The 288,358-nt window shown below is 33.5% G+C and overlaps 2 long non-coding RNA genes across 2 annotated transcripts; both read right to left on the bottom strand.

The window, feature by feature from the left end:
- Positions 1-163,754: 163,754 nt before the first annotated feature.
- LOC118202714 (uncharacterized) lies at positions 163,755-170,414 on the bottom strand. The gene is made up of 2 exons (XR_015040741.1): positions 168,264-170,414; positions 163,755-163,979 (listed from the first exon to the last, which is right to left on the bottom strand). It is a non-coding gene; the product is annotated as an uncharacterized LOC118202714 (long non-coding RNA).
- Positions 170,415-178,243: 7,829 nt separating this feature from the next.
- Positions 178,244-282,935, bottom strand: LOC118202715 (uncharacterized). The gene is made up of 3 exons (XR_015040740.1): positions 282,808-282,935; positions 208,821-209,065; positions 178,244-178,724 (listed from the first exon to the last, which is right to left on the bottom strand). It is a non-coding gene; the product is annotated as an uncharacterized LOC118202715 (long non-coding RNA).
- Positions 282,936-288,358: the final 5,423 nt, after the last annotated feature.

Genomic DNA, 288,358 nt, shown 5'->3' with positions numbered 1-288,358 from the left:
GAAAAGATTATTTTAACCTTCTTATGACTTGGTCATTTGCTCCAGAGTAAAGCGATAATTCGCTTCCCAGTCTAATAGGGTCTGCAGGACATTAGGACAAGCTTATAGATACATAAAAAATCTGCAGACTAACTGTAAAACATCCATTAAAATTACAATTTGTTACATAGTCTACATACGTATATATAAAATAAATCGGAACATAGTTTTAAGTAGAGTAAAAGAGAAAATAAATCACTGTTACTACATTTCCCTCAAATAGAATCATTTAGAAGCATAAACCATGAAATTAACTGGCTCTTGCCCTTCATTCTGCAAGCTTAAAGCAGTATGTTTCGCTGGATCCCTTCCGTTGTTTCCATCACGGCGCATGGAATGTTCCTTCTCTCCATAATTATAGAACGGAGGAATGAAGCCGAGAATTATTCGTTAGGTTAAACAATAGAGTTCTTTCGGCGGTAAGGGGGAAGTTTATCCGCTGTTGCTCGGAAAAGGAGATGTTTTCGTGCAGGAGTTAATATATCCTGAAACGAGTGCGGTTGTCGTGGGTTTATTAGTGTAAGCATGGAATGTACGAAGCAGATGTTGCTGAATTGTTTCTCAAACATGGATGAAATTGCGATTATGAGCATTTCTAAATGTTATATCTAGGGATGAGGTGGATCCTAAGTTTTCTCGAATACAAATCCAAATTATAACGAATTTTAACACGTATTTTACACCTTGCATTTTATAGCCAGGTTCTGAAAATTTTAAAAATCTCCGAATAAGTCTTCTCTTTCACAATGCTTTGAGAGAAAGCTCTTCCCTAAATTTTAAAATTGATTTATTCACGAAGTAATTGCTTTAGTCTCAGTAAGAAATTCTTGCAAACTACCTGTCAAAGTTAAGTCGAACATTTCCCTTAAAGATGTGGAAACTTTATGCCAACCCAATACGAGAACTGGCCTATCATAGCAAACCAAACGCGAATAGACATTTGGTTTACTATTTCGCCAAATAGGCTGCCCATTCGTCTTTTGTAATTATTTAATAGTGATTTGAGACCTAAAGACTAGCGAAGATAACAATAAGAGCGGGCAACGTTCTAGTAGCAGGGAAGTAGAAATGAAGCTATCTGATTAGTTATCCTAACATTAAGATTACTATTTATTCTTATTTGAATGTAAGAAATATTATTTTATAATAATTACCTACGGTTTATTTGTGACTAATTTTCATTTGTTAAGTTCTCACTATAACCGCGTCCTTCGAAAATTAAATTTTTCACATAATTTTTTCTTTTTTCGGACAGTAAAATTAGAGAAGAAAGAGATAAAGTACGCCAAGAAATAGGATATAAGAGTAATAATAAGACGAAAGAAACTTTACATAATATTAAAAGTTTGTAATTAAAATAAAATTTCAAATTCGCTTTCAATTAAAAACAAATTTAAGAATTCATATTGATAAATTTGCCAGTATTCATTAAGAATTTTAAAATTAATTGTATTTATTAAGAATTTTAAAATTAATTGTATTTATTAAGAATTTTAAAATTAATTTAGCAATTTAAGTAAGTAATTAAAAAAATTAATCTTGAATGTTTTTTTTTTTTTTTTTTTTTTTTTTTTTTTTTTCAGTATATAAGTTGGAAAGAAACACTAAATAATGATTTTTAGCGCGAAAGGGCGTTAGACCATATGGGCTATTAGTCTCGAAACGGGATTTGACGGAGTACCGCTTTAAATGTTTGAGTCACATTTCAACTTCTTGCCACGAAATTTTGTATCCCAGTATTACTTTGAAGGAAATTAAATAAGGAAGAATCTTGCATGAATGTATGTATGTTTCTCTCACTGTGAGGAAACGACGATACCTTGGACCATCAAATTTTGTACAACGCAGTCTTTCTTAATATACTGTATATATACTGAGACTGTATATCGGAAAATCTTAAGTTATTGGAAACTCTAAACTCTTGTTTTTAAATATTTTGTGCTTTTGATATTCAACTGAATTTATACGTGGCTAAGTGCGAAGAACATGATATCTATTCAATAAAATTAACGCAAAAAATTTAATAATAAAACGACAAAAAAATGTTTCGCACGACATTTTACTAATAGAAACTGTACTTTGATATGATAAACTGAGAAAAGACTGAAAAAAATAGAAAAATATATGCCAACATCGGGAATTCTAAGCACACACAGGTTTTTAATTTTTTGTAATTTTGCTTTTGAGTTGTGTTATGACGTAATTGCGAAGAAAGTGATGTTAAATAATAAAACTAAAAAGACGAAAGTAAATGGTTAGCAGGAATGATTGAAACAGTAGACTGTTAGATTGCGAGCTCAGCGGGAGCGTAAAAAATCAACAAATTCGTTTGTCCAACCGTTAAAATCTAAGTCAAGTCCTTTTATCATTCCTTTTTCCTTTTTTCATATTTTTTGAATTGTATTTATTATTATTTTTAATGTGGTTGTGTTACTGTTTTAGTGTTGCAGTTACAACGCTGCTTCTACTAGTGCGATGTATCTACATAAGAACTGTGTTTTATGGCACGTGTTATCACTTTTGTTTCATTTTTCCAGCACTGATTTAATTTAAAGCATGTCTAGAGAGAAAACGATTATTTCAAAAGTTTACATATATAGCTACTGCTCGGGCAGTGTATGCGCTTCTCATTTTATCTTTTTAAACACATCTACTTAAAAGGCTAATTGAAAGAGATCAAACGATGGTTTCTTTATCATGTACGTGATAAAACTTACAAAATAATGACTATAATGTTTAACAAAAATAAATGGGAACAGTAGAGAGAATTTTTAACAGATTTAAATTAATCCACTCAGTAACTTTAATTCTGTGACAGTTAGATGAAGCGGACGTCATGTCTCCTTTTGTATCTCTCCATATTTCTAGGATTCTAAATGTTTATTGCTGAGTTTGCATTTAGTGAAAACTGAACGTCCTTATGTGAACGTGATAATAGACGGTTCCATCATTGTTAGTTACTACCTACAGCTTTACAGCTATTAAGCACATAACTCTCAATTCTCTCCAGAAAATTACAAAATGCGGTACTTAACGCTCTCTGTAAAGCTTTTCTGCTGGTACATAGATAATTACATGGTCTGAATGAAAAACATAAACGGGGAGGGGGGATAAGTCAAATAAAATAAACTGAGTATAAAATACTGGGTATTCATTCGTCCGCGGAATATACCACGTAGAATCGGTACTTCGTAGAAAGCAGCATCATCTTTCTTTTAAATAAAACTTCTGAATTTTGTCAGAATGAGATATAACGCAGAAGCAACTGCATTAGCAACACTGACATCTTCTGTTCATTCACTTAGTTGCCTCGATGAATTTCTTTTTCTTCCTTCTTACCTCACTTAACCACTTAAGCAAGATTTCTTTGTAATTGTTATAGCGAGATTTATTGGTAATAGTGTAAATATAAATTTAAAATTTGGAGCTTTGAGCTCTTTGTGTTGAATAAAGATTGAAATTCAGTTAATGCCGCATAATTAGTATCTTAATTATTTGTTCAAAGACTTGGCTCATGATGTTCTTGTGATCAATCCAATTTACAAGTCCATTAAAGAAAAGTTCTTATCTTTTAAGGTTTTCGTTGATATCGGTAACTTCCTCCTTACCGAATGCCTTCGTTGTGTCCGGCTAGCAATAGGGAAGTCGGGATTTCGACAAAAGGGCGAGGGCATTGCAGATTTCTTTGGCTTCCTGGCTTTGAAAATATTCAATGATTCTACAAATGGCGCCCCATGTAAAAATGTGGTGGACGGTAATTCGTCCTTATCCAGATTGGCGAATGGGTCCCGGCTTTCCCAACTACCTTTTTAAATGGGGAAGAACGTAAAGTTTTTCTCACTCCTTACCGTGTTAGCAATCTGAAAGTCCAGAGCTTGAGTTCCGGCGAGAGCAAAGAGCATTTTTCACACTTCCTGCTTCAAAATGAACTACCAAACGGTCTCTACAATTTAACATAAATTGCCTAATGTTCAGCCAAAACAAAAGTCTTCCTCAGTCTGAGATTCCGAAGAGCGAGATAATTTCATTTTCAGAAGTAAATCAAACAATAAATTAATATTTAGCCGAAAGACTTTCTTGATTTCTAATATTTAAATGTTTCAGGCAGAAATCTGTGATAATTTTACCATCTTCAATACCTTTCCACTGAGAAAAATATAATATTTTTGAGCTCAAAAATTTAATAAAATTTACTTACCTGGTCTTTAATCACCAGTAACTCCAGCAAATTTCTTTTAACGCCAGAAGGATTTCCTCGGAAGTGTACCTTACCGATTTAATAACGCCAGGATTACGGTTCCAATCTCACTGACTGTCGAAACTTTTAACTTTCTAAAACCTTATCTGCTAAAAGATTACTACTCCCCGCAAGCCTTGCCCATGATTTAAAACTGTTTGCCTGAACTTTATTTTGTATTATTTTATTATGAATATATTTTAATAACGATTTCAGGTAAAGAAAAATTTATTAGGACTATCACAATAAAACAGAAATACGTTTAATACAGTGTATCGATTTTACTGAACGTTAATTTAGATCCTTTTCTTTTCATTTTCCTTTTTCAAAGTTTTTAATGAAGTTCCATTAGTTTTCCTGACTATAACTGGATCAGTTGCTACATCTAATCTCACTACATATCGTATTTACTCGTGTATTTTCTTCTTTATTGTAACAAGTTTTATTCTACAAAAATCGAGAGGAGAAAATAATGGGAGTAACTTAATTTCCATAGAAAGTGATTAAATAAGAACATAAGAAAATAAACAGGAATCCCGTGTACCTTAACGAAACATCTCCACAAATTACATACAATGAATGCAAGAGAAAATAAAATGAATGAAATGTTAATAGAAAAAGGCAACTACAAATTGAACACACTGAATAAAAATAAAAATGGCCAAGGGAATAAAATTTATCGAAAACCTAACCCTCAGAGGTGAAATCCGTGTACAATAGAGAGGAAGTGGGAAACTAACTTGTTCTTAATTTTTGCAACCAATATCACAAAGTCCTGAAATTTTGCCAGATCACTAAGGATCTCGATAAGTCGGAAGATGTGTCGATCAAAACTTAGAATTCGAAGATAATGTTAACTTTCTCAATAAATCGAATTTCAGATTAAATTACTGCCTTCCTATTTCGTAGATTTTTTTTGAAGTCCAACGGTATTTATAAAAAAGGTTTTCCTATGGAAACCTGTGGTCAAATCTAAAACACATAGTTCAAGTTGCAAATCTATGCTTTTAGATCCCTTCTTTGCTCTTATTAATTTATTTGTACATCTGTATTGATGGTTACATTATTCACTATATTAGGGCAAAAGTATTTGTAATTAGATCCTGTATGATTTCAATTTAAATTGCCCTATTTTGTATTGCATCAGAGGTTTGGTACAAAGATGAAACTAAACATTTTAAGCAAAACTGAAATCGTTTACTCAGAAAATGGAATGTGAATATGCAACAATAGTAACAGCAGAAAAGGGGATCTTGGAAGCAGGGTACAATAATTATTTAAGACCACTGCAAAGAATATAATTGTACTCAATTTTATACCCTCAGTTACGTTTTCTTTTAAAAGCTAGTCTTTACTGGACTCTGAGTGAGTCCTAGGTCACCCTTTTTGATCAAGTATTTACTATTAGAAATCCAGGTATCAAACCAGAGACCTAATGTTAAATCAATGTTTTCCATTCACTCATTGTCCTGTTCTAAAAAACACCTTAAAAGTGGATGCAGAAGAATTTGACCTGTGATTATTATTTTTAAATTGTGCAGTTTTATTCAGATGTAACATTAAATGCTTTTTGTTTTTTAATATACTACAGCAAGCCGATAAAATAAAATTTTCAATAAAATACTTCTAAATTACTTTTCATTGCACCGATTTAAAATTATATTCGTAAAAATTTTGACTAAACCTCAATAAATAGACCTCAAACGCTATTTTAAGATTTTCTGCTCATTTAACCCATAAAAGATCTACTTTCCCCCTGCATTGAAATTATGTTTCTCGCCTGGCAGTTTAGAGATGCACCTGTGATAAGAGGGGAATACCTTATTTCAATTTACTTCGCGATGAAAGACTATGTTGCAAATTCTGCTTGCATGCGAGCTTGTTGAATGAAACATTAGTTCTGTGTTATCTATTTCACTCTACTTGGACCCTATTCGTAGCAAATGTTACTTTAATAATTCTAACTTTTAAAGCAATAAATCAGCCCAAGCCGCGTTTCTGAAAGCTCTTTGTTGACTTCCTAGCACTCAGTAAGTTAAACGCCACTTTTAATAACTGTCTCCATGTTTATAAAATTTCTCGGTAAGTGAAAATTTTCAGATGTATTTCCTGATTATTTGATACACAGTCTTAAAAATATGGTAAACAATCCTCCGCTAAGAATGTTGGTGAAAAAGGAACATACCGCTGTTTAATACATGAATCACCAACAGAACTTTCATTCTTTTATTTTATTAATTTTAACTTAATTTTGAAAATGTTATTTTTTATTTATTTTAATTTTAATTTTAAAATGATTTTTATTTAATATTTTTAATTGCATTAATTCATTCATTTATTTTCTTTATAATTAAAAACTCTAAAAACTCAGTGGCGTAACAGCCCTAATGGGCCAAGCCGTGCAGTGCCCGAAATCTGGTTTCGTGACCGTGGGCCCCGGGGTGCGTAAGCATATGCCCTGAACAAGTGGTCAGCTTGTCGCAGGATCCCCAGTATTTAGTCCCCAAGCGAATTTGGTACTCATTTTAACGACCCAAACGATGGAAATCAAGGGATGAAAGGCTGAGTCGACTTTACCCAGCCCGGGATTCGAGCCCCGGACCTATGGTGCTGCTGCGCGATGCGCTAGCCACTGCACCACAGGGCCTTTTTCTTGATAATTATTTTTTATAAAACAGGTAGATCTAAGTAGTAAGTTCCGTACTTAAGTGTTATTGCAACGACCATAGTAGAAATCGCCAAATTTATAGACTCTGCCAATCTCTAGCAACCATGCGCATAACTAGTGTTTAGGTAACCATTCTCGTAACAATCATTCAGTCAAAGCAGTGTCGCCATTTCTGTTTGTATTCATTTCGTTGCATACCGATTTCCAACGGTTTTGCAGACAAATCGTGATATTTTTCGCCTTAAATTCATTTTTAAATTATCTTTTGTGGAACATGCTAGTCATGGAAGAACCTACGGTAAAATGTTTGAATCTTTGCAGTATTTTACCTATTTTGACACAAAATTACTGAAGGTAACAATGACGAGATGCATAAATAGCCAGTGTAAAATGCCGAGCTTATGCAATCATCTGATGTTTTAAAGCTAAAACAGATCTCTTTGTACATAGGAAGAAGTACAGTGCTAAAATATTAGAAAACGATATCGTGAAAAACGTGTTTTATTTATTCTTTTAATGTGTCATATAATCCTTATTAAATAATTAAAATTTTTAAAGCGTGTTTTCAAGAAATTACCTAGACATAGTCATTTATCGCTATGTCTAGATAATCTTTGTCGACTTAATAACGATGGTTTGGAAAAATTAAAAGAAAAAAAGTCATTAAAATCTCTAACTTTTCCATTGGTGAAAACGCCAAATTTGGCCAAAGGTAACGTTAATACGTAAGTACCACAAATTCCCATGTCGCTGACAAATTAGGATTGACCACTAAAAGCAACAACTCAGTAACGCTTCTTCCCGATGGCAAGCATTATGGCATGGAACAAAAATGGGCCAAACAGCTCTTTTATGGGATCTAATCAGATCCTTTCTCTCACCGAAATGAAGTGGTTTCCTTTCTATGACTCACTGCTTAATAACAATAACCTTATTGAAAACGATCCGCAACAAGGGCTGAATCAAGAACAGTTAAGGAGGTTGGAGCGAAAACCAGAAAGAATCGAACAAGCCGTGGGTTCAAGATTGGTTAATTAGTTTGCCGAGAAGAGCAAGAAGAATTGAGCGAGCCGTGGGATCGACTCAATCAGACTTTGCTCTTTGAACTAATTTCTTTTTACTTGATGGCTTGAAATTTGCTGAAATCTCTACAGAACTAATAACAAAATTATGGAATAAATGTTTTTTAAAAAGTTGGAAATGATAAAAATTAAACTCCTTTGTAACATTCTTTTTTCCTCTAAAATGGGAATCGAACTCTCCTGACGTTCTTCCAAAAACAGCTTCATCCTTTTTTCTTGAATCAAGCGTTGGCTGGCTCGTAAACTAAGTTTGTACAGTTTCACATGTTTTGGTAACATGCACTAAATGAATACTGATGTAGACGTAAGCGACATGTCTAGATAAACAAACAAAAACGTACTAAGGGTATAAAAGACACTTTTATTAAGGACTCAAATATGGTCAAGAGAAGGCACTCTCGGTGCTTAGAGATAAGCCAGCATTTATGGCTTGAACTCAAGAGCAGAAATTTAAGTTGAAACTAAGTCTTAGTGAACCAAAGGCTACGCAGAGATATTTAAACCTGCAAGTTGGTTCTTAGCCTACACCGGCGTGACAGCACTATCGGCACTAATAAAACAATGCCAGAGACAGGAACGATTGTCATAGAATAACTAATAACATGGCCTTCAGCATCGAAAACATGCTTTGACTAAAACATTTCTTTAATCGGAGTAAATTCACTCAATAAAGCGAATCGGGTATTTGAATCTGTAAGACAATGGATTAAGTCTGAAATAGCAGGTAACAACAGGATCTATTAGAACAGAGTTTCTTAAACTCTGGGTCGCCACCCCAAAAGGGGTCGCGGAACCTGCAGCAGGGGGTCGCCAAAACATTTAACAGTTTTGATATTTCTTTAACTTGTTATAATAATTTTACAATTACCAAATATTTTTACACAATGTATATGAATGCCCATCAATTGGACAATGGATACAATGTATCTGGATGCCGAAATTTATCGTGGTAAGGAATAAAAAAACTGCTTCGGTCTTTGGCAACCACCTTGAGCAAACACGTAGATGGCAGTACGATTCTGCCCATTCCCATCCCATTTTTGAGGAAGAGCACCCGACGGACGGTGCGAGAAGGGTCTTCCACTCCTCTTCCTCTACCAGTAAATCACAGCAGAAGACTCTCGGTTCGTAGCATATTTAGAATTTCCTCATGGCGCAAAGATGCTGTATATTTGCAATATCCATACCACCTCCGGGATTCGCACCCCAACCATTCCACACGATAATCAGAATCACTAACCACTATTCCACGGGGCTGCAGACAACGGTCAGATACTAATAAAACAGCATTTTAAACGCTGACAAGCTTTTAAACAACTGCGCAAGTGCACTATGAAGATGCGCAAGCAGCGAACTTTGAAGTATGAATAAGGAATAAAACAAGTACACTAAACCTTGAAACCGAATTAAAATCTATAAATATATTTTAGATTTAATAGCATTTTAAGCTGAGACAAGTAATTAATTGATTATGCAAACACATTTTGCTTATTGACCTTTGCTTTCTAAGGAAATGTGCAATTTGATTTTATGACACTGAATGGAAATATAAATATAAATAGTAAAATAGCGTAAATCGGCTTTCTATTATTATGCGGCTTGGTTTATCACATAATTCTCTAATATGTGTTACGAAATTTTCAATAACTTTTATTTTGATGCGACTTTTAATTGATTACGACATTTTAAGGATATTAAATATCGATATTGCTCTTTCTGTTGCATCTTCTCCTCTCTTCGTTATTTAGGTTTATTCATTCTGAGAAAAGACCGATTCAACTGTGCGCACTGTATAATTTCGACCGGATAAGCAAGTCATTTTCGTGCACACAAAGAAAGCATTATTGGTAATTAGTCTGGGATAAATTTGATATGTCCTTCATTTAAATTCAATATCTCACTGCTATCAAAGGAACTTGTTTAGCGATTTTTAACTTTTGAAAATATCTAAGAGAAATTATCGATTTTATTCAAAAAAAGAGATGAGTAAAATATCTAAGAACGACGAAGAAGCACGACGAAGACATTTCTGGCAAAACATTGCAAAATTCTCATAAAAAGTATAAAAAGGATTTTGAAAAAAAATAAAAAATAAAAGATTTTATATAGTGCATCAGGGTTTAATTCCAACGAAATGGAGCAATATACAGAGTTTGAACTTCGATTAATTGGAAAACGAATTATTAAAATTAACCTTTCCGTTACTCGTCAACGTAAAGAAATGACCAAACTGGTGCAGACAAAAATAATTTTTTAATTTATAATAAGATAAGAATAACATGTGGAATAAAAAATATCAATGGTTGAATGAGCAGAGCGAAACTTAACACTTAAAAGCTCAAGTATCTCAAAATTTTAATTACAAAAACTTACTTTTATCATTATAAAGTAAAATCAAATTAACAGCATTTCTGCTTTTGCCTTTCAGTGAAAACAACCTTTTCAAAGTCGACGAAAGAGACTTTGAGACATCAGTTGTATCAGTAAATTCAATATAGCTGATAACTATAACTATATTCAATATAGATATACAGTTATAGTTATATCTGAGCGTCAGAAAATCTTTCACTAAATCTGCCCAAAAATTCTTTGGAACTACCGTATAATGTAAAAGCATGGAATGTATTTCGTGTATAAGCATGGAATTTTTGGAAATTTTCTGAGGATGAATTGCGGGGTTGGCTGGATTACAGATCCGCTAATCTCGCAAAAAACGTAGGTGCGTTTCTGTTAGCTGGATACAAGCGATAAACCGCCAAATACTTTTTACTTCCTTGTAGAAAGTAAAAGAAGTACTGTAATCGAGAAAAATTTCGGATATCATATTTTCAACGAAAATATCCATTTTGACCGCTCTTGAATCCACTGAACGATGTTTTTGTATGACATCTGTGCATACGGACAGAATAAAGAACTATGTTTCCCAAAACTAGTTGTAAAATAGACTTAAAATAGATTCAAAGGGGATTTTTTTTCGTGACATCTGCACATATGTACGTGGCCAGTAGCGGCCGAGAGGTAATGTCGCTGAACACTGGTAGCTTAGTCCGATGTTCGAATCCAGTGCTGGCTGCATGGGCGTTTCCGCGGCTTTCCCCAGGTGTAATGTGTATACGAACCAATTACCATTAGAAAGTCCTCCACGAAGGAATCCCTCTCCTTAGGCAGATAGCCTTTGAGGCTTTGCCGTAATCACAGAAACCAAACAGACTTACGTATGTATGTATGTATGCAAGTATCTCGCATAAATCAAAAGCAATTATCGTAGAACGTTGAAATTTTGTATATGGGACTCCTATAGCATATTTGAGCACCTCCCTTTTTTCTTGAAATCAGCAGCACCAAATGTGTATGTATACATCTACCCTCTTACCCGGCTTTGTGAGCTCTGCGTTTTTATTCTTATATGTCATTAAATTGTGCATTTTTTGCTTTAAAAATGATTAAATTATATTGTTCTTATATTCCGGTTAAGGTTTCATGCTTTCAGTTAATCTCTATGGAGTAGTTCTAGAATTATGAACAATTTATAAAAGTATATATGGTGGTTTATTTTTTTTTAATTTGAAACTCTTAGCAGTATAGTGAATGAAGTCAGTTTGTGTACAACTTCAATGGCTTTTTACCCCGTGGGGCCAAAAGTTAACTTTAAATTTTTGTGCACCGAAAATTTTGTTCTTTTCCCCGTTAACTAAATTGCTTGTTTTTGCGGAGAAACTCTAATTTTAATTGCAAAACTTCATTTTAAACTGTATTCGGTGTTTCAGATTTTCTTGTATATCTCAGTTTTTAATGAAGATGCTTTGAATTTTCAACCATATTTGCCTTGCCGGGAAGTCAGAACTGAATTGATTGAATAAGAAATATATCTCTCATGAAATTTTGGGAAATATGTTTAAATGAAGTGCAGCAAAAAATGTATATAACTAAACAGGAACAAAGAAATTATACGGTGTCCACATCAGAGTTTTTATTTTTTTAGTTAAAATTTTTCAAGTGTATAAAAACCAAAGATTTTAAATAAAATGAGTTTTTTTTTTCCTTCGGAAATCAGTTGTTTTATTTTCGAAATTGTTTATATTGTTGATTTGTAGTGTCATCGCCAAATTCAAAATAAGACTAGCTCAAATATCACAGAACGTATGAGAGAATGGAAAAAATGTTCTAGCTTCAGAGATAAAATTATCATCATGGGCGTCTAACGTTTCATTTTACAGAGATTTCATCGGGAAGTATTCCACTCGTTTTACGTGCTTGGCAACATTTTCGCCCTGAAGGTGAAATTTTAAAGAATAGTAATAAAAGATATTTTAGTAGCAGAATTTTTTTCAGTTCTTTCTCAGAAAATTATTTCGTATCGCATTAAGATGCAGATTTAATTGCTTTAAAATGTTGCAGTATAGAGTAGAGTTCATCTGCAGAAATTAGTATATTTTTTTTACTGAAAAATATAAAAAATATATAAAACTGTTTTATGAAAACGTATCTAATGTTAGTATAATTTGCTTTTACCTTTCGGAAAATAAAATCTTAAACAAATTAAAAACCTTAGACAGATGATTTAAGATAATTGTAAGAATGGTTCAACATTTACCGTTAATATTTTGCTCTTCTAGGATGCTTATTCAAAAGTTTCTACGAACATCTAACACACAAAATTACTAACCCAGTATTTAAAAACACCGTAAAATATCAAAATGTTTAGTTATTTTTCTGTCTTGAAGCTGTGAATGCCAACTATTTGTAAAACAAATTAAAATGGAATCCTAAGTTTTTAAAATTTTTAGTTTGGAAAAATAGTAAACTTCTGTATTCATATATTGAAAATTGTGAATTTTAAGATTCCAGTAATACAATCAGTAGGATATTATAATCCTTTTTATTGTATTATCCTTTTTATGGTTTTCATTTTGCCAGCTGTTTTGATTTGAGTGAGCTTTAAGGCTCGATTCGTCTATATTAGCTATTAATTACTGTTATTTTATTTAATATGTCAAGATTTCAAGCTTTATAATTGGCATCAGCATCTTGGTTAATTTTATTTAGAAAGACAAATTCAAAAATTACCGAGAAAAGGAATGCGTGCAGGGTGGATGCATTTAGCTGATCAATGTTTATTTTGACAAGTAATATTTGCGGAAATGAAAGTAATTAAAAACATAATTTGAAACCTGAAAACATAATTTGAAGAGAGATCACTGAGCAGTAAAAACTTTTAATCTATTCGTGAGTTCGAGTAGACAAGATCAATATTAACAGATCAAAAATAATATTTGAGGCAGACTCATTGGGGATTGAAAATGATAGTGCTGAACTTTGGCAAGACGCAAGTACGTTATTTGGCCATTTTAATTTAAAGTATTATTCGATTTCTTAGAGAACTGGGACATGTTAGATATGTAATAAAGAGCAACTTATTAATACAATTTTCTTTTTACTTTCTTTTACGAAGTCAAAGAAGTATTGTAATTGTGAAAAATTTAGTTTCCGTTTTACGGTGTCCGCGAAAACGTCGCGGAGAAAACAACGTAAGGCAAAAACATCGTGGGAGAAAACATCGCAAAGAGAAACCATCGCAAAGAGAAAACATCGCAGTTCTAAAACATCGTGGTACAAAATATCGTCGTTGAAAATAAAACGGTTCAAAACCTTCACAGTTTAAAAACATCGCCGTCGAAAATATCGTGGTAAAAAATAAAGTATCTACAAATCATCGCATGACGATAACATCGCAGACATTCTTTTTTCAGGCTTTAATAATTGTAAATGGATATTCCCATGATGATTTGTGAGCGCAAGATGGAAAATAGGATAATTTTTGCTTTCATATTTTTTATTCGCTAATAATTTTTGCTCATAAAGTAAGAAGGTGTAGTGTGGTGTATTTAATTATGGCAAAGCACACTAGAGCTATCTGCCTAAGGGGAGGGATGCCTTCGTGGAGGACTTTCTAATGAAAACTGGCTCGTATACACGTTACACATGTGGAAAACACCCATGCAGCCAGCCCGTTCGTGGGATTCGAAACTCGAACCGAACTACCAGTGTTCAGCGACTTTACCGCTCGGCCGCTGGTGAGCGATAAAGTAAGAAGGAAACTTAAGCATAGAAAATTGATGCAACTTATAGCACTTAATAGAATTTTGAACCGACATACTAGTTAACTATTTAAGGTCATTAATAAATCATTTTTTATAAAGCTTTTACTGGTAATTTTTCATGAAAAGTATAATCTAAGAAAGATTAGAAAAAGGAAGGTAAGTAACTGCATGACGTTAAATATGAGAAAATTGCTAAATTATGAGATTATATTCTTCACTTTTGTTTTAATCTAATACTCTTATTAGTGAAAATTACTTCTTGTTTTGTTTCAGTTTATTCTTGCAGCGTGCAGTTAGTTGCTTGAATGTCGATTTGCTAGTTATGACAAAAGTCAGCTATATAATATTTAAGGAGTGTTTGGATTTATTAGATTATGCCAAAGCACACTACGGCTATCTGCTTAAGGGGTGGGATTCCTTTGTGGGGTACATTCTCAGGAACTGGTTCATTTGCACATTATACTTCAGGAAAATCACGAAAATCTTCTAGCACTTTAAATGTATTACTTAATTTTTCATATACATTTTATTGGAAAGTTTTGTAGTTACTTACTGAACTTACAGTGGCCAATTTAAATGTATTACTTAATTTTTCATATACATTTTATTGGAAAGTTTTGTAGTTACTTACTGAACTTACAGTGGCCACTTAAATGTATTACTTAATTTTTCATATATATTTTATTGGAAAGTTTTGTAGTTACTTACTGAACTTACAGTGGCCAATTTAAATGTATTACTTAATTTTTCATATACATTTTATTGGAAAGTTTTGTAGTTACTTACTGAACTTACAGTGGCCAACTTAAATGTATTACTTAATTTTTCATATACATTTTATTGGAAAGTTTTGTAGTTACTTACTGAACTTACAGTGGCCAACTTAAATGTATTACTTAATTTTTCATATACATTTTATTGGAAAGTTTTGTAGTTACTTACTGAACTTACAGTGGCCAACTTCCTAAGACAAGTTTTAATGTTTTTCTTACCATGTTTTTTAATTTTCAGAGTATTTTAATTTATGCACTCCAGAAATCTATAACGAAATCAAAATTAATATTTCTGAAATTCTGAGTGAGATTCTATTTTGTGGCGATTCTTTGTCGTCGGAATTCTTTGCCGAGCAACATCGAAGCGACTCATTTTTCTTGTAAATTTTTAATTAAAGATAAAATTTAATGAAATAAAAACTTAACCAAATTTCCCTTATATAATTTTTAAGGATAAAAACTGCACATATTTTACATTGACTTTTATTTTCAGTGAATGAAACGTTTCAAGTATAATTTTTTTGTATTTAAATGACAAACTGTTTGGAATAAGAAAATGTAACGTTTTTATATATTATTTTAAATGCTTTAGAAACATATGATTTTAAATATCAATCATAACTAAATTTTAAAATCCGGGTTCGCTTCGTTGCATGGTTATTTTTTAATTAAATTCCCCAGAAAGAATATTGTTTAATAAATTGAAAGTATTTAGTGCTTCTACGCATTAAACTATTGGAAAAAGATATCTTGAAAGAAGGCATGTTAATTTCCATATTTTACGTTTTAAATTAAACAAAAATATCTTTTTGCTTTAATAATGTTACAAATCTTATAGTTTTTCTTTCATCTGTAATTAACTGTAGTTTTAGTTTCACAGTTCATAATAATAAACAAAGGTATACTGTGAATTAACTAAATCAATGAGAGGTGTGTTATTAGGTAAATGTAGAATTCAGTTTATCCATGTACATCTCTGTAAATAACATCTTTCACTTCACAGGGAGGAAAAAAGGCTTCTTTATCTCTTTTCCGAGCCATAAAAATTCTACTACAGTGTTTATTATTGCATCTGCATGAAACAAAAGGAACAAAATGTTGCATATAAGTTTATAACTTCATAGAGAGTTAACCATTTTTTATATGGGATATGCATTCTCTTTAATAAAAATGTAAGGCTTAATTAGCATGTTGGTTGTGATTCATACTATATGTTTATACTTGTATATACTCGAATCACACGCTTTTTGAGTGCTGGATTGCTCAAGAAAATAAATAAACTCTTTTTTTTTATTTTATTATTGCTACATGACTATTAATAACTAATAAAGTGTAGTGGTGATGGTGAGTATATAAGAGGATTATATACAGTCCTTATTCGTTTCGTATATTGTCCGTATTATATTACATATTATAATAATGCTTTTTAGTAATACTTACCATTTCGCATTGATCCTGTGACACAACAAAGACATCGCAAATTTTATAAGGTATTATTGTGTAAGGACTATTTATTATTGTGTAAGGACCAGATACCAAATTTTTAAAGTTATTTTGATAGATTAAAACATGTTTCAGGAAAATCTGTATATTTCTCTTATTGGTCTGAAGAAGTATTTAAAAATGAAGAAATAAATGCATATTGCACAGTTCTGAAAATACACTGCTTAAAATTTATATAATTAAAAAAATTATTTAATTTTGGAAAATCTTGTTCCTCAGAATCTAAATATTTTCCATTCTCAGCGACAAAGTTTAAATTTATGTTTTTATCATACGTATAATCGGGAAGTTTCGTCTCCTTAATCGAACTACATGGATATGTCATTTTATTGAAAAAGGATTAAAATGTTGTATTATTAATTATTCGTATTGCTGAAGTTTAGCCAAAAAAGAAAGAAAAAGAAAAAAAAATGTCAATTAAATCTATATTTTAATATAATTCATTGATGAAATTATATATTAATTAAATAAATCTGTATGTATGAATACATATATGCAAAAGAGGCAAAGGGCCTTTATCAAAAACAAACAAGGAAGGGCTATCTAAGTATGTTTGGTAAACTTTAAACTAAAGTTTTCTGGCTCCTCTTTTTAAACTACATGGTAGCAGTAAAACATGCAATTACAAATAAGTCAAGAAATGCTATTTCTGTCTGTACGTGGAGCATCATCAGTAATGACCGAAATTTTCAGCTGTATTTTATTAACCAAATAGCAATAAGCGCCAAGAGGGTACAGATCCCCAGGAGTTAAGCTTGATCGAAACACCCGCTCCCACGGTTGACTCTCCTCAATAGTATAATTCATGGAGGTAAGAAAGGACCTTCCTACCTCCATGGTAAAATTATTATAATTATAATAATTCGTCCCTCCATCCCCCCCCCGAGTTCAGCCACTTAGCTTGTTTTTCAGCATACTCAAAACTAGAGCTTCAAGCATTAGTTTCCGAAAAAGTTCCTAATTGCTTTCATCTTGCATACAGATTGCTACAGTTTCCAGCCAAACCCTGATTCTCACTTCTTTTTCGAAACAAATATATACTACTATACATGAAAGAAAAATTTCATTTTATGAATAAAATAACTGAATATAAAATGCGAAACTAAATCATCTAGTAAAAAATGAACTTTTGAAAAAAACTCATAAATCAATATTCTGAAAATTTTAAGTGCGGTGAAATATAGCATTTAATTCTCTCCCTTAACCTTTTCAGTCCCAATGGGTTGTACAAGTCCCAGTAGATGTTTAAAGAAGCCTAGATGGAATTATACGCATCAATTTACTACATAGTTAATGCCCCACTGGTAGAAGCATCATTTCTAACATCTCCACTACAAAATGCACTTATCGTGCGCCTCTTCTTATAGCGTCTTAGTTACAGACTGTCATTTTCTGTGAATGTCATTTGTGATAATTACTAGGAATAGATAAAAATATCAAGTCAGTTGAAAAAACAAATAAATTGGGACTGAAAGGGTTAAACAATTTAAGATTTTTTTTGTAATTTTCAGTATTTCGTTATTCAGATTTACAGCAGCAAAATCATGTTCTTCAAACGCATTAGTTAAATGTATTTAACTCCTCAAAAAAAAAGTATTTTTCCTTTGATTTAAAAATTTTATATTTTGACAACTTGTACATCCTTGTTTTTGATATTCTGCTCTATATCACACGTAAAATTATAAATTTTTGCACATAAAAATTCATAGATTCATGAGTCTATTTGAATTAATTGTGCTTTTACATCCGAAAGATGTTTAATATGAAGACGTATATTAATGTTTAATATGAAGACGTATATTAATATATTAATATTATAATTAATTTATTATATAATTAAGAGTTTTATAATATATTTTCAGTGGGAAATATAACATATAACAAGCATTAAAAGAGTTGAGTCACAGGATCAGTAAGAAACCACGGTTATTACCAAAATAAATAAGGACAATGTACAATATAATAAAGACTACAAAGATGAATGAGGACAATATTTAAAATAAATAAGGACTATATACTTCTCAGACTTCTCAGACTCCTACACCATCGAAACTATATAAAAATTAAACATGTTGCAATAATTAAATGAACAAAAAAGAGGGAGTCTGAGCAAACCAGTGCTCCAAAAAAAGCATATGATTCGAGTATATACAAGTATTAACATATAGTATGAATCACAACCAACATACTAATTAAGCCTTGCAATTATATTAAGCCATCTCAAAGTATAAGAAATGGCTAACTCCATAAAATACAAAGATGAAAAATATATTTGTGTTTGATTTAAAACATAAACGATGGAAAACATGCCTTCTTTAAAGATACCTTTTTCTAAATGTGTTAGATACTTTTAGTTGAATGCGTAGAACACTAAATACTTTAATTTTATGAAAAAATATTCTTTCTGCTTATTTTAATTAAAACATAATTATGTAAGAAGCGAACTCGGATTGTAAAATTTATTTATGGTTGATATTCAAAATCATATGTTTATAAAACAGTTAAAGGAATACATAAAAAAGTTACATTTTCTTATTCCAAACAAATTGTCATTTAAGTAAATGTGAAAGTCAATGTGAAATATGTGCAGTTTTTATCCTTTATAAAATTTAAGGGGAATTTGATTAAGTTTTTATTTCATTAAATTTTATCTTTAATTAAAAATTTACAAGAAAAATTAGTCGCTTCAAAGTTGTTAGGCAAAGAATTCCGACGACAAAGAATCGCCACAAAATAGAATCTCACTCAGAAATATTAATTTTAATTTCGCTATAGATTTTTGGAGTGCATAAATTAAAATATTATGAAAATTAAGAAACACAGAAGAAAAAATTAAAATTTGTCTTAGGAAGTTGGTCACTGTAAGTTCAATAAGTAACTATGAAATTTTCGAATAAAATGTATATGAAAAGTTAAATAAAATAATTTTAAGTGCTTAATAAGAAATGTCTAAAATTAAAATTTTTTTTTACCAATGGCGGGCCCTCAGCCGACTTCAGCTTGGCCACTACTAAGACCTACTTTATTATGGAGGCACAAATAGGTGGGCCACCTTTGCCTATTATGACGGACAGTTACAACCATGCCTTCTCCGAGATTCGATCCCGGGACCTTTGGTATCGCAGGCCTAAATGTGAAAGTAAATGTAAGCAATCCAATTTAAAGCGACCACTCAAAACTTCATATTTTTTAAATTTCTTGTGGATGTGGTGAACTTGCGTAATAATTAAAACATATTTTTATTGTTCTCAAAAACATTGTTCGTCTTAGAGAGATAGTCACCAAGAAGGTTCACTGTGGAAGTATACATAAATTCTATAAAAAAAAAAAAAAAAAAAAAAAAAAAAAAAAAAGCTGCGTGAAGATTTTCGTGATTTTTCTGAAGTATAATGTGCATATTAACCAAGTCCTGAGAATGTGCCCCACAAAGGAATCCCACCCCTTAAGCAGATAGCCGTAGTGTGCTTTGGCATAATCTAATAAATCCAAACACTGCTGAAATATTATATAGCTGACTTTCGTCATAACTAGCAAATCGACATTCAAGTCACTGACTGCACGCTGCAAAAATAAACTGAAACAAAACAAGAAATAATTTTCATTAATAAAAGTATTAGATTAAAACAAAAGTGAAGAATATAATCTCATAATTTAGCAATTTTCTCATATTTAACGTCATGCAGTTACTTACTTTCCTTTTTCTAATTTTTTTTAGATTATACTTTTCATGAAAAATTACCAGTAAAAACCTTATAAAAATGATTTATTAATGACCTTAGATAGTTAACTAGTATGTCGGTTTAAAATTCTATTAAGTGCTATAAAGTTGCATGAATTTTCCATGCTTTAGTTTCCTTCTTTATCAACAAACTTTATTAGTGAATAAAAAATATGAAAGCAAAAATTATCCTTCTTTCCATCTTGCGCTCACAAATCATCATGGGAATATCCATTTACAATTATCAAAGCCTGAAAAAAGAATGTCTGCGATGTTATCGTCATGCGAAGATTTGTAGATACTTTATTCTTTACCACGATATTTTCGACGGCGATGATTTTAAACTGCGAGGTTTTTGAACCGCTTTATTTTTGACGACGATATTTTGTACCACGATGTTTTAGAACTGCGATGTTTTCTCTTTGCGATGTTTTCTCCTACGATGTTTTGTAGCACGACGTTTTCGCCTTGCGTTGTTTACGCCGCGACGTTTTCGTCCGCGGTGTTTTTGCCGCGATGTTTTCGGCAGTAACCCCGTTTTACACAGAATTGTCCATTTTTACAGTTTTTAAATCCGTTTTGACTTTTTTTTCCATGACGTGTACATATACAAAAAGAATTAAGGACTCTTTATTCCAAAACGGATTGCAAAATGGATTCAAAATGGATTTTTTAGTGACTTTGACAAAAGAAGCTCGAATTAAAAGAAAAAACAATAATTTTTATATTTATATAATATTAGAATATATACTATTTAAATTATTTTCCTCCGCTCCGTTGCAATTAGCAAGAGTCAGGTGTAAGAATACTAAGCAATGAGATGTCCGTTAAAATCATTTACTTTTGTGTGTATGTATGTGAAAGACGGGCAAAGCCTGAAAATGATGCTAATTTCTACAAAAGAAGAGTCTTAGCTTAGTGTATTTTTTTGTGATGGGGATTCGTCATTTTGAAGATGTTCCGACTTTTAAAATGGTATATACTTATCTATAGATATATACAAAACTATTAACTGATAAATACGAAATCTGAATATAATCTACGAAATCCAGCTTTTAATTTTGTTTCCCAGCTCCTATATTTGGGAAAAATTTACACTCGTTACGAAAAATAAAAATATAGGAAGTTTGACTTCCATACTACAAAATTGACCGAGATATTTAATTTCAAAATTTACAATTTTATATGTCAGTTTTCCTTGAGGGAACGGTTAATTAAGCTATAATAGTTCGAAGAAGTAAATTTAAAAAAATCTGGTGTGTACACCACATGACTTCCTTGTACAGAATATTAAATTATACGCATTTTCTTGCATTTCATTTAAACTTATTGGATTGAATTAAATCTACTTCGCCGACAGCGCATAAACCACAATAGAATAAATGCATTCTTTAAAATTCACTCTAGTATTTGTTTACCATAGCGACACTCTGGCGCTAGATTCACTTAACAGTATTAATAATTATATAACAGTTAACTTATATAATAATTATATAACGGAAACTAAGTTAACTGTTATATAATCCAATAATTATATAACAAAATATCTATATTAAAAATTACGAAGTAAATCTTAAACACTTATTTCCTCGAAAAAATTAAAGACAGAATTAAGCATGATTTAATTGGCAATAATAAATTAATGCGTTATCTTTGTTGTTGCGAAGCTAAGTTTCTCTAGATTGGCAACAAATCCACTAGTCTCCTGTTTCAAATGTAAACATCAATGGCCACCATAAAAAAAAGGCTTAGACAACTTAGACAACTTTAAAATTGTTGATAATTCTAAACATATTGCATACAGATTTACTAAAGGCATAAAAACCTTAACCGGAAGTTAAAAACAACATAATACAATCATTTTTAAAGCAAAAAATGCACAATTTACAAACATATAAGAATAAAGAAACTGAGATCACTGACTCGAGTAAGAGAATGGATATATTTATATACTTTTGATGCGGCCTATTGCAACCAAAATACGAGGTGCACATCTACGTGCTATAGCAGTCCTATATACAAAATTTTAACGTTCTGAGGCTACTCGTTTTTGAGTTATGCGAGATACGTACGTACGCACGTACGTACATACGTTCGTACAGACGCCACGAAAAATTCTCTTCAGAATTAATTTTAGAGCAGTTTTATAATTTTTTTGAAGGAAGAGAGTATTTTATTCTGTCCTTACGTACAGATATCACGCAAAAACATCGTTAAATTGCATTCGATAGCGATCAAAATGGATATTTTCGTTGAAATATGCTGCCTGAAAATTTTCGCGATTACAATACTTCCTTTTTACTTCGTACAAGGAAGTAAAAACGGCAGCAAGAAAGGTGTATAATTTAATAGGCGTACAAGGAAGTCATGTGGTGTCCACATCAAATTTTTTTTAAAATCTTTTTGTAGAAATTAAGTTTCGGAACAGATTAAAGTATTGATACAACTACTCTAAAGCTAGCTTACTATATTACAGATTTTCTTCACTGATATTGCCTCTTTTATTGAATAAGCGTTTCTTCTATAAGAGCGATACTTTAAGCCTGAGAAAAGTGAGAGGCGAAAATTTCTGCTCATTGATTTCTCCATTAGTCGTCTACTGTTATCCAATATGTTCCCAAACCTCTGGAGAAGAGTTTAGGATCTCTCCAAGCAAGCAGAGGACTAAAGTATCGAACAATAACATTCAACCAGCTGCTTCACCGTGTGATGCTTTTCTTCTTTCTGCTGGAAGCAGCGAAGTGGGAAATCAGTGTAATGACAACATGCATATAATTATTTTCAGTTTTATGGTAACGGAACTTGTCTTTGCTAAGCAATTAAGATGGATTGATTGGTTCGTTTTCAGATTACCCTCCGCGGCGCATTGCGGTATTCATTACGAATCTGCAATCCATGCTGTTTGCCACCAGTTCGTTAGGATAAATATATGTACTTAGTTCTTAAGAATATATACTATATATATAAGGCGAGGGAAAAAATTATCGAAATTGTTACTGTTGATTATGGATTAAATTATTCTAAATATTATTGGCCAACTGTATTAAATTTGTAAATACTGAAATTTGGAATTTGTTTAAACTAAATTCACTAGACTTCAGTTGAATCGACTTGAATTAATGCAAAGAAAGTGCTACCTTCTCAGAATTTGAATTACAACGAAGCGAATAAATTTTATACTAAAAAATTGATTTCAACTTGAGTCTTTGACTCATACATATTAGCCTTCATTGCAAAGATAGTCAAATAAAAAACTGAATTCCAGAATAATAACTTCAGTTTCGAGAGTATGTATTCAAAAAAATAAAAGCAAACAAATCGTGATTTGCGAATCTCAAAAACTTAAAATGAGTAGTTAAAATTTACTTAGATTACAGTTAATAAGAAAAGGAAATAATTATATTTGTTAATTTTATTTGTTAACATTAAACGACTGATAAATAAAAGAGCCGTCTAAAACGGGATAATATCCGGAACTGCCTTCTAGTTACAGAATTTGAAGTTAGAACTTTAATCTTAAAATCAAACAGTATTTGACACCTTTTTTTTTTAACCGCAAATATTTATAATGCTCTTCTGATTGAAATGATGTTAGATGCAATATGATACAGCGAAACATCTCTAAGATAACTATTCACAACGGCAAAGGAATTTATTCATTTGCGAAGGTAAACCTGATTCAGAAAAATACGACTACCTTATTTAGTTATGATCTAAGAATTACTGGATTTTCTTTTCAAAGAATATCATCTTGGGCAGTCGCCGTGGAACGTTTTATTGTGTATTTATTAAATGAAATTTCTTTTAGTCTCCTTAATTCTTTCTTTTAACCACCAATATACTGGTAGTGATGCTGTTTTCGTATAGATGGGCCAGTTCTCAAATTCCAGAGAAGGCATAGATGTTTGTAAGCGTATAGTGTCTGTATGGGCGGGGGACACTCAAAATATATAACGATCTGAAAGTTCTTTCGAGAAGTTTATGGTAAGAAAAGAGAGGTATGAAACCCTCTCATCGCTTTTAGGGTATTCTCTTTAAATATTATGGTAGAAGCTTAATAATTATCGAAATTCATAAATACCTCAATTAAATGCAATTTAACCGAGTTCTTTGCTCCTACTTGTACATGCACCTATTAATGTCGATAACATAGATTTAAGGTACCATTTAACGTATCATTCACTGAGAATTGAAATTCAGAAAGTACAATGAAATCTTCAATGAAATCAACGAATTTTTAATATTAACGACTAATTTCGTTAATATTAAAAATTCGTTTCGTAATATTAAAAACAACTTCTAAGCATATATAGATATACAGGCGTAGCATTACATAATGCAAATGCATGTATATACGATATTACTGTATCATAGTTTTTCAACAATTTAATTAAATGGATTATATGTCGTAATCATTTACAGTACTTATCGTAGTTGTGATAGTCGTTGGTATAAAAATATAATCTCTTTTTTTCTATATAAGATGCGGAAATAACTATTTCATTTACAGTCTACAGGAGGCTTTACTGAAGTAAATGTTCTTTCCCTTTACCGAAGAGATATCTTTTATACTTTACTTGTTTCTCCTTCAATGATTTTAGAGAATGACAATCATTCGTGCCAACTCATCATTTGAAAGACCAACTGATTGAGAATTTATTTCCTGAAATGCTCTTAATATGTTTTAAAACTCTAAATATTAAATTATGATGATTAATTTATTACATAGCCTATCTGGATACTTCAGTGTAGAATGTTGTTATTTCCAGAAAAACATACTTGATTCCATTGAAGGAATATTTTTTCAGATTTATATAGCCTCGAGATGATGAATAAAGTAATAATCGTAAATACTCCAGTACGGTGTGAGGTGCTTCTGAAAACACTCTGCATGAGTCCGCCAAACGAAGAAGTGGTCAGTGCGTCTGAGTGCCGTACCGAAGGACCTGAGTTCGAATCTCGGAGAAGGCATGGATGTAAATTGTCTACCGCTTCATAGGAGTAATGGTGGTCGCCTACAAGATGCCTCCATATCGAAATGACCACCAATTCTGGCCTTAGTAGTGACCAAAGCCTATAAAGGCTAGCGGCAGCTGTAAAAAGAAAATTTGCAAAGGTCAATAGTTACATTTTTAATGAGTAAGAAAATGCCTATGCAAAAAATTTTTTTTATCGAAGTTTCATCTGGTGTTCTATTCGACGTCTATGCGAGCAGACTTTCAACAGAGAACGGAAGAGTTGTCTATTGCACTTTAGTTTGCAATCAGAGAATTCTGTATTAAGTAACTTTCAAGTACGATAATTGTATTCTGTTAGTAATTTTCGTTATTATGCAATGCCAACATTAAAATTCATTATCAACATTTAAAGCAATGTATATAAAGTTTTAAAAATGTTAGCTTTTTAGGCTGTTTTCTGATAATAGTAATAAATGTAAATAATATTATCAGATAATAAACAGAGTATTTTATAGCAAAACGATTTCAATATCTTAAATGCTGGAAAAATTCTTAGACATGCTTGCGGCTCTTTATATTTCTTTCTGTGAGTCTACATACTGATTTTATACACTTAAACGGGTATTTAGTTAGACAGCTTTGAATATAAATAATATTGTGTAAACCTACACTAAAGCATTTCATAATTCTTTATTCCGCTCTGAACCCTTGAAGAAGTAATTTATCCCTAGGAAATCTCTACATAAAAATTTACGTATTCTTAGGCAATTCATTATAATTGCTCTCAGAACCTTTATCAATATTAATTTTGAGAAATCGCTGTTAAAAACTCTATTCTAATCCATCAAATTCGATGAGCGTTTATTTTAGTATCAAATAATTCATATTAACTGTTCATGTTAAATGTGGATTTGGCAATACATGTGAGCTTTCATTTCAGTCTTATAAATATGTTTGAGTTTTTATTATTTTAATTCTTACTCGATAATAAGAAAATCAAATTTTCACATTAAAAAAATCCTTCTGAGCTAAATAAAATAAGCGTTTTGAGTCGGTTTACAAAATTATGACTTTTGCTTCATTTTAATTCCAAAGATGCTACACATGATGAAATCAAATTACTTGTAGCAAGTTTGTGGTAATAAAATTTACGTCTTCATAAGAAACATCACACTCCGTATAAAGATAGGAAAAATTTCTACCAGGACATGTGAAGTGTAATATTCTTGAAAACGGCTGCACCGTGAATACAGTAACTTTCATTATGGCCTCAGTATTTTTGAAAAAAGATTTCCAATTTATCTCTGACATGCGGTTGCTGACCTTGGTAAGATTTTGAATTTTGTTAATTCTTTAAGACTGTATAAAGCTAAATGATTACAGGAGAACCTAAATCTCATTTTAGTCTTCGTATTTCAATGTAATTTAATTTCACATTAAATTTCAAAGATTTTAAATTAATATGATATGCGCATAATCCCCAGCTAAGACTTTGTTATGCGATTTAGATTAGTTGAAATATGCTGATGAAATTAAGTTTCCGGAGCACTTAATTTCCATAAATGCATGATGATTAATTACAAAATTTTAAGCAGAAGTCCACATTCTGGTCGTTAAATTGAGGTTGGTTCTAATAATATGAGTAAAATCATTTTTAAAGCCTGCTGAGTTTCTACTGTATATCTGAAGTTATTTGTTTTTTTCTCTCTTACTGAGTTTATTTAGTGTTATTTATTTCATTAATATGTAGGCAAAAACTTACACTTTTGCTAGAATATTTAATGGCAGATTCAAACCAATTTACAATGTGGTATCTTAAGGAAAATTTATTTAATTATATTTCTAACATAATGCATATTGCATAGAAATAGTTTTGTAGAAGATATTGTATAGCTCTGAGCAAAATCTCAAGAACATGTGAATTGCTTTTCCAATAAGTTCCTTTCAAGAAGTAACAGACGGCATTTTTATCCTGATAAAAGTATTGCATTTTTGAATCACCAAATTATGTAGAAAACATTTTCCTAGAAGTATGTAAAAATGTTTTCTGAGAACCATTTCAAAATCTGTCGTTAAGTTTGTAGGAAATTGCGAATCTAAATATTGTACAATATTTCAAAGTTAATGAGAAGCTTTCTTTGAAATTTCTACATTTCAGCTTATGAAACTCAGCATATCGATTTGCTGCCTAAATTCGGTGGCATATATTTCACACTGACAATTCATAGCTTCGTCTCGGATTCGAACTAAGTAGTTTGTCATTTGTGACTAGGCAAGCTACTTTGTCTTATTTTGTGCATACAGCTACTATTTTTTTTTTTTTTTTGATTTCTTCTCGGCTCGCGATTAACTATTAATCTCAACTCATGATTTAGATTTAATTTTGAACTGATCGAGTGTGCTGACTAAATTTAGGTTTATCTGAGACCTGATAGGGAGTCACTGGATCCATAACTTTATTCACATGGTTACAGCATTTATACTCAATTCCTTCTGTTCCTCCTCTTTCAAAAATTCTCTGATTTTAATTGTTTACGCAGAATGTCTTCCCTCAACATTTTAGATCATCAACAAGCTCAGCTCGCACTCTAGTTATATACCGTGGCGGGCGCATACATGTCTCATATTTAAGAAAAAAGCATTCTTAATCACGCAACCGCCGGAGGGTTAATATTTCGTTACGCCGCCCTGTTTGGTATGGTGGATACTAAAGATGATTGTCATGTTCCTGTGTTCGAGGTTGAATCCTGAAGAACAAGTGGATATTTATAGTTCTTTGTCCGTTTTCTTGCGAGATCTGAGCCACATGCTGCGGGTCACCTTGGCCAACATCTTCAGTGAATACACGTAGAAAGACCGATTATTTGGCTATTTCTAATAAATGCTTAACAAGTACTATGTTTAAAAAAAATTGGCTCAAAATGTTTCCGTTTTTATACGCTTTCAAAACAATCGACCATTAAACATGGCTACAAATTTTGTACATATATATAAATAATTTTAGTGAAATTGTAGTATTTTTTGTATAATGTAATATGAAATGCTTGAACGAGATGGTGCTCTGACTAAATAAAAGAATACTGGGGCACGTAATATTTAAACATAATATTTAAACATTGAGTATCTGGCTCCAATTTGAGAGATATCGGCAAGCTGGCTATAGTTCTGTACGCTAATTTTTGTCGCCAAATTTGGTGCGAAATTTTCAAAAGTCGCCAAACTTTGCGACATTTTGGTGTGGTCCATGTATAATTGTAATTGGTGTTGCGATTGAATAAATTTAACTGATCCCATTATGTAACTATAACCGAATCTGGCCCTCATATGCTGTCCAGTAATTTCCGAAAGTAGAAGGTATTAGAGATTTCTCCGCGAGCGGAGTAAAATTACATCAGACCGAAGAGAGCATTAGTTTCTCAGTTGTTAAGTCAGAACGATTTCGGTGTATTTAATTATTCGCGAAAGTTTCGCCTTTTAGACATCTTTTGCATTGCTTTGTGTTTAACGTTCTTACTAGTTTGGAGTGTAACTGTTGATTGGGCTCTGTGATATTAAGAAGAACTGTACGAGTACTTTTATGAAAAGTTTCAGAACTGTAAAGTGTTTCTTTCGGTAAAAATAAATTTTATCAAGCTATCATCTGTTATGTGTGCATTCAAGCTATTTTGACCCCGTATGCACGCGAAGTACAAAATACAATAACATAGAGAAAACGCAAGCGAATAAACTTTATTCGAGCCAATTTTTCTTGAACTGAACCTTAAAGAATTCTCTACTAAAGGTGTTTTTCTTACAATTCCTCTCCAGCTTTATTTTATTAAAAGTTTGTTCGTTTTAATAGTATATTCTTAAATAATATTATTTTTTTTTGTGTGTTATTTTATATTTCTTACGTAAAGATAAGATACAAAGATTCCAAAAATAATTAATAAATTAAATTGTTAATAGTTTTATTTTTAAATGATTGCGTTCTGTTCAAACTAAAAGGCTGAAACTGGCGGCAGCTATGGTTATTAAGAGAGTTATATTGCCAAAATGAACATTTACAAATATGAAATAATCAAAATTAAGTGTTAAATAAAAATTCTTATTTAGGCTATTCGAGGATATTTAATGCCACATCAGTCTGTTCCCAAGAATCAAATTATTTAGTTTTAACTGCAGTCAAGCTATCAAAAGTGACAACATATTTTAAATGGACAAACCTGATGAATTTCTCTCATTTAACATGAATATGTGTTAAGAAGAGAATGGGTCCATTTTTCAAAATAGTCCGAGATACAGATAAAATATTCTTTTCTATACAATTGTTGACAACTTAGTAAATTACAATTGAAAAAATTTGTAAAATTCTATGTGACAAAAAAAGGGAATAGAAATAACTAATCCGATTATCTGGGAATATCTTTCCTCAATGGAGTTCGGCAGCGATGTTGTTAGAGTCATATTTTCATGCAGAACAAACCAAGAACCCTTCTGAGTCGGTCGCGGGTATGCCAAAATCCTATTCCGCTGTAACTGAGGAAATGCAGAGAAAAGACGACTCTCTCCCAGGTTACATCTGGCTGATTTCTGTAAGCTAGGCTTAGGCTGTAACTATTATGGTTGTATGGAAATCAGGAACCTCAGGAGTCAGATCAAGACTAATAGGAAACATGGCCATTGAAGTCGACCTAAGATATGGTGACAGAAGTGCTCATGGAAACAGGACTTCAAAAGCCAGCAGAAGTAATCTTCAGTAATATGTAAGCTGCCTGAAAATAACGTGGCGCAGTTCCATCAGCCATGAGTTAAGAGATATTATCAACTGCCTTCGAAATCCGTAGGTAGTACTGATTGAAAAGGCGACGAATTTGTGCGAATTTATTTTCCCCTTAAAAATATGTCAAAACTCTGTACTCTACCAGATTGCACCCAGTTTTAAAGAGTTACTACTACTAAATTCCTTTAGACTCGCTTTTTTTTTCTAATTTACCGAATTGAAAGCTGGCAACCCATTTCTCTTCAAAAATCACCCCCATGAATTGATACATTTGAGGCTTGGATTTAGAATTCTTTGCACGGTTTTTTACGAATTTTATGCACGGTTTTTTACTTTTTTGCTTGAAAATTTCACCTAAAAGTTTTCACTTATTGAGATACTTAGAATTTTACGCTTAAGTCAGTTACTTTTGTTAATTAATCATACTTAAATATACTGTTATTCATACATTTTTGTAATTTAAAAATGTCATTATTATTTAAAGGGAGTTAACTGAGGTTTAAAACTATCTAGTGAAAGCAAATGATTCTCTTTCACCCACCCCGGACGGTATAATGGTTAGGTACCGAAAGGCCCGGGGTCGAATCACGGAGAAGGCTTTCATGTTTGTATCAATATAATATATTCAATTTCATGTTTGTATCAATGATGTTTGTATATATATAGTGTCTTTGCGGCATGAAGGCACTGTAAATATATGGCGAGCCCGAAGTCTCTCGTGTGGTTTGGTGGTAGGGGGAGAGATTGGAGCACCACCCTGTGGTGCTCTTCCTCAAAACTGGGTTGGAAGTAGAATACCAACCTCCTTGAGGCTCTGACAACCATTCTTCCATGAGCTTTATGGATAATACAACAACAAATGATTCTGTTTAAATAGGATTCATTATAAAACAATATATACATTTATTCTTTTCATCTTTCATGTTCAAACGTTCTGTGTATTATACTTTACAGCAGCCTCATACTCACTCACACGTAAATTAACATCTATGATTTTTGCAATGGATACCTTAAAATTCGGGATTAAGCAGATAATTTTCAAAGACTTTTATCATGTTTTCGTTCCAGATTCTTAGTTTCTTGAAATATTTATTTTGTTACATGTTGACATCATTCTGGTTTGCATAATGGCATGAACGTCACTTGCTCACTTAATTTCTTTGAAGAGTGTACTCTGAAATGCTTAAAAGGCCAACTTAATCCTTCGTCAGTCCTTTATGAGAAAGTAGAACCACAGACGTGAATTCTAAAATCACTAAAGACTATTCTGCTGGTACTAAACGCCATAGTAACAATATTATTGTATTCGGAAGTGCAATATTTCTACGTTCTTCAGTACGTTGCCTAACTTCCCGAATATGTTCGAGTCATTGCTTTAGATGGCTAAGGGAAAACTCCAAATTCAGATAAGAGATCTTATAACCGTAATTTTGAATCTATTGATTTACGTGGTTGCTTATGGACATGGTAGAAACCGTCAGAAAGAACGTAGGACATGAACGAAATGATGCACACAGTGTTAATTGTCAGAAACATTTGTAGACTTGTCAGAAGTCCTACGGAATGCCTGCAGAACCTATAGAACTTATCTAACCTATAGAATTGTGGAGACACTACAGCTTGCACAGTTTATTCTTTACATGTGAAATACGTGAATTTTTGAGATTTTCTTCCCACATAAATAATTTCATCAACTGTTGAAAACACTGCTGCTCAACTATAGCTACTAGTTTTCATTCATCAGCTGAATAATATCCAAAATGTCGAGCACTTCAGACAAACTGAATTTCTTATTATCGTGTATTTGTGAGATGTACTATAGTTGGAAATAGGTTTTTAAATCATGCATAACAAAGGAAAATTTTGCAATACTCACGTTAATATGTATTGGGTCTCAATATCTCTTGCCAACCTATGTTACTAATATTCAAAACGTATCCTTTTTACAGCCACACTTTTGCCCTAGGTTCAAAGCTAGAACAAAGTTCATGAAATAGGTATACGTGCAATTCTAAACTTTTCCTCTGCTTCCGAAATGTTATGACCCATCTAATGAGTTCTTGCCTTTTTGAGAGCCATGGCAAAACTTCATTTCCGGCTACATGGTCTTCTAACCCTAACTTAGAATTTTTAGACCTGTGTGATTATTCATTGCCCTTTTAGAAGAGGTCAAACTCATCAAAATTAATGTAAGGCATGATGGTAGGTAAGAGAGGTCTTTATTCGTTAAATAGCACATTTTTATCAGAAACATTTGTAGACAACCCGAATCCTCCAGCTGAAAGCTAGTTAAATAAGCGCTAGATCATTAGAAAACCACCACAGCCTAATAAAGTCTCCAACCGGCATGTAGAACCCTTGCATTCAAGGAATTTTCCCCACACAGACATTTTTCTAGCTGCCTGAATAGTAGGACACTGAACTTCCTGTACTCTTTTATTCGTTTTCTTTAATCAATTATTCAGTATATCTGTTTAAAAAAAAGGAATCTTTTACAGCCCTCTTTTTAATGTTTGTTAAAGTTCCATTATTTAATTCTGATGTTATTTTGCACCCCTATCACATAAAATGATTCTTTTCAGCTGATATTGATGTGTTGAACTAGTCTTTTTACCTTCATATTATAGTCTGAAGGTTCAGTTTTGTTAGAATTCTTTCAGTCATAGTGTGCTGCTAAATGAGTTAAATGTGAAAATCGAAACTTTGCCCGTATCTTCAAAATGTTTTGACATAACAAGAGCTTCAACAGTTAGAGCATTAAAATTCTTTAAATTGCAAGGAACTTTTATTTCTCAAGTGAAACAGATCTGGAAGTTTCCGCGAATGAGCTTTTGTATATCCAATACGAAGCGTAACCAGTCACAATATATGTTCTACGTAAGTTCTTCTTGTAACAATTTTTCCTCTCACTTCAGTATGTATAAGACAAACTGGATGGCTTAATGTTAGGACAGATGAATTTCCGTATGAATTATTAACATGATTCCAATTGGTACGATTAATATTCGGTTATCCATATATCTACTAAGCGCATTTAGGTGCAAATTACTTAAACCCTTCTCTGCGTTGTACTCTAAATATTCTATTTACATTTAATTTTTGTTGAAATTTATATTTCCTAATAAAAAACACGTGTGAGTTTTGTATTAATACAAACGTTGCATTTGAATTTATTTTAGGAAGAGTTTTTCAGGTTCGCCTAATTTCAGGAAGATAAACAGACTGCTAAACGGAATAATAGCTCGCATTGTACTGTAAAAAATTTTATATACTAATTATTTTCCCGTCTCTAACAAAGTTCTGATAATCCCTTGCCTCAAAAAGGGCCAAATCTTCCCACTTAATAAATGAAAGTAAACGAAACTAAGTTTAAATACTATTTAATTTAGAATTCAAACTAAACCAATTAATGCTTCATTGTTGTTTAATATATTAAAGAGACATGTCAGTATCGAACATGGAATTTAGAATTTTCAATAAAGAAGTAATTTATGCGATTAATATAAAAGATCTTTGCTAACTTTCCTGCATTTAATTTGCCTAACCTTAACCATGCTCTAACAATTTTCTTTCTCAAACTTTCTCGTGTCTAACAAAAGTTATTTAGGAATAAAACATGAAATTCAGTTAATGATTCAAAAGCTGCATCTCGAAAAATTAAGGTACTATCTACCCCTCTTGTTAGGTTTTTAGATTAAAGCAAGGATTTACGTGATAAGAGCAATTTAGGTGTTGGTGTGTGTTGGTGTTGGTGTATTTAATTATGGCAAAGCACACGAGGGCTATCTGCCTAAAGGGAGGGATGCCTTTCGTGGAGGACTTTCTAAGGGAAACTGGCTCGTATACACGTTACACATGGGGAAAACCACGAAAACGCCCATGCAGCCAGCCCGTTCGCGGGATTCGAACCTCAGACCGAACTACCAGTGTTCAGCGCCTTTACCGCTCGGCCGCTGGTGGGCCAAGAGCAATTTAGGATTTATCTGGAAATAATGAGATCAACCAGTTTACCTAAAAGTTATTACCAGAAAGCGAAAGTAACTCATCCGTGTTTAAAGGACAGCAACTCGCACGATAGGAGTCTAATGATAAACAGCTAACTTGCCGTACCAAAATATACTTTACAAAATATTGCTTTACTCACTATTTCATCTTAAATTTAATTTGAATTCTGGTGGATGTCAACAAGACATAGAAGACAGATAAAGTATTAAAGTGAAATAGCTTGTTAAATAAATATTTCAAACATAGAAATGACTTACATATTACCCAGCGCTTCTTTCATAATAAATAAAGCCATCAGCATTTAAGTTTTCAAAATAAATTATAAACATAATGAACTCAAAGTTATTAACTAAAACCCCTACATAATGAATTTCAAATTTAATAAAGAATTTTATTTAATGTATTTTAATTTAGTGAAACCCAAGTAATCTTCTCCAAGCTCAGCACTCAGCAGATTATAATTTTCGTTACACCTTTACTGACTTAAATCACGATGTTGCTCCTTATACATACGCAAGCAAGAGCTCCTTACCAAAATGATGCAATCGCGTGGTAAATAAATATAAACTTTCCCGAAGCTTTGCATGAAGCGAAGTTATTTGCTAAGTTAGTAAATGTTCTTTCTCATTAGGCAACACATAAATTTATCATTTTATTATCTCCTTAGTCACTGGAACATCAGCTTACGCTCTCTAGAGCATCAATTCCCTCAAACATTTTTTTTTTCGAAATATAAGCCGAAATGAAACATTGGTAAGGAGTTTTCTATCTATGAAAATAGCTTCAGCCTTCCAAATGAGAGAAAGAACGGAAAAATAATAAATGTATAAATCTACTTCTTCGGCTAAAAATCCTTGAGATTCTTTTAAGGGGTTCTCCGAAACCAATTATTTTAGCTATAAACAAATCAATTTCATTTTTATTAGTGATGAATCTATAAATGAGACTTTATTCATTCATAGTTATTAAAATCCTTACTTAAAATATTTCACTATAAATTTTTCGACTACCGTTTTGTACTTTTCACTACAATGAAACATTAAAGGGTACTTTTCAAATCGCATTGTTATTAAAAGGTAAATAATATTTCTACCAAGTGTAGCTTTAACTTTGCATACCTTAAATCTGTCCTTAAAAGTACATTACACTATTTCAGAAAGAAGACTTTGTAATATTTTTATTATCAATGTGGGCTTAGTCGAATCAGTCGTAAAGCCTTCCAATTTTTTAATTAAAATGATATGCTTGCTTCTGTTTAGTTGCTTTGAAAGCTAAAACCCCGATTTATATTTTCTTGTTAATAAAGTTTTAACTACTTTCTAATTTTAAATGCACCACATATGAGTAACTTATATCAAGGAATAATGCACAAGGATTTCGACAACGTTTACGGCAGATTATGTTTTACCTCGAAAATACCCTGTGATCCAAAAGTAACGAGAAAAATAGTAATTCAAAACCTTATATGTATATATAAGGAGAGAGAGATAATAACACGATGCGACTTTCACAGAAATACGTGAAAATTTTTCTTTTAATAACAAAATACTTTATTGCTAGAATACTTATACTTGCCACTAACATTTGGAGCTTCGATTGTGTCAGTCATTTGTATAAGGACAGGAATAAGTAGACGAAATACCAGTGTTTCGTCAATGCCTACATAAGTAGTTCCACTGCGCATTAACACCTATAAAAAATTGCACTAGTTCCAATTCTAGGAAGCCGACCCATCTCTCAGACGCAAAGCAAAGCCCATCGGAGAATCGGAGTAAAGCACATTGCGCAGACACGCAGGCTCTTACCAACGGTTTGCACTGAGACCCATGCAGTATCTGGAAAACAGCTTTGAACTCTGGCATTTGTTGGTATACTGATTTTGTTACAGATTAACAGCAAGACATCCTATTCCTTAAAGGAGATGACTCTAGATAAAACATTAAATGCTATTGCTGGATGTCGCATACACTACAGAGGATAATTATCCATTCACCAATATGCATTAAGAAGCCGCCCATACGGTATAGTGGTTAGGAAAGCCTGGCTGCGATACCGAAAAGCCTGGGTCCAAATCACGGAGAAGGCATGGTTGTAACTGCCCGACCCTTCATAGGAGGCGATGGTGGCCCACCTATTAGGAGCCTCCATAATAAAGAGCCCGCCACATCTGGCCTTGTATAGATTAAGCGACTGTGTTACACTGTAACTGTTCACAATCTGCCATTGGAAAAAAATACGCAGTAGGGAAAGCTTAAACAAGTAATTTGGCCATCCGAACATACATATAAACGGCGACTTAAAGATACCTCTTCCTTAAAGGAGATCACTCTAGATAAAACATAAAATGCTATTGCTAGATATCTCATACACTACAGAGAATAATTACCCATTCATCAATATGCACTAAGGAAAAGCTTAAACAAGGAATTTGGCCATCCGCCCTTTAGAAAGCATGACAACATAAAAACTTAGAGTGTTAATTCACAAGTTAAACAGCAAAAATCAGAGTTATATTTACAAAATTTTCACAGGATTAGTTTCGATGGTTTTACCGAACCACCATCCTCAGCTGCAAAACCGCAAATGAACAAGATAGGAAATAATGATTAGATAAGATAAGAAAACCTGGACAAGAATAAGCAAGTGGCGCCATCTGTTGGCGAAACCAGAACTAAAACAAAATTTCTCTAAAAGCCGAAGGCAAATTTGGATTGGAATTAGGATCGTTAACTAGAACAGAAAGATTTTATGAATGTGAAATGCCTCTAGAAAATCTAGTTCTCCAATGGAAGATGTTTTTTGAATAATTTTGGCAGCAGAAAAACTGAAAGTGTAGTTTTCGGACCAACAATGTTGAGCAACAGAAGAATTCTGTGTTTCCTTTTTTCTAACATATGCCTCATGTTCCTTGACGCGAAATTTTAAGGCTGTCTTAGTTTGGCCAACGTAAATTAAACCACACTGGCAAGGAATCCTATAAATACCCCAGGAATTCATATCCCGAATGGGGTCCTTGAGTATGGAACTGGGAATTTCATTGATAGGAGAATAAACAACCCGAAAGTTAAATTTCTGCAAAATATGTGCAACTTTATAGCTAATTGATGGAAAGAAGGGAATGACAACAGAATTTTTATAATCTCCCAAAACAAGAGTGTGCCTTTTAGTGTGTTGAGATGAGAATTTTTTAACTGCTTGATTAATAATGTTGGGTGAAAAGCCCCTGTCAATAGCTATTGCTTTTAAATAATTTAGTTCTTCATCAAGGGCTAGTTTGGAAGAGCAAACTTGAAGAGCACGGAAAACATAGGAATAAAATGAAGCAAACCGATGAAGGTTTACGGTAAACAGTAGTACTGAAGTTGGATGTGTTACGTGTGACCAGAATGTCGAGAAACGGAAGAGAATTGCAAGTCTCGAGTTCAAAAGTGAACTGAATAGCAGGATCAATAGAATTCATTGTTGAAAGAACTTTATTTAAATCATCTTTATTACCTTCAAACAGAGTAAAAGTATCGTCTACGTAGCGGAACCATGCCGGGAAGTTTAAAGTTTCAAACAAATTTGATTCATAATAATGCATTTAGATATCAGCCAGGATGGGACTGAGGGGGCTTCCCATGGCTAATCCCTCAGTTTCCTTGTAATATTTATTTTAGAAAACAAAATATGTTTGTTTCAAACAGAGTTGAGTGAGAGAAATTAGCTCATCAATTTCGATGCAAGAGAAATGAAATTCGCGAAGTCTGGTTTCTAGACATTTTAATGCACCCTCCACTGGGACATTGGTGAATAATGATTTTACATCAAAAGAAACCATGTGTAAATTACTAGGAGAAATGTTTTTAACCTTTTTTACAAACTCTATTGAATTATTTTATGGTGTAAAACACCATAAAAATTATTTATGGTTTTACAGCTTATGGTTAGTTTATGATTAGTAGAGTTTATGGTTTTACACCATAAAAATTCGATAGAGTTTGTAAAAAAGGTTAAAAACATTTCTGCTAGAAATTTACGCATGGTTTCTTTTGATCTAAAATCATTAAATCATTATCTACAAGCGTTCCAGTGGAGGGTGCATTAAAATGTCTAGAAACCAGACTTCGCGAATTTTATTTCTCTTGGATCGAAATTGATGAGCTAATTTCTCTCACTCAACTCTGTTTGAAACAAACACATTTTGTTTTCCAAAATAAATATTACAAGGAAACTGACGGATTAGCCATGGGAAGCCCCCTAAGTCCGATCCTGGCTGATATCTACATGCATTATTATGAATGAAAATTGTTTTAAACTTTAAATTTCCCGGTATGGTTCCGCTACGTAGACGATACTTTTACCCTGTTTGAAGGTAATAAAGATGATTTAAATAAAGTTCTTTCAACAATGAATTATATTTTGAACTTGAGACTTGCAATTCTCTTCCGTTTCTCGACATTCTGGTCGCACGTAACACGAACTAAATTATTTAAAAGCAATAGCTACTGACAGGGGCTTTTCACCCAGCATTATTAATCAAGCAGTTAAAAAATTCTCATCTCAACACACTAAAAAATACACTCTTGTTTTAGGAGATTATAAAAATTCTGTTGTCATTCCCTTCTTTCCATAATTAGCTATAAAGTTGCACATATTTTGCAGAAATTTAACTTTCGGGTCGTTTATTCTCCCATCAAAAAAATTCCGAGTTCCATACTCAAGGACCCCATTCGGGATATGAATTCCTGGGGTATTTATAGGATTCCTTGCCAGTGTGGTTTAATTTACGTTGGCCAAACTAAGACAGCCTTAAAATTTCGCGTCAAGGAACATGAGGCATATGTTAGAAAAAAGGAAACACAGAATTCTTCTGTTGCTCAACATTGTTGGTCCGAAAACTACACTTTCAATTTTTCTGCTGCCAAAATTATTCAGGAAACATCTTCCATTGGAGAACTGGATTTTCTAGAGGCATTTCACATTCATAAAAATCTTTCTGTTCTAGTTAACGATCCTAATTCCAATCCAAATTTGCCTTCGGCCTTTAAAGAAATTATGTTTTAGTTCTGGTTTCACCAACAGATGGCGCCACTTGCTTATTCTTGTCCAGGCTTTCTTATCTTATCTAATCATTATTTCCTATCTTGTTCATTTGCGGTTTTGCAGCTGAGGATGGTGGTTCGGTAAAACCATCGAAACTAGTCCTGTGAAAATTTTGTAAATATAACGCTGATTTTTGTTGTTTAACTTGTGAATTAGTATTTATTCGGCGTGTTATTGTGTTTTGACTTAGAGTGTTGTTAAATATTTTCACTGGTATATGCAATTATTATCCAGGTGTTTAAATATGAATTTAAGTTCCTTAATAATAATATTAAATATATGAAGATGTGGACGTTTCGATTTAGAGACCTACAGCTACATTTCATTAAATAAATATGTATTCTTTTATTAAGATACGTAATTATAGTACATTATGTTATTTTATGAAAAAGTGAGGGGGGCAACCTAAATTTACCCTAAGTAAGTAGGTATTAGCCCCACACACTAACTAGAAAACTAACAACATTCTGGTAGTGCTCTTACCATTAAGGAAATAGGTAATGTTTTAAAAATATAAACATTTTAAAAACAGACTCGTGGACATCAGTGTGAAGGCCGCCAAACACAGCATAATATTCTGCATAACAACAGAAGTTTCAGTTATAGTTCCTGTCACATGATGACAACTAACGTCTTTCCACATGCCCAATGATGTCGGCCGATCTTTTTACACGTGTGGCTTCAAGTAGACGCATGACCAAACATCACAATATGTATAATCTGGAGAACTCGGTAGTCAATTTTACAGAAAAGAACAACTGAGGACAGGACCATTGCTCGATCGCAGCGGATCTGTGATCTGCCAAGATGCACCAAATCTGCATTACTGTTATGCTATGCCCTGTTTGTATGTCTGGCAAGGAGGGAATGAGGTTTTCTCTTAAGGGCGTAACTTAACCTTTGCTTGTGACGGGACAGAGGTAGTTTAAAATGAACAGCTATGGACGTTTTCAAAGAAAACGATGATGACGAATGATGAATGACGCAGTGAACTTACACTTCGTTGCCAAATTTAACTGATATAAAATGGTTTGTAAATCATGTTTCAAGTTTTTCCTCAATCAGATTCAGTAATTGTGTGCATTTATAATTCCATTGAGTAAAAAGTGCTCCTCATCAGTCCACTCCTACTTTCTTTCCCATCTGTTGAAAAGCCCAATGTGAAAAATTCATAATACTCACGAAACAGATTGTTTTGAGTTCCTGAACGTGTTAAATTTGATAAAGATGCCTTTGAGAATAATCTTGAATAATCGCAACAAAGTGCCAAACGAAATGCTAGTTTTCATGCGTACGGCATGTATGAAAGCTGTCGATTATATATCGACCTCGTGTTCGACCTTTGTGTTCAGCAGACTTTTTATTGGGAAGGGAAGTTTATTTTGTTTGACATGTGCTTCCAAACTAGCAGTGTCTCTAAATCTTTCCACCGGAGGTATTAGCGAAGAAAAAGACAATCCCTTTCCGTCTGCAATATACCTCATCAAACGATAGGCGCACATACAAACACACACAATACATCGTAATGATAATACACCTCATCTTGGTAGAACATTTAGCTTCGGTAATAAATGTTAAATACTGAAAGTTTAACTTCAATATTCAGTATGTTTGCAATTGAGGCACCTTACAATAAAGCTTCCTTGAATAATGTTAACAGACTCGCACTATTTGAAGAGCGGTGCCAATTCATATTAAGTATCAACAAGTTCCTGAGCGCGGGATCCTATCTCAATCGAAGAAATATTGTATTTTTAATTATAATTACAAGTAACTATGAGTCTTTCTTAAAAAAGTATTTCACATGCTCACTTGAAATCCATAGAATATCCATAATAACAGATTTTTGAAAATAAAAAACACAATTAAATATTTCAAAGCTCTCGACGTATACACAAAAAGTCAGAAGTAAGATCATAGGTTATCAAGTGGTTCCTGATAATGTTACAATTAAAGTAAGGATATATTTAAAATTTCTCGAAGGTATTTAACACTGTTAGGATTTTTAAGGTCATAATAATATATAGCTACATCCGTTATCAAATGAAGTTTCTTTGGCATGAAATTGTCTGGCCAGATGTAACAGAATATTTGAAGTTATTCAAAGTTCACCTCTTCATGAATGCTGTTATTTCCAAATTACAAACAAATCATGGGCTACAAAATGGATTCATGTAATGATAGTATTGGATTGTATTACTCAGTTATGGCAAAGCACACGAGGGCTGTTTGCCTAAAGGGAGAGATGCTTTCGTGGAGGACTTTTTAAGGGAACTTGCTCGTACACACATTACACACGGAGAAAACCACGAAAACGCCCATGCAGCCAGCTCGTTCGCTGGATTCGGACCTCGGACCGAACTACCAGTGTTCAGCGTCTTACCGCTCAGCCGCTAGTGGGCGGATTCATAAATGAGCAATCTATCGTTTACTATAGATAAAACTCTGGTTCGATGAATTAAAGAGTATGATTTAGCAGCTCTTTCAACCGTTTCAAAGCAATAAATTCATCATTTAGTGTCAGTACCGAAAAGGGGAAACATTTTTTTTTTTTTCCATAACGAGTCCTGAAACAAAACTACTACAATATTCAGGCATTTAAAGCGCCACGGTGTATGAGGTAGGCATTAGGGATCATTGATCCAAATACTGATTGCACGACGTACAACTTCGTTTCGATGAACAAGTCTAGGAGATCATTACTACCACCTGTCTTTTTTCCCTGCACATTTGCTTAGCCCGATGTTTCTTCATGTATTTCATCCACATATAAGGTCAGCTAAAATTTACACTCTTTTTCTTGGAAGTCTTTGTTAGTATTCGCATTTTTACAGAGTAAAACTACTATTCATTCTCTATTCTGCAGTAAACATAAAGGTAAACAGAAAACATAAATTTACTTAAATTAGTTTTAATCATTCTATGAAGAAGCCATTTGAAAAGCTGGAAAATAAGCATATTTTTATTGCGTAATAAAAAATAAATCTGCAGTTAAATGTTTTAGTTTTACTTATTTACTAAATTTTAAGCATTATTTTAAATATTTTTAAAAATATAAAGTTGCAGCTGCCCTTCTGTTTACACTGCGGTTGAATAGTTACGAAATAAGTGGTACAATTAACAGTTTAATTTTAAAAACAGAAAACGTTTATAGACTTTCGTCTCCTTAGGCAGTATAAATCAGACTAAGCTTCTAAGAGACGTAAGCGAAATTTCCACTATATCTTGTAGGAGCCTCAAAGACAGGGAAAGTTTGCAAGGGACCCTTTTATTTGAATCAAATAGAAGTTTAATACACGGTATTAACTCGTGCTTACGGAAGCCAACAATTATGGCCTTAATCAAAGATAATGGATAATAATGGGTGATCCATTTACAGATCATACTTAACTATATTGTTAATTCCATCAGCATGATATTTTTCCAAGTCATTGAAGATATTGTGATTCATAGTCGTTATATCATTGGGTAAGTGGATATTATAATATGTCATACAGCGTTTCTAACGTATGATGGTACTCCATGACAGTTGTACGTTGTACATTTTGAAAGTTTGCTAATTTTTTCTCTTATTGAAAGACAATGTGTCCCAAATTATGGCTTTAGTATAGTAGATATAGTGCTGCATACAGTAAGTAGATTTAATCATGGAAATTAAAAATAAATAATTATTTTCAAATATCAGGTTTGATATTCATTTAAAAATAGCTTTTAAAAAAACCATAAAAACATCGTTGTTAATAGTGTTAAGGTTCTTACGTATTATCGCAGCCAACATGGAGCATACCACAACCACCTCGGCGCAGTTTGGCGAATTTTATGTAAGAAAAAGAACAATTATTTTTATTGTAAAATATTTACATATTACATGTATGCAAATTATTGCATATACGTATATGCTGCGTTTCGACTTATTCCAAAAGACAATCCATAAACCCAGTTACAAACGAGTTTGTGTTTTTGTTGCGATGGAAATTTTGTAAAGATCGCTTTGAGATTGCTTCAAAGCAATTATTTCCTTTAGTAGTACCTGGTTTGGAAGTCATATAAATTCCCCTAAATACGATTCGAGTTGTACCCCTGTGTTTCTTGTTAACGTCATTGCGCGGATGCCCACATTCTTTAAACTTTTCGCATACGTGTGTCAGTACCGGGATCAACGAAGGTATATATATATATATGTATGATTAACCATTTTGTGCATAAATCCAGCTTCTTCTAGTTGGTTTGGTTTTGGTTTATTTAATTACGGCAAAGCACACTAGGGTTATCTGGCTAAGGGGAGGGATGCCTTCGTGGAGGACTTTCTAAGGGAAACTGGCTCGTATACACGTTACACATGGGGAAAACCACGAAAAGGCCCATGCAGCCAGCCCGTTCGCGGAATTCGAACCTCTCTTCTAGTTGAGTTTTACATCCGGACCAACAGACCAAATAGATAATAATCCCATCCTTAACATTTTAATTTATTTTTTGCATTAATACAAGTGCCGTTCTATTAGAAAGTGTAATCGAAAAGGCTTCTTTCGTTTTCCGGCAGATTTCTCCCAGAAACCATTGTGGAGATGAAAAATTTCCAGTATTTTATTTTCTCTTTGTAAATAGACTTTTATCTATTTCAATGATTTGAGTTTTCTCACCAATTATTTTTGTTCTTCGGACTCAGTATCAAGAAATCAAGTCTCCCCGCTGGTAACTATTCCAGTCTATCACAGTCTTATCGGTCATTTCTAATTCCAAGTAAAATTTAATACTCGTTAATTTTTTACTCCAGTATTATACAAATCTGACTTCTGTAGTAAATGGCAGACGACTATACTCGAATACCGGATTGAATTCCAACGTGTTTGTTACACTTTTTCACATTGCATCTCCAAAACGGTTGTTGTTCCATTGTATTTACAATGTCATCAAGTGCGAATCTGAGCATTCTCGACTCTGGAAAATTTCACTGAACTTTCGTCACTTGCAGGAAGATCGCATAACCGAACATTTCAAATTTTAGCTGAAAACCAAAAATATAGCAATTTGCCTTTACATTTTGTCTTTTTCTAATATAAACAAAACACCGTATACGAAAATGGCGATGCTGCTTGTTCAAATTTGCAGTTACGGGTAGTTATCTGAAGAACTGTTATGCTCATGATTGCCAGATTTCGGTGAGTTCTGAAAATTTGGTGAATTCTACCAAGGTGGCTGCGATAATAAATGAGCAATCTATCGTTTACTATAGATAAAACTCTGGTTCGATGAATTAAAGAGTATGATTTAGTAGCTCTTTCAACCGTTTCAAAGCAATAAATTCATCATTTAGTGTCAGTACCGAAAAGGGGAAACATTTTTTTTTTTCCATAACGAGTCCTGAAACAAAACTACTACAATATTCAGGCATTTAAAGCGCCACGGTGTATGAGGTAGGCATTAGGGATCATTGATCCAAATACTGATTGCACGACGTACAACTTCGTTTCGATGAACAAGTCTAGGAAATCATTACTACCACCTGTCTTTTTTCCCTGCACATTTGCTTAGCCCGATGTTTCTTCATGTATTTCATCCACATATAAGGTCAATTATAGTGTTAATTTTAAATTAATAGTGTTAAAATTAATAGTGTTAATTTTAAATTGAGAACATTGTCAAGATGTTTAGATTTTTTTCAATGGAATATTTTCAATATTAAATATCAATTTACTGTGTACAGTCTTTTTAAGTTTATGTTATGTAAATAACGTAGATATAATTTTCTAAGGATTAATTCCAGTTTTCTAGGTTTGGCTGTAGGCATGTATAATGTCCAGTGCATTTTGGAGCTTGCGATAACTAATTGATACCCCTAGCCATGCTGAATACATGCCCTCCGCAAACTTGTTTCCATTGTTTCCATACTTGTATATAGAAAATCATTAGTATAAGCTTTAAAAGAATATTAGCTCTAAAAGTGATTCTTGTCATATTCTTGCATATATTCATTTTGTGGAAAAGAAAAGCTTAAGTTAACCATAAATTTACGATTTTGGAAAATAATTAGATATGATTTGCATAATTATAGCTGTACATTTATAGTTCATTTATGTATTAGATCAGAATGCGAATGACATCAGAAGCGTTTCTTTTTAAAAAGCAAATAGTTTTAACTTTCTTTCGGCACTGTTTATTGTTTCCGAGATTCAAATTATTTGACGACCAGTCGAAATATGTTGTAGAAGTAATATAATTTCTACTAGGAAAATCAGTAATTCATTCGAAAAGCTCACCCAGATGGTGCTAAAGTCGGTATCTAGTTACTTAAACACTAAATATAATTTTCCAGAATTTTTTATATCATACAAAACTTTTTCCGAGGAATTACACTTTAGATTACAATTCAAATGACAGTAATTACAGTAGTTTTGAGTCCCCTCTTCCATGGACAAGGTATTTAATTACTGAATTTGTGATTAACTGATATCCAACATTTTACTGTTGTTAAATTTTCTACAAAGATTTGTTTTTATTAACCATGTCTGTAAGTATGTTCCGTAATGTGAAATTTCGATAAGGCACTATGCTTAGCAACCAAGAATTTTAGGATCAGTTTTTACATTTAAAATCATTCTTTTTCATTTTTAAGTTCGTTGAAAACTTCTTTTCTTAAGTAACTTAAATCAAACAATGAGGGAATCATTATTATTATTGTTAGCATTTTGTTACTGTTACTTGATTGCTTTTGCGAACCACCCCTTCCTTAGAAGTTCGCTAAAATCCTTTATAATTTTTAATTAGTCTTTTCGAAGTCTTCATTTGTAAGACTTAGTGTCTAAAAGTTGTTTTTACTTATGTGGTATTAAATATTTATTTACCTTCTAGGGTTTATATTTATTTTAACTAACATTTATTTTAAGTTTAAACTATCTTTCCTGTCAAGCCTTACTTTCCCCTGGAACTGCCAATGCCAGAGTATGTAAATTTTAGTAGAACGCGTAAGGATTCAAATTATCAGCGGAAGTATTCTGAGTTAAATAGAAAGGAAACGAGTTCGAGGTGTGCTGTTCTTACTTCACGAGCGCGGAGGTAGTTAACCAGAAATTGAAGAACCCCGCGTTTCGGCCTGTGTGCTTGCGTAGGAGAATTGTTAATTGTTCAACGTGATATTCAAAGTTTGCTGAATTAGCAGCGATATTGTAAAACGCGGTGAGGGTAGTTACTTTTAGAGAGCCTCGTAGTTAGAGTCTTGTTATTATTTTCTTTTCAGGTCTTATTTTTATTTTACCGCCGGGTCGGCGTAGTTTGTGAGCGTCAAGAGCACACAATTGTATATTCTTAAGTTGAATAAAAAGGGACTTAAACAATTAGCAAGACTCGGTCTGTTTTATAGTTTCAACAGTCACCTCTTGGTTGCGTGCAAGTTGGAGGCGCGCAACTCTACATTGGCGCCCGAACACTTATCGAACGGAAATGGCCGAAAATCGGATGGAAGCCGCGGGACAACACCAAGGAATGGCAAGCCAATTGGAAGGATTTGGATACCTGGTCCAGACTTTGAGAGCGTCAATCAAGCCAAACGTCAATTTCGACGGAAAAAATTCGGTGGCGATATTTCTAGAAGGCCTAGAAAATCACTTTCAGCTCTACCCTGTGCCTGAAAGACAAAACGTTGCCATTGCCACATCTGCACTAAGAGGACAGGCCGCGCTATGGTGGAAGAATATAGGCAAATTTTTATTAGGGAAATTTGGAAGCCAGACATATACATTTGAAAATTTCAAAAAATCGTTAGTAAAGGCCTTCCCCATAGTGAAAGATCGAGCAAGGCTGGAAGCCGAACTATATAGTTTCTATCGACGGGATATAGAAGAATTAACGGACTTTATTTTGCGAAAAATTAAGCTGACGGATATGCTGTATGGGAAGAAACCCGATGCGGAGATTATTGAAATAATCTTACCAAGATTGTTACCTGCTGTTCAAGACTACTTCGAAATTAGAAACCCAAGCACATTGCAGGAGCTCTTCGAATTGGCGGTGAAGTTTCAAAATCGCAGAATAGCGGAAAAAGCTACAGGGGCAACGTATTCTCAAAGTACCCGAAGGAAATCTTCAAATGAGGAAACCAGAAATGCAAATCGCTCTTATGGGGGAAAAAGCTATCAAGCTAACTCATCGAACCTCGAAGGTCAAGGCCCAAAAAGAAAATTCGAAAATAAACATCCGCGTACCCAGAAGGCACAAACTGAAAGGAAAGCTTTAAACGAGTAGAGGGGCCTGTGAAAGCGAGGGTCCAGACCCCGGAAGTTTTAAAAATACCCTCAAAAAGACATTTAAATATGGTCATCGTAAAAAACTCACATCTACCAATTATACAAGTCCTGGTTGGCGATGTACCAGTAGAAGCCCTCATCGATACAGGAGCAGAAGGGAATTTTATGAGTGAAACATGCTTCAAAAAGAATTTTTATAGGGTACGATTATTTAAAACCAAAAATACCGAAATTATAGCGGCGCAAGGAAAAACCTGTCACTGCATCGGGAAATTATTAAACATACAGGTAAAAGAGGAAAGCCTCAAAGTATTAATTTTTGTGGTGAAAGATCTGCAACATTCTCTTATTTTAGGTATGGACTTTTTAAGGGCCGCGAGGGCCAAATTAAATTTTCAAGATAGTTCCGTGGTGTTGGAGATGGACCAGAGGGTGGTGGAACCTGTGGAGAAACCTGTGGAGACCTTAGCCATCTGAATGACCATGAAAGTCAAGCCATCTAGCAAGTGGTGAGTAATTTTTCTAACTTGTTTTCAGAAAAGCCTGGTAGTTGCCAAATAGTTACGCATCAGATACAATTAAATGCCGAAAAACCTTGTAGGACTAAACCTTATCGTTATGACAAACAAAAAGACGTAATCATCGAAGAACATATTCAGGAGATGTTAAAGAATAAAATAATAACGCCCATAAATAGTGAGTACGCGAGTCCAGTCGTACTATGTAGGAAAAAGAACGAGTTTCCTCGTTCGGATAAAGGGGCTTAAAGGTTTGCTATCGATTACAGAAAACTAAATAGTATTACTAAATTCCCAGTTTACCCTTTGCCGGTTATAGAGGAAATTATTAGACAGATCAAATCGACAAGATACATGTCTACTTTGGACTTAACGTCTGGCTACTATCAAATAGCTATGAGACCCGAAGACATACATAAAACCGCGTTTATAACAAAATCGGGCACTTATGCATTTTTACGCATGCCCTTTGGGTTGTGTGGGGCCCCATGAACATTCCAGAGAGTTATGGACATTGTTCTACAGCCTGTCCTAGGAAAATCAACTTTAATCTATCTAGATGATATAATTATAACGAGTAGTACGTTGGAACAACACATTAATGATCTAGAAGTTCTTAAATTATTAAAAGAGGCCGGTCTTACAATTAACGCCTCAAAATGCAAGTTCGCAACTAAAGAACTTAAATATCTGGGTTATAAAATTTCGCAAAAGGGTATAGAAACTCAAGATTCAAAAATAAAAGCAATCAAGAATTTCCCACCTCCCAACACAGCCAAGAAACTTTCTTCTTTCTTTGGGTTATGTTCTTATTATCGGTCATTCATAAAAGATTTCGCTAATATTGTTGAACCACTCTTAGTAATCAAAAGAAAGAGTAGTAAATTTACGTGGACAGCGGAAGCAAATACAGCATTTGAAAGATTAAAAGAAGCGCTCATCAATGCCCCTGTTTTAAAATTCCCGGAGGGGGACGAAAACATGGAAATTGCAGCAGATGCGTCGGACTATGCGGTGGGTGCGGTTCTTATGCAAAATAGCCATCCTCTGGCATTTTTTAGTAAAACGTTGAATCAGACACAAAGGAATTATACAGCTACAGAGAGAGAAACATGAGCCGTATTAATGGCTGTACACAAATTTCGAGTTTATTTCGGCAAAGCGCCAGTAACAGTCTTTTCGGATCATGCGGCTGTTGGTAGACTTTACTCGGGGAAAAACCTAACACCCAGCTTAATAAGATGGGCTTTAAAACTTCAAGAATATAATCTAATAATAAAATATAAACCGGGTAAGGAAAACAATGTAGGTGACGCACTTTCTCGTATAAAACTGGACGTTGAAGGTAATGAACTTAAATGTGCTGTGTTGTTTTCAAAAATTTTAGATTCTAGAGATACAATTATCGCTGAACTGAAAGCTGATCCTGAATTTGGAAGTATCTGTGTGCTTATTTGGAAGTATCTGTATGCATATTTGAAAGACCCCGAAAGCTTTGAGCACACAGATATCGATGCGATAAGAAATAGAGCAGAAAACTATGAAATAATAGATAATTTATTATTTTATACGAAAACAACAAACGAAAATCTCGAGTACAAACCAGTCATCCCAGCCTCGCTTCGATTAAGCATTTTGAAGGAATTACACGACGCGAAAACACCGGGTCATTTAGGGGTCAGAAAGACTTTAAAAAGGGTACGCGAGGCGGTATATTTCCCGCAATTATACAAAATAGTAACTGCGTATGTCAGGTCCTGCAATCAATGTCAGTTAATAAATGATATTAATTACAGCCCGGCCGGGTACTTAAATAGCATTCGCGCTACATTTCCGAATGAAATTTTAGGCATAGATCTTCTTGGTCCCTTCCCCCAGAGCGAGTTAAATAAAAATCGTTTTCATTTAGTAATAGTAGATCATTTTTCAAAATGGACAGAAATTGTTCTACTTAAACGCGCGCCAGCCAAAACAGTCGTAGATGCGTTCTTACAAAGATACATTTTAAAATACGGTGCACCGATAAAAGTCATTAGCGATAACGGAAAACAATTCATTAGTCAAATATTTGAAAACATATGCACTGGACTTGGCATACGCCATATCAAAATGGTTCCGTATAGACCACAGGCAAACATAGCAGAAAGAGTGAATAAAATCATAGTAAAAATAATTCGCAGTTACGTTAGCACACATCACAAGCGCTGGGATGGTTACATAAATGAATTAGCTTATGCTTTAAGAACGGCAAATCACGATACTACGGGTAAAACCCCAGCAGAATTATTTTTAGGCAGAAAGTTAATTACGCCTTTAGATAAATTATTCTTTGTGCAACAAAGAGAGCAAGAGTTTAAACAGAAAGATGTTCAAAAACTTATTGATCAGGCGCTTAAAAGCTCGGATACGGCAAGAAATAAGCAAAAAGTGTATTACGATAGAAAACGCCGTGAAGCAGATTTTAAAGTTGGGGATAAAGTATTGAAGCGGAAATTTTCTTTATCAAGTGCCCCAGACAATTTTACTGCAAAGCTAGCTCCAAAGTTTGAAGGTCCCTACGTAATTCAGGAAATCAAAGGAATCGTGTTGTACCTTAAGAACGAGAGAGGGGAGATCTGTAAAGCAAGTCCCGACCAGGTGAAAAAATACTATAATCCAAATGATTTTGAAATCCTTAAAAGTTTCTTGCAGGACTCAAGTCTAAAAGAAGTAGAAGGTCCAGAAATAACAACTGTTCCACCACCCAAGAAGCAGAGAACTGAAGAGAGACCTAGCCCTTCTACAACCCAGACGACGGTACCAAAAAGAAAAAATGAAAACTTTCAAACTCGAGCATTTAAGAAAAACAAGAATGCAGATCCACCGCGTAAAGAAACCTTGGTAAAGAGGAAAACACCACCTACAACGTATCGCAGTAGAAATTATACATCAAGGAGAACGCTCCCAGGGCCAGAGAGTCAGGTGCAAGCAAGGCCGCCGTTCCGGAAACTGAAACGGCAGCAGGAGGAACGAAAATACCAGGAACAACAGAAGAAATTCAAGAAGGACTCCAGACCGGAGGACGTCAAGACCAGCTGTCCAATGGAAAAACGAAAACGACAACAACCCGACGATTACTCCGCCAAGAGGCCAGCATGCAGAGGACGCAAAAGAAAAACTAATGTGGACGACACTCGGAGGTCAGTAAGGAGAAGATTGACGTCCATGACACCTATAACATGGGAACAATTTTGCCAGAAAAGAATGACGGAGTTTCGATCATCGAAAACTCAAAGATAAGTTAAAATCTTCTATATTTTTTTTTCTTTTGTTCCGAAATGTTATGCATAAGTACGAAGTTCTATGTTTTGACGAAAGTCAATATGTCTCGGTTGAGACTTAGTTTTGTTTTACTTTATTTAGCTAAGGCAAAAGTATTATATTCTTTAAGTATAAAAGCTAAGAACAAGCATTTTCTGTTGGTCGAAAGACTAATTCTGTTATGTTAAAGCCAAAAATTGGCCGAAGATAAAAATAACTTCGTATTCTTGTATTAATAAGAATTTTAATTTCAGTGCCGCCAGCTTGGCGAAGAATGAGTAAAGTAAAAATTTATTTTCTCTTATTCATTTTATGGTAAATTGTAAAAATCATATGTATTAAAATTTTGTAAATATACGTAAATACTTGAATGTTATGTATAAGTAGAATTTAGTCTAGAAGCATAAAATTTTAGATGCTAAAAGTAAAATGCTCAAAAGCAATGAATTCAAAATTTAAGTATTAAACTGTAGATAAAATCATGCTTTAGAGCGAAAGCCTGCATGTCTAAAGATGAATGATAGGGAAGTTAGAATGAATGTGTTTTGTAGGGTTTGGTCCGGCGATTTTTAAATGGACTGTAACTCTCAATTAAACTAATTTACAAACTACTTTGTAACATATCTTTATCTTTATTATACTAATTTTTGAGAGACGCTCAGGCTCCCACAATCACTCTCTGCTTCGCCATTGAAGCCAACTCCAAAAGTAATTCACATTCTTTTTGTAAACAGTAACGATGGCAGCGCCATCTGGCTTCAGAGGGACTTAACACTCCCCCGGATTGAAATTACAAAATTTCAAGAAATTATACAAACCTTCTTAACAAAGTTAATATACTTATAAACAACATAATATACTATTACTATAACTACATCTATTAACAATACTATAACAATACAATACATATGCAAAAATATCATTTCAGTTTTCTATCGGAAGAACGGCGATCTTTGTTATCGCTCTTTTTAATTCTCCTGATTTTGTTTTGATTTTAACCGTTCTTACTTTATTGTCAGATCCATGATAGACTTTAATAAACCGACCTAATATCCATTTGCAAATTGGCAGATAATCCTCCTTGACGAGTACCATAGTACCAACAGAAATATTGTCCTTCTCTATCATCCACTTGTTTCTCTGCTGCAGAGTTCCTAAATAGTCATTTGACCATTTCTTCCAAATAATTTGAACTACTTTCGTTGTTCTCTGCCACCGGCTTAACCGATTTTCATTTACTTCTATTATCATTGGCTCCGGAATCGTCTGTATTGATCTCCCTATTAAAAAATGACCTGGGGTCAAAACATCATAACAATCAAAATCATTGGAAATAGGTGTAAGAGGTCTCGAATTTAGTATTCCTTCTACCTGCACAATTATAGTTTCAAACTCCTCATATGTAAAACGCAAATCTCCTATCGTTCTCTTTAAATGATACTTTACGGACTTTACACCGGCTTCCCATAGCCCTCCGAAATGAGGGGACTTGGAAGGTATAAAGTTCCAGTCTATTCTTTCGGACGTGAAATATGAGGCCAAAGTTTTATCAGGAAAATTAATTACATTGTAAAATTTCTTCAACAGAGAATTTGCTCCTACAAAATTAGGGGCATTATCAGTGAATATTTTCGCACATTTGCCACGTCTGGCCATGAAACGCTTAAGAGTGGCAATTAAAGCACTAGAAATTAAATCTGACAAAGGCTCAAGATGAATAGCTCGTGTCACAAAACATATACATACACAAATGTAAATTTTATTTAGCACGCCCTTTCTCTGCTTGTAAGTCACATAAAAGGGACCGCATAGATCCAAACCTGAAACACTAAATGGGGGTGATCTATTAACTCTCTCGTATGGCAAATTGCCCATAATCTGTGAAGACAAAATCGGTTTGCATTTAAAGCACGTCACACAATGATGTACTGTTTTTCGCGCCAAATCTCTACCACCTAATGGCCAAAATTTTAAACGTACTGCATTCAATAATCCTTGGGGGCCAGCATGCAATAATCTTCTGTGCACACTAGAAAAATAAATCTTACTTAGCTTAGAATTTTTTGGTAGGATTGCAGGATATTTCTGAGAAAATGGTAAAGAAGCTCTTTCAAGACGGCCACCAACGCGAATTATTCCTTTACGATCAACAAAGGGATGAAATTTTTTAAGTTACCTGTTATGTCCTTTTTACAAAATAGAACCTTCTGCTCATGCTTAATAAGCATTTCCTCAGCTATTCTTACCTCCTCTAGTTGAAGAGGGCCTACCTTTCTTGATTCACCTTTCCTGCAATTACAAATAAACCTAAAAATATAAGAAAGAACATTAATTATTCTATAATAATTGTTACTAATATTCAAGAGTTCGTCTAAAACGTTAGAGTTCATGTCAATCAACATAGTTCTCTCAGAAATGTCATTAATGTCACTAGAACTTTTGCTTTCTTGCACAAAGGACTCCCTTTCATTTGGTGTTAGGTTCTCAACCTCTGGAACTATTGGTTGTAAGCACTTGTAGGGAAGATGCGTAAAAAGATCTGTAAAAAATTCTGCACAAGTCCACCACTTTGAATTGTTCACTAGAGAAGAGGCACTAACTCCACGCGTTAGAAGATCGGCTGGATTGTCTTTGGTTGAACAATAAAACCATGAATCTGGATTAGTCAACTTCTGAATCTCGTCGACGCGATTTTGAACGAAAGACTTCCATCTCCTGCTTGATCCTTTGATCCAATACAGTGTAACTTTAGAATCACTCCAAAAAAAGATATTAGATGAACCTTTACGATCTAGAACTTTTTTAACTTCCGTTCCCAATCTTGCAGCAATCAGTGCACCCAGCAATTCAAGTCGAGGCAAGGAAACTTTTTTGACAGGTGAAACTCTGCTCTTGGAAGCCAGCAAATTCACAGAAATTTTTTCTTGATTCTGTACCTTTACGTAAACGGCTGCACCATACAACTTTTGACTTGCGTCAGAAAAAACATGGATCTCTATATTTTCATCACATGAATCCAAAGCAAATCTTGGAACACTAATGTTACTAAGTTCTGAAAGCTCGCTACACCACTCAGACCACTCGTCGTTCAAATCAGAAGGAAGCTCTTCATCCCATGGTAATTTACGTAACCATAGCTTTTGTAGTAAAAGTTTTATTCTAACAGTGAATGGTGTGATGAGTCCAAGAGGATCATATATTTTTCCAGCTGTTTGGAGGATGAAGCCTTTGGTACTTTTCTTTCTCCTCGAAATTTTCGTCAAACAAGAAGTCTCTATACTCAAACTATCTTCCTGAATGTTCCATTGAATTCCTAATACCTTCAGTATCTTTTCATTTGAGCTTAGGGGATGAATATCAAAATTTTCTTCTTCCCATTTTTTAGCTAAATGATAATCATTCGTCACCCATTTGCGTAGATTCATCCCAGCTCCACGCATAATTTCCTTTGCTTCCCTTGAAGTTTTTAAGGCTTCTGATACATCATCTGCTCCTGTAACAAGATCATCAACATACATACATGTATCAAGAATTTGAAAGGTATCGGGATACACATTTCTGTACTTTTGGATATGCAGCTTTATAGTTGCCGCTAACAAAAAAGGACTGGAATTAACACCAAAGAGCACACGCTTAAATCTATACACTTCTAGCTGATCGTCGGTATTCTGCAAAGGTGTATCAATATTCTTAACAAATAAAAATCTAACTGCATCTCGATCTTCCTCAGCTAACACGATCTGTAAAAATGCCTTTTCGATATCTCTTAAGATTGCAACTCTATTAAGTCTAAAATATAGCAGCAAGTGAAATATATTTTGATTCAGATTAATACCTGGCCACAAACAATCATTCAGGGACAGACTACCTATTTCATGTGAGCTCGCATCAAATACAATACGCATTTTTGTTGTAATGCTTTCTTCTCTATAAACTGCCTGATGCGGCATATAAAAAACTGTCTTGTTTACTGGTTTCGTAGAATCTAATACTCTTTCTATTATCCCTTGATTTAGGTACTCTTCTAAAGTTTCCCTATATTTCAGGTATAATGTATTATCATGCTGCATTTTTCTCATCAGGATTTTTATTCTTTTTTCTGCGACACCAAAATTGTCGCCTAAATGTTCCCAACGTTTCTTCCAAGGCAAACTAACAATATAACGACCATCTCTGAAACTAACAGTTTTGTTGAATATCTCTAATGCTTTATCTTCATCGTAAGAATTGGGATCATCTCTGATACCAATTGATTCCAAATCAAAAAACTTCTTCAACTGTGCTTCGACATTGTCATAAATTAACCCACAATGCATTAATTGTTTCTCATGTGGTAAATCTTCAATGCTACCGCTTACCAAATACCCAAATGCTGAGTTTTGTAACACTAAATTTGTATTTGGTACATAAATTTGCCCGGATCTTATCAAATCGAAAAATATTTCAGATCCTAAAAGTAACTGAATTTTACCCGGTTTGTGAAAGTCTGGATCAGCTAACGTAACTCCTTGTGGAATCTCAATATTACAGACATCAGTTTGTCTAGAAGGCATCAAATGAGTAATTTTCGGAATTACGAAAAAATCTAGTTTATGACTGTATGTGTTTCCTTTATTTAAAATAACCGCACTTATTTTTGACTTCACCGTTGTTGAAATCCCAGATAAACATCCTACTGATAGGTTTACATTTTCTCTCTGCAAATGAAGCTTCTCAGCTAACTCCGATGAACAAAGATGAATCATACTTCCACTGTCAAGCAATGTTCTGGCTGGAAATATTTCTCCTTCATTTCCCTTAATATAAACAATCGCTGTCGATAGTAGGACTCTATTAACTGCATTAAAATTTTTATTTACATTAGCTGTCATAAACACTCGTTATCCTTATTTATAAATGGCTTCGCTACTTCCGTAGACGAACTGGCGTCTGACTTTTGATCCGACAGAGAGGCGATTTCGCAACTCTCTCTATTTTGGGAAATCGAAACTTTTTCTCGCTCATAACACAGTAACGAATTGTGCTTTTTTCTGCATACCCTACAAGAGTAATTTGAAGGGCAATTTCTCACTCCATGATTTCCAAAACAGCAGAAACATAAGTTGTGTTTTTTAACATACTCGACTCTATCCTTTAAGCTGAATTTTTGAAATTTAGGGCATTTAAATAATTTATGTTCCACATTACACAGTTTACAAATTAAAGCACGTTTTTCAGTCACACATGAAACCATTGAAGAAACCTTTGATTGACTTACTGAAGCTTTTGATTTACACATTACTGGAATTCTAGAAGCGTTTAATGTCCTCGCGTGATCCTTTAGAAATTCTAATAACTCTGTAATGTTCGGTATTTTTTCTGTCTTTAAATTCCTTTCCCACCATAACTTAGTATTCTGATCAAGTTTCTGGCTAAGAATAAAGGCAAATATAGCGGATGAAACCCCATCTAACTTTTGTTCTAAATATTCTAACGATCTTACAACTTCACTTGTAACATCAATTAAATTTAGAATCGCAGAAGCTGACTCGTTTTGAATAACGGGAATACTCATAAATCTTTTAAGATGAGCATACACTTGTTCTCTAGGATTCGAGTATCTTTCTTCAAGGAGAGACCACGCTAACTTATATTTATTATCCGTTATAGCTATCGTTTGGATAATTCTAAAAGCATCTCCTTTCAGTGCTGATTTCAAATATTGCAATTTTACAGCATCTGATAAATTTGGGTTTTGATCAATACTCGCTTTAAAAATTTCCTTAAAGGAAAGCCAAGAATGCATTTCTCCTGAAAATATTGGTAATGAAATCTTGGGTAAACGCACAACAGTATTTTCAGAAATTACTGCATTTTCTACTTTATTTTCTTTAACAACGTTCGACAATCTATTATTTATTTCAAATTCTATATCAATAATACTACTATTGATTTCATCTTGCTCACTGAAGATTTTTTCGATATTTTCTTCACTACTTAAATTGATAATAGAATCAAAAATAATATCAAATTCATTTTGCAGATTGTTAAATTTAGTTTTTAACAATTCTAAATCACTAACACTTAAATCTGGCTCACAAAGTTTCTTTTGCAACTTCGATAAGATAGTTTTTTTGAGTTCTCTTTTTAGTGAGAACATCTTTCAGTTTCGTAGCCATTTTCGCTACACTTATCAATAACAAATTATCACACAAATTTAATTCAGAATTTACTAAATGCAACAGTTAATAATGAATAGAGTTTCAAGGGTTTTTTACTTACCCCTTTCTTTCAGCAACTGGCTATAATCCACAAACACAAATTCCATTGAAACAAAATGGCAAACTCACTGTTTTACACTAGATTATTTATTTAGCTGATATCTCTCCGGCTCGACGGACCACTCAAATGGTCCGGCGATTTTTAAATGGACTGTAACTCTCAATTAAACTAATTTACAAACTACTTTGTAACATATCTTTATCTTTATTATACTAATTTTTGAGAGACGCTCAGGCTCCCACAATCACTCTCTGCTTCGCCATTGAAGCCAACTCCAAAAGTAATTCACATTTTTTTTTGTAAACAGTAACGATGGCAGCGCCATCTGGCTTCAGAGGGACTTAACAGGGTTCTCCATCTACACTTGAATTTTTAAGAATGTTAAAGTAGCTCATCGAGTTGTAGAATGTCGAGTAAGGTGTGTCTATTTGGTCGTTGAATTCTAACAAATCATGGTGGTTAGGGGAAGTGTTGTAAGACTAAAACACGAATATTCCCTTTTGACACCACACATGGTGGAGAGCCAGGGTAAAGTTAAATTAATGCTTGAAAAATTGAATGAATGTGAATTAAGCAATAACTAAGGAAAACGAATCGTTTAAAAACAAAAATTTATTCAGTGTCAAGAAAGTGTAAATTATAATGTATTTAGAAAGATACTGATACTTATTCCTTCCAGACGCTGGAAGGAAAAGAACAAGATTGATTGATGAAGTCCAGGAAAAGTTGCTGTAAGAAGAGAGATTTATAAGTATCGACAGAAATTTAGTATACAATTTGTTATATAAGATTTTTTTTTTGTGTGTGTGTGTGTAAACGAGGCTCTTGAGAGTTAGTTCAGAATTATAGAAACTTTTCAACAGGTCGTTTGTAAAACCTGCTTCCAAGTTTTCCAAATTCTGGCAGCGGCAAATGTAGGGTTTATATTTATTTTAACTAAAATTATTTTAAGTTTAAACTATCTTTCCTGTCAAGCCTTACTTTCCCCTGGAACTGCCAATGCCAGAGTATGTAAATTTTAGTAGAAGGCGCAAGGATTCAAATTATCAGCGGAAGTATTCTGAGTTAAATAGAAAGGAAACGAGTTCGAGGTGTGCTATTCTTACTTCACGAGTGCGGAGGTAGTTAGTCAGAAATTGAAGAACCCCGCGTTTCGGCCTGTGTGCTTGCGTAGAAGAATTGTTAATTGTTCAACGTGATATTCAAAGTTTGCTGAATTAGCAGCGGTATTGTAAAACGCGGTGAGGGTAGTTACTTTTAGAGAGCCTCGTATTTAGAGTCTTGTTATTATTTTCTTTTCAGGTCTTATTTTTATTTTACCGCCGGGTCGGCGTAGTTTGTGAGCGTCAAGAGCACGCACTTGTAATTTATTACGTTGAATAAAAAGGGACTTAAACCCTTAGCAAGACTCGGTCTGTTTTCCAGTTTCAACAGTCACCTCTTGGTTGCGTGCAAGTTGGAGGCGCGCAACTCTACAACCATCTTTAGATTTTTGAAATGCTTCATGGAATGATAATTTTGAATAGATGTATTTCCCTTTGATTTCGTGTTCTAAATTCGTGTTTATACTGAATAGACAACAGTTTTAAATTGCATTGAGACAACTGTTTTATGAAAGTTTATGCGTTTAGCAAATGAAGTATAGTACCGAGTTTAGTTTGATTCTAAATAAAAATCCCAATATGAACTTTCAGAACTGCTAGGCATTCATTATTACAAGTATTCTTACGATCTTTTTTCTGGAATAAAACAACTAGAAAAACAAATGGAACATACTTTACACTCCCATCTCTCATGCGAATGGAGGTGTCTTAATTAACTTTATCTCAGTTATTTATTATCTTCATTTTTGTGTCGCAACTCTTTGTTGTACCGTATATACCCGCGTATAAGTCGACCCCCCACATCGACATAAAAAACTCGTAGAAAATAAGAAACCCGCGTATATTCGACCCCCCACTTCCGAAATCGATCGAGAAACTTCGAAAAACAATTTTTAAGTACTACATTTATTCAAAATCATCTGAGAAAAGAAAGTAAATATACGATAAAAAATACCTTAGTAAATAAACAAAATAAAAATCCTTCAACGTCCGATTCATGGTCAGATTTCGCCAAACATTTCATAGAACTCTTCTGTCGTCATTGGCTCGTCCTCATACATATTTTCAGTCTCGAACTCTGTATTTTTACAATCACTACTAGAGCCTTCGTCGTCATTTTCACTTTCAAAAACAGTATCATCTTCCGTTCCGTCTAGTTCGTTGCTAATACAACAATTTTTAAATGATTTTATAATCATTTCATAGGGATTCTGTGATTAGTTTGTCACATAATTTAAGTCATGAAATTACTTCAAGTAAGTGACTTATCTGATAAGTCGTCCAATTTGAGTGCGGGAAGAAAACAACTGCATTATATAAAGAAATTTTTGAACTTCCGATTATTTTAATTTTTTATGGCCCCGCGTATAAGTCGACCCCCCCCACTTTTAAGTCTTTTTTTTCCTTCTTTTTTTTTGGGGGGGGGGTCCAAAATATCTCGACTTATACGCGGGTATATACGGTAATTCAATTAACTTTTGTCTCAATTATCTTTTGTAATTCAGTCAACTTTTGTCTCAATTATCTTTTGTAATTCAGTCAACTTTGCCTAAATTATTTGTTGCTCATGTATTTTAATTTCTTCAGAAAAGCCCTCAAATGGGAAACATTCAGCAGTTTCTCTGCAACACGCCATCAAGACGAGGTATGCCGCAATCAGAGACCCGCACTTCTGGAAAATTAGCAATTCCAGTACTGTACATAAATATGACAACAATAGATATTGGCCTATGCATAAATATGGACACGAACAACTTTGTAAACTGAAAACTTAAAGAGAATGCTCCAGAATACAGTGCGAAAAATGCAAAGAATCGCTTTGCATAACAAAAACATTTTAATTTAAAAAAATTCTATGTACAATAAAAGCTAGAAATATTACAATCTAAATTTATAGTTTTATGGATTTTTACCTTTATAACTGATGTTCACGGTGGCCAAGGCATCTTAAACGCAAGTATGAACTTGTTAACATGTTGCAAAAGAGATCTTCTAACACTTATAAACAATATTTAGTAATACTTTGTCTCAAAAAAGCAGGATTGAATGGGTTAAATACGTAGCCATAATATTTTACATGTGCTCTAAATCGGAACGTGGCTGTATTGCTTTATCCGTGAACTCGAGCTTAATATATTTCATTTTGTAAGCATCACTTCTGCTAGAAATTACTTCCATTTTAAAAAGAACTTCTTTTACAAGAAAGGCCATTTTAGTAAATCTTATTTCAGGACTGAAAGATTTTAACTTCAATATTTTTAATAGATGTAAATTTAAAAGCAGCAGATTACTTCTTTGAATTAAATTGAGTTTTTAAACAATGATGATGTTGGTTATTTGTAAAAAAACACTTTCAGATATGACGCAATTAAGTACTCTTAAATTTTTTGACCCATTTCTTCGAGAATCTCTGAATTTGGATACTGATGGGAAAAGAAAGAAGTCTTTGTTTCGAAAATGAAAAAGATAAAGTGTTATTACATTATTAACTAAACATAAATTAAAATTCCATAATTGATTCATAAAGTAATGCCAAGAATTTAACGAAGCGATCAAAGAGGAAAAAATATTGGAGGCGTGAGATAAGCTAGTACAGTTTGCAATTAATTTTAAATCACTAGCGATTACTTAAAATGCAGATGACGTTAAATTTTAAATTCTTATCTCGGAAAGAATATACCTCATAACTGAATAAGTCATGGCATTAATGCTCAATTCTAAACTAATAGAATTTTAATGAGTAATCAATATTTCCTAAGATTAGAATGGATACGTTTCGAGAAAGGGCTTGAATCTCTTTGAGGATAAATGAATGAATAAATGTTTGGGAAGATATGAATTTTTAGAAATTATACGACTCATGAAAATAACCCAAATCGGAAAAGAATTTTTTTTCGTATCCTTTCTTATTTTATGACTATTTTATTTTTCTCTCGCTATTATCGGTAATAAAACAAAATTCTTATTTCGTGGAAATAAATGTACTTTGCATTCCATAATTTGATATGCATTAGACGTTACTTACTTGAAGACTGAGAGTCGAAACAAAATAACAATGAAATAGCACATTAATAAAGATATTTTAGAGAATACGTTTAATATTCTGAAAAAAATGTATTGTTCTTATATTAGATAGAAGTGTGCTTTCTACTTCTAATTAGTCATTTTTAAAAAATGCAATTAAATCACAGGACAAAGCAGTGCTTTATTTTAATTTAAGTGGAATGAATGAAAAAGGGGAAAAGTTATTTCCCCTTTAATGAAAAAGGGGAAAAGTTATTTCACACGCCTTGAAGAGCCTTCATTTCAATCCTTAGCATTTCAGATTAAATATTTCCACATCTTTTGAATAATAAAGTATATATTAATAAATTTCATTTCCCTGCTGTTTAAAATGCACAATGTTTTCCTTAATAATATCATTAAATTTCAAACAAAATTTTCCTTAATATCTTTGTTTCACATACAAATATCTTTTAATAATGCTAACAGAATCCTATATTAGAAAACGCGAATGTGTGTGCCGTGGGCGCAGTCAAGTGATCAAGATCAAAGACATTTTCATTTTCCCTCCTACTACCTCCGAAAATGAAAGCAAGAAGATTTTTTTCCTATCTACGGGTAAAAGCGAGTGTTTATTCTTTAGCACTGATAATGTGTCAATTTGTTAACACGTTTTAGTTAAAGCAAAGGCGAGTTTTCTGCTCCGAAGTTTACATTTAGTTTAAAGTATGGTGCATGTGTATTATATGTACATTAATTTTTAACAATATTTAGCAACTATTTTACCCGAAACATTATGTACAGTAAAGTTTTTTATCACTTTCATGAGTTGATTTGGTTTGTTAACGTTAGTGCTCGTTGTTGCGCATGACTTATATTTCAATAGATCCACCTTGGTTTAATCTTAATTTAATATTTTTTATTTATAATTTAATTCGTTTAATATTTGTTTAAAGTTATCATCAAATCTCAAACTGTATACTCAGTTTTATTTATATTTTTTCCCAGCTTTTAATTTATCCTTCTCATTCTCATATATTTTCTCAAATAGCGAGTTTCACGCATCCGTAAAACAGATTAGAGAATCGAGAGCTTTTAAGTATCTTTTATTTAATCGTCAGTGTAAATGTTATAAACATACGCATACATTCCTATATTAAACTAAGAATGCTTTAAGTTTATGTGATAGAGAAGTATCATCACTCTCTAGGATATTTTAAGTTTTTAATGAATAAGTATCATGACTTAAACCTTTCTTATAGCATCTCCGTTCCTTAGTTCCCACCAGGATGCAAATTAGATGAAATTGTATTACCTAGAAGTAACTCTTAGCAGCTACGCTTGCAAGTTACATTCTATTGTGCAGCTCTGTCAGTGATATTCCGGCTTTAGTCATTTTGCTAGCGAACGTTAATATGTTAATACGACGCGAAATTTTAAAGCCACTTAAATAGGTCCCCCCCCCCTTTTTTTTTTTTTTTTTTTTTGTATTTTCAGACTACAAAATGTGAAATTCATCTTTGTTGTTCTGAAAACCCTCAAGTCTCGGAGCTTATTTGTACGCGCAATTCTACGTTCCATTTAGTTCAAGGATTAATAAAAATTTGCTTGTCAGTCTAATAGCGTCTGAAGGAATTGAGTTAATACTACACAGTTAGAATCCTATAATATCATTTTAATTTCTTTACAAGCTCTTCTTTCTTTAGCTCGCCTCTAGGGCCTCTACCCTGTGTTGAATAAGACGAATAATTGCTATCCTGTAAGCATATCTGCTCTTGCTACAGACTCTTGCCCAATAATGGGATGCGTAAGAATATTAAGTGATTCCTATTTTCTGTAACAAACAAATAAACAAGAGACATTGTTGGAAAACTCACAATAAATATTTTTAATAATTTAACGTGATACAAAACACAAAATGTAAATAGTAAATTTACGAACCTTAGACGATAAAGTTTCTCCTTAGCAGCATTTCGTACCCCATCTAACACTAAGGATAAAATTGTAAACTACACATTTTTTTTTTTTATTTGAACGCACTCATGCTCTCTGAAAGTTCTTCTTAATTATATATGTAGTCAATTCCTGATCACCGAAAAGCAGAATAATTGGGTCTTACCACATAACAAGTTAAGTTCGTTTATTGGAGAACAATAGAAAAATTACTATCACAAATCTCAAAAATTTTACTGGTTACATAAAAAGGATAAGAAAATGAGTGAAATGAAAGCTAATATTAGGAAATGAAAATCAGGCGATTTGACAGAAGTTAGAAATTGTTTTTATACACAACAATTCATAATTTAAGTATCTACGAGTATTATTTGAGATACATAAATTTTGTTAAATTATCTATTAAAAATAAATTAAGTGTACAGTTATTAAACTTTGGCTTCCTATCGACTATTATTTAAATACGAGAGTAACACAAACAAAAGCCTCATTTTTTTCGTTTTGAAGCGCTTTTTCTTTCTTGTATATTAATATAAATTATATAGCCAAGTGAAATTATGCGCCAAAATCAGGGATGGGCCAACTGTTTCGGTCACGGGCCAAAAATCGAAAGGTTTGGCGGGCCAGGATAAGTTTTCTAAAATTTAAAAAACAATATTAAAAGTTAAATATGTTAATGAGATGGATGAAATTGCGATTTCCTTTTTAAAAGTTCCTTATATTGAGGTTCGAAGTGAGATATACTGATTCTAAGGAACGAGGCTAAATGCTCATTTGCCAGTCTACTTCTGAAATAATTCTTTCTAAAGTTTATTGTTGAAAACACTTGTCCCCATATATAAGATGAAGCAAACACAGCACTGATTTTCTGGGCATAAGGAATAAATTTGGGAAACTTACTTTCGATAATGATTTGTAAAACTCAAACTTTGGCATATTTAGAAATAACTGCTTGATATGATGATTGTTAGATTGCAAATTAATTCATTCAAGCTGCAAATATAACTTCACTGCTTCACAATTTATTTTGAAGCCCATGGTAAAAATATCCAATTCTGTTTGAATGGAACTGAAATCTGCGTCCGAACTCAAAATGCAGTTTTTTCATCTTCATAATTCTTAAGCTTCTGTTCATTTACTGAGGGTATTGAATTTAACCTCGGGAAATGAGACAAGTCTTTCTTAGCCAGATCCCCAGCAAACAGATTAAGTTTTATTAAGCTTTAAGTTAAGATAATTAAGTTAAAATTGAGTTTTTTCTAAGAGGTCTAATTCAGTTATTGGATTCCCATATTGAAAGCTGTGTATGCTTGCAATTTCCGTCGATTTATGTTCTGTAGAACAAAAATAGAGAAAATAAAAATATCATCAGTCCTTTGAAAAAAAGGAAGAAAAAAATATTTAAACAAAGTAGAAATGGATATGAATATATAATCCGTGGGTCGGAGAGAAGCTTCCGACGGGCCGAAGTTTGCCCATCCCTGTCCAAAACAAATAACTTAAAAATAAAATTAATTTGTTAAGAGTATTTTCTGTTAATTATGATATGGTTATTTCTCTTTCTGATGTTTCTATCTGTGATTTTGGATAAACCGTTGCCTTCACTCCGAGGATAACCCTGGTTAATCGATAATCTGTTGCACTTCAAATACATTCCTTAAAACACCTTAACGAGCTGTAATTTCTTGAAATTTTTACTTGCAAAGAAATCATTCAAAGCTTAGGGGAAGGAAATATAAATACAGTATCAAATTTCATAATAAAATATCTATACTAGAGATTCTTAACCATGGGAATTCCCCCCCCCGAGGGAGAATTTCATAGTTTTATGGTAAAGAATTAGCTGTTAAGAATCTAGTTTACGTTAGTTTAGTTTGATGTGCAGTAAAACTAATACAGCAGTAAAAGCGCATTCGATGCAAAACTAAAGTGTTAATAAAAAAAAAAAAAGGGGGGGAATGCAATGATTGCCTTTTTTTTCTTTGGTGGAGAACTTTAATAAATTCCATTTAAATTATCGCTTAACGAACATTAGCAACTTTTCCTGAAATTCTTATTTAGTATTCAAATTTTTAACTTGCAATAACAAAGAGTAATTATACACATTCTGATTCACTTAAATATTTTATACCTAAATCCTTCACAGCGCAGCATATTGTTAAATCATAGTTTTTCTAATGTTTTTTTCATGGTACAAGCCTATTTTTCTTTTGGAATTTTGGAACTAAACTTGTTTACTGAAATAAATTAACTGAAAACCTCTAACGGCTCATTCCATCTCGATGAAAACTGGTGGATCCACCAGCAGCCGAGTGGTACGTTGGTAATTCGACATTCAGGCAAATGGGCTGGCCGCAGTATAGGCGAATGAGCCGGCAAAGTTTATCTTGACTTTTTTTTTTCAATTGTAACTTGGCCCACTAACGACCGAGCAGTAGAGTCGCTGAACACTTGGAGTTTGATCTGAGGTTCGAATCCCACGAACGAGCTGGCTGCACGGGCATTTTCGTGGTTTTCTCCATGTATTATTGTATATAATGAAATAATTCCGTTTAGAAGGTCCTCTACGAAGGCATCCCTTCCTTTAGGCAGATAGCCCTCGATATTTTGTGGTAATCACATTAACCAAACCAAACCCATGTGTACCTTGGATACAAGCCAGTTTACCTTAAAACGTCTTGCACAAACACATCCCTCTCCTTAAGCAGAAACTCTCACATGCTTTGCTACAGCTGAACTGAAACTGGTATTCATGAACCAAAGATGGCAGAATATTTTCATCGAGTCAGATATTCTGCCATCCGTAATTTTCATGTTCATGTGATAAATTCTATGTTAGGCTTCTAATTTGGCGTCCTTTATCAGACGGTTCTTAAAAATAAAAAGCTTCCTTAGTTCGAGATAAACTCCAATGAGAGATATGTCTAAGCCGATGGCAAACGTGCAAAGATACTGTAGTCACTAGCTGCACTACTGAAAGCGTATAACCAGAGCCTTTATTCTTTCTTCGCACATTAGCCCCAGCCACTCATTTATTTGTTTCTTTCTTCTTTCCTAATGCTGTTTCAGAAATTAGAGTTGGGCAAATGCAATATGGTAAAGGAAAAGTATCCAATATTATAATCTGATAAGTTCATAAAAATGAGAATTCAAACTTTTATGAGACTTGCTCAAAATGAAACTAAAAAGCATAATACAATAAAAGTGTGAAATTAAATATTTCATAAAATAGATTCAACTATGCGAAAATAGTCTTATGCATAAAAATCCATAATACCTTTTATTGAGTTTACAGAATTATATATTATCAATCCGGTTATCGATAAGGTAAACTCATATTATTATTGCTGTAACAGACCTATTTAAGTGTAATTGAACTATTTTATTCACGCCATGAACTCATGAACTGTAACCGAACTATTTTATTTAAACGCCATCTCGTGGCGATATGAAAAAACGTCAGTCGAACTCCAGCTGCCATGATGTTAGTTTACTATGTCTCTGTTATTCAACTGTTTGATGTTTCATTTGGTATATGTTTCATTTTTATGTATATTTCTTTTGTTTGTAACCGTTCCTGTGTGTTCTGTTAATAAATCCTTTTAAAGCTAGCCGGCATTAGTGTCTATTGAGGAACGGATACATCACATTGGCGCCCAACTAAATTTGAATCCAAAATGGCGCAACAAAATGTTTAGAATTTCTGTTTGGCTTTAACAAGCTCTTACTCCCGAATTTAACTTTTAGTTGCTGGAGAACGGCTCAGTTTCTTTTCAGGTGTGGACTACTGGTCAAATATTCTGGAAACCAATTCTGGAATTAAAATTGTCATACCGTGCTGCTAGCACATCGAATCATCAACTGGACAATTTCAACGGAAAAGATAAGTTTCGTTTACATTATCGTTTAATCTGAGTTTAAAGTTCTTTTAAACTGATTATTTATTATAAGCTGCTTCTTAAAGCAAATGAAAATTCTTTACTGAAATCTCATTTATTGATACTACATAAGAGTATTAAACGAAAGCAAACGGCTTTCTGTTAACCAAACGTTATTTCTTGAATTGTAATTTGTTATTTTAAAATGTTAATGCGCCTAGTAAATTAATTTGTGAATAATATTGTTTCACTGAATGCATGTTTTGATGTTAAAGTTTGAATATATTCATGGACGTTGTTCATTAGAATTTATTAGTTTCGATTCTGACTTAGAGCAGCAGATGTTTCCCCCCCCCCCGCGGACATGTTTAGACTAGCGATGATTTATGTGTTTACGTCAAATCTTTTATTATTTTTATTTCCTTTGAGTGCTGTTGTTCCTTATTAAATGTTTTATTCTACATAAAATAAAATATTGTACTTGTTGATTTATCTTTCGACGAACATTTTGAGAAAATGATTATAGTATAATACTTTAAGAAAATACGATTGTTTTCCTTTAATGAATGCATGTCTTGAAAATATTTCTTGAAGCGAAAGAAAATAATTATGAATAAAATCGAATGACTATTTAAATAAAGTAAAAGAGTTACTAAGTGTGTGTTGCTTAATCAGCTTAATATTTTGTTAAGATTAAGATTTCGAAGAATTCAGCTTAAATATAAAAGCTTATGGTAAGACATTTATGTATGTTTTGTATGTTTTGCTAAGTAGTAAACAATTTTTGAGCAATTTGTTATATGTTATTTTCTTGATACAAGTTGAATTTATGAGGGCATTTTATGATATTTTTACGACTCCGAAATAATAAACTTTGTGAGTATTATTGTTTACATTTATAAATACTGTTTAATAGTGGTATATAAATGTACGAGTAACGTTGTTTATATTCATACATGCTGTTTAATAGGGGTATATACATTTTACTTAAAGGTATAATTATTAATTCTAAAATACTGTATTGTGAATAAAATCGAAATAACAACAAATTCAACTTCATCTTTTCCCTCCCCCCGACCTCTCATATAATTATGGCTTACCTTGCCAAAGCACGAAAAGAGGATTTAAAAACTCTCGCTGCAGAACTGGGTTTCACTGTAAACGACACTATGCGAGTAATAGATCTTAAAGATCTTATTGTAAATTCTGACACTTATGATGAGGCTTTTACCAGGAATCTTCTGGAAACTTTAATCGAAACTAGACAACAAAAACAACGTGAAAGCAACGATCTGGAGACACGTCAAAGAAAAGAACAAGAACTTTTATTAGAATTGGAACGTTTAAAATTAAACCTGGCAGCTGCTAGCTCAAACCCTAACTATGCCGCCTTTGCTTCAAATGCAGCTATTGGAACAAATATTCAACACCTAATCCCTAAATTTACAGGAACTTCTGACATTGCAACCTACCTGCAAATTTTTGAAAGACAATGCGAGAAAGTTAATATAAAGCAAATATATTACATCACTCATCTCTTACCTCTTCTGCCTATAGACATTTCGCAAATTATTTTAAGAGAACCAAAATACAAATTAGAAGATTATTCTTACATCAAGAAGATTCTGCTATAAAGATTCAAATTAAATGCTGAATCATTTCGAATTAAACTTACTACACACCAAAAACACCCTGGGTCCTTATGGAAAGATTTTGCTCACGAATTAAACAATTATCTCGAAGAGCGGCTTCATAGTCTCGATGTTACAGACTTTGAATCACTCAAAGACTTGGTCCTGACGGATCAGCTTAAAAGAAGAGTCAGTAGTGACGTTAAGGAGCATTTTATTGATACTTGGGGAAAAATAAAGACTTCATCTGAATTAGTACAGAAATTGGATGATTATGAAGCTGTACGTGTTAAAAATAAGAACTATAAAACTGAACTTCCTGGCAGGCGGAACTATTCTTACAAACCGACTAATCCATCCAAACACAAAGTAGAAAATCGAACAAGTGACATACAGGAAACTCATAAAACCTTTTTAAATCGTGGTCAGCAACAAACAGAAGGAACGCGACATCCTTTAACATGCTATGATGGGTGCGGAAAAACTGGTTTTATCAAGTCTAAATGTCCAGACTGTAACCCCCCAAAGACTTCAAATTCATCAAATTTTGGCACTATCCAAATCCGATCCTGTTTATCTTCCCCTCGGACTGCTGTATTTCGAATTAGTATTGGTGGTGTTTCCGGTACAGCTTTCGCCGACACTGGTGCTAGTAACTCAATTGCAAGTGAATCCCTCTATCATATTCTGTAAAAACAAGATGCAGTATTTGAAAAGACAACACTACAGGTGTCTTTCGCTGATGGTTTGGTATCTGAAAAAGAGGTACTTCGCACCGAACAAATCATTCTTCTCGAAGGCAGAGAGTTCAAAACTCCGTCCTTGTGTTGCCTGATGCCAAAAATAACTCGACTCTGTTAGGAACTGACTTTCTTCAAAAAGCTAAAATTGTTTTAAATCTTGCTGAAAATAAGTGGAACTTTTCTGATGAACCTCGAAGAAAATATAGCTTCGTGAAACCTCATCAATCCCAAGTACTGGAAGAAACCCCAGTTGTTGTAAACAACTGCCGACTACGAGAAAATGGACAGCAGTTAACTACAGCCCAACGGCTTGCAACTGATGCATTGCTTAACAAATATCACACTGTCTTCAAAGTAGGGGGAGAAGCCACTAATCAAAAGCCATCTGGCTTACTTCAAACTCCAGTCTATGCTCAACGTTTTGAGACCTTGTCAATTGATCTTTTCGGTCCCTTCCTGAAACACCGTCTGGTGAAAAATGGATTTTTATTGTGCAGGACTGTGCTACGCAGTGGACAGAACTATTTGCTTTAAAGGAAGCCACGGCCAGAGAATGTGCCACTATTCTTTTGGAGGAAGTCGCCCTTCGATTTGGGTTACCCAGGAAAATAATAAGTGATAATGGTACCCAGTTTACTAGTGCTGTTATGCAACAACTATGCTGTATCTTGAACATTGATCAAAATCTTACTCCTGTCTATCACCCACAATCTAACCCAGTTGAAAGGAAGAATAGAGATCTGAAACCACGTTTAGCAATACTTGTTGGTAACGACCATCAGTCATGGAAGGATAAACTGCCATTAATAAGGTTTGCTTTGAATACAGCCAAATGTGATTCAACTGGACATTCTGCTTCTTTTCTTCAATTTGCACGAGAGTTACGAACCTTAGATGATGTAAAGCATGATATAAAAGCCGTAATTGAGAACGATAATTTTGTTCCCGAAATTACTCCATATTTGAAACGTTTTGCAAGAAATGTACAACAGGTACGAGAAAGAGTCGAAATGCATCAAGATAAGCAGAAACGATATGCTGACAAAAAACGAAGAGAAACACCGAAATTCGTTCCTGGAGATAAAGTTTGGGTCACCCTCCACCCAATCAGCAAAGGTCCACTGAAGAAAACTGCTAAATTCCTGCTCAAGAGAGATGGTCCTTATGTGATAGTGACTACAAGATCTCCAACCACTTATGATATTGCCGATCCTCATGAACCAGACAAAATTCTCGGCAAGTATCATGTTTCAGCCTTGAAACCATATCAAGATCGAAATAAGCAAAACTCAGCTCGTGTAATTCCAGTGGTTCCCTTAAAGAAAAGAGGACGCCCGAAACGTGTAATACCATCCGAATCTGCACCTGTTGCACAAGGTGCTGGTGACGCAAAATCTACTCCTCGTCAAACTGGAGCCCGTCCATCTGATTCTCCGCCCGCTGCACAAAGTAGACAAATGTCAGTTCCTGACTTCTTGCCGAGACGTCTACGAAGTCAGAGGGGGAGGATGTAACAAACCTATTTAAGTGTAATTGAACTATTTTATTCACGCCATGAACTCATGAACTGTAACCGAACTATTTTATTTAAACGCCATCTCGTGGCGATATGGAAAAACGTCAGTCGAACTCCAGCCGCCATGATGTTAGTTTACTATGTCTCTGTTATTCAACTGTTTGATGTTCCATTTGGTATATGTTTCATTTTTATGTATATTTCTTTTGTTTGTAACCGTTCCTGTGTGCTCTGTTAATAAATCCTTTTAAAGCTAGCCGGCATTAGTGTCTATTGAGGAACGGCTACATCACATTGCTTCTTTTTGCTTAAGTAAGCAAATTTAAATTATTATTAACTTTCTCACATTACTGCAGTTTTACGCGTGTTTATATAAAACTTTCCAGTTACATATTACATTTTGACATTGGTTTTTGCTTTGCTACACCCAGGCCAGTCAAATAAATATACTCGTATATACATATCATAGCTGAAGGAAAACCCACCAAAGTAAAACATAAAATTAGGAAAGTACCAACCGTGTGTCTGGCATAGATTTTAGTCAAAACTCTATTGATTTTGAGGGTAAACAGGTATAGATTCTTCTTATTCAGGAGCAAAGAAATCTTATTGTCTTTCCATGACTGAGGATTTCTTTGCTCATGATGAAAAAGGATTTGTATCTATTTGCCACGAAATATATAGAATCTTAACTAAAATCTATGTCAAACACAAAGTTTTTCTTTTGATAATGTATACATGCATAATTTAACGGAAACAAAATCCTCAATTGCATGTTAATACCGAATTTAATTATTGGTTAATATAATCATACATATCATATTTAGGTTTAATACAATATTCCTGCACCTGTATCTTCACAGTTCCTTACAGTATTCAAAATGCTGAGTGGGGGCCATTAGTGGCTAGACACATAGCACAGCGGCGAGTGGTTGCTTGACAAAAATTGGTCAATGTGTTTGTGGGGAATATTGCACACGCCGCAACAATCTCTTGACGAAGGACCCCCAACGTAACTGATTTATTGTGCTACATGACTTCCTTCGAGATCCCTCAAGCCCTTTCAATTGATTATCACACGTCATAAGTCATATATTACCATCATGAGAATATATTGCGCAAACACCGTACTACACACTGTAAACATAATTCTATCGAATACAATAATCTAAACCAATATGTAGCTTTGCATATACGTTTTTCTGACGAACCCTTTATATATCTCTACATATAATAAAAGTAAGAGCCTGTCTGTGTGTCTGTGTGTCTTTCGTTCACGTTGCGCGTAAGCTAATAGACCCACGGCTACGAAATTTGGTACATAGGTCCATCTAGACAAGTAAACCTCGAAGCAATTTTTTCGAAATTCGAATTCGAATTTTTTTTTATTTTATGTTTTGTGACGAAATCGCGTCATTTTGAGACATAACGGGCTGTAGGAAAGCGAGATTTTACTCTACACACTCCATTTTCCCGTCGTCATGAAACGTAGGCACTTAGCTATTTTACGAACTTAAAATAAATTTCGTGTTTCAATAAATCGATTAAATACGAATTTATTTAACAAAGGGAGCTTAACACCTTTTCAACGTGATTTTTTTCTAAAAAAGTTTATTTTTAAAAATGTACAGTTTATTTTTCTTTGATTTTTGGACACGTTAAACTTTCATCCTTGCGACTGCTTTTAGAAAAAAAATTTTGGAAAAATGATAATTTTTTGTATTTTTAAAAAATTGTTAAATGAAGCTTCCGAGTACACTTCTCACATCTCACATCCTTAAAAATGTGATTTTGGCAACAATTTTCCTGTCTTATTGTTGTTGATAGATTTTTGATAAAATCGCATCAATTTGAATAGTTTCATTCTTTTAGAAATATGGGTTTGGCAACAATTTTTTATCTTATTTCTTATGTCCCTGTTTTTAAGAGATTGGCATATTTCATTGTCATTTATATATATATATATATATGATACATTTTTACTGATTTTTTTTTAGTATGATACATATTTATTGATTTTTTTTTTTTTTTTTTTTTTTTTTTTTTTTTTTTGGATAAAGTTGCTCTACAGAGTAAAATTCTGCGCGGAATTTTATGTTTTTTGAGTTGCTTTCATGTTATAGTTTGCTTATTTCACTGTTTGTAAGATATTGAAAAGTTTTGCATGATTTTTTTTCTTCAACGTAAAGTTAATTTTTTAATCAGGATAATTAATATTTGTATTAAGGGATATAGCTTATTTAATTGTAATTTTGTTACACGTAATAACTTTTTTTTATGAAGTTGTTCTGCAGAGTAAAATTCTGCGCAGTTTTTAAATTTAACGTTTTCTCCTTTCAGCCATTTTCCCGGTACCTTTAAACGCCAGACGAAGGCTGGCAGCGAAGCTGATAGTATATATATAAAGTTTCAAAGTTAATGGAACAAACGTTGAGGCTGCTAGAAATGCAGAAACAAATAGGCTTCCTCGCAAATTGCATGGTCGGAGGTAATGAGATTAGGCTATGGAGGATGCTTCTAGTCTCCCCACACATACTGTCTTTTATAATACTATCTTTCACAGATGAAAATTTTCACCTGCTCGCCATTCACTTGATTCAGTTCAAATTGCAAACTGGTGCATGAACCATGAAGCTGATGATTTTAGCCATGAATATCAGACGGAGAACGATTTTTAGGCTTAGTGAAAATAATGTTATTGAAGATAAATCGCTCAATCATATCTGGAACTCAATAACCGCAACAGGGGATAATAGAGAAGAAAAGACGGAAGAGTGAGGCTACTACCTCTCAGCCAAGTGTTAACTGGATGGCTTGAGAGAATTCCAAGGCCACTATGAATTAAAAGCAATGACTATAAAGGTATAAGTGGTAAGGAAATCTAAGCCAAAGTGGGAAAACAAATCTATGTCGAAGTGGGAAGTATATTCAGAAAAGTGCATGACAAAATGTGAAGTATAAATACAGAAAAATAAAATGAACAATGGCTGAGAGCTCGAAAATCAGGAATTCTAAAACTGAAACGAGTATTGAGCAATTCAGATAAGAAATACTTGCTTCTTATTTTGCCAATTAAGCTTCTTAATAAAATAACTTCATTTCTCTAATAATATTTTTCTACGTGCTTTTAGTTCGATCTTCTTTCATAATGGATTTCGGAAGAAAATAGCTGCGTATTGAACGCATTCACATATTTACTACACTTTATAAAAGAGGAAATTTTCATGATTTAGTTGGTATGAGCTAGTTGATTATTTTTATCTCTACTCACAGAATTCTTTTCCACCTGCCCATATTAAACTGTATTTGTTACTCTTCTTAGCAAGGTCTGAAAACTTATCCTTTCTTTAATTAATTTCGTAGAATCTTTCATTTGAAAATCTGGGATATATCGCTTGTGCTTCGAAGAACAATCTAATGAAGTTATTGATTTGTTCTTTCTAAAAATAATTCAGCTTATATTCTCCTGTCGTGTTATTCAATATGATACACTGATGTTTTAGCAAATCTGTCTAAATTCCATACGTCTACTTTACACAAATGGAAATAAAAAACAGTATATTTTAATTTCTCTCCTTTGGAACGTTTAACTGTAATGAGCAAAGCGGAAACATTTTGTAATACCATATATTTAAAGAACTAACAATACATCCGAAAAGATTATAATAGCAAACTATTCTTAAAAGTCATTTGAAATTTTGAAACGTATTTATCAGCAGTGATGTAAAATTTGGAAGCGAGAAATAATTATTACACTTAATTCGTGTGTAAATGGACATGTGAAGTCAGTAGTAAATTTATTTATTTAGTAGTGGAGTAAATTTATGTTTCTGTCTGTAAACTGCAATCAAGCTCGCATTTACCAAAAAGGCGCGAACATCCAAAGAATGAAATGAAAAGCAGAAATGTTTTAAAACCCACAACTTCTATTTAAAATTCATTACTTTTTCCTCATCAGGAAATGATGAATTTCAAAATGTTCATATACGTGAGTGTACTAAAACTAAGGCAAAGTGATGGTGTTGTGGTAGAAATTATTTTTTTCCGTATTATTACATACTCCACATTATTGTTGGAGAGGGAAAAAAGAAATAGAACTTATGCAGTTTTTAAAGAAAAATCTCTCTATTCGTAATATTACTAAGATTCTATTGTAAGTCATAAACAATGAATGTTAAATTGAAAGAGAAACACTCCAGTCTTAAAATCAAAACTGGGCAGAAAAGCAACCTTAATTTGACGAATAATTTTAATAGAACTCTTATCAAATTCGAAGACGATTAGACACCTTTACCTCATCTTCAGGAGCAAAACCATTTTTGCCCGAAATGGGAGAATTGGACTATTTTATACCGAACGAAATCCATGCAGAACAAACCAAAACGATAGTATCGCCATCTACCGAGGAATCAGTAATAATACGTGAAAAACTAATGTCTTCTGATAGAATTAGGAAAAGCTAGATTGGAATTAATGCCACTCAGTGGCACAACTGGTGAAGGGGACAAGGTCTTTCTGGTTTGGATGGGAAATGGTTTCTCGACGTTTCAAAGTTTTACCAATTAAAACGTTAATAAACACATTTAATATCTGGACGAAGCACAACTGAGCACAAGAGAGAAATATCTTTACTGTTATCGCGAGAAAGTTTTACTGCTAAAGAAGACTATTTTTCTTAAAAGTCGTCAAAATTTAAGGTATTTCTCCCCCACAGCTCGATTGTGGCATCTTTTGTAGTTAATCCATTGTTTCCGAAATTGCTAACCGACAAAGCATTCTTTAAATTAGTTGAACTACTTAAACAGGATAGCCGCATTTTCTACTTAAATTGTGGTAACACAGTTAAAGTCGTTATCCAAAATTCAGAAATCCATACCATATACGAGATCGAGAATTTGGTCCAGAATGAGCACTTGCAGCACTCCAGTTTCAAAAGTAGTGTCTGCAGTGTAATAAATGCTCTGTCAAACACTAAAAGTTTTGTTTGTAAGAAAAGAATTAATTAATCAATATCACCTTTTGAGTCAGGAGTCTGAATTACTTAATTTATAGATAAGGTCATTTTGCATGACACTGTCAAAAGTTTTACCCGATAAAAGCTATAGCTTGGGGATTATGAATAACGAATACAAACCGGCTGCATTGCAGCTGATATTTGTTCAAAAAAATTTATGACTGGGCAGCGCAGAAATGGATACAAATGTTTGAAAATTATTCTTTTAAGATTTTTCCCAGAGATGGAATCTAATTAAACGTTTCTAATTGATGTAGAATTATCTTTCCAAGGACTGCCTATTAAAATTATTGTTATTGAGTATGCAAAGTTATTGTAAAATATTAAAATTATTGTTATATTCCACTCAGAAGGGTTGAGAATTCGCGTCAGCTGAATGCTTTCACGTATTTCTCAACAGCGTCCTCCATCTAGCTCAACGCTCCATTTCGCTACACGCATTCCACTATTATAGCAACGCATGAATTATTGATTACCACCGATAATTTATTTTTTTGATAATTCGACAACTTTTCAGAAATTTTCGAAAAGCATATTTTTGAAACTGTAGCAGCGTTTTTTTCTAAACACTTCCAGAAGGCCAGATAACCCTATAAAATGGACCTAGGTGCCAGGAATCATCCTTCAGAGACTCAGTGAGGCTCAAAGAGTTAGCAAAGTGAATCGTAAATTCAGAATCACGATTTAGAGTCTGTATTGTGAGTGATAGCGTTAACCTTCAATATATCTCATGTGTTAAGAAAATATCTTCTGTTACGTGTTGCAATGTATTGTTCATTTTTGCCTGCTCATCTTACGTAGTGATTGAAGAGATATCCACAAACCCATACCTCGCGTCATTAAGAAATATGAATTATCAAGGCATACGTAAAACAACTGAACCTATTTAGCGCTTCATGTACCTAAACACTTAACTCATGAAGTAACTACCCTATATCGGTCGGTACGCAACGTATGATATGAAATGTCATTTTCAAGCCTCATTCTTGATTCTGCAACTGATTTCCTGTTTTGAAGACAATGGAAAAAGATCACTGAAAATATCGATATATAAAGTTTACACAACTAGTGATAAGCATCTAGTAAACACAGCTGTTTCTGAATGCTTTGTTGTGAAATTCTGCTGTGCTTTAATGAATTAAATACAAATTGTTCCACAGCTTTATGAAATATTTACAGAGATGTGCGTAATTATCTTTACTCTGATATACTTAACGAATGCTCAATACAGAATCAGTTATTAGATTAATCAAAAATGAGAAATTATTGTTTTCTAGTTGCTTCTTGAATTCGGTCGAAATATTTTGAATTTTGATCAATAAGTGGAAAAGACATAGAAATCCTTAAATTTCTTTTCGAACATCTCATCACATTTTGCGATTACTGATATTCTGTTTTTCTAAACAAATTTAAAAATATGAAGAATATTCTACCAATTGCAAATTTTGCTCTGCTAAGACTAGAAGAAAAACAGTTTGCATTCATTGAAACATCTTCCATCCTGAGCATTTAACCTACTTGCATAAAATTCTCAACTTATTTTGAAAAATTAGAATTACTATTTAAAGAAACTCATAATGATCTTTTCCCAGTGTTCCCCATATAAAATTTTAACTAGAAATAATACCAGTTTTAGTCTTATTCTAATCGTAACTTCCACATATTTCAACTAATTAACTATTCCGGCTAACCGATTACCTTGATTACATTTTTATTTTCGATTTTACACTGTGAATGCTATTTAACTACTTCTATGAATGTATTCCATGCAATAAAATTAAATCTAATTGGCCTCATGAGCAAATAAAAAACATAACTGCTTGCGACTGGCAGAACCTCACTGCTGAAGAATTAAAGCAAATCTATACTGTATTTTGGTTAGTTAAATTTCAACCCTACTTACCTTTCTTCTAAATGAACAATGAATTTGAATTAATCTAGTTAAAGCTTTATATGTACGAATACCTTTACTTCATACCAAGCAATATGATTACAGATGGTTCCCTTACGTGAGATTTTAATCTAATGGTGAGGAAATAACCTGACATTAAAGGTTAAAACTGGGAACACACATTTAATATTGTGAAGCTATTTATAGCAACCATTCCTATTAGATGTAATGATTATTGATCTAACTTCCCATTAGACCAAAAGCGGGAAACAGCTGGAGATCAAAGTGGTTACTGAGAAATCATTCAAAGGTTTTCAAACTAATTACTGAGAGCGAGGACATAATGTAAGAAGTTTTATATGACATTAGTTTATATTCGTAAGCCTTTTCTAACGGATAGGCTTACAACTTTTACATCAGCAGAAAGCCATAAAATTTTGGGAAAATCAAAACAAAGTAATATCAAGTTAATTTTTGTCAAAGGGGATTTTCTTTTTCAGCTCAAGAAAACCATTTTCATGCATATATCTTTTAACAGAAGAAAACGTAAACATCAAAAGAAATTATTATATAGAACATTAGCAAAATATAAAGAGAAATATGTAAATAGAAACTGTAAACATTCATTTGTTAGATACTTATGTACGCCAGACAATTGAAAAATGCAAGTAGAAATACGTCATTTTGACTACAGTTAATAGCAGTGATTTAAACATATTCATATCTTTAACTACAAGCAAACACCCGCCAATATGTTCTCTCAGCTAACCAAATATTTAGTTCCTATTTGACATATATTTTTTATATTTAATGTAATAATTCTGCAAAAACGTCTAATGGCTAAGACTGCAAATCAAAACCTTCTAAAATTCTAAATTTAAGCCACATTTGTTATACAAATGTCAAGAAGCTACAGAAAATAGGCTAACTTTAAACAAATTGGTGTTCAAAACCCTCATTCAAAAGACCGCATCCAATCATTGAAATTGAAAGAAAATATGCTTTATCAGCCGAAATTATCGTCAGAGATAGCCCAGGTGAAGTAGCAAAAGATTTTACAATATATTAGATCAATATGCATTTAGACTAACAAAGGCACGTTTTAGTATATTTTCTGCTTATTTAAAAATTGAAAAAAGTGTAATGTAATTCCATAAACATATTTGATGTATTTAATTAGATATGTATTGAATTAAATGCATTTTATTGCAATCAATCTGATTAAAAGGTTTAAAGAGTAATATTCTAAAGAACTACATCTATTGCTTTAAATAGTTTAGCTTGATGATACATTAATATTAACAGATAGATTAAAAATGAAAGAATAATATGCTCTGTTTTTCCGAATGCAACAGACTCGAATGAAAGTGAAACAATGTATGGGATCTGCGTCTATTCGCCTCTAAAATCACAGAAATGTATCCAAAATTTAATGGCCCTTAAAAAAGTAGTAAATACATATAGTAAATGTATTCTAAATATCTCACCCAGCTGTCTTCAAAACACTTCGCTAATCATGACTTTGAAACGAGCTTCAAGAACCGCGTTTGTAGCTTGCAAAACCTAATCGACTTAAATGGGAAATCAATTGCAGACTCCTTTATAATATGTTTCCGTCTGGTAAAAAGGAGACTTCTCGAATTTAGGATTATGTAGTACCACCAAAAAAGCTCACAAATAGAATAAAGAAGGAAAATGACGTTAATAAACCATAAAATTTTCTAGACCAAGGCGATAATTTGCTTGCTTCTTAAAACATATTTCCATATTCCTTCTCTTAGCACATGGGTCAGTTTTTCAAACTATGTCTGAAACTAAATTTATCAAAAAGAGATTAAAAACATTCAGTAGCTACTCCGACAGATGAAGAAAACTTTCTTAACACATTTTAGGTGTATAACAGATTATGCATATAATGTTCAGCATTGACTTGAATAAAAGATCTGAAAAAAATTAATTTAAAATTCAATTTCTGTTTCAGAGCAATTATTTTTCCATGCTATCTCTACACTATTTGGTGATAATTAAAATAATATCTAATTTTCCCATACAAAAAAAAAACTTCGAGCTTTAAGCTCAATTCTTTTGTAAAATTTAATAAAAGAAACCGAAAGAAAATGTTATTATATATATAAATTTAATAAGGGTATATATATATATATATATATATCCTTATTAAATTTATAGATACATTCTCTAAAATTTTAATAACGTGAAAACGTGGCGCACAACATTATGAAGATTATAGAAAATAATTTTGTCGCACCCGTTGAAAGTTAACCTTTTATGCAAAACAAAACTTCTGTTTTGTTAAATGCACGGCTACAAGTAAGAGCAAAAGTTTTCGGATACAATAAATTAAGTATACAGAGTGTTATTTCAAATTTTAAAGACTATATTTAAAATATTTATTACAAACAGTTGTAGCCCTTCTATATGTTTTACATTTAGTATAATTTCAAAAGCCGTTTTGAATTTAGAACGTTGAGTGCAAAATTATTTATTATGGCTGATAGGAGAATTAACCTGTTATACATATAGAGATAGAATTGTATTCATCTAACTAAGTGGGACTTTTGAACAATTCTTAAAAGCTTATAATAGCAACAGGAATATATAACTATCTTAACAATTAATTTAATTTAATGATATGAACATCTTATAACCTCCACACCGAAAACAAACGCGAAGAAAACAAAGGAGCGTCGTCTCACAAAACATCGTAGTAGGGAAAAAAAGGCAAGGACGTTCTAAAACATCTCGGTACAAAACATAAACTTCCAAGTTTAAAAACATTGTCTCCGAAAATACCTCTTCTGCAACAACCTTCCATAAAAAATATTCCTGAAAGTGATCAGCACTTCAAAATATACAAGTAAACAAAGGTATCGGTAATATAAAGCATTCTGTAAAACATTTGTTCCGTAATCCAACAGAGACCATTAAATACGCAGTACGGCGACTACCAAAATGTCTAATTTCTTTAACAAACTGAAGTAATTTATGCACTACATAAACAAAGAATTAATTTGCAGCTACAGAAAGAATAGGAAATGTACTTTTGCAGAACAAAGCGTTAATCATTAATTCTCCAGGATTTGTTTGCTTGCTTGTTAATTGATTCGATAAAGTACACGAAAGCTGTCTATTCAGTACCGTGTAATTTATCATATACGCTTGCTATCGGTAGTGAAACAGTTTTTAAGGAATTGGCTTCTAGTTTTAACTTTCTGGACTGCCGAATGGATTGTGTCTTCTTTATATTTCAGTACAGTAGCACTAATTTAATATAGCACTGTAAAGCGACTAAGGAATTTATTTTAGATCCAGCTTTAAATTACAAAACATATTTTGTGACTTGTTTGCAGATTCAAATAACTTATGAACAAAAATTTTTAATTAAAACATTAACAGTCTGATTCCGTCATTTCAAACTGCTAACTTAATTTAAATCCAGTCACAGAGCAGTTCATATTAACAAACTTAGAGTCAAAACTAATAACACTAGTGTTTAATTAGTTAAGCAGGCTGTTGTTGCCAATCCTCTTTCCCATGTTGTATTCTTGGCCTTATTTAAAATCACTTGATATACATATTCTGGTGGATAGACAAAACAGTAGAAGTGTAGGAAAAGTACAACATAAAAAAACTTGTTAATTAATGAAAAACATTAATTAAAATGTATTAAATTAACTTTATGAATTGATGCTAAAATGGAGCCAAAAGCAGCTACTTTTATTTTAAGAGACATTACTGCAAATGGTTTCACTGAATTCGAAGACGACTGTTTACAATGTATCTGTTACTTGCAACTAAATTCAGAACTGCCCTATTATTGCCAGTCAACTACTTTAATTTTCGTCTTTCGTATTAAATTAATTTGCATTATTCTAGAGTGAATGATATGAACATAAGAATAAGGCTGCAAAGTACAAAGGAACTACAACTGAAAATAAACTTAAAATAAAACGGACGAGCCTTTAAAGGGAGATAAAAGATGAGTCTGATCTCAGGAGAGTGATTCTTCCTTTTCACAGTCCCTTATGGATTTTGCTTCAAACAAGAAATCATTTTCTCAAAAGATCACTCATCGATACTGTTCGTTTCAGACATAAAAGTTAATAAGGAAAATGCGCCTTGAACTGCTATAACATGCATTATGTATGCATAACTGAAGAAATACAGATAATAGTTAACAAAATACTTCGAATTTGTGATTTCTTTCTAATAAAAATATTTTTTACACTCAAATAAGTTAAGAAGAAACATAATTTGTTTCCAATTCAATTGTCTTCGCTACATTATGCAGGTGAAACCATCCGTAAAAACGGCTGATAACCAGTTATATGTTACGAATCCAAAGCAATTCTTTCCACACTAAAGCACAAGGATAACTGCGCTTTCTCATCAACGTCAAGCTGCACCCATTTGCATATGAATCGTATTCATTTACTGTCGGCTTTATCGCTAAGAAAATCTTGACTTATCTATGACAACTCAGAGAAAATATTTTGTTATTCCGTCCCGTGGCGTGTTTTAAATTAATTCTGGTGAATTCGTCTCTCACTTAGCACTCAAATCAAGATATGTAGATTTTGAAATGAAATACTTTGAGATTTGAAGATTACTTTGTTATTCATACCAAATGAATATCTGTTTGGAGACTCAGGTAAATAAAGCATACTTCAGTCGAAAATCTGCAGCATAAATTATCGAAATTAGTTTTGTTTACAAATGCATTTATAGAATGCATTCATGAAAAATATTAGGTTGTGTGACATAAATTTAAACAAAAACACTTGGACAAATGCACCATGCAGCACTAGAACCAAGAAACTGAGCACTTGTGTGCTTAACTAGTATGATATTTTTAGCAGGTAGCATTTTTATTTTCAGCTCAATGAAGTTTAATAGTTTATTTAAGTCATCAAAAAGATTATATTTTCCTCTAATTGAATTAAACTTCTAAGAGATTGTTTCTTAACTTAATTAATGTGGTTAAATAGATCAGCATGCAGGAGATTTATCTTGAGCAGAAAGGTAAGCTATCTTCGTAGAGAATTTTCTAAGGGAAACTGGCTTATAGTCACGTTACATATGAGGAAAAATTCCAAAAATGCTTATTCATCTAGTCCTTATGCAGATATTTTAATCTGGGACTCAAAGAAAGTAATTTGTGAAACACTATTTTTTGCAGGAAAACTAAAATGAAATTTGAATAAATGAGTAAGTACATTTCATTAGAAAATAAAATCGAACGACGAATCGTTGTTTTCCAAAATATTTAAATTTCTTCCTGATAGAATTCGATAAGAATATCTCGTACGTTTTTATTAATTTTTTGAAGAATAGACTCTGTGATTAAAAGGAAATTCCATACAATATGTTTCCCAACTACAGCTACTAATTAGAAGTTCCTTTCTATATTTTCAATAAAAATGTGTGAAAACAGAAAATCAATAAAAATTTGAGTCATTAAAAATATGAATGTGATTGCTTAACTTGCATGCTTTTAATAGCAATGTAAAGATGGTAAAAAGTCAGGTTATGCTGATATCTAAGGTGAAGACTTAGTTCCCAAAATAGACATTTTTCGAAATTTGTAAGTAAGAGTAGCAAATTAACATTAATTTAAGTTTTTGATTTCAATTACAGTCAAATCCTAGGTCCTAATATTGGCGCCACTTCGAGGTAGACCAAGCCTCCGCTGATAGTGCATATGGTTAGTGGTGCCTAAGGTGCATATGCTTAGTGGTGCCGATAGTGCATATTCATATGCATTTATTTTTAGAAGGTAAAAAAGGAGTGAGAAAAATACCAGTATATCTGTCTATTCAGATCATGTTCTTAGTGAAAGATGAAGGAGATTTCCTTCAAATCTCATTAGGAATCAGAGCTATTTAACGGCTTCTGCTGATAAGTTAGAGTAATATGACCACGCTGACTGAAGACACAGGGTTCTAATTTCCAATAAAAGTAGTTTTTACATTAGCCAATTAACGCTATCTATGAATTAAATTTAAAAATTAGAATCACATAATGTTTTGTAATTTCATTTCGGCTGACTTAATATCAAATTTAAATCACATTTAAAACATATAGCATTGTCATGAAAGATGAATTCATGGTTAGCGATAAAGATGCAACAATGCCTATAAAAAATGCAGTATGTTTCTTTAAATATTTAACGCAATTATTTTTCTGTCACATCTTTAATAAATAATTTGATTGGGAAAGAGCTTTATGTGTTAGAATAGCATTGATAAGCCCGAGAATATTTATCAGGATAAACTATATTTGAATGTCACGCCTACATGCGTAAAGTTGTCAAAGGAAATCTGAAATCATGAAAAGTCTTCTCGGTAAGATGTTTGTCATATTCTTATCACAGAGATACTTTGCTGGGACCATATATTGCTGGGACCATATACAAAATGTTATTCATGATGTTGATGGCACACTGTTCTTACTTTGACACGGAATATAGTACATATTTCATCTACGGATTTCAGCCAGCATAAAAATAATGAGTAACGTTCTTCTGTTCTGTGTAGGCTAGATATTATATAAAAGAGTCAAATAAAACAAACCCTATACTTTGAAAATTCCAGAGACATTGTATATGTGCATAAGACATTGTATATACTTATATATATGTGTGTGTGTGTGCTCTAAAACATATGAAAAATATAATGAAAGTTCTTATATCAACAGTCAGTTTATCAAATCGTCTCCCACAGTAAAATAATCGTAACTACAAAACAAATACATTTCACACATTGATATTACTGCATAGTACCAAGATTTAAAATAAAAAATAATCTGATGTGACCAACACAGGACCTCCTGCCACTTCCATATTTTAAACAGTGAAGTGCTTTAAACAAAATATCACTTATGGTTAATTGTTTGGAAACAGAATATAATTTGTTGTAAAAATATAAAAGAAATATACGTTGAAGGTTCTGCAAGACGAAATTTTGGATTTTATTTCATTAGATATGATTGGCTATGCGTAACATCTGGTTCTTCTAAATTTATGCCGACATAATCCGATTTTTTGCGGTCTTATTTCTTTTGATTAAAAATTTTACTTATTGGACAAATGAACATGATATACTTCAGTTTGTTTTTAATTTAAAAAAATTTACTGTTTATGATATATTTAAAATAAATAATTTGAAATGAATGCCATGATTTAATTTTCTTCTATGTTGAATCAACAAATCTAAATTCCCTTTCATCTACACGCATATCCTCACGATATTTAGATATCAGTGACAATGATTGTTCAATTACACTAATATATTATGATCTAAATATGTAACATCTATATATGTTACGTTAATTGCTGCAAAACTGTTGTGGGTTTCGAGTAAAGTAGCATTTCCGGTTTTCATTAAAAATTGTTATGGGTATGAAGTGCAACTTTCGCTTGTCAAGTTTTATCCTAAATCTAATCAGCTCTTTATATGAATGCAAAAAGCTTAAATACGGAAAACAGAAAACTTTTTAGAAGATTGGTATAAGAGTTATCGTGAACGAAAAATCATCACACGCATATACACAGAAAGACACTCAAATAGCACTCTAAAAATAGTAAACACGTGTTATGAGGACCCATATTCGTGGGTATTCACTGTACTATAAACTGTTATCACTGTACTGTCACTGAACTATAAACGGTATACACTGTACTATAAACTGTTACGAGTTTCAAGTAACACTTTCCTTTGTTTAGTTTTACTCAGTATCTAATCAACTCTTTGCATGAATGCAGAAAGCTTAAATACAGAAAAAAAAATTACTATAGAAGTTATCGCGAACAAAAAATCTTCCCACCCATTCTCACAGACAGACATCATTGTAAAGTGATAATATTGCTGGAAAGTTATAAAAACGTGTTGTCAGGGAAACTTAACATCAGATCTTTGGACAGAAAATCATTCCTTACCTAATGTACATACGTTGACGAAAAGTAAAAATTACATGTAAAAATTTTTAAGTGTAAAATAATTCAGCTATTTCTCTTATTATTAAAGACTGATAATTCATTTCATTTTCACGGAAATATATCCAACACTTTATGAGTCCTTATCAAATAATTAACTAAGCACTTTTAGAATTAGATTTTCGTTATTTTTAAGCACCTTTTTATTAGCTTTATTATTTTTTTAATTCTACTTGTGCGCGTTTCTCTGCTATTTTTTTTTAAAGATTGAGATTTATCAGCTTAATTCTAATCGTTATTTCATATTACTTAACCTTATTTGTGACAACTAACAGAATATTTGCTGAGTAGCATGGTTGCTCTCTAATTTAAGTGGTAAAAATACATTTTAAATTTAACTATGCTGTAACTGTAAAAAAGAAATATAAATTTTTGAAAATTATAATATTCTTAATTTTTTTAAATAATTAATGAGAATTACGCATATTAAATCTTGTTAGCTTTTGTTGAAAGAGTTTGTTTTACTTCATATATTAATTAAATGGTAATTACTTGAATATTTTGGTATTGAGTTTGGTAAGAGGAGTTATTTTTCTCCAATAGTTAAATGACTAATTGTTAAATGATATTTTTCTGTCATTTATTTTTTGTATGCATTAATTTAGTTTTTTAAATTTTTTAATAAAATTCATCACCTTGTTAAGCTACAGAGCTTTTGGTCTCTAAATATTTTGAGACTACAGTATCATGAAAAATAATATAAGAGATTTTTGTAAAATTGCATCCGAAATCATTATATGCAAATCCGAAATTCCAAAGCAAATAAATATAAAGAGTAAAACACATATACTTCAAACAAAACTGTTATTTAAATAACACTCAGAATTTGGGTGGTCCCCGATTATGCTAAACTAAACTTTTAATACCAAGAAAAGGAAAAACTTTTCACAAAGATTCTTTAAATTGACTTAAGAGTAACTCAAATAGCTTAAATGATTTTATTTGATTATTTTATGATAATGACAGCTTTGATTTTATTATTTAAAGAATCTTTGTGAAAAGTTTTTCCTTTTCTTGGCATTAAAAGTTTAGTTTAGCATAATCGGGGACCACCCAATTTTTGAGTGTTGTTTAAATGACAATTTGCTTTAAAGCAAATTAAGCATATTTTAAAGCATATTTGTTTTACATTTTATATCTATTTGCTTTTGAATTTCGGATTTGCATATAATGATTTTAGACAGATTTGATTTTTTTTAATTATTTTGCATAACATAAAGTTTTTTGGGTTTTTTTAGTAGTCCATTTAGCACAATGATATGTTTAAATGACAATTTGCTTTAAACTATACTTTTTTACACTTTATATTTATTTGCTTTTGAATTTCGGATTTGTATATAATGATTTTAGACCGATTTGATTTTTTTAAAATTATTTTATATAACATAACGATTTGTGATTTTTTTAGTAGTCCATTTAGACCAATGATATATTTTTATTCGTTTTACCAAGTGTTTCAAAGGCGTGTAGGTAAACTCCTGGTACATTTGAGATTCGAGTTTTCGGTTTTATATGAATTTTATTGTCTTAAAATTTAATAGATTCTTTTTTCGGTTTTTGATCTCAAGTGGGCCAGGAGAACAAAACACGTTTTCTAAACATATTAATCGACTTTTCTGAAGCTTTAGTTCATTTTTCTCTGATGAGTTCTGAATTGGAGTTTCAATAAAAGGATATTCATTATTATTTTTTATTTGCTTGTATTTTATTCCCTTTTGCATTTTCTCTTTTATTTTATGAGTTTGACTGCTATAAATTCAAGATAACCCTTTCACAGCTATGAATTCTTATTTTAATTTTGATATGTTTGGATTTTGTGTTAAAACTCTTATACATGATTGATAATATTAATTTTGTTAAGGAATAACCTTGCTTTGATTCCAATTTACTTTAGAATTTTTAAGTCTCTCTCTCTCTATATATATATAGATATAAATTAGTTTTAAACCTTTTCGTGCAATTAGTCACTGTGCTTCTCGATATTTTCCTAATGGTTTATTACGACTTGAATATGGGATAGATTTAAATGTTTTATTTTATTTTACTGTAATGTTACCATGAAAGACCGAAATTTGAGAATGTCCACATTATCCGGTGACTGTCAACACATATCAAATACATAGGCGAAAGACCGAATATTTTGGTTTATTCTTATAATTCGAGTCATCACCGGTGTATGTCGGATAAGAACAGATATATACTGGCGGAGATAGAAATGATAAGTCGAGAAGACAGATGGAGAAGAGTTGTAAAAGCAAAGGATTCTTGTGTAATCCTAAGTGTCATATTAGTTTAAGTTGTTGCGATATATTGTATAACGCCAATTACATAATTAAGTAAGGTTACTATTTGTATTATTTTCTTATATGTATTGTTCGTTTTAAGTTCAACAGTTTATTTGCACGCGCTGATTTAAAAACGTAACGAATATATTTTTATTCAACATTCACTATCAATGCCTGGTGAATGTCGAAATTTGCCGATGTAAGTGAGAATTAAGATACTAAGACAGAAGTCAAACAACAAAATTCAGCGTTATATTTACAAAATTTTCACAGGATTTTGTAAATATAACGCTGATTTTTGTTGTTTGACTTCTGTCTTAGTATTTATTCGGCATGTTATTGTGTCTTAATGAGAATTAAGATATTTAGGAAATAGTACTTCGGACGTGCACCAAGCGAATATGTTAATTTTGCCGTTCATCCACAGAACGTCGGCATTTTCCATATTTCGGTCTTTCACGGTAACATATATACACATATACAAATACATGCATATTTATGCAATTATGTTTTTTATATGTGAGGGAACTTTTGTTGACACTGTGTATTTATGTACGTCCGTATTAGGTAAACAAGAAAAACTACTTCATTAGAAAAATAGAGCAAAAATAATGAGTGAACTGTTTTCAAAAGTTAGAATTTTAAATCCTTTTAATCAAGGATTTTAAACAAATAATCGATGTCTTGAAATGATCAAGTTACATACCGTGGTAATCAGTCTGGTTTAATAGATATCATATGTTCACATCATCTAAACATCCAAAAGAGAACTTTTAATCATCAAGATAAGACGCACTGACAATTATGAACGCACCGAAATTCTTCGATAGAAACAAAAAGTGTACTTGCTGAAATGGGACAATAGATGACACTAAAATGCTGCTATTAGAAAATTATAAAGAGACATTTGCATTCATGTTGCTAGCATAAGTAATTTTAATTAATGAAAATTAACTGTTATTAAGTGACAAAACCAAATAAAATATTGTTTAAAAGAAATTAATTTTTTTAGCATCACAATAATCAGTAACTTCGCACTTGCATTCTATAGCAATTTTCATAATTATTAATAATGTAATTATCGAAGATTCTTTTGTACATTCTTTGAGATAAAGTGTTTTTCACTGAAACAGTGAAACTGACATAAATTGGTATTTAAGTACTGTTTTTCCGGAAAATTCAAAGAAAACAGCTAAGAACTTTCGCTTTAATTAAACTCATTACTAAATTATCTGCATTTAATGTGGATTTAATGAGATATTAATGAACTAATGGAAAAAAATAAATTTAAGGGTTATCTTGAATTTTAAGTCACTCAAGCTGCGACTGTTGTTTATGAATGGTAATCTAACCTGAGATTTAATTTTGGTATGCAATAATTGTAGAAAATTTCTTTTCTGTAATTTTTCGTTATAAAAGAAAGATGCAAATAAATACATATTTGATTTATGAGTAAGGTTTAAGTGTTTCGGCATAAAACTTATGAGTAAAGAGTTTACATTAAGTTCAGAGAGATATGAGAATTACTACATTTGACACTGAAAAACAATGTCCAGATTTAGATGTTCTAAAAATTATTTGAAAATGCCCTTAAAAATAGCAGGAAAATACACTTAAAATGGAAAAAAGTGCCCTTAAAAGTAGAAACAAATTATGCAACTGATAAACACTGATATGTGGTTTAAATCCAAAAAAATTAGACATATATGTTACTTGCATTTTACTTCTTCTCACGAATTTTCAACTTTAGTCAAATGTATTAGAATTGCATTGAATTATTAAATGCTTCTTGATATTTTCGAAAGTGAAAGATCTTTTGTTGTCGGTATAAAATTTTTTATATCGTTAGAAGTTTCTCTCGACATCTGCTGCAGTTATTGCAGCACTGATCATTTATCGTTAACTCTTCTTCAATTTCGAAGGAATCTGCTTCTGTTATCAAGATGAGGGATATTTTCCACGTAGTCTGGAAGCCACAGCTTTTAGTCAAAACTGTGTTTAATTTAATAAATGAAGTGTGCCTTTCCCTTTTTTAAGAAATTCTCCTAATTTATCAATGTATTGTATTGCATTGACAAATTTCATATTTTTCACTTGTAAGTATTTAATGCAGCTGAAATTAGGATTTGAAATTAAATCTATTGTAATACTTCCTAGAATTCAATTTTCTGCGCGAAAAATTGGAAAGATGCAAGGTCATTTGCCAACTTACCGTCAACGAATTAAACCAGGTTATAAAAAAATAATAGTAATAATGAAGGTTTATATCGCGGTGGAAAAACTTATTGCCCACAGCTATGTGAGTGTAATTCCCTGAATATATCTATGGAAGCAGCTTTTTTTCCTCTGCAAGTAATCCCATGTAACTGAACATGCGCAAAATGTCCTAAAGAGCTAAGAAATGCTGTTATGGGAAAATTTGTACAACAGGCACACAAAACTTATGGAAATGTCTGTCGTGATAGGTATAACTAAGAGACTACGAAATTAATGTTCTGTGGATAGGACATGCCGGCCTAGTAAAAATGTCTTGATAGGAGCTGGCACAGTGTTATTAAAAAAGTAACTTTATTTTTCAACTTGATTATTTAAAATGCTTTGAGATGCCCAAAACATTTCTTAAAAAGCTCCAAAAATGCTCTAAAATCTTTCAAGAAATGTTTTAAAAGAGGAAAATATTCAAAAAATACAAAAAAAAAAAAAAAAAAAAAAAAAAAAAAAAAACGCGTGTGTCATCAAAATCCAGGCCTTGCTTATAGATATGCGTACACTGGGAATAATAAGACAAACTGTACTAAAAACAACTAAAATTGCATTGATTGCTGAAATGTTAATTATAATGGTTCATTTCGTTATCTTAGTTATTAGTGCAATGCACTCAAATTATTTAAAAACTTTGAAATAGTTTACAGTTTACAGATAATTCGTAATTATACTTCATATTACATTTTACATATGTTAAAACTGAGCAAAATTAAAGCTGTATGATGCATTAACTGCTGAGCCTAAAATCCAGTTGCAAATGGGTAAGAAATTTTTCTAATAATGGGTACCATCTGAGCATTTAAATCTATAAAAAGTTAGAGTAAATTTCTTCTATATTCCCCTTACACATCTGTGCGTGTAATTTCTAAATTTCGTTTTAATTTGGATTGTCGTTAAGAAGATTTTCAAGCAAATAAGAGAAAAGGAAAATTTTAACAGCTCCTGATATAGCTTAACAAAACAGCTTAATAAAACAAATTGCCATGCTCTCTTTCTTATTTTCTGAAGAAATCCCCAAGCATCAATGCAACTATGAATTGAAAACGTGAAGCTTGGTTCTTCAACACTTTTAATTGTACAGGAATCGGTTTATTAAGGAAAGTAAATGTGAACCGTAGTACTAGCCTACGAAGCAGGCAGTCACATCAGTTACATCAGGCACAAGGATGGCAAGATATCCGGAATCTAGAATAAAATTCCAAAATATTAATTAGACAGGTATCGTGTCCCGCAACTATAATGTGAATACTAAGAATTCTGACACATATCGATACAAAAACAAAATGAAAAAGTGAGTTATAGCATGGTCTTTAAAGTGTCCCAACAAAGCCTCACATTTAATATGTCCAACAATATTTTATTTTCAAAAAATGGGAAACATATTAACATACAACAGATTAATGTTCCTAATTAAGAGTGAGAAAATAATGTATGGAATACATCCTCTACTAATTTGCTCCACTGCACCGCACTCTCTCGGTAAAATCCATAATCACTTTTCCAAGCATCTGCCTATCGATGTTGCTAATCACACGTTCAGTTTCATCTTAAAGTTGTATTTGTTTGTTATCTTGTTATCTCTCTTTAAGTTCCGATTTTTTTCGTAGTCGCAATAAGGCTGCCACGCAAAATAGCGGTGTTTCAACAAACCAGCTAGATCAAGAACGTAGTGATTCAATTTTTTCTGTCAAATCTGCTTCCCAAAATTTATTTATCTTAGCTGCACTTTCATGTTCGGAGATTGAACAAAGCTTTTTAATACTCTTTTCATAGCACTTGCCATCCTTGTAAGGAATACTCACGATCAAAACTCCCTGTTCCTTTGTGTTTCGCTCCAAGCCATACCTATAGACGGCGTTCTTAAAATCCCACACAAGTATACATTAAATTGTAAATTGAATTGCAGTTACAATAATAGTGTTATGATTACATGGTACTGTGAAATTACTAACAACGATCATATTCTAATGAAAGAGCTAACAACGAGTAGAAAACAAGGCGGTAAACATGAGCATTTTGAACTGTTGCAGCCAATAAATGAATGACAAAATGAGAGCACGAATCCTACAATAGTCTATAAAATATCGACTCAATCTTAGGCCTTTTCCATGCAAAACTTTCAAATATCTCCATGTTTCGGAAAATCCAACTTCTTAGATTACATAAAATATTCGAAAGCAAGGCAACTAAAGAAGAAAGGAATAATGGATAATAAAAAGGATGCAAATAAATATTTCTAGACCTGAAAGATAGCCCCTGTAGTGCTGCGTTATATTAATTTGATGGAAAATCAGTTCGATATTCGAAATATGAAATATAACGTGAAACGATACATCAATAATATGTACACTGAGGCTATAATTAAAAACATTTTTAAATTTTTGATTACTAATTAAAGCCTTGATTGTAAGGGATTAGCAAAGGGTAGCAAGGAAAGAAATTTATTTGTTTCCGGATATGATATAACTTTTGTGATAATTTAGCTCGATTATATGGAAATTTTGAATTGTTTATTTAGTTTATTTGATTATGGCAAAGTACTTGAGAGCTATTTGGCTAAGAGGAGGGATGCCTTCATGGTAGTTCTAGTAAAGATTTGGAAATATTCTGAATTCTCAACAGTAAATGCAAATTTTCCATTCGAAAGATTCCGCACTTCAAAGATTATTCTTCCCAAAGCAAAATTTTCACTTCTTTACTTCAAACAGAATATATTTCCGTGAGCTGAAAGTTTTAAATAAAAGCATTTAAATCTAAATTAGAGAGGTTGACAGATTCTGATCTTTCTCAACCGTGTATTTTATGTAAAATAATAACAATGTATGATAATTATTTCTTAAAGGAAACATAAACATTTTATTCTGGCTCGCTTCTTAAGATAGGCGTATATTCACAATAACTTTCCTGCAAATTCTAATTTCCCGAAATCATGATTTAAGTATTATTCATATATATCATGATTAGTTTGCCTCCCCCGTAATTTAAGTCATTTTATAATTTTTGAATAATACACACTTTATCCATAATCAGTATTCAAATAACTGAGAGGTAATACATGGCTTTATTGCGTTATAAAAATCATTAATAATTTTTTTAAATGTAGCTTCACTGCAGAGATTGTAAAGCGTAAGGTTTTATAATGTCATCTATATGCTCATCAAAATACTTTCTTCAATTTGCAGCTGAACCTGTCAGCTTTAAAAAGCAGATGCAATAAGTGCTGTATAAAAAATGCAAATCACAAGAATGCAAGAAAACCCAATTAAGCAGTAAGAAAACCCAAAACTAGAATAAAAACAAGAAACAGGTTGCATCTTTTTCTACTAGGGGATTTAAAAATTAAATCAAGCTATTTTTAAAAAATGCATCAATATAATCAAGCGAAGTCACAGTGTTAATCAGATTTGAACTATTAGAATATGATATTTTGTTTCTGAAAGCTTGATTACATTAGGAAAATTAAAAATGATAATAAAAAGTAATAGAAATAAATCTAATAAACCCTTTTTCCAAGACTTTTTCATATTTTTAATACAATTATTATCGTTAAATTATTTATGTGAAAATAGCTGTATTATGGTTCGCATATTGGGTATTTCAATAATACATAATGCAAGGATAATTAAGAAAAACATCTGCGCTGACATTCTGAACTCTTTGAATGTTGCTGAACTCTACAGAGAATTTATCGAATAAACCAATACTTCGAGACAAAAATATTAAAAAAGAATTCATATTTTTAGAATGTAATTTTTTCCTCTATCTGATTGTTTTATTACTTCGTATAATGAAATTGTTAAACAATTGTAAAGACATTAGGTACTTTTTGAAAGCAGGACAGATGAAAAATGTGCAGTGCGTTCGCAAAGACTGGAACCACGTACCTCTTGAATATGCGCTGAGTGTGTTGACCACTACACCACGAAAACATGCTAAGATGGTGGGAGAAATATCTTATATAATAGCTCTTTTAAAGTGCGACTGGGGATTATTGGACCCAATCGCCAAATCCTGGTAATGGAGAATCATCATCCACCACCTTTTTAGTTCAGGCACCACTGTAGAGACATTAGGTATTTTTTGAAAGTAGGAGAGTTGAAAATGAGCAATGCCCTTTCCGGGACTCAAACCACGGACCTCTCGAATACGCACCGAGTGTACTGGCCACTACACCACGTAGGCATGCTAAGAAGGCGGGAGAAGTACCTTATAATATATGCTTTAAATACATTTTCTTTTAATTCACCACAATTGTCTTTGCCTAGTTTGGCTTCAAAAAGATTTGGTCACTTTACAAAAAGCATGAAAAAGTATTACAAGTTCCAAATGATTATGGACTATTATCACTTATGACTATTATTAATCTCAGCTTATAATTTTCTGATTCAGATGTTCATTGCTTTACCACTATTCCTTGAGTTATTTCTTGTTATCTTTGAATAAAAGTTTTAATTCATTTCATTCCCTTTTTAAATATTTAAAATATATTATTTAATTACGCGTGCATTTGGAATCGCTACTTTATGCGTTATTTACGTTTTTTTGCAACCAAAGCATGTACGAAAGCTATCAAAAAGAACATAAGAAAAAGCTAGATGCTTATGTTAATAATTCTAGTTATCGACTTATCGAATAGGTATGCAAAGGCTTCGAGAGATATTACGTCATATTCATAAAATTTTAATTGTAATTACTCTAATTTTCGTGTAGGAAAGTACTTATTATTGACCTTAAATCCCATTTTTTACATCTACTTTCATTGAAAAGATTAAATTTATCCGCACCTAATATTCATTTTAAAATCTTTTTAAACTGAATATCCAGGAAACAAATTAAGGTTTATCAATAAATATACAAGAAAACTCTCCTTAAGGGAAATATAATATATGCGATATTCAGTTTAAAATGACTAAATGAATGATAGAATAGGCAGTGAAGCGATAGCATATGTTTCTTTAATCGAAAACCTATGAATTAATTAGTCACTTTTTGAAGATACGCGAAATTTATTTTCTTCAATCTGCTACAATCTTATTATAAATCAGGCAAATATTGTTAAAACAAGTGAAAAAAGGTAGCCACCGCATCACACAGACAATCCGAATTTTTCATAATTATTTTTATAACTACACATAAACGAATATTTTATAATATATTAAAACACTGCTCGTTTTGGATGATCCTTTAATTTTAAGGTTAATGTATTTTACTGATAAGATTTATTGAACATCATATTAACAAACTAGTGAATTTATTTATTTATTTATTTTTACAGTATTCAGTAAAAGTGAGAGTCAATGCATCCAATAAACGCAGAATGGATCACATGTCGTTTCTCACTTAAATTATTTGATCTAACTGATAATAATTTAGGTTTCTATTTGTACCTAAAGCTACACTACTGATTAAAATGCCAACCGCAAAATAACTTAAGTTGATTTTCAATAACATTAGATACGTTAAGCAAATTTTGTTTGAAACTGATCATGATATAGAACTGTTGAGACATTCGGTTATTCTGAAGCAGAAAATGTGAAAACTGAGCAGTGCCTTCGACTGGAATCTAACCACGAACCTCTGGAATACGCGCGGAGCGTGTTGACCGTTACACCACGAAGGCATGCCGAAAGGAGGGAGAAAATACCTTATATACTCCCCCTTTTAAAGGGCGACTGGGGATTAGGGTACCCAATCACCAAAACCTTGTGGTGGAGAATCATCATCCACCACTTTTTTTAGTTCGGGCACCCCTGTAGAGACATTATGATATTTTGGAAGCAGGAGACGTGAAAATGAGTTGTCTTCGCAGGGACTCGAACCACAGACCTCTCGAATACACGCCCAGCGTGCTGACCATTACGCCACGAAGACATGCTAAGAAGGCGACAGAAAATACTTTATAGAACAAAACCTTGAAGTCCAGCCAGTTTTTCATACCGCAATGTGTAACCATTGGAAATTAAACGATAAGATAAAAATTTGTTTTGTAAAAAAGACGAGCTTTATGAAATGTTTAAATATTAACTGAAAAATTATACCGGAGATTCTTAAATGATTCTTATCATAGACGTAATTCTTTTCCCTCTTGCCAAATTTAATTTAACTAATAGTTGAACTATAATTATCGTTGTTATTTATTACAATACGTTTCGCATCGCATGTATTAATTGATGGATTGACTATTGGATTTATGACAAAGCACGAGAAGACTATTTGCCTAAGGGAATCGATGCTTTCGTAGAAAATGTGTCAAGGCAGTGAGTGGTTTCAAGCTGCTGTTCGGAGTTTACATTATTTTCATTAGCATTAAAACGAACATAATAAATCATCGGTAAAATCTGCAAATGGAGCTAATTAATTTATAATGCGATAATAATCCTAATCAAATCGTTTATTGCAAATTATTCCATTTATTACTTTCTTTTATTTCGTTTATTCCGTATTCGAGCGTATTTGTCTTGAACTATAATTTCAAAAGACGTGCGAAAAATGATTTTGGTTGGGGGGGGGAGGGAATGTTAATAACGCATGTGACGAGTATAAACAGCTGTGACTTTTAGATAATTTAAGTTGAAATAGGTGAATATAGTTAAGAAACTTACAGTGACGATAAGAGATCTTTAATTTAGTCGCACCTGAAGGAATGTCATAAAGGACTTGTAAGCTTATGCTTATCATGAAGGAACAGATACGGATAGCTGCACAAATTAGTCAGTTAAGCACATCATGTTACATTAAACTTTAAGAGTTAATGATAGGAGTTAAGGACATTCTGGCCACAAAGTGCAAAACTATGGGAAAGTCTTCCAATAACTATTTGATAAAACATACATTATTTTAAAAAATCGATGGATTTTGGCAAAAACATTTTTTTCCAAAAAGTAGCCAGATTTGCAATATGTATTAAGTTTTATAGAATGTATGCTCGTTTTCTTTTATGATACTAACTGTTCGAAGCAAGCGCAAGGTAAGCTTTGATAATACGTACCCTTTTCTTTGTACCGTAAAAATTAAACCGTAATTAAACAGTGTTGCAAAGGTATGACATGATTGAGTGACTATTTAACCACAGTGTACAAATAAATTCAATTTTTTAAATAAATAAGTACAGTTACTGTTACTAGTTTGAAATTTATTCACTGCATGCGTTAAAATACTCACCAAGATAAGTATGGTTGATACTTCTGCCAAGCATATATTTCACAATTTACAACCCATTACTCATCGGAAGCCAATATTTTCATTCCTCCCTTTTTTTTATTAAGAAATGTTACTTATTAGTTATATTTGTTTATTCATAGCTGATATAGTGCTACATAGTTCTGAGTTTCACCGTAGCCACTAAAGGATCATCAATGTCACTCGTAGTTTGAAGAACCGAAACGTTTAAAGAAAAATTCTCCTTCTAGTCTGTATATCCGATATAGCACACAAGTTGTGAACAATTTCATGCGTTGTCTGGAGTAAATGTGTTTATTGTAATCTGATCCTGAGACACTTGCTTATTATACACTAATACATGGACGCTTGGACATCTTTCGAAACACACCGTATGAGGAGTTATGCAAGCATGTCGGTTTTAAACAATTTGAGTTGAAGCACTTCTATCAGTAGTTCTCAGAACGTGCTGCTTCAAACCAGTAACGTTTCTATTGTGGATTTTTTCGAGTACTTAGTATTAAATACTTATTCTTATGTTATCTTATTGCATGATTCGACTTTCTGATGTTCTTTGCCTAACATTTTCTATTTCCCGAATTGAAATTCATAGTTTGGATATACATCATACCTGATGTGTCCTTAATAATATAGTGATACCTTTCTAGTTGAGAATGGAAAGTCGATAATTATTTCATGGCTTGCATCTACAAGATGTAAAGTGTTTTCTAAAGTTCAAGAAAACTTTCCGATTAAAGTCATTCCGTAAATACATGGAGAAACTTCATTCAAGCACATGAAACACATAGAAAGATTGACACAACCAAACATTCTTTCACGTTCTGATTCTCATACGTCACTCTACCCGACCTTCAGTTCACTTCAATTCGACACATCCTATTCCCGTTGAGTCTTGAGGGGAGTCTCAAATTCATAACAAGCACAGATGAATAAATCCAGTCTTTTAGACACTTTTACGTACCTACAAGAAGAAGTGTATCTTTCCACAGTATTACATCAGGTAAATAATAGATCTGAACTAAACGAGGTAGAATTTTCAATTTCAGAAAAAGATAATTCAGGATTTTTACACTTGACACGAGTTTGCCGACAATTATTTACAAATCTTAAAATTCAAGCAAATGATCGAATTATTTTATCATAATTTGATATATTGTTTAAATGTTAAAGGGGTGCGTCTTTCGCCATATCAGAAGACACCATTTTAATCTTTTTCCTTTCTACGTTTACTTTTCAGGCTGACTAACAGTTTCGCCCAACCAGCTAACATTCAGGACTTTTCTTCAGTCATAAAGGCTTCCACTTCTTTGAAGCAATCGTGCCCCGAGCAGAACAGCCATGTGATAGTAAATCAGCAATATTCATATTCCCTGAAATATGTTTCCATGCCTGAGAGTTTGTCATCTTATGAATTTTTTTAACTCGGTTGATCACGAAAATTGACCACTTTTCCACCTCTTCTTTTCTGCAAATGGCTGTAGTAGAACCATACCAAAGTATTATTTTAAGATCTGGTAAACCAAGCGCTTAGATACTGAAATTCATAATCTTAAGCTCCTATACTACAAGCCATAAACTCCAACCGTGGCATATTCAGAAGTTAGAGAGGAGTTACTCTATATTTTGCTCTTACAAAAACGACTTTCAAGTCAGAATTAACTATTGATTGAGCAATGTGCACGCAGCATACGCCCCTTGGCTAGAGCTAACAAAAATTTGCAATTCCATAAATGAATGAATTGCTATTTAAAGAGGCAAACATTAGAATTTCATGTCATATACATTTTTAAACCATTTTGAGAATTTGTTCAAAATATCTGGTGGTAATGCAAAATCGGAAATTATTTTTGGCTTCGACCCAAATCTTGTATCAGTACCTTCGGAAGCAAAGTCATTGGAGTTAACAACCCAAGAGAATAGAAAATCTTTTGTATTATTGACACAGTTAATCTCTCGATTATTTTTATTTCTTGTGTCAGTGGCTCTAAATTCAAGAATGACATCTTAAAATGTCATTCTTGAAGTTAAATATTATCCCTAAAACCGATATGTCTCCAAAATGCTTGTCAATATTTTTACAAGCAACATTGTTTCCAAAGCCACGCAAAGTAAAATATCCTCTAGACATGATGGACTTGGCCTGTTCTATAAAGGGAACTGTTTTGTTAGCATTAAAACACCAGTTACACAATTGTCCACATAGAATCCAATTTTCATTTTTTGAGCACTTTCACCATGTGGTGAAGGGCAATTTTCTAAAAGATGCAGATGTATTGAACAAGTAAGATTTATAACAGACTCCAAATACAAATCAATTTCTGCCCTTCAATTACACGGGGGGAGGGAGGGAATCTAAGAAAATCTTTATTTTGGGGTGCAACAGGTAACATCATTCTAAGATGATGAAGAATATCGGGTATAATTTCTGTGAGATTAATTCTTATAAATAAACAGCTGTTTTACCGCTCTGGTAGCTAGAAGCGTCAAAAAACCGAGCAAATGTTTGAAGTTTTGTTATCGAATTTAATCACTGGCCTGGGAGGCAAATAGTGACATTTGTTATTCAGTTCAGTTTCCGGTACGCATTCAGTGGTACTCATTTTATCCCATTCCTGGAATATCTAATAATAATCAAAAACCATTTACCAAATATTAACTTATTAATCATCTTTTCATGCCTCTTCCAGGATAGTTCTTTATTATTTGATAAATGTTGTAAAATTGCATAAAAATTTACATTTGGTCTTCCAGGATAGTTAGGATATTCATGCCTCTTCCAGGATAGTTCTTTATTATTTGATAAATGTTGTAAAATTGCATAAGAATTTACATTTGGTCTTCAAAATCAGTTAAACTCTCTTTCTCCTTAACAATTTTGGATGAATCAGCTATTCCTAAACTTTCAAATTCCCATAATGCGCTCAAAAGTACATTCCTAACATGCATAGACAAAGTAGTTAAATTGCTATCATTGTTCATGAGTTCTGTTTTCCAATTACCGTCCACCCAAGTTTATTTTTCACGGCTTTTAGACCTGAATTTAGCTCAACTAAACTCTCAGGCAGCAATTTTCCCAAAACATAAGCCCTAATTAAAAGGTCAACCTCGTTTGTTAAATCCATTTCATTTCTTTTCGAGTCCTGCAAAATTCAACAATCACTAATTTTCGGATTAAATCCTCATATCCGTTTCTCCAAAAAAACTTTTTTAAATCACTGACTTCAATAGAAAATATTTTACATGCCTTCGATTTTGTTTAGTCCCCAACCAAACAGCGCGTTTACTACACTTTCATTCCTAACTAGAGCAGCATTCAATAATTTTACAATTCTTTCGTTTATGCAACTAATTTGGCTACCCGAATCACACAAAGCACGAATCTTTCGCTGTTGACTTTGAGTCCGAATGACTACGCAAATTTTTTGCACGTAAACAGTTTTGCTTCTATGGCAGTTAGAGAGAGAAATCTTTGTTTTACATACATTCTTTTTGCCTTATTTAGGGCACATAATATCAAAGTGAGAGTTATTACACTGAGAATACTTCAATTGCTTTTTAACATTACAAACTTTTCTTGAATGAACTTGTTTCTAAACCATGAACCTTTCTATAGTAATAACTATTTTTATCACTTGAAGTCATTCTTCTTGCTTAAAAACATTTTTTCCTGAGGGGCAACTTACCACAAAAAGTACGGTAAAATCGCTTACCCGTACTGTTTTCAAGGCTAAAAGGCCGTCGCAAATTCCATTTCTTCTGCTTTTCCAGAAACAGAGTTAATCTTTTTTTAATTAACGTAAGAACCAAACCCAGTTCTAACTAATGATACCATTTCTTTGCCTTGATCTTCTTGAAGTAAAAAACTCATTATTTTTTCTAAAGTACGGAAGCTTTGCAATCACTTGATTCATAATTTCTTCTTCTTTGCCATGTTAGCAGAATTTCTTGCTATTAGCAGCTTTCCACTAACAGTACTAGAAAATCCCCAAACTTTTCTTGCGTTCTTTCCTAAGCTTTCCAAAGCTCTCAGTTTAGCTTTCAGCTAATCATATAAAGCTGACAAATCGGCCTTGTTCTTCTAGTCATGGCGTTCCTCATAATCATGCTTAATAAGTCACGAATATAAGTCTGGACAATCAAATCATCTCTTCGAAATAATTCTTTTAACTGTTTAATAGCCTTTGGATAATTCTTTTCTGTTGTCGAAAAACTCTGAATTCTTTTTCTGAATTCGTTCAGCTTTAGATTTTGGCTCCACATAAATTCACAAATAATTCTTCAGGTTAGCTGAAAATTTTTCAGCTCAGGTTTCAGTAATATAACTTTTCTTTTCTTCATTTCTAGTTGCAACCTCTTTTCCAGATTAACACATATTTCTAAATCCTTGTCATTGGAAATTTCCGTCGGTGTACAGTTTCCTACCATCATCATTCTTCAGGAAATTTTCACCAATTAATGATTGACAACATTCAAGGCACTGGAACTAATAAATAATTTGCTGCTTTAAAATGGAAACCTCATTTATATCTATAATTTTTTCAAATAGCTCAGTTTCAGTTTTCTTCAAACTTAGAGTAAAAGACGTTCTTAACCCCTTCTATTGTGCTGTTAACGCATACAAATCTCCAGGGAATAATTCAAAGTTCTAGGTCCAAAAATACTCGTCCCGCTGAGGGTATTCATCTACACTATGCACGGTGTTTCGTAACGCCCAGAAAGATAAAAGCCATTCCGAAACACATGGAAACACTTTACTGAAGCATATGAAACACATATACATGAACGTTTGATGGCGTAACCTCCTTCACGTTCCAAACTAAAGACTAACTCTGATACTCATACATTCTAGAAGCAAAGGACACTCCACCCCATTTTCTATTTACTTCAGTTCGCATGATTAGTATTGTAGAGTCATTAGGTTAATTGGAAGCAGAAAAGATGAAAAATATGCAACCGCCTTCGCCGGGAATCGAACCACGGACCTCTGGAATACCGGCCCAGCATGCTACCGTTACACCACGAAGGCACGCTGGAAAGCGAGAGAAATACCTTATAGTATAACCGGATATACAATAGTATTTTTGGTCAAGAGATACCGTTTTTCACTCTGTTTCTGTTTTGTTCAACTGCTCCGAACACCTTAATATTCTTTAAAGAATTAGGTGTTTAGATAAATAATTTTTGATGAATCAAGATTCGTAAAACCGACATTTTTTCGCATAGATAAGACATCTTTTCAAAAGTGATCTTGCATGACATCTCTTCAAAGTGATAAACTGAAATCTAAATATAACTTTTTTTTAAATAATTTAATTATTAGAAACCATACTATACCTTTGTCTATTGACACTTCTATCACGGAATTCGCATTAAAAGCTTTATTTGGTATATTTTTACTAAATGGTATCACGAGAATATTAGATCATCAAAGCTTTATTTGTTACTTTTTCTTAACTTGAACCAGTTGTTCGAGGTACCTATGATACTTTAAAATGTCTCGTATAATTAGAATACTATTAAAGTCATTGCTTAAAATAAATACCCTTTTAAAAATACATATTTAACTACAATTTTTTAACCGCGTGTTTTTAATTACGTAGTGTAACGGATTCACCAAAATAAAACAATTCTTCAACCAGTTTCAGACAAAGCATCTTTATCCGCTACGAGATATTATTTAAAATTTTACTTTTAAAATATACTCTTTTTAAAATTTCACCTGCTTTCTGTGTACTATGGCCTTATTAATTTTCTTACTTGCAGAAAACATTAGCCATTGATTAAATATATTTTTCTCTACTTCTCCTAATTAGTAATTTAAATTACGCAAAAAAATTATGTGAACAGATTCTCTTAAAACTATTTCGTCTTATAATTTTAACTGTACATGAATTTTTATTTACTTTGTTTATTTTCTTTTATTTGAAGTTTCATATATGACTACTTCTGTTTAAAACAAAAGCTAATTTACTGAAATGTTTCGCAAGTATTTCAATGATATTATCATATCCGAAAATTTATTCTAATACAGCTAAAAATACTTCTCTTGTACATTATTCTTATTTCCATGTATTTGAATTGTTGTTTCAAAAATCAAAACTTTAATTAACTATGTTGACACTTACAGCCTCAAAATGTTTACCACTTTCAAAACTACTGCTTGAACTATTTTTATTTTGTTATTTTGTTTATATTCTGACGATGATTAAATATTTCTATTTGAAGTTCTTTTCCTCCTCCCAAACGCTCTTTTCTATAAAAAAGAACATGTATTCATTAGCAAATATTTCCTTTTAATTTAATATAGAAAATAGTGAACCTATTAAAAAAATCTTTTATTGATTGGTTTGTTTGTTCATGAAATTAAGACGTAACTTCTTGTATCGAGATATTCAACTCCAAAAGGAAACTAAATATTTAAAAGTAATTTTTGACAGCAAATAAATATTTAGAATTTATACTGAATACCCTACTCGTAGAACATTGCATTTATGCCTTTATGCCTTATTTGGAAGGAAATCTGGTACTTACGTATTAAAGCAAGCATCCTGGCGCAATCTGGCGATTTTCTACACATAAAAAAAAGTAGCAGTTAATTATCGGGTGCAAGTAGGTGGTTCTTGCGACTTTTCTATAAGGATTCCCAAATTATCAATGCAAGCTAGCAAACACTATCAACATGTGAATTCAAATATACTTTAGCAATTTTAAATGCATATTCTTCTCAAAATCTCACTGCATTTTTTGGCGTTCTTTTTCTTGCCATGTATACAGCGATCTCTTTAAAAGAAAATCTGAGAATTGTAGAGACTCTGCATCGTGGAAACCTCGGCAATTTCGGCTGTCTGCCAAATTCCCTTTAGAAAATTTGCGACAAAATTCTGTATTCCTGCAGAAATTTTACTGCATTTTTCTTCCATTACTGATAAATTAGATTAACTGATATTTTTAAATTAAATTAAGGCAAAAAATATCACGATTTTTTAAAAAAAACCGTTAAAGCTTGGAATACAAAAAGAACGCATACAAATAAGACCAAGTTGTTTGACAGCAGTTGTTATCAGCATATTGGTCTGAAGAATGGTTATGCGCATGGTTGTCACAGTTTTGAACTTTTTGAAAATTTAGCGACTTCTACTGATATGATTAACACATAAATAAAGCAAATCTAAGCTGGAAAATGAAAAATTTATCAAACAATAATTCTCTATATTCTTCTATATACTTCTTTAACATCAGCTATTCCAGCTGCTAGTTGCAGAAAGAAGATTCAAGTTGTTCAGAATAAAATTTTCAGATCTGTCTTTAATACACCGTGCTATGTGATTAATGTACAAATTTATGATGATTTAAATATTGATTCCAAAATAATAACGAATTTACACAACTTTTTCGAACGATTTGCTGCCTGTTTCTAATCAAGAAATCATATTATAATAATCCAACATTGATGTAGGGTTGTGATTTTGAACATATCCTTAGTATTATTATTGGGATAAATGGAACACACAGATAAAAAAATATATAAAGAAAGAAACAAAAACTTTAAAAAATCTGGAAGCTTTCAGATTTTACATTTTTTTAACGTTCTGTGTGCCACCTTTATTTATTAAATACGGTCTCGCGCGCTGGAGATAAATATGTTTTATAAGTCCGAAGGGGCTTTGTCCCTGAGAGACTAATGTTTTCGCTTTGCGATTTTGCGTCGAATCACTCTGAATGTCCGTTTCACTTTTCAAACTGTTGCCACCAAATATTATCGCCCTTTATTATATTTGAAGAAATTAAATAATGAAGAATCTGCATAAATGTATGTATGTTTTTCGCATTGTGATAAAACAACGGTACCTAGAGCCATCAACTTTTGAATGACGTAATCCTACCGCGAATATGGGCTTCTGGAAGCCCGAATTTGAAATTTGGAATTTGTTTAATTATCGACTTCCTATTTTGTAAAACTTTAACGAATTTTTGATTAACAAATTCGAGGATTTCAAAGCGAGCAATAGCAAAGTTGTACAGAAAAAACATTTTAATCTCCAGCGCGTGAGACTGTGTATCGGAAATTCTAAAGATATACTCAATTTAAATTTATTTTGCGATACTGCTCTTAAACTGAATTTTATGGTTTTAAGTCCGAAGAACATGATATTTAATGAATAAAGGTAGCATACAAAATGTTAAAAAAACGACGTAATTTAAAATCTGAAACCTTTCAGGTTTTCTTTTATTTTAATTCTTTTATCTTTTTTATTACTTTTATTCTTTTCACTACAGTATGTAGCGTGCATCATTGAGATGAAGTATCCTGTGGAGCATAATTTGTTTTTATTTAGTTCCTGCTGAAAATTTAAGGCTGCAAGGCTGCATCTCCCTTTCTACGTACTTTTTGCCACCACCACCCCTAGGGGGCTTCCATTGCTCGCTTTGAAATCGTTGAGTTTGTTAATCAAAAATTCCTTAAAGTATTACAAAATATGAAATCGATAATAAAACAAATTCCAAATTAGGCCATCCAGATGCCCATACTCGGTGGAGGATTAATTTATTGAAAATTTGATGGCACTAGGTACTGTTGTTTCATCACAATGCGAGAAACATACATACATTTATGCAGATTCTTCATTATTTAATTCCTTTAAATATAACATAGGGCATAAATATTTGGTGGCAACAATTTGAAAAGTGAAATGTACATTTAAAAATATTTCAAAGCAAAACGCCAAAACGAAATTAATAGCGCTTCTGGACTAACGAACTTCCGCTAAAAAGAAAAAAGAAATGCCTACTATGTTACAAAGTTGCGTAAATTAAATTAAGTGATAAAACTTAATCAAATAATATTTGAATAACATTAAGAATGGTGTACAGAACACATAGTTGCAAACGCGAGTGAGCATACGATCACAAGCGAACGAACATATCGCGTAGGATCACATCGTAAGAAATTGTCCATTCACGAGCGTCGATGAAGTGTTGTCATTGATTGAAGCAGTGCTGCCATCTAGAGGAGGTAAATTGAATCCACCATAACTAGATTACAAATACTATAAAAGCCATAAAACTATCTTAACGGAGCCGGATTCAGACCTTTAGAAGACCTAAGCATTTAAAAGAGTTTTGTGTCCCCATATACGATTACGCTAACTTTTCCTTCTTTCTTTCTCGCTCTCTCTAGGTTTTAGTTTGGTGCACCATTTATTCCATGGTAAAACCGGCAATCGGAAATGCTTTGGTGCCCACTCTCCTGATAACTTAAGTACCTTCTTCTGGTGCCCCCTTTTGGATATCCTAAGTAAGAGCCTACACTGGTGTGCAAAAATTAAGGACGAAGTCGAAAAATTAGCATATCAGCTGAACGAAGAGGCAGAGCGGACAGAAAGACCAATCAGGAGATTAAGTAAGGTGATGTACGGTAGCACATGAGCAGATATGCAGGTAGACGTAATGGGGGAGTGTCTGAGTACTATAAAGCATGTTGTCGGTGTAAGATCAGTATTTCTGGCAAAGAGATTGCACGCCGTATAGCAGTTAAAATCACACCCAGTTGCTGCCTCAGGGAGAAATGGCGAATAATCAATCTGTTAGACGACATCTGGATGCTTTTACCCGAGGTCGAATCATTGGGAAGTTGGAGGAAGGCCGCAGTGTGACAAGTGTGACTGCAGGGTTCGGAATTGCTCACAGCATCGTTTCACGACTTTGGAGACAAGCTATCCGGGGGTTTAGTAGTGGTCGTCCACGAGGAACCACACCCGCAGATGACCGGTATATTGCCTTACAGGCCAGAAGAAACAGGCGGCAGACAGCGGGAGAAATCGCTAGACACACGACACAGGCGACTGGACGATCGATATCGCGTTTTACCGTGGCCAGAAGACTGCACGGTGGTGGTCTGTTTGCACGACGCCCTGTACGGTGTGTACCTCTAACGCCTGCCCATCGGAGAAAGCGTTCTCTGTGGTGCCGGGAACACCGGAATTGGAGAGACAATGAATGGGGACGAGTACTCTTTACAGATGAGAGCAGATTCAGTCTGAGTAGCGATTCTCATCGCATACTCATCTGGAGAGAGCGGGAAAGCCGCAATCATCCCTCGAACATCATTGAAAGGGACAGGTATGGAGGTGGCGGTGTTCTCGTTTGGGTAGGCATCATGCTTGGTAGTCGTAGAGACCTTCACATCTTCGACGCAGGTTCAGTCAACGGGATCCGTTATTGTAACGAGATTCTTCTTCCTTATGTGCGTCTTTTTAGAGGCGCTATAGGTCCGCAGTTCCTTTTCATGGACGACAATGCACCATGTCATCGCACAGTAGCTGCCAAACAGCTCTTAGAGAGTGAGGATATTGAACTTATGGATTGTGCGGCACGATCTCCGGATCTCAATCCCATCGAGTATCTATGGGATTTTCTAGGCAGACGCTTGGCAGCTTGTACCTTACCACCATTAACGATTCCGGAGCTTCGATTGGCGCTGCAAGACGAATGGGCAGCAATGCCTCAACAACTCATTGACACCCTCATTCTCAGCATGGGCAGACGCTGTGAAACCTGCCTAGCAGTCAGGGGAGATCATATCCCCTATTAAAGACCGGATGTTTCTTGCTGGACACCCATCACAGGGATGTTTCGGCCTTCAGTCGCATTGCGCTCCATGCTACTTTTTCAATAAAGCTTCTTTTTATCCCTCTGATTTCTCTTTTAGTAAGTGTTGCTTACATTACTCATGTCCTTACGTATTGGGGATCTTACGGTATTAAATGTGTTGATTTGGAAAGCTTTTGTACAAAGTTATATTGAAAAAACCGTCTCGTCCTTAATTTTTGCACACCAATGTATACTGCTTAATGGTTGATCCGGCTCTGTCCCATTAGTAAACTTTTATTAATTCCACCGAATATCGTTGTACTCTCTCAACAGATGGCATCACAGGTTCATACTCTGCAAATTAACTCAAAGGGTGCCTACCCCCATAACACAAGACATCCTCAGGATATCCTATTTAAGTCGCAATGTCCCGGGAAGCAGTTAGGATATCCTGAGGATGTTTATTCTCAGATATCCTGAGGACTTCTTAAGTTAAAATCCTGAGGATATCCTATTCAAGTCTCAATGTCTTGGGATATATGAAGATCTCCTCAGGATGTTGATTTTCAGATATCCTGAGGACTTCTTAAATCAACATCTTAAGGATGTCCTGTTCAAGTCGTAATATCCTGGGATATATGAAGATCTCCTAAGGATGTTTGTTTCTCAGATATCTTCAGTACTTACTTTTTATGGGAGCTCATATCTGAAAATATTAAAGTAAAGTAACCTTGTACCACACGCAAGTCATGTTATAAGAATCGAAATCTTACTCTATGGATTACCTATTCTGCATATGAAAATTTAATTGTTATGCTTACACTGGTTTTTGTCTTGTATATGTTGGCTGTAAGTATTAAGTAATAATATTTTCAAATTTTTATTGTTGTTTCACAGTGCCTAGTGATCAGAGTACTTTTTTACAAATTATATGCACGTGTTTTCAGCCGTTTTGAGTTTCATATTGAAAGTGTGTTTACGATTAAATTCTAATTGCTACATCATATATTTTGTAAACATTATTTTAGATACTTTTCTAATATCTTTGAACACAAATATTATTTACGTTACAGGTTAACTCAGAAAATCTTTCACGAAGACATTTATCCTATGAACAAATGGGCATGATATACATCCCGGCCTTATCTGGCATTCGAACTTGAGCCCTTCTGTACGGCAATCAGTCACTAATCACTTACCCGTCTCTGAGGCACTAATCAGAAATATCAAGTTATAAAAGTATTCTATTAAATTCATCGATAGTGCTTAGCATAGAAATAATTATATTTTGAAACTGCAAAAGAAAAAAATACTTTTTGATCTGTTACACTATTATATTAGTAATGAATGATGTTTAGTGCTGTGCAGTGATAAGTAACAATAATTTTTTTTTTAACAAACGAAATTTAAGTTAACAGACGCAGTTAAAAACTAGTCTGTACAAGGTTTAACTTGTTTTAATTCGAATTTATAAACAGAAGAATAATTTTATTGGGCTAAAAATTTCATTGCAGTTTCTTCGTTCATTTTCTGGCAAGTTCTTTAATAATGAAACTATTCATTTCTGGTATTCTTCTTTCATTCATTTCTGGTTCATTTTCTGGTAAGTTCTTTAATCTTTCAAAGCGACTGAGATAAGAAGTAACTTATTTTTTACCTCTCTGTAATAAGAAAATGAGGTTTAAGGATGGGAAGAACTAACATTAAGTTCTTACTCTCCTCAAACCTCACTTTGCTACCTCTTTAACCATACAAATATTCGGTCTTTGCTAAACAAAGCGCGAAAAAAATATATTCAGCGCTCTGCAGTCTTATACGTTATGTCGGCAATGCTACATGATTCCTCATAATTTAACAATAATTACTGCATTATTAATTTATTTGTAACATCCAGAAAATGCAGTAAACACGTTTCTTCAAGGTATATAACACAAAGTTAAATGTTTTTATGAAAACTCAAAATTAGATAACGGATTAAATAGATGTTCAAACTTTAAATTAAAATGATTTAATTTTAAAATTAAACGCGTTCTTTAAACTCAGCAGTTTTATTACTTTACTTTATGCTATAAATAACAATTGAAGTTGAAAATCTTAAATGTTTGTTTCCATCATTATCATTGTTCGCAAAACTGCTTCTCAAATTTTCTTTGCTTTTGAGAAACCGAACTCCGCTCAGAATGTAACACCTCTGAGCACTTTTTCTGCAGCCGATGCCCCAAGAAGATTTCTCTTTTGTTAACGTGGCAGATTTATATGTCAGACCTTCCCTTTTTTTTAACCTCCATGGGGAAACATCCCTTCACAACAAAGGATGCAGAATGCCCCCAACGGTTTTAATTGCTCCGTAATAGTGATATCCTTGAAGAACCCCACAATTTGGAAAGTACACGTACTTACTTTCTGATTTCTAGAATTCAGCTATTCTGCTAAACGTTAATAGCCGTCGTTCCAAATTCTCTTTCAGTTACAAACTGACTTGCTGACGCTTGCAAGCGTTACATTGACAAAGCGTGAAAAGTAAGTTTCAAAATTTTTCCTTTATTCTACAAAAATGATCAGAACTAAAAAAAATTATCTCAGATATCTAAAAGACGGATTTACAGCGGAATAAATCAACATATATTATCGAATTGGTCAGAAGATGAAGTAGCATTTAATTATGAAAAAAGCCTGTGCCGAATTTTCGCGCTAGCTTCCATTTCAAACTGTGATTCGAAATATGAACTTTTATGTCTCAAGAAGAACTGACTGATGACGATTACCAAAACGATTATCACATTTTAAGGAATATTCCAAATATAGGACTAATAAATATTCCGTTAGGCTTTATGCCCCTTGTGTGCTTAGGAGTAGTACAAAAAATGATTACTATTAGGATAGGCGGAGGCACCTTACAAGAACGATTACCACACAAAAATGTTGAACTAATTTTTTTTTTTAAGTGACCAGTTTTTAAAGCCTTATGTACCAATTGAATTTGCAAGAAAACCAAGGAACCAACTCTAAAAGAATTGAAACACTGGAAAGCTACAGAATACCGTCAATTTTTACTGTACACTAGCCCACTTATTTTTTTTTATTATTTTTTTTTATTTAACAAAAAGCTATATGATCATTTTTTACTACTTCATATTTATTTCGATTAGACTCTTATGCAAAATACAGAATCAGACGGCAAATGATGAATACGCACAGTCTCTATTAAAACTCTTCGTAGTAAATTTTGGGCTTTATTATGAAAAACAGTATATTTCTCATAATGTTCACAGCCTACTGCATATTTTCGAAGATGTAAAAATGTTTGGGCCGTTAGATAATTACAGTGCATTTAAATTTGAAAGCTATATATCTTCTATAAAAAAATTGATTAGAAAATCGTCCGTTCCATTACAGCAAATAGCAAGACGAAATGATTCAATCAACGTAACCGACTTAAGTTCAGAATTTCAAAATTTACACACATCTGGTCCACTACTTAAAGGTTATTAAATGCTTAATTTTATTATTGAATTTTGAATACAAATTAACTGAAGTCAGAACTGAATTTGTAGAATAATTTAATTATGAATATATCGAAGAATTCAGTTTTGGGCTATGGAATGGTTAAAAATGATCGAAAGATTTTTAATATTTTAAAGCAAAACTTTCTCTTATAATATTTCGTATTAATAATTCATTTCAAGTCTTTTGCTCAGTTTTAGATATATTTACAAATTATTAAATAAATTGAAATTCAAATTAGAAAAATAAATTGTATAAATATTCTTAACATTTCTTATTTTTCCATAGTAACCACAGATGGAGAACCTGAGACTGTCTGTGGAAAATAAGCAAGTTTCAGGTTATCACAACACCTTCACACACTTTCACTGGAATATAAAGAAGATTTCTAGGGATATACTGGGATTTAACATTAAGCAGTTGAGAGTATGTATTTAAGAGGTTACAGGGATATTGTAACTAGTATTTAAAATCCTGATAACATCCCATACGCTGTCGGTGGGACCTAGATAGGATGTCCTAAGGATATACTGGGATGTGACATTAAGCACTCAGGAGGATGAGTTTAGGATGAAACTTGGATATTACAGGATGTCCTGAGGATGTAGTAAGTAGGACTTTAAATCCTAATAACACCGCATATGCTGTCAATGGGACATAGATAGGATGTTTTTAGGATATAATGGGATGTGTTTAGGAGGTTAGTGGGATATCCCGGGATGTCCTGAGGATGTAGTAAGTAGAAGTTGATATCCTAATAACATCCCGCACGCTGTCGATGGGACTTAGTTAGGATGTCCTGAGGATATCCCGGGATGTGACATTAAGCACTCGGGAGGAGGTGTTTAGGAGGTTCGCGGGATATTCCGGGATGTCCTGAGGATGTGCACATATCCCGCGAGCAACATCCTCGGGATATCCAAGGATCTTTAATTGCAAAAGAGAACCGTAACTGTAGTCGAAAACTGGTTATGGAAATCGAAGTCCGGAGTGAAACGTTTTTGAATAATTTTGGCTGCAGAAAAATGAATTAATAATATGGCAAAATATTATTTATAAATTTCTTATCTAAGTCAACAGTGGGCTTGGATTAGCAAGTTTAAGTGCACGGGAAAAACGAAAGTGTAGCCAATTTTTTTAACAGAATAAGAGTATTGGCATGTGAAGGAAACATAATAATCAAATGCGTTTTAGAATCAATTGGTATTTCGAGGAGCGTTCGAACTGAGGCTTAACTACCGCAAATGAGGCCCACCAGCGGCCGAGCGGTAAAGTCGCTGAACACTGGTAGTTTGGTCCGAGGTTCGAATCCCGCGAACGGGCTGGCTGCATGGGTGTTTTCGTGGTTTTCCCCATGTGTTACGTGTATACGAGCCAGTTTCCCTTAGAAAGTCCTCCACGAAGTCATCCCTCCCCTTAGGCAGATAGCCGTCGAGGCTTTGCCGTAATTGAATAACCTAACCTAACCTACCGCAAATGATCTGCTTGAAATTGCTAGGAGAACAAATTTAGCGTCAACAAATATGACATAAGGAACTTAGTTTTAAAGTTCTAATTATTCGACTTTATATCAAGCTTGGTACCAGAGAGAGAAAAGCCGCTCGATCACTACTAAATAATCATTTTTGTGCTCCCGAAAAAGCTATAAGTTTAGAGTCCATGTTGTTAGGCTTAAGAAATTTCCCGCGTTTCGGAAAAAAACTTAAATATTTTGATGCTCTGAAGTTTGGAACTGTTTAACGTTTTGCTATGAAAGCAGAGCATTTTGTTCGCTTGCAAATAGCCATTAACAACTTTTAAAAAATTAGAATTCATAGATGAAAAATGCTAGATGTGAATTTGTCAAAGATCTGAGTTTGATCAAATACGCCTAAGGATGCAGTTCTCTTGTTGACTACGGCTTAAAAGTGAATTCCCTAAATCTTTACTAAATCTGAAAGCAGCTATGAAATTTATGACTTTCAGAACCACAGTTGTGAAGACTGAGCTATAATGAGAACGCTGCTTTAGAATCTCAGACCCTCTCTCTTTCGCATTTTGTTGCTTTCGTGTGCTCAATAGTTTAAGTTAAAGTGCTTAATGTGTGTTAGTGCTTACTTAAAAATTATACCTTAATTACACACTAAATATCCCAGGATATCAAATAGCTTTATAGATTTAGGTTATGAAAATTCAAAAAATATTCGCTTCCCCTTCCTCTGTTGTACATGGTTTTCCCCTCTAACGGTTTAGTTTAGTTTATTGGTAAATTGTATCTTCTTGATTATTTTTTTATTTTTATTAGGTTCATTCAATTTCTATTTGCATTTTTGTGTTAGCATTTAATCCATTTTATTTTCCCATGCGCTTATAATATGAAATGCATTTTATGCAGATTGTTTGTTTAGCTACCCATACGTCGCTGGTGTTCTCACTTTTAAGAAGCTTTCTAAACATGTAACTGCACCTTACTTTTGGTATTTACGCTCCAGCTTTCTGTAGCCTTATCTACTACTGATATATTCCAACTTTCGAAATCTGGGTCTCTTGTTCGTCCCTTCTACTTTGTTCGTCCGATGTCTCTCTTGGGAACTGTGATCAAGACTCATTCATGTAAGGTGCCTCTCGGGCTCTCTTCTGTCAACTCAATATCCGTAAGATTTTGTAATGTTAATATTACTATGCATTCTTATTGGAATCTAGGTTTCTTTTAAAGAAATAATATTTTGATAGTTACCTTACCCACGACTTCTTTTCATTACTTGTGTTTTTAATGCAACTTCTTCGGAAATTAAATTAATCGCATAATTTTAGCCCCTCGATTTTCGAAAGGTACAAATTAGTTAAGAAAAAAGGGGGATACAGAATTGTGGTGATATTTCCAAACGGCCTATCCTGAAACATTGTGCCATAATATGTACCGGACCCAAACTATAATATGTGCCGGGCCCACCAACGGCCGAGCGGTAAAGTCGCTGAACACTGGTAGTTCGGTTCGAGGCTCAAATCTCGCGAACGGCTGGATTGCATGGGCGTTTACGTGGTTTTCCCCATGTGTAACGTGTATACAAGCCAGTTTCCCATAGAACGTCCTCCACGAAGGCACCCCTCTTCTTAGGCAGATAGCCCTCGAGGCTTTGCCATAATCACATAAAATCAAACCAAACCATAATATGTGCCTCTAAAGTTACAAACTTAAATTCCGTACCTTACTCGAGTATTTTTTGCCCTTCAAGTAATTTTTTCCCGCATTTTAGCACAAGCTTCTGTAAACCGTTTTAAGTATTCGGGTAATTTTTCACCTTCTTTAAGACTGTCAGAAGGGGAGTTCCCTTAAATTTTAAAATGAATTCGTCCATGTAGTGGTTGTTGCTTCAAGTAAAAGGATATACGTAACGCTTTTGATGATTGTGAACATCTGAAGATGTGGCAAACAAGACAAAATGAACGTTGACGAAGACAATGACACCGGTGATGATGGCAATGACTTGCAAGCTGCAGCTGACCGTTCAGACAGCAGTCTTAGCAGTATTAAGTGGTTTAAGGCCAAGGGAGTAGCAGTGGACAGAGATAGATAGATATTAACTTTCGAGATTCAGGATACAGGGAAATAGACAGGAAGATATTTTATGACATATTGCAATGTTAATATTACTAAATATTCTTATTGGAGTATAGTTTTCTCATAAATAAATAATTTTGTCCTAGTTACCAATAGTTAATTTTTGACTATTTTTCGTTTATGTTCATACTGTAACCGCATCGTTCGGAAATTAAATTATTCGCATAATTTTCTCGTCTCGATTTTCATAAAAAAATTAATAAACAAAAGGGGGAATACTTGAATAAATACGATTTACGTGAGTAAATAAAAGGGGGATACGTGAGTTTAATTCCTTTCCCAGTTTCAAACGTCTAATCAGTAAATCCCGCAGTGGAAACAGAGAAATCTTTCAATGAAGAACACTGGTGCATTTCTAAGATATTTTGCATATGCACGTCGGCCGTATTACCACATCTTGACTGAAATTAATATTAGAATCTGAGCAATATAGTATTTTCAAATTCAATAAATGGAAAATTATAATTATAAAATTATTGCTTTTATTTTTATCCTTTCATTAGAAGATATTAAATACAATTGAATTCGGGGAATTTATCTCCAACTTTCAAAATATTTTTATACCTAATGAATAAATGTGATAAAATGTAAAATATCTAATACCATTAATGAAATTCAAACATAGGAAACATACATAATATTTATGAACATACGGCATTTTAGTTAAATTATATAAATCTGGAGCCTCACAAATACCTAACACTTGGCTACAATTACAACTACTGATTATTTGCAATGTAGAAAGCTCCTCTAATTGCAGTATAACAAGCGCCAAATTCCATCAGCAGATCCTCCGTGAATGCATTTCTCTCAGTATAGATAACTCTCGGTCGTTTTCCATTGTGCTGCTTGAATACATTTCTCGTCATATTTGATCCAAAATTTATTCCAAAGCAAACTTAATACAGTGTATTCTCAATTATTCGTGATATGCTTCCAGGGCATTAGCCAGGATAATCGGCAGTAGACTAATCACCCTATAAACTCTCGTCTGCGAAGCAAAAAGCAAAACATAAAAATATTGTAAAGGCGTTATTTTAATTTACGCTTACAAGAGGAATAAAAAGGTCTAAATAAAGTTACCGTCAGATCCTGGTATCAAATCTCGCTAATCTAATTTTGATTTTTCAAAATGTTTTTATATGCTTACACGTTTACATTTTCTCCCTAAACTTTTTCGAGCCATATTGACTTTCTCTTTTTTTAACGTATTTAATGTATTTTTTCTCAACTCTGCTCACTATTTAAATTTTATGATGTGGAAGTAGTTTGTATTATACCAAAGGCATTCCGAAATAATTAATCCGTGAACCCTTGGATATAAATAAAATATTAAATATTCTATGAATTGTTAATTAGGAAATTTCAATGCGTACCTTTACAAGAAATTTTATTGATTTATTTATCTTTAAAACAAAACCAGAGTTCCTCTATCATAGTATCGTATTTAGAACGCGACACATTTAATTTGTTTTAAAGAGATATCATTACAATTTACACTGTCTTCTTAAATTTGTTTGCAGAAAGTCTTCAAATATTAGTTGTTTTGTTCTGCTTTTTGAATGATAACGCATAATAATTCGCTATAATTGCAGATAAAATAAATACAAAAATAGATTTCTACACATGAAAAACTTAAATCCAACTTTCCATATTCAATTTGTTCCCCACTAGTCAAAAAGTTATCTTTTAGAAGTTTATGTTCAAATATTTGCATGCGTAACCATTGTTAAAATTATTTGTAAACGTATAAGACATTTTGTGTTCACTAACCGATTATTAGGATTTAAACATTTACTATAACTTTTGCTTTCCAAGTCCTCACCAGAATTCAAATTAGTTGTTTTGTGTATTTCAGCTGAGGATTTTGAATATTTAGATTAGAGATCTGACAGCCTCATCTTACTGTTACTCACTATCATCAGCTCTGCCTAAATTATATCCGTCTTTAACGTCTTCTATCCGACGTCTTGCTTCTATCCGACGTATTGCTTGCTTGCTTCTATCCGACGTCTAACGTCTTGCTATCCGAAGATTTAAAATAGACGCCGCTAAATATCTGAGTTAGATTAAGTAGTGTGTTTCATATGTGGTCTTAGACTACGTTACCTATATAACTTATTGCTATGTTAATTTAAATACCCCCCCCCCCAAGTCGCAGATGTTCGTCTGTCGCCCGCACTGTGCCATCTGTTCATTTAAGAGTTACATAAAAAAGGATATTTTAACCTTGCCAAGATTTTGTGATTTTTTAGCGATAATTCGCAATTAGTTTAGAGGGTCTGAAGGCCTACAAATGTTCCCTTTAAAATGCAATTCATGATAAATTGATGTACGAAGATGACTTGTTTTGCTTTTACAAATTTGATTACAAAAGATACGTTCTAAATGAAAGGTATCTTTTCTAAAAGGCTTATATGCAAATTCAGATTTTATATATGTTTACTAAAAGCTAAAATTATAATCTTGTAGGGTTTATGTTTATTTTAACTAACATTTATTTTAAGTTTAAACTATCTTTCCTGTCAAGCCTTACTTTCCCCTGGAACTGCCAATGCCAGAGTATGTAAATTTTTAGTAGAACGCGCAAGGATTCAAATTATCAGCGGAAGTATTCTGAGCTGAATAGAAAGGAAACGAGTTCGAAGTGTGCTTTTCTTACTTCACGAGCGCGGAGGTAGTTAGTCAGAAATTGAAGAACCACGCGTTTCGGCCTGTGTGCTTGCCTAGGCAAATTGTTAATCTTTCAACGTAATATTCAGAGTTTGCTGAAGTATCAGCGGTATTCTAAAACGCGGTGAGTTTAGTTACGTTTGGAGAGCCTCGTAGTTAGTGGCTTGTTAGTATCTCTTTTAGTTTCTAATTTTTATTTTACCGACGGGTCGACGTAGTTTGTGAGCGTCAAGACCACGCATTTGTAATTTCTAAAGTTGAATAAAAAAGGACTTAAACCCTTCTCAAGACTCTGTCTAATATCCAGTTTCAGCAGTAACCACTTTGTTGCGTGCAGGTTGGAGGCGCGCAACTCTACAATCTGAAAGCCAGGTAATTCATACTGCCCTCTATTTACAGTAACTGAAACAGTTACGTTCGGCTATGTGTGGCTTTCCTGATTTTCTCCAGCTGTAACATAAATATAAAACACTTTATCTTATAAAACGCTCCAGAAAGGCATTCTACATTTTCTCAGGTACCTAACTCTGGCTAATTTGTTTTGATTTAAAAATTCATCATTCTTAATTTTTGCTGTTATACTAGCGAATTCTCATTATAAATTATTAGATTTAAGAAACGATATATATTTTTCTTACTGCAAATAAAAAGCATTTTGCATTTAAAAGTCTATCTCCTTAATATCAGCAATAAGTTTAAAATGTGTTTAGCAAGTTCTGTCATTTTTCAACCATTCAATGGTATATACATATCCATTGTTTAGTAGTTAATTCTCTTTCAAATATCACTTATAATAATATCACATAGTTTAAGATTTTTACAACTTAAAAATTTTCAGCTTCTTTTACTTACGTTTTCTTTGAATGGAAGAAAGGGTTTTAGAATGAAATAGATATAACTATTTTGAAATAATTAGAGGTATAACTGTTCTGTAAAACTCTTAGATATAAAGGTGTCTAAATTTTGAAAGGCAAAGCTATATGTAAATTGCCTAATAAAACTTCATATAAGAAAATGAAATTAGCAAAGTGATATTGCGCAGACAGAATTTTATGTCAAAGGAATCTTATGTTACTTTCTTCATGTTCATGTTCCCTGAAGAACTGTACTATCATGTCTGTCATCGATGATTTAAACCCTAAAGACAAAAAAAAAAGGTGATGATAATATGTTGAATAAGTTCTTCAGTCCTCCAATCAGAAAAGTATTTTTATGAAATATTTTCGCTCAAAATCTATTACGTTTTATAAATCTGTTTCTAACTATTGCAAAGGACTTTTACGATATAATCTTGAGATGGTTAGAATATTTTCTCTCAGTAACAAGCTTCTGAAATCTATCCGATCGGAATTTATTCAAAATACATATTTGAAAATATAGCAAACTGATAAGAAAGGAAGTAGGAAAAAACAAAACCGTGGCTTCTTTTTATCTCGATAATGCAAAAATGTTTCACAAAATAACACGATACATTATTGCGGAAATTAGTAAAACTGGCTTGTTCATTTAAACTAGTTTTTATCATTATGTACTACTTAGTAGACAGGTATTTTACATTGAACATCGGAGAATAGTTCTCAATATTATTAAAGTTATTAAAACTAATGCTCTGCAAGACTCATCCCTAGCATTTATGTACACGCCAATGTCTCAAATCTGGAGAATATAACAACAGCACAATACGTGGATGATATGGCATCACCTAAATTAGTGACGGACAGTTGACGGACATCCCACCCTCATTTTTGTTTTCTTGAAAACAAAATTAAAAATGCTTTATCAACAAAACAAAAAAATATTTTAAGTAGATTTTAAATTTCACTTATCAATTCAATTAATTTACCAAAACATATAAACAATAATAATATCGCTATCTACTTCTAATACCTCTCGAATTAACTTACACCTTTTCGTTACCCCGCGTTGCCCACACGCTTTGGGATTCGTCGTCGATGGAATTCTGTCGCTAACATGTAGCTGACCTGTAACTGTTGTATATCTTATTTTAAAACTTAACTGTGTTATAAGATTATTACTAGATGTTTACGTATGGATATTTTATTATTAAATGTTTACCGTTTGGATTGGATAAACCGAGAGTAGTTGAATTTATTAAAGGTATTTAAAATCGAAACTACTTCTTCCCTTTCGGCGCCATTCGAACATCGGAACGTAAACAATATGGAGGCACCAGCAAGACGGAAGGAATAGTTCGAACCACGAGTCTTGGTATCTGGCACTGCGCCAATTCTTCGTAGACGTAGCGTATGATGATTTAGGTCTGTTTCTGCGATTCCTGTTTGCGCGTTTTTGAAAAATCTTCCTGTTTGCGCGAAATCGGGGAGTACAGTCCCCCCTCCCAAATTTCCTCAGGGGATGTCAGGATAAGTCATTAAGAAGTTTCTTTGTGAAGTTAGTCATCGTCTCGACACTGTTAGACTGAAGACGTGTCTTAGTTTAGGCTCCTCTTGAAATCTTTAGTTTCATTCCACTTTAAAATCTTTAGTATTAGCTGTTTTGTTTCGTATCTAAATCAGTATGGATGTTTTAGAGATTATTGAAACTAAGAGGAAAAAGCCTTTAGCCCTTTACAAAGGTTATCAATATCGAATTCGGAATATAAATAAGGAAAATGTAGTTTATTGGATTTGCATAAATGAAGAAACTAAAAGTTGCAAAAGCTCAATTAAGACCAAGGAAGAAGTTGTTTTAGAAGAAAAAATTCGTTTATGTCAACCTGATACAGCACATTCTTTAGTAAAAAAACAAACATTTGTGGCAAAAATGAGAGCGAAAGAAGAAAATGTTCCAATTTCAAATTTACAATGAAGAAGTTGGAAAACTATACAATCAAGGCTTTGACATATTAACCAATACTCCGCAGTTTTCAAGTGTTAAAACAGCTCTATACAAATCTAGGCAAAGTGCCGAAGGATACGATCGAGAAGCTACATGTATGGAAGATTTAGAAATTCCTAATGAATTATTAGCAATGGATGATAGATAACTTTAGTTTCTTGTTGTTCGATGAAAGATAGCCGAATTTTTGTATTTTCAAGTAAAGAAGGGGAGGGAAGCAATGAGAAGCGGCAAAACTTTCTTTATGGATGGAACTTTTAAAAGTTGTTCAAAGCTTTTCTCTCAAATTTATACTATCCATTTTGATATTGGAAGTACCTCTAACGAGATTAATGTCGTTCCTGTAGTGTTTTGCTTACTTCTCGATAAGCGAAAGCAGACTTAGAGATTATTTCGTTTAATTAAAAATCATATTTCTGATTGGGATCCTAAAGAAATTGTGATGGATTTTGAAATTGCAGTTATAATTTCGCTGAAAAATATTTTCCTTCCTTAAATATAAGAGGTTGCAATTTCCACTTAAATCAGTGTGGAGAAAGATTCAAGACTTGGGACTTGTTAACGAATATAGGCATAATGAAGAAATTAGAACCCATCTCAGAATGTGCGCGTCCCTTGCATACATACCCGCGGAATATGACGATGATGGTTGGCTGTGCATACAAGAAAGTTCACCTCGAAATGCAAGATTAGAGGCATTTTATGATTACTTTGTTGAGCAGTGGCTTGAAAATGACGTTGTAACTATACAGATGTGGAATTGCAATGAAAAATTGCACAGGACAAATAATATTGTTCAAGGATGGCATCATAAATTAAATTCTGTTAATAGGAAAATCCATCTTAAAACTCTAGAACTGATAAAATTTTTGAAAAACGAAGCTAAAGAAAGTGATTATTTTATAGATCGTCGTTATGTAAATTTAGAAGGGAAAAGAAGGAAAACAAGTGTTGTCAAAAAAGAGGAAAGAATCCAAAGTATTATGCAGGAATTTTACTCATCACAAAATATAAGAAAGTGCTTATTATCTCTTTCGTATCTACAAAAATTCGATTAAAACATATGAAAATTTTCTCTAAAAATAACTTAATGATAATTTTTTAAAAAAAAAAAGGAAAGTGACTAACATCACACAACTTTTAAACACGCCAGTATTTTTACTCCCAGTCCTAAGCCTGGAAAAGTGTGAAGGAAAGTTGAATTTTCTCTGTTATTAAACTGATCATTTTAGTTATAAGATATTTTCTGCCTCCTTTCCACATGCCTCCGTGATTAATTGGAAGCATACTCGGGCGTGTATTCGAGAGGTCCAGGGTTCGAGACTCGGGGAGGGCACTGCATATTTTTCACGTTTGCTGCATTGATTAAACCTAATAACGTCACACTGTAATCAAATTTATTAAATTTTCTAATCGTAGCATGCATTTTAAGGCATTATCAGAGATTTCGAAAGCACGAATTTTAAGGGATTATCAGAATATCGTAATATTGGACGAATACTGAATTCTCCACTTTTTAAATATCCATCGTCAGAGTAAACTAAAGTTGTTTAATGTTTGCCTTAAGAAGCTGATTGTACTTACTCTTCAGTTACAACTGTTGAACCAGTGTTTCCGAAGTTTTTAATATTGCCACTATACGAATAAATTAAATTGCGAGTCGCATTTACAATTGGAATTGAAAGTGACTCACACAGTACAGTTTCTCTTAAAAAAGAAGCTAGATGAATAGGAGATTTAGAAAAAGAGCATTAATAATTAGCAATTTCATTATATACAAATACAGATGTGTATATAAAAATAAATGATTTAAAATATACTCTTTAAATATTTATATTTACTGTCAATAATTACTAAAAAGTATATACACATAATTCATTATTTTAAATTAGTATGATAAATATGATAAATATATACAATCACTGTTGAATCGTGCGCTATGCTTCAGGAATTTCTGAATTCAATCTTTGAAACTAACAAATTTACCTTTGACAATTAATAAATTTATCAATGGTTTCTATTAATGTATTTGGATATTCCGATGAATGCAAGTAAAGCAAGTCCATTTAATCGAGATTCAGATGCTATATTTCTGAATTATGACTTTGACAATTTACAGCTAGGAAAAAAAAGCTTGTTTTGGCTAGGACAAAGCTTTCTCAAAAGCTGCCTTGATATTCGAGGTATATTTTCTTCTCATCTGCCTTTCTTTTCGCAACGAATATATATTCTGAGATTTTATTATAATTCACCTTTATGCAGAATTTCGGAAGAATACTGTTTTTACTTTAGGAAACGATCTTTTAGTTCATTGTCAAAATCATCGCAGAGTTTGAACATCTCTTCCCTTTTAAATACAGTACTTCATTTATGCAAAGATATACAAAGACTCAGACTTCGTAAATATCTTTCGATTATTTCTTTTAAAAATTCTTTTTTTAAATCTATAAAAATTTTGCTTTCCTACATTTCGGAAGAGGCCAACGCTCAGTCGGCCCCCCATTATGAAACCCCTTTGGAAGGGGGGTAATGAAGATTGATGATTTCGCGCAAACAGGAACGTTTTTGACAACCGCGCAAACAGGAAGACACCGCGTATGATTTCTTCGTTCCAATCCTAACCTTTGAACAGCTCGCTCAAAAATAAACGAGCTTTCGCTTCCGGAATCCAGTAATAATTTAATTTCGATAGTTTCGCCGCAACAGGAAAATGCGAGTGCGAGAATCGTAGGCAAAATCGCCGAGTTGCAATTTTGAACCGTATTACTACTTACAACCTGACTTAACCCTCGCATGGTTCATTCGAAATTCTCTCTAGAGTGCTTTCGTTTTCATTTGGCTCTTTTAAATGCTGTACGTTGTTAACTTTAAGATTTTCATGCAACAAACTATTATGTGAATGCACTATTATGCAACAAACTATTATTATACAAATCACACTTTAACCACGAATTACAGTTTTTGATTAGATGTGAATTTTAGCATAAAAAATACAATCCTTGTTTTCTGACACTTTCTTGCAGTAATACCCAAATTCTTAAATTTTCTATAACGCATGAATTCCATCACATTTCGGACATTTAGTATTACTAAATTTAGAATTTTCTAACGTTTTATAACTGACTTTACTATTTTTATAAATGACTTCTGCTTCTTTATTTATAATAATTTTGAGAGAAGAACACCCTAAATTTAAAAATTCAAAAAATGATTCTGATGTAGGGAAATCATCTTCCGCTGCTTTCTGTGCCCATAACTTTCGAGTTTCTGAAATTGCTTTCACAGCCGAAACGGAGAAGATGCATCGTCAGGTAATGGTAGCCCCTGAAGATCAGAATTATCAGCTGATACTATGGCGATACAATTCCAGCGGTAAAATACACACCTACAAGGTGAAAACGGTTACGTAGAGTCTTTCCTCTGCTTCATTTTTAGCAATCCGATGTCTGAAGCAGATAGCTTTAGATTCTAAGGACGAATCATATTGTTACGAATTTGGTATTTAAAAAGCTAATGTTAGTTTAATTATAAATTAAATGGTTTTATTTCTCGCGCAGTGCAGCGCGTGACGAATATTAAAAGAAAGCTAAGCCGAAAAATTGAAAATACAAGAGCGCGTGCATTAAATAAATAAATATCTCTTTTTGATTTCGAGAAAGTACTGGAAAATTCTAGCGCGTGATTTTAAAATCTTATAAAAGGAGGAAAACATCTCAGTTTGTAGTAGTTGCTTAGTTTGTTGTTGTTTAGAAAAGTGCCGTTGTTGATTATAGCGAATTCGCGGATTAGCGTTCTTCAGCTGTTTTGAATTACGTTCTATTGTACATTTGAGTAGTTAAAAGATAACTACTGTGAGATATTGTGATACTGCATGATAATTTGAGAAAATTTAAGCATTTCTGTTGTGATAATAATAAATTTTTGTTCCTTTTTCATCGGACTTGTGCATTCATTTCATAACGAACCCGTACGCACGCAACAATTTTTGGTGTCAGAAGTGGGATTTGAATGCCAATAACAAGAGCGATTGAAGAGCAATTAAGCCATTTAATATCAGCCTTTGCCTCATTTAAAGAAGAAATGAAATTGGGCCAGGAATCCGTTAAGGACGAAATGAAAGCCGTTCAAGCTGGTCAAGAAGAAATGAAAAGAGAAATTACCTGCATAATAGAAAATAAATTTGAAGCTATGGAAGGCAGAATTGACACAGTTGAAAATAAAGTTGGACAAATTGAAGAAAAAGTTTCTTCTGTAAAAGATCAAATTGAAGAAAGAGTTTCTTCGGTGAAAGAAGAAATAGAAGAAAGAGTTTCTTCTGTAAAAGAACATATAGAAGGCAGATTTTGTGCCGTCCAACACCAAATCGAACAACAAATTGATGATAGGGTTTCTGCAGTAGCCAAAGAAGTGGATATTTTAAAGAAATTCGTAGCGACGGCAGGGAACAATAGTGATGGTTTTAAATTTTTACCCATGCCTGCTCGTCCCTCTCTGAAGTTATCCACTTATGATGGGAAGACCTCCTGGCAAGTGTATAAAACACAATTCTATAGTGGCGGATGCGAATGGATGGGATTCCCAAACTAAGGCCTGTCATCTCGCCGCTTCGCTGAGAGCAGACGCAGCGGATATCCTGCAGACGCTTCCTGAAAACCAAGGACTTGACTTCGAAGCTCTATCCGGCGCATTGGAGCTGCGCTTTGGCGAGAAATGTTTAAAAGACTACAGCAGGCTTCAATTAAAATCCCGTCAACAGAAGCCCACCGAATCACTCCAGGAACTCGCCACGGATGTTGAAAGGCTGTCCCACCTCGCCTTTACGGAGTGCCCGAGAGAAACGAGGGAAATTCTGTCGCTGCAATATTTCATCGATGGCATCCGGGACCCTGAAATACAGAAAGCACTGCGAATGGCAGATGTAAAGGATGTAAAAAGCGCTCTGTTGTACGCCGTGAAATTGGAGGCAGCCCAGCAAGCAACTCTTAGGGATCGCTACCCAGTCAGAGCTGTGCGAGTCCACGACCCAGGGGACCAATTGATGGCTCGTTTAGATGATTTATCCAGACAAGTCGATGCTTTGATACGGAGTAGCAGTGAGAACAAAGTGGCTGTAAGATGTTGGAGATGTGGTTCTGAAGGTCACCCACGACGGCATTGCAGAACACCCTAGGGCACGGATAATGAAACGGATGAGTTGACAAGACCAGTGAATGCTTTAAGACGGAATAGTGGTGAAACAAAACCGACCCTAAAGTGCTGGAATTGCGATGTTGAAGGCCACCTACGAAGGAACTGCAGAACGGAAAATAAGAGCATACGATTTAAACAGACAATTAAATGCCACGGGAAGGAAAAGGACTGACAAGAAACCAAAGTGCTGGAACTGTGGAGCTGAAGGCCACGTACGAAAGAATTGCAGAACACCCCAGGGTACAAAAATTGAGACAATTTCTGAGCAACGACGCAGGAAACAAATTAATGACCATATCAAGGAACGGAGGTTGCCAAATAATGAAAAACCCTGTTTTAAAGCGCTTAAGATCTCTATAGTGAGTGGCAACAATAACGGACTGTCCATCAATGGGAATATCGATGGAGTTCCTTGCAATATGATCATTGACACAGGAGCATCATTAGGAAAGATTTAGCTGAACAGTTTAAAGGTAAACTTATTTGGACGCCATCCTGTGTTACCCTTCAGACTGCGTCTGGTGACAAGATCGACATAACTGGGAAGTTAAACGTAAACATCACGTTTGGAAGTGCCGCCTACCATCACACGGCATATGTGGCGGATATTACAGATCCATGCATACTCGGATTGGACTTTTTAAGGAAATACAATTTTTCCTTCGACTTGAAAAACAACAAAGTGCTTTCAGCATCTGATAGCATGACTATCCATCCTCAAAAAAGATCCTCGCCTGGAAATGCCGACGCCTTGTCCAAAAGATCCAGCTCGGGAAGCTGCCGAAATCATACTAGGGTCGAAAAGAAACGCAAGACTACCAGCTCTTCTCCAGCCCAGATGCTCTTCGGTCGAGACCTTCGTCTGCCTTGTGACCGCCGTACGGATGCGCCTTCATCGCCTGAGGAACACATCCAAGATGTCCAGGCCCGTTTTGAAGTGATGCCCCGTTTCGCACGAAAGCGAGTGAACTTGGCGACGGAGAAAGTGAAGACCAGATACAACACAAGAGCTACTGGACATAGATCCAACAAAGGAGACAAGGTGAGGTTGTGGAATCCGATTCAACGAAAAGGACTCAGTCCTAAACTATAGTCACCTTCGGATGGTCCATGTACAGTGCGGAACAGACTGAATGACGTCTCCGTAAGTCTTCGAACTCTAAACCTAAAGTCGGTCATTACGACAGGTTAGCTCATTACTATGGCCATAGTACGTAATGTAAATAATTTTAAATAGTATCAGACCATGGTCCTTTTTGTTTTTAAATGTGTATTTGATTTGATTTGTATTTAGTATTTGATTTGCATTTAGTATTTGATTTGTATTTAGTATTTGATTTGCATTTAGTATTTGACAGCATTTGATTTGTTTAAGTTAGTTATTGCATTTATTGTTCATGTTGTTTGATATTGTAATGTAATGTTTTTGCCACAGTTGTAAGTTTAGCTTCCTGTCCAGGGATTGTACTGCCCGGGACGTGCAGTCCTTGGGAGGGGGCAGTGTTACGAATTTGGTATTTAAAAAGCTAATGTTAGTTTAATTATAAATTAAATGGTTTTATTTCTCGCGCAGTGCAGCGCGTGACGAATATTAAAAGAAAGCTAAGCCGAAAAATTGAAAATACAAGAGCGCGTGCATTAAATAAATAAATATCTCTTTTTGATTTCGAGAAAGTACTGGAAAATTCTAGCGCGTGATTTTAAAATCTTATAAAAGGAGGAAAACATCTCAGTTTGTAGTAGTTGCTTAGTTTGTTGTTGTTTAGAAAAGTGCCGTTGTTGATTATAGCGAATTCGCGGATTAGCGTTCTTTAGCTGTTTTGAATTACGTTCTATTGTACATTTGAGTAGTTAAAAGATAACTACTGTGAGATATTGTGATACTGCATGATAATTTGAGAAAATTTAAGCATTTCTGTTGTGATAATAATAAATTTTTGTTCCTTTTTCATCGGACTTGTGCATTCATTTCATAAAGAACCCGTACGCACGCAACAATATGTATCACATCTATTGCAGGATGATATGTATATGGATGACTTATTGTCGGGTTCAAATTATGTGTATGGATGACTTATTGTCGGGTTCAAATACAGTTAATGATGCAGTATCGGTCTGCAAATTGCACGTGGTTTTGATTTGAGAAAATGAAATTCCAATTCTGTAGAATTCTTAACTGAATTTAAGGAACATTGTTCCAATTTCGAGAGAGCTCCTAACTCGAGCTCTAAAGTCTTTGGACTTCTTTGTAATTCAACTACTGATACCTTTTGTTTTAAGCTACATTGAAACTCAACGTACCTATAGCAAAGAGACGCATATTGGCAGGATCTGCTCGCATTTTCGATCCTTTAGGTCCTTTGCACTATGTTGATTGAAATATCCTATCTAAAGATATGGTTAGTTAAAGGTGACTGGGATTCAGTTATTCCACAGCACCTCACAGATGAACGGTTTAAATTTCAAGAGAAATTCAGTCAAATCAATAATTGTGAAATTCCGAGATGTGTCATACTTCCAACAGTGGTATTCAACTACGTGAATTTTGTGATGCATCTTCGCTGGGCAATGCAGCAGCTATCTACTATCGCTAAAAATGCAATGTTACGGTTAAGGTTAATCTTTTGGTATCAAAGACTAAAGTCGCACCTATAAAGCAAGTATCCATTCCTCGATTAGAACTTTGTGCTGCATATTTGTTGAACACATTAACGCGATCTATTTTGAACACTTTAAAGAAGTTTAATTTTGAAATTTATGCTTGGACGGATTCCAAGGTAGTTCTGTTTTGGCTATCCGCTCATCCACGTAAGTGAAAAACTTTTGCTGGAAACAGAACATCTTAAATTATAAAAGTGATACATATTAAGCATTGCAAACAAGTTCCTTCTAAAGAGAATCATGCAAATATTGCTTCTTGTGGTATTGAACATCAACCCCTACCAAATTGTACTTTATCGTGGAATGGTCCGCCATCCTTGCATCAGGAAGAGGAAAAATAGTCTAAATATGAATTAAGATCTGAAGATGATACTGAAGTAAAGGTGGAACAAAGATCTGATCCTATTTTTATTTCTCATATACGTGAATCGAAATACTTTTTAGCTAATTTATTCAAACATTATTCTTCTCGTTGCAAGAGTATTCGTATTCTGGCTTACTGCCAAAGATTTATTACTAATTGCAAAAAGTATCCTGTTACTCACAACATTTCGCGTAGTGGTATTAACCCCAGCTGCCTTATGCCGCTAACATTCCTAAAGATTCGTGAAGGGGAAAAATTCATTATTCGTTGGATTCAGAATCATTATTTCCAAGATGATTTGCAATGTATTTACCCAAGAAGAGTCAACTACGTTCTCTTTATCTATTCATAGCAAAGATGGCCTCTTACGAGTGGACTTTTATTCATCTTTAGCATTTAACATCAAACCCCCTGTAATACTTCCTTCTCAACATAAATTTAGTGAATTACTGGTGAAAGAACTTCATATTACTTATCTGCGTGCTAGTCCTTCTTTTATTATCACACCTCATGAGGCAATCTTACTGGATAATTGAAGAGAAGAGACTGATACGAAGTTGTGTCAACCACTGCTTAGTATGTCATCGATTAAAGCTGCTTCAACTCCGCAATTGATGGATGACTTACCGGAGCATCGTGTGACTTTGGAACGACCATTTTTCGCATCTGGTGTGGCCTATTCTGGTCCTATTACCATTAAATTCAATAAGGGTTGTCTTTCTAAAAAAACGAAAGGTTATATAGCTCTGTTTGTTTGCTTGTCGAATAAAGCTGTGCATATGGAAGCAGTCAGTGACCTGGCAGCAGGCTTGTTTATTGCTGCGCTTAGACGCTTCCTTTCACGTCGCGGTGCACCATGGCACATTTACATTGACAACGGTACCAATTTTGTAGGGGGATGCCGAAAACTACAATAATTAAATCAGATTTGATCTTCCTTCTATGCAATGGAATCAGTGTCTCGAGAACTAACTCAATTAACTTCAACTTCAGTTTATAAACATATCGCCGGAACTATTACACAAAAATGTAATTTTGCGGGCTCAGTGAGAATGAAGCCTAAAAGGCATATGACGATAAGAGTCTCTTGGCATTCGTCTCTAGGGAGAAACGGAGACAACGAGAAGAAAGAAGCGGGGGCCTTGAACCCTGAAATCAGAGAAGCGGTCTGAGAGATGAATAAGCTAAGATCTGATTGGACAGTTGAAGAAGACAAGAATAATCAAATTATTACAGGACGTCTGATGTTACTATTAATAATGCAAGTTGGACAATAAAACACAAATAATGCAGAAAGAATGTAAAATTATGTACACTATATACAATATATACAAAATTCAGCCTGTGAATCAATGTTTAAGTAGTGAAATTGTGATCAATGTCAGTAAAACGGTGAGCCGCCAGTGGATTCTGAGATAACCACTGACATGACTTTGTTGTAAAAGTCTTACAGTGTTAATAGTCATCCTGGCAGGAGGGAAAATTTCCTCCGTGTAAAAATATACATATAAATATTACATGGGCATACAGGGCCTGTGTATAAGCATAGATATGTTGATTACAATCATTGTCTTGTACAAGTTACATACGATAGATACATAAAATCATGACAGCTATGTGTACATTTAAACATTATATGAATTCATATTTACAATACTTTTACTGAGATAATCAAATTAATCTTGTAATTCATTTACATATTGACTGGATTTTCAATATCATTTAAACTGCTTTACAATATTATTTTTGTCAAGTACATACAAACTGGATAGTAATATGCTTACATTACAATAGTTTTGCTCTTACAGTCCTGTTATTATTCTACGGGGTGAGCTCTGTCTTCATGCACGATTTCGTGGTTGAAAATTTGCGAGTAGTGTAAGTAGTCACTAGTCAAAGCTTTGTTGAAAAAACAATCATTTGTTCTTCGTAGATAAGTTTTAAGTTCTTCAGTTTTTAAGTCCTTGAGGAGGAGAGCATTTCTGACAACATAATGTGTATCTGTAGGTCAGTGACTGCATTCCAAGCTGGAGCCGCAAAGCAGATACAAGTAGTGTAAATGTGCTTCTTAGTCTTCAGACTTAATATAGAAAATCTGCCGATGTCTGGGAGAAATCTAATTATAATACCAATAGCCTTGCTGCGAATACTGTTAATGTGATCATTCCAAGTAAGATTTTGATTGAGGACGATTCCCAGGTATTTGGCTTTAACAATGGGAACAATTTCCCCGAACAAGATTAGGTTTCTGTAATTCTTGCTTCTCTTAATTGTTTTGGAGAGAATAAGTAATTGAGATCTACTGGCGTTTATTTTAACCCGCCAGGTCTTACACCAATTTTCAATAGAGCTTGCATAATTCTTAAGTTTAAAGATGGCATGTTTAGTGTTAAAAGACTTGATAGCGATAGCCGTATCATTGGCGTAACAGGATAATAAAGAGTCTTTTACAAGACCAGAGTGAGGAAAATCAGAGACATAATAGAAGTATAGAAGCAGACCAATACTTCCTTGTGAAGCGCAGATTTTATATGGCTTTGTCTCGATATGATATTTCTATAAGCGGCAACTAATGTATGCTGCTTGAGAAAGAAGTAAGGAGGAGAATCAGGTCCCGATTCAGCCCAAGTTGAATTAATTAGTAATTGAGCTACTCATGCTAGACGCGGTCAAAACTAAATCATCTATTGAGTGTCATTTTATACCGCCTGCTTCACCACACTTTGAAGGAATATCGGAAGCCGGCATTCGCTCAGCGAAATTACACCTGAAAAGAGTACTGAAAGAGACTCTTTCAATATTTTTTCAGGTGATATTCAATACTCTTTTCAGGTGATATTGAAAGAGACTCTTTTAACCTACGGAAGAGTATTGAAAGGCTCTTTTAACCTACGAAATGTTGTCAACACTACTTACAAAGATCGAGGCTATTTTGAATTCGCATCCGCTTACTCATGTGAACGACTCTGATATTGACTCTATTAATGTTTTAACCAGATCTCATTTTATTACAGGTGATACGTTGATTTCCATTCCAGACACACATCTGCCTATTCGCCCAAGGAGTTCTAGGTGGGAACTCGTACAGAATCTACGACGTGAATTTTGGAATCTCTGGAAAAAGGAATACTTGACTTCTTTTCAGCAGCGATCCAAGTGGCAACACGCCAAACCCAACCTGAAGTTCGACACTGCGGTTCTTGTCATCGAAGATGGATATCCACCTTTAGCATAGCCTATAGGGCGTGTCATCGATGTCCATCCTGGCAAGGACGGATTAATTCGCGTAGCTACAGTTAGAACCAAAACTGGGGTCTTCAAAAGATCAATTAATAAACTTTCAACTTTGCCTTTGTTTCAGGACTAAACCTGACAGTGTGGAAGTATGTCTACTTCCATGCCTCTCGAATTAACTTACAACTTTTCGTTGCTCTTCATTGGCAACACGCTTTGGGATTCGTCGTCGATGGAATTCCAAATTATGAAAACTTCCAACGTTTTCATAGAAAAGTTACTGAATGAGAAAAAACTTAAGATTTATTATTATTTAATATCTTTTTTTACTTATTAAATTTTCTTGGACACCTAAATACACGTGCGTATGTAAACAATTATAAACAGCAATTGTTCTTACTGTAAAAATTCGTAACTAAGCTTATTTATTTTTTTACAAATATTTATAAAATTTAATAAAATCTGCATCTTCAAATCTCTGCACATGATTTAAATCGCAAGTTCTGTTTATAGATTTTATGATGCGTTATTCATATGAATTTTTAACAGAAGTAAAAATAACATAAACTCAAGTAACTAAAATCTTGAAATTTTTGCAACACTGTATTTGCAATAAATATATAATTTAAATGTTTTTGTTGGCCACATGAAATTGCTTCGGGAGTCATATACTTCGGGCCGGCCGTATCATCAGAAACGTCAAATCGAAAGAATATTTTTAACTTACCTTGGATCATAAGGAATACACCATTTATGCTGACCAAAATGTTGAATATAATCATAATCACTTGTTTACAACATCCCCTACTACACGACTCTTTATTCGAGCCAAGAAAATGCGATTAAAACAAGTTCGAACATAAGATTAAAGACCACCTTTTACAATCAGAGATGAGTTTTTTTATTTGTAGTTATGCTCTTTCACCATTCATTCTATGAATATTGTTCTTGTCAGAATATAAGTATGTCCTTGATGAACGAAATTCTATCCTACAAGCTCATCTACTACAGTTTATATGAAACTCAAGTACACGAAAGCTAAATTTAGCATGTGTCATGGAATGCAGCGCATTTCTCAGATTATGTTGAGAGCTCTACTGATGATGATTAAAAGTATATTTCCCAAACCATCGTCTCTCACGAAATTATTTCGCTTTTCCGTAACCAATTTGATATGGGACTTATAAACACAAGCCCTCTCTTCCCTACAATTTCAGTGAGATTAAAATTTCAGGTTTTACTTCAAGAATGCGAGAAGGCGTAAGGATACAATGCTTTATTTTTTACACGCTGTAGAGCGGATTATCAAAAGTATATATTAAAGGAAGTAACGGTTTTATATCACACATAATTATTTAAACAATGAACTGTTTATGTAATTTTTCTGCAGATTTTTTCATTCAAAGAAAAAAAAGAAAAAAAAAAAAAAAAGCGTGTTTATTTTCTTCCTTTCGGAAAAAGTAGTAGATTTCTCATTTTCCAATTACTTGACTATCAGTATATAGTCTTTTGCCATCAATTCTTACCAGCGGCCGAGCAGCAAAGTCACTGAACACTGGTAGTTCGTTCCGGAATTCGAATCCCGGGGAACGGGTTGACTGCATGAGCATTTCTGTGGTACGAGCCAGTTAGCCTTAAAAAGTCCTCTATGAAACCATTTTCCCCTTAGGCAGATAGCCCTCGAGTGCTTTGCTACAATCAAGTAACCCAAACATTTTACCATCAACAAATGCAACCTATGGTAATCTAACAAGTAAAATCGGTTTTCTTGTACCGCCTAACATTATACTATACTACAACGGTTATTATTATTATTATTATTATTTTGGTTTCATACGGCAAAAGGGGAAAAGCTATCCCAGACTACTAGTTGTTCTAAATTTTCTTAATATGAAATAGGGCTGAGAAAGAAGAACGAAAGCTAATTTCAATTTTTAGCTTATAAAATCTCCTTAAACTGGAGGCATTTATCAGACCGTCACTAAGTTAAACTTCTGCACAATAATGTGACAGCTAAAAAGTGATGGTCTTTTCTTCAAGTCTCAAGAGACTTCTAAAATGAATAGCAAAAGTTCAGGCTTGACATTCCCCAAACGTTAGATTTTACACTCTCTCTCCGTTTACTCTTCAGATGGTTTTCTAGGTCGGTCCCAGGGGGTTCAGAAAGGTTTTCCTGTGAATTCTGAGTTTTTTCCAGGCTACTCTAATTTTAGATGCATTATCCATTTGGAAATGTACAGAAATTTTCTTGCTTTTTTATTATACAAGATGTTAAATGGAAAACAAATTTCGAATGTATTCCCTCTTTGTTTTTAGCATTAGATTTGCTGATCCGTCTGAATGTTCGTGCTTCAATAAGCGTCACTAATATTTCAGTAAAATACATTCAGCTTCTATACGTTTTTATGAAATATTCGGCTAATACATAATTTTTCAAATCTGTATCTTTTCTTTGAGTGAAATTATTAATTTACACTTAGATTTAAGAATTTTACGAAGTTCTTAGTAAACTGAATTATAAATTGAATAACTGATAATAGTATGAAACGGATTACTATTAACCAGCCGTTTTGTTATGAACGATGGAAAAAGAGTTTGAAAAGTGTATTTTTACTGTAAAAAATTATTTTATTTTATTTTACTTAAAACATATTAATTGATTGACAGTAGATAAATTAATTTGTAACATGTTATACGTTCCCGTTTCTTTTTGATAGATGGCAGCACATGCCATTTTATTTTAAGGTTTGATAGGTTAAAAATAAACATGATTTTGAATATATAAATATTTGAAACGATACTGTTAGATATTCTACTCTACAGCCCCACGGGAACAACAGTCCTGCTGTTATGCTTACGCTGTTATTACATGTCAATAATTATACAATAAATGACATTAACCAGTCGAATAATTTGTCACAAAATTTTCTGCTTCAAAAGCAAAATCAAATCAATGCTCCGGCTGTTTCCATTTCTTTTATTTAAGCATCGCCATCAGTCTCATTAGATGATGTGGCTGATGTATTCCTTATTTTACTGATTTACGTTTACTAAAAGACCCTTTTAACTTAATATAATTCTCTCTCTCACTGTATAATGCTGTAAAATTATATTTTTACTCCACAAGCATTTATTTACTATATTTTGATCTTTATAACTACACCTGTTTAACCTATACTTGTGAAAAATATGAAGCTGTGAAACTTGAAGTACTTTATCCCATCTGTTATATCATGTTTTATAAAGAACCAATTTCCGCCAAAGCATTTTTATTAATTGTTGGAAATTTTTTAACCAAAATCGAGAGGTGCAGACGTCTTTTATTTGAAAATTTCAAAAGAGTTATTTAACTTTAAATACATTACAAATATTTTTTTTTCTATTTTTACTGTTCCTTTTATTTTGTTAAGAACATCATAAATAGTTTACAGACACTAGAATAAAAACTAAAACTATATGCTTTACAATAAATATCAGAATGTGTTATCGCTGATAATACTATAAGCAGAAAACAGCAGATTTAGGAATAAAAACTGAATTACATCCCTTCATTACATTAATTACATTTGTTCTTTCAACCAAACAGAATTTTAATTCAAAATAAGGAAAGGTATGAATCGTTAAATAAAGTTAACAGATCAGTTTGGGAGGACATTTTCAGTATATTACATCTGCATTATTTTGATTTAACTTTATAAATATGAATTATATAAGTATTCTATTATCTTCTTTTTGATAGATATGCTTTTTAACTGCACTTGTAATTTGTTATTCCACGTCTAAATTTTGTTATATTTCTCCTGCCACTGAACTTCCAAGTATTCAATAACTAGTTAAAATACCTAGTTTCTGTAAAATTTATTTAACTCACTAGTTTAAATAAACTTCATTTAAAGTTCGAAATTATTTTTAAAATTGAATTACGAATAAAAAAGTTATTAAAACCATACAATATTAGCAAATCAAAACATAGCCACAAAGACCTGAAAGTTTAGTTGACTATTCTCATACTAGATGGCAGCACTAAATTCAGGTTTATGTTAGTAATTCATCAATTAAATGCGTTTTTAAATTTTGATCACGAGTCTGTCTAAAATAAGAAAATGCAAATTAGCGATTCTAAAAAGTGATTTTAACCAAAGTATTAAAATAACATAACGTATGTTAAAATTAAATCTATTCAAGAAATAAGTCAACAACACCTTATCGACTGAAGAAATTTCGAACGTTAGCTACGAATTTAATAATTTTTACCTGAAGAGTATAAATTTTTGTTCAATTACTTAAGCAAGTAAAAAAAAAAAAAAAAAAAAAAAAAAAAAAATCAGTTTTCATTTAATGAAAAAACAGATTAAATTAAGCTTTCAGTGCAGTATGGAACCATATCTCATCAATAAACCTATTGAAGGACATAAGATGCTCCTTCATTAATCAAGTTACCTTTCAGAATGATTGACTTAACGATTTTTCTGATCTGACAATTTTTTTCTGAATTATTTTAAATTTGAAGACACTGTATACGTTTACATATTTATTATATTCAGGGCCTTCTTAAGCCAGACTAGGACTCTGCGGACAGCGCCTTTCTAAAGGCTCTTTATATCCATACTTCTCGTCTCTATATCAAGAAAACAAACTTTTAGAACGGAAATTTATGTATGTGCGAAAACAGAATTACTTTGAGGCCCTAGGCTCAAAACTTGTGGGCCTAGAAGGTAATCAGACCCTGATTGAAGTTAAGGCATAAAATTGTTCGTTATCTTTTGTTCAACATTCTCTAAATTCTCTGCAATATGTTAAATGATACTCCATGATTCATCAAGTACCAGTTAATTCACAATAAGTAAGATGCAAATGAATTTGGAAAAGAAAAATTATCAATACCTAAGAATGTCGGGACAAAAATTACTATTTCTTTCTGAACAAAAACAAAAGAAGAAGAAAAAGGTACGAAATAATAGATTTTCGCATCCTGCTCTGAATAACAGTGAAAAATTCAGATTTAATCTTCAATTAATGACTACTTTCGTTACCTTTAAAGGTATTGAAAGTAATTTTGTTTTGAAATAAATGTAATTTTTTTCGTAGCAACTATAGAGTTCCTCACTTTTATTCTGTTCAATTAAGTATCGAGGAACCTAGCGAATTATCGTTTAGTTCAAAGAACAGAAAGCGTAAACTCAAGAAGGGTTAATTACCCTTTATTTCCCTTAAAAAAAGATTAACAGTCGGCCCTTTTTTGGGCTTACAGCAAAGCCTCCACTTGAGCTTAAAAAGTAAGAAATAAAAACTAACTATATCTAACTAAGACAATTATCCGAAGCTAACACAATTCTGATGTAGTTGGCCCGTAGTCTTAAACTAGCCGGCGAACTATCAAAAGGCGTGTAATTAATACGACCCAGCGTAACAACAGCTTCCAGAGACGTAGCCCAAAGGCAAACTGGCGCTACTCAGGATTCCAAACTCTCTTTCTTGAAGTCAGTTGAACTTTTCTTTAATACTATTCTCTTCCTCATTTGCATTCAACGCGTTTCTAAAAACTCAGTCTGGTTGGGAGTTGTAAGTTGAAATGAGGTAATACAGGAGAGATGAAATAAATTAAAGTAACTGTTATAGAATTAAAACATACCTTACACATCAATGTAACTGCAACTCTTTTCCAACGTTATGATCTTCATGACTTACTGCCTTCGTCATGCTATAACAAGAAATTATCGTATTTATTCCCCGATTTTTCCCTTTGGCAAATTTTTCGTTCTAGCGTGTTTTCGTGTTATCATCGCGTGTTTATAACAGGATATGTTTCAAATTTTCTTGGGTGCTTCTAATTTCTCTCGGAATCTATTACTTATCTTTAAAATAAGTAGACCATGAAGAAAACGTGCAACAAACCTCAAGTTTGCACAAATATGCTGAAAAGGAAAATAATTATCATTTCGTGGCAGATAATGTTATAGACAAGGGAACGGTACCTCAAAACAGAATAAAAAAGTAAATTGAAATGCTGATTTTTTATTCGAAAATGGCTTAACTCCTTGTTTTTTGTGTTGGAAGTCATGTTATATCTCATGTAGAAAGAAGAAACTCTTACCAACACGTCTCAGAATTTGACTTCAGAGGAATCGTAAGTCTTTGCGAATTACCTTGCCGCGGAATTGTTGCTAATTTATTGGTCGAAACCCAATATGATATCCAATATAATCCAATATGACTATAAAATCCAATATGACATTTTGCTATTGGTAATTCTTGGAAGACTACAGAGAGCAACGTGCAGAATTTCAACTACCCCCCCCCACTCACTAATGCTCGAGATGAGAGATATCTTGTTTGCATTGCTATTGGGAATCGTATAGCTGTAACTCAAATTTAGGAAACTGAGTGTATTGCACTGCAATAAATATCCACAAGTATTGTGCAAATCACATGTGTAACGCCACAAATTTTAAGGCATTGCTTCAGCTTCTCTTAACCTAATAATATAGGAATCGCCCCTATATTGGTGCACTCAGCGAGACACATAGATGCGTCAAAAGCTTAACATCAGCTTCTCTAACAAATCCGGCTTTGCCCACAGTATCATGAAGGCCGAACCCATGTTTGGAGGTACTAAGAGACACCGTCCCTTCATCATCGTCATACCGGCCTAATTTCTGGATGGATGTTACTGAATGCTAGAGGATACAAATCTTTTCACCTGTAATCCTCGTATCTTGTAATTAGACCAGCCATTATTACATTATCCAGCTTTTAAAATATGGGCTTGAGTCATAGCCCTGGGGCCTTCATCGTCATATTTTTCAAAAGACAGTGTCATTTCCCCTCTCTAGCTTACGATTCTTCAATACTCAAGATGCTAAACTTCTGCCTTCGAAGGTGCGATTTGAAACTCCCTCATCAGTCGAAAATACCTGGTCAATACACGCAAAGAAACAATAACGATAACAATCGCCAGTGGGTACAACAGATGAAATCCACAGTGGAAATATAACTACTATCGAAAGTCTTAATCCGTCCGTAGCTGTATAATAGTTGTTATAGTTGTCAGAAGTGGATACTCGGAACACTTATTTCTACATATCCTACTTTCAAAATTATCTTAAATTAAAATCGTTCTGTCCTTCCATTGTAGTGAATTTGTAAAATAAATGATTCTGCTACCAGCTTTCCTTTACGGTGCAGCAATTGAATGAGTAAAAGTGTGCGATATTTTATTGAACTCGCTATCAAATAACTGGTCTTTATCCAAATATTTTCTTCGAGAAATTAAGCTGTCTTCAATGTGTTGTATGTTGCACCGTTTTCAAAATGAAATTTATTTAAGATTTTTTAGATGTTTTAATTTTAAAAAATTAATTAATTTTTTAAGTGCGAAGCAGAATTATTTCCTCCAAGTAGGATGGATTTAAATAATTTCGATACCTCCTGACACACAAATCGGGATATGTGAGCCTCGTAACGGAATCCTTATTAAAAATGTACTTTTTGTAGCAAATCCAGTACATAATTACATACTACATAATTTATTATCATTAGTAGTTGGGCCCACCAGCGGCCGAGCAGTAAAGTCGCTGAACACTGGTAGTTTGGTCTGAGGTTCGAATCCCGGGAACGGGCTGGCTGCATGGGTGTTTTCGTGGTTTTCCCCATGTGTAACGTGTATACGAGCCAGCTTCCCTTAGAAACAGCTTCCCTCCACGAAGGCATCCTCCCTTAGGCAGATAGCTAGTGTGCTTTGCCATAATTAAATACACCAATATCACTAGTAGTTTTGCCTCGGAAACAAAAATTATTAGTACCTTTTAGCCTATTTTTTACATTACCACTTTTTCAAATTGTATAATTTTTCAGAACCAAAAAATGCAATCGTAGTAAAAAGTAGAAATGATGCAGCACTTCTGTAACATTATTTATTTAAGATACATAATATTTTCAGTAGAAGCATTCAAAATTACAATACATTTAACATTTCAAGCATGTAGAATTTTAAAATGTATGAAAAAATGAGTTTATTACCTATTTTACTGTAAACTTATTATTGAGCGCATTGCGGACTGCAGTGTAATTGTCTTGTAAAACACAATAAATTACCTCAATTTATTTTATTTTGCAATACGCTTCTTTTAGTGCTTTCCAGATTTTATGATACCGTGTTGTAAATATGTACTTTAAAAGTAAGTGTTCCGATTTATTTTTTAAATTACTTTTTATCATTTTCCTTATAAGTCGCCGTGTGTCCTCCCAGTTTTATTATATAAAATCGCAGTTTTATTTATTTTTTTATTTTATGTTTAGCCTTTGAATTACTTTTTTCTATATTACTCGCATAAAACTTCACACTGCTTGCTTTTTTGAGGATCAAAGATTTTAATTAACTTGTCAATGTCGAATGAACGTGAGATGCCTTTTTCCCGTTATTAGAGAAAAGTTTCTTTATAGTCCTTCATTTATTCAAGATCGTAAACAACTTATTATTAGCTTTAGATATCAAAAGCAAAGCTTAGCTGAAGCTAGAAGTCACTATCATGCTCAGAGTCTCAGGGCAGATGAATATGTTTAGAAAAATACTTTCTAAATATTTTTTTCGTGTACGTACGGAAATAATGTCACACAACTGTTGGCAATTTTTCGCAATATGTGGGGGGATAGAAAATAAGTGATGCACTTATATATCTTCAGTTTTGTTTAAAATGTTTGGATAGATCTACTGTATTAATTCTTTAATACATAAATAACAATGAGCAAGCATTTCAGAGCAATGCTTTAATTGTCCAAATTTTTATCTCAAGGATATACAAGAAATGACTGATGCAGCACTGAAAACGTTTAATCGTAACTGATTTTTTTTTCTTTAAATACGAGCCAGTCTTAAGGAAAACTAGGGGATTTAAGAGAAAAGTTTAGGGAAATGTTTTTTAAAAAACTGCTTTTTTAAATTTTTACATATCGTTACTGAAATGAATAACATGCCTTAAGATGTAAATAATATATTTGCTTCTTCCCCATCTGTTATAAATCTGGTCACTCGAAAGATATATTGACACCTAAGCGTTGCATTTATAAATTTGTTTGTAATAAGAACATTGTGCCAAATAAATTACAATATTTTAATGCACTTATGTTTCAATAGATGCAACATTAAAACAGATGGAGACCAGTTTAAAACTTTTAGCTCTTCTTATGTATGTGTTAGATTTTTAAATTCGTATCTGAAATTTTAATACTTTCGATTCTTGCTTCCAGTATGTTTTCAAAGAGTTTCAGTGCACAGACTGTCAGAATTTCTCAGCCCTTCACACTATCAGAAGATAAAAATAATAATCTTTGATCCACACCCAAAGCATTCAGAGTAATTATTTCAGATTAAATTGCATCAATAGCAACGAAATCCATGCTATAAGCAGAACAAGGTATTTAACAAGCTTTCGGGTTTTCCCTGCTAGTTAATATTGTTTCATATTGTTTCCTTTGCCATATCACTATCCACAGCAATCTGAAACACATGTCTCAAGTTCAGATAAAATATAGAGTAATAATTTAGTGTAACTGAATCCAATATGTGTAGTTTCTCCAATTTAATGAAATCGAAAACTATTTTCCTATGTGGTAACTGATCTAGATCCCATATCTTCCTTTTTTAAAATTACAGCCAGCTGTTCTTTGTAATTTATATCTTCCTTTTCTTAAAATATCAATCAGCTGTTCTTTTGTAATTTATGTCTGATGTAGAATCTAGAACTATTGAATGATATTTGTTTCCAAAACTGTTTTCATAACAAAGCGTTTCTCCACTCTAATTATTTCATTTTGAAAGTCCTTGCTAATATTATGCAGCAATCAGGAAACGTTAAATTATTCTAACTGATGTTTGGATTCCATGAAAGGAAAGGCAAGTAATTTTGTTCTGACAGGCTCCGAAAAAATAGATAAACAAAAGAGTCGGAATAAAAGATTCTTTCCCTTTTCGGTTTTAAGTACCGTAAGAAACGAGTGACTCCCTGTCGCTCTGATGAGCCAAATCATTTTAGAGCAGAAAGGGCTTGGTGCCATTGAAAGAAAATGTTTCCTAATGTGTGATTGAGAAATAGGTAAAATTTCTGAATTTAGATAACCTATCGGGTGCAAAAATCGATTCATTATTAATGGAGAAATATAAACAGCAGCTTCCAATAAAGTTTCTTTATAAATACAAGAGATGTTTTAATGTTCAGGTTTCTTTTGAACATGCAAAGATATAAAATTCAGACTGTTTACAAGACATATTATTTTCGAAGAGTCGTTTCGTCTACTTTTTGCAACCAGGGGGGTATTTCAGAATTTCACGGGAATGTACTCAGTTTTTTATTTAGCTGTTAAGTATTTGGTTTAAATTTATAAATATAAAAAATACTTTTATTCAACTTTTCTTATTTACGAATATTTTCTATACTTTCAGTTGTTAAATTTACGAAACATGTTAGAAAATAATTTAAATCTAAATAAATCTATATACATGTATTTTTCAAGTTTTAGCAAAGACAATGTAATGATGTTCTAGCAATGGCGAAAGAAGTTCATGAGGTAAAAAAAGTTGAGAACGACTGGTGTAAAGCTTTGGGGTTTGTTGCTGCATGAAAGAGAGTTAAAGACATACGTTAATCTCTGGCTTGGAGTGAAATAAGTAAAGTGCGTTCTGTAGTTGTAATTCCATGCATCCGTCTGACTGGCTTGAGAAAAAGTGGTGTGACATACTCTTCGACCAGTTTAGATCATGTGAAGAGCGTAGCTGCGTCAAAAGTCAGATTTGATTATTAATGTATAAAAATTGTCACGTTTATGCTCACGAATTCACGATTCTATTTTTTTTATATAAAAACAAAACATTTAATGAAGAGCTTATGTACATTATTTACATTATTGAAAGCACAATCATACATATATTATAAATTTTCCCATCATAGGGCCAAAATTCGTTTATCAAGAACAATTACCGCTATGCGGCCAAGAACAGATCATTTCAAGGCGTCGCTCACAAGCTTAACTAAAAGAGTATTACATTCCTTCTCTGCCGCCAGTCACGTGACCTAGTCGGCGACAGACGATAAAAAATAAAAGAAAAACTGAATCCATCGGAGGGAAAAAGAAATAATTTCAACAAACTCCCCCCCGATGAACAATAGGTTCATTATAAATTTAACTAACTGTTACAATATTACTATAATAATAAGAAACAAATAAAAATTACTTACATATACAGGTCACATTATGTCAATAATTTCTTAACACCAAGAAAATTTTTTCTGAAACTATAGAAAAAACAAAACATTTAAATTAACATTTCTCAAGATCACCACAAATTGTTAAACCAAGGGAAATAATAATGAATAAATGAAAACATTATGAAAAAGAACATTTTTTTTTATCATCAGTTTATCAGTCATTCAGTCCAATTTTTTTTTTACCAGTCACTGATTATTGCAATTACTGATATCATCAATTTCTAAATTGTACAATAGCTGCACTGGGCGTTTGATTACCGAATTACCAGTTTTCACTTCACACGATCTGATCATTCCATCTCTACCAATAAAGGTTTTGGTTATTCTTCCTAATTTCCACCAGCTTCTAGGTAAATTTTCATCATGAACAAGTACTACATCATTTACGTTGAATGCAGATGGTTTCTTCTGACCGGTATAATGAGCAGATCTCAAGCACAGGAGATATTCTTTTTTCCATCTGTTCCAAAAGTGATTTATTAGACTTTCTCGTGTACGGAAACGTTTTAACATAAATTCTCTGGAACCTGGTAAATTCAAGTCATTCCTCCTTACAGCTGGCAAACTCAAGAGTCGTTTACCAATCAACAGGTGGGCTGGAGTAAGTGCGGAGGGCTCTTCAAGATCAGAAAAGACGTATGTTAATGGACGCGAGTTTATCATCGCTTCTATTTCAAGCGTGTGTATGTGTGTGTATTGAGAATACGGCAAAGCACACTAGGGCTATCTGCCTAAGGGGAGGGATGCCTTTCGTGGAGGACTTTCTAAGGGAAACTGGCTCGTATACACGTTACACATGGGGAAAACCACGAAAACGCCCATGCAGCCAGCCCGTTCGCGGGATTCGAACCTCGGACCGAACTACCAGTGTTCAGCGATTTTACCGCTCGGCCGCTGGTGGGCCTATCTATTTCAAGCAAAAGCGTTTCTAATTCACTTTGAGTCAAAGATGATTTCCCAATGTTCTTTCTTAAACTAGTTTTTACACTGCGAACTAAACGTTCATAAAAACCGCCCAACCAGGCAGCACGTTCCACAATGTATTTCCATGTGATTCCATGCGAAGCATAAAATTTTTTAACTTCAGGGTGGTTAATCACTTTCCACATTTGCTTTAATTCAAGTTCGGCTCTTTTAAATGTTCTAGCATTGTCCGAGTACACAGTGGAACACAAACCTCTTCGGGATACGAACCTGCGGAACGCAAGTAAAAATTCTTCAGTGCTTATGCCTTTTACGAGCTCAAGGTGAATAGCTCTTGTAGTAGCGCAAGTAAACAATAAAATGTAGTATTTGTTGTCATTTTCTTTTACATACAAAGGACCTGCAAAATCGAGTCCACAAATTGCGAAAGGTGGAGATTCATTAACTCTATCCGCTGGAAGAGGTGCAGTGATTTGTTGTCCAGGACGTACATTATATTTTTTGCATATTAAGCATTTACTCAGGATTGATTTGACGTACTGTTTTCCTCTTAAGAGCCAGAATTTTTCACGTATATGCACTAGAGTATCTGATACACCCGCATGATAAACCTTTTCATGAGCGTCTCGTACTACTAATTCACTTAATTTATGTTTTGAAGGGATTACTATTGGATGTTTGTTGTTAAATAGTAGGTTTGACTTTTGTAACCGACCTCGTACCAAAAGTAGACCTTCATCTGATAATATGGGATTTAATTCGAACAATTTTGAATCTTTTGGAATATGCTTGTTTTCTCTTAGAGACTCTATAACTTCAGGAAAACTATCTTCTTGAGCTTGTTTTAACCAAAAGGTTTCAGATTTACTGATTTCTTCTGCTGAAATTTCCGCAAAATTTCTATTTTCCCTTTTTACTTTTAAATTTGATATAAATTTGAAAATCCAAGCAGTCACACGATAAAGTTTTTTCAAGGAACTAAATTTTGTCAAATTCATGAGTGGAACATTTTCAGTTTTGTCTGTTTTGATCAAACACACTAGGATAGCTTCCGATTTTCGAGATTCTTCTGATACATCGTGTAATTTTGACGTCGATAATTTGGGTTTTGGCCATTGACTTTCAGGTAACGAAAGAAATGCAGGGCCATGCCACCATTTCGAAGAATTTATCAGTTCTTTTGCAGAACAACCCTTTGTTATTAGATCTGCAGGGTTGAGTTTTCCTTCGCAATGTCTCCATGAACAAGGATCTGAAATTTCATGTATTTCTGAAAATCTATTAACAATGAAAGGTTTCCATCTTTTAGCTGTACCTTTAATCCAATGTAGAACTATTTCCGAATCTGACCATAAAATGACATTTGAAATATGTAGAATATTTTTCAGGTAGTTGGTAACCCTAGCACCCACCAGTGCTCCCATCAATTCAAGGCGGGGAAGCGTTAATTTCTTTAATGGTGCAACACGTGATTTTGCCAAAACAAATGTAGTTTCAAATTTATCTTCATCAGTTCTGTATCTCAAGTATGCGACTGAGCCATACGCATTCGGATTAGCGTCACTAAAAATGTGTAACTGAACAGTGTCCCTGTCTAAATTTGGTACATGAAAATAATATCTGGGAATTTTCAACATTTTAAGTTCTTTTATTTCAGAGAGCCATATTTTCCAGTCATTTTTGAGTTCTCCAGAAAAGATCTCATCCCAAGGTACCCCTTGAAGCCATAGCTGTTGCAATAAACATTTAATTCGAATTACAAAGGGTGCGATAAATCCAGATGGGTCAAACATTTTGGCTGCTATTTTTAATACATTACGTTTGGTACATTCAGTGTTTATAGAGGACAGTAAGGGTGTTAATTCTAGTCCTAAGACATCTTCATCATTGTTCCATATTAAACCTAGTACTTTTAAGGATGTACATGGAGTGTCACTATTGAGAGAGATTAACTTTTCCTCAAGCCATTTCTGCTTAAGCTCTAGGGAATTGGTTTCGAATTTTCTTAGATTTAGACCTCCTTCAGCAAGAATTTTAACAGATTCATTTGATAGATTAAGCGCTTCTTCAACAGTTGTCGCTCCAGAAAATAGGTCATCCACGTAAAGATTTGAGTTAAGCATTTCAAAAGTCTTAAAGTTAGAATTCTTGTACTTATCAATGTGATGTTTTATTGTGCAGGCAAGGATGAAAGGACTACAAGTTACACCAAAGGTTGCTCTTGTCATTTTGTAAGAAATTACACTCTCTTTTCTATCAAGGTTTTTAAAATAAAGAAATCTCAGATAATCTCTGTCTTCTTCTGCGATTAATATTTGAAGGAATGCCTTTTCGATATCTGCCGAAAAGGCGATTCTATTTTCGCGGAATTTCAAAATAACGTCCAAAACATTTGGATTTAGATTTGGCCCTGGGTGAAGACAATCATTGAGAGAAAGAGCATCATTTGATTTTGAAGAAGCATCGTAAACGATGCGTACCTATGTTGTTGTTTTGTCGTCTCTAATTACAGGATGGTGAGGCACATAATAAGAATTAAGTGTCGAGCTGTTTTCAGGGCATACTTCTACAATTCCTAAATCTTCTTGTTCCCTGAGAATATTGTTGTATTCTTCAAATAACATTTCATTACACTTAAATTTATTTTCTAGACTAGCAATTCTTCTTTTAGCCACTTCAAGATTGTTTCTCAATAAATCGCGAGATTTGCTCCATAGTAACTTTGCCTCATAACGACCATTTTTAAATTTCAAATTATTTTGAAAGTCATTTATGATTTCTAAATCACTAGAATTCTTTTCGTTATTCTCAACAATACCCATGACTTCTAAATCCCAAAATTTCTTCAGTTCATCATTTTCACTCTCAACTGATACACTACAACAATTTATTCTTCTATCTTTTGATTCTATCTGCCCTTGAATAGTATGTCCGAAAATAGTTTCTGCAATGTATAAATGCTTCTTAATTTTTCCCACAATACCTAATTGAATTTGCCATAAAAAGTCTGACCCTAGTAAAATAGTTATTTCCCGTTCATGCCCTGTATCAGCAGGATTAAATCCTCTCATTTTCAAGCGTTGAATCAAACCTTTGTCTGGAATTTTGACTGTAGCGCCAGTTATTTTTTCAACTACCAAGGCTTCAATATTTATGGTATTGCTTGGTTGCGAAACATTTTGTAATTCAAGAGAAACTACGTCAAATGATGATTCTTGTGGTTTTCGTCCGCCAAATGAATATACTAATAAATTTTCTTTTCTTATAGGCTTTAAATTCAGTTTTCTTACTAAATTTTCTTTTATAAAGCATTTTTCTGAACCACTATCACACAAAACCCTTGCACGGATTCTGTTTTCACCACCAGAGACACATACAATACAAGTTTGGAGTAATGTAGAAATAGTTTTATTTTTCTGTTCAGAAACGCAAGATACTAAGGTTGTGGATTTATCTGCGTTAATATTTTCAGGACTTTCATGTTTTTCTTATTTATTACAGAACAGCTCATTGTGAAATTTATTACCACATTTCGAACATGGGGTTAATTTACTTTTACAGTTAGAAGACAGGTGTGATTTTAAAAAACACTTGTAACAGCGTCCTCCCTTCTTCAATTTAAAACGTTTCTCTTGGTCTGTATACCTTTTACAACCCAAGCTTGTATGATCCGAAGAGTCACAAAATACACAAAATATTTTTATAGAAGTGTTCAAGGCAGCAGCCAAAGGAACACTTTTCTTAGAAGAAAAGTTCTGATTATATTTTTGTTTGGAATTAAAATTAGTGTAAGTGTCATGTATTTTATTACTAGAAGAATTATTTACTAATATTGTGGCCTCACGGGCACGTAAATCTTCTCTTATAAATTCCAATAGGTCATTGACCTTATACTCATTTTCTGTATTATTTTTCTTATGAAATTCTAGAACCATGTTTTCTGGTAACAATTTTAACAATATAGGCAGAAGTAGATGCCCGTATGAACCTGTTGTTACCCCCATTGACTTGAGATTTCTGATATGTATTTCACATTTATCATACAGATTTCTAAGTCCCCTTATATTATTTGATGATTTTACTGGCTCTAAGTTCAAAATTTTATTTATATGACAGTTTATGATTGTAACCCGCCTACCATATCTTTCGTTTAACAATTTTAGGCATTCATCATAATTTTCATCAGTGAGATCAAACCCTGATACAACATTATATGCAGTACCTGTCAAAAGAGATTTCAGGTATTGAAATTTACTTATTTTTGACAAAGAGTCATTGTTATCCACAGCATTCTTGAAACAGTTAATAAATTCTAAATAAGTGCTGGGATCACCTGAGAACCTTTCAATATTTATTTTTGGCAACTTAACTGCCGGAACAAATTTACTTTCGATTACAGGAGTTACAGGTACATTTTGAACTACGTTAACTTCGGTATCTGCTTTACATTTTCTTAACCTATTCTTAATTTTGGATTTCATACTCAAAATTTTATGAGAGTATTCTTCAACCGATTTTAATTCTTTTTCATATTCAGCTTTATCTTCAATTAATTTATCTATCTCTTTATCAATTTCATTTAAAGAATTTTCTTTTTCTGACAAAATATCCTGGCACTCTAACAAGGAATCTGTGTCAGTTCTTTCAATAGCTGCTACCAGCAAATCTTCTGCTTTATTTATTTGTTTAGTGATTGCAGATCTGATAGCAGCTCTTTTCGACTTTAATTTGTCTATATTTTCCAAATTTTAAGTAATGGAATATAACCTTATAAAATTCAACAAATAATTGTAACAAAATTTAAAGTACAGTATTTCAATATTTTAAGCACTTCCTTTGAAAACAATATACTTATAGTCCACAAATTTCCTTCGATTAAGATAAATTATTTTTTTAAGCATCAATGAAGTATTATTCTTTCAAGTAATATTTCAATAAAACAACATAAATATTCAATACTTTTATTCAACTCAATCATTATTTTTCAAGGTTGAATACTTCAAGAATGAAAGAAAATGGCTTACCTGATATTTTCAGGTATCCTTCCATTATTCCAGCATAGAACTATATTCAACTATATTCAGTTTCGATTTTGAAGTATCTAAAGGTCCGGGAATTTCGGCACCAAAAACACATGTATAAAATTTGTCACGTTTATGCTCACGAATTCACGATTCTATTTTTTTTTATATAAAAACAAAACATTTAATGAAGAGCTTATGTACATTATTTACATTATTGAAAGCACAATCATACATATATTATAAATTTTCCCATCATAGGGCCAAAATTCGTTTATCAAGAACAAATACCGCTATGCGGCCAAGAACAGATCATTTCAAGGCGTCGCCCACAAGCTTAACTAAAAGAGATTACATTCCTTCTCTGCCGCCAGTCACGTGACCTAGTCGGCGACAGACGATAAAAAATAAAAGAAAAACTGAATCCATCGGAGGGAAAAAGAAATAATTTCAACAATTAATGAGTTAAAGTGGTAAACTGAAAATTTTGAATTAGTGTTGAGACAGTTTTCGATAGTTCTTATGTAATTCCGCCTTCGATAGTCTAGTCAGGACTTGAATATCGCGTGTGCCTTTGGGATCCAGCTGCTGTAACGACGCCCTGACCATCCTTCCCGACCATAAATTATGGTGGGCATGAATTGAGGAACCCGCCGACTAATGTGAACTGTAATGTCGAAAAGAAACAAGAATTTTAAACATAGCTGTGCCGTGCTTACTGCCCACTTAGGTACTTCTCACTTCGTTATAATATGTATATAACAAATTGATAGTAAAACAAATTAAAGTATGATTCTAAAATGCTTAAGTATTTATAAATTGCATTCATTACCATGATAGGTGTACGCCCTCTCTTCATTTGAAGGCTTTTTTATAATCTAATATCTTTCTCAGGAATTTTATATCGTATCAGAGAATTGTATATCCTTATTTGTGTAAATCGTAAAAAATATTAAAAATGTGTATTTTGGACTTATATATTTATCGCCTGGTATCTGTCTACCATAGTTTATATCTGAAAAAATCAAAATTAGTTTATCAAATCGAATCTGGGTGAAAGTTGTTGCCGTTATACTGGGTTTCATGTCTAAAGTTTCTAGTAAATTAATGAGACTTAATATTTGTTTATTGGAAGCAAAGGGACCTTAGGGAACTAAGCTATCATAAATCATTTAACACAAAATTAAGGTACCTAATTATTCCTTCAGACGTTGCTGCTTTTTGAAATGTTCACTCCATAAGCGTCCTATTTTGCCATTAATTAAACTTGTCGTAAAATTTTCTCTAAACTTGTCCAAAAAACCTTGATTGAATTTCCTAGCTTCTCTTAATCCTCTTGAAAGACTTTTTTCTACTGGAAGCATAATGATAGAGAAAAATCTCTCTAAGTGTCCCTCTTTTTTTTTCCCTCCTTCTCAGTTTGATCTTGTATTACTTGAACCGTCATCAAGACGCAAGAGAAGCACGCCGACGTGGAAAATAATACAGGCAAATCGACAACCTTGTATTTGGCATAGATTTTGTAAAATTCCAATCGATTTCGACGGTAAAATGGATTGCCCTCGAAATCATCAGGAATTTGCCCCTCATCATTTTGCCTTCGAAATCGATTAGGATTTTATAAAATCTACGCCGAATACAAGGTTGTCGATTTGCCTGCTTTATTTTCCACGTCAGCGTGTTTCTCTTGCGTCTTGATTTTTTGCTACCAACCTGCATTTTTGAGAAATTTCTTCCTGTTTGGATCGTTTGCGCCATTATGTTTTTCAACCCACGTGGTTGTTGAATTTTTTATTTTCGGAAGTTGGTGAGTTTCTTCTTTTGTTTTTATTTCTTGGTGGATAATTTAATCATATTATTGCTAATTACCTGGTGAAATATTATTTTTATTGCATCAATAGTGTTTTTGTTTTGTATTGTATCGCTTTCTGTACTTGTTCTGTTTTTGTTGTGTATTAATTGCTATTATTTTCAAGCTTAAGTTTTACTTATTAGTTCAGTTTTGATCTGTAATTGAAGTTCTAAATTTTTTTGCTTTAGTTGTTTTAAGTTGGTTGTAAGTTTAAACTGTAACTTTTGTAAACTTTAAAATTAAGGTTTGGTTGCTTTAAAAGTTTTCTTGAGTTGAAGTTGTTTTGTTTTAATTTGAGTTTAGGGATTTAAGTTTACTTGTTTTGACCCTTAAGGTTGTTTAACTTTTAACTTTAATTATTTTAATGTTTTGTTGCTGCACTTTTAGTGTGTTTATTTTTTTTTAACTTATGTTAACTTAATTTATTTTACCCCTCTTTCTATTAAAGTTGTAGAATACATATTTTCTGACTGGCGGTAAGATAAATCAATAGTAATTGTAATTCAATCTGGGTTATGAGTGTTTATACTTAAAATGCTGCTGAAGAAACAATTTATATAGTGCTGACATTTTTTTATGAATTATATTGTTATGTAATTAATAGTTAATTTTAATTTCCCAAAGTCATTTGTGTTGACGTGGTTCTGAAAATTTTCACATCCCAACCGTCGGCTTGGAATTCATTCACAGAATCCCTTATCAGAGGATTACTGCACCCCGAAATTCTTTCGCCCAAACGAAAAATCATATGTGCGGATGACGTGTTGGATGTATACACCATCTGGAGTTTCCTTTAAAGAGGACCCCGTTTTGCTGGACAGGCGAGCAGGGAAAGGTTCTACAGCGTATTTTGAGCGGGGGGGGGCGGGAAAATAATCGTTGGGTTGGAAGCTCTACATGGTCGACTTGAACCTCGTTCCGAGGCTAGATATCCCCCTCTTGTTTTCGTCTGCAGAGACTGTTGACACATTGGTGTGGCCTTGGAGGCCGAATGATTGAACTGCGCTAACTGACTCTTCTGGTAGTCGGGAAACCCCTTCCCGTGAAGATTTCTCTGTTTGGGTTGCTGGACTTGGCTTCTTGCTGATCACCTTCTACGCCAAATTTTCAAAAAACGCGCCAGTTATTAAAGTGGATGCGCAGTGTTTTTCGAGAGGAGAGACCAAAGAATCTCTAAGGAGAAGTAAAGGTTCCCCGAGGCAAATGTGGCTCCGTCAGACCAAAGAGACACATTATGTATGTCCCTGAAGCTTACTTTAAAGGGGCAGACCATCCCAAAATCTATCCACCCTCCGTACCTCACTGCGCATGTGCGAAATAACATCAGGAGGCAACAAAGCAGCATGCCATCTCTAAGGAGGCCATATTAGCAAACTTTTACCACGTTGTTCGAAAAGGTTCTTTGTTGTTGTTGTAGTCAGAGGTACTTGGCTTTAGTTATGTGAAATTCTTTTAAAGACATTTTAAATGTAATGCTGTAAGTGAAATGGTTTTGGCTATTGGTTGAAAACTTTGCTCTTGGTTTTCACAATGGTCATTCCAAATAATTGTCTAAAAGTTTTCATGGCAATTTGTTTTTAAAGTTGTTGGATAATTATAATGTATTTCAGTGTTTTCAATTTATTTAGGGGTGCCTTTAATTGTCTTTAATTATTTTTTTCTGTTTCATTTAGTTATTGCAAATTTTGCTTTTAAAATTTCACTGTAAAATTTTAACTATGGATTCATAAAAATTTATTACGTTTTGTATGGCATTGTTCCCACCCCCTTTTTTAAGTTTACAGAAGAAAAGAATTAAGAAATTTATTTCATTTAAATTTTGTCTTCGTATGGCTCGCTGTTTAAATTGAAAGTAAAAATTGGACAGGATTTCTATAATTCGCCCAAAATTCCAACTAACATCCTTTTGCTCATAAAACTCCAGAAATGTATTAAAATAAAACTTGAGTTATTTCAAAGTAAAAAATGTACTATCTCCCCGAACTGCGCTGTTTAAATTCCACCCTGCACTGGTGTTTCACTGTATAGCCGTGGCTCTTCGGTACAGCGGCGCAGAGGCGAAACAGGTTTACATTGCGTCTATGGAAGCTTTCATTCTTCTCCTTAGAGATTCTTTGGAGAGACGAGGAAAGGATTTTCGATTACACGCTTTTTTTTCTGGCGGAGCCAAGGAGACTTTCTCGAAGAAAAAGATGAGAACGGAGATTTCTCGAAGATGACTTCTAAGATGAGAACGGAGACCAGCAGTCCGGAGTCCCTCATATTGAATCAAGAATTCCTGAGTATTTACTGACTTCAGTATGGCCAGTGTTTCCGGGAAGACCGGAGTCCTACCGGTTGGAAGCGGCTGAGGGGTAGAAAGCCTGGCCTCCGAAAGGGTTGCCCATTACTAATTCTCATGTTGTTGTTTTTTTTTTCTTTCTTGCAGAAGTATCTTCAGACGTTTAATTATTATTACCTGCATCGTGACAGAATCTGTCCGAGTTTTTCGCCTGTATCAAGTACCCAAAATTTTGTTTGATGCCTCCCAAACGGGAATGGCGAATTGTTAAATATGTAAAGAAGGTATGTAATACTTCAGTTTTTTCTTCAGATATAAGGATGACCGGTCACCACCATTTTTAAATGTAATTGTATTCTTACTATTTTCTCCTTAATAAACGTTAGATTGATTTTACGTACTTAGCCTTGTAATTATTTTAATTATTTGACTTTGCACTGGACCATAGCTTTTGAACGGGTAATTACCCGACATTATGTCTCACAACGCAACTCTCTGAAATTTAGTATTGTTTACTTTTTTATGTTACCCTATGATAATTACTCGAGCTCTGATGACATGTGATTGATACAGTTTGAGTTGAAAAGTTTTTGTTATGCTACCCATATACATACATTTACCTACCACAAAATTTGGTATGAATATTGATTATAGAAATCACACAGAATGATGTTAAGTAGTAAATAATACATTTGAAATTATATTATCTTTATTGTCATATAACATTTTTAACGATTACGTTTTTTGTTTTTCATTGGTTCTTTTCCTATAATTTTAACTGTTTTACTCTTTTTCAGTTCTTCTTTTTAATATTTTTTGTTCACTACATTTTCCTTTCTTGTTTATGCTTTTGAAATATGTCAACAGATAAGAATCGATTTTGTAAGTTACGTCTTAAGCGTATGAAATTCTTAAACCATCTCCATTTCTTGCTAAAATGCAAACATTAGAATACCATTCTCAAATTTATACAAATTAAATGTAATCACAAATCTTCTGTTCACATTTCGAAAATTGTGCATAAATTCAAATTTTCACTAGTTCGTCACAATACAAGAAACAAGCGCAAACGTTTGGCTAAAATTCAACAAGAATTATATCATTTTCATTTAAAAATTGCCAATTCCACTTTAAATTTTTCCTCATTTGATCCCTTGGCTTGTCCAGCCAGGGGCGTGAGCTAGGCTAGACCTTTTGCTTAGTGCTATAGAATTCTTAAATTATTGTGTTCAGTCTCTTGTCATGTTCTTGGATCTCTACAATCGATTGCGCATAGAGAAAAAATAAATTTATCCAATTTTTCTTCCGATTCCTAAAGTTAAAAGCTATCGAACTATTACTTTTGTCACGTACGACTGAAGTTCTTTCTACTGTTTTATCTGCTTTCTCCATGTGCGCCTTTTCATTTAAAAATATTTTTCACCAATAACTCTTGTTATATTTACAAACTCTAATACCTATTTTCTTTTCCTTTTTTGTTGTTTAAAACTGAAGAATTTTGACCAGATTTGGTGTATGGAATTTTGGCATTTTTGTTGTTTGTTTTATTTAGCATATTATGACATTGCTTACTCATAGCAGTGCATGTCATTTTATAGACTAGAAATTAACGATCGGTAGAGCGATGTTACACGGTTACACCACACATGCAAATATGCTCATAATGTTTGCGATAAAGACTTCTACTTTTGTGTTCCGTTTAACCTGAGAACATAAAATAAAAAAGCATATTATCTGTTAAGGAACATAATTACATTCATTTCTAATAATGGAGTATTTTAGAAATTGGACAATTTTGTTTTCCTTATTCATATTTTAAACAAACAATGATTATTGAGAAAAAAAGCAGCTTAAGAGAAATGGAAGCCTTAGGAAAAACTTCTAAATTTCCGCTTAAAACATTCCATTTTCTCCAGTCATGTCCACATCAATGACATAATGACCAATTAGAAGAGATTCCGTTTGGAGAAGCTGAAAATTGCAGTAACTCCGATTGCTCTATCACTCTACTACAGAGAAAAGCAATTAAATATTAACATATTCCAGGCTAAAACAGAAATCTTCAATAAGTGTCTTAGTAGGGATTTGACAAATGGCCAAATAGTCATGGCCCTGAAAGTTGATAATTTTAATTTTCATGTCGAAAAGTACCGTTTCAGTATTAAATTCAATCCATTTTTATTAATATTTAACGTATGCTTGTTATACAACAGTCTTCTATCCATGCCTTTAACCATTTATTTTCTCTTCTCACACAGGTGTACTGTATTTATTGAAAAAGACTCTGTAAATTCAGGTAAATGTACTATGCAATGCAGCAAGTAATGAGAGAGTTCCTCTGAAGCTTGGAGCAGTGCCGTAAGTAGAATAGCCGCCGTAGACCTGTGCGAAGAGGCAAACTTGCGCCCCGCCGTCTCCCCCCATTTAAAGATAACAGTGCTGAAACTAAATTATCTGCATCAAAATGAGTTGATTGTGAATTTGCAGTAAGCTAATTATTTATTTGTAGGTATAAATAAAAAGTCGTTTAAACAATTTTCATTCGTATTGAATGTTCAAAAATAGAAAAAGGAAAATCACAGTTATATAAAAACATAAGTTTAACATACAAAAGATATGGATTAAATAACTTTTTATCCATATTTAATAACCAAAAATGGAAATGGTAATAATATGAGTGTATTACATAATCAAAATAATATTTATCATAAAAAACTTAAATTTAAAATATTTTACAAAGTAGTCTTTGTAGCTTTTTGATTTGCAAATATACCTATTATATCGTCATAAATTAAAGGTTTTTGCAATATCATTTTCAAATGCTAGTACAGACATATTTGTCAATTACTCTTGTCTAACAGGAGAACGTGGGTATGATTTTACGATCTTCAGTTTGATAAACAAATGTTCCCAGGAAGCTGTTGTAACAAGCATTGTTAAGATAATCCTCAATGAAATGTTAGGTTGACGTATTGTGCAATGAAAGCTCATAATTTCATTTGCAACATTTGATAAGCACCTATATCCCTTATGTTTCCAAACGCTTCCACCGCTTCGTATTTGATACTCTTTGTTTCAAGCAATATTCGAAATATATAAATGGGTATTATACCCTAATGTCTGTGAAAAACGCAAGACCATTAAGGAATTATCGGAAATTAATGAAATCTATTCCACATACTACTGATAATGGTACAAATAAGCAATCAAATTTACAAGACAAAAACCAGAACGAACGTCGAAAATCAGTACTTTGCGTTTCCGCAACGCTGAGCGATGAGAGCCTACGTCGTGGTATTGAATCATACAAGTTCTGAATGTAATCCTGGGGAATGGCATTCCATTTAGCTTCGATATGACAACAAAGATCAATCTTAGTGTGTGCCTCACCAGCTGTACGAGCGCGTCGCCGATGGATGAAACTCTAGGCATGCTCAATGGGTGTCATATCCGGGAATAAGCAGGCATGGAAGTAGCGAAACATGTTGTGTCCTAAAGAAGGCTTCTGCAATCTGAGAAACATGTACATGAGCATTATCCTCTTGAAATACAGCTCCCGGAATGCGTCAAAGAACTCGAGCTCTACAACTTCGCTTCACTGCTGAGTTTGTCCGTAGTCTGCACTAGGTGGGATTGACAATTTCGTTCGTGCCGTATGACGCTGGATAACACACTATGGGAGCACACGTTCCCTCCTGTAATATCTGACGCGTACTTTTCCATCACCGTACTCCATATCGTAGCGAGATTCGTCAGAGAAAAGAACTTGTTGTCATAGGTCACGCCACGCGTTATGTTGCCGTGCCCATTTAAGTCGGAGGCGTCTGTGATTCAGAGACTGGGGAATACTGCGTATGCAATTAATGCTGCAGCAAACGGCGAAGAACCGTAGAGCTAGACAATACAATACCTGTAGACGTGTTCCAACGTTGTGCTAACGCACGACATGACACTGTACGATCCGTCACAAACATGCGGATGAGGTGTCTGTCGTCCAGTGCCGTTGTACTATTGCGTGGCCCACTGCCAGGAATCGCTTTGTTTGATTCTCTTCTGTTCATTTCTTCTAAACACACATCACTGTTGTGATATTGCGCTGCGTGCATATGGCGATTGCTCGATACGAATGTTCATCCTGTAGCATACTGGCAATGCGGCCTCGTTCGAACTCCGTTAGTTGTTGGTATGGCACCCTCCGCTGTTGATGACGTATACTGGCCACTAGTTAAACTATCACCGCAAACAGAGGACTATAAACAGATTTCAAAGCAACTTTACAGTCCTTTATATACGTGGAACAACGTGGTGTCATTCAACGCATGTGCAATTGCTTTGTAATTTTAATAATTGCATGTCTTACCTCACTTTACATTTCCCGTAAGTTTGGTTCAATTTGCATAATTCCTTCATGGTACTGCAATTTTCACAAACATTAATGTAGTTCAAAGCCAAATCAGCTGCTTTTTGTTTCTGGGGAATTAGCGGCAAATTTCAATTTCGCCATTTCGTTTAAACATAAAATCCTGTCCTCTACCCCTTTATATCGACTGCTGCATTTTCTCCATTACCATACGACTGTTCTGTTTCTGATGTTTTTTCCATCTGATATTAAATTTTTTTCGACTTCAAGTGCTTCGCCAGTATTTTCATGGGTCACAATGCAAGCTAGAAAGCTGTATTGAATTTTACATTTATTTGTAGAAAAATATTTTGCTTTTCGAATATTTGAAATAGGATGCTGTCTGATTTGGGAAGCTGTGCTTTAACAGAATTGCAGTGATTGACTAATTCTACAACAATTAATATTTTCTACATTCCGGATGACTAATTTTCTCCAGTATTTTTTACGTATTCTAGGATTGCAACCAAAATAACTTTTAAAATATGTATTCACTTTTTCTTTTCTTTTAAAATCGCTTCATTTAGTTGATCATCTATACAACCTCATTTTAAATTTTCTTATTGGTATATTTCCCATTGGAAATAATTATTTTTACGATATATTGAAATTTCACGTCACAATAAAGCTAGATCCGTATGCTCCCAGTCTCTGACTGTAATACATCAACCAGTTTCTAAATACCCGCTCTGCACAGAGCTTTCATAAACCATTTTTTATCAAAATGCATATTTTCTGTATCAAGATAAACAATTATATCATCGCCTAATACAAGACCACGCTGAACAAATATCTGAACATTATTAATTTGTTATGCACCATGTTGGGGGATCACTAAAATCCACTGATTATGATGTATTATTCACAGATTCTATTTTAACAACCACCATATTATTACAATCACACTGCATTTCGTTTTCATAACTTTGGGTTTTATTTTTATCTTCATTACCATTTATAATTTCATGAAGAAGGCAGGTTTAATTCAATTGCTGATGTTAGTATTAGATGGGATATTTTTAAGGGAAAGTGGTAATAAATGTTACATTTTTCGTTATATTCTCAATTCTGTTCCGCTTTTAAACTGTGACCCGGAAACATTTTGATTCATATTTTCCTACAAAATTTATTTAAATATAATATTGTAATTGCGCATTATTTACTGGTTTTTAATACAAACTGAACTTTTTGTTTCTGTTAATATTAGAAGTTGACGGATAGTATCAAATTCGTCTAATATTATTGTATTAAATAACAAATTCGAGTATTTCGAACATTACGGTACGCAGAGAAAGTAGTGGAATAAAGAAGTGAATTTACGTTAATTTTATAAAATTTTTATTTCATTTATTTATTTATTGTTTTGTTTGTTTGTTTGTTTGTTTTATGTTCTTTTATTTACTTATAGTTTTCATCATATAAGGTAGGCAATAAGGTATATGTGTAAGATATTTAGCACACCCGTGTGCAAAATTAAGAGAATTTGCCTATTATGTAGAATTTTTGAAAAATTAATAGAAAGATTTTTAGCGAAATTTGGCATGAACATACATTTATAACAATGAAAGAGACGTAAAACTCAAAAGTCATTTTATGTTTGCATGATTAGCACTGCAGGGATGTCCGGAATCCATGCTATGATTATCGTACTTAAAATAAGTGTAATATTGTGTATCGTTCCTTCTTATAGCCAGACAAGTAGCGCAGCATGACGGCATACTGAACAGGAGGTAGAGGATTAGTCTCTGTCAGTCGATCCCACTTCTGCAGCGAGGCAATTTTCAACTCCGGGGTGGTTCTTGGAGTGAGATGGCAAGATGGCAAGATATGCTCTATAGGGTTGAGATCTGGTTACCCAAACCATTCGGCAAATATCCTCACATTTCATGCGATCATCAAGACCCGCGGAGCCCTATGTGACCAAACGTTGTCATGCATTAACAGGAGCCCAGGACCAACTGCGCCCAAGTCGAAAATAGGGCTCTAAGATCTCCTTGTATACCTCATAGCAGTCATATAATCTTTGTCAAACACATACAGGGAAATGGGGCCGTCAGACATAATGGCTGTCCAAATCATTACACCTCCAACATCGTAATGATACTTTTCCCTGATGAGGGAAAGATAGTATCGTCATCCAGGCCCTCTCCACATACAAGTACTCCGAAAATGAATGTCCAGACTGAATCTCGAATCATATTTGAAAAGCACTGAAATTGCTCTACTGAAGTCTGGTCCAAGGAGCACATCTTCACAATGGTACTCTCTTGATTGCTGCAGTGATCGAGATAGAGACAGCGTGTCTTCTGACATACAGCCCTCTCTCATGAATACTTCGGTCAAGTGTGGACCGTGAAATTCGCGATCTAAAGCCAGCATACAACTCACGTGAGAGCTGTACAGCTGTAGCAATCCTATGTCACTACGCTGACGGTTCCAAATAACGCACTACGCTGACGGTTCAAATAACGATTTTTATTCGTCTACCTTTTCCAGATTTTCCATATATAGATCTAGTGTCCTGAAACTTTTTCGACAAATGCAGACGACACTGAGCATCACATTAAGCTTTGTAGCCAACTTCGCTTGTGATGGGCCTGCCTTCAGTCTACCAAAAATTCTCCATCTCAATCTGTTATCCGTACGTTCGAGGTTAATTATTTTATCTAATGGGTTGGGCTGCCCCCACTTCTGATACCTTATAAAATTACCCAGCTCCTGCAAAAAACATGGATAATGTTGTGAAGGAGTAAGAGCACACAAATTGCCAAAAATCTCTCGTGTGTTTACATCCCCTCCACAATCGCAGCTCCGCAGACACGTATCTGTGCGCTTACGTTTTCGATTCTAAATGTGTATATACTTCTTAGGCAGCACAATTATTACCTTTGGATCAGTACTTTTCGTAAAATTAGACATAATAGGCAAATTCTCTTAATTTTACGCTCAAGTGCATTGTAATTTTTTACTATTTTTAAACATACAACGTAATAAAAATTTGATGGATTCGAGTCTTTAAGGTATTCCCCAGGCAGCATGCATTCGTAAATTGCACGAGAAAAATACGTGCAATTTACGAATGGCCTTTCGTATAAAAAACGTTCAAGTTGAACGTAAAAATATCATAAAAAGTGTCCAGTGGCAATTACTAAATATTTACGTATATTTTTACGTTATACTATACGTAACTTTTACGTAAAATTTAGGTATATTTACGCGAGAGACTACTGTTCATTCTCTAGTTTTACGTATAATATACGTAAATTTCAGGGATTTACGTATATTTTTAGTAAAAATTTACGTATATTTATCGCATATACGTAAATCTCAATTTTTTGCTTCACGTATGCGTATATATTTAGTAAAAATTTACGTAAATTTCTCCGATTTTTTACTGTATATAAACGTATATATTAGGTAAAAATTAAGGTACATATTCCCCGTATTTTACGGTACAAAAACGTATATATTTCCCGTAATTTACGGTACAAAAACGTATATATTTGATAGTAATTGACCTAAATCTTCCCTATGTTTTCTTTGCATATGCGAATGACTGGTAAAAATTTAATCCGATGTATTCTCCACTTTACTGTGTATAAATGCACATTTTTTGGTAAAATTTTGCATAAATCTCCAATTACCTTTTCACTGCATTTTTCATAAAATGTACTTATTTTAATCTCATATTTTTTATATAAATCTATGCAAAAACTTTCTGTATGCTATGATTAAAAGGTAAAATAATTTTTATATAAAATTCTTACATATCTGCCTTTTAGTTATGTACAACAATATGGAATATATATAACTGGAAAATTTAAATGCACTAGTAAATGAAAAAAAAAATTTCTATTAAAAAATTACATAACACTTAAAGGCTGAAAATGACTTAATATTTCATTTCAAAGTGACTACAAAATATGCAATAAATTTCGTAAACATGAATTCTGTGTTTTAAATCAATTAATGCTATCGTTCATTTGCATTTTTGTTTACTAAATTCATTTCATAAATTTAAATTTAGTAAAAAACTGCAGCAAACAGTTGTTTACTAAATAACACTTTAAATAAATTATTTGCTTTTCCGAAGGACATTTTCTTATGCCATGTAAATGAACGATAGCATTGATTTAAAACATAGAACTCAGGTTTACAAAATTTATTGCATATTTTGTAGTCACTTTTAAATGAAATATTAAAAGTGATTTTCAGCCTTTCAGTGTTATGCAATTTTTGAATAGAAATTAATTTTTTTGCATTTAAATTTTCCAGTTATATATATTCCATATTGCTGTACATACCTAAAAGGTGGATATGTAAAAATTTGATATTAAATTAATTTTATCTTTTAATCATAATATGCAGAACATTTTTGCATAGATTTATATAAAAAATAAGAGATTAAAATAAGCACATTTTACGAAAAATGCAGTAAATAGGTAATTGGAGATTTATGCAAATTTTTTACCAAAAATGTGCACTTATACACAGTAAAGAGGAGAAGACATCGGACTAAATTTTTACCAAAGTCATTCGTATATGCAAAGAAAACATAGGGAAGATTTAGGTCAATTATTATCAAATATATAAGTTTTTATACCGTAAAATACAAGGAATATCTACGTTAATTTCTATCTAAAGTACAATATAGTTAATTAACAAATTCAGTAAACGAATGTAGCACAAAAGAAAACACCATACGTTTAGATTATTTGAATGAGTGTGCTAAATTTTAAAATTGTTAAATATAGACCAGGAAATTATATAAAACTTACCTTTTCCAATAGTTTACCAAGTTGACTTTGTTATTTTCCTTGAAGATGAATGTTTAATGTCACAAATATTTCATTCATATCTTCAGATAATACACAAATATATACATATTTATTTATTAAAATTCAGTTTATCCCAAACATGTTAAAGAAAATATTAATTTGCATGCAAGTTAATCGAGTAGCTTCTGTTTTAATTACACACATAATTATGATATGTAAAAATTTTACATTTATCAGTCAATCTTGCAATGTATTGTAATCTATTATTGTTGTCTTTCTCAGTTTAAAATCTTATAAATATATTAGATCAGTACTAAAAGTTCACCTCTACAAAAGAAATGCTTTATTGAGGTATTTTTAAAAAGTTCCCTTTTACAATGTAACTGTTAATTTCATAAATAAGTTCATAAAATTATGCAAATTCAAAATTACCTAAATATGTTCTTTATTTTATCTTATATACCAGATAAAATTTCAAAATGTTAATTTGTTTAGGAATATTGAATTTTTTAATATTTATCTCATGTGACTTTTTCTATAACATCATTATAAATGTGCATGTTGATGTGGACATACCAATTATTTTTTTTCATCAAATAGTTTTATGGTATTAAATGATTTAAAAAGAGGCAACTGGACAAAAGAAAGCAATTAGAAGTTGGATAATTTTTTATTAATTTGTTGTCAAATGCTGTGCATTTTAGATTATGCTCATATGATGACAATGAGTTATTTAAATTATAAATTATGAACATATCCCACATAAATTAACAAGTATAAAATTTCAAGTTGTTTGAAGTATTATGAACTGTAATACTTGCAAAAGAAATACACATGGAATTAATTTAAGAATTAGGTTTATTTTACAGGTATTCAAAAACTGCAATTACTGTTAAACAATAAAAACTAACATTAAATCTGAAGAGCATATTTTTTTCAATAATAAAATTCAACATAGACTTCATGCAGCTTCGCCATATTTGTTCTATAGTTCGCTGTCTTTAATATCCTGCTCGATTTTTGTAAAAGTGAATTCTTTGTCAGCCAATGTTTTGAGAACAGCTGCTAAACAAGAAAAAGAAAAATTTGTAATAATTTCACACTTCAGATGTTTTCAGTTTTTAAATATAGTTGAAGTATTAAAAGATGCATATAAAATGCACTGAGTATTTCATATTTAAAAATTTACATTTCATACTATCACACAGTAAGCTTCAATTATATATCTTACACAATGCCTATAATTTCAAGTAAAAAATACTTAAGATTTGTTTAGAACTGCAAGATTGAGAAAGTCTTTAATGGCTATATTTGTATTTAAGTACATGGAAAAAACTTAATTTTGTATTAATTATATTGCATTAGCCTTTTCAATTTTACTCCTACATATAGTAAAGAATATTCGCTTTCTTACAGATAACTTTTTCTTAAATAAAGAGTAAGCAGAAAACTAATCACAACACTATATACATATAACAGAATACTTCATAAATATATACATGTCATTAACATACGTATATGCATTAACAGGCTATTTTACACATTTCAATAAACCAGAAACCAATACACAATCAAAAGTATTATCAGTAAATTCCTCCAAAATCAGAGTAAAAATCTTTAATTATGATAACAATGGCATCTCAGTTTGCAATATAAAATATTTCAAGTCTACATTCATGTGCATTCTAAGCAAACAGAATGCTGAATAACAATAAAATTATAAATACCATAAAAAAGTTAAGAGCCACGTAGTATCATAGCAAGACTAAATGAAGTCTTCCTTCAAAAATCAATTTAAATTCAAAAATTTGCCTTTCTGTTTAACATCTCAAAATAGGGTTACTGCTTTCACTAACTAAATTTCCTGTCTTGGCAAAATAAAAATTGTCACTTCTGTTGCAGGAAATATTTGCTGCAAACTTTATACGCAAATAATCCAGTGAAAAAATTTTAATTGTGGCTTGAATATTTTCTTTATTAAATAAATGAAAAATTGCCACATAATATTAATTTATGATCCACATGAAGCTTTTTACCTCTACCATATCATGTAGCTATTTTAAAATATATACTCTCGTATAAAAGCCACAGAATGTTTTTACCAATATTAATATAATATAAATCATTAATAAATCTTCTAAAAACAGCCCCAAAATTTCTGAATTTGATACCCAAAACATAATTCTACGTAACTGTTAATGTATGCATTTGCTTGCACATACTTAAAATGAATTATACACACAAAAACTTAACATATTAACTTTAATAAATTCTTAATTAGCAGGATGACTCAATTAAGGCAAAATATGAAAGAAATCTACCTGATGGAATAGTTGTAAAAGATATATTTAAAAAAAGGTAATATTGTTTACCTTACACATGGCAGAAATTGAGTAAACTGTATGCAGCTGGATTATTTATTAGGAATAGAAGTTAGATCAAAGTACCAAAGTCACACTAGGGCTTTAACCATTTGGGTGCAAAGAAGCATCTCAATTTAAAAAAGAATAATTTTAAAAAGCTAATAGGATTTTATAACTTTTACAATCTAGTACAAATATTAGACACATAAACAACACTAAATGCCATTATTTACTTGCATATTTTCCTTCTTTGTGTACTTTACTCCTTAATTTTTCAGGATATGATTTAGAAACAGAGTTATGGTAAAAATGTATACTGGTAAAAAAAAATATTGCTGAAACTGATAAGTCCTTTGAATTATATACTATAGTGCGAAGAGGGATGGAATATGTAACTAAATATGATAATTCAGATTACAATAACATTAAACAAATAACATGAAAAACTGAAAAAAGAAATTTTATTTGAAATTATTTTTTAACTCATGGAAAGACAGACAGTATTTCCAACTTATTAAATTCAATTATATTTTACCTTCGTCAAACCAATATTGGTAAGAGAGTTGTATTTAAAATCGGTGCTAAGCTAAAACTGCTTTCTTGCCTAATTTTATACTATTGAAAATACCGGTAATTGTCAAAGTTATTCGTACTCAATATGTATAAGATTATTAACGAGTTGCCAAACCTCAGTTAACCATCTAATATACTACATTCAACATTATTATTTTTCTTTTTGAATGTTAGGTTTTCATTATTTCTGCCAATATATCTGTAACAGGACATAAAGATTGAGTTAATGTAGAATAGAAAATTATCTTGCAAGTTAGCACCTTTACCTTAGTGGCAGTACTTCATTTTCTAGAAAAAACATTTTAAATTATTATACTTAAACGAAAAATTCATATTTGTTACAGCAAAACATCATTAACACAATAAACCAGAGCTGAATGCAAATCTAGTTTAACTCCATTCTTGAAAACTAGTTTATTACTTTCAATTTAATTTAAAAATAATAAAATATTATGATGACTACCTAGATATCTTGCCTAAACTGGCAATCCTTGTAGGTTATACAGTTTAACCCTAACATAGGTTATAGAGGGCACTAAGATAGAGAGTATTAATCCCACACTAGGGACTCTAACATTTGGTAGGAACAGTTTGAAAAGTAAAACAGATATTTATAGTGAACCAATGCAAAACAAAAACAATAGTTCTTTAGGGACAAAGCCCCTTTGGACTAATAAATACGAATAAATTAACAGCTTTTAGCTATTTTTTCTTCTTGTAAAAAATAGACATACATAATATTTTTAGAAAATAACAGTACTTTAAGCATGCATTTTCCACGTATTTAACACAATAATTCATTCTAGCTCTGTTGCAATACTGGAAAAGGTACTCCTCCGTTATTAGGACGGGATTCAGAAATGTACAATGAAACCTCGAGATACGAGGAAAGTATGAGCAAAATACGAGCATTAATTCGAGTAACGAGCAATGAGCCAGGCTGTTGGTATGGGTGGCACCATTTCCCTATCCGGCTCAATTCGGGGGAATCCCCTTGTCAGATCACTCAGTGTTCTTTTATATACGTGTTTGTGCACTTGCAAGTTAATTGTTTTGACATTTAACGTGAAAATAATTATTTCAAGATGCCTCGCAAGAAGATTGTTGCCTCAGATAGTGCTGCAAAGAAAAATAAGGAGGCCATGGCCGTCGATATCAAGAAAGAAATCGTAGATAAACATAAGCATGGGACGGAATCGGCGAAGACTTGCGGCCTTTCAACATCGAAAATCTATACTATTCTGAAGAAGCAGGAAGAAATTAAGAAACCTGATGTAGCCAAAGGAATTATCGTTGCTTCCAAGCACCATAAAAGTACTCCTAGATGTTGAGAAGCTGTTGTTGGTGTGGATTAATGAGAATGAGTTAAAATGTTGGTAACAAAGTTAAACTATTGTTATATTATTTACCAGTGTTATTTATTAGGAAAAATTGACTTGATATTAAAATGTTGATATTTTTTGGGGTGTGGAACGGGTTAACTGAATTTCCATTATTATCAATGGGGAAGCTTGTTTCTAGATACAAGAAATTCGCTATACCAGTTGAATGCTGGAACGAATTAAACTCGTATCTCGGGGTTCCACTGTAGATATGTAAGCATGTGTATATGCATGTATGCGCATATATGTGTATAAGTATACACATGCACACACGAGCACCTACATTTAAAAATGCATGCATATAAACACACATTTCTGAATCTCCTGATAATAGAAGAATACCTACATGAATCATAGGATTTACGTTATTCAGTTTCATTAGAATTCTTAAATGCAGAGGATTTACATTAATCAGTTTTATTAGAATTCTTAAATGCAGAGGAGTTACATTAATCAGTTTTATTAGAATTTTTAAATGCAGAGGATTTACATTAATCAGTTTTATTAGAATTCTTAAATGAAATCTTCACTATCCGAAAATTCAGTTTCATTTCCGGCTGAAACTGTATCAGGACAATCTCATTTATATTATTTCCCTCTAACAACTGAACATTTTGAAAACCTTTTCTATTCCATGGAAAACTAATGCTACATTAAACATACATTTTCTAAATCTGAAAATTTTAAGTTAGCTTATAAACTGTAATCATTCTTAAAAAAGTTTGATTTATGCAGATGTTAGATCAATAAAATTACTTTCCTGTGAAAAAAGTAATATGGCATTGAACAACATGATTTTACACATCAAGATATACTGAGTGAAAATTCCTGAAATGTTTTTTTTTCTTGGTATCTCTGCAAGAATTGTATAAATAAGACTACCTCCCTTTTATAAAAAAAAATGTTTAGTAAATACTCTGAAGAAAATTAGTTACATTTATTACAGTTCATAATTAATAGAAAATAAATCATTTCTTATCAGAATTTATTTTTATCACATTCATAAACAGTACTAATTTAAACAAACATACCATTATGATTTCAATAACTATGAAATAGAAAATCCAAATCTGCATCTTTGATGGTCTAGTAGATTGGACGTCTCGTTTACTACAATTCAGCAGGGTGCTGACTCCCCAGACTGTAATATATATATATATATAATTAATTTACAAGGGAAAAAGCAACAAAAATATGAACAATTTCTTGGTTTTATATAAGCATTTCTGCACATTTACAATTTAAATTTTTTTAACTATCTAGTTATATCAAAATACATGATTTAGTAAAATATAATTCAAATAATTTAAGGTATTTTAGATCAAATACTAATTTTTCAATAAATGTTTTCATGCAAGTCTAATAATCAACATAACTATCAAGTTTTGACTTCGAAAATTATGTTTAGAGAAACTTGAAGCTGCAGTAAATAGTAATAAATTTATTCAAAACTTAAAGTAAAGCATTCTTACTTTATTTTCTTTCTTTAACTATGGCAGATCTTTTAAAACAACAAAATCAAACAAACAAAAAAGAAATGCATTCATGAAAGGACTTAGGACTTACTTATTATTCATGAAAGGATATATTTCAGTAATTACAAGTGCATAAAAATTCAGTATATATATAAAAAAAAATGAACACAGATTTGGAACAAAGTACCTGTGTTTCTATGGCATAAAGTTTCCTTTTTTAATAGCACAATATCTTTGAGTTAAAGATTATATATTAAAGCAAATTTATAAAACTAAATTCAAAAATAAGAAATTAAATTATTTTTAGGGAAAACACTAAGCAAATAAAAAATTTTGAATTTCATAAATAAATGAAAGTTACATGCTTTATTTTTTGGCATAAGGTAGATAACATTTCCATAACAGATTTCTGAACAATTAGTCATGTTAATATTGCCTTTCTTTTTCCATTAAAAGCTATTTCCTGCTTAATTACAGTATGCTTTAAGATAAATATTAAAACGTTTGAGTAAAAATAATATAACTATAAAAAGGTGAGACACATACAAAAAGGAGTAACACAAACAGTAAGAAACAGACTAGTGCAAAATTTAACAGTACCAAATCCTGAAAATGAATCATTAGGCACGTACACAAAAGAACAACACATGGAAAATCACATTTCCTACACAGACGCTATTTATAAAATTTTATATAGGTGAAAAAAGTACGAGTATTAAACACTGAAAATATAAAATATTCACTTACTTTCTTCGAATAATTAGTAACTTCGATGGATTCAGTCACAAACGCCAATCCACGAACAAACAGTATTCTTTGAGACTTTACCATTCTTTTCGACGCCATTGCTGAGTGCTGACTTCAACTGACTGACTGACTGATAACTTATAGCCAGAATACCACTGAGATCAGTAGTTTATCTGGCTCAATCAAATTCATGCCGGATTGGTACAATAACATAGAACTATCTTCACATAATGTCCGCAGTAAGGAGGAGAAAGACGGATAAAGAATAGGAAGACCAGCAACGCAAGAGCTCACAAGCAAGTAACCGGCCCGGTAAAGGCGTGACTAAGTGGGAGTCATAAAATGAGTGTAGAATGTGAATAAAACTAGAGAATTTAAGAAATACACAGTACAATAAATGAGTAAAATACAAAATTAAGAATGCTAATAAACACATTGGGTACATCATTTACAGGTGGGCACTAGGTGGGAAAGTTCGGGTCCCTGATAAGGTGGGCCGCAAGTGGGCGCAGTTTGGCGTCCTCATTCAATATTTCGTAGGTAAAGATATCAAAATTTCTCATATGGTCACAGTTCAGAGTTTTCGTGAAGAATTTCCTGTTGATCTTATTCAGGTGCTCTTCTAGAGTGTCCAGTTTTAAGTCACAGTGTAGTGTAGCATTGCTCACAAAAAAGTGAGCATGGGTGATAAGCCTTAAGACTTTGTTTTGCATGATTTGAAGTCTCTTTATATCCTCCTTGGTAGCCGTGCACCAGGCCGGCGACGCATAAGTCATCAATGGCCTAATTGCCGTGATATAAACTAGCCTCTTTTTCCTGAGGTCTAAGCTAGAATAATTACCCAATATAGGGATGAGACTATTTACAACAGTGAAAATTTTTCTTCTGACCTCTGTTATATGATCTCCCCATTTTAATCTTTCATTTAGCATTACTCCTAAATATTTCGCCTTACTAACTCTAGGAATCTCTTCAGAGAATAAGAAGAGCTTACTGTTAATAGTCAACTGTGTATTTTTCCTTCTTATCAATAATAATTGCGATTTGCTGGCATTAATAGCAATTCTCCAAGTCTTACACCACTTTTCTACCACTGGTAGAAGCTCCTGTAATTTCTTGATTGCATGGTGTGCGTTTGCGGACTTTACGGCTAATGCCGTATCGTCCGCATAGCACCCAAGAAAGTAATTTCTGCCAATGTGAGGCCTAGGAAAGTCATGAACATAAAATAAATACAGGACGGGCCCTAAAATGGACCCCTGTGGGACGCCTGCATTCATGGTGCGTAAACTGGAGACGTCCTTTCCAATAGCCACAGTGAATTTCCTATTAGTGATGAAAGACATAATTAGCTGAATCAGCTCTCTATCCATAGGGAGATTTATAAGTTTATAAATAAGCCCCTCATGCCAGACGCGGTCGAATGCCTTCGCCACGTCTAGCATGAGTAAGGCGACATTTTGTTTCTTGTGAAGCGCATCCCCACAAAACTCGACGAGCCGAACCAGCTGCTTCGTTGTTGAAAGCTTTCTCCGGAAACCAAATTATTCCGGAGGCAGTAATTCAATATAGTTTTTCAATCTGCTGTAGATTAATCTCTCAAAGACCTTTCCTAGTCCCGGAAGCAAGCTAATGGGCCTGTACCCATCTGGCTTAGTGTTATCCTTGCCGGGTTTAGGCAATAAAATAACTTTTGCGATTTTCCATTTTGTGGGAAAATAGCATTGACTAAGACACGCATTGATAATACTCGTGAATTTTGTCACAACATTGCAGGGCAGATTTCTAAGTGCGTGATTATTAATACCGTCTATGCCAGGGGCCTTTTTGACTTTAAGCTTCTTTGTGATTTCTTTGATCTCACTGGGGGTAGCAGTGGCCATGTACCTGTTAGCAGTGTGGGCATTAAGCCAATCCCTAACAAAGTAGCATGCCTCATTGACAAAATTAATGTCCATGGGCGTCATGTTAGGTCTGAACTGCTCTTCTAAATGGTCCGCAAGGACCGTCGATTTGTCTTTATTGTTGAGAGCAACAGAGTTTTCAGTATAAATCGGCTTATTGCATGTACGCTGCCTTTTCAAGTTACGCATGAACGTCCAGAGACTGCCATCATTCGGACTAAGATTCTGAATTTTTTCTTCCCATACATCTCTCTTATGCTCATCTATTTTCTTTTTAATTAATTTATTTAATTTGTTCATATCTCTTTTAACGTGAGGGTTCCATGTAAGGTTCCACGCTTTCCTCATCCTATTCCGGTCCTTAATCATCTCTCTAATTTCCTGTGGCAGAATGCCAGCGTTATTATTTCTTCTCACGTGTCTAGAGGCATTTTCAATAGCATTATTGATTGAATCAGTGAGGGTATCAACTGCATCATCTATATCTTTCCGCGAGTTCAGAGAATCAAAGATGGGCGGATTCTGACTGAGAAACTTCTGGAACTTATTCCAGTCAGTCGTGCGGATCATTTCATTTTCTGCCTCTTTAGTAGTGCCTAGGTAAGCAATGACCGGTATATGGTCAGAGCTCAATTCGTGCTTTACTTCAGTATAAATAGGGATTGAAGTATTTGTCAGAAGAATATCAAGAAGGTCTGCATTTCTTGGGTTCTGATTATACGTATACTCCTCAGTAACATGCAAGGCAACTGGGTGATTATTTATAAATTCATAGAGGACCTTACCATTTTGGTTAGTTTTACGGCACCCCCACTCGGAGTGCTTTGCGTTGAGATCACCCGTTAGGATATACTTATTAGTGTCAGAAAGAAGTTTGGAAAGAACACTTTCCGTCAGTAGTTTCCTGGGCGGATTATAAAATGAAATGAAATTCAAATTACCATATTGCGGTAAGTACACTGAGACTGCGACCATCTCATGTCCGTCGTTTCTATCTTGGCTAATCAAACAGGACTGTAGCGAGTTTCGCACATAAATTGCGGCCCCCCCCACCACGGTGACTCAAACGATCGCACCTATATGTGCGGTAATTAGGCAAATTTATACGCACGCATGGCGTGGCAAAAGTCTCTGTTACAAGGGCAATATCAATATTGTGATTGTTAAGGAAGTTTAAAAATTCCGTCAACTTGTTCTGAATGGCATGAGCATTCCAGAATGCTAATTTTATGGGATCTCCTTGTGTGGTGTACCTATCCATTAAGATCTTGATTTATGGTAGTTTTGTCCTTATGAGTAGGTGCATTTTGTCCTATTTGCTGTGTTAAAAGAAAGCCGGAGCTCTTAATGACCGATACAAGCTCGGCCAGGTGTGCAAAAACAGTTTTTGCTTCCTTGATCGTGTCTGCATACAAACCAGTAGACAGGGCTTGTGCAAATGATTTATTTTCTATAACCCTACTAGTATAGACTTTTGGCTTATCTTGTTTCTTTTTAGGGAACATCTCACAACCCCTAAAGTTCGAGGTGTGAGATTGTTTACAGTTCGCACAACATGGTGGCAAGTCAGAGTTTTTATTAGGGCATTCAAAGGACAAATGTCCCTCTCCGCATCTCACGCACTTGGGTGCATAGTTACAGCCAGTTTGCGTATGATGAAATCCTTGGCACCTATAGCATTGTAGCGTGCCCGATCTACCTTTATAATTTTCGACTTTAATTCCTAGGTCACATAAGTGAGTTTCGTTGTGTATATCTTTGGATTTGGGTTTCTTAGGCAGAGTAACTAAAAGCAGCGGAAGTTTAATAACCTCCCCTTTTCTTCTGCGCGTAAGTTGTTTAACTGATTCAACTTTGTATCCTAAATCCTCTAACTCCTCTTGTATTTCTACCGTATCTGTATCTCTTAAAAGACCTCTTATCACAACTTTTATGTCTTTATCCTCAGGAAGCGTGAAAGAGTGATGTTCCACTTTCGTGTCTTTTAAATAAGTAACAGTCTGCCTGTAATGTTCAGGGTTTCTGATGAAAATTTTAATCCCTTTATTATTCTTATTAGAGTTAAACTCAATGTTTCTCTGTTTAAGTGCCCTAGCTATGTTTTTCCAAGTAGGGTAAGCTACTTTAATAGTTATGGGTGGTATCCGTGACTTTTTCACAAATTTCGTTTCTATGTTTTCATCTGAGCTTGTATTTTGTTTAGACGTACTAGCGTCCGTGTCCATACTATTGTTATCCTCACCATTAGTGGCATTTTCACTAAGTCTCTCCTCCATGGTGTTCATTTGAGTTGCGCCAGCCTGGGGAATATGAGCGTCAGTTCGCCCAGTCGGGCACGTGACCTTATCTGGATAACTGAGTGGTCGCGCTGCGTTTTCGGTTCCAGACCTACTCGCTGCAGCCTGCTTCTCAGTTCCTTCACGAGATGGCGCCACATTATTGTGGCTGCTGACCGCAAACTCAGAACTCAGTGTTTGTGTAATTTTACTACCTATGTCCTGACTAGGCGAGATTTTTAAGCTTTTGGGAGCCTTCGGTTTGGGATTTCGTTTCAAGCTAACATCACCTTCATGTCTGGTACTGTGCGTGTACTGTTCGACAGTAAGTGCGGAGTCATCATCAGCTATGTTCGCAAGAACGTCAAATTTGTTTTGCACCTCAGGAGGGTCCGATTCAGTATCGCTCAGAGTACGTTTCGTACTTTTGGTAACAGCAGTCCAATGCATATCGTGTTGTGAGACATCAGCATGATGGGAATCAATATCATTAGACGCTAACCGGTTAGAACCGACTTGCGCTAAGCCTAGTTCAGAGCCACGTGCACAGTTCAGACTTGCACGTACTTTATCCGATAGGTTAGGAAGAAGCTTTAATAGAAAATCCAGATCAATTCTTTCATCCTCAGTCAAAGGTAAATCTTTCTCTTTGGAAGTTAATTCCGCATATCGAGCGAAAATTAGTTTGACCAGTGACATGTTGATCAAGTCCTTAAACCAGTTCAGTCATCAGGGAGAAATAGATGCAAAGAATCAGTAAAATCGCACTAAGGCCTTTTTACTTCTCTTTGGTCACTTAAGACCGGTGAGCAACCTTTTATGTGCTAACAACTGATCGCAGAAGAAAAATCAAATCGATTTGGTAAAACCGAGAGCCGTGCTAAGACAACCTTCACGTGCGACTGATGTGCTGACTTCACAAATACAAAGAATGACAAATATCCCGCCACAACCGGAAGTAGAAAGTGTCTGCTTTGCCATTGGTCAGTGAACAAGAATTGCAACGCTTTTTTTTCTTTATAATTAAACATATTAAGAAAGCCTCTAAATTAGCATATGAAATAAACTTACTTTTGCATTATATAAATTTATATTCACAGCATCTCTGTATTAAGGTAATAATTAAATTTTTCTACGAAAAATAGAAATGTCTGTATATGCGCATGCTCAGTGTATAATCGTAAATCCGGTTAATTTTTATAGCGTAAAATTAACTATGCAAATTTTGAGTTCATTTAACTGGACCCTTGTACTTATTCTGTAGATCACCATATTAAGAATGTCTTTAACTGTTTCAGGAAAAATATAAAATATAATATAATTATTTATTTACATTATTTATTATTTTTTCCTCATATAAAAATTATTAAAATCGCTATATCATTTTTTCCGTACATTAAACAAAATTTAAAAAAATTAGCCTCATATGATTTTTATAACAAAGATTAAAGGAACTGAAATATATGTAAAATATCAGGATTCAGCTTGCAATTTCGTAGAGTTATTATTATTATTATTATTATTAAATAAAAATATTAGTATATCTTTGATTATAATTAATGATCCTTTGGTCTACATTAAACTATTGTTCAAGAAGTTAAGCGTTTTCGAGCATCTTCTGCTGTATTTATTATTCTATTCCTCGACATTAAAGATTTGCTAGTCTTATTCCAATTCAATTGCCCACATTTGCTAAATAAAATAAGGAGAGTATTGTACCAAACTCAGTAAGTACACAAATTTAATATACAGCTTATTCCAGTTAAATGGGTAATAGGATTTTCATAAAAGAAATTAAATTGTGTAAATTAATGTAAGCGTTGATATGAATAAAAATAACAAATTTGATATAAGAAAATAAATAAGTTATTTTGAAGATGTTTGAATTAGGAAAATATAATTTTTTGCAAAAATGCACGTAAAGATTTAGCTCACATGTTAAAATTTATAGAAAAATTTTAGCCTCATATATGAATGCCCCTTTTTTCATGTTCGTGGACAAGGAAAACAAAGTGAAATGCCAGAAATACACTAAATATTTTGAATTAATAAACTTCATTTTCAATCTTTTTAGACTTCGTATAATATCCGTAAAAGTGACGAATGAAATATACCATAAATGCAGTAGTTTCTTTCAGAACATTCGGATTCGTATAATATGCGTAAAAGTGACGAATAAAATATATCATCATGGCGGTAGTTTTATCAGTACATTCGGATTCGTATAATTTTAGTAAAAATAACGTGTGGAAAATAACGATCAAGAGTTAACAGTAACTTCAGCCTTTTTCATTCGTATAAATTTCGTAAAAGTAACGTGCAAAAAATACCATACCTTTATTTCACCAAAATTATACGTATATTTTTGGAGACGTGCTGCCTCGTGTCTTCGACTCCCAGAAACTATTCGAATTCGAGAAGAAAGGATATTCGTTCCTTTCTAGTTTATGTTAATTTAAAAATATGAGTTTATTTACAGTTTCTTTTCAAAAATATAGTACATTTACTGGCATGAATACAGGAAGTATAAGTTTATTAACTGAATTCGTTTCTCAACTGCCTATTCTGCATCTACATCCTACGATCTCTTAGTTAAATATCGATATTTAGAAATACTTATCGTAACGCCGTGAACTTTTGATTCATATGAAATTATTTTGAAGTCATAGCTTATAAATTTTATTAGTCTGGGCTAGGGCTTCAGCCCAGGAATCTACGCCTTGTGGCCGCGGCCACCTGAGAAGAAGCAAAAGATCGGATCGGAGTTACGCTCTACTGTGCAACAACGAGTACAACTAAGCATGCCAACTAATCACGTCAACGCAATGAACTCACAGCCACGCCAGCTAATCAGATCAGCGCTCTGAGCCCATAACGCGCGCTCAATTGACGGAGACAAATCGTATGTAAGTATTTTGCGATAGCGGTACTGTATTTCACTACTGCGTAACAGACCCAGGATCGAATCCTATGGTCATTTATCCTCAAGAATGTACGAAACTCGTGAGCTACAGCTGCGCTTCTCATCAGGGCTAATAAATGGCGACACAAGGAAGCAGTTACATACCGAGCAGCATCAAACGAGGATACCACCATGTGATCATTAAAAGGTAGTGAAACAATTAAAGATTTATTATTTTAAAGCACAGAAACAATAGAAATAAGTAATAAGAAAGCTAGTCGCCCAGAAGGTGTAGTGGTGGTCTTCCATAATATAATTTAATTTAAGTTGTCTCACCTACATAAACCCCCTTTTTCTGGCTTTGCAGGTTTTTTAACTAGCTCAAGTAGGCTTAAAAATTTTAAAAGTGCCAAACTCGAGATCCGAGGTTTTTTGGTTTCCTTTTTTCCTCTAAAGAAATAAATATTCAAGTGTGCTCAACTTTTTGAACGAAGCATCCCAAACCCTTAAGATTTTTTTTATTTAAAACTAGGCCAGTATATTTAACACTTCACTGAGTATACAACTGATTTACAATAGTACATTAGGGGTCTTTGTCTCTAGTTGATGAGAGACCTTGAACTTCAGGTTTTGGCGCATTGTACACTTGCACGTTAGGGGACTTTCACTGCGAGTTTACTTCACACTTATCTTCCATTTTTCTTATCTAATTTACGCCCACAAATATTTTTTATATAGTCTGGGCTTTTATTTTTTAACCTGCTTTTTTATCTGGTTTTCAAAGAAAATTTCGTAGCATTTGCTACGAATTTCGTTATACTTTCACATCAAATTGCCCTTTTCTAGTTGCCTTTTCTTCGCATCGAAACTTGATTTTTCGACTTGCGGGCAGAAAGACTTAGACTGCAAGACAAGCAACCTCTCTTTGTCTGTCTCAAGGAGGTTAGAATAGGAGAAGAGAGGGTTTTCGGTTTCCTCTACTATCTGAAACTGAAACCCTACCTAACAAGCAGCCGCCATGTTTGTAAAGTCAAAACATTGCTTTACGGTAGTAAAACGGTAGTAGCTTTACGGTAGTACTTGCTTTACGCAAGTGTTTCTAAGATGTTCTGTGCATGTATTTTACAGTAAAATTATGTTAAATTTATAATGAAGTGCTTCAGTATTGTTAAATTTTTGTTTTAAAGTAATGAAGATGGTATTTATAATTTACTATGTAGAGGAAACTATCAAGAAAATGTTCGAAAACTAAATGCATATTTATAACATTAAAGCCTTTAAAAATGACGTTTCTACATATTTCAAGGTTTTGTTTGCTAGTTTCAAGCTGCTAGTTGGGTGTACATTCCAATTTTTCCTTTAAAAAGAGATATTTTTGATTTATTCACAATACTATCCTAATTCATTAAAGAATCATTTCATATAAAAATATTTAAGGAAAAAGAAAGTCATTTTATTTTAGCATGCTTAATAGTTCAGCTTACATAGGATATTATTGAAAAATATACCTATACAAATTTTTGGACATGTATTTCCACATGTTCAGTTATGGAAAATATTTTACTCACTTTTATTGCTATATTGGATAAAAATTTTATTGAGATATTATAGAAATAATTTACGCAAACAGTTTTTAACAGCATCTTGATCAAATGCGCAAATTTTATTCATAACAGTTCCCAAAACTTAAAAATGATTAATAATTAATGCATAAAGAGAAGCATTTTTTTATTTAACACTTTTACAATGCATAATACTGGTAACAATTTATTTCCCACATTTCATGGATATTATAAAACAAATTACTTAAAGTATCCAAATTACATAAATCCTAGAGTATATTAACGAACAAAGATGCTGTTACGTGCGTACGAGTTCGTAATAGATTGAATGTAAAGTCCAATAAAATTTATTTTTATCCCAAGAAATGTAACAAAATGTTAGGTTTTTCCTCAAAGATATTCGTAACTGTTCATAAAACACTAAATTTCATGCAACACACAGTAGTTATACTTTAAAGTACTAAAACGTTAAACAGTATCCAATCGAACGCGCAGAGAAAGCTAATCCGATCTCAAAATTACAGCAGCTAAGTAAACAACAACTGAGTAAACAACTGAACTGGGATGTTTCTCTCCAGCGTTTCACAGCTTTTTAAACCGGCCGCACGAGACAGTTCTAGCAATTTCTGAAAAGCAAAAGAGTAGAATTACTGCCACAGTTCCCACAATAGTCAATTGCATTTATGCAGTTTAAATATAAATAACGGGATATCTATTTATAAAATGCGCGTGCTCTTGTATTTTTACTTTTTTGGCGTACATTCTCTTAAAACTCGTCACGCGCTGCATTGCAAGGGGAAATAAAACAATTTTAATTACAATTCTACTAAAAATAGCCAACTAAATACAAAATCCGTAACACAATACTAGTTATAAACACAAACTTTATTTAACATATTTTGATGAAGTTTTTTTTTTTTTTTTTTTTTTTACATCTGGAAGAAAAAATACTATATGACATAATAGTGACATTTTCAAGCATATTTATCAAATTACATTAAAAAAATCAATACTTACGCGTAAAACGTAATCCCAGGAGTCTTTTAAACGTTCTCTTCGTACATCCATATATAACACAAGATCCCATACTTCAAAAATTTAAAAACATTGTTGGAATGACAAGTCTTCCTTGCACAAGTCACAGTTGTTGGAGTAATATGGCCGCCGAAGATTAACCGTTTGAGTTGAACTCTCTATCCTCCAGTTCTGACAGACAGGCAGACAAAGTAGACAGTTGTCTTGTTTTGCACCCGTTAAATCTTTCTGCCCGAAGGGCGAAAAATCAAGCTTAGGTGCGAAGGAAAGTCATATAGACAGAGAGCAATTTTCTATTTGAGAGGAGAGTAAAAAGAACTTCGAACATTTTATACGAGTTTGAAAGGCCAGGAAAAAAAAGGTGGAACAAAATAAAATGAAATGGTCCAAAAGTAACAGGAAAGAGAAAAAAATCATAAAGGTAATTTTAAAAAAGGCCTATAGAAGGAAAAGAAGTGAAACATATTCTAAAAGACAATTGTGTCCATGAGTGCAGTCAAAAGGGAGGGAAGCTCTGTTCATTTATAAGAAATAGTGTCTCCCAGGTGTGTGTAGTGAGTATGTTTGCTGAAGCTGAATAAATGCGATGACCGTAGAAAAAAACAAGAAAGATGCAAAATGGACAGAGTTGAGTAATATCAAGGTTCTTAGCACTCCTGAATATTTGTTTCTTATCAGAGAGAAAAGGATGCGAAAAAGAAAACCTCTGATGGCACTTCTGCACAGAGAACTGGTGTATTTGAACTATTTTTAAACGCCAGTAATGACCAGAATGTAATATAGTAAGCTAAGAAGAGGTCTTGGCAAACGCATGCAGAGAAAACCTCCAAAATAAGCTCCTAATTGCAAGAATATGGGTGTGCAGAAATGGGAAGAGAGAAAATTTAGTAGCACAGAGAGCAGATATAATAAGAACAAATTAAAATGAGAAACTAGCTAATAGACAGCAAATATAGTAAGCAAGCAGGTACACCCATTTACATATATACAAATATATAATAAATGCACAAAGGCACACATAGTTAAGAATAAACAAACTGTATAGAATAGTTGTACACAAGTACATATAAGAATAACATCGCTGTACTTATCTAAGGAATAAATATATTAAATCTTACTGGAGAAATTGTGAAAACATGTTAATGTTGCAGGTATTCGAAACATGGTTGCATGTAAAAATATATGGAACAAAAGGAAAATTCTGAAGTGTCATACTGGAGTGTCTCAAACCGTTCTTCGTGTCTGGATCTCCTTACGTCACTTGATGTCCCAATTACGATGTCCTGATCGTCTCTCGAAATCTTCAGGATGCCAAAGCAGTTTGCCTTTTAGGTCACAGTAATTTAAAAATATGGGGAAGGATTGATGATAAGCATAACTACAACTCATGAAGTTAAACTAGGATGTATTTATTTTCATTAGAATGAAAAGAAAAGTAAAATAAATAATCGTCAAAACATTTTGACGCGTCTGTCTTCACTATCGTTCACGTCTCATCTCATCTGACCACAACCTAATCTAGATGGCGCTCTTACATAATTTTAATTACAATTACAGTTTCCACATAATTCGGCCATCCGACATAGTCATCTGCCCTCAGATAACAAGGGCAAACAGTAAAATTTAACATATAAAATACAAAGAAGAAATACTAATATTGTTAAACTATAAATGAAAATACTAAATTAATACAGATAAATGGAAATACTTAATTAAAGAGATAAATGAAAATAATTTTCTATCTGGATCTTCTAATACCTAGAAAAATCACCTAGAAAAATAGAACAAAATAATAATTAGTAATCATAATCAAAGAAAATATAGATAGGATTTAAAGTCCAAAGATGTAGTCGTATGAGTAACTGTTCATAAAACACTAAATTTCAGATAGTATGTTCTGATGAAGTCCAAGGTTTCATAAATTCGGAGCAAGTACATGTTTTCATGGGTCCATCAAAGAAATCCCATTTTTCAACATCATAAGTGTCATTTGGCTTGATATTCACGATTTTATAGGGTCCGATAAACTTGGGTTTCAGTTTAAGACCAGGTCCATATTGTGTACGCTTGATTGCCACTATTTACGCCGCAGATTGCAAGTTTTATGATTTTCAGCCTGGACTTCCAAAATCGGTTGTTTAGCTTCCTTGCGAAGATCATCACGAGCGTTGAGAAACGAAATCTGACTGGATCTCTGCCTTTAACAGTTCTGTAATTTTATCATGATTGATTACTCATGATTTAGTTGTGTTGATACTCCGTTGGTATGTTGAATTGATCACTTGCTGAATTTTACCGACGTGCGTATACCATTTTGACGGATTTTGAATCGATAATTTGTAAAGAACAGAATTTATAAAAGAATTCAATCTCTCAATTTGTCCATTGGCACGACGGAGTCCTGTAGTAATTAGAATGTGCTGTATATTGTTGGTTGAACAATAATCTTGAAAATCTTTTGAATTAAATGCTGATCCTTTATCTGAAATTATACGCGAAGGATTTCCAAAGACAAATTTTTCATTTTCCAATTTAGATATTACTTCGGCGCTAACAGTAGATTTTGTCGGGTAAAGCCATACAAACTTTGTGAAAGAATCAGTAACAGCAAATATATACTAGTAATTTTTATGAGTACTCTGGAGTGGTCCTAAATGATCAATGTGATATGTGTGAAGTGGTACATCTTGTTTGGGTATAGAATGCAACATACCTTCTTGTTTACCACATTTACGATTAATTAGTATGCAAAAAACACAATTAGCAATATAGTTGTCAATTTTATCTTTAAGTTTAGGAATATAAAATTCTTGTTTGATGAGTTCTTCAGTTCGTTTGGAACCGAAATGTCCACGAAGATGTGCGTCCTTAATTATGTCACACTGCGTCGATTCTGGAATAACAAGAGTAGATAGAATAGGCCGGTTTGGGGCCACAGGGATCAGGGATCCGAGGGATCCCAGAGGGCGTGCCTCCTGAGGCGCAGAGGGGGAGGGAATTTACGGAGTATCACGGGAGGGTTGCTACGTCATCAACCACGTGGCTCAAGCACGGGTGGGTTCCATCCTGTTCCTGACGTCATCACGCTTTATCACCTCGGATTATCTTGCTACGTCAGCCACATGTTTCATCCTGTTTGTGTTGTAATCCGGTTTCATGTCCGCGCTTATCGATTGACGTAGAACTCCCCACTGCTCTGATGTCATACTAAATCTGCATCCTGATTGCAACATGATAGAAGTTTCTAGTGTATTCTTTTTAGTTCAGCTATCACCGCTAGAGGGCAGTAGTCTTACCCATAGCGCTTTCTGATTGGTTCTCGTGGTTCGTGACCAAGTTATTAACCATTATTTTTAATTGATTATACTATTTGACTTAGTATAGTAGGATTTAACGAAAAATTTTCATGCATTTGTCTATCTATGGCGTAAGAAACGTGGACGATAACACAAAGCCGTGCTTTTATCTCTATTATTTTGATAGCATCTATCTTCTTTGTTCATCTGATATTGTGCAGCGGAAACCAGCATGAGGCTGATGGATTGTACATAGGCAATTCTGTTCCAACTTTCTCAGATCTTTGTACATTCTCGATAATGAAAGAATTCATAACTTTAAATTAATTTTGTTTCTATTTTAGGTTAAGATATTTTTAATTTCTCATTTCTTTATCTTACAAACATAATTTACGTAATTTTCTTTTCTTCTCGTTGTTAAATTAAATGTACTAATTTTCACACCATATTTTTTATATACAAACATAACATTCCCCCCCCCCCATTTTTAAGTTTTACATTCTTTTCCCCCTGCGTTTAACTTGCAAAAGTAATAGATTTTATAAAAGTAATAAGTTTTCATAATTTTAATTTTTTTTCTCTTTTTATTTTACAAAAGGTTTTTTCCTCTTCAGTTTAATCTTTCCTTTCCGTGTTTTACATTCTTCACTTTATTTGTTTTTCAAAAGCTGTACTTATTTTCATACGATATTTTCTTTCTTTTTTACGAACTCGGTCTTTTTTCCTATATTTTACTTTAAGAAGTAATTTTAAATTTTTCTTTTATATAAAAGCATTTTTTTAATTCTTTGAAGAATTTTCTTCTCCCATTTCTTTTTTCTTTCTTTTATTTTCCTCCTAAGGTCTTTCTTAATGTTTTAAATACTTATTGATGTTAACATCTCCATTTCTCGAAGCGGAAAGTTACATATATATTTCTCTGTCTATGAAATTTAACCTGGAACTTACACGAATATAATTTCCCTCTAGAGGCTTTCATAGATAATAATTTCTGCAAATTTAAACCAATAAGTACGATGTTCCTTCCATATAGCTTACTTAGCATATTATATTTCTTCTTATTTTTTTACGCTACTAATACTTAAGATACACAAAACTTTCTCTTCTAACGTATTATACTAACTTTTTGAAACACTATACTAAAACGTCGCGAATTCTCTTTTACACATCTCATTCTTGTTCAAAGGATTCACGAAATGTGTTTCAAAAAATGTAAATTTTTAACTTTCTATTTTCCATTTAGACATTTTGCCTTACATTTAACCTTTATCATGTTTCTAAAACATATCCCTGTTAATATTTCTGATTCTTTTTTTTTCCTAAAAATAAATACAGACTTATACGGAATTTTTAAAGGTCTACTGACTTTTAATTAAACCTTCTAATTCAGAAAGAGTAAATTTTCACAACATAAAATCTACTTGAACTAATATATGGACATCTCTAGCCAGTTTAGTTCAAATACATACGAAACAATATGAAATTTCTTATTATTGTCAACCCAAGTTTAATACGTACCAACAACATTTCATTTCTTATTATTTTACACTACAGACATTTGCATGAATATATTCAGAACACTCCTTTTTATTGAGCAGTAGGTTTCAGATATATTACTTACACAGATTGACTCTTTGAAATATTTTACAAACATATCTTGGATTTTCTTGTACACATTGTATTTAAATCACCGAACATACGTTAAATTTTGATTTCTATCACGTGAAAACTTCACCAGGATTTTTAATGTGATCCCACCATTTATCGCAGACCTTCATAAACACTGCTATATTTGAACTTAACGCAGCCTTATTTTTTTAACAAGCTACAGAATTTTTAACTACAGAGAAGAATATACACATTGTAATGTAATATTTTAAATTCACTATAGAGCCATATTTGTGTAAAACATCTAAAACGAAAGGATGTCTGGACATGGAATTAATGTTCAGTCACGGAAGTGAAACTTTGTCATCTTTTTCCCTACTTAGAATATAAAAATTTCTCAGTTCGGAATATTTTTTTCAAAGAGTATGATCATTATTTTTACAAGTCTCAAAGCTCTTTAATATATTCCTTCTAACTTAAGATATGCATTTCAAATTGACAATGGGTGGGTGTATTTAATTATGGCAAAGCACACTAGGGCTATCTGCCTAAGGGGAGGGATACCTTCGTGGAGGACTTTCTAAGGGAAACTGGCTCGTATACACGTTACACATGGGGAAAACCACGAAAACACCCATGCAGCCAGCCCGTTCGCGGGATTCGAACCTCGGACCGAACTACCAGTGTTCAGCGACTTTACCGCTCGGCCGCTGGTGGGCTTTCAAATTGACAAACACTGAACTCTTATAGCTTTTTGAGGATGATTTTTAAGTTATGATACATAGCAAATAAAAGCCTACATAACAGGGAATATTGAGATGAATTTCCAAATAATAATACAACGTAACTTCAATATATTCATTTTTACTGAAGATACGCATTTCAAACTAACATTACTTTACTTAGAGTTCCTTAAGCTCTTTGAGTACATCTGATATTTAATTTTTCACAGATATGAGAAACATTTTTGCATAAATACCATACAAAACATAAAATATTGACATTAACTCCATATCATGGTCCAACGTTGGTAACTTAAATGAACCTTTAATACATTTTATTATGAATTAATTTTAAAAAGAAAAATTCAAATGCAAGTATTCAAACAGAAATGCTTCACAAATTTACATATTAAGCAAACATTCAAGAGAATACTATATATTTAGAGATATTATTTACACAAGTTGGTAATGTAATTTATTAGAACAGCCGCACGCGCAAAGGAGAGGTATGCAATATCCATGAAAAAACTTCCTACCAAGCCAAAGAGCAATAGTGAAATATAACATATAAGAAGGGGAAAAAATGTCTGAGTACGGAAAACATGAACAAGAAATGAATATTTTTTCTGAAAATGTACCGAATGGAATAAGTCAGGAGTAAGAACCTTAACCAGTTTCAGGAATAGGGCCTGAAAAATAATGAAGTATTTAATTTTATTTTTTGTCTATAATGCATTTATTTATACTAAAATATTCTGTTTGAAGACTATATTCTACACTTAGAAGGAATTTCGGAACGGAGATATAGATGAAACGGAAATAATTATAATAGTTAAGGGGGAAGGGAAAAATGGGAAAGTAATGAAACACGGGGACATTCATTGAGTATGTAGGACTACAGCCGATAATTTCATTTCCGGAAACTATACTAGTAGAAGGCAATGTAATATTTTCTTCGTATAAATTTTTACTTTTCTTTTCTGTTTCGTGAACAGATTCTCCATCAAACGAATCAGATTCACTTGTGTAATAATGATGATGATGATGGTGGGCGTGATGTGATGATAAATGGAAGTGTCCGCAATAACCCAGAAATACTGGATAACGTGCAGGATGAAATATGTGATCTAAAATAAATATAGAATTAAGAGTAACTTACCCCCCCAGTATGACACTTCAAATAATGTGAATTACGAAAAATTTATTATTTCTTGACATCGTGAAAATTTAAATTAATACTAGTATAAATCAAGAAAACATCTCCAGGCATCTCATACAATAAACAGCGAACTACTGCAGCAGTAAGAATCAGTCCTACCATTTTGAGTCCTAACCTTTCGTGCACGAAATGCGTAGTCATCAATCCAAGTAAATCTCAGTTCATCTTTGTTACACAAAGTTACATAATAACAAAATTCAATTTTTATAGCGAAGGACATTGATTTGACTTTTTATTCCAATATATTTTTGTGGAAACACAAGGCCAGTTCTAGCACTAAGATGCAACTCGTGCACACGAATTTCCTTCCGAGGACGTCTCAAGTCGTAAAACATCATTGATTTACCGCAGAAGTCAGCATCTAGATAAATTTAGTTGAATCTTCATACCACTTATTTTTTTTTTTTTTTTTTTTTTTTGACAAAATGAGTTCTCTTGAAACTATATGGAGATGGTCGTCAGAAAGACACGAAAAAGAACAAATTGCAGACACGCATCATCCGCGGTGAGGACGGACAGAAGCCCTCCCTACACCTTCGGAGTCTAGCAGCAGAAAAGACAGAAAACCGGATGTGGTAGTCAATCTCGCTCACTCATTGAGCGGTCGCAGTGAGCAGACTTGATGTTGAATAAATGCTTGCCTGCACATTCCTTCCGGTCAAAGAAGAAAAAAGAACGTAGCACAGTTCACAAAATTATATCACAATATTTTGATGAAGCACAACACTAATTTGCAGATGAGACTTGATGTATTTGCAATCGCGTAAATCAGAATTTTAGGATCTGTTGTCCATTTGAAATTAGCACATGTTAATTTAATCAAATATATTTGTCTGTCACAATCCAAATTATGATCAATTATTAAATTATCAAAATCTTATCGTCTGGCATGAATATAGAAAACAAAAATTTGGGGATAAGCTGCTACACATGTGAGTCAAGTTACAAATTAAAACTAAGAACTAATACATACAATACATGATTCACATACAGTAGCATAGATTTCACTATAATCTGTAGACATATTTGTAACTGAATACATCTCATATTTCATACAATCTTCCACTGTTGTTAACTCTTGATTACTATATATCTCTTACTTAACAATTTTCAAATCATATCATTTTATCAACTCTTTTAAATATCATCAATTTTTTTCTAATAATTTGTCAATGTGTAAGAATGATTATTATACAATTTTCTTTTACAATTTAGTAATTCCAAATTCTCAAATTGTTAAAATAGCACATTTTCATTACTAGCTGGATACTTGTAATAACCACTAAGTGGTCTAGATTTTTTTTTTTTTTTCCTTTTTCTTTTTCTTTTTTTTTTTTTTTAAAGAACCTATAAGAAGAAGAAATATTCTTTCGGCTGTCAAAGTATTTTCTATCCCATTGGAATGTTGTACCCAGTAACCATTTGCCTGAAGATGCAAATACAAGAAAACTGGACACTTAAATTAGGCTGAGATGAGGTATGTCCTGAAAGTGTGAAAGGTTTTCAATGTGGATGGAAGACCTTAATTTATTATCAAAAATTAAAATTCCAAGATATCCTGATTGTGATGGTTTTCCGAGAAGGATTAAATCTTCATACTTCTGTAGATGCTAGTGAATCTGCTTACAGCGAAGTTGTATTTTTCGTAAGCAAAACTGTGATGAAGATCATTTAATTCAAGCTAAGAGCAGAGTTGCTCCCTTGACGAAAGCAGCAATTCCAGATGAGTGGTGGTACTTATGACTATTTTTCAAGTATTTAAAGATTTTGCATTTCTACAATACTGAATATTGCGTTTTATACCGGATCTTGCGTTTCTTTATACCGGATATGTTTCTACAATAACTGTAACAATTCTCAGAATATAATGAAGAGAGAGTTGTCTGTACAAGAAATTTAAAATTCAGAAACGATACTCATGAAAGTTATTCAAAGGGAAACTTTCATTGGAAAGTCTACGGGTGACAAATTAAAAAACCTTAATATTTTCTTAGATGATGATGGATTGATTAGGTTAAAGGGAAGATGAAGAAAAATTCGTAAATTCAATTGTTTTGCCTTCAGATCATGATGAGGGGAAAAAATTAATTTATGAACGTCACCTGAATCTGCTGCATCGAGGAGTACAAGTTGCTCTAGCTGCCATTCGTCAACAATTTTGGTTTTTAAGAGGAAGGAAGACAGTCCAAAGAGTTATCACAAAATGTTTTAGTTGCAAAAGATAGTCTTCGAAGAAAATAGAAACTGAAGCAGCTCCACTGCCGGAAGACATAGTTCGGGATTCATTAGTTTTTTATGTAACTGAAGTGGATTCAGCCGGTCCTCTACACTTAAAGGATGGAAGTAAGAGTTAGATACTACTATTCACTTGCGCTGTTTATAGAGCTATTCATCTGGAGTTGTTTCAAAGCCTTTCCACTAATGTTTTTTTTGTTAGGACTACGAAGATTTATAGCGAGACGAGGCAGATCTAGAAAATTGTACACCGATAATGGGACAAACTTTAAAGGCGCTGTTAACTCATTGGAGTCTCTTGACAGGAATAAGATATATAGAGAACGCTCCCTAATAAGAATCCAATGAAGTTTCAACCCTCCTACAGCTGCCTGATCGTATGGTTGGTGGGAGCAGATAGTTTAGTTGATAAAGGAACTTTTAAGAAAGGTACTAGGAGACTCCTTAAAATATCAAGAAATGTACACTGTTTTGTGCGATACGGAAACGGTCATCAATTGTTGAATCTTAAGTTACGTATCCAAAGATGCATAAGATTTAATGCCGTTGATACCGTCCATGTTTCTTCAAGATAATAAGATAGTAGGAGTAGCAGACTAGATAACTCGGACAGAATTGATTTGACCAAAAGATATCGGTATCAACAAAATCTATGGCAAGAGTTAAGAAGAAGATTTAGGGAAGAATATTTAGGTCTTTTAATTCAGCAGAATTTCAATAAGATCGCTCTGAAACAGAGGAGTGTCGGTGAAGTTGTTCTGGTTTGATGTGATAACAAAAAACGAATGTTCTGGCCTTTGGTTATAGTCACGTAGGTCTTTCCTGGAGAGGACACTCATGTGAAAGTAGTGAAAGTAAAAACAGAGGTAGGAGAACTCATACGCCCTGTCCAACAAGAGATTAAATAAAATGTTCGTATTAGTAAAGTGCTTGAACGAAATTTTGTGTCAACTGTTTCTGATAAAGGAACATTCCTCATAAATCTGAAAATGTTAAGAGGAACTGATTTTGAACTAGATGTGGCAGAAAAATTCTCAAACCTTCTCGTTATAAGAGATTTTTTTAAATATATGTTCCGTATTATTATTTAATTTATATTGTGAATAAATTGAGTACTATGCAAGTCTATTGAGTAGGATTTTTAAAATTTATTTTTATTTAATGTTTTGATTTTCATAGACGATTATAAGAAAATCAAAAGGTGGGAGTATGTTGCGAGCTCCATGATTTATATTTGTCAACGATATTGAATGGCCGTTGTTTTCCTTTTATTTTAGATTGGGTTTTGTTTTTGTAGTTTGGCAACAGTAAGAAAGTTTAGAATAATGTTTTGTTTTCCTTAAGTGTGTAAAAGTAAATAAAGTTTTGGCTTTCTTAAGCAAAAAAATGTAATTTTTATTTAAAATATTTCTTTTCAAGAGATATGGAATGGGGTCAGATTTAATTTAAAGGCGAGAACGACTGAATGAAATATTATTCAGGTAGATTCAACGCAATAATTTCCGTGATTTTCTTTTCCCGCCTACAAATACTGTGATTTCGATTTAAAACATAATTCACATATTATATTAAAGACAGAACTTGTTAAATTATCATTCAGTCTTATAAATTAACACATTTGAAAGGGGGAAAATTCTTCAGATTTCTTTTATTATGTTCGCTATTATTTCAGCTAACAAAAATTAACAAAAAGGCACTTAAAACACGTGCTTCAAGAAACTGAAAGGAAAAATAAAAATTAAGAATAATTGTTGTTTGCCTTGGTTAAGACTTACTAAAGCTGGCCTTGGTTGATTTATTAAACTTTTCTGCGATGTGCTGCCATCTATCAGGTGAAAGCTAAATTGATTGTAATTTATATACAGGAGTACTGTTTTCGTTTTGATGTCAATACAAAGACGGAAAAAAAAAACACTAAAGAAAAAAGAAATTAAAGGAAACTCAGACAAGTACAGTGACATCTAGACAAACAGTACAAACTGCGTGGTATTACATATGTTCCAATATTTTATTGAATAATTAATGAATTAAGAATTTAATTAAGAAGATTAAAGAATAATTTAGTAACAATAACTTAAAAATTATTTCTGGTACCATTTAATATTAACTCTTTGAGTAACCTTTAAAAATGTTATTTTTTATTTATAAAACTAACTAATACATAAATACATATAAAAAACTGTTATTATGAAATTTTATGTCTTGTAAAGTAAATTTATTATGCAATAATATTATCTAGACTGCAGATTATGGATGAGTGATTCATTGAGTTAGTGTTTCAAAGCTCTTATTTCCGAAATAAACTTTCCCGTTCAAACCTGATTTTATTTTAAAATATATAATATAAGATAAAAATTTCGGCTAAAATCTCAAATATTAGAAATGAAAATTGAGATGAATAGAAATGACTGCATTCTGCTGCCATCTGTTGTTTAAAATAGAAAGTTATTTCTGAACTTGTTGTGATGTTACACTTAAACAGTTCAAGATCTACTGCTGCTTTCAAAATCAGTGAACTAATTTGTCGTCTTATTTCCAACGTAATAGAGTCCACTTTCTAGAACTTCTGTAATAATTAAATATCTGTAATAATTAATTATCAATATAAGTTTTTAGCTTTTAATATAAATTTTATTTTAATATGTGGTGATGGCGATAAGGAGCGCGCCTTGCGCCCTCCGATAAGTGTGGCAACCCTAGAGGAGAAGTTTTTCTTACGAGTAGCGAGCAGAGCGAAACAGGCAGGCTGTCGGGGAGTATGCGCGATGTTCCTAAATAAAGTTTAATTTTTATTGTGCACTATGTCTCGTTCATATTTATATTAATGCAGTAAGAACATAATCTGTGATATGGAATTCGAGGATTGGTGGTAAAAACATAACAGGAAATTTCCATAATGGTAACCCGGACTGTGTTAAATCGTATGAACAGTTCTCAAGCACTTTCGGTTTTGACTACAAGCCATCACTCAAGATCTCCAAACCAGAAGTAATGGATTACATCGGTTTTCGTCCTCCGGATCACAGATGAGTAGTAATTATAGATCATTTTATAATTCTGTTTTCTACTTATCATTTAATTTCATTTTCTTTAGTTAAATTTTTCCTTTTATTTTGGCTTAAAAACCTTGCACAATGTCTGATGTTTATGCCGTCCAAATTCCGGTTTATAACCGATCAGACCCATCTTTATGGTTTATTATGTGTGAAAGTACCTTTGCTCTTGCCACCCCCAAACCTATCACAGAATCCATTACTAAATATAATTATGTAGTTTCTCATCTTCCTCCAGATATCGCATCACTAGTACGGGATTTACTTATGAAACCAGACCCTATTGATCCATATGCAAAGCTTAAAACTGAGTTAATAAATCGTTCAGGAGAATCTTCTCAGCAAGAAATTCGCCAATTATTATCTGGAGAAGAATTAGGTTCTCGAAAACCTTCCGATTTGCTTAGAAATATGAAACGTCGAGCAGAATCTTTAAATGTTCCTGATAACTTAATGTTAGAATTATTCCTTCAACGTTTGCCTTCGACTGTTCAGTCTATTTTGGCAGCGGTTTCCAATTTAACTGTAGATAAAGCTGCAGAAATTGCCGACAGAATTTTCGAAGTAAATCCAACCCCAGGGACTTGTGCCGTTTCTCGCACAGTCGATCAGTCTCTTGAGGATAAATTATTTAAACAAATAGAAAAATTAAACAAACGTATTGATCGCATTTCTCTTTCTCGTGGTCGCTCGCCAAATCGCGGAGATCGCAATAAGGAAAGAAGCAATTCCAAAAAGAGAGATTATTCTGTTTGCTGGTATCATAGACGTTTTGGGAAAAAGTGTAGAGATGACAAATGTACAAAACCTTGTTCATGGCAGGGAAACGAAACCAGCAAAGAATAGAGGCGACTTATTCTTTGCCTCAAGTTTCACGTCGCCTGTTCGTTCGTGACCGTAGAACAAACCTTTCATTCTTGGTCGATACCGGCTCTGACGTGTCCTTACTTCCAGCAAATAATTCTCAAAAACGGAATTCGTCCCAACAAACACTTTTCGCTGCTAATTCTTCTACTATTCATGTTTATGGTCAAAAAACACTTTCTTTGGATTTCAAATTAAGACGACAGTTTACATGGACTTTTCTTATAGCAAATGTTAGTACACCCATTCTTGGAGCAGATTTTCTCCATTTCTTTGAATTGGTGCCTGATCTCAGAAACAAATGTCTCAAAGATTTAAAAACGCATTTTAAAACCGTCGGTTGCGTGAAAAATGCAAGCATTTATTCAGTAAAAACTGTATTTAGTGATACACCATATCACAAAATTTTAAAAGAATTTCCTTCAGTTACTAGATTACCAGATCCTAACCAACCTGTTAAACATAACACCGTTCATTATATCATAACTAAAGGTCCACCTGTGGTTGCAAAACCTCGTCGGTTAGCTCCAGATCGCTTAAAAATAGCAAAACAAGAATTTCAAACTATGATGCAATTGGGGCATTTGAGACCTTCGAGCAGCAATTATGCATCCCCACTTCACATGGTTCCAAAAAAGGGAAGTCTGGAATGGAGACCTGTAGGAGATTATCGAGCATTGAACGCTCAAACAATAAAAGACAAATACCCTATTCCATGTTTAGCCGATTTTACTGCTGCATTGCACGGTACTAAAATTTTTAGTCATGTCGACCTGATTAAGGCATACCATCAAATACCAATTAACCCAGCCGACATCCACAAAACCGCCATATGCACACCATTCGGTTTATTCGAAAGTATCCGTATGCAATTCGGCTTATGCAATGCATCTGCGACTTTTCAACGTTTTATAGATGAAGTCACGCGGGGTTTAGAAGGCGTTTACGCTTTTGTCGATGACTTGCTCATAGCCTCTAAAGATTCTGAGGAACATTGCAGGCATTTGAAAGCTTTATTTTCCAAACTTCAGGAATATGGACTTTGCATAAATGTTTCAAAATGCACCTTTGGTCAAACATCTATTGATTTCTTAGGTTTTCACCTCAGTGAAAACGGAATTGAACCTCTTCCTGACAAAGTCAAATGTATTTTAGATTTTCCTCAACCTACCACTCTCACTCAGCTTCGCCGATTTTTAGGCATGTTTAACTTTTATAGATGTTTCATACCTAAAGCAGCACATATTCTTTCTCCTTTAATAAAATTGTTAGAAGGCTATATTAATAAAAAGAAATCTCGTTCTCGTGTTCAGGATTCATCCCCACAATTAAATTGGAACAAGAATGCTGAACAAGCCTTTATTGCTGCCAAAAATGCCATTGCTCAGGCTACCCTTTTGAGACACCCTATTCCCGGAGCCCAGCTAAGCATCTGGGTAGATGCCTCAGACGTCGCAATAGGCGGCACACTTATGCAGTTGTCTCAACAAACATGGGAACCTATAGCATTTTTCTCTATGAAACTCAATAAAAGTCAACAGAAATGGTCCGCGTACGATAGGGAATTATTTTCAATTTATTCTGCAATTAAGAAATTCCGACACATGTTAGAGGGCAGAAATTTTATAATTTATACGGATCAAAAACCGTTAATATACGCTTTTAAACAGAACCCTCATAAATGTTCACCTCGACAATTGCGCCATTTAGATTTTATTTCTCAGTACTCTACTGATATTAGGCATGTGCAAGGTTCAAAAAACGTCGTTGCTGACGCTCTTTCAAGAATCGAAATTGATTCCATAACAAAATCTCCATTTTTGGATTTTAAAAAATTTTCGGAAGCTCAACGGCATGATCCGGAGGTACAAGACCTTCTCAAAAACAACACATCATCTTTGAAACTGGAATTTAAACCGTGCCAATATTCTGATGGTAATATTCTTTGTGACATATCAACGGACATTCCTCGTCCATTTGTTCCGAATTCCTTTCGCAGACTCATCTTTAATCATCTGCATAATCTGTCACATCCAGGAATTGCAGCTACTACGAAGCTTATTTGTTCTCGTTATGTATGGCCCGATATGAGACGTCATATCAAAAATTGGGTGAAATCCTGTGAATCTTGCCAAAAATCGAAAATTACTAGGCATACTAAAGCACCACTGGGCACATTCTCTCTTCCTGATGCACGTTTTTCAGAAATCCATATGGATATCGTCGGACCGTTACCTCCATCAGAAGGCAACGTGTACCTTTTGACTCTAATAGATAGATTCTCCAGATGGCCTGAAGCCATTCCCATCCCGGATATGAAAACGGAAACCATTTGCAAAGCCATCTTCAACTGTTGGATATCTCGTTTTGGCTGCCCATCGATCATAACAACAGACCAAGGTTCTCAAATGAGATCCGCACTTTTTGCAGAATTCACGCGCATTTTGGGTACGAACAGAATCACAACAACAGCCTATCATCCAATGTCAAACGGCATTGTTGAACGATTTCATCGACATTTAAAATCTTCTCTCAAGGCTCACGAGACCAATAACTGGACTGAAACACTACCAGTTGTTATGCTTGGTATTCGGACGGCCGTAAAGGAGGATCTACAGTCATCTTGTGCTGAACTGGTGTACGGCACAACTCTCAAGCTGCCTAGTGATATGATAACGTCATCTAAGATATCTCCGTATGACACACAATTTATCACGAATCTTAGGCATAGAATGCAACAGTTGAATCCAATAGCAACATCTGCACATTGCCAAGAAAAATGTTACGTAAGTGCTACCTTAAAGTCGTGTACGCATGTATACTTATGTGTCGATCGAGTAAAGCCACCTCTGTGCCAACCATATACAGGTCCGCATAAAGTCCTTTCTAGAACGGACAAAACTTTCACAATTGATGTTAACGGTCTGAAATCTACTGTGTCTATAGACCGTGTGAAACCAGCCTATTTGCTTTCGGACTCTAATTTGCCTGAACTGAAAACAAATAAAGACTTAAAGACAGTTCAGCAGAATAAATCTGCAAACGAACTCTCTAAGACACAAACTGTCACCAGATCGGGAAGACATGTTCACTTCCCTAAGAAACTTGCTTCTTACATAACAATTTAAAACACTTTTTTAAAATTCATATCTTAACATATTTCTTGTTATTTCATGTTTATTATATGTGTCAATACCTTGTTATATATTGAATTGCATTTTGATCTTTTCTAATTTTATATTCTAATTTTGTAATCATGTAAAAATACCCGACAGTACGGATACTCTGAGATAATTTCATAACCTATGTCGTTCCTTTGAATAGCCAATAAAGGAACTGGGGGGAAACTCTGTGGTGATGGCGATAAGGAGCGCGCCTTGCGCCCTCCAATAAGTGTGGCAACCCTAGAGGAGAAGTTTTTCTTACGAGTAGCGAGCAGAGCGAAACAGGCAGGCTGTCGGGGAGTATGCGCGATGTTCCTAAATAAAGTTTAATTTTTATTGTGCACTATGTCTCGTTAATATTTATATTAATGCAGTAAGAACATAATCTGTGATATGGAATTCGAGGATTGGTGGTAAAAACATAACAGGAAATCTCCACAAATATGCCCGACATCGCTTTAAAGGGTTTTATAATTTGTCAGCTTTTAATATAAATTTTAACTTTAATAAGTACAACATCGTTTTATCGGGTTTATTTTGTTTATTATTATTGCTGTTATTATTACTATTATCAGTCAATTGTACGCTTCTTTTTTTTTTTTTTTTTTTTTTTTTTGTTCCTTGTACGAAATAAAGGAAGTATTAACGCGAAAAATATCGGGTTTCTGAAATAAACAAAAATATCTATTTTAACCATTCCTAAATCCATTCCGACTACTTTTTTGCACGACTTCTGTACGTACGGGCAGAATAAAGCTCTCTTTATTCCAAAACAGATTGTAAAATGGATTTAAAATGATTTCAGAATGGATTATTTTCGTGACATCTGTACTTACGTAGGTATCTCGTATAACTCAAAAACAATTAATTAGCCATACAACGTTAGAATTTTGTCTGTGGGACTGCTATAATATTTAGCTGTGCACCTCCACCTTTTTTTTTTTTTTATTTCAATTGGCAGAGTATTACATATATATTTATATAAACACTCACTCATTTTACACTGCTTTTATTTCGCAGTCGTCGTCGTAGACACATACTTCCACTTATAGAAGTGTTTTAAATAACGAAAACATATTCGTGTTTTGACAGTTTAAAATTTGAAAATAATTAATTTTTTACTAATGACGAGATCTAACTTTTAATGGGGGTCTCCCGTTACTTTAATTATATCTGGAAAGTTTTTATATTCGTTATGAAAAAAATAAAATTACAAGTTTGACTTCCGTACGACAAGTGACCGGAATTAATTTCAAAATTTGCAACTTTTAATGTCATTTTAAACTTGCGTTGAGGAATTGGTTAACCAAATTGTGATTAATTCGAGGAAATATGTTTAAAGGAAGTGCAACAAAAAATATGCATAATTCAATAGACGTACAAAGGGAAGTCATAAGTTGTCCACATCAGACTTTTTATTCTTGTTAACAAATTCACAGATAACAACGCCTGCTTTCTTAGCCTTTGTGTAACCAATTTTTCATTAAGCATCCCTTATTTTTAACATTTTTTTTTTTCATTTATAGAGGATAATTTTTAAACTCCATTTGTAATCATGAATCAGTGATCTCTTCGTTTTTTTTAACAATAATGATAAAATAATTTATGATTTTTTATTTCCCGCAATAAATACGATATTTCAAAACTTCATCTCTTATTTTCTCTTTTCTGCCAGGCAACTAATTTTATAAGATTTATATATATTGTTTACTTTATTAATTATTATTAACACAGAGTGTTATTACATAAGTAGCGTTAGTGAAGTAAATACAAAATATTATAACTTGAACTCTTACTTATCGATATTTTGAAATGCTTATCGTAACGCCATGAACTTTTGATTTGTATGAAATGTTATTTACACGTCATTTCCGGAAAGAGCAAAACGGAAATCCCTTTTAACACGCCTTGCTGCGGGTATGGTGGAAATCCGCTTAAAACGCCTTGCTGCAGATATTCGCAACATAGGCGCTAGCAAAATTAAGTATGCACAACTTAATCGACGCCTGGAAACAGTAGTGAAAAATTATGCAAAAATGGAAGAAGCCTTTTTTGAATCCGAACCGTTTTTGTCCACAATGCACAGTCACACAATGCAGTTATAAATAGGCGAGAAGTGCCGCTGGTGGTATAACGTTGCCGGTTGCAGGCGTACTATCGGTCTTCTTGTTTAGAATTGGTTCGGTGGATCTAGGATCCCATTTCCAGAAACCTGGCGCTTTATTTATTGTTGGGCCGAGGAACTTATTTCTGTTGTCGTGACGCCAACGTCCGATGGGTTCCAGCCCAGAAACTACTGAAGCTTGGAACAATTATACGCGAGAAATTTGTTCCTAGTATCTTTAGAAGCGATCGACGGAGAACATTAGTGTTAAATAAATAGATATCATATGAAGAAGCAAGTCGAAAAATAAGAAACGTATCTTTTCACATTTTTATTGAAACTTAACAACACGTGCACAACATTACAACGGCATCCATGGCTCGCACACAGAGAAGAGAACTTGGTGTTGCCAATACGGTAAATATAAATGTACCAAACTAACACGCCTCCTTACATTTATATTTACTAATTACAAACAAACATAGATATAAGCAACCTTTTCATCTTTACCATTTACAATTAAGCATAGATATAAACAATAACATTCAACACTTAACACAAATTATTATTTTTTTTATTTTTTTAAAAATTTCTTTTATTAAATGTTAAAATCAAAGTTAAACACAATTTAGTTTACATAAGGACATCACCAAAATCTATTTCATTTCAAGCAAAAATATTTAAATAAACATCACTTAAATAAACAGTATACAAAATTTAATTCAATTTCAAACCTTCTCTAAATTTCATAAATTTAATCTTTCCTAAAGACTTAGTAAAGATATCTGCAATATTTGATTCTGAATCAATCTTTACAATTTCAATTACTCCATTTTGAACATTTTCGTGAACATAATGATATTGAACTTCTATGTGTTTTGAATTTTTAGTGAAGTTCCCATAATTAGCAATGGCCAAAGCTCCTGAATTATCTTCATAAATTTTAATGGGGTGACTTATATCAGCAAAAACATCATTCACAACATTTTTCAAGAAATTAATTTCTGTCACAACCTCAGATAAAGCAATATATTCGGCAAAAGTGGAAGATTTTGTTACACAATTTTGCTTTTTGGATTTCAGTAAATTGGATTACCAAATAATTCAATAACAAACCCAGTAGTTGACTTTCTGTCAACAATATCACCTGCCCAATCAGCATCAACATAACAATTCATAATATCAGTTTTAAGATTTTTACTATAGGTTAATTTTAGATGTTTTGTTAAGTACAAATACTTTAAAACTCTCAAAGCATATTTGAAATGTGTTTCATCATAACAATTTTGAAATCTACTTAAATAATTTACGCTGAAAGATATGTCTGGTTTACTACCATGACTAATATACAAGAGTGCTCCTATTAGATTTCTATATTTGACATTTTGATTCAAATTAGATTGGCTTAGTTTAAGATTAGTCTCCATTGGTGTATAATACAGCTTTGAATTTTCAATACCATACAGTTTAGCTAAAGATTCAATATAATTTTCCTGACTCAGTGTTAAGATATTACTTTTCTCATTATCATATGCAATATCAATTCCAATGTAGCTTTTTACTTTATTTAAATCCTTCATTTTAAATTTATTATGTAGTTGTTCCTTAATATCATTAATTACCCGAGTATCTCTGCAACATATCAACAAATAAAAGAATATATACGAATACATCATTTTCAGATTTTACATAAAGACAATAATCATATTTACTTCTACGAAATCCTAGACTCTCAATATACTCGTTAAAACACTCATACCAAGCACGAGGGCTTTCTTTCAACCCATATAGTGCTTTCTTTAATTTATAAACTCTATTTGAATTATCATTATAGCCTTGTGGTTGTTCAACATAAACCTCAGACACAACATAACCATTTAAAAAGGCAGTCTCAACATCCATTTGATGAATATTTAAATTATACTGACAAGAATATGAAAGTAACAGTTTTAAGGTTTGCATCTTAATGACAAGGGGAGTAAGTATCCTCAATACTATCTTTTTACTGGAAACCTCGAACCACTAATCTAGCTTTAAAAACATTACCTGATTTTCTTTTGAATACCCACTTCACATCTAAAATTGCTTTATCCTCTGGTTTAGTCACTAGTGTCCAAGTGTTATTTTTAACAAGACTGTTCATTTCACTGTCCATTGCCTCTTTCCAATGTCCAGCCTCACTGCATGTTGTCGCCTCCTCAAAGTTACCTGGAACTGTAGCATCACAAAAATTTGCACTAACACAGTAGTACCCGAATTCTTCATGAAATCGAACTGGTGGTTTGATTTGCCTTCTTGGTCTCATTCCACTTTTTGTTTCATCCTCATTTATCACACTGTCCTTGGAGTTATCATTACTCGATTCACACGACACTTCTTGAGGTTCATTCTTCTTATTTGTATCACCATTCTTATCTTCATCATCACAACCTACACACATTATGTCTTCTTCAATAATATCAACATGCCTGGCAACTATTATTCTGTTATTCATCAAAACTCTATATCCAATTTCTGTATATCCAAGTAAAATTCCAAATTCAGTCTTTTTGTCCCACTTAGACTTTCTCTTTTCTTCTGGTATTCTTACATACACTCTACTTCCGTATAATTTCAATTCATTAGCAGATGGTTTCCTCTATTGAAAAATATTTCATATGGTGTCTTCTTTACAACAGTATTTGTTAATGTCCTGTTTTTCAAATAAGCAGCAGCTTTAATTACTTCAGGCCAGTAACGTCTGTCAACTTTTGCTTTGTCTGTCAACTTTGGCTAAAAGACATCTTGCCATATCCATTATAGTTCTGTTGTAACGCTCAGCAGTACCATTTAATTCGTGTACATATGGTTGGCAAGACTTTATCTTGAAACCTTTTTCTCTTGCAAATTTGTATATCTTGCCATTCATATATTCACTACCATTATCACAACTTAGTTCTTTGATAATCTTCCCTGTTAAATTTTGAATTTCATTTACATATTCAATTAAGCAATCAGAGACTTGATCCTTAGATTTGATACAATAAATTTTTGCCAACTTGCTATAATCATCAATAAAACTCACAAAGTATTTCTCACCATTACATCCACTTGTTCTGTGAGGTCCATTTACATCTGTATGTATAATCTCCAGAATATCTTCTGCTTTTCTTCTATTATTCTTGAATGGTAAATTGTGCATTTTATTTTCAATACATATGGCACACTTCATATATTCGGTTTCTATTTCTTTAGGGATTCCTTCTAATAGCTGATCTTTGCACATAATATCCAGATATTTAAAATTTACATGTCCAAATGAACGGTGCAATTTTTCTTTTAACGTTAACTTACTGTTGGTTAAATTTGAAAATATTTTACTATTTTTAACATAACTCTTTACTTTATATAATCTTTCTTCTTTCTTCACTATTGCTACTAATGAACCATTGACATCATATATTTTAGAGAACTTTTCTTTTAAAACTATTTTATGATTATCAGTAATCTTCGAATAACTTAATAAATTTGCTTTCATTTCTTTTACATAAAATACATTCTTCAATGTTACGATAGATTCAGAGTTATATGCAGGAAAAGAAACTATTATATTGCCAACCTTTGTAGCTTTCAAAATCCTTCCGTCACCGACTTTCACTTGAATAGGATCTTTCAAAGTGACTTGCTCTTTGAAATATTCATCACTGTTTATAATGTGGTCTGTGCATCCGCTATCCAGTAACCAATTTATTTCATTTTTATTCGTCACAGTATTTGCACTGGAACTTGTCATGTTACTTTCAATAATAGTGGTATGAAAACTATTGCCTTGATGAGTGTTTATTCTCTGGTTAGAGTATGCTCCACGTTCACGATGTCCACTAAAAGCACGACTACGTCCTCGATTGTTTAAAGAACTTCGCCCGCGATAATTAGTGGAGCCATTACTACGATAGTTCCTTTGATGGACATGCCAACAATTCTTTTTAATGTGACCAGGTTTTCCACAATTATAACAGACATTCCCTTTTGGACCCGATTTACTTGTTTCAATTTTGAACACATTTGATTTTTCTGCTGGTGCGCAATTTTCATAATCATTTTTCTCTTCAAGTAATTTTGATTTGATTTTTCCCTTTAGGTAATCGACTGTTCTGTCCGTCTCTGGTAATACATCTATTAAGTCACCAATGTGACTGTAATTTGAAGGTAATGCTCTTAGCATATAGTTCAATTTTTCTTGTTCCGTCACGGTGGCGCCGGCATGTTTCAGTTCGTTCACATACTTCTCAAAATCATCGAAAAATATATTTACATCAGGATAATTTTTCAGTTTAACACATTCTAAGTTATTTCGACAAACAATTTGTAGAGATGTTGAAGTTTTTAAATACATTGCATCAAATTTCGTAATTATATCAAATGCAGTCTCACACTCGTGAATATATTCCAATTGCTTGTTTGTTATGGCGCCGTAAATGTAATTTGTAGCTTGGATATCCTTTTCTTCCCATTTTTCCACGTCATCGTTTTCACTGACTTTTCGCTGAACCACATCTTTACACTTTTTAAATTGAAGAAATTTCATCATACGCACTTTCCAATTAAAATAGTCCGAACCATAAAATAGCGGTATGCGGATATCGCTGCTTCTTGTACATGCCATTTTTACGCTAGTACCGGTAACTTTTAAAACAAATTATAACTACTAAATTCTTCATTCATATTCACAAACCACGAGAACTGCTACCATGTTAAATAAATAGATATCATATGAAGAAGCAAGTCGAAAAATAAGAAACGTAAAAAAAATGTGAAAACATTTTTATTGAAACTTAACAACACGTGCACAACATTACAACGGCATCCATGGCTCGCACACAGAGAAGAGAACTTGGTGTTGCCAATACGGTAAATATAAATGTACCAAACTAACAATTAGTCGAACAGGGAAGATAATCGCAATCGACGAAAGTCGGTTTTCGAAACGGAAAAGTATTCCGGGCGATTACTTCCCGAGCAATAAGTGTTCGTCCGCAGTTGCCGAGAAATGGAGGAATGCTTTCTCGTAGCAGTGCCCGATCGAAAAATAATTGCTCTTACTCGAGAACTTGTTACGCACATAAAAGACGGCTCAACGATATTTTCAGATTCCTGTCATAGCTACAAATCAGAAGAAGCCGGTTTTGAACATTTGAAAGTGGACCATCGATATAACTTTGGGAATCCTAAAAGCGGGCCGCATACGCAAACCTTAAAAAGGGTGTGGCGATCCGCGAAATTGCGAAATGAGGAATTGCGAGACATTACTTGGAGTGAATCAATGGGTGCTTACGCTTGCAGCTACTAAGAGATTTAACCTATCGATGGTATAGCTCAAACGCCAATGTCGTTAAATAAGAAATAAGCGCATATGCTCAGCATAAAAAGCAATATTTTTCATGATAAAAACAGTCTGTGTTCTTTAAGCATGAAGCGCAAATACGAAGAGGACAGCCATCGAGCTGGCGATGATAATCCTCTGGGAGAAATGCTCCTGAAGCCAACTGGTAAGCAGGCGAGATACTTATTGCGCTAAAGATGAAATGAAGTTTCACACAGCATAAGGGCGAGTAGAACATCGAAAAAAATCGTTGAGGTAAAATCAAAACTTGAGAGGAGTATGATGCATGAGGTGAAATTTAAATTACAAAACGCGATTCGAAGAGTCATGGACCTTTACGTATCTAAAGTGTCATAGCAATGCATATAAGATATAAATTGATAAGATTATAAGAAACACTTAGGATGAATTTTGCAATGATAAAAGTAGCAATGATAGAAGTAGAAAGAACTTATTCGTAGTTCAACTTGGGAAGGGTGTGTCTTCATTGCGATTCGAATTTGCCGACTACGGTAGAATCCTGCGTTTTACCACCCTATCAGTTTCAGTTCAATTTGAACAAGAAATATTGACTTAGTTATAGTTACATAGAATGAATTATAATTTTAAAAGCATATGTAATTTAGTAAATTGCATTGTGATGAATAATTTTAGGTCTTATCTGGTTGTAAAATCATAGGATCATAGTTTGCAATATTAGCAATATATGGAAAACTTTAATTTAGGATACAGGAATTATGCAAACTCATTAAAATATAGTCTTGTGCATTAGGAGTTTTAAGTCTTCTTGAAGTTGCAGATTTCGGATAAACGAGGGAGCATTTGTGATAGTTCTGAGGATTCTATTTTGAAATACAAGGTTTTTTTTTTTTTTTTTTTTTTTTTTCTTGTACAGCTTTTAGGAACAGTAACCCAGACAGGAATTCCATAAAACAAAATTGGACAAATTAGATAAATATACTTAGTTCGTTTCAGGCGAGGATGAAGTTTTGTATTACTTGAACTCGTATCTCGTCGGCACAGACAATCTTTGATATTCCATACAGGGAGCCGCGCTTTTGGCGCTACCCTGATCTCACTACGTAGCCGATTTTCGATTCCTTGTAGTTCCAAAAAATAGTGATGACATAGTCTTATCGAGAGGATGATACAATAATTAAGCATCTCGTACACTTTATGTGGCGAAGTGTAGCTGGTTGGGATAAATTTGGTGAATATTATTGGCAATAGCTGAGTTATGGCCGCAACAAATTTTGATGGAACAATAATTTTTTTGTAAGTAATGCTGGTCTAACTCCATTATAATTTAAAAATTTATTATAAAGTTTTCATCAAATTTCTGTTGTTGCTCCTGTTAACAGACCATAATACTTTTGTTAATTAAAGCTTTTTAAATCTATTGTAATTCAAATATGTTTTGAATGAATTAAATATATGATTTCATTTAAATCATATATTTAATGTTATAATAATATGATGATAATAGCCTTAACGTTCGCGATCGCGATAACTCGAAAAAGCAGTCACTAACACATGATTCCTATAGCCGATAAGTACTGCTAAAACAAAATAAAAAATTGGAATTTTTCGCAAATTCATTAACTTTTAATGAAGCTTCCTAGTATCCACTTACTTTCGATAACACTAGTAATTAATTTCTAGTGTTACCGGAAGTTCAGACAATATGAATCAGTAATTTTGGACAAATTTCCGGTACTAGTAAGTTTGGCTAGAGAATGTCGTCATTTTCACACATACAGCTAAAGAAAAACGTTCCGCAGTCAAATCTTCGAAACTAGTACTGTGAATTTATAAAAATTATCACTGATTCCTGTTGTTTGAAATTTCAGTTTATTGTTATTCGACGTGTTATTTTTGGGTAATGTAGGACCAGTGACACTTATAAATCTACTCACGCTTCACCAAGAAAGGGAATTTTTAACTAATTTCAGCAATTATTAAATTTTTAAAGATCTATCACAACTAGTTTTCTGATAATTTATATGGCAAGCTAGGACTGTAATCTTCGTAGTTAAAAATATCTTTGACTGCACAACCTAAAAGTAAATATGAACTAAAATTTCTCGTAACTCTTAAATTCAGATCTCCGTAGGCGAATTGCAAACATAATAATTAATAATATGCCTCTTCAAATATAACGTTCTCTACTATGCTGAAAAGATTTTTAAATTGCACCTTTATTCACTAACAGATTGTATGAAATTCGCTTGCAATAAATCGGAAAGCTATTATAATTTACTAATTGTTATCGTTCATTAAATATTGTACCTGAAAGTGGTGTAAAAACATAAATATTGTAACTCGTTATAAGTAATCGTGCTAAAGTCAGAAATAATCAGCCGCCAACTATAGACCTAACGCTTTTTCTTTGTATAAATTTATCTATTTGAGAGAAGAAGAGCGTGACTTAGAAATGTAAAAATAAGCAACATGGTAAAGTGTAAATTAATGTAAAAAGGAAACGCAGATTATTTTATGAAATTAGTGGTATTTATCTGAAGGCAAAGGAATATAGCACAAACGGTTGAAACAAAATAAAATTGCTGCGAGATGTTACGACATTCGGTCTTAGGACTAAGACAGTTATTTTGCTATAAATTGCTATAATTTTATTAAAACGCTAAGACCTTCTCTTCATCTAATAAAATGTTACAGCTCTCAATGCATAATTTAGTAAACAAGGCTTGAGTGGGTTTGGTTTATTTAATTAGAACAAATCACGCTAGGGTTTTCTGCCTAAGGTAAGAGATGCTTTTGTGGAGGATTTTCTAAACACAACCGGCTCGTATACACGTTACACATGAAGAAAACACCCATGCAGCTTATCTGTTCGCCTGGAATCGAACCCACCCATATCGATCTACTAATGTTCAGCGACTTCACCGCTCGGTTGCTGGTGGGCTAGAAAAGAATGAAAGAAACATCCTTTAATTTCAAATCAAAAGTATCAATAATTATATTTTAGAGGCACTTCGTTGGCCAGGTGTTAAGGTCCAGCACAGTTTTATATAAGCTCAGATGCTGTAGAAGGGATTGGAATGGATTCGTAAAATTTTCAGTTTTCTCATGTGCACGTATATAGAGCTAACTTCCCTTAAAAGATTCTCCACGAAGCGCTCTTTCTGTTTTAGGCTGATAGTCCTTTCATGATTTGTCTTAATTATGAAACCAATCAATCACATTTGAACGACAACTTAGCTATGACAGAAATGAAATTAAGCAATGACGTAAACTTGAATAGACTTCATAACATTATGCATAATAATTAAGAGTATACATGTACAAGTGAAATTTTCAAATATGCCAAGCATGAAACTACGCAGTATTATAGAATGTTTCTCATTTAGCATATAGAAAATGTTTACCATCAACATACACTGCGAAAATCTTTGTTTATATACTTCTTTTATCACAAGTTTATAACAAAGTTTTCAAATGCATGTCTCTGAAACTTACCAGGCATGTAAACAAAATATAGAAGTTACCAAACCTTTAATAGACGTATGTCAAACCATGGCAGAAAATGATTTACTTTTATCAGAAGCTTCAAAACTGTGCTGCGGATAAGTTGTCAGATTCTAATCGAGTTTAAATGCTCATTTCGACAAACATTAAAATGCAAATTTTTTCTCCTCTTTTGTCTGATAGCTCTGTCTCTGAATACAAATCCATTTTTTCTGGTTTCATTTATTATCTTGTGAATATATTAAATTTCAACTCACTGAACTGCAAAAAATCGAAAGTCAAGTCACACAAATACTATATCGAAATATGCCATTTCTATTCACGGATATTTTTACAAAATTTTGATTTAACATGGAATAATTTCCAGTTGTATTTCTACTCTTTTTATTTTAATCCGACACGATGCAAATGTCTTCTTTCGCAGTTAAATTTCTCCAAACAAGACTTTGAAAGACTGGCCTCCTGTTTCTTTCTAGTGGTCGAGTTTTTAAAACCGCTAATTGAATTCGACCCAAGTTCGTGTGTGTGTGATTATGGCAAAGCCTCGAGGGCTATCTGCCTAAGGGAAAGGATGCCTTCGTGGAGGACTTTCTAAGGGAAACTGGCTCGTATACACGTTAAACATGGGGAAAACCACGAAAACGCCCATGCAGCCAGCCCGTTCGCGGGATTCGAACCTCGGACCGAACTACCAGTGTTCAGCGACTTTACCGCTCGGCCGCTGGTGGGCTCGACCCAAGTTCGATAACAGGTGAATGGGCTGAGTGCATGGTTAGTTTCTGTCATTTCTCCTACGTGTGATATGCATATCAGCCAGTCATTTTTTTTCCCGGAATTCATGCTGTCTACAAAAAGCTTTCCTTAGGCAGATAGTCTTCATGTGCTTTGCCATATTCAAACAATCCTATCTTAAAACTCTGTTTCAGTTTACTTAAGAAACGGAAAGAAAACTTATTCAAGGAAAATATTCTTAGGATTCACATTTATAATAGAATAAATATAAATCCTAAGTTACGTTTCTTGAACTCTGAAAATAAAACGCAGTAATATTTAGTGCTGAGATACTTTGGATTACTCAGAATTCGCCTAGGCTTAAACTTTAATAGATACTTTAAATTTAGTGTTTAGTTTCGTAGTTAAAATTTTGCTATGAAAGAAATTGCCCTCGCTAATTTGAAGCAAACAGAAATACTGCATTCAGCAAAAGTTCGGAAATCAAATATTTAAGACGATTTTAAGAATTTTTTTTAAACATGATACATTTCTTTTTATGTGTTCCCGCACAGAAACCAAAGCTGCACTAACAAAATAAATTTCGAATGCTTCAAAATTCGCCTAAAACATCTCACGCGAAATATAACAGTTGAATTGCTCAAGAGGTTTTTAATGCCTAGAGTTATTTCCTTGTGAAACATTTTTAAAATATACGAAGCATGTATTTACTGGAAATAGTAGGATTTAATAGAAGCAATAATACGAGTATTTACACAGATACGCATTTCCTAAAAGCTTAGCTGATAAAATAGCTTTATCTACATGTAAAAATACAATAAAATTCATAAGAATAGAAGTAAATACTATTCCACGAAATAATGTTTCTTTCTGTATACAAATTTGAAAATTCAGTTCGATGCAAAAACAGCGTGGTTCATCGAAATTTCGAAAATCAGAAGTTCATTTAAAAAATACACTCCATCACTGGATGAGTAGATAAAACCGCTGAACACTGGTAGCTAGATTCGAATTCGACTAGCATGAAGCAAGTTGGCTGGATAAGCAATTTTGTGCTTTCCCATGTTTAATATGAATATGGGCATTTCCTTACAAAATCCGCATAAAAATACTCCTTACCTGAATAGGATACGCCAAGGTTTCGAAGTTTCAATAAAGGTGTTTTTCCATAATCAAGTCCGAAAGTGCGCACAAGTGGCCAAATGGTTAAAACCACCGAGTACTGATAGTTCGACCTGGTTTGACTCGATTACAGGCAAACTGGTTAGCTACATGGTTGATTTTCTCGGTTTTCCCTATGTGAAAAGTGAATACGAGCCAGGTTTCCTTAAAAAGACCTCCACGAAAGAATTCCTTCTCTTAGACAAACAGCTCCCACGGCTTTGCTATGTTCAAACACCATAAGTGAACCTAAAACAACGCTTTAATCACATGCTTGTATACAACGTATATCTTTAACTTTGTCTAAGGATTATAAAGTCCTCTGTGGTTTTAAAAGAACGAAGTATGTTCATATTCAGTTAAACCACTATATAAAAACTATGTAAAACCCACCTCTCTCTCTCTCTCTTTTTTTTTTTTTTTTTTTTTTTTTTTTTATGTGTGTGTTGCACGCCTTTAAAAAGTAATGCATAAAAGTTCAAACTCATAAATATAGAAACATCATATTTAAATATTCAATTTAGGATTTTAAGTTTTCTTTAAATATATTTAACAAATAATTACTATTTTGCATTATCTTCCAGATATTTTTCATATAATTGTGGAAGTTCCGTAGGAAATTGAATTGCAAGAAAAGCATGTTTCATTTTGTACAAAAAGAGTAAAAGTGTGATGACTTACCATCATCCTTTTTTTCCTAGGAATGAAAAATTCACTCTTAAAGAAAATAAACGGTATTGTGAAAAGGAAAACAGATATCTTTTGCATGCGAAATATTTCTGCTCTAAACTTCCTGTGAATATTTCTTGTGAGCGTTTCTCTCTTGTAGAAATTTTTTCTTTGTAAGCTGTGTTTATTCTAGTCTTTATTTTTGACTTTCTTTTTCATAAGCGTTTTCAAACCGGAATTTTGAAGAACTTTGTTAGCTGAAATTTGTATAAAATTAAATTCACAGAAAATGCAATTCGAATTATATAGTTTTTTACCTGCATTCATCAACATCATTGCATTGAACAATTAACTAAAATACATTCTATTAATTTAAGATGAACATGATACTGTTCCAAATGAAGGACAAAGATTTCAAGTTATATTTAATAAAATGAATAACCAAGCGTTGAAAATTTCGCTATTCGTCGAGAATATAGGGTAAAATCCTAGTATACGGTGCAGCCTTGGCGGGATTTTGAAAATTATCGCCAACACCAAAAAATGACCCAAAGAACGTCTATATATATACTATACACTATATACTATCACTATATACATAGTATATACTATGTATAACTATATATATTCTTTGAATATCCGTTTCTACTTGTCGTATATGTTCCGTTTTTACTGCTTATCATAAAAGTCGCCAGAAGTACCCAAATCCCGTGTGCACCGGGTACTAGGATTAAACCGAATATAGTAAAAAGAAATATCTCCTGTGGTTAAGATTTTATATTACAATTAGCAATTTCGGTAAAATATTTATGGGTGCCCCTTGGCGATAATTGGCGACTTTTATAGGTACATGGACACCGAGTTTGTGCAATTCTTTCACTTGCTATTTTGGCTTTGTGTATCGCCAGAAATCGCCGCTACACAAATTCAAAATAACAAGTCAAAGAATTACACAAACTCGGTATCCATGTACACATCGAACTATTTTCACTTGAAAAAACATCAGAGAGTTGCGCAAACTAGGCATTGCGCACTCCCTTTACTTTGTCCATGTACACATCAATCTATTCACATAAAAAATCAAAGGAGTAGCCAACAAAAAATATATAATGTCAATAAACTAAATTTTAAATTAAACAATGAAATAACATAAAAAAGGAAATTCAACTTAGCACTACACCTAGGAAATATACACTTACCTTATTTACGAATTTACATGTCTTGAGTCAAAAACAATTCCTTAACAGCATCCAAAAACTTCCTAAAATTATCTGAACTAGAATTCGTATATCGGAGTCGCCACATAAATTCACAAAAATAAAAGTCAAAATATCCTCTGTCGTACCGGGTATCGTCCGACGTTCAACCATACGCATTTCCTTCCTACAAACAGGACACTTAAAAATGGCTATTAAGTAAACCTTTATTTACACATCAGTCAATTAATGCTTTTTCCCTTTCGTTTCAGATCGTACAGAAACTTCAAATGAATCTTACCACATTCAGCCATTTTACCATATAAACCACAAAATAACAACGTACTTCATCCAAACTCCGACACACACTTTCGAAACCTTTTCCCAGTATTCAAATTCACTGCAACCAATTACGTCATAATAGAGTTTCCATAGCATTCAACTACTCAGGTTACCATAAATCAAACAACTTGGCGATAAATGAAACAACGATAATCCAAGGGGCACTCTTAAATCTACTCTAACCGCATTTTCGCAACAGAAATTTTGCCCGTACTTTAAGTGGTTTTTATAACACTTATGTATTATCCTGTCGACTGTAAAACTGCCGCCAAGCAACACAATTTAATGCTAGTCATGGATAAGCGTAACGTTATGACACATTCATAGCATTTGCACTTTCGTTTGATGTAACCACAATTTATTCTAGCTAAGTCACCTCTTGTTTTTATGAACAAGAATATAAATTAACTGCTCTTGTATTTTTTACCTTGCATCTTGGATAAAATTTTCTTGAACGCTGTAGAATAACTTTTGTGATCGAACTCCCGTTCATTTACAGCAGGTCAAAAGAATTAACATTTGTTGAAAGGAGGATAAAAACAGCTGGATATACTCGACAAAACAGTAATAGATTGCAGCAATTACCTGTGGTGTGTTTGGAGCTTTCTACAGCGCTTTCGGTAAAGTTGGAGGATCTAACAAAGTAATGGAAATCGATTAAAGCCTTTCCACGAATCGCAAAAACGAAGCAGGTCGAATACATTCGCAGCAGTGGCTATTTGGATTGCTCTGAGAGACTGATGTTACTTTAATTATAGGAGTTTCAGACAGGACTGCGGTTCAAAATTTCGCATTGGCGAAATTTTGGCGGGATCTTCGCGAACCTTCATAGTTTGATGGTAGTCAACGTTCACGGTCGACGGGATAATACGTAAGCACCATCCTCCTAATACATCTAACAGTCATTTCGAAGTTTCAATTCAATTAAAATAATTTATAAAATATAAAATACTCCTGAACTAATAAATAGTCGAAAGACTGCGATAATACATATCAGAGGTACTGTCAATCATGTTTATGTATCATGCAACTTGTATGTAATGTGGAGAAATTTAAAGTATAAATTCAGATACTAAATTTCTTATTTTTTCTGCAGATGAACGATATCATATTCACTAACAATTTCGTGAGAAATTGCAAAGAGTCATTCTGCTGCCGTTTTTCGTTAAAATGGCTGGATTTTTTTTGGTTTTAATTGGATGAATCTTAAAATGACCAAAATGAAGTCCTGATCCCCTCTGTTTAGAGACTAATTAGAAAAGCTTTTTTATTATAAATGATAAAAATAAAATACTCTTTATTCTTGTCAGTAGTATGACATATTGAAGGCTTGCATAAACTCCAAAATTGAATTTAAAGTTCATCAGAAACAGATAGATGGTAAAAGAAAAGGAAAAATAGTATTAAAAAGAAACAAATACCAGTTGCGTTGATCGGTTTGTATGATCATAGGAAAATGCGCCAGGGCAATCTGCCTAGGGTGCTTGGGTTGGGTTTCATTTGATTATGGCAAAGAACACTAGGGCTATCTGACTAAAAAGAGCGATGCCTTCGTGGAGGACCTTCTAAGAAAAACTGGTTCGTATACACGTTATACATTGGGAAACCACAAAAATGCCCTTGCAGTTAGCCCGTTCGCCTGTAATCGAACCCAGGTCGGAACTACCAGTGTTCAACGACTTTACCGCTCGGCCGCTGGTAGGCCGGATGCCTTCGGCTAAGACTTCATGAAAGAAATGAGCACTTATCTAATTTCTCAATAATAATCAGTTCAATAAGAGTGGCAGCATCGAGCGACAAAATTTTTAGAATTTAAAGAAGTATGAGGCTGCAGAATTTAGGCACCATAAATCTGCCAAGGCCTACTGCCGTCCCTGTATTTTGCCCATATGGAAAACCACAAAAATGACTGTGCAACCAACTCACTCAATGCCATTTGAAGCGACATGTGTTCAATAACCTTCTGACTGCACTGACAAGCGTATGTGCCGAATAACATTACAGAAAAGCTTATAGCCAAATTACGAATGTGCATTTTCGGATAAAAGAATACGCACCCCATTTCATTGTTGCCGTCTGAAAAACAGTAAGCAACCTTTAAGCGGCAAAAACTACGATTAATCTATTTTGACGCACGAAAATTGAACTCCAGCTATCAAAAATATTACTTGACAACCACCAAAATTTACTTTGTGATTGATAATAATTTCTCTGTCGAAGCGATGTTGAAAGGCCCTATATTGAAAACAGAGGCATTTTCTGAAGTTTTTAAATTTTTAACGAATATTCTTTGGATTTCTCAATTGCACACTTATTTGCATATTTCAAAAAAGTTATTTAGTTGGAAATCGATATAATTTCTAATTGAAAGCTTAAGTCAAGAGTTCCTAGTGGGATCAGTACTGACCCCCGGGAGACTGAAGAAATTTTAAGGGGATCAGTGTTGATCTAGGGCTCGAATGGAGGTTCATAACCGAATATGTACCCATATTTGATTGGTATATTCAAGATCGCGTTAATTACAAAAGAATTTATAAATAAAATTGATAATTAATTGTTTATCGATATAAAGCTAGAATATTACGTAATAAGAAAGAAACCGTATAAAATAAATGTAAAGAAAAAATACACTAAAATTATTTAATATGTTTTGAAAAACAACAACTAGCATATTGTTTTAAATACATAAATTTTTATGTAATAAGTGCAACATAAAAAAGCAAACCAGAAAACACATACACACAAAGTAGAAGAACGCGTAACTAGAAATAGGTACAGGTAAGAAGTTCGAAACTAGTGCAGATAGTAGCTGTAGTACGGGCCCCAACTGACAGAGGTATTGCTGAAATTAATTCTTAAGCCCCCGCCTCAGTTTTGAGTGAGCACACGCTGGAAGGATTGTCCTACGGTCTTCTACCTCTTTATCCCTACCACCACCATCTGGAGAGGTCTTTTGTCTCACCGTATATTTTGAGTACTCCTCTTGGCACACAGACACTATATGCTTACAAATAATTATGCATTCTCCAAGATTCGAGCTTGGTCCCATCGGGTCGGCAACCAGCGTCACCTAACCACTATACAGAATGAGCGGCTAAAAATATAAAAAGCAGGTTGAATATTTTGTAACAAGTTGATTTAAGAATTAAATTACATAATTCATGCCTAGTATTAAAAAAATTAATCAATACAGAAACGCTACCACTGCATTAATTGAAACCGAAGTTTTGTGCAATTACTTTTGTGATTTTTTTTCCTGAGTATTTTGCATCATTAAAAATAATGATAAAACATAAATCAGTTAAACCTTTTCTATTCCTTCAAAACTTTTATTCTTGTTTTAATCGAATTGTTATTTCTATGTTATTTATGAGCAATTAGTTTATTATATCATGATTATCTAACATAATGTGTATTATAGAGACAAATTAAAGGGATCGATGAAGAAAACCATTCTTTTAACAGGGCTCGATGCAAGGAAAAAACTGGGAATGCTTTCACTAAACAATATTCAAGAGGTGTGGAATTTTTCCTCTAAAAATTTAATGATATACGAATATGTTTCTAAAATCTAAAAACCTGTAATTTATTTCCAGAGATGTGGCACTGTAAGAAGACGCAACGGTAAATTTTATTATTAAAATCATGTCTAATGATCCGCAGTGGATTTAATAATAGTCTGAACTCTTGTATGAGGTGGAAAATGTGGTTAATTTTAGCATCTGGTAGAATTCGAGAGGCAAATCGAAAATCAAAACTTTTCAAAGTCCAAATTCGCCGCTTCAGTTCTTTTATCTTGTATGAGTGTGCTGCTCGCGTGCGTCACTAAAAGGAGAAGGATGTTTGGAACGCCACGTGGATAATTCTGATAGGTTACATACTTAACGCCAAACGGATGGTTTGTACCATGATATGTACAGTATTTCTAATATCGCAACTGTTTTTATTTCGTATCGCGTTATCGCATATTTTGTTTCTCGTTCTCTTTCTTCTCACAGTTTACGAAATCGATTTCCTATCTCTATTCTCTCTTAGTTACGAAATGCTGGCTTTTGAATTTAATGATTGGAAATATTTTCTATATCTCGGGACCTCAGACCATAGAATTTACACCCAAGTCATCAAAAATTTATCAAACAGAGAAGATTCTTGCTATTTTGTTGTGTATCTCCCCCCCCTAGCTTTCCAGCCTTAGATTCTCAAAATTTTAAAAATATTCGCATATAATTTTCCCTTTTCCCTATTGTACCTAGTTTGTCTTTATGAACGCTAGATAATCGCTGATTGTATTGCCTTTATTATTTTTATTTTATTCAATTTGTATTTGCACTTTTGTATAAGTATTTCATCCATTTTATTTTACCCTGCATTTATTAACTTTGTGCAGAAACTTCGTTAAGCTTACTCGGACGTGGCAGGTATTATCACACTTAAGAAGCTTTCCAACACTTCTCTCTTCAACTCACTTCTCATACGTAAATTCCAACTCACTTTAGTCCTATCCAAAGCTGCATGTAAGCCTTGCTTTAGCTCTGAGAGATTTAGATTGTCCCCAGAACGTTTTCTTAACAAAATGCTTTTGCTGCTTTGAATCAGTCGCAGTAGAAAATAACAAAGAATAGAATGGCAAAATACGGCAAGCATATGGTTGTCGAGTTTTTGTTATTCATATAATAAAAGACATAATTTAAAACGCTTATAGAATATTGGTTTTTATGGGTCTTTTTTTGGTCATAAATTTCAGACATAAAACTGTTTGAAATCAATCAGTCATATTGACTCACTTTATATTTTCAGGTCTTCGTATGAATCATAAATGAAAGTACAAATATCTGAGAACAACCAAAAGAGTTACACAGAAACAACTCTGAAAACTATCACCCTACGTTGAAACTTCAGGTTTCACTGCATGAATCAATAAAGTGAAACTTTTTTTTTTTAATTATAATATTCCCCCCCCCCTTCACATTTAATAAAAAATTAATTTTCTTACTTGCAACTAATACCAAGAACTTCCTTTTTGCTACTTAGATTGCAATTAGGTATCCAAGGTCAAATACCTGTGTCACCTAAGGGAGGAATATGGCGCATTTTCCAGGAAATGATTCGCTTATACTTCAGTGGTTCTCAACCTGTTTGGTTTCCTTATACGCCTTTCACCACTACTAGAAAATCATCCCCCTCTTTCTTTTCCAAAAACATGAAAAATGCATACATACATTTATTTGAATTTCGATTAGTTTTAACGTGTTTTTATAAATTAAATAACGAAAGCATACAAAATGTTAATAAATAACAAAATTTAAATAAAAGCAGTTTTTATATTCATAAACTAAAATTAAATACTTCAGAGCTAAATAAAAAGTTGACCGCATTCTCGTCCCGAAACACTGAAATCCCCCCCCAAGGGAGAATTCCCCCTGTGTTTGAGAACCTCTGTTATATTTCTTGTAATTTTGTTACTATTCAGCTCAATGATTTACAAAACGATTTTAATTTCTGGTAGACTATAAGCGTTTTTTAATAAGCTCCAAAAATCATTTTTGTGTGCGTGTGAACACTAATTTTAACTCCTCGTTCTCCATTTGTGGAGAACGAGGCTTACACAAGTAAGTTATACGATCAACTAAATTGACAAATATACTATATAACACTGCAAATGGGTAAGTATTATTAAAAAAATAATGAATTAAAATAATAAATAAAGGTTAAAGAAAAATAAAATAAAAAGTAGTAAAATAATGAGAACTCAATAATCTAGAAAACAGTTTAAAAACATGTTTAGAAGGCTGAGTATTTTCAGTATCTCGAAATATAACCGTGGCTTTCCCTTCGTCGTAGATTTCTTTGCTTCTGATGAAGAAGGACCTGTATCTGTTTACGTACGAAATCGATAAAGCCTTGACTAAAACCTAAGCCAAATAGAAGTTTGTTGTTTTGCTAATTTTTTACTTAGAAATAAGTTTTCAGCCACAGTTTAGTTTTATTTTGTTTTTTATTTCACAATACATGAAAAATATATTATCTTCCTAAATCAGATTGAGTTTCCGCCTTTGCATTTTAAATGAAGTACGTATTAGACTGAAAAGGGGACATAATAACAGATAGTCATTGAGTTACTTAGCTTCCGTCTTTTCTTTTCATTTCATTTAAAGTAACCTTGCATAACCGATTTTCTACTCTAAAGTATAAAAGGTTACACTAGACTTTTTATTGCTAATAAGAAATCTACAACTACTAAATAAAGTGAATATATTCGGGACTTCGAGTTCGTTTTATATACTGAGATTGAGTTCGTTTTATACTGAGCTATGTTAAAAAGAATGTTTAACATACTGGTAAAGCTTAAGCATCATTACTTTCGAATTTCGCATGTCTGCTCAAATATTTAAAAAAGTATTATGCTTCCTGCAAAATGGTTTCTTTTCCTTTAAAGTTTTTTCAGTTTTCACAGAATTCCTGTGCAAATATCCTATTAAAAAATAGTTCCTGTTTTACTAACATATTATAAAGGTGGTAAATGGTGTGGAAATTTCTTAGGGAGAAAAATTCGTTCCTAAAACGAAAAATCGGAAAGCTTATTAAAACTGCCATACAGTCTGACTCTTATTGTTAGGATCTTAGATCTAAACGTAACCATTTCTATTTAAATCAAAAAATTATGTATAGTTTTTAATCTGAGAGGAATTCGTACTTTTTTTTTATTATTATTTTGACAATAGAAAACTTGTAATGAAGCATGCCGCGAAATCGTTTCCTTATCCAGTAGTTTTTTTCTCCTTCGGGTAAAACAATCTTGTTACTCATCTTGTTGATAATCGCGTGACCTTGATCTACTGTTACCATTCTTATGCAACAACGGAAACTGCGCGAAAACGAAAGCAGGCCAGGATGAAACATAAAAGTGAGCTAACTAGCTGACGCTTAACCCTTTTTCTCAAAGCTTAAAGACTTACTTCAGGTTTATAATCGAAGAGCTATGGTGTCATATATAAATTTTAAAGATGATGTAGGCGAGGTATTGAGAGAAAGCATTATAAGTTAAGGAATGATACAAGCAGCAACAATACAAGAAGTATTAGTGACAAAGCGAAAAGAATTCTTGTGTTAGATACTGCTTTAAGACCTGCCTTTAATAACTTTCTACATTGCGGGGAATAAATGTAGTGATGAATATTCTGCTAAATGTTAAGTTTCTATGCTGGTTCATGCGAGAGAATAGTCCCAGATTTCTGTGCAGTGTTTGTTCTGCTTGAAAATGTGTACTGCAAAAATATCGTAGATCCTGTAAATAAATGACAAATATTTCATCAATGTCAGGCCATATGATTATGGTGATATTTTGTAGCATCAGAATGCAACAGTAAAAAATTGGGTATTTCTTTAAGTAAATCTTACGTTTCATAAAAAGGGGAGTTTGTGAAAATTTTTTTAAAGTTTTATTCTAACTGCCATTCGCGCGAGCAACAACAAAAGTAGAAAGTGCAATAAAATCACCAAATTTTGTACTTACATACTAACGCAACCACCTTAGTAGAAGTCACCACATTTTTAGAATCTGCAAAACTATGGCAATCAGGAGCATAACCATTTTTCCGGCGGTCATGCTGATGTTATCAGCAACGCAGCCATTTTCCTACGTGTTCTTTATTGCCGTATTCCATGTTCAAACGATTTTATAAAGAAATCTTTTGAACATGGAATATTTTTGCCTTAAACACAGTTTTAAAACAGAATCTTAGGAATTTGCCAGCAATGGAAGAAATTGCGATAAAAATTTCTGCAGGAATACATTAATTTGCTGAAAATTTTCTAAAGGGAAAACGAGGAAATAGGTTTTATAGATGGTTGCTGCTTTCAAGGACTGCATTAAGCCGAATCTCCGAACAGGTATTGACTTTTTTAAGTGAAAAGAGATCGCTGTGTACTTCGGAAGAAGAATAACCTGCGGAAAAAATTGCAGAAACATTTGAAAAGAATGTGTTTTATTTTTTAATATATCACGTAATCCTTATTTAATAATTCAAGTTTGTATTTTAAATTGATAAAGTATTTTTCACATGCATCTTTTCATATGTTGGTTATGTTTACCGATTTATGGTAAGTATCAATAGGTTGAGAATTAAAAAAAGAAAAAGAGAGAGAGAGAGAGAGAAATGAAAAGGAGGGGGTGGAAGCGAAATCCGCTAACTTGCACGCGATAAATAATTTTTTTTTTTTTTTCATCTGTAGAAAAACGCCAGGTTGCGCCAAAGTGTTTGCACCAACACGTAAGTACCCTGAATTTCAATATTCATTCTATGGAAAATATTGTGAAAAGGAAAAATAGGTTCTTAATTTTAGCAAGAGAATATTGTGAAGAAAGAAAGAGTTCGTGACAGATCTAAAGGAACTCTACTACTTAACTCTGCAATGACAACAAAACAAACACCGTAAACCTGCTTATAATAACCTAAATTGAAAATTTACATGCTTTCCTTGAAATAATTTCACACTTAAATATGGATATTGCACAGAAGTCCATTAAAATCCAGTCCTATAAATATCTTACTCCAGCAAATACAGCATAATAATGGACAGAATTTCTTTTGCACTGCGCCCATCGCAATCTCAATCGATCGTTTATAAAGGTTATAAATATTAAATGTTCTTCATTAATACATAACGATCATCCCGTACTGCCACCAAAATCTGTAACAATCGATTTGCTTCGATGATCCAACTGCGTCACAAACCACAAAAACGGCGGCTGTTTTCGTTCATCATAAAAACTGGAATGATGCAATTATCTTTTGGCACAAGTCTGAAAAGCTTGAACATCTGTAAGATTCTTATTTCAGTAAATCTGTCGCAATTTATTTTATATCAGCATTCCGAACAAGTAAATATTTCAGACTTTATTTTAATAACCTTTTATTGAGAATTCCCTAAGATAACTTCTAGTTATAATTGATTTTATATAAATATTGACTTCAGTATTTCTTCCCAACCATTACTCCAAACGGGAATTTTTTTTCGCTACTCTTCCTTTATTAAACTAACTTTGAAATTTGTCTAATTAGAAAAAAAAATTAACAGAAAATCATATACACAGAGGGAAACTATTAACTACAAGAGATTTTGAATGAAATGACTTATTTATGAATCATCGAATGCTAAATACTATTGATCAAGAAGTCAGATGTTGTGCAATAGATAAGATGTCCCAATTCCCGTCTCTACTGCAGAATGTTGTGAGATGTTTTTATTTCTTTTTCCAGTCTTGTCATACGATTTTGGGTCTCCTTTTTTTGTTGTTAAAAGAATAAGGAGGAAAGTACGGTCAGATCTTCAAAAGCTTTAATGAAATATTAAATTTTTATTAATTATTGCTGATAAAATTTTACCCTTTCCAATTAATTTCTTTTAGCATATTCTGTCTTTACCAAAACTCTTGTTATCGGAAATGGCACAGGATGGTCGTTCCACCCATCTTTGACATAGCGCAAAGTTCTGCTCTCTAATTATGAAATATTCTTCCCATTTTGATTTACGCATCAGGGCATTACATTTTCTTGGAGCATTTTGAAACTGTTTTTATATATGTGTTTCGAAGATGAGCTATGAGATTAAAGAGTAAATACTATGCCTAAACTATTGTAAAAAAGTTTAAAAATATTAATATTCTTTTAAATATACCACTATTCATTACAAAACTTCCGTTTCTAGATGAAAAATTTGCATAGTTAAGTTTAAAACTTTGAGTATAAAGAAGTCCAATTTGCGCATAAAAAATATCTTTTGCGAGAACTGCTAGAGCACAACTACAAGTATTGTGCTATATAAAAGAAATTAAAGGTTACTACTATTGTGGTTTTAGCCGTAAGACAATAACAGATATGTAGCATATTATTTCTCATTTTCGTATTTTAAACGTGCTGTTTAATTATTTAAAAAGACTTGCTTATTCAATGGTAAATATTTTTATTTATATAAGTTTCCTTATTTTTAACTAACTTATAATCAAAATAGACTAATTTCATTTCCTCTTTTTTTTATCTTTTTTGCAAACCTTTAAGAAAAACTTATAGGTGCTTTTATTAATAACGCTGAAATCATAAGAGAACTTCTCTCAGGGGCGAGAACATAGTTTAGAGAAAACAATGAGAAGGAAATAATCGTGAAAAAAGCAACATGAGAAAAAATATCATTTTGAGAATGCACCTTGTTTGCAGTTAGTATATTTGCCTTTATCTGGCTCGGTGTTTTATATCGTGCTAGTCTTGAGGGAAAGTCCTGCTTTCCGAGACGTTCCTTGTGATTCAGTAACAGTTCCTACGATTAAATATCTAACTTGATTTGTTTGTTTAAATTTATTTGATTATAGTAAAAACCTATCTGCTTAAGAGGATGGATGCCTTCCGAAAGAACTCTCTCTGAGAAATTAGTATTACTTCTGTTGCACAGAGGAAAAACACGAAAATGCCCTCGTTCGTGCGGATTTGAACCGGGTCAAACTATGTGTATTCAACGACTCTGCCGCTAGTTCTTAATGAGACAGATATCTTACATTCTCTCTATTCGATTTGATTCTTGTTGATAGAGAGTAGAGTGCCGTAATATTGTAGTCTGTGTAATGAATGCAGTTTTTTATTATGAGAATAAATCACTGAAAGAAAAAGTGTGTGTTAAACATAACCTTTTTTTAAGGAAATTAAAATGGAAAACCACTTACATTTTACACTGACAATTTTGTGAGTGAAGATTTTATATTTTCAACTTATGAATACGAAACACAAGAAAACACTCTTTAGTAAAACAGCATCCAGTCTTTCCACGTAGAAAAAAATATTCTTCGAAAATAATATGTTTCGAATCGCCATCATATATTTAATTTTGCAATGCTTTATTAGCTGTTTTTGTTCCGAAGTTAGAATAGCACAAGTCTAGATTGCTGCAAAGTTTTTAATAGCGATGGAATTTAATAATACTGAAAATATATTAGTGATACAATTTTTGGTTAAATGCCCAATAGTATGTAAACATTAAATGATAAATACATATATTGAATATAGTGAAAAATATTATAAAATGCCCAATGGAAGTTCTTTCACTTGCTAGATTTTTGTAGTTTTCATATTGTCAAAGTGAGTTTCAATGTGATTATATTTCCAAGATTTATCTATGTGTTATGTTTGTAATACGGATTAAGGTATATGTTTACAACATGAGTTCAAGTCTCATGTTTACAGTGCGAAATTAAAGCCTTATTTCAACTTACTATAATTTAAAAATGCAATTTCATTATTGAAGAGCTTCAGAAAAAAATGGAAATGCTGTATTAAATGCATTTTCTATTTTTTATATTAATTTTTCTAATCATTTTAATATAAACGTTTTGCACATTTGTACAGATCGCTGAATTAAAGGGCACGATGGAGGAGAGATTAGTCAGTTGGTAAAATTGCAGCTTTTATTTTATAAAAATGCATCCATTTTCAGAGATATACTTTAGATTGGAAGTGTTTGAAAGCAATCTTCCTGCGTTTTTACGTCTGCAATTTTTTTCCTTGAAAAGTTTGATGCCCTTTACTTAGCAAAAATTAGTTTCTGTTTGTATATGAAGATTTGAGTTTAATTCGTTTAGCGATTCAAATATGCTAGACAGAAAACTCAGTTAACCACACTATATCTAAGATAAAATCAATCCGATATAACGTAATTTATGGCATTATCTTCAATGCACCCAAAACGACCGAATGCAGAAGGACGCTTATTTTTCCAAAACATCGCAACAGAATAGAATGCAATGATAAAAATCTCCTCTTTAATAAGTAGAAAAACAAAGACCACAATAAAGCTTTTCAAACTTTGTCAGATATCAATAAGGCAAGTAAAAAAGGGTCTCATACCTAAAAAAATTTATAAATGTATGTTTGCATTGCATTTCTAAATGTTAAAATTGAATTTTATGTATACATATGCTTCACCTTTAAAAACATTTCTTTGAACAAACGCAGTGAAATCATAAAAGATAAAATCCCTTTAACGTATTAAGAAGAATTTGCTCTATATATTTAAAATATCTAATACATAAATTGCGGAATACATCAAAAAAGACTTTTGCTTTTCTTGAACGACTGCTTAAGCATGGCTTTAATTAATTAAAAATGAGGCATCTTTTCTGCTTCTGTAGTCTATGCTAGCCATTTTTCCTTAAAATATAAAAATAAATACATTAAGGTACATTTTAATTTTATAAGAGTAATTTTTACTTTGAAACCCTTTCCCTTCAGTTCTTGTTTCCACTTGCAACTCCCTAGCAAAATGACTTTTTAGAATCGCATTGAATGCAAATGAGTTAGAAGAAGTAGTTATGAAAGGTTCACTATACTTCGATAGAGACTACTACACTCATGTCCATAAATTAAGGATAATGCAAAATCAGGCAAAGGAAGAGTTAGAAGCAAAACAAATTTGACTTATTTGCAAAGCTTACTTATTAAACAAAAGTAAAGAGCAAAAAAAAGATGCTATATGTTTGATATTATTAAAAAAATTAGTGATTTGTTCTCCCTAGAGCAAATTAAAAAAAAAAAAAAAAAAAAAAAACTATTTACAAAAAAACAATATTACATGGTTGGTATAATTGTTAATACATTGTATGTCTCCCAGACGGTGCAATACAGTGCGTACAACGCCTAGGCATGCTGAGTATCAAATTATCGATCTGATCTTGGGAGATATTACACCACTCAAAAAGCAATGCTCTCCGAAGTTCCGGTAGACATGTAGGAGGAGGTTGACGGGCTGCAACTCGTCGGCCAAGCATGTCCCACACGTGTTCTACTGGATTCAAGTCCGGTAAGAATGCTGGCCAGTCCATACGGGTGATATCCTCCGATTGAAGGCATTCGTTTACGATGCTTGCACGGTGAGGACGGGCGTTGTCATCCATAAACACAAATTGTGCGCCCATGTCGCCCCGAAAGAAACGTACATGTTGTTCCAGAATGACGTCCCGATAGATTTGGCTTGTCATGTTTCCAATTTGAAGATGCAGTTCAGTTCTGGAACCCAGAATAATTCCACCCCAAACGAGCACTCCTGCACCACCGTAACGGTGTCGTTCAATGATGTTTTCTTGGTAGTAACGGGTACCTGGAGCTCTCCATATGAAAATCCGGCAAGAATCAGACTGCAAGCTAAACCTGGACTCGTCAAAAAACATCACACTAGCCCGCTGTTGCGGTGTCCACAATGCATGCTCTCTACTCCAGGCTAATCGCAGACGACAGTGAGTTGCAGTAAGTGGAACGCATCTGACAGGTCTACGAGCATATAGACCAATCTGCCCTAAGCGTCTGTACACGGTATGCCTTGAAATTGTCGTACCAGTGGCTAAAAAGAGCTGACGAGACAGGTCTGAGGCTGTACTCCGCCTGTTTCTTTTGGCAGTAACTGCCAAATATCGGTCCTCATTCGGCGTTGTAACTCTGGGACGACCTGTGCTCTAACGTCTACTCACATTACCATCATCTTGGAATCGTTACCAAAGCCTGGAGATGAGACTCTGGGCAATTCCAAGCTCGTCTGATACTTCCAGTTGGGTACGCCCACATTCCACACGGCCGATAATTCTACCACGTAAAAAATCATCCAAATGCGTCCTTTGTGTCATAACTATTCGATTATTGCACTGAAATGCTTATAAAGCGCCTGCGAACAATTTTACTTCTTTGCCTGTATTCCCTATATATCACTCTCTTACACTCTCGTCGTTGGGACGTATCATCGGTGTCATCTGGTTACTTCCTGAAATTTGCATATGATTCTTGAAAATGCGTGTAGTGATTTTACGGGTGATATATTTATTTTAGAGTTCGATTTCCGCGTGACTCCGAATTATCCTTAATTTATGGACATGAGTGTAGAAGTCTTTAATGGCGCGTGTTTGCCCTCAGGTTAAATCACTCTTGAAGCTGTTACTCTCGACCGTATTATACGTGCCTATTGATATTCGCCGGCTAGTTTAATTTAAGGACCAACTACGTTAGATAATTGTGTCTAGCTTCGGCTAAGTCTCGTTTAGTTAATTATAGTTTAGTTTCTTATTTCTTATTCTGAGTTAAAGCCCGAGTAGTGGCTTTCCTGTAAACTCGAGAAAGGGCCAACTTTTATTCTTTTTTAAGTGCATAAAAGGGTATTTTAACACTTCTCGAGTCTACGTCTTAGTTGCTTGAACTCAGCGATAAGTTGTTTCATAGTTCAATAGGTTCCTCGACGTTTCATCTTAGACAAAGGGCAAGGTTACACTACAGTATTAAAATATTAAAATACATTATCTCCTAAGCTATGCGACTTATAAGTGCTTTGAATAATATATAACCAACAAATTTGATCTTGGTGCAGACCTTTCTATGGAGAATCAAATACACAGCTTTGGAACTGTAGTTAAACTTCCCATTAGTGAACTAATGGACTAACTCCCGTTAGTGCCGGTGACAAGATTTTTATCCTTCATCATAAATTATCCGCCAAAATTGGAGTGCATTGGTCTCCATCCACAAATCCAGGAACTGTTTATCAGTGGGGTATATTCATTAAAGTGGGTGTCCGTTGATTTAGGTTCGACTGTATAAACTAATACCGATAATTCATTATACACAGTTGCGTACTCTTTTGCATTAATTAATTTGTAAAACTTACATTGCGTTATTCATTACATTAATACATGGTACATATAGCAGTAGATAATTATAAAGGTATTACGTGACCTTATATATATTGTAGTAGAGGCATTATGTTTCCTATTTGCTAAATCAGGTTTATAATCATGATTTGTTTACATATATGTTTACTGTCAATAATGAAAAGAGAATTACTAACATACTTATCAAAACTGAGTTGGCAAAGCATCGGCATAAGTATACAAAAATATGTAAATTTACACAACAAGCATAATAATGCAGATAATTTATGCATATACAGTGGTGGCCGAAATTGTGAACACTTTTGGAAATTTTTATGTTTTTTAACTTTGCATGCTTATAGAAAACGTTACGTTTCACAAAATGCAACCTTGTATAAATCATTTTAAAGAGAATTTATTACTGAATTCAATACAAAACACAAAATTCAATTATTTGCAATACAAAAAAGTTAAATGATAATAGTTATCGATATACATCAGATAGTGATGATTGCAGTGAGTTATGAGTACTTAGTAGGGTACCCTTTATTTTTGATTACAGCTTCACATCGACGTTTCATTGAGCTGACAAAAGTTTTAAGCTCTTCTTTCGTTATTACATGATGCCAGGAAACAATTATAGCCTCAATTAATTCCCTTTTATTTGATGGGCGCCTCATTCGGACAAGAGTTTTCAAACGGTGCCACAAATTTTCGATAGGATTGAGGTCAGGACTGTTTCCTGGCCATGACAACAATTTAATGCTCTTTGTAAGAAACCACTCTTTCGATATTTTGGCCGTGTGGCAAGGAGCAGAATCCTGCTGAAAAATAAACGAAGCATTGTTGGGAAAGAAATCTCTGATGGAAGGTAGAAGTTTTGGTTCTAGAATAGAGTCAACGTATTTTCTGGCATTCAGTGTCCCATCGATGACATGAATTCGGTCAATACCATCTGCTGACATGCATGACCAAATCATAACACTAACTGGGTTCTTCACAGTTGCTTGAATGCAGTCAGGATGTAGCTCTTCTCCTATTCTACGTCTGACATATTTTCGCCCATCACTACCGAATAACGATATCTTAGTTTCATCACTCCATATAACTTGTGACCACTAGTATTCTGTCCAATTAATGTGTTCCTTTGCCCACTGTAGTCTTTTTTTTTTTCGTTGCTGAAAATTAAGATAAGGCTTTTTTCGTGGAATTCTACCTCTCAGTCCAACATCTGTTAATCTTCTCCTGATTGTTCTTGAACTGACAGAAACACTAGCATCATTCAGATCACTTCTGATGGCCGCTGATGACATTTTTCTATCTTGGAGACATAGTCGTTTTATTCTTCTGTCATCAATAGATGTGGTGCACCTTTTTCGGCCTTTTCCTTTTTTGTTTTTTATTGAATTTGTCTCCTGATATCATAAATAAAACTTTCGGACTCCAGATGTAGTCACTGAACCACCCACCTGTCTTGCAATTTCAGCATAGGAAAGACCACTTTCTCGTAACACAATAATATTACATCTCTTTCTAGGTGTCCAATCTACTCTTTTATTTGATGTCATTGGTTCTTGACTAAATATTAAAAATTTTTACAAAAATTCCTACTTGTAATTGCTGTGTAAAAGAAACAGGTACTCCTTCTACAGAACAAAGCAAAATAATGAATTGTTTCAAATGTAAACATGATATCAGCTTCTACTGGCAGTTACTAACATTTGATTGGTTCTCAGAACAAGAACAGTGATTGGCCAGGAAAGCTAGACACTACAAACCACTTCATAACTGTGTTTTTTATTTATATTAAAGTACATATAACTTTTTTTGTATTGCAAATAATTGAATTTTGTGTTTTGTATTGAATTCAGTAATAAATTCTCTTTAAAATGATATATACAAGTTTGCATTTTGCGAAACGTAACATTTTCTATAAGCATACAAAGTTCTAAAACATAAAAATTTCCAAAAGAGTCCACAATTTTGGCCACCACTGTAAGCATAATAATGCATATAATGTAATTCTTGTAAAGTAATTATTGCCAAAGCTTAATTAACTACATATAATAAATTAACAAAATTGAGTTGGCAAAGTATTAGCAATGTAATGTAATTATTGCAAAAGCACATTCAAATGTATAAATAAAAATAAGCTGGCAAAGTATCAGCATAAGTATGCAGATGTACCTAAATGTGCGTAATACGCGTAAGTATACAGATGGAAGTAATTTTTATAGTTCTGTTTTCTTTTAATTTTATTTATGACTGCAAATATTAATGTAAACAGGTCTTGTGTGTAAAAGTGATTTGTGAAGTAGAAAGATGATGTTTGTACTTACTACAATATATATAATGTTATAAAATATGCATTGTTGTGTGAACCATATAATGTAACGTATTTTACTTCAGCTAAATTAACCCTGAAATTTAGAAGTGTCAGAGTCGCCGCCGGCGGTGACAAGGCGTGCGGTGTTAGTTGGAGCCACAATTTCATCATGACTCGACGGTGGACATTAGGAGGGTATTGGTTTTCTAGATAAGCAGTGAAAGGGGCTAATACCCACTTACTTGGAGTAAATAATAGGTGACCACTACACTTACACATGTATAAATAAAGAAAGCATATCGTCGAATCTTTCGTAAGTGGACACTCATGAGATAAAGGCATTTTCCCGTTTATCTGGAAGTGTCAGAGGCAGTATTTGGAAACGACATTTTTTTACATATAAGATATTTTAAAAGCATGCTATTAAGAATGCAACAACAGTAATAAAGAAATCGGTAAAGTAATCTTTGGTAAAGAAATCGTAAACAGTTTTATTTGGCCAGCCCATATTTAGTGTGTGTGATTATGGCAAAGCCTCGAGGGCTATCTGCCTAAGGGGAGGGACGCCTTCGTGGAGGACTTTCTAAGGGAAACTGGCTCGTATACACGTTACACATGGGGAAAACACATGGGGCCCATGCAGCCAGCCCGTTCGCGGGATTCGAACCTCGGACCGAACTACCAGTGTTCAGCGACTTTACCGCTCGGCCGCTGGTGGGCCCCAGCCTATATTTAAATTATATGAAATAATTTATTAAAACACATTATTTATATTTGCTTGTATTTGCTGCTGTACTTGCTTTAAGATGAATTCTTGATTGGTCGCTATGGCTTTAAGAAATGATTTTTTAAAATATCTTAATGTAGTTCAGGATATGTTCCTTTTAGCGTATTCTTTTTCGCCGTGTTGAATTTTCTTTACAAAATTTCCTTTTTCCCGTTATCCATACTTAAATTCTGCGCATAAATTTTAGCAACTTCGATGCACTTTTCGGTTTATTTTAAAGCATTCTCCATTTTTCTATTAAAAGTTTCAACTAAATGACCGAATCTATTTATTACTTTAATTCTATCTCTTATTGTTATTATAACTGATCTCCTCAAAATTAATTTTGAAACTTCCCCGCCTTCTAGAAACCTTTCTGCATCTAAGTTGAGCAAACACTTTTACATCTTCTAATAACCTTGTAACGTTGCGTGCCTCCAACTTGCACGCAACCAAGAGGTGGCTGTGAAAACAGGATAAAACACAGAGTCTTGTAAAGGGTTTAAGTCCCTTTTTATTCAACGTAATAAATTACAATTGCGTGCTCTTGACGCTTACAGACGGCGCCAACTCGGCGGTCAAATAAAAATAATAACCTGAAAAGAAATTAATGACAAGACTCTAACTACGAGGCTCTCTAAAATATCTAACTCACCGCGTTTTACAATACCGCTGCTAAGTCAGCAGACTTGAAGCTCACTTGAACGATTAACACTACTTCCCGCCAAGCACATAGGCCGACACACGGGGTTCTTCAATTTCTCGCTAACTACCTCCGCGCTCGTGAAGTAAGAATATCACACACCGAACTCGTTTCCTTCTATTTTAAATCAGAATACTTCCGCAGATAATTTGAATCCCTGCGCGTTCTACTCAAATTTACATATTCTGGCATTGGCAGTTCCAGGGAAAAGTAAGGCTTGACAGGAAAGATAGTTTAAACTTAAAATAAATGTTAGTTAAAATAAATATAAACCCTACATTTGCCGCTGCCAGAATTTGGACAACTTGGAAGCAGGTCCTACAAACGACCTGTTGTAAGTTTCTCTAATTCTGAACTAACTGGCGAGAACCTCGTTTACACAAAAAAAAAATCTTATGTAACAATTTGTATACTAAAATTCTGTTGATCGTTATAAAGCTCTCTTCTTACAGCAACTTTTCCTGGACTTCATCAATCAATCTTGGTCTTTCCTTCCAGCATCTGGAAGGAATAAGTATCAGTATTTTTCTAAATACATTATAATTTACACTTTCTTGACACAATAAATTTTTGTTTTTAACGATTCGTTTTTCTTAGTTATTGCTTACTTCACATTCATTCAATTTTTCAAGCATTAATTTAACTTTACCCTGGCTCTCCACCGTGTGTGGTGTCAAACGGGAATATTCGTGTTTTAGTCTTACAACACTTCTCCTAACCACCATGATTTGTTAGAATTCAACGACCAAATAGACACACTTTACTCGACATTCTACAACTCAATGAGCTACTTTAATATTCTTAAAAATTCAAATGTAGGTCGAGAACCCTACAAAACACATTCATTCTAACTTCCCCCTCATTCATCTTTAAACATGCAGGCTTTCGCTCTAAAGCATGACTTTACAGTTTAATATTTAAGTTTTGACTTCATTGCTTTTAAGCATTCACTTTTAGCATCTACAATTTTATGCTTCTAGACTAAATTCTACTTTTACATAACATTCAAGTATTTACGTACATTTACAAAATTTTAATACATATGATTTTTACAATTTACCATAAAATGAATAAGAGAAAATAAATTTTTACTTTACTCATTCTTCGCCAAGCTGGCGGCACTGAAACTAAAATTCTTATTAATACAAGAATACGAAGTTATTTTTATCTTCGGCCAAATTTTGGCTTTAACATAACCGAATTAGTCTTTCGACCAACAGAAAATGCTTGTTTTCAGCTTTTACACTTAAAGAAAATAATACTTTTGCCTTAGCTAAATGAAGTAAAACAAAACTAAGTCTCAACCGAGACATATTGACTTTCGTCAAAACATAGAACTTCGTACTTATGCATAACATTTCGGAACAAAAGAGAAAAAAATTTATAGAAGGTTTTAACTTATCTTTGAGTTTTCGATGCTTGAAACTCCGTCATTCGTTTTTGGCAGAATTGGTCCCAAGTTAGAGGTTTCATGGATGTTAATCTTCTCCTTACTGCCCTCCGAGTGTCGTCCACCTGACGTTTTCTTTTGCGTCCTCTACATGCTGGCCTCTTGGCGGAGTAATCGTCTGGTTGTTGGCATTTCCGTTTCTCCCTGGGACGGCTGGTCTTGACGTCCTCCGGTCTGGAGTCCTTCTTGAATTTCTTCTGTTCCTCGTATTTTTGTGCCTCCTGTTGCCGTTTCAGTTTCCGGAACGGCGGCCTTGCTGGCACCTGACTCTGTGGCCGTGTGCGCGTTCTCCTTGATGTATAATTTTTCCTGCAATCCTTTGTAGGTGGTGTTTTTCTCTTTACCACGGTTTCTTTACCCGGTGAATCTGTATTTTTGTTTTTCTTAACCGCTGGAGTTTGAAAATTATTTTTTCTTTTTGATACCGACGTCCGTGTTGTAGAAGGGCTAGGTCTCTCTTCAGTTCTCTGTTTCTTGGGTGGTGGAATAGTTGTTGTTGTCGCTGGACCTTCTACTTCGTTTAGACTTGAGTCCTGCAAGAAACTTTTAAGGATTTCAAAATCATTTGGATTATAGTATTTTTTCACCTGGTCGGGACTTGCTTTACAGATTTCCCCTCTCTCGTTCTTAAGATATAAGACTACTCCTTTGATTTCCTGATTTACATAGGGGCCTTCAAACTTTGGAGCTAGCTTTGCCATAAAATTGTCTGGGGCACTTGATAAAGAAAATTTCCGCTTCAATACTTTATCCCCAACTTTAAAATCTGCTTCACGGCGTTTTCTATCGTAATATAGTTTCTGCCTATTTCTTGCCGTATCCGAGGTTTTAAGCGCCTGATCAATCAACTTTTGCACATCTTTTTGTTTAAACTCCTGCTCTCTTTGTTGCACAAAGAATAATTTATCTAAAGGCGTAATTAATTTTCGGCCTAAGAATAATTCTGCTGGAGTTTTTCCCGTAGTATCATGATGTGCCGTTCTTAAAGCATAAGCTAATTCATTTATGTAGCCATCCCAGCGCTTGTGATGTGTGCTCACGTAACTGCGAATTATTTTTACTATGTTTTTATTAATTCTTTCTGCTATGTTAGCCTGTGGTCTATACGGAACCATTTTGATATGGCGTATGCCAAGTCCATTGCATATGTTTTCAAATATTTGACTAATGAATTGTTTTCCGTTATCGCTAATGACTTTTATCGGTGCACCGTATTTTAAAATGTATCTGTGTAAGAATGCATCTGCGACTGTTTTGGCTGACGCGCGTTTAAGTGGAACAATTTCTGACCATTTTGAAAAATGATCTACTATTACTAAAAAAAAACGATTTTTATTTAACTCGCTCTGGGGGAAGGGACCAAGGAGATCTATGCCTAAAATTTCATTCGGAAATGTAGCGCGAATGCTATTTAAGTACCCGGCCGGGCTGTAATTAATATCATTTATTAACTGACATTGATTGCAGGACCTGACATACGCCGTTACTGTTTTGTATAATTGCGGGAAATATACCGCCTCGCGTACCCTTTTTAAAGTCTTTCTGACCCCTAGGTGGCCGGCTGTTTTTGCTTCGTGCAACTCCTTCAAAATGCTTAATCGAAGCGAGGCTGGGATGACTGGCTTATACTCAAGATTTTCGTTTGTTGTTTTCGTATAAAATAATAAATTATCTATTATTTCATAGTTTTTTGCTCTATTTCTTATCGCATCGATATCTGTGTGCTCGAAGCTTTCGGGGTCTTTCAAATAAGCATAGATATTTCCAAATTCAGGATCAGCTTTCAGTTCAGTAATGACCGTATCTCTAGAATCTAAAATTTTTGAAGTCAACACAGCGCATTTAAGTTCATTTCCTTCATCGTCCAGTTTTATACGAGAAAGTGTGTCAGCTACATTGTTTTCTTTACCCGGTTTATATTTTATTGTGATATTATATTCTTGGAGTTTTAAAGCCCATCTTATTAACCTGGGCGTTAGGTTTTTCCCGAGTAAAGTCTACCAACAGCCGCATGATCCGAAAAGACTGTTACTGGCGATTTGCCGAAATAAACTCGAAATTTGTGTACAGCCATTAATACGGCTAATGTTTCTCTTTCTGTAGCTGTATAATTCCTTTGTGTCTGATTCAACGTTTTACTAAAAAATGCCAGAGGATGGTTATTTTGCATAAGAACCGCACCCACCGCATAGTCTGACGCATCTGCTGCAATTTCCAGGTTTTCGTCCCCCTCCGGGAATTTTAAAACAGGGGCATTAATAAGCGCTTCTTTTAATCTTTCAAAAGCTGTGTTAGCTTCCGCTGTCCACGTAAATTTAGCCCTTTTTCTTTTGATTACTAAGAGTGGTTCAACAATATTAGCGAAATCTTTTATGAAAGATCGATAGTAAGAACGTAATCCAAGGAAAGAAGAAAGTTTCTTGGCGGTGTTGGGCGGTGGGAAATTCTTAATAGCTTTTATTTTTGAATCTTGCGTTTCTATACCCTTTTGCGAAATTTTATAACCGACATATTTAAGTTCTTTAGTTGCGAACTTGCATTTTGAGGCGTTAATTGTAAGACCGGCCTCTTTTAATAATTTAAAAACTTGTTCTATATCATTAATATGTTGTTCCAACGTACTACTCGTTATAATTATATCATCTAGATAAATTAAAGTTGACTTTCCTTGGACAGGCTTTAGAACAATGTCCATAGCTCTCTGGAATGTTGATGGGGCCCCACACAACCCAAAGGGCATGCGTCAAAATGCATAAGTGCCCGATTTTGTTATAAACGCGGTTTTATGTATGTCTTCGGGTCTCATAGCTATTTGATAGTAGCCAGACGTTAAGTCCAAAGTAGACATGTATCTTGTCGATTTGATCTGTCTAATAATTTCCTCTATAACCGGCAAAGGGTAAACTGGGAATTTAGTAATACTATTTAGTTTTCTGTAATCGATAGCAAACCTCCAAGCCCTTTTATCCGAAGGAGGAAACTCGTTCTTTTTCCTACATAGTACGACTGGACTCGCGTACTCACTATTTATGGGCGTTATTATTTTATTCTTTAACATCTCCTGAATATGTTCTTCGATGATTAAGTCTTTTTGTTTGTCATAACGGTATGGCTTAGTCCTACAAGGTTTTTCGGCATTTAATTGAATCTTGTGCGTCACTATTTGGCGGTTTCCTGGCTTTTCTGAAAACTAATGAGAAAAATTACCACTTGCTGTATTGCTTTCCTTTCATGGTCATTCAGATGGCTAAGGTCATATTGCGGTGTCTCCACAGGTTCCACCACCCTCTGGTCCATCTCCAACACCACGGAACTATCTTGAAAATTTAATTTGGCCCTCGCGGCCCTTAAAAAGTCCATACCTAAAATAAGAGAATGTTGCAGATCTTTCACCACAAAAATTAATACTTTGAGACTTTACTCTTTTACCTGTAAGTTTAATGATAATTTCCCGATGCAGTGACATGTTTTTCCTTGCGCCGCTATAATTTCCGTATTTTTGGTTTTAAATAGTCGTACCCTATAAAAATTCTTTTTGAAGAAATTTTCACTCATAAAATTTCCTTCTGCTCCTGTATCGATGAGGGCTTCTACTGGTACATCGCCAACCAGGACTTGTATAATTGGTAGCTGTGAGTTTTTTACGATGACCGTATTTAAATGTCTATTTGAGGGTTTTTTTAAAACTTCCGGGGTCTGGACCCTCCCTTTCACAGGCCCCTCTACTCGTTTAAAGCTTTCCTTTCAATCTGTGTCTTCTGGGTACGCGGATGCTTATTTTCAAATTTTCTTTTTGGGCCTTGACCTTCGAGTTTCGATTCGTTAGCTTGATAGCTTTTTCCCCCATAAGAGCGATTTCCATTTCTGGTTTCCTCCTTTGGAGATTTCCTTCGGGTACTTTGAGAATATGTTTCTCCTCTCGCTTTTTCCGCTATTCTGCGATTTTGAAACTTCACCGCCAATTCGAAGAGTTCCTGCAATGTGCTTGGGTTTCTAATTTCAAAGTAGTCTTGAACAGCGGGTAACAATCTTGGTAATATTATTTCAATTATCTCCGCATCGGGTTTCTTCCCATACAGCATATCCGTTAGCTTGATTTTTCGTAGAATAAAGTCCGTCAATTCTGCTATATCCCGTTGATAGAAACTATATAGTTCGGATTCCAGCCGTGCGCGATCTTTCACTATGGGGAAGGCTTTTACTAACGATTTTTTGAAATTTTCAAATGTATATGTCTGGCTTCCAAATTCCCCTAGTAAAAATTTGCCTATGTTTTCCACCATAGCGCGGCCTGTCCTCTTAGTGTTGATGTGGCGATGGCAACTTTTTGTCTTTCAGGCACAGGGTAGAGCTGAAAGTGGTTTTCTAGACCTTCTAGAAATACCGCCACCGAATTTTTTCCGTCGAAATGGACGTTTGGCTTGATTGATGCTCTCAAAGTCTGGACCAGGTATCCAAATCCTTCTAACTGGCTTGTCATTTCTTGGTGTTGTCCAGCGGCTTCCATCCAGTTTTTGGCCATTTCAGTTCGATAAGTGTTCGGGCGCCAATGTAACGTTGTGTGCCTCCAACTTGCACGCAACCAAGAGGTGGCTGCGAAAACAGGATAAAACACAGAGTCTTGTAAAGGGTTTAAGTCCCTTTTTATTCAACGTAATAAATTACAATTGCGTGCTCTTGACGCTTACAGACGGCGCCAACTCGGCGGTCAAATAAAAATAATAACCTGAAAAGAAATTAAAGACAAGACTCTAACTACGAGGCTCTCTAAAATATCTAACTCACCGCGTTTTACAATACCGCTGCTAAGTCAGCAGACTTGAAGCTCACTTGAACGATTAACACTACTTCCCGCCAAGCACATAGGCCGACACGCGGGGTTCTTCAATTTCTCGCTAACTACATCCGCGCTCGTGAAGTAAGAATATCACACACCGAACTCGTTTCCTTCTATTTTAAATCAGAATACTTCCGCAGATAATTTGAATCCTTGCGCGTTCTACTCAAATTTACATATTCTGGCATTGGCAGTTCCATGGGAAAGTAAGGCTTGACAGGAAAAATAGTTTAAACTTAAAATAAATGTTAGTTAAAATAAATATAAACCCTACAACCTGTACAAAAGCATATAAAATGCAGCAGATTTCTCTGTTTCCTAGCAATCTAGACAAGTCGAAATAACGCGATATCAACCTTATTTTACATGATCCTACATTATACCATAATCCAAAGGCTGGCACGCTGATGTTTTGTGATAAAAAATAAGTTTTACATTTATATTTCAATTCTCTCTGCATAAGATATGATATAATTAATTAATTAAGGGCCGGAAACGTTCTTTTCTCAAAATTTAAAATTAAAAGCCTTTCAAACAGCATCCAAATTAATGTAGAATTCCCACTGTATACTATGTTATCCAGGATTTATATTCTTAAACAATTATGCAATCATATTGCAAGATAACATCACTGCGATTCTTTCGTTTGAAGAATTCATCCAGTGCGTTTTTATTTCTTAGTAATCTGCTTTGCTTCACAGAATTAAAAAAATTGACTCGGTCATAAAAACTTTTAGGATAGAAATTCGCATAAAAACCTTTCAACCTATTCTGTCGTCAATTGAAGGTCCATTATTTAGCTTTGCCGCAAAATCTTCTAAATGGCATTTTATGGTCGAACCAGCCATCAAAAATTTTGAAATTATTTTTTCTAAAATTTCAGCCATTTATCTAGCTTTTTATCATAATAAAGATCCAATTACGGAAATATAATTAACAGTGCAGAATGAATGCAATCAAACATATTTGAATCGGTGTTATTCATCTTTATGGGGATCTTTGCTTTCATATTTTTGCCTCTAGTGAAAATCCAAAATTTGTTAATTTTTTCTTTCTTCGTTCTAGGTATTGTGAACAAATATTACTCAAATTCTTCAAGAAAATGATCCGTGACTACACGAACTTCAAGATATCTCCACATAGTTCGAGAAGAACTTTCTCTAATGTTTTCAGGAAATATTTGTGTATCGAAACAATCGTATTTTCGTCATTAAGCATTTCGAAGAAATCTTTCAGTAACAGGAAACTAAATCGCAAGTTAATGGTTTTGGGTTGACTTGAACACACTTTTTTACACTTTAATTAGACTTCTGGACTCTTTTTTTAATAATTTAATTTTGTAGATGTGTGCATCTGTGAGCGACAGAGAGAAAGAAATATTTTCTAGGCATGATTATCCTGCCTTACTCAAAAGACTACTGCATTTACGTTTTCTGTTTGAAGTGGCTATAATAATCATTAAATGAATTTTCCCAAATTTCCCACAAGTTTAATATCTATATCCCGATCATTATTGCATTTACTTAAATTAATAACTAATATCCTTCTTATTGAAATTATAATGCTCATTGTGATAATATCTGATAATTCGTTAAGATTTAGCAGTTACGCATAATGCAGTTTTGAAACCTAGTATTTGCTTATCCATTTTGCTAATTTTGTTTTAACAAATCGAGAGAGGAAAGTTATGGGATATAATTTAATTTTCGAAGGACACGTTTACAGTAAGAAGGTAGCAAATGAAAAGTGTTCATGATTAAACTACCGGTAATTATGGCAATATTTTTATTTAATAGAAACCTACATTCTTATAAGAATATATACTAATATTAACTTTACAACTTTACAATATTACTTCAACTTCCACGATGAAATGAATTAACATAATAAAAACAATCAATATATGGACGAATTCGTTTTAAAATGTAGAATAACTCGCTTTCTGAATGCCTTGAGGAAGAATAAATTTACATGAATATTTAAAAAAATTTCAGAACCTTACGCTGAAAAAACTGGGGGGGATACTCGAGTAGTTAACGTATTTTATTATTCTAAAATTAACCATCATTTCAAATTCTGATTTTTTAATACTCGTGTAAATAACGTTTTTATTATTCTTAAATTAACCATTATTTCAAATTCTGAATATTTTTAACTTTGGAACGCAAGTATTAGCGGAATGCAGTGTCAAAATTATAATTGGAGATGTCATTATTACTACTTTTTTGTGTTGTCAAAACAAATATTTTCTCCAAAAGAATGTCATATATATCCGAAATTAAAAGATAAATGAATTTTTTAACTGGTATTCAATAGCAATTAAAATTCATTTGAAAATAAATTTTCATTATTTTAAATGTCATTCATTCATAAACCGAAAAACAAACTTTTGAAAACAGAGGAAGTAAATAAATTAGAAGTTTTACCGCACAATGCTGATGTGAAGAAATTTTATCCGAAAGCTTACAGTAACTCAGATATGATTTCTACGATTATTTCCAGAAGTAACACGGTTAATGAAACTTTTAAAATAATGTTTGAATCAAGTATCAAAATGACAAGCTATATATTACATCAAAAATTTTGTCCATTAAACTGGCTTCTAAACCCTTGTTCTGTTGACTAACTCTTATATCTCACATATAAATGATATATACGATATCTTTAAAATTACTCAAATTTTCTTTCTAGAGAACATATCTAGCTTCGTATTTTCAGAATATAACAGTTCAGAAAAAACAAATGAGTCAAAATATACACATTGCGTGTGACTCTTTAAAAGGTGCTATTTTAACATTTATAATCTCCTTTGAAGTTCCATTAGCGAATTTTCGATATTCTTTCAGAACAACATTTTTGTCTCAGAAGAATTAGAATCTCAAATCTTGAAATTTGACTCTTGGGAGTTAATATGTGGTAGAAAACGTGGTAGCCAACCAAAGGATCAAACGAGATGTATGTGAAACGTAAGTTTTGATGGTTCTTTAAAAAAATAGATGAACAAGGTATGTCAGACTATGACATGCGATATAATACATAAGATGGATAACGAGTAGTTAAATTGATTAGTATAATTACTTCATATATACTTATCGCTATATTGTTACAGCCGAAAACGTCGCGGGCGAAAACGTCGCGGGCGAAAACGTCGCGGGCGAAAACGTCGCGGGCGAAAACGTCGCGGGCGAAAACGTCGCGGGCGAAAACGTCGCGGGCGAAAACGTCGCGGGCGAAAACGTCGCGGGCGAAAACGTCGCGGGCGAAAACGTCGCGGGCGAAAACGTCGCGGGCGAAAACGTCGCGGGCGAAAACGTCGCGGGCGAAAACGTCGCGGGCGAAAACGTCGCGGGCGAAAACGTCGCGGGCGAAAACGTCGCGGGCGAAAACGTCGCGGGCGAAAACGTCGCGGGCGAAAACGTCGCGGGCGAAAACGTCGCGGGCGAAAACGTCGCGGGCGAAAACGTCGCAGTTCTAAAACATCGTGGTACAAAACATCGCCGTCGAAAATAAAGCTGTTCAAAAACTTCGCAGTTTGAGAACATCGTCGTCGAAAATATCGTAGTAAAAAATAAAGTATCTACAAATCATCGCATAATGATAACATCGCAGACATGCTTTTTTTTTCAGGCTTTAATAACTGTAAATGAATATTCCCATAATGATTTGTGAGTGCAAGATGTAAAGAATGATAATTTTTACTTTCACTTTTTTTATTAACTAATAAATTTTTGCTGAAAAAGTAAGAACTAAACTTAAGCATAGAAAATTAAATGCAACTTAACAGATTATACTTTTTATGAAAAATTATCAGTAAAAACTTTATAAAAATGATTTATTAATGGTCTTTGTTAGTTAACTATCGATTTAAAATTTTATTAAATGCTATAAGTTGCATTAATTTTCTATGCTTAATATTCCTTCTTATTTTCTCCAAAAATTTATTAGTTAATAAAAAATATGAAAGTAAAAATTATCTTGCGCTCACAAATCATTATGGGAATATCCATTTACTGTTATTAAAGCCTGAAAAAAGCATGTCTGCGATGTTATCGTCATGTAATGATTTGTAGATACTTTATTTTTTACCACGATATTTTCGACGACGGTGTTTTTAAACTGCGAAGTTTTTGAACCGCTTTATTTTCGACGACGATGTTGTGTTCCACGATGTTTTAGAAATGCGATGTTTTCTCTTTGCGATATTTTCTCCCACGATGTTTTGTAGCACGACGTTTTCGCCTTGCGTTGTTTTCTCCGCGACGTTTTCGTCCGCGATGTTATCGGCGGACACCCGCTTTATTAGGTCGGCCGATTTGTGTCTGTAACAATTCCACGTGTTAATTTTACCACTGAATCATATAGCACTGGTCGTTACACCTCTTCAGCACTGCGCAGACGCAAGATGGAATGCAGATTTCCCAACAACTATGTATCAAAAGCTTATAATGCTTATGATAATGCTTTCAAACTTCTAGTAAATAATAGTCAAGTGTTAGACAGTGCATTGATAATATTAAAAATCTACCACACTGCCGTTGGTTAATGAAAGAGCTGTATTAGGAAACAGTTCTATTTAGCAATTAAAAAATCATCAATTGTCTGGAATCTTAACAGATTCACTAATCAAAAGTTATGTGTGTAGGCTGATTAAACATTTTGGTTAGAGTAGAGAGAAGGGTATTTCTTGTATTAACGCGAAGTTGTTGCTTCATTTATCGCCAAGTTGTTGTTTCATTTATGATAGCTTGAGTAGCTGAATGTTATGGATATCCTATTATGACGTAATGGATTGTATGATTGCGGTAAATTGGCAAGGGCTTGTGGTGTCTGTTTGTGTTGGTTAGGAAGGATATTGCTTGTTTTGTGGTTTAGACGGTAAAATGGCTGAATGTGATAAGATTATTTTGAAGTTTCTGTACGATTTGGAAAGAACAGAGGAAAGAGCATTACTTGACTTGTGGGTAAAAGTTTACAATTGGGTGCCCCCTGTTTTCGGGCGATTCTTTTTTGACGCCAAGATCGGTGCCAGGAAGGCACAATTTCAAGATGGCCGCTACACGAAACCAAAAAATGAAGTCAAAGAATTGCACAAACTCTATGTCCATGCACACATCGATCTCTTTTCACTTAAAAAATCATCAGAGAATTGCACAAACTCTATGTCCATGTACACATCAATCAATTGCACAAACGAGGCATTGCGCATTGCCTTAAATTTGTCCATGTACACATCGATCTATTTTCAATAAAAAAATCAGGAAGCTAAAACAAACTATCATGGTAACCAGAAATGAGGTTTCATCGACAAAATTTGACAAAACTTGTCGCTAATCGATGGGGCACCCAATTCTACACTAGACCCGACTGTGGTGTGTAAATGAAGGTTTACTTAGTAGCCATTATTAGGTGTCCTGTTTGTAGGAAGGAAATGCGTATGGTAGAACATCGGAAATGCGTACGGTCGAACGTTGCTGCGGAGGATATTTTTTTCTCTTATTTTGCTAATTTATGTGGCGACGCCAGTATACAGATTCTAGTTCAGATACTTTTAGGAAGTTTTGGATGTTGTAGAGGAATTTTGTTTGACTGAAGACATGTTAATTCGTAAATAAGGTAAGTGGATATTTCCTTTACATAGTGCAAAGATGAATTTCCTTTTTTATGTTATTTCATTACTTGATTTAAATGTAGTTTATTGAGATTATATATTTTTTGTTGGCTACTCCATTGACTTTTTAAGTGAATATAGTTCGATATATACATGGACAAAGTCAAGGGAGTGCGCAAACCTAGTTTGTACAATTCTCTGATGTTTTTTAAGTGAAAATAGGTTGATGTGTACATGGATGAAGTCAAGGGAGTGCGCAATGCCATTTTTGTGCATTCAGGGACTTTTTGTAAGTGAAAATAAGTCGATGTGTACATGGATACCGAGTTTGTTCAATTCTTTGTCTTGTTATTTTGCTTTTGTGTAGTGGCGATTTTTGCGCCAAAAATCGCCGCTACACAAGCCAAAATAAAAAACCAAAGAATTGCGCAAACTCGGTATCCATGTACTGCCAAAAATCGCCGACTTTCGCCAAGGGGTACCCTTAAACATACTTTTACCAAAATTTTGACATGGACTTTCTTCATCAGCCAGCCTTCTAATATGTCTAAGTAAATCCTGTAGAGTCATAAAGTTCTTTTTTTGAAGCAGAAAACGAGAAAAATGTGCAGTTCTCTTTCCGAGATTCAAACTCGTGACCTTCGATGCTAGCCGGACGTGTTTTCCAGTTACACCGCGAAGGCACGCGGCAAGGAAGGAGAACATACCTTAAAACCGTAACAGAGAGTTTCTGAAGTTTTAGCAAAAGTGAACCGTTTTGAGATATGTTTTTTTTAAAAGTTACTGAGTTCACCTATACATTAGTGTTATAAAATTGGTATCGATTCAAAGTTTGTTCTTATGGAACTATACAGTGCATCTACAAAGTTTTAGTACTAAGTGCGCACAAAATCGAAGGTTTAAGAAAACAATATTCTTACTTCTTCCCCTTCGACAAGCAGTTCTTGTAACTTATACAACACTTGGCACATTCAATAGCTGTGTGATACCTTCGTATAACTCGTCTTTTGGAATGCTGGTTAAATCTGTGCTTAAGAGTTTAAAAAATTTTTCAATGCTATTAAACTAATAGACAAAACTCTTCTGCTATACATCTGTATTTACTTTATATACACGTAGTTCATACGTCGAGACCTTCACTTCGATGATGCCTTTACTTATTTATTACGTGCTTCGCCATTAGATTCTACTCGAAAAGATAGGGTGCCCCGTGTAGGTCTTTTTAAAGCAAACTGGCTAGTATACACGTTACACATGGGGAAAATCAACGAAAACGCCCATGCAGGCAGCACGTTCGTCAGGATTCGAACTCCGGATGGAACTACCTGTATTCAGCAGTTTTTACCGCTCAGCCATTCTAAAGCCGGGTGATGTCTTTGAACGTTTTTAATAATATCCTTCACCATTCAAATAAAATTTACATTTGAAGAATCCAACCTTGGAAGAACATCCTTATCTAGATTTGTGATTTCTCTTTAACTAATTAAAAATGTAGAAAAATTATTTTCGCTAAGTTTTAATTTTAAATTTATTAAACCTATTGTAAAAAAGAAGTTTATTATGCTAAATCTTTCAAAGCGCTAGAAAAATGTCTCATCATTTTCCTATGCAGCACGATTTAAGTTTTAAGAAGAAATACTTTTACTGATTTGAGAAATGCCTTATCGGGTTGAGCAGTAGCATTTTTTATAGAATGTCCACTATTTATGGATCCTTAAATAAAATGTAAACTTTCTATACTTCTTATTGGAGATGCTAAGGCAACACGAATTAGCGTCATATTTATAATTCGCAGGACTAGTTTCGAAGGTTTAAATCTAGAGCCTTCATTTGCAGCTGCAGAAATGCTTCAGCTGCATTTTGCACTCCTTCAGCTAAAGATGAAGTTTCTTTGTTTAAATCTTCGAAATTATTCTTCAAAAATTATGAATATTACATTGATTCTTGTGGCCTTTAGCACGTCCAATAATCATTATTTGATGTGTTATTTTACTCTGATTCCTACACTTCTGTTTGACATTGGCTCACATGATTGAAGATAATTTTCAGCTCGTAGAAGCTATGAGCATAAATGCTCAGAAGCTGTTCGATGAAATATATCAGGAATGCAAAGCGCTAGAGAATTTCGAACATGAAACGATTATTTCTGATCCATAACAGACAATATTTCTTATTTGGTTTGCTATATTGCTTTTGGCATAAGTATACGGCAGTCTTATCGCTTACTTGCACAAAGCAGCTCTTACATTCATATAAGATACGTAAGATACGTTGAGTTATTAAAATGTGTCAGTTTGAAATTTGAAATCTTTTTTTACCTGATATAAAAGCGTTCAATATCGCTATATTAAAAAGGATCAAGACAGAGATAGGAGAAAGAGGACTGTATGTTATTGCAAATATCATTACAGTAACATAAGAAAATTTGATTCGATACAGTCAATCTACTTATAATCTGCAAATTTCTTTTAGAAATTTTCTTTGCAAGTTTTTCCTCACTTACATATTACACCGTCGAATGAAAAAGTTGACTACCATTGAACAATGAAAGCTGGTGGAGATCCCGTCAAAGTTTCACCAATGTTCCTACGCAATTCCGAGGGAATAAAGTCTCTTTATTTAACAAACACTCAATATTCTATATTCTTTGTAAAAAAGACTTTCCCCAGTTTCTACTATTTTCTTCAGTTCTCCGATTTTACTGGAAGTTGGGTTTAGAACGCTATTTAGTACTAACTCCCTGCAGGTAATGGTTTCAATGTGTGCCTGTTTTGGGAGCCGTATTATCTCACCATATCGTCTTCATTAACACACACGTTTCTATGGTAGGATCCCATAGGTTTGAAAAAAAAAACCCACTATTTGCTGTTTCGTATAAGGCAAGTCCCAAATTTCAATCTTTTTTTTTCTTCGAAATGCAAGAAAAATAAAGAAATAACAATTAACTTACATCTTTGCTCATAAAAAACAGTCTTTTATCGAGAATCAGTAGGACCACATCAAAGAAAACTGCCGAGGTTATGTTTGTTTGCGTGTTTATTTGATTACGGCAAAACCGCGAAGGCTATCTGCCTAAGGGGAGGGATGCCTTCGTGGAGGACTTTGTAAGGAACTGGCTTGTATATACATTGCACAAGGGGAAAGCCACGGAAACCTTATGTGGCCAGCCCGTTCGCGGGATTCGAACCTCGGACCGACCGACCAGTGTTCAGCGACTTTACTGCCCGCCGAGGTTATGAGTGTTGTTTTACGCGTATCCGCAACTGGCGCTAAATGATAAGATGTGTCATTTTAAATTTTTTCTTTACATATTTTAAGTAGAAAAGTGTAAAGAAAATGCATTATTCAATAAGATGCTCCTTGCTTATTGTGAAATTAAACTTTGTCAATAATGATATTATATTCTATATCGAAAATCTTTAACCCACGAGTATTATTTTATCTAAAACAAAAGTTAATTATACTTAAAGCTGAAAAAATAATATTGATCTCTAGAGATTTTATTGTTTCTCTATTTATGAATTTCCAGGTCTTGAAACTAGTATGACTGCGTTCATAAATATTTCATGTTTAAATTCTTATTATATTTTTTAATTTTTTAAATTAAAGATCTGTTTAAATTCTTCGTATTTTTTACTGGAATTAGCACTGATTTTTTGTGTTTTTTTCTCATAAGTTGGCCTAAGATAAATAAACAGCCATTACTCTGTAAAGATAAAGAAGTAGCCATTAGTGGCCAACTTGTTAAAATTGCTGAACATTAGCACAGTAAACCTTTCTGAGCTCTTCCTCATCAGCAGTTTTAAAGGATTTCAAATGATTGAAAAATGAATCCAAAGAAATAGTACAAACCGCAAAGGCAACTGACAGCGAAGGATTTTCAGATATGGAAGAAAGAAAATTAAAAGTATTAATAGAAAAATAAAGAATGACGAATTAGATTATTATGTAATACCAACCGATAGAGGAAACAGTGATAATGGAGAAGAGAAAAGCGTCTTTAGCATAAAGAACCTGAACAATTGTTTAAAGATGCACAGGAACTGTCTGGTTTTACTCAGGAAGTTCAGGCAAAGTAAAAGGAAGAAAACACTTTAGAAAGATATTGCAAAACTCTGCGCTCTTTACCTCTAAACGTTGTGTCCACCATTGTCCCATACTTGTTTTTATTTATTGTATTTTAATTTCATCATTTGAAATCATCCCATCTCGTGTATGGCGCGCTATAATCATCTCTGGGTTTTGCGCCATAATCTCTCACTCACTCACCCACCATTGTCCCAAGCCCAAATCAGCAGCGTTTAAAAAATACAATTGCTTTACATACTTATTAAGCAGTAAAATATTCTTTCAATTAACAATTGTTTCGTTATTTACTATTAATTGCAACAATATTTAGGTTTGTTTAATTTTACATATACACCTTATTAATTGCTTTATTAACCGTTTTTCCATAAAAAGTTAACTTTGCGGAAAGCTATTTTTCTATGCACATTATGTATTAGTGACGTAACTCCTGAGTTCGGCAAAGTTTTTAGTTCGATTTGGGTTTGAATTGAACGAGCTGGTTGGGTGAGTGTTTTCTTAACTTTTCTTTGTGTAATATAAATAAGACAGTTTCCCATAGAAAGCTGTCAGGGAAGGTGTCATTTCTATAATCCATAGTTCTATTTGGGAGAGCTTTCGATTTCTATATTCGATTCAAATCACTACTTCAATTAAGTCTTAATGACTTTTATTTACACACATCTTTTATATTACAATATATACATATTCGAGATTAATTTCAAATCAAAAGATGGGGATCATCCCCCCTTCGTATCAAATTCTATGGAGAGAAAACGAGCGAGAGACCGCTCTCTTCCAAGTTCGTTTTTCGACTCTTCGTTGCCACTGGCAGAAGAGAAACTTCCGCTCATTTCGCGTTCGAGTTGTAACAGAAGGCATTCCATCCCTTGGGTTCCAGTCCTGGTTTGCCGTATTTAAAACAAAAGATAAAATAAATAAGTTCCTGTTGTATATTACGGAGTACCATTATACATTTACATTCGTTTCATACCTCATGTTTGAATTTATGCTTTCTTTCTATCTTGGGTAGAGCCCGTTTTACAGAGTCATGATTTAAATATCGGATGTTTACAGAAACGCTTGAACCTGCTTGTAAATTCAGTGGAAATTTGGGAATAAAATTAGATCCTGAAGCTTTCGTAGGCATAAACTAGACCCCGAAACTTGAATAAAATGCCGAAGTGATTTGAATTAGTCGAAATTTTTACTATGCAAAGAGAAGAAAGGCGTCACAAAGAAGAAGCGACGTAGATACAAAGCAATTACGAGGGATATAAAAACAAGCGAATGATAAAAATATAAATATTCACATTGATTGTAGTTATTGTTATTGCTAGTCATGATAACTTTTGTTCTATTTTTCACAGGAATTTGACTGTTATGAGTGTTACATACGCCTGTGATATTTTTATACATATTTTATTAACTGTGTCTCCCGAATCTGTTTTTGTTTCTAATGTTGTTTATGTGTAGAAATGAGTGTGTGAGTATGTGTGGTTGTGTCTCTGTGCTTGTTTACCGATTATGTTTACGTAAAGCATTATTAAAAAAATAAGAAATTTACCTTCAAAATACTGTTTTGATTTTTTCTAAAAAAAACGTTTTGTATTTGATATTTGCATGCGTAGTCTATTCGAAATCAGAACTACTGTTTCTTTTCAGACTTGCAAGAATTTCAAAAAACAGCAATTCACTGCAGCAAGCAGCTCTTTTGTTTTTGATAGCAGATGAAGGAAGAAAATCGGTCTTCGTCTCTGAAGGGTAAATTTTTTCTACTTTGTGATGGGAAGTTTCGGTATACACTGGTGTTCAAAAATTAAGGACGAAGTCGAAAAATTAACATATCAGCTGAACGAAGAGGCAGAGCGGACAGAAAGACCAATCAGGAGATTAAGTAAGGTGATGTACGGTAGCATATGCGCAGATATGCAGGTAGACATAATGGGGCAGTGTCTGAGTAGTATAAAGCATGTTGTCGGTGTAAGATCAGTATTTCTGGCAAAGAGATTGCACGCCGTATAGCAGTTAAAATCACACCGAGTTGCTGCCTCAGCGAGAAATGGCGAATAATCAATCTGTTAGACAACATCTGGATGCTTTTACCCGAGGTAGAATCATTGGGAAGTTGGAGGAAGGCCGCAGTGTGACAAGTGTGGCTGCAGAGTTCGGAATTGCTCACAGCATCGTTTCATGATTTTGGAGACAATTTCAAACTACAGGAACAGCTATCCGGGGGTTTAGTAGTGGTCGTCCACGAGGAACCACACCCGCAGATGACCGGTATATTGCCTTACAGGCCAGAAGAAACAGGCGGCAGACGGCGGGAGAAATCGCTAGACACACGACACAGGCGACTGGACGACCGATATCGCGTTTTACCGTGGCCAGAAGACTGCACGGTGGTGGTCTGTTTGCACGACGCCCTGTAGGTGTGTACCTCTAACGTCTGCCCACCGGAGAAGGCGTTCTCTGTGGTGCCGGGAACACCGGAATTGGAGAGACAATGAATGGGGTCGAGTACTCTTTACAGATGAAAGCAGATCAGTCTGAGTAGCGATTCTCATCGCATACTCATCTGGAGAGAGCGGGGAAGCCGCAATCATCCCTCGAACCTCATTGAAAGGGACAGGTATGGAGGTGGCGGTGTTCTCGTTTGGGGAGGCATCATGCTTGGTAGTCGTACAGACCTTCACATCTTCGACGCAGGTTCAGTCAACGGGACCCGTTATTGTAACGAGATTCTTCTTCCATATGTGCGTCTTTTTAGAGGCGCTATGGGTCCGCAGTTCCTTTTCATGGACGACAATGCACCATGTCATCGCACAGTAGCTGCCGAACAGCTCTTAGAGAGTGAGGATATTGAACGTATGGATTGGCCGGCACGATCTCCGGATCTCAATCCCATCTAGCATGTATGGGATTTTCTAGGCAGACGCTTGGCAACTCGTACCTTACCACCAGTAACGATTCCGAAGCTTCGATTGGCGCTGCAAGACGAATGGGCAGCAATGCCTCCACAACTCATTGACACCCTCATTCTCAGCATGGGCAGACGCTGTGAAACCTGCCTAGCAATCAGGGGTGATCATATCCCCTATTAAACACCGGATATTTCTTGCTGGACACCCATCACAGGGATGTCTCGGCCTTCAGTCGCATTGCGCTCCATGCTACTTTTTCAATAAAGCTTCTTTTTATCCCTCTGATTTCTCTTTTAGTAAGTGTTGCTTGCATTATTCATGTCTTTACGTATTGGGGATCTTACGGTATTAAATGTGTTGATTTGGAAAGCTTTTGTACAAAGTTATATTGAAAAAACCGTCTCGTCCTTAATTTTTGCACACCAGTGTATATTGCTGTATATATTGTGTGTATATTGCAACACCAGTGTATATTGCAACAGGGCATCTTTAACTCTTTTCAGTCCCGACCCCTTTTTATCACTGAGATTTTTTTCGCGACCCCAGGACCCATAATATCTACGAAAATTTTTTGGGACCCCATAAGCATTGCGCAAATTCACCACACGCGTGAATGAAACTCAATTTTTTCACTTGTAAACTCTAATATACTATTGCAGTTTTAGGTCATTACATTTAATTTCTAATTTTATGACATAGAATAATGGGAAAATTTTAAGTAGGCAACAGACGAAATGATAGCGTCACGTCCAAACCAAGTAAAATGAACGTTTATATTATAAAAAGAATGCGTCGAAGCCTTTTCGTTATTTCTTTGTCTGTATTGTCTTATCTATATATATTTTAAGATAAAATGTAGAATGTTTTAGATGTGTAAAAATATTTGGTAATTGCAAAATTATTATAATATAATAAGTTAAAGAAATATCAAATCTGCTAAAATTTTTGGCAAACTCCATGGGGGTCGCGACCCACAGTTTAAGAATGTTCTACAATGACCTCCTCCTCTTTGGATAAAAATTGGAAAGAAATATGTATTCATATCAAAAAAGTATGTATTCACTTAGTATGCCGTTAGAGAACTACAGTTGACTTTATTTTGTTTTAAACAATTATTAAGATCTTAATTTTTAAAAATATTTATGTGATGTTTTATTATTTATTAGTCCAAAGGGATTTGAATCCCGACGGACTATTAGTTTCGTTTTGGCATTTTGCGTCGGACGGATAAATGTCGGTTCACTTTTCAAACTGTTGCCATAAAATGTTAGAGTCCTGCATTATATTTGAAGAAATTAAATAATGAAAATCTGCGTAAATGTATGTATATTTCTCACATTGTCATAAAATAACGGTACATAGAGTCATCGAATTTTGAATAACGTAATCCTCCAACGAATATGAGCATGTGGAAGACCAAATTTGAAATTTGTTTTATGATCGATTTCCTATTTTTTAAAACTTTGACGAATTTTTGATTAACAAACTCAAGGATTTCAAAGCGAGCAATGGCAACGTTGTGCAGAAAAAACATTTTTATCTCCAGCGCGTGAGTCTCTGTATCGGAAATTCTAAAGATATGCTCGTTTTAAAACTATTTTGCGATATTGCTGTTGCACTGGATCTTATGGTTTAAGTGAGAGGAACATGATATTTAATAAAGAAAGGTAACACACAAAATGTTAAAAAACGCCCCTTTGGACGTAATTTAAAATCTGAAACATTTCAGATTTTTTTAAAAATTTATTTAGTTTAATTTTCAAAATAAAAAACATTTTTTATTTATATTATCTTTTAACATGATATTAAAAAATTTCATTTCAGTCTTTAACCCACTATTTTAATTGTTTTTCATTACTTGAATTACCGTATTATTTTATATTAAAATACTACTACTTTGTGATTGGATAAAATTTCTCATAAAATTAAAGGGTATGTATGTTCTCCAATGAAACGAATGAATTAATTTAACACTATTGCATCATTTTTATCAATATATTATTGTTCACGTAGTTCGAATGATTAAATACGATATAAACATATCGTATCGTTTATGAAAAATGTTATTTGATAAAGGGCCTTCTTTCAAAAATAAATAAATAAAATAAAATTAGTATTCAGTGTAACTTAATCTCATAATCCCAAGAAATCAAGTATAGGTACTTACATTTAATCTGTGTTTTCATCCGATTTAACAGTGAGAACAAAAGTAATACATATTACTAATTGGGAAATTCGAAAATTCTAGATTACTTAGAGGTTAAATGCAAAAAGTTAGTTAAGTAATCGGAATTATTATTAAAAAAACTATGTCATTCGAATTTTTTTGATTCATGGTTTTATGTCAGTAAAACCATATGCAGTTTAATACATAGTTTTCATTTTTGAGATCACATGTACTAAGTTGCAGATTAAAGGATTGAGGCTTTCTCGCGATATATATATATATATATTCAAGATGATTACTTGGAATTGATGTTGTTATCTGAAATAATCTGTCTCTTAAGTTTTTTTTAAAATCCTTATTATTTAATCAATTAAGCAAAGATTAATTCAGTAATCAGTATATGGATGCACTGATAATGTTTATGATAATTCTGAATAAGAATCAATGTTTTATATGCAAAGTTCTTCAATTTTTTTCAGAAGCAAGAGTAAAACAAATTTCTTGTGCCTCATGCTATTCAGAGTTATTTAGGAGGAAAATTTTAACATTTTTTAATTTGTGAAGGAAATACTTTTATTAATTATGTGAGGCTTTTTGGGGTTTATATATTAATTATATCAATATTTTATACTAGACCGTATTTAAATAATACTGTTAACAGCCAGAAATTTCGTATAATCATCTCAACGTTTCATAATAGATGTTTGAAAAATCTTTACGTTTTTGAAATAAATCTTTTTTAAAATGTCTAGTTTTCGACATCGACCATCGATTATTTCTCTTACTGTTCGTGTTTCGAAGGCAGGTACAAACAAGAGAATAAAGCTTAACACATATAACTGCTTTAACCTGTCTATTATTCTGCTTTTACTTAAATACGCCTGCTGCATGAGAATCAGTTACTGTAATTTAACTCACATGAGTACTTTCATAATAAAGTTTTCTAATTGTTCTGTGAAACTATCACACTGGTTGTAAAGACGCAGACAATGACCTCGTTATTAAGAGTTGAAATCAGAACTGCTCGTGGACAAAATGCGCGAGATTTTGCTGGCGATTTCTAAAAGAACGAGGTCACTGCTTGTTCAACGAGTTTCACTTTCTGATGAGTCCATATAAAAAAAAGAAGTTGCGCAAGTGACAAGAAATAAAAATGAACTTGTTATCGTCATTGATAACTAGTCAATGTGATCAGCTATCAATGATAGTTATCTGCTGTATCTTCAGTAAAATGAACAGTTGGTAAATAGAGAGTTCTAATATGAAAACTAACTAATACCAACAGTTTTAATTAGAACTCAGCTACAGCATTTTTTTTTTAAAAATACGATTGCTTGATAAGGCCTAACCGAATCATTGTTCAGTGGGATTCCTATACGTTTTCGGTTCGTATTGGACGCCAGTGTCAGATGAAGCTATACTAATCAAGTTTTGAGGGATGTGCTTATTAACTTATGCTTAGGTCGAACTTTTATTGCTCGCATACCAGTTATTCGCAACTCCAATTTTCCAGTTTGGCATTAGTTTATATTTTTCTGTTTATAAATAACTGACGATGATATAGTATATATTGAAGAGATTAAATTAATAAAAATGTGTTTTACTACAGAGATGGAATAAAGGGGTATTTTTCGAATCTGAATACTGAAACATTTTCAAATCTTTCGAAATTAGGATCTCCTGAATTTTTCATACAAGAATTTAAAAAAAAAGTTTTATGAAGGGTAAAAGTTTTTAATTGAAGCAAAATTGGAAATTATCATTTTAAAGAAAAACAATTTTAAGAACGCAGTTTTTAAAAGTACGTTTTATTTAGTAAGAATATGTCAACGAAACTTGGTAAAAGAAATACAGAAATAACGCTGACAGTTGAGTTCTATTTTCTTAATATAATTTGACAAATGCATTTGAGTAAGAGCATATTTCTTACGTTCTTCTAGAAACGTTTTTAATCATAATAAGTGAAGAGAAGGGAGTATTATTTCAACAGATAACATTAAAAACAGGAAGCATTAAGTTCTGTCCAGAAAATTAAGCGTAGTGCACTGATCACCCCAAAATGATATAATTCTGGTTAGCTAAACAGCAATAATACGTTCTTTTCAAATTAATACTTTTTTTGGTCTTCAGTAAAATTCCACAGATTCAGATCTCAGTCACGTCAGAAATAAAGCAACGTTACTGTATACCACTTTTAACTTCTTAACCTCTCCATCCTAGTCAAGTGATTAAAAGCAGTTTTAATTATGGTAAAAGATGTAGTAACAAAACCATACCTGTATTAAAACTGAAGTGTCATGAGTCTTTAGTCGTTTTGGTATTAGCAAAAATTACATTAAAGAGCCTTTGAAGTTTTGTTATTTTGCCCAAAATATGACATCACTGATACATCCTTGAAAATAATTAAGACATTCTTATCTTTCTTTTAATCATGTTCTAAGAATGGAATAAATTAGAACCGTCGAATAAAGAAATTTCTTTGCCCCTTTACTTCCATTTAATACAGTGTGTAATTTACTTACACAAACTAATTTTCAAATGAAGTTTCCCTCTAATTTTAACTAAACACATACTCAAGTCATATTAAATCCTAGTGGCATGATTTCAAACTTTTGTTCTTTTAAATGTAAATAATTAAAAACCCATGCCCATTTAGAATCTATGAAGATTATAATTTGTCTAAAATTATATTATTTAGGTATAATGAATATTATAATTTTAGGTAATATTAATTAATTATAATTAATATGCTTATAGTATCAAACACATAAATGGGGGTCTGTTCTTGACTTGATATCATTCCTACACAGAAAGGATCGAAGGCCTCTTGGCATAAAAATATTACCAGTTACATTAAAATTGTGAAATTAAACGCGAAGAATATACTTGAGAAAATTTGACTTTTAGTTTCTGCTTAGAAAAATCAATAAATTAGAAAGTAATAATATAGCTCATTACTAAAATCCACAATATGTGTAATATTAAGTTGCAATAATAATAATTTGTATATATTACAATGAACCTTTTCTCTCCAAGACGGGCTGGATTAGAACGTTTCTCATTGGATGGAAATAAAAACAATCAAATTCAATAAAAGTGCTGCATCCAATTGAAAAATGCCCTCTGTTAAAATAGCTGCTACACTGGTGTTAAAAATTAAAAAGAATTTCGAATTTGGAGAATTATCTCCAGAATTGATGAACAAATTTTAATGAAACTTTGTATGGGCATAGGATGATGGTACATTGATGCAAACTAGTCTAAAACAGTGATTTTCAATCAGTGGTACGTAGGAGAAAAATAGGTGGTACGCAAAGAAAGCATTTTTAACTATTAAATTCAAAAATTAAGTACCCCAACATGCTTTTTAATTTTTTTTTCTCTCATACTCGTAAGTTTATGCGATCTGAGCTTTATCCAAGGTCAATAGCTACTCAAATATTTTAGCAAAATATTCCATTTTTATTTTCACAAATATTCTTTGAGCCACAGACATAATGAAATTTGCCATGAATAGAAAGGGATGTTGTATTTAATAGGAAATAAAAATAAGTTTTTTTAAAAAGATAATAGTATCTCCCTAATTCTTTTAGAGTTGATCGATTTATTAGTATATCTGCACTTTATGTCGCCCCCCCCATTTCCGGGCTCGTATTGCTTTATTTTCAATTAGAATAATTTTTTACGTCGATTTGCTGTCTCTGAAAGCAGGTATTTTATATTCTTGTGTTAGGTGGCCGCAGGCCACGAGCCATGGGTTCCTGGGCCGAAGTCCTATCCCAAATTAATAAATACAAATAGCATAACGTATAAATAGTATATCCGTAGGTGTAAATAGTAGTTCAGGAAAAGAAAATAAGTCCAAAGTAGTGAGGAGTAAGGCTAATAATGTTCATCGGGAGGAAAAGTGGAACCGACGAATGAAATACTGAGAAGTGGATCACGCGGAAGCCAGATTCGGGAAAGCTAGTGATTGGCTAAAAGCATGGTTAGCACCAGAGCTAAGAAAAACCCATCCGCTTTGTTCGTAAAATAAGTAATAAAAAGGGGGCACACGAAACAGCAATATAGAAAAAAATGAGCAGATATATACAGGTAATAAAAGGAATTAAATATAACGGCAATAAACATAATAAGTTCATAAACACGGCTCCTCACCATCTGCGATTATCCACGTTAAATAGGTCATAATTCAATACATGTATAGAAACATTTTGAACAAGCACAATATTGTTGAAAAAGTTTTAGCAATTCTTTCCATGAATCGAGCAATTGGTTTAACACTGAGTTCCTCGTAAATTTCAGTATTTCTGAAGAACAAGCATGCTCAAGAAATCTGTCTGAGTCAAGTTTTGATTAACTTGAAGCTTATTTAAAGTAGTTTTACAAACAAATCCCCAGATGGTATGGGCGCAGGTAACAATGGGCCGCAAAATGGCCTTATAGATGAATAATCTTGTTATCTAAATAAAGAACAGAGTTCCGGCAAATTAGGAGGTAGAGAGTAGCATTACACTTCCGGAAATTAAAGATTATGTTCGTAATATAGGGCTTCCATTTTAATCATTTGTCTAAAATGACCCCAAGGTAGGTTACTAGCGTGGCCCAATAGTATTATGCACAGTGATGCTGACGATGATGGTCCGTCGATATGTAAACATCACAGCCACAGTTTTATCCACATTAATTTTAATCTTCCATATTTAATGCTGGAAATCTAATGCATGTATGTGCTTTTGTAGGGCATGTGTAACTGAAAACAGATTTATTTCGTGCAAGGATGGATGTATTGACCGCATACATGACCTCAGTCCGTGTGAATTTTGACATTGGGACCATTTGAAACATTTGGTAAATCGTGACAATCCAGAACTTTTACCTTATCTTAAAACCAGCATTTACCACAGATGCTGAATATTTCCCAGCACGCATTTCGGTGAAGTGTAGAACATGCTATCTTGCGATTTCAGATACAGCTGAAAATGATGGCCCTCCTTGTGGAGCATATTCTGTTGTAAAGAAATTGCGAAATTATAAAATTATTGTGAAGGTGTGGCTAAATGTGTAATTTAAAAATATAATGCCGTCTGATGGCGATATTTGTTACTATTTTATTTTCACTGAAAGACATTCTTATCTCCTCATTAAATGTGCTACAAATTTCTTTCAAGCATAGCCTCAGATACAAAGCAATGTGTTCATAGAAAAAATTATATGTACCTCTGTGAAATAAGAAGATAATACATATATTAATACTCTAAACTGTTTATTTTTTCCTTTAAACTATTATCACCAATTTATTTATTTATAGTTAGTAATTATTTTTGTGTACAATTAAGACTTATATGTAATGAATGTCTGATTGGAATGATTATGCACCAAGGTGCAAAATTATTTAGAAAAAAGGATCTTATTGAATACTTAGCATAAAACAGAAGGAATGAATCATGTTAACAGAACCATACTTCATAATATATTATATAACAATTTAACTTGTGAGATGTGCCGTTATGTTAAAAAGCTTAGAAAGGACTAGTGCAAAACGCTGTGGTTTAGAGACATGGTGTGGTGTGGTGTATTTAATTATGGCAAAGCACACTAGGGCTATCTGCCTAAGGGGAGGGATGCCTTTCGTGGAGGACTTTCTAAGGGAAACTGGCTCGTATACACGTTACACATGGGGAAAACCACGAAAACGCCCATGCAGCCAGCCCGTTCGCGGGATTCGAACCTCGGACCGAACTACCAGTGTTCAGCGTCTTTACCGCTCGGCCGCTGGTGGGCGGTTTAGAGACATGAAAACTATGTTTTCCTTCCCTTTTCAATAAGGTTTGAGGAATTATTAAGGGTTAAAACAATGCCCGTGCAAAGAAAAAAGGAAAATATGCTTAATAATCAAAGAGGAAGAAAAAGGGGTACTTACGTGTTATCCGGTCAACGTATTATCGTATTACACATTACCTGTCAGTGCGATTTAGCGCGAATCATGGATAAGAGTGAAGGAACGATACACTCGTAATATCAGTGTTTTCTTTTTGGTGTAACCCTTCTGATTTTCCAATAACCCATGTTTTTATGAACACGGATTTTTGAACCTATGTTTTTATGAACTGTTATTGTTATATTTTTCCCTTGCATTTTGGAAAGCAAGATTCAGTTTTAGGACCTATCTTCTACGGAATAGCATAGATTGTTTTCAAAGTTATGGGAATCTTAGGATAAAAAAAGTGTATATTTATGGACGCGATATGGTGTCAGTTAAATATGGCTCATAGAACAGTAATACACTGGGAAAATTACCTGCGGGGTTTTATACTTATAGCATTATAAATAGAAGTTCCTGTAAAATTGGAAGACCCATCAAAATAGTTGACATCCTCGAAAGCCGAACAAAGCGGGTCGAATACTAATCGTTTTTTGAATGAGAAAATTTAGTTTCTTCAGAATTCCCCAAAAACGACTGGTGCTACGTTTCCAGAATCTCCGCCAACTTTCATAGTTCGAAGGGATAATATTTAAGTACCGAAAACATGTGTTAAAGAACTTTTTCCCAGTAATAAAATGTGCAAATAAAGTGTATTTAATTTACTTTTTTTATATCCCGGTATACCTATTTCAAACTACCATTTTAAAAACAGCAATATTTCTATTACCGCTGGCATGATATCGAGATTCTTTCGTTTTAAGCATATATTTACAGTACTTCATATTTTCACTGCATTTTAATCCATAACTGACATACTGATCATCAAATGGAAGGTGTATCATTTCCACAGCGCAAAACAACCTGGTATTTTTCTATAAAAGAATGTCAGAACTTCAACTAAATTCTAGACGTATATTTCAAACTTCCCAATTCTTTCTTTCTTTTTAGTAAATTCGTTTTCGTTAGCTAATTCTTACTGACAAAAAATACATATCTTGTTGCATGAATGGATGTAAAGGGGGAAACAATAGCTTATAAAATTAACAATAATGAATAAATCATTAACAAATTAAACAATTTGTATGAATTTATTCACATTCCTAAGATTTCCACATATATATTATTTCATTATTTTATATTTTTGCACATAGAATCGATCAAGCTGTAGAGTTCGAAAATTTTTAGAAAAATCACTAAATAGCGATGCATAATCAAATATTATAATTTACATATTTTCATTTGCAGCATTTTATAAACTAGATTTTTCATTCGACGCATTTTTAGATGAATAGGTTCATGTATACATATATTCAAAACTACTGAGAGTTGAAAGCTGGTAGGCCTTTTTTGTAAAAAAGTGAAAAATCTGCGGGAAGATGTAAAATAATAACTTTAGTAATGGGTATTTATTTGTTATTAAAGTGGTTACTTTTAATCCCGAAACATTAGACAGAAATAATTTCAGTAATACGAACTTTACTTCTACATACACATCTGTAACATTAACAAAGTACTAATATTTGATTTGAGCTTTCGAAATATTTATTTACTGTCACTTAAGTTTACATTAGAGAAGACTTTATGTGAATAATATCTTAAGTAAACGGTTTAGTTAAATACAGTTGAAAATTGACGGAAGAGCTCGAATTTTCCCTAACTTAAGTCTGTTTTAAAGCATTTCTAACAAGAAACACAGTATTTACGGTGTAGGTTTATTTACGATGAATGGATATTATTTAGATGATAACGAAGTGTAAAAGCTGATATCACGTTGTTACAAAATGAACGACAATATTTCTCATGCAATATTTTTGAGTACATACTCACAATATTCAAAATGTTCTTCCAGAAGTTCTGGTCCTTGATTTTGCATCTTCCTAAAACAGAACTTTTTTTATGGCACCTACTATTAGATTTGAGACTGTTGGGGTATTGTAACCTTTACAGTTAACTCTATGGGTTCTAATTATTAGATGACACTGATTTCTTTACACGAGTCATCGTGATTGAAATAAGATTTCTCGGTTCATGCAGACAAGAACTCAATGAAACTTAAATTAAACTTTAATGAGTATCTATGTGATGTTTAGAATAAAAATGCAGGTGAGAGACTGTTTGATAAAGCTTAGTTTTACTCTAGAAGGAACCACAAATTTAATTTTAATGTTCTAACTTCCAACCCTAGCTTACCTTTTTGGAAAGGACGCCCCCGGAATTAGCTACACTGGTCAAGATTTAAACGTTAGTCATCATCAGTTATATGTTCGAGACTCCATCATCTAGTCTGCTTCGCGACACCTAAGTTCAGAGTCGAGGTGACTTTTTTCAGATAGCAGACAACTTCATCTGACAGACGACTCTCTGGTTCTACTTATACTCCTACGCTCGTCTAAAATATCTACATAACCATCTGGGAAGAACGAACTGCTTGATTAAGTTAGAAGTGATAGGAAAGATTAAAATTAAAAAACTTGTTAGTAAAAAATAACTAAATTGTCACAGTTTCCTTAAAAGTTAAACATTAGGATTTTTTTCGAAGCCAGAGAGATGAAAAATTGGCAATGCCTTCGCTGGGAATCGAACCACGGACCTCTGGAATACCGGCCCATCGTGCAGACCACTACACCACAAAAGCACGCTAAGAAGTCGGGAAAAATACCTTATAAAACATCCCCGAAAAAGTAACTCCTCGTAAACTCTGCAACATCATTCGCCACCAACTCGCCGTGGCTGAATGGGCCAGGAATTAAACAATTCGCGGTACAGGTGTCCAGAGATTAAACAGGTGATGCAGCTAATTATTTTCTTCGATTATTGTCTGCTAATTGCCGAGCGGTAGGTCGATAAGCCTTTCTAGTGGGGTTCGAGTTCAAATCCCCGGAACGGATTAGCTGCATTGGAGTTTTCATGGCTTTCGCCATGTATTCGTATAACGGGAAAAAGAACCAGTTTCCTTTTAGGACGTCCTCCGTCAAGGCATGTCGTTGGCTATTGACAAAACATTGCTTTTGATACCAATACTTAGTTGCAGCCGATTGGCAGCTGGCAACAGGGTGATCTGCTTTCGCATGGTATTCGAAACTGTAACTTATAACCAACCTGCATTTCTATAAATAAATTGATATTTTTCTTATTCTTAATAAGGAGTATTTTTTTTTTCGTGTAACGCGGTACAGTTCGTTTATTTAAAGCGTATGATTGTCTTTTTCAATACATCCCTCCCCTCAGGCAGACAGGCTCTCGTAAGCTTTACCATAATCCAAGTAGCCTAAATTTATAGTAAACGTTAAATTTCCTAAAACTGAACCGCCGACAATTATGCGTGGTTAAAGCTCATATCATGGAGAAAAACCTTTTTATTAGCAAACAATGCAGCGATGTATCAATGCGATTAGTTTTATACGATGAAATATTGACTCTGGAACGTTGATTTGATAATACTATGCATTAATTTCCGTTTTTGGATTTACTCATTTGTATGTCAAAATACCTGTATAAACCTAGTTAAACTTTATATGATTGACAGAACCCCTTTTGAATGTTTTGGCTTCTCTAAGTTTGTAAAATGATGTGTTTTTCCCTGTAGCAATATGACATTCATTTTTGTATACCTGTATTTAACTGCGATTAATTATATATTTTCCCATTTTTGATCAGCCAAAAATACCGTTTAAAGGCTTCGGCTTGACTGCTGTTCAAAAACATTGACAAATTATTTCGCACAAGTATTTACTAATAAATGGCTTCTTCGGAATATTATCCTCAAAACCAATTTATGAACTTTTTAAACATTAATTCGAATTCATATTTCTTTGGGATGACTTACTTTAATTTCCAGTTTCCATAATGATAATAACTGATTCTTCTGCTCGAAAAGCAATACAGGACATACTCCGAATTTAAAATTTAGTAAAATGTGATTTGCATCTCTTGCTTCAGAATACTAATACCTTTTTCTGAATAAATATATTGAACCTCTTAAATATTTTGACGACTTTTTTGTGTCAAATGTTCGTCAAATTATAGTTTTAATGTAAAAACATATGTGTTAAGCTAATTTTAATATTTAATGAACATAATATATTGGCAACTATTAGTTTGAACTTAAAATGAACTAATTCCGTTGTATTCATTATAACAAAGTCTTTTAACCTTCTGAAGAACTGCTTTTGACTTTTCTAAAACATAAGAAACTGCCATTTGCGGATTATCCAGTGCTAAGGAGTTTCTGGAGAAAGACTACGCATATTCTAATCTTTGTAGGACAGAACAGTTAACACTGTAGTTGTAGTATTACGTGTTTTGGATTAGAAAGAAAGAGTTTAGCTTAAGAGCTATTGACTGAGAACAAATATTTTCCAGCGCTTTTGATCTGAATTTTCTGACTTGCTTACTGATTAGTAAAAGATCAGGTTTTTGCAGTTAACGCTTTTAGCAGAGTTACCAAGCAACCCTGATGCACAACGCTTTCTCGATCTCTCTGTATGTATATGTATATAATGAAAAAAAAAACATTAACTCCTCGAGAAACCAAAAATACAAATAAAATAATAGTAAAGAAATTTAACTTTAATTGAAATAAAATAAGAGGTTAATCTGTTTAAAATTCAAGGAATGTAACTTTTTATAAACATTTTTAATAACATAAAAGTTAATAAACTATACCTTTTAATTAGATTAATTAGATTTTAAATATTTCTTCCTCCATGATGAAAAAGTATTTAAAGCAGTCTTTATTCTATTATATCAGTAACATTTTATTTTATCAAAACTGTATATAAAATGTTTCATGGCTTGAATTTCAGACAAACTAACAGTTTATTATTTAATTCTTTTTTTCACTTGAAGTTAAATTTTTTCACAGCTATTATCTTACTTCATTTATATTTTTGGTTTCTTGAGGAGACTTAAATGTTTAAACGAATTTTTCAGGAAATAGTCATTAATTTTACTTCATTAAAGCAAATTATCTTTCCTTGGAAGCTTATAAAAAAATCCTTTTGCTGCCCGATATGTACGTACACATATAAATACGCTTCACTTGATTCAGTAGATTCCCTTTTGCTGTTTAAATTTAATAATCGTAAAATACATAAGATGCATGCCATGATATCTTAAAACTCTACCCTGATTAAAATAATGTTTGTTTTTACTGTAAAAATATTACTGTAAAAATTAAATTAGTTAAAAATACAGAAGTATCATGGAAATAGATTGTAGGTTCTATCGTTTAGTCTAAAACAAATTACAAAAGCTGAAAAAACGTTAAAATAACCATTTTACATGTCTTAAGTGAACAGAAAGGCTCAGCTCAGAAAGCAATACGGCAGATGAACTTCCTGTACTTGCAGGTATTTAAATTAACTTGAGATAAGGTTAAATTCAAATGTAGGTAACGTAGTCTGAAACTACAATACAGAAAATAACTACTTCCTCTGCCTCAGACTTTTAACCGCGCGTAATTTAAAATGTGGGCTAGCAAAACGCTGAAACCGGAATACTATCTTAGGCAGAGATGGCGATACAAATAACAGCAAGACTCTGCATATAAATAAAATTATATGATACATTAAGCTAAGTGTTTGTTTATATTTTCATTAAATGTATTTACTTAAGCTTTATTTTTAGCATAACAAGCAACCTAAAATTTCTATAGGAAGCAAAACTGAGATATCCTTTTCGTGTAAACTGTACAATCTTTATTGAATCGGGCATTTTAATTTTTGAGAATATTCTGAAACTTGTACTGTAATACAAAACCGATTCATATATAAATGCATTCACCCTAATTTTAAATTAAAGAGTCGTTACCCTTCAAATGATAATTACAAGATTATTTTATTTGTTTTGAGAATGTTAAAAATTGCTGCTCATACATGACATATAAGAAGTTAGCACTTTACTTTCTGATTAGTTTGGATATTGTACATACGTAGTAAGATAAAATAACAGTTAAATTTTAGATACTTTTAGATAGTTAGATAGTATTAGTATACTAGTTAAGCATAAATATTAGTTAGATATTGTACTTGTGGAGAAGGTAGCACTTCGCTTACTCACTAGGAGTTTGACAAAGTTAGCTAAAATCGCTACAAGAACTACAACTGTGAGGTCAAAACAAAAATCGTATGTTCTATTAATACAGAATTGTGTAGTTATGGCGTTGCGACAAAATTTAAATTGGAAAGAAGCACACATATTTTTGAAGAATATAAACAGCGTTCTGTGACATCTAAAATATTTAGATATATATGAAAGGATTACATATTTAATACTTTGGTAGCATTCAAAACACGTAAAATGCTAATTGCATATTCTAAAATATTTAGCCACCAAATTTAAGTTAATAAAACAGTACCTTATATTTCTAAAATCTTACCGTCCAGGTGATATAGAGGTTAGTGACATTACATTGTGAAGACATTACATTAGTGAAGAGTGTCGTACCGAAGGCTCCGGCATGGGAGAACTTTGGCAAGCCGAAAGTCCTCTCGATTGGTTTGGTAACAGAAGAAGAGGAGTGGAAGACTCTTCGATCCGTTTCTCGAGGTGCTGTCCTTCAAAGTAGGAAAGGAGCTGGATGAAGTGAACTTGACAATGACAGACACAGTCTTGTACTCCTTGCCACATAAAATTCCTGGACTTGTTCTGATTAGTTCAGACTAGTGAGGTTATCAGGTTCAATGTTTCTTCTAACCTTCTTCGGAAACATACAAGGACCTGACTAAGAACAGAGAGCTTACTAAAGCTATGTTCACTAATTGTAGTAAGTAGACAGGATACAGACGAAGGGTATACAAAACCCTTTATTTTTCTTTATATACAATGACTTCCGTACTTCGGAATACAATGACCCTCCACTCGGGGTCTAACGTAAAAGATATCAAAATAAAACTAAACTCTAATTTAACTTTAGAATAATACACGTGGAAGATCGGCCTTATAATAACAGGAAGCGTATGTAGCACAGAGACTGTGAACACTACAATACGTTTAATTTATCAAGAGGATTAAAACCTCTGGCCTGGAAGGCAAATAGCAACTGCGTAACTTCTAAGGTAAGCGGCCTGCTTCGAACTCACTGCTTCCTCTCTTTCGCTTGGCAAAAAGGCCACACTTAAATACTTGGCGTTCGCCAGACAAACTTTGCATAAAATCCTTAGCGCTTATAATTCTGGCCGGAAGTAGAAAATAAGAAGTTATAGTAAAGATTTAAAATAAAATAAACGTTAGTAAAACTTAAGATCCTTACATACGAGTACTTCCCGCCAGAGTTAATTAGTTTGAAACTGAGGTCTAAAACGACCTTGTTGAAAACTTTTAGCTCTAGAATATAACGCGAGGCCAACCTTTTACAATCATAACTTCGTTAGAAACTAGAAAATTTAAAAGAAAGAAATTTGTTACAAGAGCAGCTCCCAGGATCTACAACAATCTTTTTTTTTCATCTGTACTGCATCTAAACAGGAGCTTTATTCAATTCTGGTTCCTTCCAGAGATCTGGAAGGAAAACTAGTTTAATGAAATGTTACACAATGACATTGCAAATAACATATAGAATATACTTCTCTTAACATTCTTATTTCATTCATGACTATTTTAATTATCTCTCCCCGTGCTCTCTGACATGTGTTGTAAAAGAACACCAAACACGAATGTGTTTCTGTCTACGTGTGCCACACTTCCTCCTACAATCAAAACACTAACGTGTTAAAATTCAACATAACGAGACCTCTTAACACACCCTACTTTCAACTCTAAACCCTGAGGTACTATTCTAAAAGTGGCTAACTCTAAAGTGTAGCGTCAGAGAGCCTAACTACATCATTCAACCTTTACCACATATTCGCCATGATTTAATCTTTACAGTCACACGAATAACAAATTTTTAACATTACTTTCACTTTTACCATATCACGGTATTTCTTAACATTTAAAATAACAGTTCACATGTATATAAGAACATATCAACATGCCGTTAATTTTACACATTTGAAAACATACATTAGTAGTACATTGTTAACTTCTATTCTTTTCAAAGCAAGTGCCAATTCTTTCTACATTTCAAAAAGTCTTTCAGACTAAAACTTCTTTCTTCCTAGAATGTTTTAAATAAAATTTATACAATAACTTTTTACAATATTTAAGTCTTTCCACAACGCTATTATATATCAACTTTAGTTTTACGCACGAGTAATTTAAAAACATAATAAGAAAATCGGTCACAACTCATTTCTCGCCCTTTTGGCGATAAAGGTAGACCTCGCATGAGGTAAAACTTCTTGAAATCTGCCACTTGCAGTAAGAATGAAAGATTAACTTAAGTTTGCAAAGTACATAAAATTTTACTTATCTTTGTAATATTCGGACATCCTTTTCTGGGCCCAGTCTTTAAAGGTACTGCAGACCGTAGCCTGGTTTATCCTCCTTCTTGTACGGGCTCGCCCTTCAGTGCTTTCCTCTAGAAGCTTCCGTTTTTCACCAGTACGGCCACCCTTGAACACCTTCCTTTTCCCCTCTGCTTGTGGTCTTGGCCGTTTGAAGGCAGCTGGTCTTGGCGGAACCGGGAAACTTCTGTCGTGATCCTGCTTGGACCTCGTTGTTGGCCGTTCAAATTTTTCTTGTACTTTTTCCTCCGCCGCTGATGGCCCTTCCGCAGTTCGGCGACTTTTGCTGCGGAGAGTTCTGTCGGATGAGTCGATCCTCCGTTTTAAAGCCGTGTTATAGTTGCCGTCCTTTCTCCTGGTCCTCTTCACATACGTCGTCCTTCTCCCTTCTTCATTCTGGGGGTGTTCGTGAACTCTGTTTTCTGGACGGTGGAACGGCTTCTTTTTCTTTTTACCTTCAATTTTTCCGCGGGGCAATTTTCTTTTCACTTGCTTCTGTCTCTCATTGGCTTGCCCTTGTACTTGTCGTTTTCCCACCTCTGGAACGTGTACCTGCGGTGTCTGCCGTGCCGGATCCTGCAAAAGAACTGAAAAGATTTGCATTTTATTACGATCGAAGTAGGGCTTAATTTGATCAATATTTGCGGAACAGGTTTCACCATTTCTGGCCTTTAACACTACAACAGCGTGAGTTATTTTTTCTATAACATATGGTCCTTTAAATCGTGAAAAAAATTCGGCAGTTTTATCTTCTGGTGCTGAAGAAAGTGAATGCTTAATTTTTAGTACTTCATCCCCTACTTTATAAGTTACTCCCCGTCGTTTCAAGTCATAATTTTTGTTTTCTCTGTGCTACTTCAGTATTCTTCTTTGCCTCCTTAATTAGTTTTTCTATATCACCCATTTTAAATTCTGGGGCTCTTTGTTGCACATAAAATAATTTATCTAACGGTGTTATAATCTTTCTGCCTAGAAATAACTCAGCAGGAGTTTTTCCCGTTGTATCATGTTTTGCGGTCCTAAGGGCGAAAGCAAATTCATTGACATAGTTATCCCAGCTTTTATGAAAATTTTTAACATAACTACGGATAATTTTCACTATATTTCTGTTGACCCGTTCCGCTATATTTGATTGCGGCCGATACGGGACCATTTTTAAATGACGTATGCCCAGTTTTTGGCACATGTCTTCAAATATATTACTTACAAATTGAGGACCATTATCCGATATAACTTTTAGGGGCGCCCCCTATTTTAAAATATATTTATTTAAAATAGAATCAGTAACTAATTTCGCGGAGGCTCGTTTTAAGGGAACAATTTCGGTCCACTTACTAAAATGATCAACCATAACAAGGAGATACCGACTTTTATTTAACTGACTTTTTGGGAAAGGGCCCAGTAAATCGATGCCAATTATTTCATTTGGAAATTCGGATTTAATACTATTTAGAAACCCGGCCGGGCGAAAATTAATATAATTAACGGCTTGACATGTTGGGCAGGACTGGACATACGCCCTTGTTAACTTTTGCAGTTCAGGAAAGTAGACTGCCTCGCGTACGCGTTGGATAGTTTTTCGAATACCAGCATGAGAAGCTAAAGGGCTGTCATGGAGCTCTTGCAGGATATTTAATCTAAGACTAGCTGGGATAACAGGTCGAAATTCGTTGTTGGAATTCGTAGTTTTTGTATAAAATAATAGACCATCTATTAGTTCGTAATGGGCCGCCCTATTTCTTATCGCCACAATATCTTGGTGGCTAAAATTTTCAGGATCCTTCAAATACTCATAAATACTTCCAAACTCAGGATCCTTACCCAGTTCTGTTATTACAGTTTCTCGGGAATTTATTGTACACGCTGTAAGCATTGCAACTTTTACAGTATTACCCTGTTCGTCTAATTTAATTCGTGATAGGGCACCTGCTACGATATTTTCCTTTCCGGGGGTATGCTTGATTACCAGATTATATTCTTGCAGCTTGAGTGCCCATCTTATTAACCTTGGGGATAAATTTTTCCCTGAGTACAATCTAGTTACCGCCGCATGATCAGAATATACTGTTATCGGCGCCTTTCCAAAATAGACTCGGAACTTTTGCACTGCTAACAGAACTGCAAGTGCCTCTCTCTCGGTCGCGGAATAGTTTCTTTGTGTCTGATTTAAAGTTCGGCTAAAAAATGCCACGGGCTGCTGATTTTGCGAAAGTACCGCTCCTACCGCATAATCCGAAGCATCCGCTGAAATTTCTAAATTTTCATCCTTTTCAGGAAATTTCAACACAGGGGCTTGCGTTAATGCTTGTTTTAATTTTTCGAAAGCACTATTGGCTTCGGCTGTCCACGAGAATCTTGCCTTTTTCCTTTTTAATTTTAACAATGGCTCAGCGATAGCCGCAAAATCTTTTATAAAGGACCTATAATATGAACAAAGTCCTAGAAAAGAAGAGAGCTTCTTTGCCGTGCTTGGAGTCGGATACTTTGGTACAGCGATTATTTTTGATTCATCTGTCTCGATCCCTTTTTGCGATATTTTGTAACCTAAATATTTTAATTCAGGGGCTGCAAATTTGCACTTTTCGACATTAACTTTTAGACCGGCCTCATTTAATAAAGAAAACACCTGTCTTAAATCCTGTATATGTTGGTCGAGATTATCACTAGTAATAATGATATCATCTAAATAGATAAATCTGGACTTTCCAAGAACAGGTCTTAACACAATGTCATGCATCGCTGAAATGTTGCTGGGGCCCCAGAAAGGCCAAACGGCATACGCAAAAATGCATAAGTGCCAGACTTGGTTATAAAAGCAGTCTTAGGCACGTCCTCAGGCCTGACCCCTATTTGAAAATAACCATTCGTTAAGTCTAAAGTCGTCATAAATTTGGTTGATTTTATGTTCCTTAAAATTTCTTCTATGATCGGTAACGGATATACCGGATATTTCGTTATGGAATTTAATTTACGGTAATCAATAGCGAATCTCCACCTTTTTGGATGCTCCAAAGGATAATCATTATTTTTCTTACATAAAACCACCGGGCTAGCATAACTACTTGAGATGGGCGTTATGATCTTTTTACGTAGCATATCGGTAATATGCCATTCTATAATTTTTTCCTTATTCTTATCATACCGGTATGGTTTTTGACGAACCGGCAATGCATCTCCGGTGTCAATACTATGGTTAGTAACCTGAGTAAATCCTGGAATATCACTAAATAAGGAAGCAAATTCACTTACCACTTGTCGGATTCTATCTTGCTCGTCATTAGGCAGGTGGTCAAGATTTAACCTTGGCGGTTCAACCTTTTCTACAGGCACTGGTTTCATTGTCAGCCGAAGGGACGCTTCATTAAAATCCAGTGTAGCTTGTGCGTCTGAAAGAAAGTCTATTCCTAGGATTAAATGTGCTTGCAAATTCTTTACTATAAAAAACATCACCTTTATTTGTTCGTCCTTGATACGGATATATAAAGGTACTTTACCTACGCACTTACATTCTTTTCCTTGCGCCGCTAATACTGTCGTATTATCCGCATTATATATGCGGTATTTGCGAAAATACTTTCTAAAAAAGACTTCTGCCACACAGGAACACTGCGCGCCGGTATCCAGGAGTGCGGTGGCCGGGATATTATTTACCAAGACTTCAATCTTCGGAAGAGTTAAATTTTTCACCATTACTGTATTTAACTTGTAGGAAGAGGGGTTTTCGTGGCCTTCGGATTTCCGCACCCTCTCGTCAGCAGAAATCCGTTTTAGTTTAAATTATTTTTCCTTTCCGTGCTTTCCTTCTTTTTCCCCTGGCCTTGAGACTTTTTTCCTGGGCTGCTATTGACCTGTCGACGTTCGCCGGCTGTTTTTGAATGCTCGGGTTTCCTTGCCCACTGATTCGCTTTTTCTCCGTAGCCATGTGCTTGAGTTTGCTGTAGTCTTGGTGTACCAAATTGGTTTCGCTGTTGATATTGGCGTCTTCTTTCGACGTCCGCCGTTCTTCTACTTTCAAACTGGGTTGCTAGCTCAAATAATTTTTCCAGTGTAGTTGGATTTCTCAATTCAATAAAGTCTTGCACTTGGGGTAGTAACTTCGGCAAAATCACTTGAATTATTTCAGGATCCGGACGGTTTCCATACAAGAGCTTGAAAACGTGAATTTTTCTTAAAATAAAGCTCGAGAGGTTTTCGATTCTTTGTTGATATATGCTAAAAAGTTCCGTTTCTAATTTCGCACGATCCCTTACAACAGGGAAGGCTTTTAGTAGGGCAGTCTTGAAATTTTCGTAAGTATAGGTGGGACTTCCTGCTTGACCCAAGAGACTTCTGCCGATACATTTGAACCAGTTAAGCGCTTGGCCCTTCAAAGCGCTGGTAGCTAAGGTAACTTTTTGAAACTCGTGCACGGGGTAGAGCATGAAGTGGTCATCCAATTTTTCCAAAAAACTGGTTACCGGTGAGTTTCCATTAAATGTTGCCTCTGGTTTCATCGAAGCGCCCATGGTCTGGACGATGTACCCAAATCCTTCCAGGGCGGCAGCTGGCATTTCTGGATTCTGAGCCGTTTCTGCAGGCAGCACAGGTTCTTCTTGAAACTCGGCCATGGTTATTCTTCTACGTTGGGCGCCACTATCAGGTTCAATGTTTCTTCTAACCTTCTTCGGAAACATACAAGGACCTGACTAAGAACAGAGAGCTTACTAAAGCTATGTTCACTAATTGTAGCAAGTAGACAGGATACAGACGAAGGGTATACAAAACCCTTTATTTTTTCTTTATATACAATGACTTCCGTACTTCGGAATACAATGACCCTCCACTCGGGGTCTAACGTAAAAGATATCAAAATAAAACTAAACTCTAATTTAACTTTAGAATAATACACGTGGAAGATTGGCCTTATAATAACAGGAAGCGTATGTAGCACAGAGACTGTGAACACTACAATACGTTTAATTTATCAAGAGGATTAAAACCTCTGGCCTGGAAGGCAAATAGCAACTGCGTAACTTCTAAGGTAAGCGGCCTGCTTCGAACTCACTGCTTCCTCTCTTTCGCTTGGCAAAAAGGCCACACTTAAATACTTGGCGTTCGCCAGACAAACTTTGCATAAAATCCTTAACGCTTATAATTCTGGCCGGAAGTAGAAAATAAGAAGTGATAGTAAAGATTTAAAATAAAATAAACGTTAGTAAAACTTAAGATCCTTACAAAGTTAAACACTAATAACAACTACTACAAATTTTTTTCGCACACTGACGAACTGGCTTGTTAATAGAAAACAGTCAGAAAAAGAAGTTAAAAAACAGTCAGATATTTAATTTTTAACTTTTAAAATTGAAAAACTTAACTCTTTTTAACTGAAAGATTATCCCATTTTTATTTAATTCAGAAATATCCCAAGGTTTTTCTAGCTTCAATTACTGTATTTATCATACTACAAAGCCTTTTTTATAGAACTAATTTTGTTTTAATTTTAATTATTGAACTAGATTTTGTTTTCCATGACATATATTTAAAAATATATTCTTCATGTTCTATAAAATCCGCCAGTTATTACCACGAAGTAGATAAAAGTGCTGAACGCGTTTGTAATTCCTCAGAGTTTCAATTCTCTATGAGTAAGCTGATTATATGAGATTTTTATTATTCTGCCCATGTGTAACAAGAGTACAATATTTTGGAAAATCCTCCACGAAAGCATCTGTCCTAAGATATATATATATATATATATATATATATATAAAATAATAGTAGTGCAGCGATCTTGCTAAAATGTTACCAGGAGCTGTAGGTCCACGAAATAGTTCAACGAAATAGTGTATTAAAAAAGGAATAGAGAATTGAAGCTCCAAAAAAGATTTATTCGGGACAATTCATGTTTTTAATAAAAAATTTTACTCATCAAACAAGAGCTTCAATGGTCTGTTTCGGCGAAACGAGTAATGGTATTTAGCCTACTTCGACACTCAATCATTTTTCCCTTGAAAAGCCTGGTTGAGGGTACGAGTGGGTTAATTTACCATTTTCCGCTTTGTAATTATTGTATTTTTGTAATTTTGCAATTTATGTTTTCATTATAATTTTTGCATTTTATGTTTTAATATTTTTTTCCGTCAATCTATTTTTATATGTATTAACTTTTCACATATCACAACGGTCAGATTAGTTTTTTCGTGCATTCGCATGTCTTCCAACATTGATTTTTAACAGTTTTTTTCGCGTGTAAGCAGTTTCCATTTTCATACTATTAAACTTATTAATTGGAACTCTAATATCTCTAGAAAAATAATAGAAAACACGTTTCATAGCCAAATAATCAGAATAAAAAATATATGTACTGAAATAGACGATTTAAAGGAAGAAATAATAAAGCTAATTAATGTTCAAGTTGATAATCAAGTACCATCAAAATTTATTAATTTATATATTAAAAAGGCAGGCATTAACTTTATAATTTTTTATCTCTTTTTGATATGATAACATTACCTTAAACCTTAGCTGGAGGGTAATGAAGGATAAAGAAAAGTAAATAAATTATTTGTAAATTTTTATTGTAAATAAATTTGTAAATATGTATATTTAATCAATACTGGGTTCTTTCCTTTTACTAATAAAGGGCCAACTCTTTTCAAAAGTCTCAATTATAGCCCGAATTGAGTGAAGATTTTAATCTTCTTCTAATTTTCCATACTTTAGTCAATATTTAGTTAAGTTTTGATATACCAGTTAAAATCAAGTACATTCAACTTTCAATTTTTTCTTTCTTTAAATTTAACTTCTTTAAAGAATTTTTGGGAAATTACTGAGAATTTTTTAGAGGTTTTTTAAGAACTTCGTTTCACAAAATTTTGGGAATTTTTTTGACATTTTAAATTTTGCTTTAAAACTTAAATTTTAAAACATTTCATTTTTACTTAATTACTTTAATTATTTGCCTTGCAATATTTACACAATTTTTCAACAGAACACATATTTCACATTACAAACAGTGTATATTTATTAATTCACAATACCACTTAACTCTATTTTACTTCAAGCAAACTTACCTCTCTTGAATGACTTAACTCCCTAAATAATTTATCGTTAAAATCAAAACTTGAATTACATACCTTTAGGATTTTTAATTTTTAATTTAATTTTTTCTAGATTTATTTTTATATATATTTTAATATTAATGTTTGCAAAAAAACTTTAATATAACAAAGATTGCAGCTTGGGACTCAACTTTACCTACATAAGCGCCATCTATATATTTAATTTGAGGAACACACTTACTTCTCTTTAAAACACTTTTGCAGACCCCAACACTCATTTAGTAGGTAAGTTAGAATTAAAACTTACTATGTACTTGCTTTAAGTATTTTTAAAAATTTTTTATATAGTATTTAAGTATTTTCTAGGTATGAAATTATATTTTTTTAGGTATATATATATATATATATATATATATTTTAAATTGTGAATTAGTTCTTTATGTTTCTTATTGGTTTATATGGATTATGTCTAGTTCTTTTTTAGTTTCTTTTTATTGATATGCATATTCGTGTCGGGGAGGTTTCTGTAGACAAGGGTTTCTTAAATACATTAGTATCTAGATAATTTTTTATAAAAAATTAAAATAAAATAAAAAAAATTAATTTTTTAAAAATTTAAATTTTTTTGAAAAAAGTTTAATTTATACTTGACTTTACTTGCTTGTTTCTCAAAAGACTTCATTAGTATTTTCTTTATAAACTTAATTCTTAATTCTTAAATGCTAATTTCTAAGGGTACCACTTTATTGGTATTTCTTTTTGGACATTCTTCACTTTTTAGTTTTGGTTTTGACTTTTACCCTTGCCTGCATGAATGACGAAACACGAATTGAATGATTGGAGAGTTAGGTTTGGAGGCAACTTTCCCCTGATAAGTCTGTCTCCTGCCTGCTCAACAGTCATTCACTTATGCATTTTAAAAAAATTGTTTGGATTAATTTTAATTTGCTAAATTAGTGAATTTATTTTCATGGAATGGTTTTGCACTTGATTTGCCTATGCTTCTGAATTTAAATGATATTGTAGATTAGTTCGAGAATTAAATCTTTTATATGTTTACACATTTTTTTAAATTTTTTTTTGAAAAATTTTTTCGGCTTTATATTTGCTTTTTTAAATTTTGGCTTTAAATTTGCTTTTATTACTTTTATACGTGTTTGTTAAAATTTAAATTTAATTTGTTAAATTTAAATATATATATATATGTCATAATAAAAGCAAAGGAAATGACGGAGCAGTGTCGATGCTTGCTTAGATCCATATTGAAGAAGAATTTTATTTGCGTAGTATGCTAGTAATGCTAACTTGGTAATATCTAAAGAACTTGGCAGTCGAAGCAGTTTTAATTCCATTTTTATTTCCAATTGATATTTGTGGCCACAATCACTTGGCACTCTAGTCGTGCCTTTCCACAAAAGATTTACATTTTTGATATTGTTGGGATAAAAAGCAAGCCAGCGAAATTACATCTTAGGACAGTAGAGAGCAAAAGCTGAAGTGCGTAGTTATGCAAGATGGAGGCACGCGAAGAGAAAAGTTTCGGTTTGCAGTTTGGTGATTGGTCGAGAGGGATCTGCATTATGGGTTAAGTAAGATCGCATGATTAATTTGAATGACGCAGTTTAGACTTAAGCGCTATTTTTAGGACAGATAGAGGAAGTTCTCAAATGAAATAGAAAATAATGGAAGTTATAGTGAATTAAGTTTAGAAGTTTGCTTTCATATTTTTTATCTTACATATATATATTTAACTGACATGTCTGAGTAATTAGGGATTATATATATATATATATATATATATATATTACCGCTCGCCGAGAGGTTAAAACTAGAAAATATTGGCATTTCGCGATGAGTCATGTTATGGATAATTGAAAAGGATTACTTTTCCTATATATGACATTGAACAGGTTATAGTTTTCCTTAGGTTATTAGGCAGCATAAGAAGTATAAGCAGCTCTTTTGTTCTGAAGAAGATTGTCCTTCCAAGTTTTCTTATTACCTGTTACTATGCAAATATATTAAACAGCATTAGAAACGTAGCTTTCTAAATATCAATGATACCAACCGATGATAACATTCTGATGGTAAATTCGAAATTTCTCATAAATGAAAATGTCCTCCAAAGAATTTCTCTTTTCTGGGAGCTCAAAAATAAACTTTTAACTCTTATTAATGCATATATTAAGCAATATATTTCTTTGCATGTGTTTATTCCAAGTATGAAAAAGAAGACTTTTGTACCAAATTTCCAGACTTTATTTTAAAAGGGACTGCCAGAACTATGTAAATTACAATATTTAAGGAGGGCAGAACTTCCATATAAATCTTTAGCCATTTGATATGAGAGAAACCCCGTGCTTCATATTTGTGTATGTATCTAATTACTGATTATTTGTGTATGTATCTAATTACTGATTATTTGTGTCTGTATCTAAGTCAATTTTTATAAGATGTTCAAAAAGTCTACGGGTAAATAAATGCATATATGTAATAAAAATTTAAAGTAGTGTCTCAAAAACGATACTGCCCGGAAGGTTTTCTATAGTAACGGGTAGCAATGGTTATTGGACACGTTTCTTTATTTTAGGCGAAACATATATTTGAAGCATACATAAAATGAACTGTCTTGAACAAAGTTTGTTTAATTCTTTCCAACATAAATTTACCATCGTTATTACAATACACAGAGTCTGCTGTATATCAATTACTCTTAGCTAGAAGAAAAAAAAAATTATGATACTCACCTAGATTAAGAAGTAATGAAATTATTTTATTTTTCAATAAATAAGAGGCCTACCACCAAGCGAGTGGTAAAGTCGCTGAAGATTGGTAGCTCGGTCCGAGGCATGAATTTCGCGAACGAGCTAGCTGCATTGGCGTTTTCGTGTTTTTTCCCATTTGTAACCTGTATATGAGCCAATTTATTTTAGAAAGTCTCCCAGGAAGGCATCCCTTCTCTTAAGCAAATAGCACTTGGAATGCGTTGCCACAATTAAATAAAACAAACCAAACGTTTCAATAAATAGATATATTATCTAAAATTATTTATGGATACACTATCTATTTATTGTTATTAGTTAATAAAAACTTGGATATTAATAGCATTGGTTAAAAGACTTAAGTCTTAAACGAAATAAAACATAGATAATTCATTAGAGTGCGCCTTTTGCTGCTGCAAAATCAGAAAGCAAGTAGACCATCATCAAGGAGTAGCGCACTCCGACAGCGACCAAAACACATGAAAATCCCTTTTTTTACTTATCTTTGTCCATTCCTTAGCTGGATTTTTCAATAGCTTTTTGTTCCTCTTCTGTTGCCAAATGAATGTTTCTTTTTATATATTTTTAAAATGTTAGATAATAAATTCTTACTACCAAAAAAACAAGCTCTTACTATAAGAAAATTTAGCCAAGCAGTTTGAATTTCAAATACATGTAAATTTGACTTTTATAGGATGTTCATAATGTGCAAATAAAATATTCCTTTTAGAGAAATAGAATATAATTTAACCTTGTTCCTGCGTTAATATCTTTGCTTATATGCATATATATATACAGTATACTCTCGATTATCCGCGGAATTGGGTGGCGGGGCCGCCACGGATAACAAAAATCGCGGATAATCCAAAAAAAAAAAAAATAAGGTATAATAAAAGAGGAGAAAGGCATTCCAACTTTGAAAAATCGTTTTATGTACAAGAAAACGTAAAATAAACAGCAGGAAATGTTTAACTTACGCTTAATATTTTAGTATATCACTCAAAACTAACCTAAAATGCATTTTGTTAATGAAAACAGGAAAGTGCTTTGCACTTGCGAGAGGCGTCAAGGATACACAGAAAAATTAATACATATGTAGTGTTTTAATACTGTAATGTATTATGTAATTACAAAAGCATAACTGCAAAACTGCACCTTTTTGAAGAAATCAGTCATTTGTGTTTGCTTCTTGCTTTGGAAGCATTTTCTCTTGATCCGAGATTGCATTTTTTGTAGCACAAGTTTCTCCACCAACTCCGCGTCGTCTTGTTCTTCCAAATCCGTCGACTCATAGCAGTCCGTCGACTTGTTGCAAAGCCGCTTCATGAGTCTTCTACATCTGCACAATGGGCTCTTCTTCGCCTTCACTTCGCTGTCCTTCATTCTCGGTCTCTATTCTTGCTGTCTTCACAATTTCGTCATCTGTCAAGCTTTCGAAGCCAGGTTCGTTGACGTTACACTTCAACCACTCGTTAATGTTTTCAGCATCGACGTTCTTATCACCCGAAACTGTTTTAACCATATCGGCAAGAGTTGCCGTGGGCGTGTCTACATCTTCATTCTCTTTTTCGCAACTCAAAGGGGTTAGGTTGTTGTTGGCGTCAAAATTATTCATGAGGTTTCTCCGTGATTTTATGAGGGTTGACGGTTTAACTGAGTCCCATGCAGATGCAATATCGTAGATGCTGTACAAGATTGTGTAGTGTTTCCAAAACTGTTTCAGATCATAACCTTCTTTAATTTTGGTCATTAGCAGCTTGGTTCAGTATGATCTCTTCATTGTTGCAATGACTCCTTGGTCCATGTGTTGGATTAGCACAGTAACGTTTCGGGGCAGAAACTTTGCAAAAATTTGTCCATCAGAAGACTTTAGCACGCTTGTTGCTGGGTGAGAAGGTGCGTTTTCGATCAATAGCACAGCTTTTTCAGGCAGGGTTTCGATTTAACATGTTTACGCACTTGAAGAAAAAAGATTTTTTCGAACCATTCTCGAAAAATGTTTCGGTTCATCCATCCTTTTTTTGGTTAAAGTAATCAACGCGCAAATTTTCTATCCTTGTGCCTTTGAAAGATCTCGGTTTTTCTTTTCTTTACTTTCCAATGACAACAAGTCTAAGTTTATGTCCACCGGTAGCGTTACTGCAAAACATGATAGTGATCCTTTCCTTGCTGCTTTTATGACCCGCCGCTTTACTTTCACTTTCAAATGCTAAAGTGCGAGTGGGAAGGCATTTCCACAAAGTCCCGATTCGTCGGCATTGTAAATTTGTTCAAAAGATAGCTCTTCTTTTAAAACAAATACTTTAAATTCATGGTGGAAATCGTCGGCTGCTTGTTGGTCACCACTAAGTTTCTCCCCATGAAGTCCAATTTCTCGAATTCCATGTCGCTGCTTAAAACGACTTAACCAGCCAGAAGATGCATCAAAATTCCCTTTCAGGCTTAATAACTCAAAAAAGGTTTGTGCCTTCGCCGCAATGATAGGACCATTTACAGGAGTATGCTCTTTTCGAACTTGAGCTAACCACTCTGTCAATGCCGTGTCTAGCTCATCAAAGGTATAACCACTCATGGTTTTTCGCGTTTTCATTGAGGAAGCACTGTCTGGCATTGACGCAAAGTTCACCAGTTTGTCTTTTTGCTTTAGAATGTCACGCACTGTTGTTTCCGCAATTCCATAATCCAGTTCCATCTGCTGCCTTGTAACATCGTTTGCTACTTTGGAAATTAATTCTAGTTCTTCGCAATTGTCAACACAACCTTCTTTCGTTTTCCTGACATTTTAAATCGGTAACGTAAAACACAAAACCAAAAAGCACAAGCACTGAACAAAATAAAAGATAAGAAATTAATTCCGACCGGTTCGCAAACACTATCAGGCTTAAACTAACAATGGCGAGTGGGAGGAAGTGGACGTGTCAGTAAGATTAAGACGAGAGAGGGCGGTGGAGCGGGCACTGCAAGGGTGAGTAAGAAATCACTTACTCATCAGACGGGAAGGTTCCGAGAAGGCCGCGGGGAAGGTTCCGAGAGGATCGAGGGGAATGTTCCAAGAAGGAATGGGATATTTTCCTCATAAATAAGCACGATGTTAGCAAATTTAACGTTTCGCTCAGTTTTGTGAACATTTTTATTTTCTTTGCTTTACGCTTGTAAAAAAAAACTTTGTGCGGCAGGCGCGGATAATCGGGAGTCTACTGTATATAGACGGATACAGAGACAAAGGGACAGAAATGCAAACTTTTATGGATTTTCCATAATTATGAACTTTATTGCGTACTCTTCTCCGAGAGTAGGTTCAGTCTGTCAGCGGATTGTAGACGCCAGACTTCTCATCGTCCAGAAAACATATGTTCTGATATCTGAGGTGCAGTACCATGGTGTGGACTGGCAACATCATCAATGGAGGCACGCCTCTAACTGTGGTTGCAAGTGGGACTTAAAATAGCCAGCCAACGATACATTGGTCATGTTCGTATTTTCCGTGGACTTTCGGGTATAAATTTCCTTTCATAAACGACGACACATCATGTCATCGACAATTCGATACTCAGAACTGTCTAGACAGTGATAATGTTCAAGGCCTCGGATGGCCAGTATGATATTCAGATCCAAACCTCCTATATCTCATACATCATTTCTAAGATTTGAAATATTATAAATTTCTCTGAAAACTAAGGTTCCATTTTTGTAAGTAGTTATTATGAAGTTAATATTTTTGTTGCCTAGTAAAATAATAAACAAAAAATCTCACTGATAATTTTAATGTCATTTTAAAAAGGATGACAGAACGCGCCTGTTTACATCAGTAAACTTTAATTTAAAATTTAAAACTAAGGGCATGAAAGCAAATTTGTTTGGAATGCTCAGGAAAATGTTGAAAATGCTTCGGTTGCTCTGGAGAGCCGACTTGCTCGTCGACATTATTATTCAAGAATCAAGAACACCCTCATCTCTTCCACTGAAAAAGAAGAGGGAATAATTTCTTAGGCTGCTGCTGGTTATCGTCATATAAACCATGACACGGTGTGTAGAAAATTGTATCGCACTCCATAGTGGACATATCCCGTACTGACATAATTCTCAAATGTGCCTGTTTCGTTCATATAGATATTTCCATTTCTCGATAAACAGCACTAAAAGAACACTTTATTACTTTTGGATGCTTCAAAACCTTCTGTATTTTCCTGAGCAATAAGTGTCCTTTATTCTAATTTCCGAGTAGTGTGGCAACAATGTTTTATCCTGTTTAGCCTCAAGTGCCGCTTAATATTATGCTACACTGCAATTTGAGATTCGTCCTTAACAATTGTGCAGTAGTGTAAGTGTTTATTATTCAGGTAAAAAAAATTTTGTAAGTTTAAATTTTACGGTTAAAAGGACCATTGTATTCGTTTTGTTCACAGAAGTGTTGAAATATAGATTTTTACTTTCATTTTTTAAAATTTCTTTTGTTATTTTTTATTTTAATTGTCGAGAATGTATTCGCTTTGGGATAATTGTTTCACTCTTTGAGAGAGGGTGCAAAAATATTTTTGCATAGAAATGAGTTTTTTTATTTTTTTTTTTATTTTATCTTTATATTAGTTTTTCTCAAAAAGTGGAACAAAACTTAACCAAATAATTATTTCGCATTTTCATATTTTAAGCTTTTAAAATATTTCTGAAAAAGGTCAAAATATTTTTACTTTACAATTTGCATATTATTTAACTCTAAAAGTTAGTAGTTTCACTATTCTTTAAAAGTTTAAAGAATTTTTCCAGGATCGTACAATATTTTTCTTCTAAATTATGAAGTTTCAGCTTTTGTGTATTTATTAAAGCTATATATAGGACTGCTTTTCTTTTCAACAAGTCCCTTTCCGGCTATCCGCGCTTTCTGCCCTTTTGCCTATAATTAGAATTCATCGTTCGATGCGTAATCCATTCTTTCATACAATATGATTATGATTTCTAAATTTTATAAGCTATTTTCTTTTCTTTTCTTTTCTTTTTTTTTCTGCTTGTCTTCTTGGTGTAATTGGAAGCATACCCGACTCGTATTCGAGAGGTCCAGGGTTAGAGACACAGTGATAGCTCTGCACCTTTTTCATTTCTCCAGCATCAAAATCCTAATGACTCTACAATTTAGAAACAAGCTTTCACTGATTTTATTGCACTTTTGTGTGTATACGAGTATATAGGTGAAATAAAACAGCCTCATCTAAAAATGTCCTATTTAACAAAAACGCCGCTGAAAAATATAAATAACAAAGCCAAACGCTTCTGTATCAGAAGCAGCCCTCGTATACTTTGCCTTAATCGAATAATCAACCAATCAATCTGTACAAGTTACTTAACAGGTCGTGCTAAAAAACTTGTTTTATAAATACACATGCCTGTGCAACTATTCGTAAAATTATCATTTGGACACTTTATAAATTAAATGAATTTAAAATTATGTCTATGAGGTAGAATTATTAAAACAAAATTAAATCGAAATTGACCCTACAAGCCACTGATTATTGCGGCAATCTATGTTTTGATGGTCACAGGTGCGAGGCAGCGCCGTGAATTCAGATGTATTGTTATGAAATTAATGTAAATCGATAGTTTGTCAAGGCCATATGACCTGTAAATATATTGTCATTGGGTATCCTGTAAATTGACCGTCATCAGAGATCAACACATAGATCAGCGGTTGAGGATTATGCATTATATTTAAAGAAATTCTTACACTAAAATTAAAGCGAATGGTATCAATAACCTATGTTTTAAATGTATCGGTTTGGGGCAATGCAATGTTTTGTATCATGGAAACATATACCAAAGGGCGGAGATGATAATGGATGGTAGCATAATGTATTCAAGCACTTCGAAAACTTCTGAGCCACTTCGGAAAGCCACTTCTGAGGACGTTTCTAACATCAGTACCTTATAATTCAAAACCCGGAAGTAAAACCGTAGTCCGGACAGGCGAATAAAATTATGACACACTTTCATGCAAAAATATAATAATTTAATATCACTTTTCATGTAAGAAATCAAAATCGTAAAATTCTGAATAGGGGTTAAATTTTATGTTAATAAAAGTTACAACATTTCATTTACATTTAGGGTAAAATAAACGATTTGATTATGTATTTCAACAAGCTTCTCGTTTCGAACTTGTACCATATTTCCAATAATACACATATACGTTAAAAGAGCATCAGATATCACTGAAATTTACAGTACAATATGTTATTAGAAAAATAACATGTTTGTAATTGAACTAAATCGAGTTTATATCCATTAACTGTTTCCTCAGCGAATTCAATAACATAAAATTTTTTGCTGGTTTCTTTTAAATTTTATCTGTAGTGTTTCAGATACAAAATTTAGCTATTCATGTGCGTAGCTGTAAATAAATAAACAAATAAATGAAAACTGTACTTATTATCCGGAAAAAGAATCTTAGCCCCGAATGGGATATAAATATCGAAATGGCATTTTATTTTGAATCATTATAAACGACGTTTCACTTTTCAAATTGTTGCTACCAAATGTTATCGCACTGTATTATACCTAAAGAAATTAAATAATGTAAAATCTGCAGGTATGTATGTATATTTCTCGCATTGAGAAAAAACGACGATATCTAGAGACACCAAATCTTGAATAAACTAGATCTCCACCCGAACATGAGCATCTGGAAGCCCGAATTTTAAATTTCGAATTTGTTTTGTTATATATTTCATGTTTTGTAAAACTTCTTTAGTGAATTTTTTATTAACAAAGTCAACAATTTGAAAGCGAGCAGAGGCAACACTGTACGGAATGAAATATTTTTATCTCCTGCACGCGAGACTATCTGTTATGCTGTTTTTAAATATTTTGTGATTTTCCTGTTGAATCGAATTTTATATGGCGTAAGCACCAAGAACGTGATATTGTTCCTGAATTGAATTAATAAATTAATTTATTAAATACAATAAACACACAAAACATTAATATTAAGTAGACAAACAAATAAAGGATCTTAGTTAGTCGTCTTAGTAAAAAAACTGAAAGTTGCTTTGAAATGAGAAAAAACTTAAATGAAAAATGTATGCCAACACTTAACGCTGCATCGGGAATTCTAAACGTGTACTGACTGCTATGCTGTTTTTAAATTTTTATAATTTTGCTGTTGAATTGTATACGGCGTAAGAGCGAAGAAAATGATGCTTATAATAAAAAGGCCCCTACCCCCCCCCAAAATTAAAAAGTCATACGCCGTTTACAGTGAACCGACGCAAAATGCCGTTTTGAGACATAGAGCCTTAAAAAAAAAAGCCCTTTTGGGCGTAAAGCTTTCAGATTTTATATTACGCCCAAAGGGTTTTTTTTAATTTTATTTTATTTATTTTTTTAAACGTTTTGTCTGTTATCGTTATTTATTAAATATTACGATCTTCGCACTTAAACCATATAATATTCGATTCAGCAGGAATGTCACAAAATATTTAAAAACAATATATCTTTAGAATTTCCAATAGACATTCTAGTGCGCGCATAAAATGCGCTTTGTTATTGTTACCTGCTTGAAGATGTATGCAATGTTATTGTTAATGGAACGCTTTGAAACCATTGAGTTTGTTAATCAAAAATTCATTAAAGTTTTACAAAATATGAAATAGAAAATAAAAAAAGTTCCAAATTGCAAATTTGGTCTTCCAGATGCCCATATTCGAGTTGAGGACTACGTTACTCAAAATTTGATATCTGCGATGTTTTTTCACAGTGTGAGAAACATACATACGTTCATGTAGATTCTTCATTACTTAATTTTCTAAATATAATTCAGGGCTGTAATATTTGGTAGCAACAATCTGAAAAGTGATTCAGGCTTTTATAGTGAACCAAAGCAAAATACCAAAACGAAATTAATAGCCCTTCTGAGTTAACACTCCTTTGCGTTAAAAGAAATGTGGTTAGTAGGAGTGAGTGTAACGATAGACTGGTAGACTGCTAGTTCAGTGATAGAGTAAAATACATTAACAAACCCTTCTAGGCGACCGAAAACCTGAAACCTTTCAGATTTATTTTATTATTTTTTTAATTAATTTTATTAATTTTTCTTTTACATTTTTTTTATTTATTTTGTTTTGCCTTGTTCATTTATTTACCTAGGAAACACACAGTTTTAATTCAAAATCTAATCAGTCTTTCGTGATTTGTATATCTGATATGTAGCGTACTAGAGTACCGTTGAGCAGTTATCAAATAGTTTGATAATTGCTTAACGGTATTTTAACGCTTAACGGTCGAATTTTTAACATACCTGATATTTTTTCTCTGGTTTCCACGTTAAGAAATTCTTAAAAAAAAGGGAGGGGGAGAATTCTTAAAACTTTTATTTTCAATAAAAGGTAAATAAAATATCTGCCCACTTAAAGCATTTCAAAAATGAGTCTCATTCTAGTAGCAAGTGAAGTAAATGAAGGTATTTCGAAAAAGTTTAATATTTAATATTTATATAAGTTTAATATTTATATATTTATTTTTAGCTTAATATTCAAGTTAAATATTTTTGTAAATACTGGGTTACTCTAATTGAGAATACTGATAGGTAAGTAACCAGTATCATGTATACTCACATACTGCAAGTGATATTAAATGCATGCATATCACGTGCATTTACTATCTAGACTTTGTGCAAGAATTCATTTTAAATCAAAAGCACACAAATCAGTGATTTAAAAATAGTGTAACATTAAGCAGTGCGTTTTCAAATAATGATAATATTCTACTTTTGCTGAATTTAATAGATAATGAAAAGAGAACAGAAAGATAACGACTAGGTGTGAATTATGAACAACTACTCACGTTTTATCGTATGCCTTTCCCATGCAATTAAGCAATCATTTTCTGGCAAAATATTTAATTTATTTAACAGTTTCCGCGCCTTAGCTGGCACAGCGAACTTTCTCGAGTAAGAAAAAAAATCAAACGAGATAACACGAGAGTCTCATGATTTCAAAAGCTTCACTTAAATTACGTCATTGTTTCGCTGTGACGTATTTAGAAATGAAGCGCCATCTTGTGACTAAATTTCATCTTTGACAAGACTAAAATCGCGGTTGGCAATGTTGGCAAGTTAGCGCTCTTGTTGCGATAGCGCAGGTGGTCTTCTCTCTATTTTGTGGACACATGATGAAGTATATGTATGACTTGCCAGAAACATCTGTTGTCTGCTCCGTAGTTTTAAAATGTGGGGAGAAAAGTATCAAATTTTCGAATTTAATATTCAGAATGTAAATTTACTAATAAATAAGGCTTAATTTCAAAACGGTAATGATATGAGTGTAACTTGTTTAAAAGCATGTAAAAAATAATTACAATCTAAACAGAAAAAAGTTAACATATTTTGAATTGTAAATTAAATTGTGAAAATGTTCATATTGAAACAATGATGAATAAGGAAATGATCTATTCAATTATTCAAAGCTTATTTTAAATTTAGTGAAAACGAATCTCTTTCGAATAATTTACTCGTAAAGTTTTAGGATGTAATAATCAGGGTAAATAAGGCGGAAAGAGGGGCATTTTAGAATATGATAATTGAAAGGTAAACAAGTTGTTTTAATTGTAATTAGTGGTAGCTCTTCCTGCTGTCGGATTAATATGTCGACCTTATTATATAAAAGAGAAGCATAATAATTTAAAATTTAAAATATACAAAATTTATTAAACTAGATTTTGTTAGATTAGCTTTGATTTTGAAGAAAAACTCCGATTTTTAAGACAGACTGACTTTTAAAGTACACATAAAACAGTTTTTCCTTATAAAACTGATATCAATCTAAAATTTATAACGCAGGGCTACTGCATACGAGTCATTCATTTTCCGAGCGCTCAAAATAATACATGAACAAATATGATATTTGAAAATGGGTCCGTGACACTTAGCTGACGGGACACTTAACCGACACCAGTTAGCCGACAGGACATTTAGCCGACACAGACACTTAGTCGACGTGGACACTTAACCGACAGGAGATTCAGCCGACAAGGCATTTAGCCGACACGGACAGTTACCCGACAGGACATTTAGCCGACAGGACATTTAGCCGACAAGGACATTTAGCCGACAAGACAGTTAGCCGACAAGGACACTTAGCCGACACGGAGAGTTAGTCGTCAGGACATTTAGCTACGGTACACTTAACTGTCAAGACATTTAGTCAACACTAAGCCGACTGTGAAGTTTAACTAACACGTATCCAATAATTATTCAAACATACTATGCATTACAAAATTTCTCAACTTCTCCATAAGTTCAATAAGTAGATTTTTTCACTATCAGTAAAATTCCGTTTTTCGATTCTTAAAGATCTCATACATGCTTTTAATTATTGTGTTAATTTAGCATTGTTTGATGTGTATTCTGCTGTTTGGTGTATATTGCCTAATTTAAAAAAGCGCTGAAATTTCTCGTCAGGGGGTATGAATTAAATTTCGAAAGGAAAAAGAACTTTTTAGCTAAGTACAGCGGTGACTTAAATACATTATAATATGGGATCTTCAAAAATTATCCGTAAAGCTTCTTTGTTTACGTTCCTCGTATTAGAATGGCGCTGACATGGATGACGCAGTTTCGACTTTAAACATACTTAATAAATTCAGTCACACTCGTCTATTTAAACCAAACTGAATACATTTAATAATAAAACATTCACACGTAAACATTTAGTAATAATTCAGCAGTACAAATAAGTATAAAATAATAATTACAGTTACAGGTCAGCTACGCTTTTAGCCACCGAATTTTACGAACGACAAATCTCAAAAGCGTGTTGCCAACGCAGGGCAACGAAAAGGTAGAAATTAATTCGACAGGCGTGGAAGTGAACATACTCCTACCCTATCAGGTTTAGTCCTGATACACAGGCAAAGGTGAAAGTTTATTAATTGGCCTCTTGAAAACGCCAGTTCTGTAGCTACGCGAACTAAGCCGTCCTTGCCCGGATGGACATCGATGATATGTCCTATAGGCCAAGCTAGAGTGGAGATCCATCTTCGATGACAAGAACCACCGTGTCGATCTTTAGATTGGGTCTGTTGTGCTGCCACTTGGATCTCTGCTGAAGAGAAGTCAAATATTCCCTTTTCCATCGATTGTAGAATCCCAAACATAGATTCTGTACAAGTTCCCACCTAGAACTCCTTGTGCGAACATACTGATGTGTCTCTGGAAAGGAAGTCAAAGTATCACCTGTAATAAAATGAGAAGGGGTTAAAACATTAATAGAGCCAATATCAGTATCGTTCACGTAAGTAAGTGGACGTGAAATTCAAAATAGCCTCGATCTCGGTAAGTAGCGTTGACAACTCTTCGTAGGTTAAAAGAGTCTCTTTCAATACTCTTCTCAGATGAAATTTCGCTGAGCGAATGCCGACTTCCCATATTCCTCCGAAGTGAGGCGAAGCAGGCGGTATAAAATGCCAGTCAATAGATGACTTAGTTAGCTCTCGGGCAACCGATTTTGTTGCATACAAGGAAGACCAAATCTGATTTAGTTCTTGTAATTTTCGGCATGCTTCCACAAATTTGGTACCGTTGTCACTGTAAATGTGACGTGGTGCACCGCGATATGAAATGAAACGTCTACGTGCCGCGATAAACGAGTCTGCCGTCAGGTCACTGACTGCTTCTATATGCACAGCTTTAGTCGACAAGCAAACAAACAGAGCTTTATAGCCTTTCGTTGTTTTAGAACCACGACCCTTATTAAATTTCATGGTAATAGGACCAGCGTAATCCACACCAGATGCGTAAAAAGGTCGTTCCAAAGTCACACGATGTTCAGGTAAGTCACCCATCAACTGCGGATTTGAAGCAGCTTTAAATCGATGACATATTAAGCAATGGTTGACACAACTGCGTATCAGTTTCTTTCCTCCAATTATCCAGCAAGATTGCCTGATGAGGTGTGATAATAAAGAAGGACAAGCATGAAGGTAAGTAATATGAAGTTCTTTCACTAGTAATTCGCTAAATTTATGTCGAGAAGGAAGTATGACAGGATGTTTGATGTTAAATGCTAAAGATGAATTTCGAAGACGCCCTCCCACCCGTAAGAGACCATCTTTATCTACGAATGGATACAAAGAACGTAGTTGGCTCTTCTTGGGTAAAGGTTTCTCTTCTTTAATACATTGTAAACCATCTTCGAAATAATGATTATGAATCCAACGAATAATGAACTTTTCTGCTACTCGAATCTCTAGAAATGTTAGCGGTATAAGGCAGCTGGAGTTAATGCCACTACGTGAAATGTTCTGAATAACAAGATGCTTCTTGCAATTAGTAATAAATCTTTGGCAGTAAGCCAGACTATGAACAATTTTACAGCGCGAAGAATAATGCTGGAACATATTATCAGGACTTGTGTTCCCCTTTACTTGCTTTGGAAGCATGAACTGTCCTGACTCGGAACAGGGAGCTTACTCAAGCTATGTTCAATAAATTGTGAAGTAGACAATACACACAGGAAGGGTATACGAAACCCTTTATTTTTCTATCTTTACAGAGGTTTCCAGAACTTCGGAATACAGAGACAAACCACTTGTGGTCTGAACGTAAGAATATAAAAATACTAACTAAAAACTCTAACTAAAACTAACTTTGGATTAATATACAAGTGCCTAACTTCAAGATTGGCCTTATTTAACAAAAATCCGTATGTAGTACAGAGAGCTGCTAAAACTACGATACGTTTGAACTTATCAAAAGGACTAAACCTCTGGCCTTGAAGGCAACCAACAACCGAGTAAAACTACTATGGCAAGCGGCCTGCTTCTAATAACTCCTTCCTCTCTCTTGCTTGGCAAAAAGCCACAACTTAAGTACTTGGGGTTAGCAAGACAAATTTGCATAAATAAGTTAAAGCTTTTAATTCTGGCTGGAAGTAGAAAATAAGAAGTGATAGTAAAGATTTAAAATAAAATAAACGTTAGTAAAACTTAGGATCCTTACATACTGAAGTTAGAGTTAATTAGTTTGAAACTGAGGTCTAAAACGACCTTGTTGAAAACTTTTAGCTCTAGAATCTAACGCGAGGCCAACCTTTTACAAACATTTCTCACTAGAAACTAGAAATTAAAAAGTCTTTTTTACATTATCAACTCCATGTACAAGTCATTTTCATCTGTACTGCATCTATAAACAGGAGTTTCTTAGTTGAAATCTGGTTCCTTCCAGAGATCTCGAAGGAAAACTAGTTTAATGAAATGTTACACAATCAAATGGCAAGTAACATGAATATTTATAATTCTCTTTTAAAATTCTTGTTTCATTCATGGCGTTATTTAATTATCTCCCCGTGCTCTCTGACATGTGTTGTAAAGGAAAACACCAAATACGAGCGTGTCTATATACAAGTGTTCAACACTACCGCCTGCAATCAAAACACTAACGTGTTAAAATTCAACATAACAAGACCTCAGAACACACCTTATTATCATCTCAAAACCATGAGGTACTATTCTGAAAAAGTGGCTAACTCTGAAGTGTAGCGTCAGAGAGCCTAACTACATTCACTCAATCTTTAACACATATTCACAATAATTTGCTCTTTTTACAATCACACCAATAAGTTAAAAAAAAAAAATTGCATTACTCTAATATTTTCACTTTTAACATATCACAGTATTTCTTAACTTTTAAGATAACAGTTCACATTGTATATAAGGACATATTAACATGCCGTTAATTTTACGCATTTTAAAACATACCTTAGTAGTACAGTCAAACGTCGTTATTTCGGACACCCATAATTCGGAATGATCTATAATCCGGACCTCAAAGCTAAAAACTTTCTGCGCATGCTCCGCGTTGACACATGCGCATAGGCGTTTACGCGTGCGCGTAAGACCTCTTACGACTGCGCATTTGCGTGTGCGCAAGCGCAGAATACGTTTTCACGTGCGCGTTTTATGTATAACGGACGGTGGAAGCTAAGATTATATAATTATCTATTTCAGTTAATGTTGATGATTGCGTTGTTCCTTAATTTTCGAATTGGATCCGGCTTATTATTTTTTGCAGACTGTAAAAGCAATATAAAAAAAGTAAACTTGAACTTTCGATTATGTCAAATAGAATTTCTGATTCTGGAGCTCCCAAAGGATCGTACAAAACGAAAGTATGTTTCGATGTCCATCAAACAAAAAGTGGAATTGCTGCAAAAAATGGATAAAGACATGAAGAATGTGACAGAGAGGTTAGTGAAAACGAAAAAATTTCGATTGATAAGTTAGTCGGTATTCTCGGCACAGCAATTAACGGGACTTGAACAGCGGAACTTTGTAAGTGAACAAAAAATTATGTCTGTTTATAGAATTAAAGAGAAAGTATTATCACATAAAACGAAAC

Source organism: Stegodyphus dumicola, chromosome 4 (assembly GCF_044657685.1).
Source record: "Stegodyphus dumicola isolate Sdum_Otavi_A_Nest chromosome 4, ASM4465768v1".
NCBI classification, from domain to species: Eukaryota; Metazoa; Arthropoda; class Arachnida; order Araneae; family Eresidae; genus Stegodyphus; species Stegodyphus dumicola.
This window is presented reverse-complemented; position numbering and strand designations above follow the sequence as displayed.